Here is a 288358-nt window from a genome sequence, read left to right as displayed (position 1 = left end):
TAGACAAAATCATTATAATGTTAACATTAGTGTTTTTATTGTTTCTATTAAACTTTATTTAATGATAGTTAATTATTCTCCTGTGGAGCACTGGGAGTCTCCTAGAGTCTCTTTTCTTTCTTGGCACTTATAATGAAGGCAGAGAGTTAACTCCCAGTTTTCTTTCTTATTGACAAAAGAGATCAGCACATTAAACACTTGGAAAGCCCTTCCCAGTGACTAGCACAGCCCTTGGCAAATAGTAAGTACTTAATAAATATTTACCAAATGATTTAATGAACCACCCTTATATGAGTTGGAGTTTTTTGGTTGTGACAAAATCCAACTCTGGCTAACTTAGGAAAAGAGGGAATTTATTTGAAGGCTACAGGGCAGCAAACAGGTTTAAGAAGAGACTGGAAAAACCAACTCTTCGGAAACCAAAGAAGAAACCAGGGAGATCCAGAAGATGTAGAGCAAGAACTGCTTAACACTTTATGTGGACTTTTTATTACTCCATTCATAAATCAAATTCAAGAGGAAGCTTCTAATTGACCTAGCTTGGGTCCACATCACTACTCCTACATGAGGAGAGGATAGGGTATCTTGATTAATATTCCTACCAGAATTTATCCAGTGTCAAAAAAGAATCTTCCCAAAGGAAATTGGCATGCTTCTGCCAAAAGAAGGTAGAATGGATACAGAAAAGGAAGGAAGGAAGGGAGGGAAGGAGGGAGGGAATGAGGGAGGGAGGGAGAGAGAGAGGGAGGGAGGGAGGGAGGGAGGGAGGGAGGGAGGAAGGAAAGAAGGAATTTTTTTTTCTTTTTTTTCTTTTTCTTTCTTTCTTTCTTTTTTTTTTTTTTTTTTTTTTTTTTTTGAGATGGAGCCTTTCTCTGTTGCCCAGGCTGGAGTGCAGTGGCTCGATCTCGGCTCATTCCAACCTCCACCTCCCGGGTTTAAGAGATTTTCCTGCCTCAGCCTCCCGAGTAACTGGGATTACAGGTGCCCACCACCAGGCCTGGCTAATTTTTCTATTTTTAGTGGAGACAGGGTTTTACCACGTTGGCCACACTGGTCTCAAACTCCTGACCGTAGGTGATCCCCCCGCCTCAGCCTCCCAAAGTGCTGGGATTATAGGCGTGAGCCACCACACCCAGCCAGGAATTTTTCTAAGTATTAAGTAAGAAGGTACTTAAAAGAAAATACTTAGAAAGTAAGTACTTAGTAAGAAAAATTACTAAGTAATATATTAAAATTTTGTCTTAGAGTTGATCCAATCTGATAGGATTAGTGTCCTCATAAGAAGAGACACCAGAGAGTGCTCATTCTCCCCACTCTTCTCCCTCCTTTCCACTCCCCCTCTTCTTTCCTCTTTCCACACAAGCACACCAAGGAGGCCATGTGAGCACACAGAGGGAAGGCAGCTGTCTGCAACCCAAGGGGAGAGCACTCATCAGACACCCACCCTGCTGGAACTTGATGGATTTCCAGTCTCCATAACTGTGAGAAAATAAATTTCTGCTGGGAAAGCCTCCCACTCTATGGTAGTTTGTTATGGCAGCCTGAGCAGATGAATATATCCACCATCAAAATTGATGAGACAACCAAATAATTTCACAAAAATGCCTTCCAGGGAAAAATAGTTAAAATAACTGCTTAGAGATAAGTTGCATTATTTTAGTACATTTATAATTAAAATAGAATAGGCTATCATAACCATCAATCATTACACATGAATCTCTGAAAGACCTAACTGCCAAAGACTGCTGCGTTTTCAATGTTATTATCAAAATATGATACTAGCAATAGCTCAAATTGGTAGGGAAAGCATGAATTATTCAATAAATTGTATAGCACTACTTGGGAAAAAACAGTTAAACTCTCACTTCATGCCCAAAGCATAAAAAATTATAGATGCTTTTAAAACCTTCATTTAAAAATAAAAGCTCAGGCCAGGCACAGTGGCTCACGCCTGTAATCCCAGCACTTTGGGAGGCCAGCACGGTCAGATCACTTGAGCTCAGGAGTTCGAGACCAGCCTGGGCAACATAGTGAAACCCCGTCTCTACAAAAAATTAGCCAGGCATGGTAGTGCACAATTATGGTCCCAGCTACTTGGGAAGCTGAGGTAGGAGGATCACTTGGGCCTGGGAAGCAGAGGTTTCAGCAAGCCAAGGTCATGCCACTCTACTCCCAGAATGGGAGACACAGTGACACCCCGCCTCAAAAACAAAATTTTTTTAAATTAAAAAATAAGAGCTCAGCAGCATTAGAGGAAAACATTGAAAGCATTTGTATAATGTTGGAGTGGGAGATATCTTCTTAAGATTCAAATTCAAAAGCCATAAGAAAAAACATTAACACATCACAGTATGTAAAAATGTTCAACTTCTGTACAGAAAAAGATAACACAAAGAAATTTAGTAGACAGGCAAAAGACTGAAAGAAAATATTTGCAGCATATAAAAAAAGAATTTGATATCCACCATATATAAAGAGTTTCTACAAATTAATAAAACACCAACCATATAATAGAAATATATACTTTCACAATATTATGCAACCATCACCACTCTCTAATTTCAGAACATTTAATCACCCCCAAAAGTAACTAATACACATTAAGCAGTCACTCCCTTTCCTCCCCACCTCCAGCTCCTGGCAACCATTAATCTACATTCCAAATAAATCTACAATCTCCATAAATCTATGGATTTACCTATTCTGAACATTTCCTGTAAATGGAATCATACAATATGTGACCTTTCATTTCTGGCTACTTTCACTTACTGTAATGTTTTTAGGGTTCATCCACATTGTATCATGTATCTGTATTTCATTCATTTTTAGAGTTGAATAATTGAAATTTCAGTTGCCTCCCCTTTTTGGATGCTATGAATAATGCTGCTATTTGTGTACAAGTTTTTGTGTGAATACATGTTACCAGTTCTCTCAAGTATATATCTAGGAGTGGAATTGCTATATGGTCATTCTATGTTTAATTTATTGAGGAACTAATAAACTTTTCAACAACAACTGCACCATTTTACATTCCCACCAACAATGTGTGAGGGTTCTCATTTCTCCAAATTCTTGCCAAAATTTATTTTCACTTTTTAAAAAATTACAACCATGCTAGAGAAGTAGTATTTCATTATGGTTTTTATTCATATTCTCCTATTGACTAGTGATGTTGAGCATCTGGTCATATGCTTATTGTCCATTTTTATATACTTTACGAAAAAAATGTCTATTTCTTTGTTCATTTTGATTTGGCTGTTTTGTGTTGTTGCGTTGTAATTTTATATGTATTTGGGATTCTAGACTGTTATCAGATTTCCAAATATTTTCTGTGCTTCTATGGGTTGTCTTTTCACTTTCTTGATGTGTCCATTAAAGCAAAAAGTTTTAAATTTTGATGAAGTCCAATTTATCTTTTTTTTCCCCTTTTGTTCCTTGTGCTTTTGGTTTCATACTTAAGAAACCATTGCCGACTAGGTGTGGTGGCTTCATGCCTGTAATCTCAGTACTTTGGGAGGCCGAAGCTGGAGGATCACTGGAGACCAGGAGTTCAAGACCAGCCTGGGCAACATAGTAAGACCCTGTCTCTACAAAAAAAGAAAAACAAAAACAAAAAACAGCCCAGTGTGGTGGTACCCACCTGTAGCCCTAGCTACTCAAGAGACTGAGGCAGGAGGATTGCTTGAGCCCAGGAGTTCAAAGCTGGAGTGAGCTATGATCATGCCACTGCACTCCAGTTTGGGTGACAGAGAAAGACCCTGTCTCCTAAACAAACAAACAAACAAAAAAGACAACAAGCGTTGGTGTGGATTAGGAGTAATTAAAAGAACCTTTGTGTACTGTTGGTGGGAATGCAAAATGATGCACATGCTATGGAAAACAGTATGAAAGTGCCTCATAAAACTAAAAATAGAACTACCATATAATCCAGCAATCCCACTTATGGGTATTTATCTAAAAGAATTGAAATCAGAATCTCAAAGAGATATTAGCACTCCTGTGTTCATTGCAGCACTATTCATAATAGCCAAGATGTGGAAACAACCTAAATGACCATCAACAGATAAACAGATAAAGAAAATGTGGCATATACATACACTGGAATACTATTCAGCCTTTAAAAAAGAAATTCTACAATATGTGGCAACATGATTAGACCTTGAGGACATTATACTACAGAAAATAAGCCAGTCACAAAAGGACAAATAACAAATAATGCATGATTCAATTTATATGATGCATGTAAAATAGTCAAATTCACAGAATCGACGAGTGAAATGGCTCATTGAACATGGTGGTAGCCTTGGAGATTCGTGCATATTCTTTGCAAGCCAAGCCAAACCTACATGCAAGTAACTGTGTCTAAGGGTATTGATCTTGGCACCACCCACTCTTGTGTGGATGTCGTTTAGCGCAGAATATTGGAGATAATTGCCAATGATCAGGGAAATTAGCCAGGCTTGGTGGTGTGCGCCTGTAATCCCAGCTACACGGGAGGTTGAGGCACCAGAATCACTTGAACCGGGAGGCGAAGGTTGCAGTGAGCTGAGATTGTACCACTGCACGCCAGCCTGGGCAGCAGAGCAAAACTCCATCTAAAAAAAAAAAAAGAATTATCAGTGAGTCAACTGTTGCTGCTATTGCTTATGGCTTAGGCTGCTATTGCTTATGGCTTAGACAAAAAGGTTGAAGCAGAGAGAAATGTGCTCATCTTTGTCCTAAGAGGTGGCACTTTTGATCTGTCAGTCCTCACGATTGAGGATGGAATCTTTGAGATCAAATATACAGCTGGAGACACCCACTTAGGTGGAGTTAGATGGAGAAGACTTCGACAAGCAAATGGTCAACCATTTTATTACTGAGTTCAAGCACAAGCATAAGAAGGACAATGATGAGGATAAATAGAAGACTCTTGACAAGTGTAATGAAATTAGCAACTGGCTCAATAAGAATGGTACTATAGAGAAGGAAGAATTTGAACATCAGCAAAAAGAGCTGGAGGAAGTCTGCAACCCCATCGTTACCAAGCTGCACCAGAGTGCAGGAGGCGTTTGAGGGAATGCCTGGGGCCTTCCTTGGTGGCAGAACTCCTCCCTCTAGTGTTGCTTCCTCAGTGCCCTCTATTGAAGAGGTTGATTAACCTAACCCAAGTATAGATATAACATTGCTCCACGTAGTTAAAACTTTAAAGGACCCAAATTTGCAGCAAATTATATGGCAGTATTAAAGTTTGGCTGCTATAGTAAATTACTGGATATTCTCAATACTTGAATATGGAACATGTGCACAGAGGAAGGAAATAGCATTGAACTTTATAAGCAGTGTATTGTAAGTGGAAAATGCAATGTCTTGAATACAGCTGTATTTAAAATTGACACCAAAAACAGAGTGAAATGGTGGTTGCCAGGGGCTGGGGGAAGGCAGAAGTAGGGAGTTACTAATCAACAGGCATAAAGTTTCAGCTAAGCAAGATGAATAATAAGCTCTAGAGATCTGCTGTACAACATTGTACCCATAGTCAACAATAATGTATTGTACATTTAAAAAATGTGTCAAACAGGTAGATCATGTTGTGTTCTTACCACAGTAAAATAAAAAATTTAACTTAAAAAAAACCCTTGCTCTCATATAGCTCCATCCCACCCTGAAGCTGTTCTCATGAATTACATCTTTATATGATATGTACTCACCAACATAGATTATAATTTATACTTTAAGCATTTGTCTTTTAAATCATATAGGAAAAAAGAGGAGTTATAAACAAAAGACACATTAATACTGACTTTTATTTTTGCCCATGTAGTTATATTTAACAGTTTTTTTTTTCATGCAGTTACTGAGTTACTATATATGGTAATTACATTTCAGCCTGAAGGATGCCCTTTAGCATTTCTTGTAGGGAAGGTCTAACAGCAGTGAACTCCTTCAGTTTTTGTTTAACTGGGAATGTCTCAGTTTCTCCCTTTTTGAAAGGTTGTTTTGCTGAATATAGAATTGATTGGCATGGTTTTACTTTCTTTCTACACTTTAAATATAACATCCCACAGTCTTCTGACCTCCATTGTTTCAGATGAGAGATTAGCTGTTAATCTTTATTGAGGATCTTTTGTGCATAATGAGTTGTTTCTCTTTGCTGCTTTCAATATTCTGTCTTTGACTTTGTACAATTTGATTATGATATGTGTTGGTGTGGATGTCTTTGAGTTTATCCTTCTTGGAGTTCACTGAGCTCTATAGAGGCAAAAAGTAATGTCTTTCATCAAATTTTCAAAGTTTTGGCCATTACATCTTTAAACATTCTTTCTTTGCTTTTCTCTTATTCTCTCCGGGAGTTCACATTATGCTTATGTTGGTATTCTTGATGGTATCCCACAAGCCCCTTAGTTCTATTCATTTTTCTTCATTTTTTTTTTCTTTCTGGTCCATGGACTGGATTATCCCAATTGACAAATCTTGAAGTTTGCTATTACGTTGTTCTGCCTGCTCAAGTCTGCGGCTGAACCCCTCTTAGGAATTTTTTTGTTTCAGTTATTGTACTTTTCAACTGCAGAGTTTCTATTTGATTTCTTTTTATAATTTTCATTGGATATTCTCCATTTGGTGAGACATCATTCTCCTGATCTCTTCTAGTTCTTCACTCATGGTATCCTTAGATCTCTAAGCATATTTAAAATAGTTAATTAAAAGGCTTTATTGAGTAAGCCTAATGTATGGGCCTCCATGTGAACAGTTTCTATTAATTTCTTTTTTCCTGCATACAGGCACACTTTCTTGTTTTGTTGCATGCCTCTTTTTTTTAAAAAGTGGACATTTTGAATATTATAATGTGGCAACTCTAAAAATCAAATCCCCCTCCTCATGGTTTGTTGTTGTTTGTTTAATGACTTTTATAAGCTAATTTTGTAAATTCTGTATTCTTTGTCATGTGTGGCCACTGGATTCCTTCTTCCATGCACTTAGTGGTCAGCCAGTGATTCAACAAAGAATTCCTAACATGCCTGGAACCAAAAAAAAAAACACACACACACACATTATTTCAGTTTTTACTGAGAAGTTCTGTTTATATTGGGGTACATCTTCAACACTCAGTCAGGCAGTTTAAAACTCTGCCTGAGCCTATATTACCTTCTTGCACAGAGCCTGGAGGTGAATCAGAGGTGAGAGCTTATGGCTTTCTCGGTTCTTTTCTGAGCATGTGCACAGCCCTGGACATATGTATGGCCATTCAGATTCCCAAGAATATGTAGGAGTTTTCAAAGCCCTTACTCCCTAAAGCATCTCACTTTCCAGCTTCTCCTCCCAAGTTTTTCAGTTTTCTATTGTTTGCCTCAAGTGTTATCCCTCCCCATGTGGGAGCACCTAAAACATTTGCCTTTAAATATTTTTGGCTACACTCCCAGAGTAGCCATCTCAACCCTGGGAGATTTTCAAGTTAGATAAAATAAAAGCAAGTCCTTTGAGTCTATCCTCAAGGGAGTCACCAGTCAGGTCAAAACAATCCACCAGAATTCTTTGAGAATAAGCTCTGTTCTACTCCCTCCAATGCTGGGTACTTGTTCCAGGAGTGAGCGCTATTGTCTTCAAAGCCACTGCCAAGCCTGGGTTTGGGAGATAGTTTAAGTTTAAGTGCCACAAAGTTCTCTTACTGAGATCCAAATATATTTTCTTGATTAAGGATTCCCCTGGTTACTGTAAGATTTTTATTAGTTTCCAGAGTTCTGAAGAAGTTGATTCTGACAGTTTTTGCTAGTTTATTTACTGCTTTTATGAAGCAATTAATTTTTGAAGTTCCTTATTCTGACTTTTTTTATTTTTTGAGACAGAGTCTCACTCTGTCACCCAAGCTGGAGTTCAGTGGAACAATCTCAGCTCACTACAACCTCCACCTCCTGGGTTCAAATAATTCTCATGCCTCAGCCTCCCCAGCAGCTGGGATTGCAGGAGTGCACCACCACACTTTTTTTTTTTTTTTTTTTTTTCATAGAGACAGGGATTAGCCATGTTGGTCAGGCTAGTCTTGAACTCCTGACCTCAAATGATCCGCCTGCCTCGGCCTCCCAAAGTGCCAGGATTACAGACATGAGCCACCACGCCCAACCTCCTTATTCTGACATTTCACTGATGTACTAATATAATCTTTTGGCTTCCCTGGGCCACACATAAAATACACTAACACTAACGATAGCTGATGAGCTAAAACACACACACACACACACACACACAAAATCACAATGTTTTAAGACAGTTTACGAATTTGTGTCAGGCCACATTCAAAGACGTTCTGAGCTGCATGTGGCCTGCAGGCCATGGGTTGGACAAGATTGTACTAGGCAATTCTTAAGATGAAAAAAGATGACCAATTGTCGTAAATAGCTGTTCAACCTACTAGTTATTGGTGGAGATGCTGATTAAGATGAGATTATTATTGGTCCATCAGATAAGCAAAAATTGAAAAGATTGAGAATATCTAATATCAACAATGTGGGAGGAAATAGGCATTCATATGCTACTGGTGGTAGATAAAATAAGATCTTTGAGTGTGCAATTGGCAGAGTCTCAAACTTTTCAGTGTTTATTCCTTTTGACTGTTTCACTTCAAGGAATTTAACTTATGAACACACACATGCATAATATGTATTTACAAGGATGTTCTTTGCAAGATTGTAATAATGAAAAATCTGAAGACAAACAGGTGCTCAATAGGGAGGTGTTAAGTAAATTATGGCACCACAAAACCTTGCAATATACATCCTGTAGTAACATTCCAACCTTACGTAATTCACAATTGGCTTCTTCCTCCACTCAAATCTCAGATGTGGAAAGCTAATGTTCTTATCTTATAGTGTTGGGGACTGAGGGAGTTTGGGGCTTGGAGGGAAGGGCAAAATCAGACAAAAACACTGCAGGTAGCCACATACAGGGAAGTGGGGGAATTGGGGATGAACCCCCTTCTTCAGTATTATTCTGGCTCAGTCTCCTCAGATTTAGCCCATGAAAGCAAGTCAGAAGTCGAGATAGGTAGTATGATCCCATTTACCCATGAGTGTGTACTATATTCACGTATATGTATTTATGTATATATGTAAATGTATTTTAAAAGACCTGAAAGAAATACACAAACTAATAACCATAGCAACCTCTAAAAAGGGAAATGGGAATGGGGCAGGAATGACAGACTCTCACATTTTACTCTGTTATTAAACCTTTGAAACAGGAATGTTTCTCAAAAAAATCATCTAATTAAAAAACTTATTTAAGAAAAGGTGTTTTGTTTGTTCATTTGTTTTCTAGATAGGGCCTCCCTCTGTTGCCCAGACTGGAGTGCAGTGGGCAATCATAGCTCACTGTAACTTTGACCTCCTGGGCTCAAGCAATCCTCCCACCTCAGTCTCCCAATCTGCTGGGACTGCAGGTATACCACCACACCTGGCTGATTTTTTAATTTTTTTTAGAGACGGTGCCTCCCTATATTGCCCAGGCTGGTCTCAAACTCTTGGCCTCAAGTGATCCTCCTGCCTTGGCTTCCCAAAGTGCTGGGATTGCAGGTGTGAGCCACAACACTGGACCAAGAAAGGGTTTTAAACAACATTAAAGACAACTGGGATAAGGGAATCAATGGCAGTCCCATCACCCTAGCAACAAGAACAACAATAGGCATAGAGAATGCCAGAGCCCAGAGTGAATTTGTGAATCACAACTTTAAAAGATAAGACTTGCCCAAGTTGATGTAGTGAGTTAGTGACAGAGTGTACAACCCAGGTTCCCTTAATGCCAAAAGAAAACAGGATTCTAAAACCAGAGGGAAAACTTGAAATGACAATGGGAATCAATGAACCACTAAATCTGAAAAATCTGCAAGAGATCAGTTGCAGCTTATCCAGTCCTCTATCTCAGTGAAAAGTGAAGAAGAGAAGGTGAAAGTCTTGTTATGAAACCATGGAATGTATGGAGTCAGAGGCATTCATGAAGAAGCTGTGGTAGCTTTTGTCTTCTCTGAGACCTCCAGTGCTGGTACGTGTCACTTAGAATTCCCCAAAAAGCTATTTGACAATTAGAAAAGGAAATTAGGCACTTTATCAGTATCTGTAGAGTTGTTGACTTAAAAAGAGCCCCATGCCACCTTTAGCACTTAGAAGCAGTAACAGCAGCAACAAACTGTTCTCTCTCTCTGCAGTATACTCGTTACTAATTGTTTTACTTGGAAAAGCTAGGAGAAGGGTAGCAGAATCCAACTCTGGCTCATATGAGGAAAAAGGGAACTTATTGGAATGGTATGATTAGTGGTACACTGGTAGATGTTTAGCAACCAGCTCTTCAGAACAACAAAAAATCTGATTTCTAATGTTTGTTGATTTCCATCATATAAATACTCCCACCACGGTCAACTGCAAGCTCCCAGTGTAACATCATCTAGCTCACAAAATTCCTGAAAAGTTAGTGGTAGGTCCTCAGGATCTGATACGGAGAAGTCCACAGGATGGAAGGGAGGCAGAAGAAGATCAACTAGGCAGTACCAGAAGGCCTAAAAAGCAAGAACTACTCAACAGTATTGTCAGGTCACTGCCACATTAGCTTCTCTGCACAAACCTCTATACTGCCCCTACCACCTCCCATAGATTTTTGTGCCCTTCTAGGGGAAAGTCATCCATTCATCTCATTATCCACAAATGATGTAACCCAAAAGTAGTGGTTCATGCCATATAGTTGCATTTCAAAATATCCTTAGTAAAAGGCCCCAGTTTATATTTGCAAGCCCAACTTGCAGGGTCCTAAACTGAAGAAAACAAGTTTATAACGAGAGATTGGGGCAAAACCTGCACGTAAGTCTTCTTTATTTCTTTGTTTCTTGTGGGTTTTTTTAAGAAACATTTATTGTAGAAAATTCACACAAACACACACACACACACACACACACAGAGAGAGAATAGTATAATGAATCCTCATTCTCAACAATTATCAACTTGGGGCCAATCTTATTCTATCTACATTTCCACTCTTTTTCTTAAGGAAGAAAAATATCACAAGAAAGACCAGAAGAAAGATCAATAACAGTCTCAACAGTTAGGACTCTTATTTGGAATTGGAATAACCTGGTGATACGGTTTGGCTGTGTTCCCACCCAAATCTCATCTTGAATTGTAGCTCCCATAATTCCCACACATTGTGGGAGGGACCTGGTGGGAGATAGTTGAATCATGGGGTGGTTTCCCCCATACTGTTCTCATGGTAGTGAATAATTCTCATGAGATCTGATGATTTTATAAGAGGAAACCCCTTTCACTTGGTTCTCATTCTCTCTTGCCATCACCATGTAAGAAGTGCCTTTCACCTTCTGCCATGATTGTGAGGCACGTGAAACTGTGAGTTCATTAAACCTCTTTTTCTTTATAAATTACACAGTCTCAGATATGTCTTTATCAGCAGCATGAGAACAGACTAATACACCTTGTAAAATAATAATGGCTACAATTTTAAGAGAAACTATGGGTTATGAGCTTTACGTAAAGTATCTTGTCAGATCTTCACAACAGCCCTGCTAGGTTGGCATTATTATCTCAGTTTTCAGATGGGAAAATTGAGGCTGGAAAAATTAAACACTTGCCCAAGTCAAAAAGCATTGGCAGAGTCAGATTCAAACTTAGAACATAAACTATGTTGTACCCAAAATGTTAACAGTCATTGCCTCAGGACTGTGGAATTACGATTTTTTTATTTGCTTTTAATAATATTCCTTCTTATATGTATCAAAACTCATACTGAGCAGTGAGTTCTGAGTGGCAAAAGATTATTTATTTTTTGCACCCATCAATAAGTCTTTGTCCACAAGTTATATGCGTTTTTATTATCTTTTTTTTTTTTTTTGCTCTTTTTTTTTTTATTTCTCTATAATTGGCATTGCTGGGCAGCACATCCATCCAGATACGCTGGTGTGGGCTATGATGTTCTTCACAGGCCCAGGCCCAAGTGGTTTGCTGCTAGTGCACCCACCCTGAAACAGCTTCAAGAAAACCCTGTTAAACAAACATCTAGACTTTTTTGTGGGGTTAGTGAGGCTCTGGGTAGAAGTGAGCCCAGCAGTCATCATGAAGCTATTGCTGCCATGTTCCTAAATGTGGCCTGAATTCACTAGACTGCATTCAGATAAGCATACCATCCAAGCCAAAGAAGTGATCGGGCCTCTCTACTGCACCAGTCTTTATTCACTATTGTACCCAATGCTAATCTGACTACATCCAGTAGACTCATGAGGATGGTGATTAGTGCAGAAACCATGATAATGGGTCAATTACTAAACACCTACTCTGGATAGCAAAATGGCTGCTGTTTCACTTCTGCCTTTCAAATCTCACACAAGAATCCCTCTTGTGGCCCACATTAAGAGGAAACATATAAGGAAGACAGTTCCAGGAAATGTAGTTCAGCCTACCCAAGCTAACTCCACGGGGAAGACAGAAGTAGAGGCTGGAACCCAAGAAGAGCCTCATGGGTAGAACTAGGCCTAATAGAAAGAAATTACTGGGATGCCTTTCAAATAACTTGAGTTGTCTAATAATCATATTGATGGCATCATAGGCAGGAAGCTCTTCATCTCTGGAAGTATTAAAGCAAAAGTTTATGGACAAACTATGGAAGGTCTTATACCAGCTAGGAACCATACTTTGTTTTTAGAAAGCTACTTTAGTAACCCCAGGTAAAGGTGATGGGAGCTTGAACTAGGGCAGTAATGGTAGAGACAGTGAGGGGAGAATTGATCTGGAAGACATTGTGGAAGTTGATTTAAAGGACTTGGCAACTGATTTGAGGGAGGACTATGTATTAACTTCCTATGACTGCTATAATAAATTATCATAAACTTAGTGGGTTTAAACAATAGAAATATTTTTAAATTTCTATCTCTAAAAATAGAAATTCATTATCTTACTGCTCTAGAGGCCAGAAGTCCAAAATGAGTCTTATGGGGCTAAAATCAAGATGTCAGCAGGGCTAGTTCTGAAGGTTCCAGGGGGGAATCTATTCCTTGCCTCTTTGAGCTTTAGTAGCTACCAGCACTCCTTGGCCACATCACTCCAGTCTCTGCCCCCATAGTCACATTGTCTTCTCCTCTTCCGTGTCAAATGTCCTTACCTCTCCCTTATAAAGATGCTTGTCCTTATAAGGGACACTTGTCCACAGGCCTATCCAGAATAATCTTTCCATCTCAAGAGTCTTAATCACATCTGCAAAGTTCCTTTTGCCATATAAGGTAACATTCACAGGTTCCAGAGATTAGGTTGTGAATATCTTTTGGAAAGCCATTTCAGCCTTGTACGGACAGTAAAACTAAGGAAAGCAGTTATAACTCTAGGATCTCAAATATCAGTGGCTCAGACCATGACAGAATCATTAAACAAAGTAAGACTATCGACAAGAAGAAAAAATAGTTTGGTGAGAAGAGTTTAATTTGGGATATGCTACAAATGATATGAGGGATTGATGGGACAACCATATGGAGATGACCAAAAGAAACTCGTAATACTACAGTTTGAAGGTTTGGAAAAGTATCCAAGCTGAAGATAAAGATTTGAGAGCATCTGCAGAGATACTATAGAAGAAGAGTATAAACTCTTGAATAGTAGGGATTAGATTTGCCTATAGTTCTATTCTGGATACCTAGCGTAGCATCTGGCACATGGTAGGTGCTCAAAAAATAATTGTTGAATGAATGGATAAAGGTAAGATCCCAAAGGAAAACAGAGAGGAAGGGCAGGAATTTTTCTTCTTTGAAACAAGAGGTAATAGAAGACAGAAGAGGTGGCTATGCAAAATAATTTAGAAATGGACAGAATATATTGCAAGATCTCACTTTGGGCAATTTTGATATCATCGAAGTGGAAGATGAAGTCATCAGTGAGGAATGTTTTGAATCAACTGAGAATGGGATTCTCATTTGAGGAAAGTAAACCATAAAATGTCAGTACTGTAAAAGACCTTGAAGAATATCTACAGAGCCCTCATATTACAGATAGGGAAACTGAGGCTTAGAGAAAAGAAAACAATTGCTCAAGTCCCCAAGCCAAATAGAGTTTTGTTTATGTATACGACAAATATTTACTGACTGCTGGCTCTATGCCAGGCAGACCCTGGGCTACATGTTAGGGACATAGTGAAAAACAAGGTAGTCAGGGACCCTGTGCTCATGGAACTTTTAGTGTAGTGTGAAAGATATTAGAAATAAGCAGGGTGCTAAGTGCTATGGCGGGAAAAGCTTCAAGTGCTTAGGGGAGCATAGAGGAGGAAAAGTAAGAGTTAACAAGAAATGAATAGCAAGATTGGTCAGCTGAAATGCCAGCACAGCTGCGGGTAGACAGGGACTTGGCTGTTAACCCAGGCAGCAGTTTCATGACCTAAATGATATTTTTAATTCCAGGGAGAAGAAAAGAAGGCAACTCCCAGGGCCTGACCCTGGTTCTGACATTCCTTTGTACTTGGCTCTTGTCTTCATGTTCCTCAGCAAACCAGAGGCATAGGAGGAGGAGCGCTTCAGTAAGCTGAGTGATTTACTACAAATTTGAACAGACGAACAAATATGAGAAAAACTCAGAAGTTTTGTTCACTTTTCCAAGGGCACCCAGGATTAAAGAAGCTGCCAGAGCAGGAATTAGCAGAGCACTTCCTCAGGAAAGTGAGGCTTGGAATGAGATTTGAAGTCTACAACAGGCAAGATTATCAGAGAGAACAGCCCACTTTGTTTCACCAGTTTAATATGTCATTACATTTATGTTAAGGCCACTTGTGCTAGAAGCCAATAATAATCGAAGGCAATTGCATTTTAGGAAAGAACAAATGTGAAGTGTAAAAATATATATGCCACTTACCTAGCTTGAAGTAAAACAAATTTCCATTATTTTTCTAATTAAAATTATCCCTAGCCCTTCGCTTAGCTATCATTAGAATATGCTTCTTCCGTCTCTAGAGTACCCCCTCTCACAAGAGTTCTGTGAATCGCAGGGGTGCATACTCATTACAGAGGGTCACTACTGGCTTCTGTTGCCTTAAGGAGAAAAATCTGGAAGCCTACTCAGTCCACCTAGGAACTGTTTCCTTCAGCTGTTGTCACTGTTGCTACAACACAGTGTTGCTAGGAGTCCAGCAGTCCAGCCCCATTTCTGATGTTTTAGTGAGTGAGGCTTGTGTTGGCACAGTGGAAGGTTCTAGAGGTGGTAGGGGTAACCACAGGATGAATGGCAGACCACGACACCCACAGGCCTCAGCCCCAAAGCCCCCAAGCCTAGGTAGCAGCAAGCCTCCCTCTACCTCTAGACAAAGAAACCAGAACACACTAGAGTTCTTTCTCTTGAGGAGAAGACTAGACTATAGCTTCCCGAGGAAGAGAGTGGGGATGCCAGAGGGACTTTAAAGAGAGAGGTTGAGGGAGAGTGACTGCATGTGAGATGCCCCTCTTGCGAAGGCCTAAAATGGCAAGCCTTTCTCCCATCCCATTGTGTAGTTCTAGTGAAAGATTTAATAAAGCAGAGCTTCCCAACTGAGGGACCTTGAGACACTGGGGTGCTGCCAATGGATTATAAGTAGGGCAAGAATTATTGATTCCCTCAGGGTTTGGGGCAGTTAGGCAGAGCTTGAGGGAGCCAGAGCCTTCATGCCAGTCGCCACCAGCTGCTAGCAACTTAGCTGGGCGTTTTTGCAGAGGGCAGGTTCTGTAGAACAGAATCTAGAATTTTGCCCTCCCATCTCTACAACCAGCCAGCACTAAAGGAACTTCTGTTCCTCACTGTTTCACTGTTTCATGCTGAGTATACCCAAGGAAGTGATCAACCACCACATCATCTATTTGAGACTAGGGGAGGGAATGAGGAGAGAAAATGCCAGTAGGCCCAGCTCCGGGTACCAGCCCCAAATTCATATCTTCACATATGTCTGTCTGCTGTTGATATGCTGTCTTAGAGGCATCCTAGCTAGCCACATGGTGACTGCCCGTGTGTTCTGAAAATTACAGCATCATCATTATTTTGAAATACTGTGCTTGACAGTAAAAAATTTGGATTGGGTCTGGGCGCAGTGGCTCATGCCTATAACCCCAGCACTTTGGGAGGCTGAGACAGGTGGATCACTTAAGCTCATGAATTCAAGACCAGCCTGGGCAACATGGCAAAATCCCATCTGTACAAAACATATAAAAAATTAGCCGGGCATGGTGGTGTGCACCTGTATTCCCAGCTACTTGGAAAGCTGAAATGAGAGGATGGCTTGAGCCTGGGAGGTGGAGGTTGCAGTGAACTGAGATTGCACCACTGCACTATAGCCTGGGCAACAGAGGCAGACACTGTCTCCAAAAAAAAAAAAAAAAATTGGATTGAATTTGGAATCCATTTGTGTCATCACGAGATATTTCATCATAGTGCTTATCAGTAAAAGAAAAGGAAGAGCTGTTGGACTTTTAAAATATACTTCAACTATTGCCAGGACTGGTGGCACGTGACTGTAGTCTCAGCTACTTGTGGAGGCTGAGGCAAGAGGACCACTGAAGCCCAGGAGTTCAAATGCAGCATGAGCAAAAGGACAACAGAGCAAGACCCTGTCTCTAAAAAAATAAAATTTACAAAAAATTAAACTGTTTTTTATTTTTTTACTCTAGCCACCAGTTGTCTAAAAACTTCAACTGTTGTAAGTTTTGGAAAATTTGTTTTAAGTTGTTTTTATCACCTACTTATGGGAACAAAGTTTCTTGTCAATGGTGACAATAAAAGATTCAAAAAATCATCAGTGGGCTAGGTATGGTGGCTCATGCCTGTTATCCCAGCACTTTGGGAGGCTGAGGCAGAAGATTCACTTGAGGCCAGGAGTTTAAGACCATTCTGGGCAATAGAGGGAGACCCTGTCTCTACAAAAAATTTAAATTAAATTAAATTTTAAGAAATAAAAGCAAATAGTCATAATTAAAACCTTGATAGGGAACTATGTGAAATCATTTTGAGCACAATACTTGATAGAAAACGTTATATTGACAGAACTAAGCTCAGGTTTTTCATTAAACATTTTTGAAAATATTTTATTTAAAAATTTAACACAAATATTGAATATCTTTTAAAATATCTTGGGCCGGGTGCTGTGGCTTACACCTGTAATCCCAGCACTTTGGGAGGCCGAGACAGGTGGATCACTTGAAGTCAGGAGTTCGAGACCAGTCTGGCATACATAGTGAAACCCCGTCTCTACTAAAAACACAAAAATTAGCTGGGCATGGTGGTGGGCGCCTGCAATCCTAGCTGCTTGGGAGGCCAAGGCAGGAGAATTGCTTGAACCCGGAAGACGGAGGTTGCAGTGAGCCAAGATCACGTCATTGCACTCCAGCCTAGGTAACAAAAGCGAAACTCCGTCTCAAATAAATATCTTTTATTTATTTTAATTGTCATAATTACAGATACTTACTGTGGGGTAACTTACAGATACTTAAATCCCCATAAACCCACCATCAGTTAAACACAAGTCAAAAATGCATTTAATACACCTAAACAACCAAACATCATAACTTAGACCAGCTTACCTTTAACATGCCCAGAACACTTATATGAGCCTATCATTGGGCAAAATCATCTAACACAAAGGATATTTTATAATAAAGTGTTGAATATCTCATATAATTTATTAAATACTGTACTGAAAGTGAAAAACAGAATGGTCATATGGGCACCCAATTGGAGACTGTCTGTATATGATGCAAAAAAGGAATGGATGTTGTCAGTGAGTCCCATATAGACATCCACAAATCCCCTCCAGTTTACCCCCAAGTGCTGTAAAAATATCATTTTCCATTTGTGTCATGATATAAAAGAGCTGAGAAACACTGAGATAAGAATAACAATTTTAAAAAGAGTTGCTTAAACCACTTTATTACTCAGGACTCACTTCACTGTAAGTGGCAGAAGTCCAACCAGAACTAGCTTAAGCCAAATAAGCAGTGGGAGTGGGGGAGTACATTGATGGACTCAAGAACCAAAAATGTGTAAATGGCAAGGATGGTACTGGCCTCAGTGATGACTGGATGAAAGGACAGGAATACAACTACCTCACTCTCACTCACTATCTCTACATCTCCATTTCTCATTGCTGCTCTCAGAATATTTACTTTCCCACCTCCTCTGCCATCACATCTTCTTTCTTTCTTTTTCTGCCTTTGTGTGTGTGTGTGTGTGTGCACGTGCGCGTGCGTGTATGTGTGGTTTTTTGTTTGTTTGTTTTGAGACAGGGTCTCACTCTGTCAGTCAGGCTGGAGTGCAATGGTACAATCTTGGCTCACTGCAGTGCAGCCTCTACCTCCTGGGCTCAAGCAATCCTCCCACGTCAACCTCCTGAGTAGCTGGGACTACAGGCATGCACCACCACGCCAGGCTAATTTTTGTTTTCCAAAATCGGCATGTAGTTTAGTGTGCCTTTGATCTGAAAGAGAAAGGATTGGAAGGTTTCTGGAAGGGAATGCTATCAGCTTTCTGATTACCTTCCAGGACTCCAGATGTTATAGAACTGAGGGGGCACCAGTCCTTCCCAAGTAAATTATTAACTAGAGCCATCAAATAGCCTTGGAAATCCATAGATTGACAGATGTATTCTCTAGCATAACAGGCTTTAACATCCCTGACTTCTCTTCCGTATGTGTGTTAGTCCGTTTTTCATTGCCACAAAGAAATGCCTGAGTCTGGCTAATTTATAAAGAAAAGAGGTTTATTTGGCTCACAGTTTTGTAGGCTGTACAAGAAGCATGGCACCAACATCTGCTCTGCTTCTGGTGAGGCCTCAGGAAACTTACTGTGATGGCAGAAGGTGAAGGCAGAGCATGTGTGTCACATGGAGAGAGAAAGAAAGGAGAGAAGTACCAGGCTCCCTTAAACAACCAACTCTCTCATGAACTAACGGAGGAAGAATGCACTCATTACCAAAGGGAGGGCACCAAGCTATTCATGAGGGATCCACTCCCATGACTCAAAAACTTCCCACTAGGCCCCACCACTAACATTGGAGGTCATATTTCACCACGAGATTTGGAGGGACAAAACATCCAAACCACATCAGTATGGAAACAAGGAACACAAGTTGTGAGACAGAAAAGGATGGCTCATGTTGTACCAATGTGTATCAATCAGGATAAGCTAGGATCTGCCAGGGTAACAACCTTCAAATCTCAATGGCTTAAGACAATAAAAGTTTCTCATTTATGCTTCATGTCCATCATGAGTTGGCACAGGTCTCTACTCATCATGATCACTCATAGACCCAGCCTAATGGGAAGAAAAAGTTCCAGAAGGTCTCACATTGGTAATGAAATGCTCTGGCCTAGAAGTGACATATTATTACCACTCACAACTTACATGGCCCAACCCAATCCCAAAGAGACCAGAAAGTGAAATCCTACCATGAGCCCAAGGAGAACAAGAAAAACTTGGTGAATAGCACTAATGTCTACAACATTGATTTACAACTGTATATGTTGGAGAGTGGGTGAATGAAACTTACCAAAAAAAAATCATATGGATAGGTGATTTCTCAGTATTATTGTCCTTGATCTTAGAAAAATCCAGTATGAAAATGCAAATTATTAAATCAGATCAAGTATGGGTTACTTACTCACAGTGCATGAATTATTTAATTTATAAAATGATTCAGCTTAGGATCTTTTAAAAATTTTGAATTTCTTAAACATCTAAATATTTATTTACAGATCATTTACCAAAGAATTCTACAACCTTTGTGTTGAACCTTAGGTTAACTCTTAATACATATGACTTTGAGTTTTTACTGTATCTTGCCTATCTGTGTGTCTAGGCAAAACATATACATTAATCCATAGTTTCCCTAGGTCAAGGTGTAAAGGTCCCATGGTTACTCAAACCCAAGAAAAAGAAGACTAAAATGCACAGTATAATCAGTACTGTGACATCAATTCTGCAGAATAAGAAATTCAGCCTCAAGAACAGGACAAGAGTAGTCTCTTCTGTGACATGTAAAGCCCCAGTTTTTCTTTCAGAAGTGGCTGGTGGGGTTTTCCAACAAAACTCAATTGGCATGTTCACATGCTAAAATGAACAACAAAGGCCTGGGAAGCAACTTTTTTCTCACAGCAATAATCCAATAATAGTATATGGCAATGCCTTCACCCAAGGGTAAACCCCTTAAACCAAGGGCCAGAGCACACTTCTAGTCCTGTTATCTTTCCCAGTACGCCTCAAAATCATGGGCAACCAATGCATAGCCAAATTTTGCCACCTCTGATGAGGTGAGCTAAACAATGCATTCAGTCTCCCTGCCCACAAACTGTCCATTGGTCGCTGGGGCTGCTGCTTACCAAGTGTTAAGCACTGGGCCAATGAGCTTGGAGATCTTCAAAAGTGGTAGAAAACATGGCATCAGAACTCATGGAATTTATGGCCCACTTGAGAGGGAAAAATTTGATATTTTTTAAATTATAATTGCAAATATGAAAAAAAATAGGCCAGGCATGGTGGCTCATGCCTGTAATCCCAGCACTTTGGAAGGCCGAGGCAGGCAGATTCTCTGAGGTCAGGAGTTTGAGACCAGCCTGGCCAACATGGTGAAATCCTGTCTCTACTAAAAATACAAAAATTATCCAGGCCTGGTGGTGGGCATCTATAATCCCAGCTACTTAGGAGGCTAAGGCAGGAGAATCGCTTGAACCCAGGAGGCAGAGGTTGCAGTGAGGTGAGATTGTGCCACTGCACTCCAGCCTGGCCGACAAGAGAAAAAAAAAAAGAAAAATAAAGAAAAAGGAAGGAAGGAAGGAAGGAAGGAAGGAAGGAAGGAAGGAAGGAAGGAAGGAAGGAAAGAAGGGAGAGAGAGAGAGAAAGAAACAAAGAAAAGAAAGAAAGAAAAGAAAGAAAAAGAAAGAAAGAAAGAAAAGAAAGAAAGAAAGAGAAAGAAAGAAAGAAAAAGAAAGAGAGAGAGGAAGAAAGAAAGAGAAGAAAGAGAAAGGAAAGAAAGAAAGGAAGCCTTCAAGTATGCAGACAATACCACTAGCCCACTAGAAACAACTGCCCCTTCCTCCAACCCCTTAATTTGCTGCCTTGCCCTAAGTGTTGATGGAAAATAGTGCTGCATGCTTAGGACATATCAAAGAAGACGATAGGTGCAAGTTCATTCTCAGGAAAGACAGGTAAATTTACTGGAGGCCAAGGCACCAGGAGAATCCTGACACCAGAAGATACAGAATTTCTGACATTCAGTCATTCTTTTACTTAGTTTTTTGTTCTCAAATATTTTGCTAAGCCATGTCACAAATATTTTGCTAAGCCATGTGCTGGCCATTGGACAAGACATAGTCCCTTCTCATATGGAACTCACATTGCAGTGAGGGAGATAATAAATTATTAATTATGATATCACCAGGTCGTGCAGAAATACTGATGGCCATGGAAGCACAGAGGAGGGACCCCCAGCATGGTTGAGGAGGCAAACAGAGAGATTCTAGTGACATGTAAGCCCGCAGGACGAATAGGAGTTTGCCAGACAAACGAGGTGGAGAAAGACTCACAGGCAGAATGAACAGTATGTGCAAAAGCATGGAGGTAAACCACTCAATTCAAGAACCAGAAAAAGAATGCATAGCAGAATCGTAGAGTGCAAGAGGGCAATAGGGGACTAATGGGGAGTGAAGCTAGAGAAATAATCCAAAAACAGGTGTTGGGGAATCTTACAAACCGTGGAATCAGAATTTGGACTTTACCCTAATGGTGGTGGGAGTTGTAAGCAAGGGAGTGGCATGAACCAGTGTGCATTTTAGAGAGATGAGTCTAGTTGCATTGAGAAGAAAGGTGCCCAGTTAGAGGGTAGCATGTAGCCGAGCCTCAAACTCTTTCTTCCCATGTTACATCAAGCAAGTTTAAAACAACCATGTTTTTAAAATGGTACAGTTACCGGGTGGTAAAGCCTCCATCAGGCTGACTAGCTTAGTTGATGCATAGAGATACAGTCATGCTAGAAAGTCCCTCAGACCTACATTGGATATGAGAGACAAATAAATACTTCTTGTGTTAAGCCACTAAGATTTGGAGTTATTACTACACCATAACCTAGTGTATCCTCAACTAATTGTCCCTACAAACTTGTGGGGACAGGAAGAGGCAGATGGCCAGGTTTAAATAAATTATTCCTTCTTTTCCTCTGCCTGAGGAAGAGCTGTCTCTCACTCTCCATCCATTCCTCTTCCTGGTGCACTTTATGTTATACACAGACACTTTCACTCCATTTCCCATTCACATTCAATATACATATTTCCTGGTGGAAAGCAAATTGTTCTAAAAGGTGATGTTTTAAGACACTTTCTTGAGATATCTTACATTTCTGTAAGATCATAAAAAAAAATTTGCTGGACTATAAGTACCAATTTTCACATTTAAAAACCTATAGACAGTTTCTTCAAGCACTACTCTCTGCCTTCTTCATAAGAGATTCAGTGTCTCACTGATGTGTTAAAATATCTCAGCTTAAGGTTCTTAGCCAGTCAAAACCCAGATCAAAGTATGCTGAAGCTGAACAGTTGAGTTCATTGTACTAAAGGCCATCAACTAAAATGGTCACATTTCTGGCATGTCCTGATAGAATGGAAAAAGCATCATAGGAATAAAATATTGCCACAGAGGTGCCTGTTTTTATAAGCAAATATGTTGGCAAGATCTATTTATTAGCAAGTAGCTTTTATGAAAGGCAGCATTGTAGGCTATTAACTCTTGTTCCATCTAAACTATCCAAGGTGGGGAAGGGGAAAGATGGAGGAAAGAGGCAGTTGGAATCGGCTGTTTTGACGGAAAGTTAACAAGATGTCTAGGATGAATTGTGAGGTCTGAAAATTGGGGGGGAAATATTGATGGATAAAAGTCGAGAAAGCTGTAATTTAAAAAGTACAAGCACCAACATTGGGAAGTAGAAATGTGAATTCATCTTTAGTTCCAGCTGCTGCTTTTATGGGATAGGGTTGGAGAGAACCCCTAAATGAGCCCTTCAGTTCCATACATGCAAAGAAAGTACCTGGCCTTTGTTTTTGTTTTGTTTTAGTTTTTGAATGTTCTTCAATCCTATCCTTCGTTCTTAATGGAAACCATGAAGCAACCTGAATGAAGATGTTTTTAGATTGATGAACCGAGTTTTGATTTGTAACATGAAGTGCTGCAAAAATAGCTGTGTGTAGTTGAACTAGAGTTACTTTATGTTTCTGCAGAACTTATTGCCCTGAGGAAGTGTCCTGTGCCTTATACCTACTGCTTATTCTTATGGAGATATGTCTTCTCCCATTTGAGTGATCACACACAGAAGATGAGGAATTAAGCCAAGAAGAGGGCATGGTGGCTCATGCTTGCAATCCCAGCACTTTAGGGGAGCCAAAGAGGGAGGATTGCTTGAAGCTAGGAGTTCAAGACTATCCTGAGCAACAAAGTGAGCCCCCATCTCTGTAAAAAAATTTAAAAATTAACTAAGAGCGGTGGCACACACCTGTAGTCTTAGCTACTTGGGAGGCTGAGGCGGGAGGATTGCTTGAGCTCTGGAATTTGAGGCTGCAATGAGCCATGGTCATGCAACTGCACTCCAGCCTAGATGACAGAGTGAGATCCTGTCTCTAGAAAATAAAAGTAAATAAATAAGCCAGAAGAAAAAGTAGGGATGGTCTCCACCTTAAACAGAAGAGACAGAAGAGCCTGAATTAAATGCTAGCTTTCAGTCGGACTCAGTGGCTCACGCCTGTAATCACAGCACTTTGGGAGGCCGAGTTGGTTGGATCACTTGAGGTCAGGAGTTCGAGACCAACCTGGCCAAAAGGTGAAACCTCATCTCTACTAAAAATACAAAAATTAGCCAGGCGTGGTGGCAGGAACCTGTAATCTCGGCTACTTGGGAGGCTGAGGCAGGAGAATGGCTTGAACCCTGGAGGCAGAAGTTGCAGTGAGCCAAGATTATGCCACTGCACTCCAGCCTGGGCAACAGAACAAGACTCCATCTAAAAAAAAAAAAAAAAAGCATAAAAATTCTGACAAAATGGTAAGGAATTACTAGGCCAGAATTGAAGGTTTAATATTTACCAGTGAAGTGAATAAGAGCAAAAGAAACTTTTTCTCTGAGGGTTCTTGACAATCATAAATTTTTGAACTTTCACTTTGAATAATTCACAGAGCAAGTGGCATCAAGACAGAAGTCAAAACCTGGAGCCTCCACAAATAGTAGATCCTTCCCTCAATAAACTAGAACCCTACACCCTCAGGAAAAGGATGAACCAGAGTTGGGACAGTCCTCACATGGGATTAAAACCCAAGTCTATTTCTGTGGGTTGATCACAGAACCTCCAGCCTTGAACGAGGTTTAAGGGAATGCCATATTGCTGGTACCCCCAAGTACCTGAGAGAAACGAACACATATGTTTGGAGAAAGATACCTTTATCCTTGATCTCAAATTATTCTTACAAATAATTTTTAAATTCAGTGAGGAACACATGGTCAAAGACAACGAAGCATGGGCATGGCGGCACACATCTGTAGTCCTGGCTACTTAAGAGTCTGAGGTGGGAGGATCACTTGAGCCCAGGAAGTTGAGGCTGCAGTGAGCCATGATCATGTCACTGCACTCCAACCTGGGCAAGACAGCAACATCGTGTCTCAATACGAGATGACAAAGCACACAAGAAAACTAAACCCCAAGAGCAAGAACCAGTGGCTACAACCAGCACAAAAACAGACCGTCAAAAACTTCAGATAGTGACGACTATTCAGATAATACTAAGTTCAGATAATACAGACTATTAAATAACTGTAAGGTATGCTTACTATTTTTTTTTTTTTTTTTTTTTTTTTTGAGACGGAGTCTCGCTCTGTTGCCCAGGCTGGAGTGCAGTGGCGCTATCTCGGCTCACTGCAAGCTCCGCCTCCCGGGTTCACGCCATTCTCCTGCCTCAGCCTCCCGAGTAGCTGGGACTACAGGCGCCCACAACCGCGCCCGGCTAATTTTTTGTATTTTTAGTAGAGACGGGGTTTCACCGTGGTCTCGATCTCCTGACCTTGTGATCCGCCCGCCTCAGCCTCCCAAAGTGCTGGGAGCTTACCATTTTTAATGAAATGAAACATAAGCTAGATCAAATCTACAGAGAATAGGGAACCCTAAAAAGTGACACTGAAGACTTAAAAAGAAACCAAATAAAACTTATAGCAAAACAAATAACTGAAGTTTAAAACTCAACACTTACCAGTAGTCATATGGTACAACTGAAGGGCAAAAAATGAACTGGAAATTAAGTCAAAATAAATTATCTATTATGCTACACAGAGAGATAAAACAATAGAAAATTTAAAAAGAGAGACTGGTCAAGGTGGCTCACGCCTGTAATCCTAGCACTTTGGGAGGCTGAGGCGGGTGGATCACAGGAGGTTGGAAGTCCGAGACCAGCCTGGCCAACATGGAGAAACCCCATCTCTACTAAAAACACAAAATTAGCCAGGCATGGTGTCACAGGTGTGTCATTCCAGCTACTCAGCAGCTGAGGCAGGAGAATCACTTGAACCCAGGAGGCGGAGGTTGCAGTGAGCTGAGTTTGAGCCATTCAACAAGAGTGAAACTCCAGCCTGGGCAACAAGAGCAAAACTCCGTCTCAGAAAGAGAGAGAAAGAGAGAGAGAGAGAGAGAGAGAGAGAGAGAAGGAAGGAAGGAAGGAAGGAAGGAAGGAAGGAAGGAAGGAAGGAAGGAAGGAAGGAAGGAAGGAAGGAAGGAGAAAGAAAGAAAGAAAGAGAGAAAGAGAGAGAGAAAGGAAGGAAGGAAGGAAGGAAGGAAGGAAGGAAGGAAAGAGAAAGAAAGAAAGAAAAAGAAAATAAGAAAAGAGAAAGTGAGAAATAAGATAGAAGATGTTCTAACAGTCACTTCTCTTTGTTGACAAGAGTTTTATTCTATAAAGTCATTGTGAATAGTGGATTAGTGAATACTGAACCATTGTTCCTAGGAGAAATAAAAGGTTAAGTTCCTGTGAGCATCTGTTCACAATTATTTCATTAATTAATCAATATATAACTTTGTTTTATGTGTTTTTGTTTAAAGGCAGCTTACTTAACATACCCATGGCCAACAGCACTTTAACTCATGTTTGAATGAAGCTTATTTAACACACGGATTTTCACAGCCTTCTTGTACCAAGAAAGATGCTTGGGGGACATTTTAAACAGAGAAATCACCAACAAAAAGCAAAACATCCAAAAACCAAAATCAAAACACTAAACAGATAGCAAAAAGGACATGTGTGTACAATATGAGAGCTGAAGCAAGAAGGCAGAGCATCACCTTGTTTGACCTCAGCTGGGAACATCTACATCAGGTGACTCCAATTTTTTGCCACTCTGAGCATGTCCATGAAAATAAGATTAATTTGGGGATACAAATAGATTTTAGCAAGTAGGTGAATCTGCACATATGCAGTCCACAAATAATGAGGATTGATTACACTCAGAGTTCCAGAGAGACAAAGAAGAAAGAAAAATGAGAAAAAGGCAACATTCAGAAACATAATGACAGAATTTCTTAGAACCTGTGAAAGACACCAACTGACAGATTGAAGAAACCCAAAGCAGAATAAATGAAAAGAAACCCACTTCTTGATACATAATAGTGAAAGTACAGAAAGACAAAGAGAAAATCTTAAAAGCAACCAGAGAAGAAGACAGAAAATCATCAAGTAACAATGATAAGACTGACATGCAACTTCTTATCAGCAACAATGGAAGCCAGGAGAAAGTGAAATGTTGTGGGAAAAGAAAATAACTCCCAAGAGTGTTCAAAACCCAGTGAAGGCCAGGAAAGGGGGAGGGGAAAGGCGGAAAAAAGAAAAAGAAAAAAAAAAAAGAACTTTGGGAGACTGAGGTTGGTGGATCACTTGAGGCCAGGAGTTCAATATCAGCCTAGCCAACATGGTGAAAACCCATCTCTGCCGGGTGCAGTGTCTCACGCCTGTAATCTCAGCACTTTGAAAGGCTGAGACAAGTGGATCACAAGCTCAGGAGATCGAGACCACCCTGGCTAACACGATGAAACCCCGTCTCTACTAAAAATACAAAAAATTAGCTGGACGTGGTGGCGGGCACCTGTAGTCCCAGCTACTCAGGAGGCTGAGGCGGGAGGATGGTGTGAACCCGGGAGGTGGAGCTTGCAGTGAGCCAAGATCACGCCACTGCACTCCAGCCTGGGTGACAGAGCAAGACTCCGTCTCAAAAAAAAAAAAAAAAGAAAGAAAGCCCGTCTCTACTAAAAAACACTAAAATGAGGTCAGGTGCGTTGACTCACGCCTGTCATCCTAGCACTTTGGAAAGCCAAGGTGGGCAGATTGCCTGCGCTCAGGAGTTCAAGACCAGCCTGGGCAACATGACCAAACCCTGTCTCTACTAAAAATACAAAAAATAAGCCGGGCTTGGTGGCACACCTGTAATCCCAGCTACTTGGCAGGGTGAGGCATGAGAATCACTTGAGCCTGTAAGGCAGAGGTTGCAGTGAGCTGAGATTGAGCAACTGCACTCCAGCCTGGGCAACAGAGCGAGACTCCATCTCAAAATCAATCAATCAATCAATCTAACAGTGATTGTAAAAATGTCATTATACGAAATAGGAATTTCAGAAATGGTAAATATTATTGAAGCTACTAGTAAAATATGCTCTTTAAAGATATTGATCAACATATATCCTTTCTTAATGCCTCATTGTCAACATTATGAACAGGTAAGTTCTGTGATGTCTTGTTAAGATAGCCATAGATCTATGTGGTGTCAAATCTGAGCTCAAATATTTGTCAATACCGCTGGCAGCATTAAAATTGTGCTTTTCTGAAAACAAACCATAAAAAGAATGGAAGTGAGGCTGGGCACATTGGATCATGCTGTGATCCCAGTAGTTTGGGAGGCTGAGGCAGGAGGATCCCTTGAGGCCAGAAGTTCAAGACCAGCCTGGGCAATATAATGAGATCCCATCTCTACAAAAAATTTTTAAAATCAGCTGGGCATGTTTGTGCATGCCTGTAGTCCCAACTACTGAGGAGGCTGAGATGGGAAGATCACTTGAGTCCAGGAGTTCAAGGATGCAGTAAGCCATGATCATGCCACTGCACTGCAGCCTGGGAAACAGAGCAAAACCTTGTCTCAAAAAAATAAATAAAATAAAATAAAGAAAGAAAGAAACAAAAAAGAACGGAGATAAATAATGGGACAAACTTGCATCTCCTGATAAGATGCACAAAGGACATAACATTACCTATGTAGTAGTCTGCCAAGTATTTTTAATTTGGATTTAATCAAAATAAGACAATCAGACAAATATAAAATAACTAGCTTGGACTTTTGAAAAAGGCAATGTCATGAAAGACTGAAGAAAAAAAAAGTACAGTGGAACTGCTCTAGATTAAGGGAAATTAAATAAACACTGACAACTAAATGTATTTTATGATCCTGAGTTGGATCCTGGATTTTTTTGTTGTTGTTGTTGTTCTGAGATGGAGTCTCACTCTGTTGCCCAGACTGGAGCGCAGTGGTGCAATCTCAGCTGACTGCAACCTCCGCCTCCTGGGTTCAAGCGATTCTCCTACCTCAGCCTCCCAAGTAGCTGGGATTATAGGTCTGTGCCACCATGCCCAGCTAATTTTTGTATATTTAGTAGAGATAGGGTTTCACCATGTTGGTCATGCTGGTCTCAAACTCCTCTAAGTATAAAATCTTGTGGGATTTACCCACTAACAAAATTAAACAGATGTTACTATTCTGCCTTATTTGCTATACATGTTTATTCATATTTTAATGCTGTATTTGTAAGAAATGAAATGTTACATCTATATTCCTTCATCATCCCTTCCTTCTCTAAACTAACTACTATCCTAAAACTGGTGTGTATCTTTCCCATGCATGATTTGCACTTTTACTATAAATAAATGCACTCATCAACAATAAATAATTTTGTAATATCAGTTTTTTTTTTTTTTTTTTTTTTTTTTTTTTTTTTTTTTTTGAGACGGAGTCTCTCTCTGTCGCCCAGGCTGGAGTGCAGTGGCTGGATCTCAGCTCACTGTAAGCTCCGCCTCCCAGGTTTAGGCCATTCTCCTGCCTCAGCCTCCGGAACAGCTGGGACTACAGGCGCCTGCCACCTCGCCCAGCTAGTTTTTTTTGTTTGTTTGTTTGTTTGTTTGCATTTTTTAGTAGAGACGGAGTTTCACCGTGTTAGCCAGGATGGTCTCGATCTCCTGACCTCGTGATCCGCCCGTCTCAGCCTCCCAAAGTGCTGGGATTACAGGCTTGAGCCACCGCGCCCAGCCTATATCAGTATTTTAACTTATGGGAAATACCAGTGCTTACAGCAAGTTTTTAGCCTTAAATATTAGGATAAACCGTATAAAGTTGCCAATATTTGATCATTATTTACCTATACAAAAGAGGCCGGGCACAGTGGCTTACACTTGTAATCCCACCACTTTGGGAGGCTGAGGCGGGTGGACCACCTGAGGTCAGGAGTTTGAGACCAGCCTGACCAACACGGTGAAACCCCGTCTCTACCAAAAATAGAAAAATTAGCTGGGTGTGGTGGCGGGCAACTGTAATCCCAGCTACTTGGGAGGCTGAGGCAGGAGAATCGCTTGAACCCAGGAGGCGGAGGTTGCAGTGAGCCGAGATCGCGCTATTGCACTCCAGGCTGGGCAACAGAGCGAGACTCTGTCTCAAAAAGAAAAAAAAAAAGGACAGGGTATTGCTCCAGTGGCAGTCATTTTAGCAGCTCTTGAGTCCATCCAGGCCATCCGAGCTTTGGGAGCGCGTTGTTTGGCAAGAGGGCAGGAAGGGGCGAGGGGAGGGGTTCTCCTGCTGAACAGTGGCGGGTATGGGGGTCGGCGGCGGCGGGGGTGACAGCTTTACTCGGGTCCCCGCGCTAGTCTTGGTCCTGGTCCCAGTCCCGCACCGCCCACAGGCTCCGATGGCAGCGGCAGCGGCAGAGCTGAGGGCCCTGACTCAGGTTGCCATGACTACAGAAGCACATATAAATCTCACAAAGGGCTGTTTGAACTTTGAGGACATCGCCATTTACTTCTCACAGGAAGAGTGGGGACTTCCTGATGAGGCTCAGAGACTCCTATACCTTGAAGTGATGCTGGAGAACTTTGCACTTGTATTTTACCCAGGATTTTGTACAGAAATACTGGGTGTGGTGGAGCCTGCAGCAAGCTAGTTGGAATGTGCCTCTTGTAAAAGTAGCCTCACTGGGTTGTGGGCATGGTAAAGAGGATGAAGAGACACCTTCTGAGCAGAATGTTTCTGTGTCACAGTCTAAGGCAGGTTCATCCACACTGACGACTGAACCCTGTGAGATATGTGTTCCATTCCTGAAAGATATTTTGCCTCTGGCTAATCTCTCTGGGAAGGAACCATACTTGGTTGGAGCACGTGCAAACCAGTACCAGCACAGAAACATCACAGTGCAAAGAAATCCTTGAAGAGGAACATGGACAGAGCCTCGTATGTGAAGCGCTGCCTTCTCCGTCTGTCAGGGAAGTCCTTCCACAAATGCGAGGTTGGGAAGGACCTCCCAGTCATCTTGGGGCTTCTAGGTCCCTGGTCTTTCCTAAAACTGAGAAGCCCAATACGATCACCAAATGTGGAGAGGACACTCACAGTCAACAAAGTTATTACAAGTCAGGTCAGTGTGGGAAGCTTCCAGGCACAAACACTCCTGTTCACTGTCTAAGAGTCGACACTGGAAAAAGCCTTTATGAGTGTATCAAATGTGGGAAAGCCGGCCAGGCACAGTGGCTTACACCTGTAATCCCAACGCTTTGTGAGGCCAAGGTGGGCAGATCACCTGAGGTCAGGAGTTCGAGACCATCCTGGCCAACATGGTGAAACCCTGTCTCTACTAAAAATACAAAAAAAAAAAATTTGCCAGGTGTGGTGGTGTGCACCTATAGTCCCAGCTACTTGGGAGACTGAGGTAAGAGAATTGCTTGAACCCAGGAGGCAAAGGTTGTAGTGAGCTGAGATCACGCCACTGCACTCTAGCCTGGACAACAGAGTGAAAGTCTGTCTCAAAAACAAAACAAAACAAAAAACGGCAAATGTGGGGAAGCCTTCTGTGGCAAGTACTCATTTGTCTAGCACCAGAGAGTGCATACTGGGAAAAGACCCTCGGAATGCAATGAATGTGGAAAATTCTTTAGCCAAACCTCCCACCTGAATGACCATCGGAGATTCCGCACTAAAAAAAAGGCCTTATGAGTGCAGCAAATGTGGAAAATTATTTAGACAAAACTCCAGCCTTGTTGACCACCAGAAAATACACACTGGAGCAAGGCCTTATGAGGGTAGCCAATGTGGGAAATCCTTTAGCAAAAAAGCCACTTTTGTTAAACACTGAAGAGTTCACACTGGAGAAAGGCCTTATAAGTGTGATGAATGTGGAAATTCCTGTAGTCAAAGTGCCATTCTTAATCAACACCAAAGAATTCACACCAGAGCAAGCCTTAAGAGTGTGGCCAGCACGGGAAATCCTTTAGTCAGCAGAGAGTTCACACTGGAGAAAGGCCTCCATCCTTATTCAATACGAGAGAATTCACAATGGAGCAAGGCCTTATGAGTGTGGCCAGCGTGGAAAGTCCTTTAGCCAAAAGTCTGGCCTTATTCAACATCAGGTGGTTCACACTGGACAAAGGCCTTATGAGTGCAACCAATATTGGAATTCCTTTAGCCAGTGCTCCAGCCTCATTCATCACCAAAAATGTCATAACACGTGGAGGCCTCATGAATGCAGCAAACGTGGAAGAGCGTTTACCTTCAAGATCTATCATCATTTAGCTCCTGAAAGTCCACACTTCAGAAGAGCCTTAGACCTAGAGAGAATGTGCTGTCTCTGTAGTATTGTGGCAATGGAGAGCATTTATGAGGGAGCCACCTGCCTGAAGTTGAACCTTATGCTTCCAAGTTTCTCTGGTAGAAACCGTCTCCCCTCTACTACCTTGCACAGTAGGAATTGGTCACCCTGATGTTCTGAGGCAAGGCAGACATCTATGTGTTCTCTTCTTTGGAGGAAATCTCGAGCAGTCTGAGCCTTTAGAGGAAATTCATTCCCTTTTCTGACTGATCACAGCATACATCAGACCCAGTTTTGGTCAGGAGGGCCCAGCCTGGGTTCTGCTGGAGGTTTATGTGGAAGGCTTCCCTTCATGGAAATTCTTGGTCTCACACAACTCTTGGTCATTCTTCCAGCCTCCTAGTCACCACCTGGCAACTGACTGCCTCACATTGCTCCAGTTTATGCACTAACAAAGGCTATATATATACATTTTTTTGAGACAGGGTCTCCCTCTGTCGCCCAGGCTGGAGTGCAGTGGTGCGATCTCAGCTCACTGCAACCTCCACCTCCAGGGTTCAAACGATTCTCATGCCTCAGCCTCCTGAATAGCTGCGACTACAAGTATGCACTGCCACTAAAGGCCTTATATTTGAATCTACCTGTGATCTTGGGGTTTTGTTTACTATGTGCAGTGGGTGGCAAACAGACTTGAACTCTATATGAAGGAGTGGACAGCTTTTGTGGGCCTCTACAGAAAAAGTAAAATGACAGAGTAATTCTCATTCTGGTTTTGGTCATATTTGTTTTGCTACCTAAGGTCTCCTAGGAAACAATGCAAGGTTTCGGTTATTCTAATTTGTGGCCTGGATGCCTATACTTTCTGTGAGACTAGAAGTTATCCTGAGGAAAGGCCAGCTGTTATGACAAGCACCTGTGCTTCGGGGAATAGGACAAATTTGTTCCATTGTTCCCAGAGGATGTCATATGATGCCCAGGACTGTTGAGAAGTTTTTCACGAGATTCTATAAGGAGACATGCCCTGATATCAAACATTCCATAGGCTGATGTCACTCAGAAGATGATGGGAGTCAGGTGTGAACTATAATTGGTACAGAAATACTGGATATGGTGGAGACTGCAGCAAGCTGCTTGGAATGTACCCCTTATAAAAGTGCATTTACAAATCTTCCTATGACTGTGGCTTTGAGCAAGTGACAGGACCTAGAAATCTGTGTATCGCCAATAGCTGAGGTCATTGTCAGCAAAAATAATTAACTTTTTTTTTTATTCTTGTTGACTTTCTAGGTTGTTTACATCAAGTCTGTTGCTGTAGAAGCAGGAAAAGGATAAAGATAATAGAAGTCTGGCTGGGCCCAGTGGCTCACACCTGTAACCCCAGCACCTTGGGAGGCCAACGCAGGAAGATCACTTGAGGCCAGGAGTTTGAGACCAGCCTGGCCAACATGGTAAAACCCCATCTCTACTACAAAAATTAGCCAGGCGTGGCGTGGTGGTGAACATCAGTAATCCCAGTTACTCAGGAGGCTGAGGCACAAGAATCGCTTGAAACTGGGAGGCACAGGCTGCAATGAGTTGAGATCACACCACTGCACTCCAGATAATAGAAGTCCTACAGGATGGGGATGTAGGACTTGTGATTTCCACCAGTGTTGCTATTGTCTCAGACTACAACAGCCTACAGTGCTTGCCGATATTTCCTGCACTTATGGATGCAGGGTTGCCCTTCCTCCAGCCTGAAGGAAAAGAGAGTTCAGTCAACATGAGGTTGCCAAGCCTTCTGGTTTCTGAAAAGTGGGAGATCAGGCCAGGCGCAGTGGCTCACGCCTGTCATCTCAGCACTTTGGGAGGCCAACGGGGGCAGATCACCTGAGGTCGGGAGTTCGAGACCAGCCTGCCTAACATGGTGAAACCCCATCTCTACTAAAGATAAAAAAAAAAAAAAAATAGCCAGGCATAATGGTGGGTGCCTGTAATCCCAGCTACTTGGGAGGCTGAGGCAGGAGAATCACTTGAACCCAGGAGGCAGGGGCTGCAGTGAGCCAAGATAGCACCATTGCACTCCAGCCTGGGCAACAGAGTGACACTCCATCTCAAAAAAGAAAGAAAGAAAGAAAGAGAGAAAGAAAGAGAGGAAGGAAGGAAGGAAGGAAGGAAGGAAGGAAGGAAGGAAGGAAGGAAGGAAGGAAGGAAGGAAGGAAAGAAGAAAAGTGGGAGATCAGGTATTTTATTTTGAAACATGTTTTACAAACTTCCTTGATGAATAAGTGACATGCCATGGTATATATGTATTTATGGTGTATAATTTGAAGAGTTTGTCATATGAGCCCATGAAACCACCTGATGTGGTTTGTCTGTGTCCCCACCCAAATCTCATCTTGAATTCCCATGTGTTGTGGGAGGGACCCGGTGAGAGGTAATTGAATCATGGGGGCAAGTCTTCCCTGTGCTGTTCTCATGATAGTGAATAAGTTTCATGAGATCAGATGGTTCTATAAAGAGGAGTTTCCCTACAGAAGCTCTCTTCATTTGCCTGCCTCCATCCACATGTGACTTGCTCCTCCTTGACTTCTGCCAGAATTGTAAGACTTCCCCAGCTATGTGGAACTGTAAGTCGAATTAAATGTCTTTCTCTGGTAAATTGCCCAGTCTCAGGTGTGTCTTTATCTGCAGTGTGAAAATGTACTTATACACCACCCTAATCATGATCATGAACATATTCATGATTCACCTCATGTTGTTTTACAATCTGCCTGCACTTTCCAAGGCCTTCAAGAGTCCAGTGATTTACTTTCACTACAAGAGAATAGTTCGAGTTTTCCAGAATTTTATGTGAATGGAATCATAAAATATTTACTCCTCTTTTCCTAATGTTTTTCATACTGCATAATTATTTTAAGATTTAGCAATGTTGTTTACATGAATCATTCATTTGTATTGCTGAGAAATAATTATTCTGTGGATATGCCACAATTTGGATAAATAATTGGATGATTTCCAGTTTGGGGCTGTTATAAATAATGCTACTATGAACACAGGCATATAATTCTTAAGATGCATAAATGTTTTATTTCTCCTGTTCCAATAGTACAGTGTATGTGAATAGTACAGTGTATGCTTTATTTTTAAAGAAACTACCAAACTATAACCTAACTGTACCATTTGCATTCCCATCAACAGTATGTGAGCCTTCCTGTTTCTCTACATTCTTGCCAATACTTGGTATGGTTAGTCTTTTTAACTTTAGTTGTTTTATTAGCTGTATAATAGCATCCTTCTGTGATTTTATTGCATTTTTCTGGTATTTTATGGTATTGACCATTTTTTGTGTGTCTATTTGCTACCTGTATATCTTCTTTGGAAAAATGTTTGTTAATGTATTTTGCCTATTTTTAAATGAATGTTGGTGATAGTTCCTTTTTCATTAATAAATAGACATGTATAACAAAAAAGACAAATTTATATTGCCTGGCCTAATATATATAGAGAGAGAGAAAGAAGAAAGGCTGAAAATTAGTGGATTAAGCATCCACCTCAAGAAGTTACAAACAGAAAAACAAAAACCAAAGGGTGAAGAGAAAAAAAAGCAAAAATAAATAGAAACAAATGCCATAGTAACCATACATAAAACAGAGAAAATCAACAAGGCCAAACTTTGTTTTGTTTTGTTTTGTTTTGTTTTGTTTTTGTTTTTGAGACGGAGTTTCGCTCTTGTTGCCCAGGCTGGAGGGCAATGGTGCAATCTCGGCTCACTGCAACCTCCCAGGTTCAAGATATTCTTCTGCCTCAGCCTCCCAAGTAGCTGGGATTATAGGTGCCCACCACCATGCCCGGCTAATTTTTGTATTTTTAGTAGAGACAGGGTTTCACTGTGTTGATAGGGCTGGTCTTGAATCCCTGACCTCAGGTGATCCACCCACCTTGGCCTCCCAAAGTGCTGGGATTACAGGAGTGAGCCACCGTGCCTGGCCAAAATTTTTTTAAGAGTAATTAATAAAATTGGCAAACTTTTGGTGAAATTATTTGAGAAAAGAAGAGAGAAAAAGAGAACATACAAATTACCAAAACAGGATCAGAGATGAAAAGGATACTTCATCCATATGTTGAAAACATATTTTTAAATGAGTAAGGCACAAATTACCAAAACTGAACTAAGAATAAATTTTAAAATATGAACACATTTATAATAAGTAAAGAGAATCAGTAATCAAACACCTTCCAACACCTTCTAACAAAAACAAGTCCAAGAAGGCTACCAAACATTTAAAGAATTTAACATTGATCCTTCTCAAATTCTTCCAAAAACTAGAAGCAAAAGGAATACTTCTTAACTCACCCTATGAAGCCAGCGTTACACTGAAACCACAGCCAAAGACATCACAAGAAAAAACAATTACAGACCAATATCCTTTATGAATACAGATGTAAAAATCCTCAAGGAAATACTAACAAACCAGATTCTCCAGCATATTAAAAGGATTATAAACCATGACCAAGAAGGCTTTACCTACAACAGCAAGAGTGGTTCACATAAGAAAATTAATCAATATGGTAAACCACAACATTAGTTGAATGAAAGAAAAAATCCACATGATCATCTCAATTGACACAGAAAAAGCATTTGACACCCTTTCAGAATAAAAACTCTCAGAAAATTTGGAAGCAAATTTTCTCAACCTGATAAAGGACATTTATGAAAAACCCACAACTGACTTCACCCTCGATAGTGAAAGATTGAAAGCTTCCCACCTAAGTTCAGGAATAAGACAAGGTTCTCTCTCTTTCCACGGTCATTCAACATTGTACTGTAAGTTCTAGTCAGGTTAATGGGACAAGAAGAAAAAACAGCATCCAAAGTAGAAAGGAAGATATAAAATTATCTCTATTCACAGATGACACAATCCTATATACAAAAAATTCCAAAGATTCCAGAAAAAATTTACTTGAGCTAACAAATGAATGCAGCAAATTCACAAAATACAAGATCAATATACAAACATCAACCGTATTTCTATACACTAGCAATGAACAATCCTGAAAGGAAATTAAGAAAATATTTCTATGTACAATAGCATCCAAAAGAATAAAATGCCTAGGAATATTTACCAGGGAAGTCAAAGACTTGTACACTGAAAACTACAAAACATGGCTGAAAGAAATTAAAGAAGACCTAAACAAATTGAAAGACTTTCTGTGTACATGGATTGGAAGACATAATATTGTTTGAGATGGCAATACTACTCAAAGTGATCTACAGATTCAAGGCAATTCCCATCAAAATTTCAATGGCCTTTTTAGCAGATAAAGAAAAGTCACGGCACTTTGGGAGGCCAAGGCAGGAGGATCACTTGAGCCCAGGAATTTGAGCCCAGTCTGAGCAACATAGTAAGGCCTCATCTCTACTAAAAATAAAAAATTAGCTGGGTCTGGTGGTGTGCATCTGTGGTCCCATCTACTTGGGAGGCTGAGGGGGGAGAATGGCTTGAGCCAGGGAGGTTGAAGCTGCAATGAGCCATGATCATGCCACTGCACTCCAGCCTGGGCAACAGAGTGAGACCCTGTTCCCCCACAAAAAAAAGAAACAAAAAAAAAAAGAAAAAGAAAAAGTCAGTTCTTGAGTTCATATGGAATTGCATGGGACCCTGAAAAACCAAAACAATCTTGAAAATTAAAACAAAGTTAGAAGACTCACACTTTCCTATTTTAAGTCATAATACAAAGCTACAATAATCAAAAACAGTGTGGTACTGGCATAAAGATATACATACAGAGCAGTGGAATAGAATTAAGCATATAGAAATAAGCCCATACATCTATAGCCAATTAATTTTCAACGAGGATGCCAAATCATTCAATAGCGAGACAACTGTCTCTTCATCAAATGGTGCTGGGGCAAGTGAATATTCATATGCAAAGGAATAAAGTTGGACCCCTACTTCAGAATACATACAAAAATTAACTCAAAGTACATCAATGACCAAAAGATATTCTTGCTATGTAGCCCAGGCTGGAGTGCAGTGGTATGATCATAGCTCACTGCAGCCTCAAACTCCCAGGCTCAAGCAATCCTCCTGTCTCAGCCTCCAAAGTGCTGGGATTACAGGCATAAGCCATTGTGCCCAGCCTCAAAATCTTAAAACTCTTAGAAGAAAGCATAAGGGTAAATGTTAATGTTCATTGGCAATGGTTTCTTAGATGTGACACCAAAAGCACAAGCAACAAAAGAAAAAATAGATAATTTGGACTTCATCACAGTAAAAAACTTCTGTGCTTCAAGGGACACCATCAAAAAAGTAAAAGGAGAACCTGTTAATATTAAATGGAAAAAGCATATATTTTTGTTTTTGTTTTTGTTGTTTGTTTGTTTGTTTCACTCTTGTCACTCAGGCTGGCGAGCAATGGCACAATCTCGGCTCACTGCAACCTCCACCTCCTGGGTTCAAGCAAGTCTCCTGCCTCAGCCTCCCAAGTAGCTGGGATGACAGGCGCATGCCACTGTGTCCAGCTAATTTTGTATTTTTAGTAGAGATGGGGTTTCTCCATGTTTGTCAGGCTGGTCTCAAACTCCTGACCTCAGGTGATCCGCTTGCCTTGGCCTCCCAAAGTGCTGGGATTACAGGTGTGAGCCACTGCACCCGGCCAAAATGTATTTTTTAATTATATATCTGATAATAGTGTAGTATCCAGAATAAACTAAAAAAAGGCTTAAACCTCAAAAACAAAAAGAAAAACAACTCAATTAAAATTGGACAAATTAGCCAGGTGCAGTGGCTCACTCCTGTAATCCCAGCACTTTGGGAGGCTGAGGTGGAAGGATCACTTGAGACCAGGAATTCCAGACCAGCCTGGGCAATACAACAAGACTCTGTCTCTACAAAAACTTTAAAAAATTAGACATACATGGTGATGTGAGCCTGTAGTCCCAGCTATCATGAGGCTGAGGTTGGAGGATGGCTTGAGCCCAGGAGTTGGAGGCTGCAGCGAATTATGATCACACCACTGCACTCTAGCCTGGATGATAGAGTGAGACCCTGTCTCCAAATAAATAAATGAGCAAACAAATAAATAATTTTTAAAATTTAATTTTAAAAAATAAAAATGAATTTTAGGAAAAAGATAAATTAACCTCAGTTGATAGAATGCTTTAAAAAATGAACAAAGAACTTGAGTAGACATTTATTGTGAGAAGATATACAAATGGCCAACTAGCACATGGACAGATATTAGTCATGTACATGCAAATCAAAACCACAAAAAGCTATCACAGCACACCCACTAGAATTGCCTTTTTAAAAAAAAAAAAAGGAAAATAAGTGTTGGTAATGATGTGGATAAATGGGAATTTTAATACATTTCTGGTTGTAATATAAAATGGCACAACTGCCACAGAAACAGGTTTGGTGGTTCCTGAGTAAGTTAAACAGATACTATATGACCCATCAATTACCCTCCTAGGTATATACCCAGGAGGAGAAATGAAAACATCCATTCACACAAAAACTTGTAGCAAACCTTCATAGCAACATTATTCTTAATAGCCAAAAAGTGGAAACAATCCAAATGTTCATCAACTGATGAAGGGATAAGCACAATATGGTATATCCATACAATGAAATATTTATTCAACCATATAAAGGAATGAAGTGCTGATATACATCACAACATGGATATTCCTTGAAAACATTATGTTAAGTGAAAGAAGCCAGACAAAAAAAGGCCATCTATGGTATGATTCCATTTATATGAAAGGAAAAGGCAAATCGATAGAGATAGAAACTAGATTATTACTTGCCAAGGGCTTTAGGGGAGGGGCAATGAGATATGACTGGTTAATTGGCACGAGGTTTCTTTCTAGGGTAATGAAAATACTCTGAAATTAGATCATAGTGATGGTTGCACCACATGGTGAATCTACTAAAAAACACTGAATTGTACATTTTAAAACTACTAAAGTGATTACTTTTTCTCAATTTTCAAAAATAAAAAATCCCTAAAACTGTTAACTCTGATTCCATTGGACTTAACTCCTGATCCAATATAGTGTCTGATAGCTAGTTTATGCTCAATATACATTTATTAAATGAATGCTCAAATTAGTAAATTAATAAATAGAAACACCCATCAAACATAGCCGACTGTAAGCTCCATCAGGCAAAGATTTTTGTCTGTTTTGTTCATTGCAATATTGAAACCTCGTTTGCAAAATTTATAACAGTTAGAAAACTAAGACAGTGAATGAGATCTGACCTAACAAATTCCATCTAGACTTTAACCTCCAAACTGCCCTTGGTCATTCCTGGACATGGGCAAAGCTAATTTTAGGATAAAAGTATAGTTTAACTGATAATAGCCATTCCCAAAACTAAACTGCCTTTGTAAAACTAATGAAAGGGCCACCAGGCTAGGAGGATGAGAGGGACCTGAACTCTGCTAAGACATAGGTATAGTTAAACGATTACCAGCCATTTTTCTGGAAGTCACAAGACTTGAAACTTCCCCAACTATTCCTGTAAATAACATCACTATAGTATAATCTGAGATTGGCCTTTTGAGATGTCTTTTCAGGCTTTCACATTTCTGATGATCAGATGGCCCCAACCAGACCAGCAAATCCTCTGTGGCTACCACATAGAAGCAGACTCAGTGCACAAGGACCATTTTCCAGACGGCTATGATTTGTATCCCCAACCAATCAGCAGCACTATTCCCTAAACTCTGCCCACCAAACTATCATTGAAAGACTCTAGCCTCCAAATTTTCAGAGAGGCCGATTTGAGTAATAATAAAACTCGAGTCTCCCATTTAGCTGGCCCTACGTGTATTAAAGTCTTTATTGCAAATTTCCTGTCTTGCTCTATCTGGGCAGTGGGCAAGAAGGACCCATTGGGCAGTTACAAATTTGGGAGCTCATCTGGGATAGCCCTTGTGGCTACTTGCCCACAGTTTGGCAGCCCTTCACTCGCAACAGATCCGGAGGCCAGCCCAAGCAGCTACTTAGTGCTCTTGGACCAAGGGCTTCCCCTGGCACTATCTCTACTGCTGGGGTGCTGTCAACCCATAGTGTATGCATCTCATTGCAATGGAGAAATAATTCCCGGAAGACGTCTTGTACCCTGGTTTGGTGAGTATTCCAGGATCTGGCAACACTTGCTTCCTTCTCCTTATCTGTTGGCCTCCCTAGAGGACCTATCTGTAGCCCCATCCCAGGGACTATTGGGCTCTCCCTAGGTTGTAGAAAGAGTCTTGGTTTGGGGAGATTTTTCCCCAGGTAGATGGAGAATATGGGGCCTATTTGGAGGAATACTCTTCTGGTTTCGAATCTAGTCTGGAATTTTGATTTGGAAGTCCTTTTGTCCATCTTTACCTCATCGTGCATATTTATAAGCATAGACAGGATTCCTCAAAGGAATTGCTGATGGAAGTCCAGCAGGCTCTCCTAGTTTTGTCTGGTTGGTCACATTTGGTGAGCCCTGAAGGAAATTCTACAGTCCTAACTCAGGGACCATCTGCTCTTCCATCTTGCTCACAGACCATCTCTTGAAACTTCTGGTTGGAGGTCATCCTACCCTACTTTGAATGAATCAAGGATGTCAGGGACCAATGAAGGCAAATTGGAGCCTTGGAAGGTTGATATTGAGTGCTGAGCAGAGTGACTAGTGTCTGTGTTTTGTCACATGATTTTTCTCTGGCCAGAAGGGAAAATGTTAATTTGGTTCCCCCCATGCAGTCTGTTGGGCTGTTGGGCTGCATCCTGCAAAATTGAGAGATTTTGTCTATGCTTCCATGAAACAGAAAAGAATTATTTTTTTTTTGAAATGTTACTTGGCTCCATATCACCCAGAAACCTGGCATGCCATTAAAAGGGTAAGAATTTCTTACCAGCCAGGTTTCTGGCCTCTCTCTCTGTGCAAACCAGTTGAGTAAATGCTAAAAGTCACTGTTTATCTCCTCTGCAAGATTTTGTTTAATAGGAAAAAGGATTTGTGAGGCTAATTTCAGGCTCCAGTTAATCTCGTGTATTTTGTGCCAAAATTTTTCTTTCTGTATTGTTCCATGTGATGATTAATACTGAGTGTCAACTTGATTGGATTGAAGGATGCAAAGTATTGATCTTGGGTATGTCTGTGAGGATGTTGCCAAAGATTAGCATTTGAGTCAGTGGGCTGGGAAAGGCAGACCCACCCTAATCAGCTGTCAGCACAGCTACAATATAAAGCAGGCAGAAAAACGTGAAAAGACTAGACTGGCCTAGCCTCCCAGCCTACGTCTTTCTCCTGTGCTGAATGCTTCCTGCCCTCGAACATTGGACTCCAAGTTCTTCAGTTTTGGGACTCAGACTGGCTCTCCTTGCTCCTCAGCTTGCAGACGACCTATGTGGGACCTTGTGATTGTTTGAGTTAATACTTAATAAACTCTCCTTTATATCTATCCTATTAGTTCTGTCACTCTAGAGAACCCGGACTAATACAGATTTTGGTACAAGGAGTGGTTCTAGAGGAACAGAATATTAAGGATGGAGTTCTTTCATTGGTTTGGGTGTTTCTGGAGTTGGCTGCTTAATATGCTTAGACCCAATGCTAAGGACTCCACTTCTAGTAGTATGGAGAACACTGATAGTTGTTGGTGTGAACTGTTTAGAGAGTTATGCAAAATAAATGCATTTGACACTCCTAATTCACTGCTTGAGAGAGACAAGGAGTTAGTGACTCTATACATAATACCTTTGACCACATTTGGAGAACCAAGGAACATAATGAAGCTGGTTGGTTGCTCCTAAGTTCAGTGGACAAAGTGATGAAAGAAAATAATGAACTCGGGGATTCTAACTCCCGGCTTCAGAAGCAGATACTGAGCCTCAAATCTGCTAAGATTGCCCTGAGTGAGAGTCTTATCTCCTGTAGAGAAAGAACTGAAAGTGTAGAAAAACAGACACAAATTCTTATCATGTGAGTAGCTGACCTGCAATGAAAACTGCATGCACAGCCTTGCCAGGTGTCTACTGTTAGAGTGAGGGCATTGATTGGAAAAGAATTACACCCTGAAACTTGGAATGGGGACATGTGGGAGGACTCTGATGAAGTTGGAGACACTGAGTTTGTAAACTCTGATGAACCTTTTTTGCCCAAAGGAACAGCTTCCCATTCCCAGTAGTGGCAACATCCCCTCCCCAATTCATGCTGCTATCAGCCTTTCCACCTTTGTCTGAGGAGATAAACCCTGCACTGCCTGAGGCAACAGTGATGGCCTCCCCTGAGGCAATTGCCGGGTAAGATAATGTTGATTCTCCTCAGGAGCCACCCCCAATACCCCTATTTGCTTCTGGACCTGTAACTAGACTAAAGTCCTGGCGGACCCCTAGAGGTGAGGTTGAGAGTATGACCCATGAGAAGGCACATTAGACTTGAAAAGAACTGCTTTTCTAATGTATATAAACAGAAATCTGGAGAACAGACATGGGAATAGATATTAAGGGTATAGGGTAATGGTGGAAGGAACATAGAGTAGTATCAGCCTGAATTTATTGATTTGGGTGTACTAAGTAGGGACTCTGCATTTAATGGTGCAGAGTCAGAGTTTAAAAAAGGTTCTAACAGTTTATTTTCTTGGTTAGCTGAAATATGGATTAAAAGATGGCCCACTGTGAGCAAGGTGGAAATGCCTGATCTCCCTTGTTTTAATATAGAGGAAGGAATCCAAAGGCTCAGGGAGATTGGGATGGTGGCGTAGATTAATCACTGCAGACCTACTCATCCCAGCTGGAAGGGTCCAGAAGATATATCCTTGACCAATGTCTTGTGAAATAGATTTATGAGGGCACCACTTGCATCTTTGAAGAGCCCTGTAATTGCTCTTCTCTGTATATCACATCTAACAGTGGGAACTGCAGTTATTCAACTACAACATTTAAATACAATGGGAATAATTGGATACCAAGGTGGCAGAGGCCAAGTGGTGGCACTCAACCATCAAAGGCAAGGTGGGTGTGGCTACTGTAATGGACAGCAGAGGCAAAGCGGCAATCAGAATAGTCTGACTTGTGTAGAGCTCTGGCATTGACCAATTAATCACAGTGTTCCTATAAGTGACATTGATAGGAAGCCTACTGCATTTCTACTTAATTCACACAAGCAGAAAACTTCTAGGTCTAATGGACAAAAGACTAATTTGAATTATAAAAACAGAGAATCCTGGCCCCTCAATCAATTTCCAGACTTGAGCCAGTTTACAGACCCAGGACCCCTTGAATGAATGGGAGGCCGGGTCCCCTTGAGGAAAGACCCCACTACATTACTGACAATTTATGCAGTTAATTTTTCTTCCAGCCTTCTCCAAGGAGACCTCTCGCCTTTCGCCAGGGTAACTGTGCACTGGGGAAAGGAAAATGATCAGACATTTGAAGGACTAGTGGACACTGGCTCTGAGCTGACGTTGATTCCAGGGGACCCAAAACATCATTGTGGTCCTCCAGTTAAAGTAGGGGCTTACGGGCTGGGCACGGTGGCTTACACCTGTAATCCCAACACTTTGGGAGGCCAAGGCAGGCGGATCACGAGGTCAGGAATTCAAGACCAGCCTGACAAACATGGTGAAACCCCGTCTCTACTAAAAATACAAAAATTAGCTGGGCATGGTTGCTCGCGCCTGTAATCCCAGCTACTCAGGAGGCCGAGGCAGGAGAATTGCTTGAACCCAGGAGTCAGAGGTTGCAGTGAGCCGAGATCATGCCACTGCACTCCAGCCTGGGTGACAGAGCGAGACTCCATCTCAAAAAAAAAATAAAAATAAAAAAAGTAGGGGCTTATGGAGGTCAGGTAATTAATGGAGTTTTAGCTCAAGTCCAACTGACAGTGGGTCCACTGGGTCCCCAGACTCATCCTGTGGTTATTTCCCCAGTGCCAGAATGTATAACTGCCATAGACATACTTAGTAGCTGGCTGAACCCCCACATTGGCTCCCTGACTGGTAGGGTGAGGGCTATTATGGTAGGAAAGGCCAAATGGAAGCCATTAAAGCTTCTTCTACCTAGAAAAATAGTATATCAAAAACAATATTACATCCCTGCAGGGATTGTGGAGATTAGTGCCACCATCAAGGACTTGAAAGATGCAGGGGTGGTGATGCCCACCACACTCCCATTCAATTCTCCCATTCAGCCTGTGCAGAAGACAGATGGATCTTGGAGAATGACAGTGGATTATCATAAGCTCAACCAAGTGGTGAATCCAATTGCAGCTGCTGTACCAGATGTGGTTTCATTGCTTGAGCAAATTAACACATCTCCCGGTACCTAGTATGCAGCAATTGACTTGACAAATGCCTTTTTCTCCATTCCTGTCCATAAGGCCCACCAGAAGCAATTTGCCTTCAGCTAGCAAGGCCAGCAATATATCTTTACTATCCTACCTCAGTGGTATATAAACTCTCTGGCTTTGTGTCATAATCTTATTCAGAGACACCTTGATCACTGTTTGCTTCCATAGGATATCACACTGGTCCATTACATTGATGACATTATACTGATTGGATCCAGTGAGCAAGAAGTAGCAAACACACTGGACTTGGTGAGACATGCCAGAGGATGGGAAATAAATCTGACTAAAATTCAGGGACCATCTACCTCAGTAAAATTTCTAGGAGTCCAATGGTGTGGGGCCTGTCAAGATATTCCTTCTAAGGTGAAAGAGAAGTTGCTGCATTTGGCCCCTCCTACAACCAAAAAAGGGACACAGCACTTAGAGGGCCTATTTGGATTTTGGAGGCAACATATTTCTCATTTGGGTGTGTTATACCAGACCATTGATTAAGTGACCCAAAAGGCTACCAATTTTGAGTGGGGTCCAGAACAGGAGAAGGCTCTGCAACAGGCCCAGGCTGCTGTGCAAACTGCTCTGCCACTTGGGACACATGACCCAGCAGATCCAATGGTGATTGAGGTGTCAGTGACAGATAGGGATGCTGTTTGGAGCCTTTGGCAGACTGCCATAGGTGAATCATAGCGGAGGCCTCCAGGATTTTGGAGCAAGGCCCTGCCATCTTCTGCAGATAACTACACTCCTTTTGAGAGACAGCTCTTGGCCTGTTACTGGGCTTTGGTGGAAACTGAACTTTTGACTATGACTCATCAAGTCACCATGTGACCTGAGCTGCCTATTATGAACTGGGTGCTTTCTGACCCATCTAGCCATGAAATGGGTCATGCACAGCAGCAATTCCACCATCAAATGGAAGTGGTATATACATGATTGGGCTTAAGCAGGTCCTGAAGGCACAAGTAAGTTACCTGAGACTCAAATGCCCATGGTCTCCACTCCTGCCACCCTGCTTTCTCTTCCCCAGCCTGCCCTGATGGCCGCATAGAGAGTACCCTATGATCAGTTGACAGAGGAAGAGAAGACTAGGGCCTGGTTCACAGATGGTTCTGCACTGTATGCGGGCACCACTCGACAGTGGACAGCTGCAGCACTACAGCCCCTTTCCATGACATCCCTGAAGGACACTGGTGAAGGGAAATCTTCCCAGTGAGCAGAACTTCGAGCAGTGCACTTGGTTGTGCAATTTGCCTGGAAGGAGAAATGACCAGATGTGCGATTATATACTAATTCATGGGCTGTAGCCAATGATTTGGCTGGATAGTCAGGGACTTGGAAGAAGCATGATTGGAAAATTGGTGACAAAGAAATTTGGGGAAGAGGTATGTGGATGGACATCTCTGAGTGGTCAAAAACTGTGTATCCCATGTGAGTGCTCACCAACGGGTGACCTCAGCAGAGGAGGATTTTAACAATCGTGTGGATAGGATGACCCGTTCTGTGGACACCACTCAGCTTCTTTCCCCAGCCACCCCTGTCATCGCCCAATGGGCCCATGAACAAAGTGGCCATGGTAGCAGGGATGGAGGTTACACATGGGTTCAGCAACATGGACTTCCACTCACCAAAGCTGACCTGGCTACATCCGCTGCTGAGTGCCCAATTTGCCAGCAGCAGAGACCAACACCGAGCCCTTGATATGACAACATTCCTCTGGGTGATCAACCAACTACCTGGTGGCAGGTTGATTATACTGGACCTTTTCCATCATGGCAAGGACAGAGGGTTGTTCTCATTGGAATAGACACTTACTCCACATATGAGTTTGCCTATCCTGCATGCAATGCTTCTGCCAAGATTACCACCCATGGACTCATGGAATGCTTTATCCACCATCATGGTATTCCACACAGTATTGCCTCTGATCAAGGCACTCACTTTATGGCTAAAGAAGTGAGGCAATGGGATCATGCTCATGGATTTCACTGGTATTACCATGTTCCCCATCATCCTGAAGCAGCTGGATTGATAGAACGGTGGAATGGCCTTTTGAACTCACAATTACAATGCCAACTAGGTGACAATACTTTGCAGGGCTGGGGCAAAGTTCTCCAGAAGGCCATGTATGCTCTGAATTAGCGTCCAATATATGGTACTGTTTTTCCCATAGCCAGGATTCACGGGTCCAGGAATCAAGGAGTGGAAGTGGAAATGGCACCACTCACCATCTCCCCTAGTGATCCACTAGCAAAATTTTTGCTTCCTGTTCCCATGACATTACGTTCTGCTGGCCTAGAGGTCTTAGTGCCAGAGGGAGGAACACTGCCACCAGGAGACACAACAACGATTCCATTAAACTGGAAGTTAAGATTGCCACCTGGACACTTTGGGCTCCTCCTACCTTTAAGTCAACAGACTAAGAAGAGAGTTACAGTGTTGACTGGGGTGATTGACCCGGATTATCAAGATGCAATCAGTCTACTACTCTGCAATAAAGGTAAGGAAGAGTATGCATGGAATACAGGTAATCCACTAGGGCATCTCTTAGTAGCATCTCTTAGTATTACTGTGCCCTGTGATTAAGGTCAATGGGAAACTACAACAGCTTAAATCCAGGCAGGACTACAGATGGCCCAGACACTTCAAGAACGAAGGTTTGGGTCACTCCACCAGGAAAAAAAAAAAATGACCTGTTGAGGTGCTTGCTGAAGGCAAAGGGAATACAGAATGGGTAGTAGAGGAAGGTAGTCATCAAAACAAACTACAACCACGTGACCAGCTGCAGAAACGAGGACTGTAATTGTCATGAGTATTTCTTCCTTCTTTTCTTAAAAACATGTTTGTGCATTTATACACTTGTATTAAGAAAATATCTCCATTTTATTTCCTTTTTCCTTTATCATGTGCCCTAATATTTATTGACTTCATATTGGCATTTAAGTATTGTTAATTTTATGTAATAGTATCTGGGTTGGGAATTGGTGCATTTCTGGTTGTACGAAGGATAGTTGTATTACGTCAGGCATAATTATGACCTTACTATTGTCTTTATTTGAAAATTATGTATGATCTCAAGAGATGTGTATGAGTTCAAGTTGACAAGGGGTGGACTTGTGATGGTTAATACCAAGTGTCAACTTGATTGGATTGAAGAATACAAAGTATTCATCCTGGGTGTGTCTGTGAGGGTGTTACCAAAGGAGATTAACATCTGAGTCAGTGGGCTGGGAAAGGCAGACCTACCCTTAATCTGGGTGGGCATGATCTAATCAGCTGCCAGCATGGCTAGAATATAAGCAGGCAGAAAAATGTGAAAAGGAGAGACTGGCCTAGCCTTCCAGCCTACATCTTTCTCCCATGCTGGATGCTTCCTGCCCTTGAACTGAACTCCAAGTTCTTCAGTTTTGGGACTCGGATTGGCTCTCCTTGCTCCTCAGCTTGTAGATGGCCTATTGTGGGACCTTGTGATTGTGTGAGTTAATACTTAATAAACTCTCATTTAGATAGATAGATAGATAGATAGATAGATAGATAGATAGATAGATAGACATATATATTTATAGAGAACAAGAAAGTGCAATGTTCCACAATATATCTCATTGAAAGGATGTTTCCCTGAGGCTGCTGTGCAACATAATGCCAATCAGCCCACTCTGTAATCATATCTCACTCTGCCATTCCATAGCTCCTAAGTGTCCAAGAGCATGCATTTCTTATTTAAATGAACAAAGATAAGAGTATCGCCCTGTAGTAATAATCACTCACTCTAGGCAACTTCTATTAAACATTTTTAAAAGTATATGTTTTATATAGCTATTATAAATCAAGGTTAAAATTTTCTCATAATGCAATGTAATTTCTGGTCCCCCTAAAAGTCAAAAAGATTAGATACAAGAGGAAGAAGGAACAGACAGGAGGAAAGAGAGAATCAGACAGAATTCTGTTGACTGAGTTTTTACAGAGGCAGAGCAGGGGCTCTAAAACAGTATCTGTATGCACATAACCCAAATACAGGCCTTAATTAAGTTGATTTTTAACAACACAGATCTCAAAAGGAAAATACTTTTAAATCTTTTATTACTAGATTTTAGCTGAGACAAACAGCCTATATTTCTGTCTTTTCAAATTTTTTTTACCAAAGGTAACTTCGTATGTCAAACCAATAAGCCTTAACTAAACTTGCGAATAACCACAGACGCATAAGATGGCAAGTCATTTTTACAAGATCTGGAATTGCCCCAAAAGTAGCTCAGAGAAAGGCAAATTCAAGACAGGATATAAGAAGCTGTCCCTGGAGGGGAAAATAATCACTAAACAGCAAAAGCTGCAAACATATCAATCCAGAAAGGGCTCATTCCCTATCCAGGAATTGAACCCAGGCCACGATTAGTAAAAGCTCACTAGCCTTAGCTAGTGAGTTACAACATGGGGAAGCCACCATCACTTTTCCCGTAAGGAGTCTAGAGTAGTCATTTTTGAGCTTGGAAAGGATTTTAACTGCTCAAGAGAATTCTTAAGGCTAGCCATGACATGAACCCAAAAATTCCCACCCTCCAGATGGTGGAGACTAGGAGAAAGCACTCCCACATGGCCATAAAAAGAACTTTATGTACTGTCTCATCCCATAGTGTTTCCCTCTTTTGGGGATTCAGGATTTTGTGTAAAAATGGGATCTTTAATTTTGGGGAATCTGTTCTGCCACCCAGCTATGCCCGCCTATCAGGCCCTAGCAACTACATGCCTTCCTGGCCCTGTTCCTTAAAAGGCTCCACCCTAAAGCCAGTAACCCAATTAACTTACATCTTTAAGGAAATCTCCACCTGTAAAGGTGTCTGCTTTTCCTGGCCATCTTTTTTTTTTTTTTTTTTTTTTTTTTTTTTCTTTTTGAGACCGAATCTCACTCTATCACCAGGCTGGAGTGCAGTGGTACCATCATGGCTCACTGCAAACTCTACCTCCCGGGCTCAGGTGATCCTCCCACTTCAGCCTCACGAGTAGCTGGAACTACAGGCACATGCCACCACGCCCTGCTAATTTTTCTATTTTTTGTGAGGACAGGGTTTCTTGATGCTGCCTTTGAGTAAACTACAGGAACAAAAAGAGGGGAGAGAGAAAAGACAGATTCAATTTGTCTCATGCCATCTTTATTGGCTCTTGTTTGAAAATCTGTCTCCTCTCTATCAAAGTAAAGGTTTTTGCCTTTTCTTAAATTTTTGAGGCGGGGCACAGTGGTTCACGCCTGTAATCCCAGCACTTTGGGAGGCTGAGGCAGGTGGATCACCTGAGGTCAGGAGTTCGAGACCAGCCTGATCAACATGGGGACACCCCGTCTCTACTGAAAATACAAAATTAGCCAGGCGTGGTGGTGCGCGCCTGTAATCCCAGCTACTCAAGAGGCTAAGGCAGGAGAGTGTCTTGAACCTGGGAGGCAGAGGTTGCAGTGAGCCGAGATTGCACTATTGCACTCCAGCCTGGGCAACAAGAGCGAAACTCCATCTCAAGAAAAAAAAAAAAAGAAGAAAGAAAAGAAAACATTTTTGAGCTGTTACTTCAGCTAAATGAATGACTCATGATCCTATTTTGTGATATCAATTATTTTAAACCTTTGATATTCGACAAACTTTCCAAAATAATATTCTAAATTATGTCTTTTTTTTTTTTTTTTTTTTTTTTGCCTCATTAACCTTTTTAAGTGCAAAAGAGACATATTTGGCTGGGCACGGTAGTTCATGCCTGCAATCCCAGTACTTTGGGAGGCCGAGGTGGGCAGGTCACTTAAAGCCAGGAGTTTGAGACCAGCTTGGCCAACACGGCAAAACTCCATCTCTACTAAAACTACAAAAAATTAGCCAGGTGTGGTGGTGTATGTCTGTAATCCCAGCTACTCAGGAGGCTGATGCGTGAGAATCACTTGAATCCAGGAGGCAGAGATTGCAGTGAGCCAAGATCATGCGATTGCATTCCAGAGAGAGACTCTGTCTTAACTTTTTTTTAAAAAAAGAGAGAGACAGAGACATACCCGGCTTATTTGGTATATTAAAATCATACAAGGACCATTGTCAAATAGAAAATGGTATTTAACTTTCCTTGGGTTATATTCATATACATATGTTATTAGTATGTGTTCAAAGTTATATGATTCCTATAATTCTGATATGCCTTGGTATATGCTATCAGTAATAATTATGACTGCTGTATTAAATTATTATGTGCCACAAAGATGACCAGATTTCCTTGTTGACTGCATCTTTAACTGTGGCTGTACTAAGACTGGTCATCCACAGACAATTGTCATCTTATTTTGATCCTTTTCAAAAGGCAGTTTATCTATAGGACTCTGACAAGTGTTTATTTTGTTTTTTGTTTTTTGTTTTTTTGAGATGGAGTCTTTGCTCTTGTTGCCCAGGCTGGAGTTCAATGGCACGATCTCAGCTCCTTGCAACTTCCACCTCCTGGGTTCAAGCAATTCTCCTGCTTCAGCCTCCCAAGTAGCTGAGGCCACAACCATACCTGGATAATTTTTGTATTTTTAGTAGAGATGGGGTTTCAGCATGTTGGTCAGGCTGGTCTCAGACTCCTGACCTCAGATGACCCACTCACCTTGGCCTCCCAAAGTGCTGGAATTACAGGTGTGAGCCACTACACCTGGCCTTGACAAGTGTTCTTGAACATAAGTCTTTGGAAAGTATTCATGAGTATTTTTAACTTTTAGCAATATAGTTATTTGCATAATTGCAATAAAAATCTGTTTTCTTTTGTAACAGGACAAAATTGGAGATACGGGTTATATTACCAAGGCTTTGACTGGAATGATATGCTTTCAGATATAAACAGATTGCTTTAAGGAATCAAAGTTGACTTATAGAGCTGGTAATAGTCCCTTGGGAAAACTGGCCTCATACCTTGTGTATACAGTCCCTGTACACGGTTCCTGACCTGTGGTAAGTAAAGAATGTCACTTTCTGACAGGCCCAGGAGCCCCTAGTTATCTTGAGACTGAGAGGAGAGGAATTCAACTAATTAATACAAATATTTGCAGGCACAGATAAATCCATGGCTGAGCTCGAGGATTTTAAAAGTCCAAGCTGAGATTCCTTATGAAAAAGCAGTTCCAGTAAGCCAATTTTATTAAAAGTGCCTACATGTCAAATAATTATTATTGTTGCCCTTTATGCAAACAACCAGGCAAAGTATAATAAGACTAAAACTTATTTTGCAAATAAATTTTTCCAATTATGATTTGTCTTTAGTAAAAATGGGGACTGGAGAGAGAAAAACTATGTTTCAAAAAATACTATAAGGTCAGGTGGTGGCTCATTCCTGTGATTCCAGCACGTTGAGAGGCTGAGGCAGGTGGATCACTTGAGGTCAGCAGTTTGAGACCAGCCTGGCTAACATGGTGAAACCCTGTCTCTACTAAAAATACAAAAAAAAATTAACCAGGTGTGGTGGCTTGTGCCTGTAATCTCAGCTACTTGGGAGACTGAGGCAGGAGAATCACTTGAACCCCAGGAGGCGAAGGTTGCAGTGAACCAAGATTATGCCGCTGCACTCCAGCCTGGGCGACAGAGTGAGACCCTGTCTCAAAAACACAAAAGAAAAAAAAAACACTATAGTACACCTGTTAGATTCTAGTCTTGTCTGTTTTTAGTTGTTGTTGTTTTTATTATTTTCGCAATTTGAACTAAATCCTGAAGTCTCTCTGAGCTACAAGTCTCCAAACTCATGCTTTCCAATTTTTCTTCCATTTTTCTGACTTGGACTCAATGAAATTGCTACTACCTTTTTCCTGAGGCCCTGCAAGCTGAAGCTTATTCCTTGTAATACAGGCAAGAAAAAATGTGTCAGATTGCCACTGCCTTCTTCCTATATAACTAAAGATGCTTTGAGACCAACATCTGGATAAATTGTGACCCACACTAACCTTTGTTTTTCTTCTGTTTCCATAGAAATGTCTCATATTAAAAATCTGTTTGCCTTCATCACATATAGAGCCCCAGCCCATCTGCAATACTACCTCCTGAAATAGGACAGAGCTGTTTAACTGAACTGATCTATTCTCTGAACTAAAAACTGACTAAAAAAGATATGGCATGGTATATTTAAATTTACTCTTTCCTGTTCATCCCAATTTGTCTACCAACAACCTCTAACACAAATCTTTCTCAACTAGTGACCCTGTGTCTGACTGGTTCTCAGAGCTATTCACCTGGATCCCTTAGGGCTTTAGATAAATTCTACAAGGACTTCTGAAGCTAGGACTTTCACTCGTTATATTAGGACTCATTATCTTATAGTTTGCTGTCAACCTCCAACCAGGCTGTGAATACATCCAGACAGCTACAAAGCAGTTTCACTACGCTTACACTGGAGCCAATCCTATCCCAACAACACCCCCTGTCAGCAGAAAGAAGTTAGAGCAGTTGTTGGCCTTTTCCCATCTCCGTAGCTCACACCTAAGAATAAGGTGTGGTGAAACCCAAAATAGGGGATTGAAACCACCTTTGCTAAAATTATAACAGTTAGAAAATTGTAACAGTAAAAGAGATCTGACCAAACCAACTACATATTGCCTTTAACTGCCAAACTCCCTGGCCATGGGCCAAGCTAACTTTGGGAGATATTTAGTTTATAGTTTAAATGATAATAGCCATTCCCAAAACTAAACTACCTTTGTAAAACTAATGAAAGGGCCACCCAGTTAAGAGGATGAGGGGGGCCTGAATTCTGCTAAGATGTAGGCATAAAAGATTACCAGACATTATTCTAGAGGTCATAAGATTTGCAACTTCCTCAATTACTCTAGTAAATAACATCACTATAGTATAACCTAAGATTGAGATGTGTTTTCAGGCTTTTGCATTTCTGATGATCAGATGACTCCGTCCAGACCCACTACCCCAACCTGTGGCCTTCACCCAGAAGTGGACTCAGCACGGGAGGACCGTTCTCCACACCCCTATATTTCCATCTGCAACCAATCAGCAGCACCCATTCCCTAGCCTCCTGCCTGCCAAACTATCCCTGAAAGACCCTAGTCTCTGAAGTTTGGAGGAGGCTGATTTAAGTAATAATAAAACTCTGGTATCCTGTTTAGCTGACTCTACATGTATTAAACTCTTTCTCTATTGCAATTCCCCTGTCTTGATAAATTGGCTCTATCTGGGAAGCAGGCAAGAATAACTCATTGGGCAGTTACAGTATTCCCCAGTGCCTGTAACAGTGCTGACCACATAGCAGGTGTACAATAAATATTTCCTAAATGAATGGATTAATGAGTTCTGCTGGTTTCTTATATGGGCTATTGCCTGGGTGGGATCACAATGGTCCAGGATCTGCCTCACAAAACAGTTCAGTCAGTGTACCAAGATTTACTTGTCTCTGTGGAGCTACCACACACTTACTCAAACTGGCAGGAAGTTCTTTTGTAGTGGAGTAGCTGCTGAGGGGAGTAATTTGAACAAACTATTATTTACTTAAATTTTTTAAAACTGCCATCTTCTTCATTGTAGAGAAGATACAAAAAATTCTCTTGGAGCATATTTATTCAGTGCAAAGGTTTTGAGAGTTTCTCTTGTTCAACGGAGAGGTGTATAAGTAGTTATTGCCCTGAGTAAATTGGTAACAGGAGGATCTTTCAGGTCTTCACTAAGTCCATCCCTCTAGTATGCAGATCTGGGAAGAAAGCTGTAGAGCATAGGGTCTTCTGTGGTGAAGATAAATGAAAAGAATGAGAAGCGAACCTCTCCCTTCAGATTCCAAGCTAAGGAAACCTGTCAACTTGAACTCAACCACAAAAGTCCTTACCAAGGCAGGGACCTGGAAGAGAAAGCAGATCCCAGAAAAAATTACCAAGAAAATAAAAAGAGATAACCCAATAGGTGAGCCGACACTTGAATCATTGTGGAAAATGGGAACCAGTAGTTCTGGGTTAATGAGCTGATAAACCTCAAAACTGATCCTGCATGGTTCCTCCTGAAGGTAAACCATGCCCTGGTCCTGTAACTTTGTGAGATGCTTGGACCGTTTGTCTTAAAGCACTCATATGTGGTTGGTGCTGGAATCTGCCAACACCCACGACAATGACGGGAACAGGGGGTATAACACTGACTTTAGCATTTTGGGTACCATCCACTGAGGCAACACTGCTGTATGAACTCAGACAATTTTTAGAACTTTATCTAGAGAGCTTAGGCCAATGGCTGAACAAACCTCTAGAGAATTCAATACATTTCAGCCCTAATCAAGTGGTTTCTGGTAGCAATATTATCCAGGATCAAAGGTTCCCATTTCAGCACAAGGAGATGAGTAAGTGAGATGCTTTAACACACAATGCCCACCCCCAACCTCAGGTTAGTAAACACTTTGGAGTCAGAGGCATACAAAGGGGAACATATGGGACTTGAAGAGAAAAGACAGGTTTTACACTAATTTATCCAGGTACTTTATAATTGGGAGTGGGCTAGCTTATTATTCATAACTGAATCAAAGTCCAATCATACTATAATCAAAGTAGCTCTATTACTTTTTCAAAATAAAAATTTCTTATGGTTGTCTCTTGATTGTAAAAATGCTTCATAGATATGGTAGAAACTTTAAACAATATAGAAATGTATTAAGAAACTAAAAATCACTTCTGAATCCCACCACACAGAAGTGACCACTGTTAACGTTTTGGTAAACATATTTCCAAAAATCTTTCCTTGTATACCGTCAAACACCCCCACCCCCAACCCCACAACCCCCTTGTATACAACAACACTCCTTCCCACCCCCACACACTCTTTGCCTTTCAGTGACTGGTACACATCACCATGTTTAACCAATACTTAGTGGTCCACTAAATGGATGTATCATAACTTATTTAACCAATCCTCTATCAATAGACATGCAAGATATCACCAATATTTTGACATTATAGATAGCACTGCAATAAACAACTACTTATATCATTTTTTGCATTTTTAAAATTTTTGTGTATTTATTTACCTTTATTTTATCTGTTCTCACAATCTATTTATTTATTTATTCATTTACTTTTAGAGAGACAGGGTCTCACTCTGTCATCTTGTTATAAATAAAGTTTTGGTGCCACAAAAGAAATAGCACTCAAATACAAAATTTTCTTTTTAATTCTTAGCAAGGCAAGTTACTCCTGTAGAAGGGTGCACCCTTACAGATGGAGCAATGGTGAGTGCACACCTGGACAAGGGAAGGAAAGGGGTTCTTATCCCTGACCCACGTGGGCCCTGCTGCTGTGTCGTTCCCCTATTGGCTAGGGTTAGACTGCACAGGCTAAACTAACTCCAATTGACTAACTTAAAGAGAGTGACGGGGTGAGTGGTTTGGTGGCAAAAATGGTTGTGGCAGAGCAGGAAATCAGAATGAGTCAGGGTGGAGAATGAGTCAGGGTGGAGCAGGTAATTGGAATGAGTCAAGGTGGAGCAGGTAATCGGAATGAGTCAGGGTGGAGCAGGTAATCAAAAAATGTTGCTTTATGAGGAAGTTAAGTTTAAAAGTAGAAGGCAAGAATTAAACATACTGAAATATTGATTCTCTGAAGAGAAATTTAGAACTCATATCTAATAATCTAGGCTGGAGTGCAGTGGTGCAATCATAGCTCAGTCTAACCTTGAACTCCTAGGCTCAAGAAATCCTCCCACCTCAGCCTGCTGAGTAGCTACGACTACAGGTGCATGCTAACCTGCCTAGCTAATTTTTTTTAAATTATGTTTATTTATGTTGCCCAGGATGGGTGGTTTGCTGCACCCATCAACCCATCATCTACATTAGGTATTTCTCCTAATACTATTCCTCCCCTAGCCCCCAACCCCCCAACAGGCCCCAGTGTGTGATGTTCCCCTCCCTGTGGCCATGTGTTATCATTGTTCAACTCCCACTAATGAGTGAGAACATGCAGCGTTTGGTTTTCTGTTCCTGTGTTAGTTTGCTGAGAATGATGGTTTCCAGCTTCACTCATGTTTCTGCAAAGGACATGAACTCATCCTTTTTCATGGCTGCATAGTATTTCATGGTGTATATGTGCCACATTTTCTTTATTCAGTCTGTCATTGGTGGGCATTTGGGTTGGTTCCAAGTTATTATTCCACACAATAAACATATGTGTGCATGTATCTTTATAGTAGATTGATTTATAATCCTTTGGGTATATACCTAGTAATGGGATTGCTGGGTCAAATGGTATTTCTGGTTCTAGATCCTTGAGGAACTGCCACACTGTCTTCCACAATGGTTAAACTAATTTACACTCCCACCAACAGTGTAAAAGCGTTCCTATTTCTCCACATCCTTGCCTACATCTGTTGTTTCCTGACTTTTTAATGATCACCATTCTAATTGGCGTGAGATGGTATCTCATTGTGGGTTTGATTTGCATTTCTCTAATGAGCAGTGTTGATGAAATTTTTTTCATATGTCTGTTGGCCACATAAATGTCTTATTTTGAGAAGTGTCTGTTCATATCCTTTGCCCACTTTTTGATGGAGTTGTTTTTTTCTTGTAAATTTGCTTAAGTTCCTTGTAGATTCCGGATATTAGCCCTTTGTCAGATGGATAGATTGCAAAAATTTTCTCCCATTCTGTAGGTTGCCTGTTCACTCTGATGATAGTTTCTTTTGCTGTGCCAAAGTTCTTTAGTTTAATTGGATCCCATTTGTCAATTATGAAAGCCTCTGCTTTTTGATGCTCACTTGTGGTTTTGTGTATTGGCTTCACGGTACCAAACAGGGATAGACCCCATTATGGGGGACCAGTTTTTCTGGTAACAACCCTTCTTATTCCCTCTTCCAGGAGGTTTGTTGGCAGGCCTGAAATCTCCAACCCTCTAATTACTTGGTCTTTGTGGTGTACATCCACATCCTGTGGCTACCTAGGGGCTCCATTTTAAGTCACCTCGTTAGCATAAACTCAGGTGTGATTAAAAGGGCTTGTTATGAATAACAAAAGACATTCCTATAATTCAGGAAATTTTTAAAAGAGCTCTGTGTCAGGAACCTGGGACAAACACCAAATATATTATTATACCACAATGATAATGAGCTCTGAATTGAATTTGTAATAAATAGCCTACCAAATGAAAGATGGATTCACAGCCAAATTCTACCAGATGTTCAGAAAACAGCTGGTACCATTTCTACTGAAACTATTCCAAAACATTGAAGAGGAGGGGCTTTCCATAACTCATTCTATGAGGCCAGCAGCATCCTGATACCTAAACCTGGCAGAGACACAGCAATAAAAGAAAACTTCAGGCCAATATCCTTGATGAACATCGATGCAAAAATCCTCAACAAAATACAGGCAAACTGAATCCAGCAGCACATCAAAAAGCTTATTCACCACAATCAAGTAGGCTTTATCCCAGTGAGGCAGGAAAATAGAGTCTGGAGGCAGGGAACATAAGACCGATTCACACTTCAACTATGACAGGAAATACCCTCTCCATAGGGTGTAGGCCAAATAACTTTGAAACTTTACTTCATCCTCTTCATTTACATAGGCAATACCCCAAGTAGAGGGTATTTAAACTCACAAAAACTCTGTAACAGGGCCTTTGAGCCTCTATGCTCAGGCCCGCTCCGACACTGTGGAGTATACTTTCATTTTCAATAAATCCCTTCATCCCTTCCTTGCTTTGTGTGTGCATGTTATCCAATTCTTTCTTTAAGACACCAAGAACCTGGACCCCCTCCACTGTTAATATATTTTGGTAAGCCAGCCAGGAGGAAGAGGTAAGCCCGAATTGTTGAATATAAAATGCTCCAGGAATAAATACTCAGTGCCATAAAGTAAAACTACCACTCAGGCAAAAATTTAATTCTCTCAGCAAGGCAATTTACTTCTGCAGAAAGGTACCGTTTGCGTCAATCAAGATCACAAGAGCACATAGAACAAAGGAGACCAGGGGGGTTTTATCCTTAATGCAGTCCCTCTCTCTGTGTCACTCCTCCGTGGGCCGCGGTCGGACCACACAATCTGAGCTGACCCAACTGGCTACTTGTACATATTTTCCTAAATATAGATGGGGAGGGGGACATAAGGTACAGAGGCGGAGCATGTGAGATGTGCAGTTTCGGGGGAACAATGGGTGCAGGTAACCAAGGGAACAGATGTGAATTATTGATTAGAACTGATGGGAAGAGGCTGTTTACAGTAACTAGGGGGCAAGGAAGAACAAGAAAGTTGAGTTTGAGAACAAAGGATAAGGAAGTTAACAGGCTAAACCCTTTGAAGAGAAACTCAGAAAGATTTATTGTATCTTACAATTCCTCCCTTTTAATTTTCTTATGATTCCTTCTCTTCAAACTTTTTTAACATGTCTTGGCTTTGCCATTTGATTTGATCTTCTAAAAGGAAGAGCTGACTTGAATAAGGTGGAGGAGAACTAAGGGAGGCTTTAGTAAGTGCTGTTTGTACAATCCTTTGTATTAACCCACGGATGCATGGTATAACACAACACCCAACGAGAATGCGTACGCCTATTATGACTGCAAGGGAAATAAGAATTGAGACCATAATTCCTTTCCATTTACCAAATCACTTTCCTAGCCATCTTGAAATGGGGTCATCGACTCCAGAATTTGTAGTTAATTCATTGCATAAAGTGGTAAGTCCTTGCAAGGCCTTTGTTATGCTCCCATCGGGGACAGTGTTGCTTGGGATGAAGGTACAACATTGGGTTTTAATCATAACACAAACTCCACCTTTTTTGGCTAATATGTCTAGAGCTATTCTGTTTTCCCAAGCCATTTGACTAGTAGGCCCTAATTGGTCAGCTATTCCTTTGATAGCATCCCTGGTGTAATTAATAAACCGCTGCTGATTATAATAGATGTAATTTATCCAAGCTACATTTTTATTAATAGTTACCCATGGAAATATGGATTCAAATCCTGCAACTATTTGGTCTTGGGCCTTGAACCGGTCAGGCACTCCCCCTGGGACCCCAGTGGCATCTCTGTAAACTTGAGAGTAAAAAGACCCATAAGGGGCTCCTCTTATTTTTCAGTGTTATGGTTTTTCTTTTTCTGGTTGATGAAATACCAGGGTGAAAGGGATAGCCAATCGGACAAGAGCACAAGTGCTGCTCCAGTTACTTGGTAGAGTGTCCAGTACAGGTCCACCACAATACCACTATACATCTGCTCGACGATGACTAACGGCAGACTGATGGGTAAGCTCTTGGAAGGACTTAAGCTCACTGCATCCCGTTAAGCCTCCAAGGAATGCCAAATTCTCCCCGTGAGAAATACGAGGTGAAATTGATGTTGGAAGACGGAAGCTGGATGGCCCTTGGGGGCTGACCCTTAGGGTGTTGGACTTTGGGATATAGCAGAAAGACAGCTTGGCATGATTTGTTGCCCCAGGCTGTGGAATCCTGGAAAACAGCTACCATACAGCCCATGCCTGGTCGATTGAAGAACCATCCTAGTGGAAAGGGGACAATCTGGGCCTCTGGTCTGCCACGCGCACAAGCATAACAATTGCTTTTGTTTAACATGCAGATGGAATATTGAATCCATTCCAACCAGGCATTTACATCTTGATATCCTGTTTCAATTGTTAGGGTTTGTCTTAAATCTTTTACTTCTACAATATTTACTTTGGCATTGTTGTTAGGTAGGGTAGTAGGTTCAGATGGAGAAGAAGAAGGGGAATCAATAAAGCATATTTTAAAGAAGCCTATATGGTCATATCCATTGGCCTCTGCTCCTAAGAAATACAAGCATTCTAAAGGAGGCGCATGGTTGGTGGAGGTAGGGACATTAATAGAGATAGTTACTGGGTTACAATAGTCAAGTTGACAATTAGAGGGTGTGGTTCCTTTGGTAAGGCGAAGGTAAGATTTTAGGTCAGCACAGCCTTCTGGGAAGGTCCTGCCATGTTCTCTGGTAGTTAGGATGACATCTGCCCATTGAGAACATATCTCCCAACTTGGGGTGCATTGGTACCCCTGCCACGAGCAAGGCGCGGGCTCAGTGACTTCTTTGAAGGGGCAGAGGTATTTTTCTAAAGTAGAGACATATCTTTGCCAGTATTCGTCCTTTTGGCAAGGCATGACAAGGCATGCATCAAAGGTAATGATTTGGGGTGTGTCTGACCTAGTTACATTGCTAACAAGGTCAGCAATAGAATGAGGAAAGAAGAAAGGGTAATAGAATACATAAAAGAGTGTTAAACTTTTCTTAACCTTAGTTTGAGGGGGGGTTTCCACGACTTCGGGATGGCAGTGCTTTCTTGACTTGGGTATGATGGGTCCATCTTTTCTTGCTGTTTGAACTGCAGTTTCAGGGGTTAGAAGCACTATGCCAGCTCCTCAGGCTCGTGTTGAGGTACTGAAAACTCTAGGGGTGGTGCCTGTACTGGAAAATTGTGAGTTCTAGGGGAAGAGAAAGTGGAAGATAAACCAAGTATGTACGAATGTTGGCAGTGGATTGCTTTGAGAGGTAGTTTGGATTCTTACTAGAGTAATAGGAAGACAGAAGACATTTGATTTATGGCAACCAAGTCTCTAGACTTGTTTGGCTAAGGGTATAAATTCCTATGTACGTATAAACTTTGTGCTACACATGGCTTGGGGTCTTTAATGGGTCCTCTAATGTATGTGGGATAGGACTTCCTTCATAAGAGGTTTGAATAACATTTCTCTGAGTTCCCTTTAGTGCCTACAGGAGAAACGGCAGCTGGTCCAGCTTACCTGATTTGCTAGGTTATTTTCTTGACTCTTGAAAGACAGGCTTTTTGGTGCCTGGGGACATGGACAATAGCTAATTTTTTTCTTTTCTGGTAACTGAAGGTTATTTAACACTTGGGTGATTAACTCCTCATAAACAAGACTTTGACTTTTACTATTAAGTCAGTCTGAAATTTTCTAAATGTATGAGCCACCATAAAGGCGTATTTAGAATTAGCATAGATGGTTCTTTCCAGGTCCTGCAGTACCTTAAAGCTTGACTAAGTGCAAACAGCTTACAAATTTGGCGAGACTAATTATTAGACAAAATTGTGTGTGTGTGTGTGACTTTATTTCTCTACGAACTTCTCTTTGAATTACTGAACAACCGTTGAGTCCTTTTTCCCTTAATCACTTTTGAAAGGGATTTCTCTTAAGTTTGGCCAGACATTTGTATGGTAATCAGTTAAATCTAAACATGTGTGCTTTCTTTTTAGATTTGGATCTCTCATTAATAAACTTGTTAGGTGAAGTGAATTATCAATAGTTAATATTAAACCATCCTTTTTAATAGAATAGCCTCATACTTATACACTTTTAATACTTTTCTGGTGGTACATTTTAATATAAGTGACCTTAAAGAATCTAAGTTCTTTTCTGGTGGATATTTTCACCTTTAACACTGGCCTGACCATAATAAATGCTAGTGGATATATCAGCTGAAAGATTATCTACTACTTGCTCAGGAAACTTAGCTGCGGGGATGCCTAGCTGCTTAGAGCCATTGCTGAAGCCCTGTATTACTCGGCCTCGGCAAAAGTAAGGCAAATGTCCTATAAGGCAGTCTGCCTGGAGCACAGGCTGCGGCCCAGTCTGTGTGTCCTGCAGAGCCGCCGTCGATACGGTGCCAGGACCCTGGACCAGCTGAGGGGCAGGAGCACCGGCTTTGCCTGCTGCAGGGGCGCACTATGGGCGGGACAACACCGACTACATGTTGCGGCGGATCCTTGATGTTGCTAGCCCAGCAAAAGACACCTGGCGAATTAGGAGTTTGGAGTTCTTTCAGGGAGGGGGACTTAGGCTGGGGAAGAACAGACTTATGGGGCGATGCCTGAGGGTAAGGGTTGGGTGTATTACGTGGGGGATGGTCTAGGCGATCCTGCTTGCTGTTCTTTTTGCTAGGATCCGCTGAGCCCGTTCCTTCACTGTCTTTTTCATTCAAGATGGTTCTATCTTAATGGGGTGCGTGTGCAACTAATTTTCCTCCAAAGATTAGTTTTTGACTTGCTCCTTTCAATCCTTGGAGGAGGAGAAGGCACAAGTCCTTGCCACCAACATAGGGCATAATCTATTTCCTTTCGGGAGGCAGGTCTTCTACTAGCAACATTTTCTATTAGAAGCTCACAAATCCATTCCTCATTCGACCCAAATTCTGGCCAGAAAACTAAAGGTTCAAGGATTGGTTCTTGAGTCCAGATGGACTCATTTGTTGCTTTTTCCTATGTTTAGTCTTTTCACTATCTTTCCAATGTTTTAACATGAGACCTAGGGGACTATCGGGGTGATATCTTTGTTGCTAACTTTATCTTTTTTGCTTGTAATATTTCCCATACTGAGTCCTGGCTAGGCTCAATCCCTCGTTTTATGAATCTCTTGCCTAGCGGGAGCTTGCTGTAGCTCAACCCCTCATATTAGGTGTCTCTTGCCTATTTGGGGGGTTCCTTGTGGCTCAACCCCTCATATTGGGGGTCTTTTGCGTACTCTTCGCTGGAAGCTTTGCTAAGGTTCAATTCGCCTATCCTTTAGCTCCACCTGCTGGAAGTTCCCCGCACCCTTCTTTCGCTTAGTCGGCTCTGGCTGCTTCCCTCGCGGGAATGTTTCAGGTTCCTCTTAGCAGTGATGGCGGGTCAGTATAAACCCCTGACGGGGCCCCCGAAGGGCCATCCTAAGCCATATGAGATGACCACGGAACCTCACATTGGACTCACTCACTCCGCAGAGCAGTAGTGCTTGTTACCATTCACACACTTTCAACCTCCAGAATGCCCCGACCCCCCGCCCACTGAGACCACCAAAGAAGTACTTTGTCAACCCTATGATGTTTCCTACATTGGTCTGTGCTCAGTTTACCTGGTCGCCACGGTATTTCAAGCCTTTCTTCCCCGCGTTGCTGAGAATCTGGGTTTATTCGTCACAATGGGTGGATCTTGATCTCCCGTCCCTGAGGCCACTGCAACAGGGCAGTGGGACGCGTCTCCCTTGGGTAGGGTGACCGAAGACCCCTTCCCGAAGGAGAATGGGGATCCCGGATGAGCCCCCAGAATTGTTGGATATAAAATGCTCCAGGAATAAATGCTCAGTGCGACGAAGTAAAACCATCACTCGGGCAAAAGTTTAATTCTCTCAGCAAGGCAATTTACTTCTGCAGGAGGGTGCCACTTGCGTCGATCAAGATCACAAGAGCACATAGAACAAAGGAGACCAGGGGGTTTTTATCCCTAAGGCAGTCCCTATCTCTGTGTCACTCCTCCATGGACTGGGGTCAGACCGCACAATCTGAGCTGACCCAATTGACTACTTGTACATATTTTCCTAAATATAGAAGGGGAGGGGGACATAAGGTACAGAAGTGGAGCATGTGAGATGTGCAGTTCCTGGGGAACAATGGGTACAGTTAACCAAGGGAACAGATATGAGTTATTGATTAGAGCTGACGGGAAGAGGGTAGGCTCTTTATGGTAACTAGGGGCAAGGAAGAACAAGAAAGTTGAGTTTCAGAACAAAGGATAAGGAAGTTAACAGGCTAAACCCTTTGAAGAGAAACTCAGAAAGTTTTGTTGTATCTTACAAAAGTTTAGGATTTTTTCTTCTCCTTTCTCCTTTTCCTTTCTGCTCCATACAGGGGAATCTCTTTCTCTCTCTCTTTTCCTTTCCAACCCAGAACCCTTGATGGGTAGCACCTAAACATGGTAGCAACTGCAGGTTTCTGGTCATAGTCGGTGAAACTAAGGGATTTCCATGTGAAGAAGCCTAACTGCCACCAGTTGGTTAGCTTAAGGAATCTGGGTCTTTTTCATTTTTCCTTTTCCTCTCTTTCTTTTTCAGTTTTTCAGCAGCTGTTTCCTAATAGCTCCTTGAAAATTGAGGGCAAATTGACTGGGGTCACTGCCCAGTATTGCCTGAAGACCAAGGAATGAATGGGAATAATTGCCCTGCCCCAAAGGGCGAATGATTTTTTAAAAAATCTTTTCCACCCGTGGTCCCTGATCCCTATGTGCAGGGCAGCTCAGAGCAAATTCACACATGTTTCAGATGACTTATACCTTTTTTTATGCTAAATTCTTCCCTTCCTAAAGACAAAGGAAACCCACGCAGACTCCAGTTCCTATCATTAAAGTTCATGGAACAGGAAGCATGGGAAAGCGTGGCCTTATTGAATTATAAAGATGCTAAAAGTTGGGGATTACACCCAGGTTCCAAAGGAAAGCACATAGCAGGCTCTGGAGGGAATGCATGCGAAGTGGCACCAGTGCCCACCTAAGGCCAGAGACGTCTGGAACTCTAACATTGAACCCCACAGCAGGATGCTCTGGGGGATACTCCAGACCTCAAACTCCAAAGAGGATGCTCTCCACAGAGGTTCTGAGGTGTAGTAATAAGCCCTCCATATAATTTTTTCTCGCAGTTGCAGTGCTGCTTGGCCCCAAAATTGTTTAGAATCTGAAGTTTACTGTCTAATGGGAAAGTGGGATGGCATTGCATGTATCCAGGCCTTTGTGCTGCTGTTCTAAGCAGGGGGCATGTGTGATGCCCTCATTTGGTACTGTTTGGCTCAGTGTTCCTTGGAGTCTGGGGAGGTTTAGTTTTTGAAAATCAAACTGCCATGGAGACTGCTTTACCCAAAATTTTGGTTCACAGCCTTCCTTGGAATATCTATTGGGGCAAAGTAAAACTGGCAAGCTTGCTACCTCATGGCTAAGGTTCCAAGCTATTGGATCTTTGTTTGTGTGTGTGTATACATGACTAGATGTGTTCGTGTGTACACTTATTGTTATATGTTTTGTCTACCAAATTAGCTTATAAGTAAAAGAGCATTCATAAATTAAGCAAATAAGTCTATTTTCAAGTCAATTTTCAAGTTCACGTGACCTAAGTATAACTTTACTAAAAAAGCTAGCTTTAAAGTTATTGGTGGAATAAAAATAGCAAGGCCTTCAGAACTGTCAGCATACATTTTATCTGAATGTTATGTTAGTCTTTGTTAGATATTTTTAAATGTCAGTGTTAATTCAAGCTGGGAGCTGTTTGTGGGGAGCCTGCCTCCCCTTCTATTCAAAGTCTCACTGAGATAAATGCATATCTGATTGTTTCCTTTGGAAAGGCTAATCAGAAACTCAAAAGAATGCAACCCTTTGTCTCCCACCTGTGATCTGAAAGCCCCCAAGCCCCCTCCTTGCCTCGAGTTGTCTCACCTTTCTGTACCAAACCAATGTTCATTTTATATATGTTGCTTGATGTCGCATGTCTCCCTTGTTAAAAGTAAAAGTTAACTACAGTGAATGAGATACATGTTTTAGGTAAGCTTTTTGTGTAAATTAAAATCTTAAAGTTATTTTTGATGTTCATTTAATATCTGGGTCATTTCCAATTAAGAAAGGTTTGTGATATGGGGAAATGTGTTTCTAAAATTGTGGAATTGTTCTTATCTATAAATGCCCATTTCTGACAGTTCAGAATTTCTTGCTTTTTAGGGTTTCACTAAAGTTTTAGGTTACTAAGGATAACATTCTAGTTAACACGTAATTCGGTATACAAAATGTGCCAGAAAGGGTTTTGTTATTAGTGAAAAAAGGAATAAATTTTGTCTAATTCAGAAGTTATCTAAAAGTTAGTTCAAATTACAGATTTGAAAAGGTTATTTATGAAACAATGTAGTAAGGAACCATTAAGTAGGGGAGAAAGATGTGGAAAAAGTTTAAATAAAATATTCTTTAAAACCTCATAAAGAATTGGAAACATTTGGCTAATTAACATTTTCATAGTTAAAGCTCTTAGTCTTGATTAAAGTAAAAAAGCATTGGCAGTTTGGCAATTTGTTTTAATATAGTTAACCATGAAGTTGGATTTAGTGTGAGGCCAAATTTCACATACATGCTTACATTGCTTCACACTATGTTTACTGTTTTTCTTAGAGGGTGCTGGAGTACTGACTGGTCATGTGCCTAAAGTGGATTTCCTGATTGCTCGGAATGTATAATGATATTGATGAACTTAAGGATATTTAATTGTGTTTCAGGAATAAAATATTCATTATATGGGGTCTGGGGGGGCCCTAGGTAAAACTGTAGCCTCCTTGGTAAATTGAGTAGGAAAATTTAGGGTTGATTTTTGTTTATTTGTTTTTGCTTCTAGTTTTCATTTGTTTGCTATTTATTTTCCTCTGGCTTTGCTTGCGTATCCATATACACAAAACCATGCTAGTGGAAGCCTTTTATTTGGTTCTGTGAATAGTTATTTTGTTTCCATTGCATTTCTAGCAAGGTATCATCCGTTCTATTTATCCGGAATTCCTAAGCCACCTTTGTCGGGCTGCAGGAATTATTGGAGCACACCAGCTTTTTATCCTTCAACTAACTTTTTGGATTTTAGGCTTCCTGACATTTTACGCTTATTGAGTATATGCTTTCAAATAGAATTTGAGTCATATTTCTCTTTCTGCCTAGTTTCTCCTAAATTTGTAAACTATCTATGAATATTCTTAATTCATAGCAACGTCTTTGTTTGCATGCAGTCAAGCAGGTTCACTAGGGTCCCTCAGGGAGAGAAAACCCAGAAACCTGGCCTGCCAGCAAAAGGGTAAGAATTTCTTACCTGTCAGTCTCTGGCCTCTTTCTCTCTGTGCAAACTGGTTAATCTCCTCTGTGAAGTTTTAAATTAATTGGTTTAATAATAATAAGAGCTTAAATCAAATATTTTGTCAGAAAAGTAGAAAGTGTAATGTCTTTTAGTTCATGTGACTTTAGCAATCTTTGAAAAATAAAGATGGTTTTCAAGATTCTTGGTAAAATATAAATGTCTTCAAAATGTAAACATGTGGTCTGAATTATGTTCGAATATTGGGTTTGCTAAATGCTTTAAGATAATAAACTGCTTCTTTGGCTTTTGAAAATTGTTTAACTTGTCTGCTTTCCAGCTAGGTAAGACCTGGGGACATATGAAGTTAGCCATGCACCTAGCTATGCTGGAAATAGTCAAACCTTATCAGAACATAACTTACCGGGTCTTACATTATAATTCGCTATTATAACATGCAATTAAGACTACTAGAAACAGTTTTACATGAGAGGTGTGTAAGAACAGTAGAATGTGTGGGTTTTTTTTTTTTTTTAAGTTATAAAAGGTTTTTGCTTCTTTAAAATTTCTGAGTCATCATTTTGGCAAAATAAATAATTTATGGTAATCTGGAATTCCAAAATCAAACTTCAGTTTCAAAATTGTCTTTCCTAATGCCTGGCTTTCTGGATGAATCATAGGGCCCCTGAAAACATCCAGAAAAGAGGTAAACAGGATTATTTGACATGTTTAGATACACGGGATTGCCAAAATGATGTTCAGTCTTCTTTAGGCTATATTTTTGTGAATAATACTAATATATATTCCTAAATTGTATGGGATTTCTAAAATTCTAATGTCTAAGTACATGCTATAAATTATAATTATGGTTATTATGTTAAGTTATTGTAAACCACAAAAATAACCAAATTTTCTTGTCAGTGCTATGCGCCTAATTTGGAAAAACAACTGGTATCCAAGAGGATATAAGTCTAATGTTAATTAAGCGTGGAGACTCATGGAGAACGAGGATGGCCACCTTGTCCACCCTGAGTTCTTAAAGCTTTTATTAGAAAAGTTCTGCATTCCATGACTCATCATGGAAAAGATATAATGATCCAAACTGAACACATTGGTGTAGTGACTTACAAATTACTAAAATAGTTTATAACCAATACTTGATCCCATATTCCTGGGAAAACAATTAAAGCTTCAGATATATCTGGTCACCTGGAGGGTCATTTAAACATTGTATAAAGGGATTTCTTTCCATTGTTATTTTCAATGCATGTTTTCCCATGCAAGAAAACATGGGAAAGAAAAGCTTTCCCATGCAAGAGGCTGATGTTATAACAGTAGATTATTATGCTACAGTGTATTTTCACTAGGTAAAGAGAGCTTTTCATGGTTTGGATCTTCTGAGAACATCGGAGAAAGCCTCGCTTTGCCATTTACACTACAACAAAACTTCAGGACCTTAGGTTTTGGGTTCATGGTCTCGCAACTGAGAAGGGTCCCTCCACATTTTTGGAACTGTGCACCCACTGGAACCCTTGAGGTAAAGCTAACCAGGGAAATTTCTCCCAAGAAGAAGATGGCATCTTTGATGTGAACAGCTTTTCCCAAGTTCACAGATTAAGACTTCTACTGTCATGAAACTCTTATCTTTCAATGTTTTTTCTTGCTTATGCCGCTATGAACAATAGAAGTGGAAAGGGGATCTGTTGTGTGCACTTATGGGGTATACTTTTATTTGTGAAGGAGTTTGCAGCCACCCTTATACATGGATAACCTTATACTTTGATAGATAAAGTCCCATTGTAGGTAAGAAACTTTAATGGTACATGCGTTGCCTCATAATCGGTCAAAAACAAAACATCGGTTCACTCCTCTTAACCCACATCATGGGTTAAAAAGAACATTGCCAGAAAGCCTTCACTCTTCTAAAAGTGCATCATTTGTTAGGTCCTTTCTCCATGGTTTAAAATAAAAGAAGCAATGATTAGAAATGTATCCCTCATGATAGGTTCTATAGCAAATTCTACTGTAAAGGCTACAGTTACACAACAGACTTTAGATTCTCTTGTGAAAGTTATGCTAAATAATGGAATTAGCTAAACAGAAAAGTACCTGTGCAGCTGCTGGCACTTGTGGCCTATGGAGAAATACATCAAATGAAGATTATAGAAATTCATTGGTAGAGGATTGATGAAAAAATTGCTTAGCCAAGTGAGTAAACTCTTTATCTAGCTCATTCTTTGATCTATTTAATTTTAGGAGGTTTGGTTTATGGGAACCTTGAGTAAGGAGAATACTCCAAACTCTTGGTATTTTCCTCACAATAGTCATAATAATAGTCTCTCTCATGCGTTGTATTCTCTCAAAGATTTTAAATGCTTGCATGCAGCCATTTCTAGAATGTCGTATGGTCTCTCTGCAACTGGAATGACAAGAGCTAAAAGAAATGTGCAACCATGAGGACACTGTAACCTACAAATGACGTGCTGAGACTGGAAATCCAAAATGATGTCAACTGAGAGTGGCGCTAAGGCCCTAAGTTTTCGTCACATGCTCACCTAAGTGAGAACCTGACCAAAAAGGGAAAATGTTTTTAAACAAAATTCTGAAAGCCCATTGTTTTGAATTAAGTTCATGCACTAGGCCCCCCAACAAATCAAACCAAACCAAAATGGAGTCACTCGTGCTAAGGTTTGTGCTAAGGAAACACATAGATTCTAGAACAGACCAGGTTTTGTTTTTTCTCCTGCAAATCTCTATAACAAATATTTCTGACGGCATAGGTATCCACCCCCTGAAGTTCCCATTAAATATTTTAACCTAATTCATTTCCTCTCACCTAGAGACCATCAAGCTTCAGATGAGGTGAAGACACCACCCCTGGTCATCAAGAAGCTGCCCTGCCTCAACTAGATACAGCAGGGCGAGTTCTATGATCCCCAATAGGTAGGGACTACGCTCCAAGCCAGCATGAAGCAGTTACAGAAAAAAGACCATTAGTCCCTCTTCCTCCCATAAAGATTTATGGGGATCATATCTCTCCGGGGGAGATGAGGCAGGAAAATAGATAGGGTCTGGAGGCAGGGAACATAAGGCAGGTTCACACTCCAGTTATAACAGGAAATATCCTCTCCATAGGGTATATGCTGTAAATGACTTTATAACTTCACTTCATGCTCTTCATTTACATAGGGCATTCCCCAAGTAGAGGGCATTTAAACTCATAAAAACTCTGTAACAGGGTCTTTAAGCCCCTATGCTCAGGTCTGCTCCCACATTGTGGAGTGTAATTTCATTTTCAATAAATCTCTTCATCCCTTCTTTGCCTTATTTGTGCATTTTGTCCAATTCTTTGTTCAAGATGCCAAGAACCTGGACACCCGCCACCATTAACACCAGGGATGCAAGGTTGGTTCAACATATACAAATCAATAAATGTGATTCATCACATAAACAGAACTAAAGACAAAAACCACACGATTACCTCAATAGATGCAGAAAAGGCTTTTGATAAAATTCAACATTCCTTCATGTTAAAAACTCTCAATAAGTTGGGTATTGAAGGAACACACCTCAAAATATTATAATAATAGCCATCTATGACAAACCCATAGCCAACATCATACTTGAATGGACAAAGGCTGGAAGCATTCCCCTTGAAAATTGGCACAAGACAAGAATGTGCTCTCTCACCACTCTTATTCAATACAGTATTGAAAGTCCTGGACAGAGCAATCAGGCAAGAAAAAGAAATAAGGGGCATTCAAATAGGAAGAGAAGAAGTAAAACTATCCCTGTTGGCAGAAAACAGGATTCTATATCAAGAAATCCCCATGGTCTTCAGCTGATAAACAACTTCAGCAAAGTTTCAAGATACAAAATCAACATACAAAAATCACTAGCATTCCTATACAGCAAAAAAAAAAAAAAAAAAAACCGAGCTGAGAGCCAAATCAGGAAGGCAATCCCATTCACAATTGCCACAAAAAGAATAACATATCTAGGAATACAGCTAACCAGGGAGGTGAAAAATCTCTACAAGGAGAATTACAAAACACTGCTGAAAGAAATCAGAGATAACACAAACAAATGGCTAAACATTCCATGGTCATGGACAGGAGGAATCAATGTCATTAAAATGGCCATATCGCCCAAAGCAATTTACAGATTCAATGCTATTCCTATCAAATTACCAACAATATTCTTCACAGAACTAGAAAAAACTATTTAAAAATTCATATGGAACAACAACAACAACAAAAGCCTGAGTAACCAAGGCAATCCTAAGAAAAAAAAAAAGCTGGAGGCATCACATTACCCGATTTCAAACTATACTACAGGGCTACAGTAACCAAAACAACATGGTACTGGTACAAAAACAGGCACATAGACCAATGGAACAGAATAGAGAGTCAGAAATAAGGCTGCACACCTATAACCATCTGATCTTTGACAAAGCTGACAGAAACAAGAAATGGGGAAAGATTCTCTATTCAATAAATGGTGCTACCCATATGCAGGAAATTGAAGCTGGACCCCTTCCTTACACCATATACAAAAATCAAGTCCAGATGGATTAAAGACTTAAATATAAAACCTAAAACTATAAAATCCTGGAAGACAACCTAGGCAATACCATCCTGGGCACAGGAATGGACACAGATTTCATGACAAAAATGTCAAAAGCAATTGCAACAAAAGCAAAAATTGACAAATGGGATCTAATTAAACTTAAGAGCTTCTGCACAGCAAAAGAAACTATCAACAGAGTAAACAGACAACTTACAGAATGGGGGAGAATATTTTAGAAACCATGCCTCTGACAAAGGCCTAATATCCAGCATCTATAAGGAACGTAAACAAATTTACAAGAGAAAAACAAACAACCCCATTAAAACATAGGCAAAGGACGTGAACAGACACTTTTCAAAAGAAGACATATATGCGGCCAACAAGCATATGCAAAAAAGCTCAACATCACTATCATTAGAGAAATGCAAATCAAAATTACAATGAGATGCTATCTCACACCCCAGTCAGAATGGCTATTATTAAGAAGTCAAAAAAATAACAGATGCTGACGAGGTTGTAGAGAAAAGGGAACACTGACACACTGTTGGTGCAAGTGTAAATTAGTTCAACCATTGTGGAAAGCAGTATAGCAATTCCTCAAAGAGATATAAACAGAACTACCATTCAGGCCAGCAATCCCAATACTGGGTATACACCCAGAGGAATATAAATCATTCTACCTTAAAGACACATGCATGTGAATGTTTATTGCAGCACTATTCACAATAGCAAAGACATGGAATCAACCTAAATGCCCATCAATGTCAGACTGGATAAAGAAAATATGGTACTTACACACCATAGAATACTATGCAGCCATAGAAAAGAATGCAGTTGTGTCTTTTGCGGGAACATGGATGGAGCTGGAGGGTATTATCCTTAGCAAACTAATGCATTAACAGAAAACTAAATATTGCATATTGTCACTTTTATGTGAGAGCTAAATGATAAGAACTCATGAACACAAAGAAGGAACAACAGACACTGGGGTCTACTTCAGGGTGGAGGTTAGGAGGAGGGAGAAGAGCAGAAAAAATAACTATTGGGTACTAGGTTTTATTTACACTTGGGTGATGAAATAATCTGTACAACAAACCCCTGTGAAATGAGTTTACCTATATAATAAACCTGCACATGTACTTCTGAACCTAAAATAAAAGTTTAAAATAAAGATTTTTACAGAAGCTTCCCAGGGACTGAAATTGCTAGGGGAGCTTTCAGAACTCTTGGCCTGAAGTAAGTGAGGCAATTTCCAGTGTTCTCTCCCCATTTTGTTCTACACCTCATCCTTCACTTTCACAGTCCATCCTTGGTACTCAAGGTCTTTTCTGATTTCTCATCAAAGTTAACCAGTCTTCCCAGGCATGGTGGCATGTGCCTACAGTCCCAGCTACTTGGTAAACTGAGGTGGGAAGATACCTTGAGCCCAGGAGTTCAAGGCCAGCCTGGACAACATAGTGAGATCCTATCTAGGATACTGCATTGTGCTTAGCTGGCCTTCCTTTTAATCAGCAATAGACAACCAGAAGTTTGAGGGCAACCCATCTCTTGTTCAGGATATCCCTTGTTAGAGAAAGGCTGTTCTTACTTTTTACAAAACCATAAAGAGCATTAAAACTGGAAAGTCTGCCTAGTATGTTTGCTGGTTTCTGAGGACATCATTGCTCCACCGGTTCTTCTTCCACCCAACTCTTGAGATCCTGCCTCAGCAACTTTCTCCAACATTTAATGTGGCTTCTTCCATCCAAGAGTAGTTTCCTGCAATTTTTACATGTATACTTAGGGGAAATTAGAAACAATGCACAACCTCCAACAATCATTTAATGATTCCAGTGATGTTTCACCTCTGCAGCCTCTTCTTCTCTAAAGAAAACCATGGTCCTCTCTGGCTCTTCTTATGTTTGGTCTCCTGATCAAGTTCTTTCTTTCTTTTTTCTTTTTTTCCACATCAGATGGGTAATGTGCCAAGATGCCATGACAAGGTTTGAGGGAGACACATCTCACATAAGAGCATGAAAATCCAATCATCACACTTATTAACTACAAAAGAATCTGGTCAAGTTCTTTCATCTTTTTTCAGTTATCTCCCTTTTTTCACTGCAGGTGCACTCTCCACTTAACTTGCCCACCCTAGTAATTTTAAAAGGACCCAGTTTAGATAATGGCAATGTATCAGTGTTAGTTTCTTGGTTTTGAAAATGTACCAGGATAGGCCGGGTGTAGTGGCTCATGCTTGAAATCCCAGCACTTTGGGAGGCCCAGGCTGGCAGATCACCTGAGGTCAGGAATTCAAGACCAGCCTGACCAAAATGGTTCACAAAAGGAAGAGATTTGTGTCTTCTGGGGCAGGGGTGGGGGTGGTATTAGTGAAGGCATGGGATGCTATGTGGAAGTGAAGCCAAATGAAGCAGGATGTTACAACGTTCCTCTGTGTGCCCTTATGGATTAAAATCATGCCAGATACTTTCTAAGTCACATCATCTAGGACAGTTCTGGAGCAGGGGAGAAAGTAAGAGTCAGCTGTAGGGATGCATTGGAAGTTAGCTTTGGAGACGGGCGTGGTGGCCCACGCCCGTAATTCCAAAACTTTGGGAGGCCAAGGCGGCTGGGTCGCTTGAGGCCAGGAAATCGAGACCAGCCTGGCCAACATGGTGAAACCCCATCTTTACTAAAAACATAAAAATTAGCTGGGCATGGTGGCAAGCGCCTATAATCCCAGCTACTTAGGAGGCTAAGGTAGGAGAATCACTTGAACCTGGGAGGTGGAGGTTGCAGTGAGCTGAGATCATGCCGCTGCAATCCAGCCTGGGCGACAGAGCGAGACTCTGTCTAAAAAAAAAAAAGAAAAGAAGAGAAAAGAAAGTTAGCTTTGGCCTTAATATTTGGCCAAAATCTGCTCTCACCTTTGGCCTTACCCTTTGGAAGGCCAAATGTCTACCTCAACACTACTTCTGCCATCCCAGAACTGGTGCAAGACGTGATCTTATATGTTATCATCATATATAATCAGTACCAAACTGTCGGTAATATGAACAAAGAATATAATTTAGGTTTATTGTTAATATCTAAGCATTTTCAAATGTAGGTAAGCATTCTAGATGTCAACTGGGGTGAAAACCTCCCCACATGCCTTATATGTTGAAATGTTTCAGTCCTTTGAAGTATAAATATATATTGATTATGGCAGGAGTTAAATGCTACAATACTTAATGGGGATTATGAAAGTATCTAATTTTGTGTACAAACATAGGAACTTACAAAAAGTTATTAATAAATAGGGAAATAGGTGAACAGTCAATACAAATATTAAGGGCCAGACACTGTGGCTTATGCCTGTAATCCCAGCACTTTGGGGGGTCAAAATGGGAAGATTGCTTGAGGCTAGGAGTTTAAGACTACAAAAATTTTTTTTAAACTTAGTCAGGTGTGGTGGCACACATCTGTAGTCCCAGCTATTCAGGAGGCTAAGGTGGGAAGACCACTTGAGCCCAGGAGTTTGAGGTTACAGTGAGCTATGATTGCACCACTGCACTCCATCCTGAGGCATAGAGTGAGATCCTGTCTCAAAAACCAAGAATAAAATAAAATAAAATATTAGGATAATATGCAGTAGCCAAATACATTTAAGACAATCATATTCTTTTTGAGCAAATACTTTTTTAAATTATAAAACAAAAATAAAAATTAGATATAATTCTAATCTTTGTAGAATTGTTTTTTTGTGTCAGCATTTGGAACAATAAACAAAATAACCTTTAAGAATTGTATTGGCTGGGGGCAGTGGCTCACGCCTGTAATCCCAACACTTTGGGAGGCTGAGGTTGGTGGATTACCTGAGGTCAGGAGTTCGAGACCAGCCTGGCCAACGTGGCGAAACCCTGTCTCTACTAAAAATACAAAAACTAGCCTGGTGTGGTGGCGCATGCCTGTGATCCCAGCTACTCGGGAGGCTGAGGCAGGAGAATTGCTTGAACCTGGGAGGCGGAGGTTGCAGTGAGCTGAGATCACACCATTGCACTCTGAGTGAGACTCTGTCTCAAATAAATAAATAAATAAATAAATAAATAAATAAATAAATAAATAACTTTATTTAATGTTCAGTTGTTTAATTATAAGGCCATGAGTGTTTTAAGAAAAAGTCTTATTTGAAAATCCTTCATAGCTTATGAAGACAAAATAAAAGCTAAATGTCAACTTTTCTGCCTCCAAATTTCATGAGGAAAAAAATCCAGAATCACATGCAACAGCCATGAAAAATCATGTTTCATCCAAATATAGTAACAAAGAATGTAATGACTATAAAGACAAGAAAGTGTTAGAGACAAGTAAGGTAACCAAAGCTCATTTGATTCTCATTAAGCAAGCTTCAAAAAAAACAGACTTTACAGGAATCCTTTAAGGCAATTCCTTATCGTGTTGAGTCTATGGAGTTTAAGAAACTAAACAAAACTTGTTGAAATGATGCTTATAGACTGCCAATCATTTTCAGTAGTTGAAATTGAAGGATTTTTGAAATGTGCCCAAGCTATGAATCTCAGGTACAAAATTCCTCCTAAAAATTAAGTTACTGAAAAATGTTTTGTCTGAATTATATTCTACTGTGCACAAAAATGATTAGCAATACTATTAGCTATGCTACTTTTAAAATTTTGTGCATTGTACCCTTGGAAGTGCAAAATCAACCAGAAATCCTTTTTAAAATCAGAGCACAATGGATTAATGCTTTTGTTGTACTTTGCTTACAGTAGCAGTTAGTTATTGCTATGTCATTTTAAAAACCACCCAAAAACTTAGTGGTTTTAATAAAACACCATTTATTTGGCTAACAATTCTGCAGGTTGTCAGTTTAATTCGGCTCAGCTGGGCAGTTCTTCCGGTCTTAGCTGGGCTCCTTCCTGCGTCTACGGTCAACTGTAGATGAGCTAGGCAAATCTGCTTCCGGAGTTTGACTAGATGCACACATGCAATGAATGCTAAGACACAGGTGGCAATTCGTAGATAATTTTTTTTTTTTTTTTTTTTGAGATGGAGTCTCACTCTGCCACTCAGGCTGGAGTGCAGTGGTGTCATCTTGACTCACTGCAACCTCTGCCTCCCGGGTTCAAGAGATTCTCCTGCCTCAGCCTCCTGAGTAGCTGGGATTATAGGCATGCACCACCACACCCAGTTAATTTTTGTATTTTCAGTAGAGGCGGGGTTTCACCATGTTGGCCAGGCTGGTCACAAACTCCCGACCTCCAGTGATCTGCCCACCTCAGCCTCCCAAAGTGCTGGGGTTACAGACGTGAGCCACCATGCCCAGCCAGTATCTTAAGAGTCTATTACATTGCTCTATTAACACATCTAGGTCCACTGTTCAAAAACAAATTTCTCTCAAAAGATTGTATAAAACATCAAGAGCTGGTTTTCTAGTTAAGTTGTAGAAGCACATTCCACTCTGCCTCTCCCACTGAATGCAGCTATAAAACCTGGATAGAATGCATGGAGCATCTATTTGAGAACTTCATAAAGTATGTGGTAGCAGACATATTGGAAAAGAAGACAATAATTCAAAGTAAACTTGCAGTCCTATCACAGCGTGGACAGCAGCAGTGGCTGCAATAGTCAAAGCACCTCACAGGGGCCTAAAACTCTGAGGAGTTGTGGTAACAAGACGGGGGAGCAAACACCCATTGGTTCATTTCCTTCTCTCTTTCCTTCCAGACAGGAGCACAGTCACAAGAAGTATTAATATATGGCAGAATGAACTAACTAAAAATCTCAGTTTTCTGGTCAGAGGACTGAATATGGAAGCCTTAGAAACCTGAAAGCATCAGAAAGATGGCAGAGAGGGAAAGAGGGAAAGTTCCGAACAACAACACCATAAAATTGTTTATGAACTCTTTAGAGACCTGTACACCAAAAAAAAAAAAGTCATTTAAAAGTATGTTATATTGACTGGGCACAGTGGTTCATGCCTGTAATGCCAGCAATTTGGGGGGCCAAAGAGGGCAGATCACTTGAGGTCAGGAGTTCCAGACCAGCCTGGGCAACATGGTGAAACCCCATCTCCACGAAAAATACAAAAGTTAGCCATGGGTAGTGACGGACAACTGTAATCCTGACTACTTGAGAGGCTCAGGCATGATGAGAATCGCTTAAACCTGAGAGGTGGAGGCTGCAGTGAGCCAACGTCTTGCCACTGTACTCCAGCCTGGGTGACAGAACAAGACTCTGTCTCAAAAAATATACCTATTAATAAAAATGTTCAATGTAAAAGCTTCTTTTTTTTTTTTTTTTTTTTCTTTTTGAGACAAGGCCTCACTCTGTTGCCCAGGCTGGAGCCCAGTGACACAGTCACAGCTCCCTGCAGCCTAGAAATGCCAGGCTCAAGTGATCCTCCTGCCTCAGCCTCCAAACTAGCTGGTGAAATGAGAGAGTTCTCTTATTCCCCTTGCAGGGCATGCAACAGAGGTGCGGTTCCCTTATTCAGTGCCCTGCTGCTCAGACCCCTAGAAGGAGCATGCAGACAAGCAGGTGCAGAGGCTGCAAAGAGTGCTTTTGGGCTCTGGCCCCACAGCAGGACTCCCGAAGCCCAAGTGGGCGTGTGTTCCACGGCTTGTGTTAGTCAGCTCAGTAGACCCTCTGCCTTATCTCAAGAACATGGGGTGAGTGTGACAGCCTGAGTTCTTGCCCAGTGTACCGGAAGAATCAGATCACACATGGGCTGGAAGGTTAAGTGCAGGGTTTTATTGAGTGGTGGAGGTAGCTAGATGGATAGGGAGCCGGAATCAGGGAATAGAGTGGGAAGGTGGTCTTACCCTGGAGTCGGGCCACCCAGCGGTGGGACTCTTCTCCAACCGCCCTGGGCAGAAATCCCCTTGGCATCTGCGCCATTCCACTGTTGCTGGTCTGCCAGTATCTGCTGGTGTGTTCCTCTGCTCCTCTCAATGTCCGGCTGCTTGTGTCTGTGCCCGCTAGGTGTTGGGTTTTTATGGGCACAGGATGCCAGCAGGGGTGGGGGGCGGTGGCCAGCCAAAAGGCAACTTTTTGGGCGTGAAAACAGAAATACCTGTCCTCATTCAGGTCTATGGGCACAGGCCCGAGGGTGGAGCCCTTGGCCAGGGACCCCACCCTTCTCTACCCAGCACTTACCTGCCCGGCTCCCATATCACTGGGACTACAGGCTGTGCTACCACACCTGGATAATTTTTAAAATAATTTTGTAGAGATCGTGTCTTGCTTTGTTGCCCAGGCAGCCAGTTTTGAACTCCTGGCCTCAAGCGATCCTCCTGCCTCAGCCTCCCAAAGTGTTGGGATTATAGGCGTGAGCCACCTTGTGTAGCTGAAAACCTCATTTTTAAACAAAAGACATTTAATAATGCTTCAATACAATTTTGGATTTACTGTTGCATTCCAGAAATTTTCTGATAGCATTATTTAGTTTAGGCCTTGGCTTCAGGTAAATATTGATTTTAACACTTGACCATTTAGCATTTTGCCTAAATGTATTTTCAGTCACTCCTGGTTGCCAATCAAATAAGAAGGGCAGGATCAGTAGGACTCTGCTCCATTTAACCTGATGGGCATTTTCCGATTCAGTCAACAAGTCATGTGTACTGGCTTTTCCTCAATTTCTGAGGAAATTCTGAGATAAAGCATCTATCTACCACTTCAAAGTGATATTAAGTTATGAAAGTCCTGCTGAAATTGAGCAGTACTTTCATAACTTAATATCACTTTGAAGTAAGAAGATAGATGCTTTATCTATCCCCATTAGCAGAAAGTTTTATTGTCACAAGCTAGGCATGACAGCTACAAAAGAGAAGCTTCAGGCTGGGCGCGGAGGCTCATGCCTGTAATCCCAACACTTTGGGAGGCCGAGGCGGATGAATCACTTGAGGTCAGGAGTTTCAGACCAGTCTGGGTAACATGGCGAAACCCAGCTCTACTAAAACTACAAACATTAGCCGGGTGTGGTGGTGCATGCCTGTAGTCCCAGCTACTCGGGAGGCTGAGGTGGGAGGATGAGCCCGGGTGGTTGAGGCTGCAGTGAGCTATAACACTGAACTGCAGCCTTGGCAACAAAGCAAGACCCCATCTTAAAACAAAAAAAAATCAAAATCACCATTCTGAGTAGACATTCCCCAACATTTATCAAGTTCGGCAATAACAATCCTGTACAGTACGTTGATTCATTCAGTTACCTAGACATATCTTTTAAACAAGTTTCTCTTTGGTGGCTGGCTCATTAGGAAGTTTCATTGTTCAAAGCTAGGTCTTTCCTGAGCTTTTTCATGACTGACATTTCGTTGCTGTTTTAAATTTTTGCTGCCTAAAATCACTATTGTGATGCTCTCTAATTTACAGTTTAGGGGTCTGGCTCATCTCTGGCTAAACCAGACCACAACTTGCTTCCCAAGAGTTATATTGGCCCTGACAGTGAATATTCCCTTGGCCTACCTCCACACAGAAGGGCAGTGGCTTTCAATTCAAGGACTGGTTCCTGTTTGGCTCATCCTTCATTTGGGTTGACTTTTAAGACACATAGCTCTGTGCTTTGGCAAACACAGAATAGTTGTGTTCTAAGGATTTGTCAGAGAACATACCCTCAAACCCACAGTTGCTCAATACTTATGGAAAGCTCAGCTGAGAGTATAATATTTATAGAGGATTGCCTGAAGTCTAAGAAGCCTCTATTTCTCTAGTCAAACATGTATCCCTGGATAAAAGTGAGATCAGCAAGAAAACTGCATTTGTGGATTGAACTGACTTGTCTACCCCTCCTCACACACACAAACACACACACACACACACAGAATTACTTTAGGTGTAAAGACTTTATTTTTTTAGAGAAATTTTAGAATCATGGCAAAATCAACAGGAGGGTAAAGAGGCTGGGGGCAGTGACTCACACCTGTAATCCCAGCACTTTGGGAGGCTGAGGCGGTTAGATCACCTGAGGTCAGGAGTTTGAGACCAGCCTGGCCAACATGGTGAAACCCCATCTCTACTAAAAATACAAAAATTAGCCGGGCATGGTGGTGCATGCCTGTAATCTTAGCTACCTGGGAGGCTGAGGCCGGAGAATCACTTGAACTCTGGAGGCAGAGGTTGCAGTAAGCCGAGATCGTGCCATTGCACTCCAGCCTGGATAACAATAGTGAAACTCCATCTCAAAAAAAAAAAAAAAAAAAGAAGAGGGTATAGAGATTTCCAATACACTCCCTGCCCCTATACACCTATACATACACAGCCCTTCCCATTATCAACATCCCCAACTAGAGTGGTACATTTGTTACAATTGATGAACATACACTAGTACACTAACACATCACTATTGCCCGAAGTCCATAGTTTACATTAGGGTAACACTTGGTGGTGTACTTTCTATGGGTTTGGACAACTGTATCCACATGTATCCACCATTAGAGTATCATACAGAATAGTTTCACTGCCCTAACAATCCTCTGTGTTTCTCCTATTCATCCTTCCCTCTCCACCAACCCTTGGCAACCACTAATCTTTTTTACTGTCTCCATAGGTTTGCTTTTTCCAGAATGTCATATAGTTGGAATGATACAGTATTTAGCCTTTTCAGACGGCTTCTTTCACTTAGAAATATGCGTTTAAGATTCCTTCACATATTTTTATGGCCTGATATCTCATTTCTTTTTAGCATTGAATTTAACATTCCATTGTCTGGATGTACCATATTTCGTCCATTCACCTACTGAAGAACATCTTGATTGCTTTCAAGTTTTGTAATTGGGAACAAATGTGCTATAAATAAACATACATGTGCAGGTTTATGTGTGGATGCAAGTTCTCAATTCCTTTGAGTAAATATCAAGGACCGTGATTGGTATTGGTACCATATGCATCATATGGTAAGAGTATATTTAGTTTTGTAAGAAATGGCCACTGTCTTTCAAAATGGCTGTACCATTTTGCATTCCCACCAGCAATGAATGAGAGCTCCTATTGCTCCACATCCTCACCAACATTTGGTGTTGTCAGTGTTCTGGATTTTGGCCATTCTAATGGGTTATGGTCATTCTAACTTAGATTTATATTTCCCTGATGACATATAATATGAAGCAGCTTTTCATGTGCTTATTTACCATCTGTATATCTTCTTTTGGCAATATGTATATTAAGGACTTTGGCCGATTTTTTTTAATTGGGCTATTTACTTGTTGTTGAATTTTAAGAGTTCTTTGTGGCTGGGCGTGGTGGTTCATGCCTATAATCTCAGCACTTCGAGACGCCGAGGTGGGCAGATCACCTGAGGTTAAGAGTTCAAGACCAGCATAGCCAACATGGTGAAACCCCTTCTCTACCACAAATACAAAAATTAGCAAAGCGTGGTGGTGTGCACTTGCAATCCCAGCAGAAAATTGCTTGAAACCAGGAGGCGACGGTTGCAGTGAGCCGAGATTGCACCACTGTACTCCAGCCCGGGTAACAGAAAGAGACTCTGTCACAAGAAAAAAAAAAAAAAGTTATTTGTTTAGTGTATTAGGCCACTCTTGCATTGCTATAAAGAAATAACTGAGACTGAATAATTTGTAAGAAAAGAGATTTAATTGGCCCATAAGTTCTGCAGGCTATACAGGAAGCATAGGAGAATATGCTTTTGGGGAGGCCTCCGAAAACTTCCAGTCATTATGGAAGGCAAAAAGGGGGCAGGCAAATCACATGGTGAGAATGGGAGCGAGAGAGAGTTGGGCGTGGGCGAGGTACCACACATCTTTTAAACCACCAGATCTCGTGAGAACTCACTCACTATCATGAAGATAACACCAAGCCATGAGGGATCCGCCCACATGACTCAAGCAGGCCCCACCTCCAACACTGAGGATTACGATTCAACATGAGATTTGGGCAGGGACAAATATCCAAATCATATAACATATTTTTTATAAGAGTCCTTTATCATAAATGCCTTTTGCAAATATTTTCTCCTAGTCTGTGGATAATTACTTTTTTTTAATTTTTTTTTTTTTTTTTTTTTTTTTTTTTTTTTTTTTTTTGAGACAGAGTCTCACTCTGTTGCCCAGGCTGGAGTGCAGTGGTGCAATCCCAGCTCACTGCAACCTCTGCCTCCCAGATTCAAGTGATTTTCCTGCCTCAGCCTCCTGACTAGCTGGAACTACAGGTGCAAGCCACCACACCTGGCTAATTTTTGTATTTTTAGTAGAGACAGGGTTTCACCATGTTGGCCAGGCTTGTCTTGAATTCCTGACCTCAGGTGATCCACCCGCCTCAGCCTCCCAAAGTGCTGGGATTACAGGCGTGAGCCACCACACCTGGCCGAGAATTGCTTGTTTTAATTGGGATATAACCAACATATCTTAGATTTCAGCTATTTTAAATGTACAGTGGTTTTTAATACATCCTCAGGGTCATGCAATCATCACCACAGTTATTCTTTGAAACATTTTCATCACCCCCCTCCAAAAAACATACCCATTAGCAATTGTAGCCCCTTTTTCTTCAACACCACCCTCATCCCCTAGAACACTAATCTCTTTTGGGTCTCTGTAGTGACTGGATTCTTTCACTAAGCATAATAGTTTTCAAGTTTCACCCATCTTGTAGCATGAATGAGTACTTCGTTTTTTGTGTGTGGTTGAATAATGTTCCATTGCACAGATATAATACATTTTATTCATTCATTCATCAATTGATAGATATTTTGGTTGTTTCCACTTTTTGGCTATCCTTTCATGAATTCCACTTTGGCATTACACTAATGGCCTATACTAAGGGATATCATAAGAAATACTAGAAACATAAAGTTTTACTTACTGTCAGGTTCTTTCTTCCATTGCCAGGATACTATTTTATGACAACCCATAAATGGTAGGCTTAATCTGAAAAACTGTTTTTGTTTTTTATGCTCAGAGACAACATGAATGCTGTAACTAATTATTTTTCATTCTTGGTGTTCATCTTGCTTCTTTTTATATTGTTGTATTATTTTTTAACAAAATGGGGATAAATATTAGTGGCGATTCAGCTCACTCTAAAGTTATGGCAAATGGGCTTTCTGGTTGATCCATCTTGTCTGATCTTTACTGTACACATGGCTGACAAAGAGAAGGGAATATGGACCCGTCATCTTGAACATGTCTAGTACCTAGTTCCTGCTGGCATTCACCCTTGCAAGCTCCTAGCTGGTTTGCCTATGCCTGTGGCTTGACCTTACAGGTTGTTCTTTGTTAGAAAATGATTTGGGGCTGCTTTTCATGAAAAACAAAAGCCTTACCAAGGGCTCCCATGCCCTTGCTATCTGCCTAAGTAATTCCTTCTTAACTCCTATATCATCACCTCACATAGTTACATGTTTTGTGGTGAGAACACTTAAGACTTATAGTAAATTTCAAGTATACGTTATTATTAACTATACTCACCATGCTGCACTTTTGATCTCCGGAACTTATTCATCTTATTACTAAAAGTTTGTACCCTTTGATCAAAATCCCATTTTTCTGCTCCCTCTCAGACCATAGCAACCATCTTTCCACTTTCTGTTTCTATGAGTTTGACTGTTTTAGATTCCATATATGAGTGAAGTCATGCAGTATTTGCCTTTCTGTGTCTGGTTTATTTCACTTAGCATAATATCCTCTAGGTTCATCCTTGTCACAATGGCAGGATTTGCTTCTTTTTTAAGGCTTTTGTTCTTTTTTTTTTTTTTTTGAGATGGAATCTTGCTCTGTCACCCAAGCTGGAGTGTAGTGGCCCGATTTCGGCTCACTGCAAGCTCCACCTCCCAGGTTCACGCTATTCTCCTGCCTCAGCCTCCCGAGTAGCTGGGACTACAGGTGCCTGCCACCACGCCCGGCTGATTTTTTGTATTTTTTCAGTAGAAAAATACAATTTTTTCAGTAGAAAAATTCAGGGTTTCACCGGGTTAGCCAGGATGGTCTTGATCTCCTGATCTCGTGATCCGCCCACCTCGGCCTTCCAAAGTGCTGGGATTACAGGCTTGAGCCACCGCGCCCGGCCAAGGCTTTTGTTCTTGTTGCCGTTGTTGTTTAAGCTCTCTAATTACAACTATACATATTTTTTCTTTCTTTTTTTCAGCACAGCTGTGAAGAATACATATTTTTCCCCCCTGGCTCGAGGACCTAGAAATGTCTTTTAGACAATAGTAAACTAAGTAGTCTTCCTAAACCACCATATACTGTCTGTGTATGATCACCTCAGAGTCTATTTATTTGGTAGCAGGAAGAGATTGTTAGCCTGAAAGGTCTGTTTCCACAGATCAAATCCTCTTAGCTTGTAAGTAATTCTTTCCTTTCTTCTTTTTGTCCCTTTCTCCCCTCGTCCTCCCATCCACTTTTTTGCTTTCAATATTTTGATACAGAAATTTTCAAACACAAAAGTTGAAGGCATTTTACGATGAACATTCATATACCCAGCACCTGGAGTTCTGGAGCTTACAACTAACATTTTATCTATACATATCTATTCATCTCATCCATAAACTAATCTTATTTTTGATGCATTTTGAGATAAGTTGAAGACATCAGTGTATTTCACACCAAATATTTTAGTATACGTATCAACTAAAGTTAAACTTTTACTTGTTTTTGTTATTAGGTAAAATATAATGTGAAATGCACAAATCTTTTGTGTAAGGGTTTGAGTCATGTAGGCCAAAACTTATCATGTTATAGGATAGTACCATCACCACAGCGAGTTCCCTCATGCTCTCATGTCAATCCTGGCCTCTACACTCCTAAAACAATGTCTGTCACGAGTTTTTCCACCACAGAACAGTTTCATCTGTGTTAGAATTTCATATAAGTGAAATTACACAGTATGTATACTCTTTTATATCTGGATTCTTTTAGTATAATGTTTTTGATATTTGTCCTCCTTGTTGTGTGGATTGGTAGTTCATTCCTTTTCATTGCTGAGTTGTATTCCACTGTATAAATAGACTTATTTATCCATTTTTCTGTTGATAAAACTTGGGCTATTTCCCGTTTGGAACTACTATCAATAAAGCTGCTATGAACATTCTTGCACAAGTCTTTTTGTGGACTTTCATTTTTCTTGGGTAAACACCTAAGAGAGGAATTGCTGGATCACAGGGTATGTGTGTGTTAAGCTTAATAAGAAATGGCCAGCCCTTTTCCAAAACAAAATGTGAGTTTCACTTGTTCCACATCCTCGCCAATATCCTGTGTTGTCAGTCTTTTTAAATTTTAGTCATTCTAGTAGATGTGTAGTAGTATGTCTTTGTGATTTTTAATTTTCATTTCCTTTATGACAAATGCTGTTGAACATGTTTTTCAAGTGTTTATTGTCTACTCATCTATCTTCTTTTTTTTTTTTCCTTGAGACAGGGTCTCGCTCTGTCACCCAGGCTGGAGTATAGTGGCAGCTCATTGCAGCCTCCACCTCCCGGGTTCAAGTGGTTCTCCTGCCTCAGCCTCCTAAGTAGCTGGGATTACAGGTGCGTGCCACCATGCCCAGCTAATTTTTGCATTTTTAGTAGAGATGGGGTTTCACCATGTTGGTCAGGCTGATCTCGAACTCCTGGCCTCAGGTGATCCACCCACCTCGGCCTCCCAAAGAGCTGGGATTACAGGCATGAGCCACCACACCCTGCCTACTCATCTATCTTCTATTGTAAAGTGTATATTCAGATCTTTTGCCCATTTTATTGGGTATTTATTTCACTGAGTTGTCAGGAGTTCTTTATATATCCTTGATAACAGTCCTTTTTCAGATAAATGTTTTGTGAATATTTTCTTCCAGTCTATGGCTTGCCTATATATTTTCTTAATGGTGTCATTTCTTTGGCAGAAGTTTTAAATTTTGATGTTTTGCTTTCGTTTTTGTTTTTGAGACAGAATCTTGCTCTGTCGCCCAGGCTGGAGTGCAGTGGCATAATCTCAGCTCATTGCAACTTCCGTTTCCCAGGCTCAAGCGATCCTCCTGCCTCAGCCTCCTGAGTAGCCAGGACTACAGGCCTGTGCCACCATGCCCGGCTGATATTTTTGTATTTTTGGTAGAGAAGGGGTTTCACCATGTTGGCCAGGCTGGTCTTGAACTCCTGACCTCAAGTGATCCGCCCGCCTCAGCCTCCCAAAGTGCTGGGATTACAGGCCTGAGCCACCATGCCCGGCCATTGATGAAGTCTATTTTATCGGGTTTTTCTTTGATAGTTATTTACATCCTAAGAAATTTTTTGCCTACTGTCAAATCACAAACATATTCTCCTATGTTTTCTTCTAAAAGTATTATAATTTTGTCTTTTACATTTAGGTCTGGGACAACATAGTGAAGAGACTCAGTCTGGCAGGGAAGAGACATGGTAACCAAAACCCCAGGGGCCTCACATGCCAGGGCATAAGCCTTCCCCTACTTTCTTGCCTCCCTTAAAGGGTTGACCCAAGTCACATAGCAGATAGCTGCTGTCTCCTCTGAGTTCCCAACCATAAAAAAAAAAAAGAACCTAACCATTTATTTCCTTGAGTTACTTCTCTCAAGGCTATTAAAGTGAGACTCTAGCATTCCTGATAAGAACCTGACTAGATGCACCCAGCTAAAGACAAGATGGACTCCAGTGCTGACCTTTCATCAAGGTTTTCCTCCTTATAATGTCGTTATAATGCTAAAAATCACACCCAGGGGTGGAGATTTAACATGCTAATGAGACGTACAATACATGAAGCAGCATATTATCAAACTGTGCAGGTGGTACATGCCTATATATCACCCTTTTTCACCTCAGCTTCCTTAAAATGGCAAGAACAAAAGCCCTTCAGGGAGCTAGCACCAGGACCCCTTTCCTGTATGCTGCTCGCTTGCTTTGCTTGAGCCACAAGCCTATTAAACCTGTGAAAAATTATCTGTGAAAAATTTGTTTGGCCTGGTGTTAATTTCTGGGTTTTGTTTTTGTTTTTGAGACAGTCTTCCTCTGTTGCCCAGGCTGGAGAGGAGTGGTGTGATCTCAGCTCACTGTAACTTCCGCCTCCCGGCCTCAAGGGATCCTCCCTCCTCAGCCTCCCGAGTAGCTGGGACTTCAGGCACGTGCCACCACGCCCGGCTAATTTTTGTATTTTTAGTAGAGATGGGGTTTCACCATGTTGGCCAGGCTGGTCTCAAACTCCTGACCTCATGTGATCCACCCACCTTGGCCTCCCAAAGTGCTGAGATTACAATCGAGCCACCACGCTCAGCCCCATCCTGGCGTTAATTTCTACTTACACGAAAGCCAAGAACTCGGAGCACAAACTGTGGTGACAGATCTATAATCTGCCTCAAACTGACTTTGTGTATAGTGTGAGATAGCAGTTGAGCTGAATTTTTTTTTCATATGGTTATCCAGTTTTTCCAACACTATTTTACTCAGTAAGCTAGCAATATATAAAATTAAGATACAGAAATCAATAGCCTTCATGTACACTAACAATAACCAGTTAGAGAAGATAATGGTAGAGGAAAATCACCTTCAAACAGCAATAATGAAGATAAAATAAACTTAAGAAATATGCAAAACTCATTTGAGGAAAAGTTTAAAACACTTCTGGAAGACACAAAGTAGACTTGAACAAATGGAAAGATATCCCTGTTCTTAACTAGAACAACTCACCTTTGCGAGGACCTAATGAGGAGGAGATATCAGTCCTCCTGTAGCTAATTTTTTGTTCATATCTGTGTGTCTGTCTACCTATCTACTAGAGACGGGGTCTCCTTATGTTACCCAGTCTGGTCTCGAATTCCTGGGCAGTGATCTTCCCACCTCAGCCTCCCAAAGTGCTGGGATTATAGGCATGAGCCACCATTTCTGGCCAAGTTAATTTTTAAATTTAACACAATCCTAATAAAATACTAACAAGGCTTTTAATGGAGCTAGACAAGTTGACACTTTCCATATAATAAGCATGGAACAATAACTTGCAAAACACTGAAAAAGGAAATAATACATGGAATGTTAAAGCCAACTAAAAAGCCTTATAAATAAAACAGTGTGGTACTCCCTACATGAACAGACAGGCTGACAAGTGAAATAGAAAAGAAAGTCCAGAGATGTATGCTAAGTACATAGGGCAATTTATTGTCTGATAAAGGTGACAGCTCAAACCACTGGGGCAAAGATGACCATTTTAATAAACAGGGCTGGATAGCCATTTGGAAAAAGATAAAAATATAGATTCATACCTCACACCTTACACAAGAATCAATTTCAAATGGATTAGAAATCTGAATAAAGAAATTAAACCATATAACCATATAAGTCCTAAAAGAAAATTTGGGTGAATTCCTGTATAACCTGGGTTTCTAACTATGACTCAAAGTCCAGATGAAATAAAAAGTTAATACATTTGACCACATAAAGATTTTTAAAATATTTTGCATGGCAGAAAAATAGCATAAGCAAAGTCAAAGACAAATGACAAACTCAAGGAAAATATTTGCAACATGTATCACAAAGGGCAAATATTTCCAATATCTAAAGAACTCTTAAAAATTGAGGAGAAGCTGGGCAAGAGTGGCTCACGCCTGTAATCCCAGGACCTTGGGAGGCCAAGGTAGGAGGATCACTTAAGCTCCGGAGGTTGAGGATGCAGTAAGCTGTGATTCTGCCATTGCACTCCAGGCTGGGTGACAGAGTGAGATGCTGTCTCAAAAACAAAACAAAACAAAAAGCCGGGCATGGTGGCTCACGCCTGTAATCTTAACACTTTGGGAGGCTGAGGTGGGCAGATCACGAGGTCAAGAGTTTGAGACCAGACTGGCCAACATGGTGAAACCCCGTCTCTACTAAAAATACAAATATTAGCCAGGCATGGTAGTTGCACGCCTGTAATCCCAGCTACTCAGGAGGCTGAGGCAGGAGAATCACTTGAACCTGGGAGGCAAAGGTTGTGGTGAGCCGAGATCATGCCACTGCACTCCAGCCTGGGCAGCAGAGCGAGACTGTCTCAAAAACAAAAAAATTAACAAACAAACAAACAAACAAAAAAAAGGAGAAAACACCAAAAACTTGATAGAAAAATAAGCGAAATACATGAACAGACAACAGAAAAGACACAAAATGGCTCTTAAACAATATAAAAACACTCAGCCTCACTTACACAGTAACAGAGATGCAAGTTGAAACTACACTGAGATGTGTAGTTCAATTCAACTCAGTTATTGAATTGGCAAGAATTAAAAAACAAGACCACACATTCAGTCAGAGCGGCTGTGGAGAAGTAGGCACTCAAACATTCAGCACCATATGCTGGTGGGAATGCAAATTGGTTCAATCCTTTTAGGGGGGAGAATTTGGCAGTATCTAACAGAAATCCACACACATTACCATTTGAAGAACATTGGAATTTGCCCCGAAGATGTATCTTCAACAATACAAAAATATCTATACACACAGTTATTCAGTGTAGTATTTTCTTTGTAGATGCAAAACAACGAAAACAACCTAAATGCCCATACATAGAAGAGTGGTTAAACTATAGTGTACCCACACAGTGAAGTAATATGAACTGCAAAAAAGAATAAGAATCTATGAATAATATGAAATGGTTTCTAGGACATGTTAAGTTTTAAGAAAAGTAGAATGCAGGCTAGGCGTGGTGGCTCCTGCCTGTAATCTCGGTACTTTGGGTGGCTGAGGCAGAAAGGTCCCTTGAGGCCAAGAGTTTCAGACCAGCCTGGGTAACATAGCAAGATCCCATCTCTCCAATAAAATAAAATGAGTGCAAAAGAGTAATAAAGGGAAAACAAGAAAATGTATACATATCTGCTCATTGTGCAGGAAGAAACACAGAAAATGTTAAGCAGGAACTAAAGAGATTGGTTACCTACAGGGGTGAGTGGAAATAGGATGGAAAGAATGGAGGCTAGGAGGCTGGGCACCATGGCTCATGCCTATAATCCCAGAACTTTGGGAGGCCAAGGCGGGTGGATCACCTGAGGTCAGGAGTTCAAGACCAACCTGACCAACCTGGTGAAACCCTGTCTCTACTAAAAATACAAAAAAAAAAAAAAAAAAAATTAGCCAGGTGTGGTGGCTCATGCCTGTAATCCCAGCGACTTGGGAGGCTGAGGCAAGAGAATCACTTGAACCCGGGAGGCAGAAGTTGCAGTGAGCCGAGATCATGTCATTGCACTCTAGCCTGAGCAACAAGAGCAAAATTCCATCTCACACACAAAAAAAAAAAAAAGAATGGAGGCTAGGAATGGGATAGAAGGAATCAAGGGTGGGAGTGAGACTTCTTTGAGTATATATTTCTATACAGTTTTGGCTTTTAGAATCTTGTTAATAATTCCTCACATATTCATAAATAAAATCAACAAAAATGGGGGAGGACCCTAAAATGCAATATAAACAAAAACAAACCTAACTATATGTCAAATGAATAACATAACTACATTGTGGTGGTAGTGGCAGTGAAGGAGGCAGCACAGAACATACAGACAAATATATATAGAAGTATGCATATGTATACATACATATATTTCTCAGCTTAGTCCTCTAAGAAAGCCTGTAGAAGCAATTAAAACCAGTACCAATGAGCATATGTAGTTGCCAAATTCTGGCCTCTAAATATCATTCTCCAATAAAAAGAATAAGAGAGGGGAGGGGAGAGAGGAGAAAAATACAGGATAGGATCCAATATCTTAGAAACAAGGATAGCTTGTCCACTATAACAGAATGAAACACAAACTATACGAATACAGACACAAGTAGGTGCATACATTTAGTAGCAGGAAGATGAAGAGAGAAAGTTACATTCATAGACTGCAGAATCAGAAACTGTGAGTTAAAATCTAGACCTCATCACTTACATGTTATGCATCCTTCGGCAAGTTGATTTAACCTGTGCATCAGTTTCCTTCTCTGTAAAATGTAGATAATATCAACTATAATTTGCTGGAGAATAGTGCTTGTTATACAGTAAACACAACACATATTAGCTATTATTTTTTCAATGTTACAATTTTGCTATAAACACTATAAAACTGTTTAAAAGCTAACTTGTCACAGGTTCACTAGAGTAAAATCCTCAGGCATATCCTAAGCAAAAGATAGTAGAGGATAAATAAGTTAATGTAAAAAAACAATCAAGGTACAAGTTCGGATGTAAGCAAGAGCAGAATAGAACTTTCCAGTGCTTGTCTCCCCACAGGAACATAAATTTGAACAACTATCCACACATAAAAATACGTTCACAAGAGCTAAAGAAACCAGACAAGAGCTTACAGCACCTGAGTGTAATGCAGAAATAAGAAAAACTGCATTGAAGAGGGTAGGAAGGAGAGTTTTATATTATCCTCATAACCCCTTCCCCAATCCCAGTCAGCACAGTGTGGAGAGAGACCCTCTGCTTGGGGAAAGAGGGAAGCGAGCACCAGACTTTGTCCATCCCAGTAAAACCAACACTGGGCCCATCCCAGTAAATCCAGTGCCCCCATGGCGTCAAACTCTAGGTCAGTATCCCCAAACTGCGCCTCCAGACTTGCCCCAGTGCTAGGCCGGCCCCTGCCGGCCCCATTAATTTGGTCTCTGGGCCTACCCTAGCATCAAGCCAGCCCCTATACACAGGTCCATATGAGCAGCCTCAGATTCTGGACCACCTCTACAGCCACAGGCTTCAGGCCCACCCCAGCACTAGGCTGCCCCCACCCTTAGCCCTACTTATCAGGCTGGAATCCATGGTCCAATTGCCAGGTCAACAATCCTGGCTTCAGGCACCAGGACAGCACCGTGGACACAAGTTCCAGGCTTGCACAAGGCCAGGCCAGCCACTGTAGCCCCACCCTCCAGCAGACCCAGGGTCCAGGTTCATCCCAGTAGAGCCTAGCACTGAGCCAGCCCCCATGGACTCAGGCTATAGCACTGCTCCTATGGACTTAGCCTCCAGACCCATTCTAATGCCTGGCAAGCCCCTGAAAATTGAGGCTCAAGGCCCCACCCTGTGGACCGAGGTGCTGGGCCCACCCACCTCCTTACCCAGGTACCTGGCCAGCCTGCCTAAGGACACCAGCAGCAAGCTCACTCATTAACCACATCAGACTACCTGCTAAGAATCTCTGGACAGGCTGAATGTGGAAGGGCTTTCCAAGACAAAGCTAGTCTACAAAGGCTGAAATAAGTTCCAACTTCTTCAAATGTACAGAAACCAATGCACAGCCATAAGGATAAAGAACAATCAGAGAAACATGACAGCATCAAAGGAACAAAGGAAAGCACCAGGAAGTGAACCTAAAGAAATGGAGATTTATGAACTGCCGGCCAAAAACTTTAAAATAATTGTTTTAAGGAAGTTAAGTGAACTTCGAGAAATACAAAGAAACAATTCAACAAAATTAGGAAAAGAATAAACAAGAAATTTAACAAGAATTGAAATTTAAGAAAAAAAATTCTGAAACTGAAAAATATAGTGAATAAAATGAAAGAGAGAGTGGCAGAATTAATGAAGCAGACAAATATGTGAGCTTGAAGACAGGCTATTTGAAAATATAGTCAGAAAAAAGAATAAAAAGAAGTGAAGAAAGATTACAGGATTTATGGTACAGAATCAAAAGAGCATTATATATATATATATAAAATTATATAAATTATAGGTGTTCAAGTAGAAGACAGAGACAACAGAACAGAAAGCTTATTTATGAAAATAATTGCAAAAAGCTTTCTAAACCTGAGAAAACATATAAATACCATGTAAAGGAAGGTCTAAGGTCTGAAATCAAATTCAGTCCAAATAAGACTACACCAAGACATATTATAATCAAACCATCAAAAATAAGACAAAGTGCAGATAATGAAAGCAGCAAGAGAAAAAAATGTGTATCACATATAAGGGAGATCCGGTAAGGTCAGCAGTGAATTTCTTAGCAGAAACCTTACAGGCCTGGAGAAAGTGAGATGATTATATTCAAAGTGCTAAATGAAAAACCTGCTAACCACGAACATGTACCTGGCAAAGCTGTCCCTGAGAAATTAAGGAGAGATAAGACTTTTCCAGACAAACGAAAGCTGAGTGAGTTCATTACCACCAGACCTGTCTAACAAGGAATGCTAACGGGAGTTCTTCAAGATAAAAGATAATGCTAATTAGTAACATAAAAACATATAAAAGTATAAAACTCACTGGTAAAAGTAAATATACAAATTCAGAATACTCTAATACTGTAATGATAGTGTGTAAATCAATTATATCTTTACTATGACGGTTAAAAGATAATTAAAAATAATAGGGTCGGGCACAGTGGCTCACGCCTGTAATCCCAGCACTTTGGGAGGCCGAGGTGGGTGGATCACCTGAGGTTGGGAGTTCGAGACCAGCCTGGCCAACATGCAGAAACCCCGCCTCTACTAAAAATACAAAATTTGCTGGGCGTGGTGGCATGTGTCTGTATTCCCAGCTACTGGGGAGGCTGAGGCAGAAGAATCGCTTGAATCCGGGAGGCGGAGGTTGCGGTGAGCTGAGATGGTGCCATTGCACTCCAGCCTGGGCAACAAGAGTGAAACTCTGCCTCAAAAAAAAAAAAAAAGAAAAGAAATAATAATAATAATAGTAACAATAGCTACAATTATTTGTTAAAGAATGTACAATATAAAAAGATATAAATTCTGCCTTCAAAAACATAAAATGGGGGGGAGTAAAAGTGTAGTTTTTCATGCAATCAAAGTTATCACCTTAACATAGCCTGTTAAAATTGTAAAATGTTTTATGTAAACCTCATAGTAAACACAAAGCAAAAAGCTATAGAAGATACACAAAAGACATAAAGGAATAAAAATATCACCGAAGAAAATCACCTAATGACTAAGGAAGGTAGCAAGAGAGGAAGAAAGAACAAAGGATCTAAGAAACAACCAGAAAACAATGAACAAAATAGCAGTAATAAGTCCTTACCTATCAATAATTACTATGAGTATAAATGGAAAAAATTCTCCAATCAAAAAACTGGTTGAATGGATTTTTAAAAAGTAAAACCTAACTACTGCCTAAAAAAGACTCACTTCACCTTTAAGGACACACAGAGACTGATAGTGGAGAGATAGAAAAATCTATTTTATACAAGTGAAAATCTGAAGAGAGCAGGGGTAGCTATACTTTAGATAAAGTAGAATTTGAGTAAAATCTGTAAAAAGACACAAAGAAGGTCATTATATAATGATAAAGGGGACGATTCATCATGAGGATATAACAATTGTAAATATAGATGTATCCAACATTGGAACACCTAAGTATATATATGGCAAATATTAATAAATTTGAAGGGAGAATACACAATACAGTAATAGCAAAAGACTCCTCTCCACAAAAAATGTGTGAGGTAATGCATGTTAGCTCGATTTAGTCTTTCCACAATGTATATGTATTTTAAAACATATACATATGAATAGTTCTTGTCAATATGTACATACACACACATATATATAGTCAATTAAAACAAGTAAAAATAAAAAATGAAAAACAAACTCATAGTAGCTGGCCTTTCATTTTCCTCAATGGTAGAATAAGGCCTGATGTGATGAAAACACCCATATTATTAAACAAATCAATTTTTCACAAGTCATTTAAAGGCACCCTGCTACCATTTTGGATCTTCGCCAATTCTGAGCACATCACACATAAAACGAAAACTTAAGTTACCAAAGGTATCACTTGTGAATGTCTTTTTTCATTTTTAAAGCTGATGTGAGGTACTGGATAGTCAACTATCCTTTCTAGTCTTGCCCCATCCACCCTTAAGCAATTACTAAATAGTTCTCACATCTAAGATGGTCATTTATGTTGTCTCCTTTGCCTGAAATTTTCAGCCCTCGTCATGCAGTCCTCCTTTCACCTATCCCACCTCTCGGCTTTTAAAATGCAACTCAGGTAGCAGCTTTATTCATAACAGCCAAAAAAGCAGAAACAACCCATAACAAATTGTAGTATATTTTTACAATGAAACACATTTAAAAGAATGAACTGTTGATATATGAAACATGGATCTCAGAAACATGCTGAAACCTTGCACAAAAATACTGTTATGATTCCACTTATATGAAGTTCTAGAACAGCCAGATTTAATCTATGATGGGAACATAATAGCTATTGTTTCTAGAGGATAGATGAACAGATTGGTTAAGGAAAATAAAGAAACTTTCCAGGTTGATGGTAATGTTCAAATAAGGATTTGGGTTAAGCAGTCTAAGCATTTGTCAAAACAGCAAATATATATAGTTTATTTACTATATATAAATTGTACACCAAAATAGAAAACAGTAAACTTTTAATGATATGCACACTGAAGTAGTTAGGAGGTAGTGTGCCGGTGTTTGCAATTTACTTTGAAATACATAAATGAGAGACAGATGGATATGTGGTAAAGGCAAGTACAACAGTGTATTCAAAGTAAAATTCTTTCAACTTTGTTGTGGGAAAATTTGCATGAAATGTTGCAGGGGAGAATTCAAGTATCAGCCTTACAGGAAGCCTCCCTGAGCACATCCACTGTTTGTGCCCCTCCTCTGTGCTCCCCTAACACCCAATACAATGAACTTACTTCATTTTATTCTTTTGGCATCTGCATCCTAACCCCCAGTAGAACTGTAAACACAAAATCTGTCTTGTTGGTCTCTGCCTTCTCACCAGCTAGCGCTAGGCCAGGCACACATCAATCAGTAAGATTTGTTGACCTGAAGTGACATTTATCTAGTGTACTTCAACACCGAGTTTCCTCATAACCAAAGGCATGGTGCTTTATTGGATCATTTTCTTTTGCTGAATCATTACTGCTACCAGAGTAATATGTCTGATCTGTATTCATCCATGTGACCCCTTAAAGTTCCCTTTGTGGCAGAATATTGAAGACATCTCAGTTATCCTACTCTTCTTCCCCAGTCTCTCAGCTTTATTAACTAAACCACTGATAAGTTCAGGACTCAGATTCAGCTTACATCTTCTTTATGAAAGCCGGTTAGGTAGCATATTAAGGACAATATTTATTTACACCTACCAAATCTATAACCAGTTGAACTCTTAAGTAGATGCACTATGACAACGAACAATGTACCATTTTATGTGTATGCAATTACGAATGTTTCCCTTATCTATCAAATAGTTTCAATGCTTTCTAGGACTTAATGCAGCCAGACTGCCTGAGCTGGAATACCAACTCCATTATTTACTAGCCATATAACCTTGTCTTAGGCAGCCGTATCCAACCTTCCTGGCACCAGCGGCCAGTTTCATGGAATGTAACTTTTTCCATAGACTGTGGGGGTGGGGTGGGAGGTGGGGTTCAGGATGAAACTGTTGCATCTCAGATCATCAAGCATTTTCATAAGGAATGCTCAACCTAAATCCTTTGCACGTGCAGTTCACTTTAGGATTTGCACTCCTATGAGAATCTAATGCCAAAGCTGATCTGACAGTAGGCAGAGCTCAGGTGATTAATGCTTGCTCACTAGGCTACCACTCACCTCCTGCTGTGCAGCCCAGTGCCTAACAGGCCAAGTTCTGGTACCCCTGGTCTAAGGTATTTAAATTTCTTTGTACCTCATTCTCACCTCCTTCTGATTTGTTAAAAAAAAAAAAAAAAAATTGGTGGGGAAATAACAGCATCATCAACTCGTCATGAAGCTTAATGAGTTATTACACATAAACTACTTAAAACAGCACCCAGTTGTTTAAGCTATCATTTTATACGTTCAGTTCTGAATCACTAATGATAGAAGACAATTCTAATATGATATACAAACTAGCCCAAATGAACAATGTGCTAGTGTTACACTGACATGAACCTCTTAAAGAGTACAATGCAAATCTTGTTAACACTTTCTTTGATGAGTTTTCAATATGGATTCAATTAGTAAATTCTTTTTCAAATGTTGGTTTTACCTCCATGCCATGAGCCCCTTATTTAAGACAGGTTTCTCTCTTACTCTCTCTCTCTCATTCTCTACCTCAGCATATCCTGCCTGTTTCCTTCCTGGCACTTATTACAAGTTTATTATTTTGTTTTCCCCAATGGATCTATGAAGGAGAGATCTCTTAACACATGCCTAGCACACAGAAGGCACTCAAATGTACCCTGTATAAACAATGGAAACATTTGTAAATGTGTTTAACCTATACCAGATGAAAATTAAAGCAATAATGGTTACAGATTCCTATTTTAAAGTAATAACCCAATTAGGGATTTGGTTTCATTATAAATACATATGATTTATTAAAAATATAAACTGATGGCATTCTCTATAAATTATTCCCCAAACACATGAAAAGATGTGATAATAGATATAATCTGCAAACCATTTATAGTCACCCTCCCCCTCTGAGTACAAGAGAAAACATACAACATACTGTAGGTTTATTTTTATTCAAAAAGTTACTGTCTCAAGACATAAATACAAATCAGAAAACAGTACAATTAGGACAATAGAATGTGGAGGACAACAGGTTAGAGTAATATATAAAACATTTTTAGCTGGTTGAAAACAAAGCTGTAAGAACTGCTTTCACAAAGAAGTACTCCTTTCAAGAGTGAGAAAAAAAATCAACTTAGGTTTAAAATCATATATACAGTCCTCTCAGCAGTTCTAGTTAATGCAGTGGTGTGTAAAACAACATAGGCAATACTTTTGCACATAACAATATTTGTTGATGGAAAATCTGTTAGACAAGTCTGGATTCATTTGTTATTAACCATGACTTAATAAAATAATTGTATCATGATCTTTTTAGCTAACCTATGGTTTTTGGCTACCACAGCCCAATGCTTGATTTCTGACTAAAAACTGAAAGCCTTTTGGTATTCACCCATCTGAAGATATTCTTGTATTGCAAGCATATTAAGGCATGGAATGATTAAAATAATATACCTCAAGAACTGAGAGACGACTGACAAAAGATAGATACACATGTAATATAAGTTAATATTTTGTTTTAAACGATGTCTAGCTGCCTAAGCCTCGCAAAATGAGTTGATGTCAAAATGGCAAGTAGCCACTTTCTGTTTTAAACTAATTTATTTGTGAAAGGACATAAAATGAAGTTTAAAGCTTAGCTTTCAAAGAATATTATGGGTTATGAATTCTATTATCCCATCTAATTTACATACAGCGGAAATGTACTGTAACCTGTTAGAAGTATCTTTAACCTGAAGACTGCTTGCAAAGACAGATAGATAAAACAATATAAAATACAAATTTAAAAATCATTTTAAAGCATGAACACTCATGCTTTTCTATTTTTAAACATTGTTAAACTTTCAATATATTTCTGAAACCTCATAATTTTAAGTTGGAATTTAAAAGTAAGAAAAAACTAAACAAACTGCGCAATTATAAAATCAGCACCAATTTATATATATATATAATTTTATTTAAAATTTAGATCCCTATTCCCACACTCTAATAAGCTGTATAATTTTTGTTTAGAATTTTTCTGCAAACATACTACAATAAGCTTCTTTTATTTGGAGACAAAATACAGTGGCACTACTGGAAGGAATATCACAACATTACATTTTTATCTTAAAGGACAAGCAAACTTTCAGGGTTGATAATGGGATAAGCATGTTTGAGACTGGTTACCTTCTGGCAGTTCACTGCATCTGGATATTTCTGAAAAGTATAGAGAAGCTCTTGGATTTTAAAAATATCTTAAAATACTTTTAGATGAAAAAATTGTAAAAGTTCTGCTTATAAGTTTACTTTTCTCCACAATTACAATATTTAAAACAAAGTTTTGTTGATTGATGTTTTAAGCATTTAAATTTAGAATGCTAAAAACAATTCTATCCTACACTTTCTTCAGGGTAGGGGAATAAATACATCCTTAACATTGTTTTCTGGATGTAAACAAAAATCCAGCAGAGGTCATCATTATTTAGTACAACCAGTAAATAAATGTAAGAGAATTCGTATCTGTACCAAATGCCTCTTCAGATTGTTATTTTGTTTTTTTTCTTTTTTTAAAAAAAAGCATGAAATAATTGATTCAAAAGCCAACTAACAGCGCATAAATAAAATATTTACTTTCTAAGAAAAACTGTAGCTTATCATCAAATTGTTTACTTGTCCTTTACTTTTATTCAGGCAAACAAAACTGCCCCTCAATGCACTTGATCTTGGTAAGCATAAGCATGTCATATTCTCCTTAGAGAAAAATCTGTACAGAATTTCACTGTATCTACCACACTTTAAAATTTCCTCTTCCACTTAGAAAATGACTTCACCACAGATTTAATTGTGTACTGGTATTAAAACATTGACACTCCAAGAACCTAATGAGAGAGAGAGGGGGGAGAAAATCTCGTTAAAAGTCATTCATTTATTTAAATATATCTGTAAACATTACATTAATGCTTTATTATGTTAAATAACATGCTAATAAAACCACTTTGAAAACTTCCTCTCTCTTCAGATGTATAATTCTAAAATTAAATCGACCATGATATACAATGAAATAACATCAGGACTAATCAAGATGCTACTTACCTCACAAATATAATTAAAGTAGGAACCTTGGATTAATTATGTTTATATATACCCCTGATGTCTAGATAATGCCCTAAACATAGGCACTCAACATAGGTATTTGTTGAATGAATAAATGAATGTGCTTCTTCACATATATTTCTGGCACAGGTTCCTTGGAAAGAGGTTAAGAAAGTCTTGCAAACTTGGCTATTTGTGCTGGAAGTGGATACAGTTTTTCAAAAAGGCATTTGAAAATGCAGACCAAAAACAATCTAAGAACAATTCAAGTATGTAGAAAGCAGGAAGCTTTCTTTAGAAAATATGGCCAAAGTGAATAGAACAGAACTACAAATTTTAAGAAATCAAAAAGGTAAGGTAAAATCAGGGCAAAATGACTTATATTGATGCTTTCTATATACTCCAGCTGAGAAAGGAATGTTAGGTAAAATCTAATAATTACTTGTCTAAAAGTAAAAGCAGATGATGAATGGAGCAACTCTCCCTTGTTCATTAAACAAGAATAGCATGTGACTGTTAGTATATATACTAAAAGTTAGGTTGTTCAATTAAAATTCTAGCACTTATGCCCATTAAGTAATATTTTAGAATACTATAATGAGCTAGTAAGAACTGGTATCAAAGCCAGATGTAATGAGCTGAAATATTACAAAGAGCTCTTACTTACAAGTTAAATCTCTCATAAGTTCTATGAACAAAAGTCATAGAACTCATATATAACCATAAGCTGAAGAAACTGTGTATTTTCAGACCCAGAAACAAGTATCTGATTGCAGCCTCTTTATAATGAATTATCAAGTAGTGTTTGGAATCCCAAGTAATGAAAACAAAGAGGACTCGTGCACCCAGTTTCTTACCTGTCCATTCACAATAACTACCACACTACTAATCCCTTGTCCTCTCCCCTTCCCGCATGCTTCAGGGTTCTCCTTTTTTGGTTAAAGACAAGAGTTTGGGTGGTTAGAACGTTTCCACCAAAGAGACCTAGATAATGTTTAAAGGCCAATTCTTGCCATAACAGTCTATGAATCTCGGTAGGGAAAGGTCTGATGATGAATGAAAGTATAAAATCTTAATTAGCAATTTAGTATAGAGTATGGGATAAAGATGAACTCAAGTTCTTTACAAACAGAGTGCCTGACTAGAAAGCACCCAAACCCCTGAGATTCTTTTTGTTTTGTACAGACTAGGTTATAACTAGATTCTCTTACTAGAACATTAAATTAGTTCCATTACATGGAGCCCTTCTTTACCAATTTTATACTATAAATAATTCTAATAAGAGAATCTCAACACAGGGGAATGAGAGTAGTGACACTCTTTTCTGTGCCAACACAAACTCTGCCTATTTCTGATGTTAACATTAATAAATACTTTAACATATTTTTAGAAGTACAAATATCAAACTTCAGTATATTTTGGCAATTCTGGCAGAAAACGACTGTTATCAAAATGTTATAAACCAATTTTGTGTCCAAATATAAAACCAGCTATACCATAAATCTAGAATTTTATGTATATGCAACACAAAATGATAGGTTCAGAGTGTTTATATTACCACTTCTTAGAACTGGACATTAAAGAATTTAAATCCCAATTTTGCTACTGTTTTGATGACCCCGTTATTACGGGCTTCAGTAAGAACAGATGTGGGGTATTGTATAAAGGCAAACAGAACTTTACATTTAAAATTTTCCATTATTCCATTTCTTAAGTTATGGTTGAGACAGTATGGAGTATAGTTTAGTGTATATTTTAAAAATAAACTATTAACTTTAAAAAAAAATTACATTGTCAAAGCCTTCTAAAGAAACCTAAGCCTTTAAAGATTATTGAGCATTCAGTTATGTGACTGCTGCCATCATGTGGTAATGCTATAAAACTACAGTTATAAGTACAAGTGCTCATTTTCCTAATTTTAGTAGCAGAAGCAGCTAAACTATTATCAAATTAAGAATAAATAAAAGCCTCTCAGCTGTAACATTCAATGTACACGAGAACGCTATAAAATCACCATAAATAAAAAATGACTATTAGGACCCTACTTTTCTCTAAATGTTAAATGTCAAAAATAGATACACAGTTAATACTGCTGTTTCATTATTTTAGTAATCTGAAGAACACCTGTTTGCAAATCTAGTATGTAACTAAGAAAACAAATGTTAAAAGTTCTCCTGACATTAGACAAATACATTAAAAAATGGTGATCCTAACTGCCCATATTAATTTTGATCATAGTTAACCATTTCAATTTCTTAATTACTTCTGTTGGTGTTTCATCCAAATGGGGATTACGACAGTAGAGACAGCAGGAGATTATTAAATCAAAAGGAACTGGCATCAAATTACTACTTGGACACTTCCTAACTGTATAACTGAGCAAAGTCACTAAACCACTTCTTCAGTCTCAGCTTACTACAGCATGAAAGTGGAAATTCCCATTACCTTTCTCACAAGGTTGCTGAGAAGATCAAAATAAATCATACCTAGCATAGTGTCTGTCACCCAAGCTCTCAGCTACTACCTTCCATACTTTTCATTTCAAAGTGATAGTCAAGGTGCACTAGAATATGAATTCCTTAAGGACAGGGAGAGTGTCTTATTCACTTCAGCACCAACTTCTGATGTAATAAATTGTTGAATAAATGCATTTCATCACACCTGCTTGAAAATATTCCTTTACCCCTCATCATAATCACTACTTTCATGTTTAACAAACTAAGATGATACATACTGTTAGATTCATTATCAAGAAAACCATAAACTTCAGACTTATGAGTGGGATAGGTCACTTAGGTACTATAAAGTCTTGCTACTCAAAGTATGGTTTGCAGACCTGAAGCACCGACAGCATGTTAGCAATGCAGAATCTTAAGGCCACACATAAGACCAATCGAAGCAGATTCTACTTTTTTTTTTTTGAGACAGGGTCTCGGCTCTGTCACCCAGGCTGGAGTGCAGTATCGTAAACACAACTCACTGCAGCCTCAACCTCCTGGGCTCAAGCGATCCTCCCACCTCGCACTCCTGAGTAGCTGGGACCGCAGGTACGCATCACCATGCCCAGCTGATTTTTTTTTAGTTTTTGTAAAGATGGGGCCTCACTGTGTTGCCCAAGCTGGTCTCAAGCTCTTGGGCTCAAACAATCCTTCCACCTTGGCCTCCCAAAGTGTTGGGATTACAGGCATGAGCCACTAAGCCCAGCCCCTTGGCCTTATTAATAAACATGTTAGTGTGAATTAGTTTGTCAAAATAGTTCTAAAAGCTATCTGAAAGCAGATTATGAGGTAGGAGAGGGCAAGGAGGGAATGGTAGAAATTGGACATAGAAGGGAGGCCTTAGAGGAGGGTATAACCATCACTTGAGGCAGTAGCTGTGAGGAACGAGGAACATAAAATGGGTAGATACTAAAAAGGGAGATGTCAAATTTATTCATTTGACAAAACTAAATATCTACTGTGCTGGGCAGAACTAAAAATGAATAACATCATCACTGCCTCAGGGATTTCAATCTAGTGAAGGACCAGGGCATGTAATATCCTATCTCACTATGCAAGTCTGGTAATTATTACAATAAAGTGTGTACAAGGAGTTAAGGAAGAAGAGAAAAAAAATCTAGAAGTCAGCAAAAATTCCACAGGTAATGTCAGAATTAGTATCAAATAAAGACTTTACTAGGAGGAAAAATAAAGGGGAATTTCTGGCAGAAAAAAAGCTTATACAAAGTTATGGAGTCAGGAAAGAGCATAGTGTATCTGAGAGGAACTACAAGATTTGATATGGCTAGAGCATAGAATACATGTAAGGAAAAGGCCAAGGTTAAGGTGGCAAGGGAACCAGATCATAAAAGGCTTTGTTTGCTAGGCTGAGGAGCTAGAATTTTCTTCCTAATGGCAATGGAGGAAAAAAAATCAATAAAAGAATGGTAAGTGAGAATATCACATCTGCATTTTTAGAAATATGACCCCACAAGAGGTATAAAGGAGCAGGGGAACTGCAATATCAGCTTAAAGGCTTTGCAACAGCCCATGTGAAAACTGAGGAGGACCCGAATCAAGGCACTGTCAAGAAGAATATGGCACAGGGGACTGATATAAGAGGTATTTAAGAAAAAGAACTGACAAAGCCCAATAATAACCAATTAAGGATGGTGGGAGTGGTAACTGACTCTCATCCTAGACAGCTCAATAACCTTCTCTTCATTATCAAAGCCTTTGTTCAAGTTCTCATTATTTTTCACCATGCCTTTATATTACGCCCCTCATTCACCCTGTCCCATCCATAAATGTCAAGGAAATCTTTCTGAAACACAATTCTCATCATGACATTACCTTATTTAAAAATCCTTCAATGGGCAACCCATTGAAGAACAGTACAAACCTGGAAGAACAGTCCAAATTCCTTAATATTCAAGTCCCAGTCAGCCAGGATTCAAAAGTACTTTTCTAATCTGTCACCACTATTGCATCACTCTCTTCCCCTCCCACTGAAATCCTGCCTGCCTGCCTGTTTTTCTCACGTCCAACTGTTTTCATCTATTCTCAGTATGCTACCCCAGGTTTTCAACCTCAAACTGAGAGACTGCCTATACTTTTGATTTTGCAATCCTGGGGTACATTTAAATTAAACCTACTGATTCATCCATAATTGAAGCTGGATCAAAGAAATCAGGCTTCAGTTCTGTTCTCTCTCGTCTGTTCTTTGATGGTGGCTAAAGGAAAAAAGGAAATAAGTTGACATTAGCTATATCTACAAACCAGATAGTAACTGAAAATATCCAAGTTAAGTGTTCACATGGCCTATGTGATTGCAAGTGTACCTGACACAGTATTTTAAAAACTCATGGAAAATGATTGGCCGGGCCCGGTGGCTCATGCCTGTAATCCCAGCACTTTGGGAGGCCAAGGCGGGCGGATCATGAGGTCAGGAGATCGAGACCATCCTGGCTAACACGGTGAAACCCCGTCTCTACTAAAAATACAAAAAATTGGGCGCCTGTAGTCCCAGCTACTCAGGAGGCTGAGGCAGGAGAACAGCATGAACCCAGGAGGTGGAGCTTGCAGTGAGCTGAGATCGCGCCACTGCACTCCAGTCTGGGTGACAGAGTGAGACTACGTCTCAAAATAAAAAAATAAAATAAAAAATAAAAAACTCATGGAAAATTATCCTGAGAGACAAAAACCGGAAAACTCATTTTTCATTTTACTTTAAAAATCATTCTCTCAAATCCGTTTTCCTTTTGAGGCACCTTTATACCATTCTAAAAATTTAATTATTTCTTTAAGAAGAATACACAATATACTAAAAAAAATCATAAGACTTGACTTAGAAGTATCAACTTTACTGTTTGCTAGTTTTGCCTCTTTGGAGAGAGTAAGTTTCAATATTCTCAATCATCTCAACTTACTTCACAAAGTTGAATGAGATATGTAGCAAAATGAAATATGTAAAACCATTTTGTGTATGATCAACCCTAATCACATATTTAATTATTAATAAAGAATACACTCCTTCCTGTATTTAACTTCCTTCAAGTTTAAATAATTTTACTTCATTATCTGATATTGAATTTGTCTCAACAAGTAGTATTAATACATTGTTTTGATAATGGTATACTTTTATACTCATGTTTAATGCATAATTAAATAACAATTGACTTTCATAGTCAAATTAGTATTAATCAAAATATACCCTTTAAACCTATATATTCCTAAATTAATCTCAGAAGCAAACAGACAATTTTTATCATCTTAATCTAGGATCTATCACCTTCACCAACCTTCTAAATCCCTTCCCATATATCTAAAACCCCTGGCAACTATTTTATTTAATATTTTTGCAAAACTTATTTCTCTTGGTAAGTATTTCTCTACTCTAATAAATATCCAACATAATTTTCAAAAGATCTAAATTGAAAATCTTACAGAAATCATGAAGTTTCTTACCAAATCTATATCCATGGTGTCAAAATCCATTCCCTCATTAAGATCCTCAATCCTCCCTTCTGAGGACATCATAACATCTTCAACAATTGGCTCTTCATCATCTTCCATTAGGCTTGTGCCACGCCGACTAGAGAAATATAAAACAAAGTCAAGATCTGAACTCACGTCATGACTATTAATATATAGGCAGCAGTATGTGGCTCTCTATATTCAAGTATAATGGAAAATGATGGAATTAAAGGTCAGGGAGAATGATTAGGCATTATGTCATCAATGATGTCAAAACCCAATGTTCACTTGTCTAAAAATGCTAAGGAGTTATGTTTATTCTACATTACTTCAGTACATTTAGCTTTATAGTTCTGATATGCCATATACAAGATTCAATGAGAATTTCCCACATGGGAACATACTAGATACCTCAAATCCTTTTTGAAAGTAGGCAGGGTACAAATTAATAAACAAACATAAAACAGAGACCAAAGAAATGACATTTTCAGAATACACATATTTTCATCAATATATAATGCTACTTTTACCCATCACTCCCTCATTCATTCAGTACCTAATGTGTACCAGGCATGTGCACACTCACTCACACAATGCCCACTATGTGACAGGCTTCTACTGTGTCCTATGGATGTTTAAAAAAAAAAAAAAAAAAAAAAAAAAGATGAATAAGACTAAGACATGATTCCTGCCCTCAAGGAGCTTACAGTCTACTATGGCAAACAGAGATAAACAATTAATTATGACAAAATATGATAAAAATTACAAGAAAACTATGCATCAAATGTTCTAAGGACATACTAAAATAAGGGATTAATTCTGCCTCAGGAAGAAATGAGGAACACTCATGCTGAAACTTAGATTCGTGTGCCCTATGAAACTCAAACTAAGACATATATAGAAATTTAAAATGAAAAACTAAGACCAAGAGTTATATATGTTATTACATAATTATGGGGAATACATTAAGTTCACAAAGTAGCCCAGATCAGCATAAAGTAGCCAACATAATTGTGAGACTGAGTAGGACTTGTTTTTCCCCAGTTTGGCCAACATTACCTTCTTTTCTCATCCAAAGACACCCCCATAGTCAAGAAAGTTGCCAAAACCCCAGCAATTATTTACCGAATGCTTACAATTTACACAATACTATGCTGGTTCTTAAAAGATATAAAGATAACAAGGTATGATGTCTGATCCATGTTACCTGGACAAATATGTTTATAATGGTCCTTATTTCCTAACAATTCTAGGTAGAAAGACAATTTTACTGTATTTTGTGGAGGCAACCGTGAAGGGAATATACGTGCTGTATGAACCATGTGACAGAAAATCAGAAAGCTGTTCTGCATTTTGTTTGAAATACAAGGAAGATACATGTGATACGAGCTATGAAAAATAAGATAATTTGGAAGTATTTTTATTTATAGGGCAGATACCATTATAGAAAAATCATTGTAAGATGAAAATGCTTTAGAGTCCCACGCAATAGATGACTTATGGTACAATCACCAAAGAATCTTCTGGTAATAGTTATTTAACTGAGATAATTTCTTGTAGTTGCCAGTGGGGAGGGAGGGGGAGGCGGGGGGCGGTTAACTATAATTGGGAATTAAAATGGTACTCAGTAGTAACATGCTATTATATAGGATCTTAGGAACTGGTATAATGTTTTATGGGGAGAGATACAGACCAAATGATTGCATGGCAGAATTCTGGAATATATGGACTGGTGACAAGTTGGAAGCCAAGAAATTAGTTGTAGGATCCAGCATAAAATAAGAACTTATAATAACTAAAGTGAATTTATGCAGGCCACCACTCATAGTAAATGATCATTTTGTAAGAAAAACAGGTAAAATTCTTAACATCTAAAAACCAACAAAACAGAACAAAATATGAATTAAAAAAAGAAGAGGGTAACAACTACTATCAGTAAAACATATAGCACATTATAAATACAATGCTTTCAAACTCAAAAACTTAATCATAATCATCACACTTTTCCCTGTATACTAATCAAGACATTTAAAAAAATTATCTAAAGACTGCTTGTCTGCCATTTATTTTAGAGCCAAAGCTAATGAAGATTTTATAAAGATTTATAAAGTTATCATACATAATCCAGTAAAAGCAAAGTATTTAAAAGATAAACTTCAATTTTTTTTAGCATTGAACATTTATTCAATTCAATGAACATTTACTTAGCACCTTTTATGTGTCAAGCACTGACAGGCAATGAATGTGGTCCCTGCCCTTGAGGAGCTCACAGTCTAGACAAACGGGACAAACTCATAAACAAATATTTACAGTACAACGTGGCAAGTGCTATAAGAAATATGGATATACATAGTGTTATGGAAGCATAGATGACCAAAGCTTCAGTTAAAGTGACACCTGAGCTTGTTCTTTTATGATGATTTTACCAGCTGCCAGGGAATACGAAATCATACTAAAATGTGGCAGGGGCCATGGGCCATATTTTGAAACATCTTGCATGCCATGAGCTAAGGAAGTTTGGAGTTTATCCAGCAGGCAATGGGGAGTCACAGAAAGGTTTTAAGTAAGAGTTACATGGTAAGATTTTTATTCTAGAATAGTAATTCTTGATGGTAGTGTGAATGATGGAGTGGGGGGTGAAGGGAGAGGTTTGGTGAGAAGATAAATGGGAGATTTGAGGGAAGAAAACCAGTTAGAAAGCTAATATAATAGTTCAGGTGAGAGATGAGGGCCTGAACTAGGTTGGGAAAATCAATTAGGATGTAACAGAACTGTATTTTTAATGCTGTGTACCAAAATAAACAAGGATTGATATTTAAACTTTTCCAACAGATCAACCTAAGATTGGTCCTTTGGCTAACTGGGTAGTATTTTAATTAAAATATTTTGTTTTTCTGTTGGAAAGACCAATTTTTAGTTCCTTGATTATTTCAGCTCAAGTTACTCTAGAGAGTTTGCTGAAATTTTTAGATAAGGCACACATTAAAATGTTAAAATGAATTAGTGAACTTCCTAGACTCAGACAATAAGGCACTCTCACTTACATGGCATGCTGAAGATTAGTTCGCAGTTTAACATAGCTCATTGCTGCTCTCTCCTGCTGTTGCCTTGCTTCCTCTTGTTGTCTTTGAGCTAACATCCATGTTACCTGCGTGCTTCAAGGAGAATTTTATTCTTCTTTTAACTTAACTTTTTCTATGTAATTAATAAAGTTATAGTACAGAAAATGATCAAATGTACTTACTTATAATCAAGAGGTGTTTGATGATGTTCAGTCTGCATTGGATAAACACTCATGAAGCTATCCTCAGGCCGTAATCTTTTGGGCTCTCTCATAATAGTGGAGGTGAGTTGTGGTGTCTGCATCATAACAGGGGTGTGCAGTGTTTGTTCTCTGCTTAACCACATACTATCACTACTACTACTTTCTTCAGCTGGAAAAGAAAATTAACGATGAGGTTTAGTCACTAATTTTGACTATTCAGGTGTCTAATACAACCTGTTCAGGTCAATAAACATCTGTTGCTTTCCACATGCAAGTCATAGGAATAGGGGGACACAAACCTATGTAAGGGGCAGTCCCTGACCTGGCCTTAGAGTCTAGTTGTAGACACAGAACAACTAGGCAATTAAAATACAATGTGGCAAATGCAAGGAGAGAGGGAAGCATAAGGGGAATGGGGGCAGTGAAAGGGGTCAGAGCCAACTATCCAGAAGCAACTTCTAACTAGAGTAGGTATCAGCTGGGCTAGGAAGGCTTTTTATTCTAGGCAGGGAGAAGAACATAAAGCAAGAACTAAGGCAATTCTCGGCTCACCGCAACCTCCACCTCCTGGGTTCAAGCAATTCCCCTGCCTCAGCCTCCCAAGTAGCTGAGATTACAGGAATGTGTTACCATGTCTGGCTAATTTTTGTATTTTTAGTACAGACAGGGTTTCACCATGTTGGCCAGGCTGGTCTTGAATTCCTGGCCTCAAGTGATCTGCCTGCCTTGGCCTCCTAAAGTGCTGGGATTACAAGTGTGAGACATTGCACCCAGTCGACTGAACCCTATTAATCTGCTGATATTTGACCTACAAAAAGGGCAATTTCGTATGGTTCAAAACTAACAGTTTGCTACTCCTGGGGCACAAAGATTGAAAGAGTAGTAAAAGACAAGGCTAGATAAAGAAGCAGGAATCAAATTGTGGAAAATCTTGTGAGCTCTGCTAATGTAACAAGGAACTGCTGTTAAGGTTTTAAGGCAGGGAAGTAATTTGGTGAGTTACATGTTTTAGTCAATGTGGTGGCAGTGTGGGGAGTAAACTTAAAAACAGAATACTGGTGAACAAACAGACCAGTTAGGAGGCTAATTGTGTGGCCTAGGTGAGTGAGACATGGTAACAGGGATGGAAGTAATAGAAGACTGGTTCCCAATCTATTGGATGCAGACCGCTGAGCAGGTAGTAAGAACAACTGCAAGGGGGCCACAAATCTATATGAATATTAAGCACTGGACTAAAAAGAAAAAAGGTTTCACACCTGCAAAAGCTACTTTTTTCAAATGTCTGTAAATGTTGCCATAATTAGTCAAATTTGTGTACAATTGTTACTGAATTAATAGTAATTTTTAAAATCACTGACTTGGGAGAAAAAAATTAATAGCACTTTGTGGTTGTGAATTTAGAAGAAAACTATTTCATTAGAAGATTATACATATGAGGCCAGGTGTAGCGGCTCACGCCTGTAATCCCAGTACTTTGGGACGCTGAGACAGGTGGATCATAAGGTCAGGAGTTTGAGCCTGGCAAAGATGGTGAAACCCCATCTCTACTAAAAATACAAAAATTAGGCGCAGTGGCAGGCGCCTGTAATCCCAGCTACTTGGGAGGCTAAGGCAGGAGAATCACTTGATCAAGCGAGGGGGAGGTTGCGGTGAGCCAACATCACACCATTGCACTCCAGCCTGGGCAACAAGAGTAAAACTCCATCAAAAACATAAAAAAGATTATGCATATTTGCAAATGTGTGTAAGGTTTTAAGGGATAAGAGTGGAAACAAAATGCATGAATAGCTAATACTCTAATAATAGATTAAACATAAACTCCACATTTTGCAATATAATTATATCAGCCTTTAAGTTCTACTGCATTCAGGCTCCAATATTGTCTTCAAAACTGCATTGACTTGGCAAACTTATCAGTATTCAAACTTCCTTAACTTATTAACGCCTCAATTTCTATGGTTCTCCCCAAAAACCTGAATGAGAGCATTGACTCTTCCTGTAAAAACTGAAGTATCTGGTTTAATAATCTATTTGTAAAATGTAATATAAATACCAATTCATATCTGTTTCCATGAGGTCTTAAAAAAAAAGAGAGAGATTTCTGTAATATGAATACCCATTCATGTGTTTCCATGATGTCTAAAAAAGAGAGAGATTTGATGGCCCAGCACACATCTATAACTATTAACAACTAGCTCAAATGATAAAAACTTTCAAAAATTTAGTGATATGAGAAAACACCATCTTTTAATTTGATAACATTGTTTTTAAAAAACAGAAAAGTTTCTTTTAACTTATAAACCATGGGCCCTAACTACTTTAACTGGTCCAGGTTAATAAAAGAGATTTCCCTATTAACTATGATGTTGGGACTATATAACTAACCAGTGTAAAATTGTACAAGTTAGAAATATAAGGTTATGCCTTTATACTACTGGACAAAAGATACTAAAATTCATAGGACAATCAAGTTTTAAACATTAAGCACTTGATGATAAATGAAAGCTGATGAGTTATGTGGCAATTTAAAAATATGGCCCCAAAATTCTTTGACATTTCTCACATTAAGAGGTGGAGAATTATGTCCTCTCCCCTAGAATCTCTGTGATTGCTTGGCAAATAGAGTATGGCAGAAATTACACTATGCCAGTTTTTGGGCCCAGGCCTTAAGAAATTGGCAGCTTCCACTTCTGGTCTTTTGGGACACTTGCTCTTGGAGCCTAGTGATATGCTGACATGGAGAAGTCACAGGTAGGTGTCCTGGCAGATAGTACAGCTGAGGTCCCAAGTGACAGCCAGCATCAGATATGTAAGTGAAGATGCCTCTGTATGATTTCAGCCACCAGCCTTTGAGCCTTCCTAGCTGAGGTACCAGACACCATGGTCCTGGCTATGTCTTAAGTTTTGAGGTAGTTTGCTATTCAACAATAACAACTGGGACAAATGTTGACAGCTAAGCTAATTTGTTTAATAATTCCTAAGAAAAAAAGTCCCCAGGCCCATTTTGAACCAACTCTGGAGTGCTAGGAGTCTAAGAGTTTCAAGCACCATAATGCATTCCTACCTCTAATATGATAGCACTCTATTTCTATGAAGTTCTTCATGATTAATGGCCTCTTCATAGAAATTCAGAAGTTGCAACCTCTCTAAATCTGTTGTTCCACTTTAACTAGATGATCTGATCTCTTGGGTAATAACTAGCTCCATAATACTGAGTCCATTTCCCTATGCATACAGTGTGGCACAGATTTTAAAAAGCAGGCACTCTAGAGTGAAACTGCATGGCTCTCCTACTTACTGTGTGACATGAGTATGTTACTTAACCTTTCTGTGCCAAGTACTGTCATCTGAAAAATGAAGATATACCCAAAACGTTGTGAGAACTGAGTTTATGTATCTAAAATGCATACAACAGCACATTTACACATAACGAACACATTTTGTAAGCTATTACTGAACACATCTCAAATAAAAAATAAGGTGAACCTTAATGACAATTCAGTTGGTAAATATGAGGGATAAATATAAAGAAAATAAATCATATCCTTACTGAGTGAAAGCTGCATGCCTTCAACCACTTTCCGTTTTCCTGTAGATGGTTTTGATTTTTTACTCCGCACAGTTGACCCCCGGCTGCTGATTCCACTAATGACTGACATGGTGTCATCATCACCACCAGCTAGCAAAGAATTTCGGTAAGACATCAGTGGAAGCCACACATCCTCTCTTCGGAGTGACATCTGAAAGGTCATGAACTTTTCCAAGTAAACATACCTTGAAAAGAAATCGAAACTGTTAGCTTCGATACAGAAATCTGCAGGTTACATTAACTCCTAGTTGTGTGAGCATGGGCATATTACTTCACTACTCAAACTCAGCCTAATGAACAATGTTGTCTCTGCCAAGATTTTCACATCAAATGAAATAATTCAGAGCATTCAGTTTAACATTTGCTGAATACCTATTACATCCCAGGCACTATGAATAGATACAAAGATGGATATGATATGATTCCTACCTGCAAAAAAGTTTCAGCCTGGTGGAAATCATAAATCTACCCCTGGATCCAAGTATCTCAAGGCTTATATGTAATTTTGCAATCAAAATTCAACTAACGTTCATGTGACGACTATGTGCTAGGTATTTTTTTTCCTCAGGTTCCTTAACTATTCTTACAATTCTATGAGGAGAATGTTTTCCCAATTTTACAGGTGATGAAAGAAAGGATAATAAAAATTAAGAAGTAATCCCACAGTAATAAAAATGAGTAGAGGCAGCATAACCATGATTCAAGTCCAAGGCTCTGACACCAAGAGTTCAATAAGGCTAAATTATGCTTCAAATAAAGACAATTATTTGTCAATTAACTGTAAAGTGCAACTAAAATATTTGCTGTCATTGTAATGACTGATTTCTATCAATTCAGATTTACTAGTGTGAACAGCATTAAAGAGAAGAGGAGACATCAGTTACGAAGCATACTGCTTTGTTAGCTGTTCAGTATGCATTTTTCTTTTTTCTTTTTTTTTTTTTTTTTTTAGACATAGTCTCACTCTGTTATCGAGGCTGGAGTGCAGTGGTGCCGTTTCGGCTCACTGCAACTCCATCTCCCAGGTTCAAGCGATTCTCCTGCCTCAGCCTCCTGAGTAGCTTGGATTACAGGTGCACACCACCACGCCTAATTTTTGCACTTTTTGTAGAGACAGGGTTTCACCACGTTGGCCAGATCGCTCTCGAACTCTCTGCCCGCCATGACCTCCCAAAATGCTGGGATGACAGGTGTGAGCCACCGCACCCAACTCCCAGTATGTCTTTCTGTATTACAATACACTTCAGTCATATATAGTAGTACAGTACCCCTCCAAGTGTGGCCTGTGAACTGACTACCACTCCAAAAACTGTTAAGTCTGCAACAAGATGCAAAGCTTGAGCCAAAATATACTCACTGGCAGAGAGATTTACAATTATGTACCCACCACATACCTAAATAGGACATTACAGTTAGTAGCCTGCACTAAAGCTATCCCCATTTTGCTTCCTCCTCGTGCCCAGAGGTTACCACTATTTATCACCCCCAAGCACATTTTGTATGTTCAATACATAGTTGTCTGTAAACATCATAGAACAGTTTTGTATTTTGCTCTTTGTACTCAATGAAATCTAGCCATTTTTACTATTGTATGGTATTCCATTATATATAAATCTATTGATCCATTTTCAGTTGATGGATGTTTAGGTTGTTTTGAGTTTTCCACTATTTCAAACAATCCAACAGCCATCATTCTTTTATTAGCCTCATTGTGCATGTATTCAGGAGTCTCTGTGGGGTATCTACTTATGAATGAAATTACTAGATCATGAGGTAGAGAGAATCTTAAACTTTACTAGGCATTGCCAAAAAGCTCCACAAAATGGTCTTGTACTGCCATCAACAATGTATAAAAGGCTCTGCTGCCTCACATCCTTGGCAATATTTATTTGACACTATCAGACTTCTTAATTTTTCCTAATGTGCTAGGTGAGAAATGGTATTTCATTGTTTTAATTTTTATTTGATTAATACTGCTTATGCAATTTTAACTGAGATAAATTTATATATAATAGAACACATAAAACTAAGACCACTGTTGTATCAGTTTTACAACTGAATATAGACCTGTGTGACCCACATGCCTAACAAGATACAGAACTTGGCAGGGCATGGTGGTTCACGTCTGTAATCCCAGCACTTTGCGAGGTCAAGGCGGGCAGATCACCTGAGGTCAGGAGTTCGAGACTAGCCTGGCCAACATGGTGAAACCCTGTCTCTACTAAAAATACAAAATTAGCCAGGCATGGTGGTGCATGCCTGTAATCCCAGTTACACAGGAGGCTAAGGCAGGAGAATCTCTTGAACCCGGGAGGCAGAGTTTGCAGTGGGCCGAGATGGTGCCTGAGGGACAGAGCTAAACTTCGTTTCAAAAAAAAAAAGGTACAGAACTCTAGTACCCTAGTGTTCCCATTCAAACTCTCCAATACTAGAAGTAACCATTACTGTAATTTTTATCACCATACATTAGTTTTGTCTGCTTTAGAATTTCATATAAAGTCTATAGTCTTTAAAAGCAAAATACTAGCGGGTTTTCAGACAAGATTATTTACAATATGAGGTATCCATATGCTTCTGCCCTTTTACACCTCAAAGCCATGAGGAAAGGTAGAAGATTTTTGAGAATTTAAATCCATTTTGGGAGCTCTTTTATAAGTCACCATTATAGGAGACTAAACCAGAAAAGTGCCCTGTTTGAGAATTAAAGGATGTTCCTGATGGATTGCCTTTATTATTGTTTTTCAAACGCTCCCTCCTTAGTTGGGTTAAGGCACAAATGCAAATAAGAACACAAAAAGCAGCCAGGCACAGTGGTTCATGCCTATAATAGCCCCAGCTACTCAGATTAAGGCAGGAAAATCACTTAAGCCCAGGAGTTCAAAGCCAGTCTGGGCAACATAGTGAGTCCAGTCCCTTAAATAATACATAAAGTATTCAAATTATACCTCAAAAGCTACAACTATACTGGAGGAAAACTCACAATATTAAAATAGAGTATTTATTATGCATAAAACATAGTTATAATCCTTAAATTATAAAGTTGCTGAAGTATAAACTTTTTCGTGTATTAATGCAATCCTACAATTCTGTGTGTGAGTAGAAAGGAGAGAAACCAAGTATAACAATTGCCCTTAAGAATCCCAAAATGAAATTAAATAGGACATTTCCAGCAAATACATACACTGTTCTTTTGTCTTGTCGGAGTAGTTTAGAAGAAAATTCACTCAGAATATCAAGAAATGCCAAATTTAAAGGTGGATGGCTCTCCCCTTGCGGATTAGGCTCTTTAAAAGCAAATTCTATGCCATCTCTGCAAAGAAAAAAGAAATAATTGAAATAAACATTTGAGGGACTATAATAAAAAAGTCAGTAACTTAGAAAATTTCACTCGCTACTTCCTTTGCCAAGCTTTTAATTTGAGGAACAGAAAACAAGGAGGTTGTAAAGAGTGCAGATATATTAACATTTTATGTGACTGTTACTTTCTTTAAAACAATACACACACACACACACACACACACACACACACACACACACACCACCCACCACTTAGCTTTCAGTCTGAACATGGTCTGGTATATCTACATTCTTTAATCGGTACCTTTTTCCATAGAAAATAACATAAATTCTCTCACATAATGATCAATACATTATCTGTATTTTTCAAGACATAAAGGAGACCTACTCTAACATATAGAACGTTAAAAAATAATTCACAAATATCTGTAATGAACAATTCAAGAGTAAAGTTTAAAATTAAACTCCATGTAAGGCCCATTTTAACTACATTTATGTGACGATAAATACCTCTATTCATCAAAATAACAACCCAACATTATAACTCTATCAAATATATAACTGAGTAAAAAACAATCCAGATAGAATCAAGGAGGAAACGAAGGAAGGATATTACATGAAAAAAAGACATTATTTCTGAAAATAATATATAGGCAGTCCTTAAATATTATGTACAATTACCATCTAATGGATTAACAGGCATAAAAATAAACTTCAGTTTTAGAACAAAGTGGAAGTTGTTGAGGGAGGAAGCCAGGTGTGGTGGTTCATGCCTATAATCCTAATGCTTTCGGTGGCTTAAGTGGGAGGATCTCTTGAGGCCAGGGGTTCAAGACCAGCCTGGTGAACATGGTGAGACCCTGTCTCTACAAAAAACAAAATAATAATAATTAAGTTGAGGGAGTATAAGCAAAACTTAAACAAGAGCAGCAAATTTTCCTCAAAGAGACAGTTAACACTTTTATAACTAAATGAGCAAGAGGATGAAGGAGAGTCCAAGACTCCAAAAGCAAGGTTCTTTAACCCACAGGTAACAGATAAAGGGTTTTAATACACAAATGTTGGTTATGTTAAAGGTCTAAAATGTATCCATACTTTAAAAGTGCAATTGATCACTAAATTACATGCCCAGTATAAAATAAAATGACTTCCAATTTTGATAAGGGGAACAAAATATGCAGATGGAAAGGCGGCTGTGGATCAAAAAATGGGAAAAGGTCACTACAAAATAAGAGTGCAGAACCAAAGAAAAAACTTCAGACAAAGGAATCAAACCTCAAAGATTTCTCTATCTGACAATGAGATCATGACAAAAGTTGATAAAAGATGTGTAATGCTTGATGAATTTATGCTGCTTTGATTAACATAATTTATAGACTTTGTATGGTTTAAATTTAAACAAAGGTTTATAAACAGAGTTTTAATCCTAACTCATTTTGCTGTTGTTTTTGAGACAGACTCGCGCTCTGTCACCCAGGCTGGAGTGTAGTGGCGCAATTTCGGCTCACTGCAACCTCTGCCTCCAAGATTTGAGCCATTCTCACACCCGAGTAGCTGGGACTAGAGGTGCACACCACCACTCCCAGCTAATTTTTCTATTTTTAGTAGAGACAGGTTTCACCATGTTGGCCAGGCTATTCTCAAACTACTGGCCTCAAGTGATCCGCCTGCCTCAGCCTCCCAAAGTGCTGGGATTACAGGCATGAACACCAAGCCTGGCCCAACTCATTTGTTAATTGAGATAGCACTGTAACTGGTTCTTTAAAATTAAGAAAGGAGATAGGGTAGAGATTTAGAATAAAGCATAAATTTAATTTAGTTATTCCAAATGAAAGTGCTAGATTTAAAAAAAAAAAGTTTCATGACTAAAAAATATGAGAGCTGAATAAAATATCTGGAAATTACTTGTGTAGCATGGCAATGGCTTCTCTTGTTTTCAACTGATCAAGTCCAAAAGTTAAAGCAAAACGTCGAGCAAGTTCTTTTATGCCACTAAATGTAGAGGATGATCTATCAAAATTATAGCCATTTTCTTGTATCATTTCATTAAAAAGCTGTTTGGAAAGAAAGAAAGCACGTTAAAGTTCTTAATACCTGGAGATTAACATCTTTTAAAATATTACATTTTCATTTAAAATACAGGTGTTCAATAAATGAGGCACTGTATTTTATTGTAAAACACTAAAACATGATACAAATGACCAAAAGTGTAGTACTTCGTATTTTTAAACTGGAGGTTGTTATTAACATCAGAAACTCTTTAGGTTAGTCTTGGCAGAATGCTATTCTGCTGGTATTAATTGGATATTAACACAGCATATAAAAATATAAAGAAAAAAACCCCCAGCAAATTATTAGGCAACCATGCTCTGTTATTTACGTTTCAGTGGTGAATCTTCACATCAAGAACTCTTAACATGAAATAGCGAAAGCTTAAGCATTTTAATCTTCTTTGACAAAGCAATTCTAATTATAGGACTTGAACCAAAAGAAATAATATTTATGCACAATACTATGTACAAAAATGTTTTAGTGCTATTTATAACAGCAAAACTTGTTTAAAAAAAAAAAAACCCTCAGCATAAACAAGGACACTTTGGTTAAATTGTGGTCCATCTACAAAATGGAATATTATATAGTCGTCAAAATGGATATGCTAATCATCCTGCTTTGGTTAACTATACACTGTGTCAAAACATCACTATGTATACCCCATAAATATGTACAATTATGTGTCAACTTGTTTTTGTTTTTGAGACAGAGTCTTGCTCTATCACCCAGGCTAGAGTGCAGTGGCATGATCTTGGCTCACTACAACCTCCACCTCCCGGGTTCAAGCGATTCTCCTGCCTCAGCCTCCTGAGTAGCTGCGATTACAGGCGTGTGCCACCAAGCCCAGCTAATTTTTGTAGTAGAGACGGGGTTTCACCATATTGGCCAGGTTGCTTTCGAACTCCTGACCTCGTGATCTGCCCGCCTTGGCCTCCCAAAGTGCTTGGATTACACACGTTAGCCACCACACCTGGCCATGTGTCAACTTTTTAAACTGAGGAAGACTTCTGGGTATACACCCAGAGAAAATGAAATCCAAATGTTGAGGAAATATCTGCATTCATAAAAGCAGAGAATAGAAAGGTGGTTGTCAGGGACTGGGGGTTGAGGGAGGCTGAGACTTTGGTCAAAGGGAACAACGTTTCAGTAGGACAGGATAAGTAAGTTCTGAAGATCTATTGTATAGCATGGTGACCACAGTTAAGAGTAACGTACTGTTTTGTTTGTCTAAAAACTGCTAGGACAGTTGGTCTTCAATGTTCCTAACACAAGTAAGTAAGTATGTGATGTAATGTTTATGTTAATTAGCTAAATTTAATCATTTCACAATGCATACATATCAAAACATGCTGTACACCATTAAGTACACAGAATTCTTACTTTTCAATTATACCTTCACAAAAATCTAGAAAAAAAATAAATGAACCTCTCCTGCTCCAAAAAAAAAAAAAAGGTGCTGAGGAAATTATTTAATGGCATAAATGTGTTCATTGTTTATTAGTATTAAAATGCAGTCTTACAAAATGGAATGCACAATTTAATTTTTGTTAAAATTTCAGATTTCATGTAGGCATAAAAAAGAGTAACAAGGCCATTAAAAAATAAAAAGGTTATTGTAAAGTGAAAACATTAAGGATAATCTGCATTTGTTCCTTTTTTATATTTTCTAAACTTTCTACAGCTAGCAGCTATTACTTTATAGCAAAAGTTATTTTTTAAATGCCATCTTTCAACCTTTTAAATTTTATTTATTTTTCTTTCTTCATTTTCTGTAGAGATGGGCTCTTGCTATGTTGCCCAGGTTGGCCTTCAACTCCTGGGCTCAAGCAATTCCCTACCTTGGCCTCCCAAAGTGCTGGGATTACAGGCATCAGCCACTATACCCAGCCTACATTTTGTTAATTTTAATAGAGAAAATTCAAATTCTCAAATAAAATTAAGAACATTCCTATCTGTATTTCTTAAAAGAAAGTTCATTAAGTTGGAATGTTATCTTTTGCATGCAAATTTTGTCTCCAAAGACAAAAGCATACTAAGTGGATAATTTTACCTAATTAAACTGCCTCAACACTGCCAAAATGAAAACTATTGGTTTTTTTGTTTGTTTGTTTGTTTGTTTTGAGACAGAGTCTCACTGTGTCACCCAGGCTGGAGTGCAGTGGCACGATCTTGGCTCACTGAAACCTCCACCTACCAGGTTCAAGCAATTCTCGTGTCTCAGCCTCCCAAGTAGCTGGGATTATAGGTGCACACCACCGTGCCCAGCTAATTTTTGTTTTTTTAGTAGATACGGGGTTTCCCCATGTTGGCCAGGCTGGTCTCGAATTCCTGACCTCAGGTGATCCGCCCACCTCGGCCTCCCAAAGCACTGGGATTACAGGCATGAGCCAACACACCTGGCCAAAACTATTGTGTTTTAGTTATAAAATTAATATACGCTCACAAAAATAAGTTTGGAAATATACAGAGAAAAAAGTAGAATTCAACATGAAATCTACCAAAGCAAGTTAACCACTGTTAATATATTTTGTGATTATGAAGCTCTTTATACATTAACGAATATAGATCTACACTAATTTTAAGTGCTGTACAATAGTCATTGCAGAAATGTACTATACAGTAAATTTATCTAATATCCTGATAGACTTTTAGATTATGTCTTACTTGCTGTAAACAATGTTGCAATATATAACTTTGTATATCAACTTTTGCAAACTTGTCTTTTTATCACCTTGGATAAAAGAGTAGATTTAAAAAGTAGAACTGCTGCCTCAAATGGCATACACATTATAAATTTTTACATAAATTGCCCAATTGCCTACCACATCTATATTTCCTCCATACCTTAGACACCTATAGGTTTTGCCAATCTTGACAGTTTGAAAGCAAAAATATAATCTCACTTGCACTCTCTTGTATTTCTACTTTTATAAATTGTCTATTGCACCCTTTGCCCAATTTCAACTGCTACCTTAGTTTGCTATTAGGTGTTAATTGTGTTAGCTAAAGTTGGTACTCTTAATGCTTACCTGTTGCAGACTGAGAATAAGGGTCTTAGCACACTGAATTTTGTCTATCTGCCTTGTTTTACTCATTGTTTCTTTGATGATATCTCCATAGTCATTATAATACTGAAAAGAAATTTGTACAAATTAGAGCTTTATCTCTTAAAACCACTGGACAATAAGACTAATTTTAGGTTAGTCATGTAAACACATCACAAAGTATGTATTTGGCCAAAATTATGCCTTCGAAGGCAGGAAAGAATGTTACTGAAACCTAAAGATCATTTCTAAGCATACAATCCCTAACTTCAGTAAAATCATATATACAAAACCGTTAAGATCTAATCAAATTCAGCTCCAGACTTGGTTTAAAATAAAGAAGGTATAGTGACTAAAAGAACACTTAGGTTATGCAGATTTTCAGAAGTAACACAAAATATACAAACAAAATTCTCTTTGTAAAACAATGAATATAATCTCAGTTATACTTATAACTAATTCATTGATACTGGGTACAGGCCATGAGCAGTTTAAAACTTTATTAATTTGGCTTGTAGAATCTAACAGTCTATAAACAACTTTTAAAAGGAAAGCATATAAACAACTTTTAAAAGAAAAGTTGTTTATATGACATTTACAATACACATGGCACATGAAATTTTTTCCTAATTTAAGATTGTGTTTCAAACACGTACAATAACAATTATCAAAGATAACAGAATAACCATGTCCCTATGACAAATAAATGACTTTAGAATACCTAAAACTTTAAAAGTTGTTAAATAACTTCATAAACAACCTTAGTTTAAAAACAAAACAAAACAAAAACTGGTAATTATCATCCCAAATGATTTAAGTTCCAAAATAATTTTCAATGATATTAGAGTTCAAGTAGCAAAATATTCCAGAGAGGATTAACTAAGTTTTAATATATTACATATTTTATTTATTGAAAGCAAAGGCTTTAAAAAGTTTACATTTATAATTAGATTTTAGTTGAGGAAGGATTTTTAAAGCTATCTTACCATATTTAGTCACATTCTCTTAGTATAATCAACAATATCCTGTTTATTATTACTTTTAACTTACAAAACCTCACATACAGTTATGAAAATTATGAATAACCTATGGTGAATCAAGTCAGACTTTGAGAACCAAAGGTGGGAACCGTAACAATCATAGTGGAACAGATAAAGGTAGTCAGGATGCAAAATGTTTGGAGTTATTCAAGGTTGCAAAATGCATAGTAACCAAGCCAAAACTACCACCCAAGTTTTCTGACTCCTGAAATTCTTTTTAATGCTACATCAAGCAGAGGAGGATGCCATCCTATTATCTTAAACTGAATCATAAATGCTATTTCTGATAGTGACAAATTAAGAGGCCATCTCTAATATTCCAAATGCAAATGAACATAATAAACCCAAAATGTCCATTAATTGGAGTAGAGGTATAAGGAAATGTTACTGAAAACATTAAATATTTTAAATACAACTCTTTTACACTAGAAATGTAATTTACCACTTAAATAATTCAATGGCAGCCATGTATAAAAACCAGTGTTGCATTTTAAAACTATCTTGCTATCCATTTTCAACTTTACCTTCATATACTGTTTGAAGATATCTGCAGCTGTATTCATCTCCACCACAGTATATACAATTAGCTTACAAAATGCTGCAAGTAAATTTCTTCTCTTGTGCAGAGCTTCAATTTTACTGGCTTCATCCTCTTGCTGACCATCTACAGAAAAAGTCCCAAACATTAAGCCATCTTGTATTTTATTTCAACCATGTATTTTTTTAATTCTCACTATAAAACATACTTTTGTAAGATAATTTGAAAAGGGAAAAACATTAAAATTAAAATTATAAACATTCATAATTTATTCCAATAGACTACATTTTTGTGACATCAAATAATGATCAGAACAAATGGAATTGAATCACTCTATTTGTTCATATTCTACATTCACCTAGTGAAGTCAGGCTAAACTTGCCTAACATTCATCTACTTCCCTAGCAGGATAGTTTGTTAACAAAATCTGCACATTCAATGTCTGTTAGTTAAGGCTCCTAGATTCCTGAACACTGCCAACCTCAGAATTTCTCCTATCCCTTACGAGGATGATCCCACTTACTTCAAACCCCAAAAATCTGGCTATAAGAGTCCTCCTTTGTACATATATTCTGCTAGACAGGCCCCAGAAACCATTTTGTCTTTTTAAAATAATCTTGCATATTTCTACTCTGATCCATTATGTGAAATCTTGACATTCAATTCTCAAGAAGACAAACTTATTTCCAAATTCATAGTCAGGGAAGCCCCACTGCAGCCTCCAAGTAATGCCAAATAATTGTTTTTACTTATTGGATACTGTAAATAAAACTGGATGAAGCTTTTTATATTTAAAAAAAAGCTACATAAAAAATTTTTCCCTCTGGAGAGATTTTACAAATGAAATTACTTGTAAAAAAAACCACTATCCCGGGCCGGGCGCAGTGGCTCACTCCTATAATCCCAGCACTTTGGGAGGCCAAGGCAGGTGGATCATCTGAGGTCAGGAGTTCGAGACCATCTTGGCCAAAATGGTGAAACCCCATCTCTACTAAAAATACAAAAATCAGCTGGGTGTGGTAGCACGCGCCTGTACTCCCAACTAGTTGGGAGGCTGAGGCAGGAGAATCGCTTGCACCCAGGAGGTGGAGGTTGCAGCGAGCCAAGATCACGCCACTGCACTCCAGACTGAGCAACAAGAGTGAAACTCCATCTAAAACAACAACAACAACAACACTATCTCATGTTAAATGAAGTTAAAATTGTTTATGTTTATTAGCCATTTATAATTCCTCTGGTGAACAGTCTGCACATATCCTATCAGCTCCAACATAAGGTTCTCAATATCAAAAACTATTTTATGTATAGTAAGAATGTTCTTTCATTTAATTAATTTTTCATCTTGTGTCTGGTAATCTTTGATAACTTCTAGTAAACTAAAACCAAATTTTAAGAGTAAGAATTTGTTTAAGACAGACCATCAGAGAAAGTTATATCTCAAATATATGTCCCAAGATGCAACACTATTTGCTTAGACACCTAAGACATATCATTACACTGAATACATAAAGTAACCTTTTCTTAATAGCTCTGTCACTATAATGGACAATTTCTACATGACATTGTTTCCAATGACATACAGACATTTTCCCTCTAAAGACTAAACTATCCTATGATATTAAAAGTGTTTAAGTCCTGATTTTTATTTTCCTCCACTAACTGCTTGTCAATAATTAGCCAACTTTTTCTCTTGTGGATATTAAGGAATGCAAAGAAGTACCTAACACACTGGGCCTTTCATTAAGTGTCAGCTGCCATTATTATTATGTATTGTCAAATGAAATGCCTCTAGGAGCATTCCCTATTTTACTCTCCGTTTCTAATCTGATGTGGGCTAACAAATACAATATGCAAGGGTCTACAATACTAGATGTTAGGTGAGGATGAGTAACAATGGAAACTATCATATGCTGCTGAAAGGAGGGTAAAATACTACAACCACTTTGGCAAGATGCACACACACTATATAATCTAGCAATTCCATTCAGGTATACACTAGAAAAGAACTACACATGTGCTCAAGGAGCTAAGCATTGAAATATTTGTTGTAACACTATTTTAATTGAGGAAAAAGTAGAAATAACCTAAATGTCTAAAAATAAGAAAATGGATAAACTGTTGTTAACTTGTATCATATAATACTGGTCGGAATGAATGAATTCTAGCCACATGTCAACACTGTTTTATCTCAGGAATGTAAATTCAAAAAAGAAAATTGCACTGGGTGCAGTGGTGTGTGCCTATAATCTCAGATACTGAGGAGGCTGAGGCAACAGTACTGTTTGAGGCCAGGAGGTTGAGGCCAGCCTGGGCAATATAGCAAGATCTCATTTCATATTTTAAAAATAAGACAAAAGGCAAATTGCAAAAGGTTCAACATAATATCATTTACATGGAAGTTAGCAAGAATAAATGAACTATGTATTTTTAACAGATACAAATTCTTAGTAAAATAAAACCGAAATGCAAAGGTGTAATAAACAACAAATTTGGGGTAGCAGTTATCTCTAGGGAAAAGGGGAGGATAACGGGATAAGGGAGGAATACAAATGAGGGCTTCTTTTGTAACTGTACTTTTATTTCTTTAAAAAAACCTAAAACAAATACAGCTAAATTTGACAAAGACTGATAGAATGGTTATGTAAAAATCTGTTATATTTTCTACTCTTCCATTGGACTAGAATGCACTTCATTTTAAAAGTGAAAATAGTGCCAGGTACAGTAGCTCACATCTGTAATCCCAGCACGTTGAGAAGCCAAGATGAGAGGACTGCTTGAGCCCAGGGTTGGAAACCACCCTGGGCTACACAGCAAGACCTCGTCTCTACTAAAAATTAAATAAATTAGCCAGGCAGAGTGGCACACGCTTGAGTCCCAGCTACTCCAGAGACTGAGGTGGGAGAATCATTTGTACCTGGGAGATTTAGGCTGCGATGAGCTATATGGAGTCCACACCACAACCTGGGTGACAGAGTGAGACCGCCCCCCGCCACACACACACAAAGTCCAAGGAGATAAGATGCTGTGGGTAATTCTAGGAAGCTCCTAGGTGGTCAAGAGTTTTGGCAAGTGTACTCTAATTCAATTCCCCATGGACTAAATGAAGCTAAGGCAGCCCCAAATTAACAAAAGGGTTATGTACCAAAACTTATTTTGTATCAGGTTTTAGAATCCAATTGTGCTTTCTCATAGACGTTTTAGAAGTTTAAAAAAAAAAAAAAAAAGACGTTTTATAAAGTCCTATTCACTTTTTGGATTAATTTCAGATGTTAGCTTCTCAAAAGATGCTTCAATACCTGCAGATCAGTGAGAACTTACTCTACATGCCCAAAACACTTTGTACATGTCTCCATTACTTATCAAAAATTGCACTATAGGCCAGGCACAGTGGCTCACACCTGTAATCCCAGTACTTTGGGAGGCCGAGGCGGGCAGATCACCTGAGGTCAGGAGTTCAAGACCAGCCTGGCCAACATGGTGAAACTCTGTCTCTACTAAAATAACATAACATAACATAAAACAATAAATTTAAAAAAAAAAGAAGAAGAAAAAAAAAAAAAAAAAAAATTAGCTGGGTGTGGTGGTTGACACGAGTAGCCTCCCAGCTACTTGGGAGGCTAAGGTAGGAAAGCCATCTGAACCTGGGAGGCGGAGGTTGCAGTGAGCCAAGATTGTGCCACTGCACTCCAGCCTGGGTGGCAGAGCGAGACTCCACCTCAAAAAAAAAAAAAAAAAAAAAAAAAAAAAAAAAAAAAAAAAAAATTGCACTATAATTACTTGGTTCTTTTCAACCTGAATTTAATTCTTGAAGGATGATACCTTGTTTCATCTTTTCATATCCATACCATCTAGTAAACTGCCTGCTGACCAATAAATGTCAATATTATGAATAAAAGCATAACTAAGCCAATAGCTTAGAGTAACAGATGAAAAACTCAAAGTATATAACCTTCACTACATGGATTCTGACAACTGTTTGGGCAACTCTGGGTTTCTCATTTGTGTTCAGAGTAAGTTTTTAGTATGTGAGCACAAAGCTCTCTATTGCTAAAAATAAGCTACATGCCGTATACAGAATTACCTGTTTATTTACACCCTGATATGCAGTGATACATCAGTATGGATATACACATGTTGGTGTTGTATTTTCCTTTAAGTATAACTTCACACTTTGGGAGGCCAAGGCAAGAGGATCACTGGAGGCCAGGAGTTCAAGACCAGCCTGGGCAACATATCAAGACTCCATGTCTACAAAAAATTAGCCAAGCACGGTGGCACACCACCTGTAGTCCTAGCTACTCAGGAGGTTAAGATGGGAGGATTGCTTTGGTCAGAGTTTGAGGGTGCAGTGAGCTATCATAATGCTACTGTACTCCAGGCTAGACAACAGAGTGAGACTCTGTTTCTAAAAAATAAACAAAAAATATACCTTCAAACTAAAAACAAACCCAGAAAGACGCCACCAAATATCACTTCTTTTCCATGACTTCATGCTCAAGTAGGTAATTAGGGTGTGTAAACAATTAGGGTGTGAAGAGTAACTTAACACTAGGTGAGGCTGGTTTGATTCTTTTCCTGTGAACATTCTATACTGCCCCAGACTTTTACATAGCAGTTTCAAACATTTTTCTAACATTCAGAAATCACATTAATACTCCCAAAATTTAAAAAAAAACCTATGGTATACAAGTACACAACAAAAAGTAACATAAATACTTGATTCTTCCCAAATTATCTGCATATTGGTATTACCAATAAATAAGGGCAAGAGGGAGTAAATTTTATTGAGTACCTGCTATATGTCCAGGCACTGTACTAGTCATTTGGCTCGATTTTTAACAGTTTTATGAGGTAGTTAGAAATTAGAAAACAGGCTCAGTGCTAGTGAGAAGCAGAGATCTGACTTGAGAGCCTATACTCTGCAACATCACATTTTCTTCACAATAGTACAAAAAATGAACATAAATGTGCTGGAATATATACCTGTGTTTCACGTTTTTAAGGATAAAATATATTCTAGTGCACTGGAATATATACCTGTGTTTCACGTTTTTAAGGATAAAATACATTCTAGTGCACCAATGTACATCATTGTTACTTAAGTTTGATTTTATGGTGGACACACAGATTTAATAAAAAGATGGCAATAAAATTACCTGCACTATTATTATCATCATCCTGTTCAATGAAGACATGATCCAAAATAAAGCTGAGCAACTCAGACTGCAATGAAGAATCAGGGGTGTAAACTAACGGCTCTAACATGTCACGCCCTCCTGACATAATCTGATGGCTGAAGATCATCAAAATATCACACAGAATAGTGAAGGCCTATTTAAAAAAAAAAAAAGAGGAAAGCATGCTATAATCCAAGATTTCTCACTAACTGCCACAAATAATTTACATATTTAACACAGAAACAGAATCCAACTTTCTATATTTAAAAATCTTAAGAGAAATCAATGTTTAGTATTTTCCTAAGATTCTAAAGCTGAGAAGTATATATATTTGCATAATGCTTTACTAACTGCAAATTTCACAATTTTTTTTTTTTAATTTTCAGCAACATTAAGTGACTTGTACAATATGTTACACACTACCAAAACATGCAGGGTCAGGACTCAAACTCAGGTTTTCTAACTCCAAATCCCCTACTTTGCTCTATATTGCAATGCCCCAAGGTATTCATTCTCAAACATGAAATAATGTATAAACTTGGTACCATTCTTCATTCTACAGAAGAAAAAACATTGAAGAGGTAAGTATTAGAATAGAGATCACAAAATCTGTGGTACTTACTAAGTACTCTCATTGTTCACACGTGTACTGATTAAGTAGAGAAAACATAACCAGATACAGGGCTGCTTACTATTTATCAGGTAAACCTGAACATATTATAATAAACATAAGGCTGAAGTTGTATCTCAAGGAGCTTAATAAAAACTCTGCCACGGGTTTTAAATGGAGTCACAGACTAGTTAATTATTTGTTGGGAAGGGGTAATGAAAATAGAAATCTAGGGTCACAAAGTAAACCAGAAAATACATTTAAAGGAAGCCCATTCCTGGAAAGACAATATAATACAGAGCACAAAGTAGATCTTACTAACAGTTTTGCCATTTTGGAACCAACCATATTTACTTTTTCTCTTTATGTTTTTACCCCTTCCTTCAGTCTCTTCTCCTAACTACTATAGTAGTAATTTATACCTATTAGCATATTTCAGTTTACAAAAACTTGCAACATAAAGAGTAAGGATATAAAGTATTAAGTATGATGATATTTACTAATTAGCTGAACTGGCAAATCAAGTGAGCTGACCAGGACACATTCTGGGAAGCTGTTGGGAAGACTGGGCACACAAGCTGTTTAATAACTAAATAATTAACCTCTATGGCCTGAGCAAGGGATTATATAGGCAGTTACACAGGATAACCCACAAGGATTATGTGTTAATGCTGTAAAAATAGGGATTATTATGCTGAATAACTTGGTGTCCCATGCAAATATAAAGTAATATTTCATGCATTAGGTTTGGATCCGTGCATGTCATTAAAATCCTATTCCAAGAGTTTAAATCTAAATTCAATTTACTACCATCAGAAATCTTGTTCCTTTCATCTGAATTATAGAGATGAAAATTAAAGTACCACACCCTTTATTGCTATAGTTCAAAACAACACATATAAAATTGGAAAGAATTCAGCAATGTAACAGTTATAGCTATTATATACTTCATATTTTTGGAAAAAAGAAAAAAAAGCAAAATTCAGTAACTGCATCTTGGCCATTGAATACCTTCTAATTCATGTGTGACCAAGCATATATGTATGGTAGGGACAAGAGAGAGATGGAAATACAAAAAAAAGAGACTAACAGCTGGGCACTGAATGGACATTTTAAACTATAGAAATCCAAATATGTTTTATTAAAATTAGCTTCGGTATTTTTTAATTAAATAAAAACAAGTGCCAAACAAAAGGGCTGGTATATTTGAACATATCACAGTGTCCAAAAATCATAGTCAGGTTGACTATTGGGATTCTACCTGAAAAAACAAAGGTTAAGCTGTATGAGATGGTTGCAAACCTTGAAATCACCATAATCATTTTGACTATACCATATTAATAGTTATTATGAAATGCTTGTGAAAACATCTTCCCATAAAAGCATTTGAAAAGCATGTTTCCAACGAAGCTTAATCCTCTCAATTAGAGAATTAGAACTGAACATGACGTTAGTTCTAGGATCAAACCAGGTTAACAGTCTATTTCCAGAACTGAAAAGGTTGGAAGTAATGGAAGCATGAAGGCATATGGGCTGGGAAGGTTAACACTTGGAAGAGTGACTATAAATGTTTATTTCAGACAAGGTCCACAGAAAGATCAGGATGAGCGAGAATGCCAACATTTGATATTCTCAGAGAACAAAACCTCGTGGACTTTTCTATCCTGGAGCAAACTTGTTATATTAGTTGCTTTCAGGAATGACTTTTTGTTAATTTCATACATCTATAATTTGTATGAAGAAGTCTGTTTACCATGTGTCATAAAGGAACAACAACATAAATTAACTAGAAGGGTAATCTATAATGCAATTATAAACCCCACATGAAATTAATCAATTTTATTATGCACAAGTCCAATATATTGACCTATTTTTTTAGTATAGTACACATAGGCAGATACAAGATATTTCTGCTTCGCTCAATCTTAGTATTAAACTTTCTACATTAGTTCAGATTTTATAAAAGTTGCTTACAAAAAGATTACCATCTATAGTAATTACTAACCTGTTCCTTAACAGTAGTATTCACATTGGTCAGGTAATGTTGACATATCTGACAAAATACTCTCATTTGCTTCTTTAAACGCAGCAAGTCCTCCTTGAAAAAATTTAACATTAACTTTTAAAAAATATTGTATAAACAATTCAGCATTTCTTTAAAATGTTTTCAATTACGTAAAACATTATCATATATATATAGCTTTATTAACTCTACTTGTGCATTTGATTTAAATTTCTTCTTTATAATTTACTAGAAATGAAAACAAAGAGACGGTTTGTCTTACAAATCTCACCAAAGTGCAGTCTTAAAAATATGAGGTACACTAATAGATAATATCCTAAGGCTTTAGCCACTAGCACAGAATGCTAATAAAGATTTACACTCCGTGCTCACATCATTTCAAGGGTGGTCAACCCATAAATGGAAGAAAATAATAAAAAAGAAATGGCATCTTCCATTTCTTGTTAGAAGGATACTGCTGTACTTTATAAAAACTCAGAATGGAAAACATTTTGTGGTGTTACTATAAACTTTAAAACGTCTCAAACTTTTAATTTAAGTTAATTAATTTGTTTATTTATTTTGAGATAGAGCTCACTCTGTAGCCCAGGCTGAAGTGCAGTGACATGATCTCGGCTCACTGCAACCTCTGCCTCCCAGGTTCAGGCAATAATTCTCCTGCCTCAGCATCCTGAGTAGCTGAGATTACAGGTGCACACCACCACGCCCGACTAATTTTTGTATTTTTAGTAGAGACAAGGTTTCACCATGTTCGCCAGGCGGGTCTTGAACTCCTGACCTCAAGTGAGTGGCCTTCCTCAGCCTCTGAAAGTGCTGGGAGTACAGGCGTGAGCCACAGTGCCTGGCTTACCATAAATAATTTTATATTCACTCCTTTCCTATACTAAAAATACTGCCTTTTTTCCAGTTTATTTTTTAACTTTCAACATAGGTGAGCAATTATATATGGTAATATAGTCACCGTTCCTACTACAAGCTTAACATTTAGTTAAATTAACTTTTTCCTAACTGATAAAAAGCACACAATGAGCGGGGAACAGTGGCTCACGCTTGTAATCCCAGCACTTTGGAAGGCCAAAGTGGGCAGATCAGTTGAGGCCAGGAGTTCGTAAGCCTGGTCAACATGGTGAAATCCCATGTCTACTAAAAATGCAGAAATTAGTGGGCGTGGAGGTGCGTGACTGCAGTCCCAGCAGCTTAGGAGGCTGAGGCACAAGGATTGCTTGAACCCGGAAGTCAGAGGTTGCAGTGAGCCGAAACTGCACTACACTCCAGCCTCGATGACAGAGCAAGACTCTGCCTCAAAAGAAAAGGGAGAAAAAAAAAAAAAGCACATAATGTTAACAATACTATATTGATTTTTCAAGAGGAAAAATCCATTTGTAGATATAAACAGCATCTTAAAAGCCCAGAGAAATTCTAAGTATTTAACATTATTCTCTGGGTTTAGGCAACACAAACTTATTATCAAGAGGATTACTTTTTGAAGAAAATGCCTACAAACACCTAACTCCCAAACTCTCAGAAATTGCGTGATATTTCTAAAAATGAGCCCAAACAATATTTAAGGCAATATCCAGTACTACAAGTACAATGTTTAAGCTTCCAATTTACAAATGGAAAAGGCAGTCCTGTTTAGTTCAATTACTAAACACATTAAGGATTATCATTATGGGTAAAGCTTTAAAAGCTCTATATGTACTAATAGCTGGCACTAGCACATTATATATTCAATCAGAAAATGATTGATCATGAATTTGGAACATCACTAGAGAGATCTTGAATATGAATAAGGTTATCTCAAAACAATACCAGAGCATAAGAAGATCTAGGGGCAGTTGGTTTATTATCTTCAATTTATGTAATCTAATACTTATATCTGTTTCAAAGGCTCTTGGTCATCAACTTTGAGAATACAGAAAACCACAGATTATGCAACCTTCAAATGTGAACAACAATGTTTAATTAAAAATCATACCTTGAAACAAACCATACTGATGTCCTCCACTGAATATACATCAAACTATAAATAACAGTACATTAGAAACAAGCAACATTTCACTGAAATAACTGATCTCATTAAATGTGTAAGTTTGCTGAAAACCGTTAATGATACTTAGTCTAACAAAAACACTATCGAACCACCACAAACCTTTGTAGAGCTGCTTTCAGTTATCTTAGCAAGTTGCCAAAGGATTACATAGTGAGTACACTGCAGTGCATGAATAACAATCTGTAAAAAGAATCAAAGGATACAGTTAAAATTTAAAAGTCACAAGACTTCACTTTTCAAAGTTAAATGTGTAACTAGTAAATAAATAAAAACCTGCTCAGGCATGTCTCCATTTTCGATTCCAGTTTTCAAGAGTTTGTAATTACAAGCAAATAGATCCCACTTTGAAAGGTCATGGGCACTGTAAAAATAAATAAATAAATAAATAAATAAGCTTTATTAAAAAGCTAAACCTAATGACAGTTGTTTTGGACTTGACTATTAACAGAATGCAGTAAATGCAGTAAACTTTAAAATGCCCCCACAACAACAACAACAACAACAACAAATTAGCTTAGAAATTAACATTATAACCCACAAAACATGCAAGTTTATTTCTACAGATTTAAGAAAACAGGAACTTCAAAATTCAACTTACTTATGAAAAGCAGTAATCCTCTTCAATGTTGACAATACCTGATATGCATCATCTTCATCAGGTTCTTCACCCTATGAATATTAATTATACTTAAGAACCATCAGAGTGAAAAATCCTAGGCTATCAAAATGTTACTATCACCCTGAAAAATAAAGAATAACGTAACAAAACCCACAAACGAACTTTGTCATTCAATACCTAGATCTGGCCAAATTTAAGGCAATATGGCTGGGGTAATAAGTCAACACAAGTTTGTTATCATAGAAACATCATAACTAAGAGAAAAAATGAAAATGACATTCTTCTTTTTCTTCTAAGTAAACTTGACACAAAATTATAAAGGCATCTATTTTTTCACAGTAATAAATGCACTAGGACAATAAAATACTTAAATGACAAGAATATCAGAAAGACAATACCTAAAGGACAAAACCTAAGTACCTTAAATGTATATCATCATGAAGACATATGACACTAATCACAAATAAATAGGGAAAAACCCCCTGAATAATGACTAGATATGCTGGTCCTATTTGGATATCAATATTTATTAATTTCATTCATTTTCAACTTAGGGTAACTTAAGTTTTGAAAAATTTTACCAGTCTTACTACAGGAAACATAAAATTGTTTACACACTACTAAATCTACTGTGTTGAACTCTAGTTCTCTCAAAAAAGCACTTGTTTTTAAACTATAACTCTTCTACAAAGTAATTAAATTTAATTAACAAACCATTGCTTGATTTTAAATGAATTTGTTCTAATCAAAATCATATTCAGCCAAGAGTAGAGCTATTACAATTTTTAACTAAGAATGTAATAATTGTACATCAAAATATTTGCACAAACCTCCAATTAGTAAAACTTAATAAGCCCAGAATAACGATATACACCAAATAAAAGTTAAATGAGTAATTAATAAAACAAGAAAACTAGAAATTACAAAGTCCATATGATTTTACAACATTAATGATAAAAGTGATGTGGAAAAGGCTAACAGCATTAATTTGACAATTATGAATTTTTATTTTATTCAAGAAAATTTAATGTAAATATTTCCAGAAAAAATAACAATCACAACAAAAATACAAGTGTATTTAAGTGCTATGCACTAAGCCTCTTTGGAAATACAAGAGAATAACACAGGAAACTGAAAAAGTTTTATAATATCAAAACCCAGATCGGGTGTGGTGGTTCATGCCTGTAATCCCAGCACTTAGCGAGGCCAAGGCGAGTGGATCACCTGAGGTCAGAAATTCGAGACCAGGCTGGCCAACGTGGTGAAACTCCATCTCTACTAAAAATACAAAAATTAGCCTGGTACGGTGGCACATGCCTATAGTCCCAGCTACTCGGAAGACTGAGGCAGGAAAATCGCTTGAATCTGGGAAGCAGAGGCTACAGTGAGCTGAGATCGCACCACTGTGCTGCGGCCTGGGCAACAGAGCAAGACTCCGTCTCAAAAAAAAAAAAAAAACAAAAAACAAACAAACAAAAAAAAAAAACATAATGTCCTTCCCTAACCTACACTGCCAAAACACTTAGAAATACTCCACTTTTTTAGGCTATCTAGTCTAAATCCAGCTCTCCTTTTCTGTTCCATTAACACCCTATTCCTTAACAGCCCTGGTTTAACCAGGTAACTGTCCAGACCATTTCTCAAAACAAAAAAGATGTTAGTTTTGCTTTCACCTTCTCTGAGTCACAGATTCTTAACACTTTCTTATTTTGGTGGAGTAGCAGCCTGGTGAGTCATAGAATGAAAAGGCTGAACATCTTTTCAAAATACTGCTAGGGACTATCACCAAGACTAACACTTGGGTGACTAATTGGCTTACTGGAGTAGAGGTGCTCAACTGACAAAATACTTGTAATAGTTATAATATATACCTCTTGCAGAAAATCTTCAAGAAGCCGGTTAAATTTATCTGCCAATTCATCTATCAGTTGACTTCTTGAAATATCTACCCTGTTGAAGATTGTGAACTCTTCATTACAGAGTGCATGGTAAGTTTTAGAACATGCTTCCAAAACATCTGTATCTGTGTGCTTCTCTACAATATTCCGGATCTGTCGCAATAAGGCATCCAAATGCTGCAAAATAATATTTTTCATCAAAACTAAGGCATATGTGATAGGTATAAGGTGACTACATCACCACACCACCATAGAAAAAACTGTCAAATACAGTAACTCTATGACACAGAGCATACATTTTAAGGTGCTTTTCTAATCATGATAAATAAATACACTGATCCATCCATACTTATTCCTCAACTTTAAGGGAGATATTACCTACCTCATAGGGCTGTGGTGAGAATACTAACATATATTCATAGAACACAGCAAAAGTGTTCAATAAATATTAGTTGATTTTGTCTTATAATTGTTACTATTGTCTATGGCCATACCACCCTGAATGAGCCCAATCTCATCTAATTGTTATTATCTAGTTATCCACCCCTAGTCTCCATAAATGATCAGTGACACAGTCACATAATAGCTAAGAATGAAGGTACAGCTGTGGGCATGAAGCAAAGGGAAGCATCATTACCACCATTCTGTGAGTCAAACTAATCTAAAGTACAGAAGACCTAAGCTATAGGCTTCCTTTCTTAAAATACGTCCCAAAAACACATTTTAAGAAATATAAACAAACGCTATGATGAAATGAACTAAAAAATTTTTCTTAAAGGTTTTTTTTACACAAAATAATCTTACCTTTTCTAATCGTCCAGTGGTATATATTTCCAAATCAAAGTACTGAGGCAGCTGCAACAAGTTAGTCACCTTTTCTGCATCTACAGAGTACTGTGAAATACAAAGATCATGTTAAAAATATCACTATAAGGCCGGGCGCGGCGGCTCATGCCTGTAATTCTAGCACGTTGGGAGGCCGAGGCGGGCGGCTCATGAGGTCAGGAGATCGAGACCATGCTGACTAACACAGTGAAACCCCGCCTCTACTAAAAATACCAAAAAGAAAAATTAGCCGGGCGTGGTGGCGGATGCCTGTAGTCCTAGCTACTGGGGAGGCTGAGGCAGGAGAATGGCGTCAGCCCAGGAGGCGGAGCTTGCAGTGAGCCCACATCGCGCCACTGCACTCCAGCCTGGGCAACAGGGCAAGACTCCGTCTCAAAAAAAAAAAATAAATAAATATATATATATATATCTCGCAATAAGCATTATAATATTCTGTGAGGCATTTAGAAAAAAAAAAACTGTGATTTCTTAATAACACTATGATATCAACACAAACTTACTTTTGCTAATAACTGAGGAAGGGCCACGGCAAAAAGCTCAGTGATTTTTGTCCTGTCATCCAACTGTGTCTTCTTCTCCTTTGCTGTAAGCACCTAAAGTAACAGAAAGACTTCTATATTTATTAAGCCCATTAGCACTGTTAAGTGTTCAAGTTTTAGTTAAAACATACAAAATGATTACTAAAAGTAAACTTCAAGAGATGGACACAAAAATTTCACCATAAAACATTAACTCTAAAAGTGACACGAAAGAGAAAACTACACATTATAAAAACATAAAGCTACCTGAAATAACAAAAAAAATTTTACATAGTCCTAGAGGGAAAATCAATATCCAATAAGACTCATCAACTCTACCTTCAGATGGTTGGAGAATCGGTTAAAAATAGGAAATATAGTTTAGGAGCTTATATATAAAATATTGGGATTGACCAGCATTTCTGCTTACTCTAGGCTGTGGAACACGACACATAAGTAACAAATTCAAAACACTAAATTGCTATCAGCAATTAGCAAAAAGAAACAGAAATTTTTAAACACAGAAATAGAAAATATAGAAAACATCACCTTGTCTTTGATAAAATTTTGTTTCAGTTATGCACAAACACAAATATATTCATGTGTAATACGTCACAATATAAAAAAGAATTTTTATGCTTTACAGTCAAAAGTTTGAAAGCCTGTGGAATTGTTGGTATAAAATGCAAATTCACATAAACTTTACAAAAAAGCACTAAAATATGATCCCAGGAAATAGAAATTTCCTTATTTTAATAAAAAATTATCTCGATTTTTATTTCTGATTTTATTTTAGAAGAAAAAGAAAGCAACTCCATAAATAGAACATACAACTGCACCATTCCAAATGGTGTACACTACATTCAGTCATGAAGGCAGGGACTGTCAATCATATCTCCTGCAGTTAACTAAAAAAGTATCTTATAGAGAACTCAAATTTCTCAAATTGCTAATGCTTTAAAATTTACCTCTAAGACATTTATAAGCAAAGGTTGTCTGAAAAATAAAACAAAATTTTAAAAAATTTTGTTTCATGGCTAAAATGGAATTTTTAAAAGATTCTGAAAAAGGAGAAATGGAGTTTAGAATATTGAAAAGACATTGATTGTCATACCCTTTTTCCTGTCCCTCTTCCCACGGGAGGATGACATTCAGCCGCTTGTCTAATGGTACAAAGCATTATTTCAATCAGAGCACTCTCTTGCCTATCTGTTAGTGCTAAAAAACAAAAAAAAAGTCAAAAAGTCAAAAAGAGCCTATTTCTTCTCCCTATATGCCACTTGTAATTATTACATAACAGTTTCTTCTGCCTGTAAACAGAACCTGCCCTAAGGTACTAAAGAAAATCCCATTACTGTATCACAGAAAAGACAACCTTCCTAAAACCCTCAGCATTCCAAAACTATCCACCACAGATTCATACATTTGGGTAAAGAAAATAACCCAGATAAAAAAAAAATAAAGAATGCTGACAGCAATTACATCTTTTTACATAGCATAATATTTACATGAAAACAAAACTATGCACAAAGTAAGACTTTCTATCAAATTGTCTTGACTAAAAGGATAAACAAATGGAATGAGTAAAAATCTACTTACAAAACTGTCTAAACAAAAATACCATAATTAAACATCCTTACCTTCCTCTCCACTAAGTGGCTCTTCCAGCAACAAGCTATTCATACATTCCCAGTCTTTCAGCAGCTCAGTAGCACAGTCCCACATGCTATCCACAAGGTATGCTGCATGCTCATGTAACTAAAATTTAAAAAGAGCAATGTGGTCTTAGACAATAAGCACACTAGCCTTAACTCAAAAGAATGGAAACTTTATTGATACCATCTACAAACTCTCAAACAGCTGTCTATTTTTTGAGGTCAAATAGATGAAAGGACAGAGAAGAAACTGCCTTAGTCTGCTTGCTGTAAGAAAGACGTGTTAGGTAGCATCATTACACATTAACAATTATCATTAAAACATTAATATGAAAAATATACATTTTTTAATATTTTTATATATTTATAATAAATTATATGTATTTGGTGGGGCAGAAACAGAGTCTCACTCTCGCCCAGGCTGTTGGGAAGTGGTTCGATCTTGGCTCACTGCAACCTCCACCTCCCAGGTTCAAGTGATTCTCCTGCCTCAGCCTCCCAAGTAGCTGGGACTACAGGCATGCACCACCACGCCCGGCTAATTTATGTATTTTTTAGTAGAGATGAGGTTTCACCATGTTGGCCAGGCTGGTCTCAAACTCCTGACCTCAGGTGATCCGCCCACCTCAGCCTCCCAAAGTGCTGGGATTACAGGTGTGAGCCACCGCACCTGCCCTGAAAACTATTTTATAAAGAAATTATATACATATTGCTTATTTGGACCTAATATTATATCAGTTAGCTACTCTCAATTCTTAGGTATGCTATGAATTTACTTTACCTGAATGGGAATGATAATGGTTAATTAAAACACAAAATGTATGTTTGTCAATTCAATATATAAGCAAATAATTCTCTTCATTATGTGAAGCTTAAAAGACCCTTAAAAGGCCCAGCTTAAAAGCTGGGCATGGTGGCTCACACCTGTAATCCCAGCACTCTGGGAGGCCAAGGCAGGTGGAAAACCTGAGGTCAGGAGTTCAAGACCAGCCTGGCCAACACGGCAAAACCCTGTCTTTACTAAAAATACAAAAATTAACCAGGTGTGGTGACACGTGCCTGTAATTCCAACTATATGGAGGCTGAGGGGGGAGAATCGCTTGAATGTGGGAGGTAGAGATTAGCAGTGAGCCGAGATCACACCACTGCACTCCAGCCTGGGCAGCAGAGTGAGACTTTGTATCAAAAAAAAAAAAAAAAAAAAAAAAAAAAAAAAAAAACAAAAAACCTACTGTTTCCCAACTCCTTTGGCGGGGGGAGGAGGGGGCGTGCAAATCATAATAATTATACAAAAAAAAAAAAAATCTGTCAAAGCAATTACAAATAATAAAAAAATCTAAATCTAAATGCTTTATGAACATGGAATATCCTCAAAAACTAGCAAACCGGGCCACGTGCTGTGGCTTATGCCTGTAATCCCAGCACTTTGGGAGGCCAAGGAGGGAGGACTGCTTGGGCCCAAGAGTTGAAGACTAGCCTGGGACACGAGACACCCCCATTGTCTACAAGATTCTAAAATAAACTAGCTGGGTGTGGTGGCACACAGTTGTAGTCGGAGCTACTAGGGAGGCTGAGGCAAGAGGATCAATTAAGCCCAGAAGTTCAAGGCTGCAATGAGCTATGATTACGCCACTGCACTTCAGGCTGAGGGACAGAGCAAGACAGTCTCTTAAAAAAATAAATAAAATAAAATATTTGCAAACGGAATCCAACAATATATAAAAAGAATAACATCATGAACAAGTAGGTTGATCCAACATTTAAAAAGTCATTCAACATAACTCAACACATTAACATAGTAAAGGATAAAAATAAAACAATCACCTCAAGGAATGCAGAAGCATCTTACAGAATTCAATTTCCATTCATGTTAGAAACTTTCAGCAAAGAAAGGATAAAAGGAAATATTCTCAATCTGATTATAAATAGCTACAAAACACCTATAGCTAACAAGGTAATTAATGCTGCAATATTGGACACTGTTCCCATAAGATCAGGAACAATCCAAAGATGTCTACTTGAGACAGAGTCTTGCTGTCACCCAAGCTGGAGTGCAGTAGCACGATCTTGACTCACTGCAACCTCTGCCTCCCTGGTTCAAGCGATTCCTGTGCCTCAGCCTTCCAAGTAGCTGGGATTACAGGCATGTACCACCACGCCTGGCTAATTTTTGTATTTTTAGTAGAGAAGAGGTTTTGCCATGTTGGCCAGGCTGGTCTCAAACTCCTGGCCTCAAGCGATCCACCTGCTTCAGCCTCCTAAAGTGGTGAGAATACAGGCGTGAGCCACCGCACCTGGCCCTATTCAACATTCTACTGAAGGTCTTAGCCAATTCAGTAAGGCAAGAAAAAAAAATGAAAAAAAAAAATGCTGGAAAGGAAAAGGAAAATTATCTTTCTTTATAAATGACCTGATGGTATAACGTAGAAAATCCTAAAGAATAAAAAACCAATTATATATCCATATATAGAAATAACTAGAAAATTAAAAGGCCCGATCACTAATCAAATAATATGTAATATGAACACCAAAATAAATTTTGAGCCCTCTCAAAATCTGTCTAACATTGTAGGTTTCCAACTTTAGGGAGACTAGTTTAAGTCCACATCTACAATTGCAATGGCAGTTACCAACATCTGAAATCTTACAATGTTCTAGATCTGTGTTAAGTTTTATACAACTTATTTCAGTGTTAACTAAGAATTTATTACTCATCTTTTTACTAAGAAACTGAGGCTTAGAAAGAGTAAGTAGCTAAACCAAGATCACACAAATAGTAAGCAGAGTAATCCAACTGACAAATAGGATTTTGAACTCTAAAATTAATATTCTCAGCACTATACATAAATCCAACTGTTTGAACATCTTACTAAAAGTAGAAAGTGGCTGGGCACAGTGGCTCACGCCTGTAATCCCAACACTGGGAGGCCAAGGCAGGCGGATCACTTTAGGTCAGGAGTTCAAGATCAGCCTAGTCAACAAAAAATTAGCTGGGCATGGTGGCACACACCTGGAAGGCCAGCTACTCGGAAGGCTGAGGCAGAAATGCTTGAACCTGGGAGGCAGAGGCTGCAGTGAGCCGAGATGGTGCCATTGTATTCCAGCCTGGGTGACAGAGCGAGACTCCATCTCAAAAAAAAAAAACAACAACAAAAACAAAAAAAGTAGAAAGCATATTTTTAAAGAAATTTGGGGAGTGGGTAGATCTCCATTCTATTCACAATTTACTGTGCTACAAGGAATATATATTTTCTTAATGTGCCTAATTCTAACCCCTTTTCCAAAATTTTTTGAACCTAAGTATAAAATAAATACTATCAACTAACCTCACTTTCTAGAAAGAAAAAAACCAACGTCTTAACAAGGTTGGCATTTGGACCTTGTCTTCCTCTTCTTTTCATCATTCCATCCTCCTCTGGATCTCTACGACTGAAGAGCCTGTGAAAAAAGTAAAATATTTATTTTATGACAACAACAACAAAAAATTCCTAATCAAAAAAAAATTAAGTGGATTTCGTATCTAAGGATCTAACAAAGGAGTAAAGGAGAACTGGATAAGTACGATATCATCCAACATTATGGCACACCACGCAAATAATTGCTATAAACCTTTTTCATTTCACGTTTGATGGTAATTCTAAGTCCTTTTAAACTAATTTCTCAAGTTAATTGCACCGTTACAAATTATTTGTTTTTAAAAACTTTACTGTATTTTATATAACTGTTGCCTTTCATAAAAGTAATACATTGACAAAGCTACACCATTTATGCTAAAAAATCTATGATACACATTCATCTTGAAAACAAAACACATACTTTCCTTCCATCCTTCTTGCAAAATTACCCCAACTTACTGTCCTTTTACTATGGATAGCATGGGCATTTTTCCTCATAATCAACAAGAGAATTAACACTAAACAGCAATGAACAGAAAACTGTAGTGTAAATGTTTTATGCCACCTACTCTTTCTAATAATTGCTGCACCCCCAACAGGCATTTTAATAAAATCATAGCGACAAGAAAAGTTTAATCTATATGGCTCAAAATGGTATCTTTGAAAGCCATTATATAACAATCTTTGAGTGTTTTCTGTGATCAGATATTCACACTTCTACTCATACTACCTAATCTGAGTTAAATAGGATCATAAAAGTAAACAGACTGTAGAATTCTTGGGATTCTTATGTCGAACTTTATTAAGTACTTGAAGAACCTTTTAATATTTTCTAAAGCAAAGGAAAAATAAGTTTGAAGACTAAATATAGCCTGTAGTCCCAGCTACTCGGGAGGCTGAGGCACGAAAAGCGCTTGAACCTGGGAGGCAGAGGTTGGTTACAGTGAGCTGAGATCGCACCACTGCACACTCCAGCCTGGACAACAGAGAGAGGCTCTGTCTCCAAAAAAAAAAAAAAAAGACTAAATATAGCATAAGCAATATTTAGAAGCTGAAGCAGGTATTAGAAGGGTAAACAATTAGGAAGGTCAGCCTTAATATTATAATATAGTTAGGTATCTTTCTAACCATGTTCACTGAAAGATGTGGGTACATTTCCCTTTAAAGATCTAACTTAAATAAATAAAAGAACTTAGGAGAAATCTAAACTTGTAAAGGAAAAAGTAAAATGTGAAAGCTTCGATATGATCTGTAGTAATTTTTAAAATAAGTTATATATATATATAAAATCTTAATGTCAAGTGTAACATAACAAATTACTGTTATGAAAGTATGCCTCAGAAAATGAGTAACAGAAATATAGATTTACTTTTTGAAGAGAAATTCTCCAGCTGCTACTGCTACTGGCCGGTGAGCTGAATAAACCAGGTGATAGACATTTTCACAATCTTCTGCAGTAAGAACTTCTTCACTACTCCTAAGAAATAAGCAATAACAGGTGCTTTTAGTAACATCATAATTCTAAGCATATTAACAGTACCAAAATTTATGTTTATACTTTTAAAAAGTTGTAAAGTTTCACAAATTCGTGTTAAAGGAAAAAAAAACAAATCAAGCTTATTTAATCACCATCTACCAAAATCTATCAAAGATAAATGGCAGGTAAAATTAAAAGTGAATGCAGAAGGTAAACAAACGTTTAAGAGAATTATGTCACATGGATGCTAACAGAAGAAGAAGACAAAATAATGAAAACTGATATAGAAAGTAAAGAGACAGCAAGCTAAAAGCTTAGAGTTAAAAATCGCAGATAATATAATACTTTGCTTATATTTCATAGTAATATTAAGTCACAACATTACATCAAAATATACTAATGTCTCATTTATATCACATCAATCAAGAATGCTTCATCCACCATGTACTGAACACCATATAAGGCAATGCAAGTGGTTTTCCCAAATAACTAAAATCTAAGTGCCAAAGATCTTTAATTGCAATCACTGGGGGAAAAAAAATCTTACTAAAATGTAATGTTCATTTTCTTTTTCTTATCCTTAAAGAACAAAATAAGCCTAACAAAATATTTTCGATAATCATAATCATTATTAAGGTCCATTAACCACAGTACCCCAGAGTAAACACTGTGAATTCTTCCCTTGCAACTGCATTTAGATTCCTGGCCCCTGGGAGGTCTTTCTATCCCAATATGCTTCTAGTCTACTGTAATATATAATCTAGGTTTTTACTATTATATATAAATTCAAATTATAGGACCACTGCCAGAGGAAAAAAGCCTAAGAAGACTGGATAGTTGAAGCACACAGATCCTCTTTTTGGTTTTCTGTTGTGCTGAAAGCTTCCAGAAGTCTGATGTCTAAGAAGTATTACTTCTTTTTGAGAGAAAAAGATACTAAATTGTTAAAATTCAAGTTTCAAAAGCACATTGATTTCAATTGCTCTTTATATAATATCAGATTGTTCTTGGAAAAATAACTTTTGTGTTTTTAACAAAATAACCCTGAATCAGGCTGGGTGTAGTGGCTCACACCTGTAATCCCAGCACTTTGGGAGGCTGAAGTGGGTGGATCACTTGAGCCCAGCCAGGTGTTTGAGACAGCCTGGACAACATGAGACCTCATCTCTACAAACAAACGGAAAGAAAAAAAAATTAGCCAGACATGGTGGGACTACAGTAGCTATAGTCCCAGCTACTTAGGAGGCTGAGGTGGGAAGATGGATTGAGCCTGGGAGGGCGAGGCTGGAGTGTGAGCCGTGATCACACCACTGCACTCCAGCCTGGGTGACAGAGCAAGACCCTGTCTCTAAAAAACAAAACAAAAAAACACTGAATCAAACAAGTTAAAGTATTGTAATTCTACAGAAGTTCACTCATTTTAACTTTTTGAAAAGGAACGTTTCTAAGACATTTAAATTATTAGGTATATAGATGGCTGAAAATCAACATGAATGGCTATGTCTATTATCTTTGATAAAAATATCAGAAATAAGATGCTTCTAGTGTACTATGGAGGATGGTGGGAAAGAAGCTATAGAAATATATGTAGCATACTACTACTTTATTTCAGAATTCTTTCAAAAATTTTATATACAACATGTGTATATAACATTTATGATTTTAAAATATAATTAAAAATTAAAGAAAGAATGCAACAGTTAACAGACTGCTCAAGAAATTCCAAGGTAAGTGAATTCCCTGAATTGTCAATATCTGTAGAACTACCTTCTTTTTAACTACTGCAATGTTGTCCGATTCACAGAAATGGGAATAACCACTACCATCTCACTGAGCTATGGTATTAAATGAAATTATCCATATAAAGTGCTTATATTTGCTATTATCTTACATACTAATTTAATTCTTCCTCTATCTTTTTTTTTTTTTGAGACGGAGTCTCGCTCTGTCGCCCAGGTTGGAGTGCAGTGCCTCAGTCTTGGCTCACTGCACGCTCTGCCTCCCGGGTTCACGCCATTCTCCTGCCTCAGCCTCCCGAGTAGCTGGGACTACAGGCACCCGCCACCATGCCCAGCTAATTTGTTTTGTATTTTTTAGTAGAGACAGGGTTTCACGGTGTTAGCCAGGATGGTCTTGATCTCCTGACCTCGTGATCCGCCCGCCTCGGCCTCCCAAAGTGCTGGGATTACAGGCGTGAGCCACCGCGCCCAGCCAATTCTTCCTCTATTGATATGCACCCTTGGTTGTTTTCAAAATTCTGCTATTACAAACAATGCTTTGTTAGAGAACATGAGCATTTGAAATTCTGACAGATACTGTCAAGTTTTTCTCCAAGGAGCTTAGACCAATTTATACTCCCATCAACAATGTAAAAGGGCCTGTTATGGCATAGCCTCAACAATATAGTGTAATTACCAAACACTTTCTATCTTTGCTAAGCAAACAGATTTAAAAGTCTCACTTTAATATATATGTTTATAAGGGTGGCCCAACATCTTCTCATGTTTAAATTCGTACTTTTCTATCAATGATCTGATCCATAATATTTGACTGTTTTCCTATTATTACAGACTTCTTTAATTGATTTGCAGAAATTAACTCCTTTGATGCAAAAATATCTTGCCCAATCTGAGTTTTCTGAGTTGGTATTTTATGCCATACAGACATTTTTAGGTTTTTATATAGTTAATTCATTGATCTTTTTATATCTAGCTTTTGTGTCATGCTCATAAAAGCCTTACATGGTCATTTTATTGATGCATATGTGTTTATCTCTATTTTTATTCTGCTTCATTGATCTTTTTTGTCTATTCATGCACCAGGACCAAAATTTTTAAATTACTATGATTTTATAATACATGACTTAAAATTATATTGGGCTAGTCCTCACTCATTAGTTTGTATCATACTCTTCTGGCAACTCTTACATGATAAATTTTCCATATGAAATGTCACAATTTGCTTGCTATGGCCAAAAAAAAAAAAATCCTTTGCCTTTACTATTTACATTGTGGTAAATATACAGAATAGGAAGACTACAAAGCCTTTAAATACTGAGTTTTTCTAGGTGAGCTTTCCAAATTCAAGGTTTCTTTTATGTCCCTTAGTTGCATTTTATTAATGTTTCTTTGCATATACCTGGTAGATTTCTTATTTCTAGATATTTTTATAAAAAATTGTATTATTTTGAAATGAGAAGACTCTGATTTTTAACTCTCTCAACATACTACCCAAGTGCTTGGTATAGAGACATCACCTGATAAATATTTATCCTGAAATGCAGAAAACAAGTGTTGGTGAGGACGTACAGAAATTGGAAATCTTGGCCGGGTGCATCACGCCTGTAATCCCAGCACTTTGGGAGGCCGAGGCGGGTGGATCACCTGAGGTCAGGAGTTCGAGACCAGCCTGGCCAACATGGTGAAACTTCGTCTCTACTAAAAAAACAAAAATTAGCCAGGCGTGGTGGCAGGCACCTGTAATCCCAGCTACTTGGGAAGCTGAGGCAGGGGAATCGCTTGAACCCAGGAGGTGGAGGTTGTGGTGAGCCGAGATCATGCCACTGCACTCCAACCTGGGCAACAGAGCGAGACTCCATCCATCTTAGAAAAAAAAGAAAGAAAAGAAACTAGAAATCTTGTACATTGCTGGTGGGAATGTAAAATAGTCCAAGCTTTGTGGAAAGCATTATGGCGGTTCCTCAAAAAAAAAATTTAACAGAATTACCATATGATCCAGCATTCCACTTCTGGGTATACATGAAACAACTGAAAGCAGAGACTCAAACAGATACTTGCACATCTATGTTCATAGCAGCATTACTGACAATAACCAAAAGAACAGTCCAAATCTCCATCAATGCAAAAATGGATAAATAAAATGTGGAATATATATACAGTGAAATATTCAGCTATAAACAGGAGTACATGCTATAATAATGTATGAAACTTGAAGAAATTATGCCAAGTGAAATAAGCCAGCTGCAAAGAACAAATATTGTATGATTCCACTTACACGAAATATCTAGAATAGGCAAGTTCATAGAGACAGAAAATAAAACAATGGTTACCAGGATCTGGGGGAAGGGGACAATGGAGAATCAGTGTTTAGTGGATACAGAGCTCCAGAATAAAGTGATGAAAAAGTTCTGAAGATGGATAGTGGTGGCAGTTGTACAACAATGTAAATATAGGTAATGCCAGTAAACCATACTTTAAAATGGTTAAAATGGTGAATTTTACATAATCTATATTTTACTACCATTTTTTAAAAAGGAAAAATATGAATAACATAACATCACTATCAGATATTAACATAGAATAGGTCTTAAATTCAGATTGTTTAAAAGTGCTATGAGAAGTATAACAGAGATATTCTTATAAATGCTCATACCCTAAAAGTGTAACAAAATATAATAAGCATGTTTTTTAATACACTGATGTGCTTAACTTATTTCAAGAGCATCAGAAACAGAAAAATAGGAAATACATCGGCCAAGAGAATGGGAACACATGAATTCCTAGCTCGGTCAGAATTTCCATATTCTACGGTTCCTTCTTCCTGTGTTTTCTCAGCTATACATGAAGAAATTCAACTTCTAGCTGTAAAACTCCATTACTAAAATTTAGACCTAGATGAGTTTGAACCAAATACTCTAATGTATTATTTAGATATCTGAACATTAGTGCAAATATGCAACAAATACATACTTACTGTAAAACAAGAGTGAGTAATTTTATTGCTTGTACTGCAACATCATATTCTTTGTCAAGGGTCATAGACACAATTCTATCCTAAGGACAAAAAAAAAAATTAAAATATTTTTAAAAAGAAAGCAAGAGGAAAGTGTTTGCAAATGACAAGTTATTTGTAAATTCTTAAGTAATACTAACCTTGAACCGACTGGTAAAAAGTTCCAGTTTGGAATTAAGCTCTTTGTTATAATAAAGCCCTTGTAGAGCAGTAAGACATTTGAGTCTTACTTCACCTTGCTTAAAAAAAAAAAAAAAAAAAAAGGAGACAATGAATTAAAACTCTATGTATTCTCAACTTCAATATTCAAGATGTATACAATATTTTCTACTTTAAAATTTTAAATATTTCATACCATAGCATTCCTTCAGAAACTATCATCTTTGATAATGCAAAAATAGTAATCAGTACATACATTTACAACTAAATACCTATGGGGTTACTGTTTCTGAAGTTCAAAGGATAATTTTTGAAAATTTGTTCAGAACAAAACTATTGTGAAAAACAATAGAATCATGTGTCACAGTATATTTTCCACTATGGAAAGTAATGTTTGGAAAGAATTATATACAATTAACTTCTTCAAGGCAAGTGAAGAGGCAGCCTAAGAGAATGGTAGTTTAATGAAAACATATTAAAAAGGTCAGAAACCAAGATGTAAGGTATAATCTGGCTAAGATACAGGTTTGTCAAAAGAGAAGATCAAAAATGAAGAATTTTTTTTTAAGTATATAGCTCTCAGATAACAAAAGAGTAATGGTTCTTCTTTGTGCCCTAAGAAATGTCTCACTCCTACCACCTTCATGATTCTAATATTTCAGCAAAAAACTGATTCACCATTAATGGTTAAACCAGTGGCCAGGATTCAAAAATATCTAGCAGACTTTATGTGACAGAAAGTAAGTTTTTACAGAGAAGATAGAAAACAATAAAGGGGAGGCTTACAGAAATTTGTCACCAGGTATACATACAGGCAGATAACTCATGAATGAGAGCTGCAGGCAGCCACGCCGATGTGTAGAAAGAAGCAGTCTGAAGGGCACATCTTACCTTATCATGCATAGTCCAACCAACATATTTTAAATAACTGTCATTAAGAAAGGCATCACTATACATCTTCATCCAAATGCCAATCTCTTCAATGCATATAGCTCGAATTTCAGCTATCGCATCACTGAATGGAGGAAGGAAAAGCGATGCATAATTAGTGCCAATATACCACAAAACTTATGGTTTATTCAAGAGATGCCAAGTACTTCAGATCTACTATGAATATGATACTATCTTAAGTATTACTAGAGATTAAAAATATATAAATGAAGCATGGGCCTGAATGCCAAAAGCTTACAGTCTAGATGGCAAAGCATAATTATCAACACATAAATACTTAAAATTATATAAAACTACAAACAAAATCCCATCCCCACACCTTTTATACCAAACGTATCCCAGTCTTTGCTCACACCTGCTGGGCATGGTGTGTTCAGAAGACAGCAGGCACACTTGTCCGCTAGAGCATAATTTCCAGGTAAGAATTATTTACACATTACACTGAGGCCAAGTTCAACTGGGATTTGAATGTTAGAATAAATGATTTTAAATTTATCTTGTAAGTACTGGTGAGTCATGGAAGGCAGAGGAATAACACAATAAAAGGATATTTTGGCAAAACTGCAATAATCTCTAGGCATAGAATGAAGAAACAGACTAAGGTAACGGTGACAATAGAAGTGAAAAGGTAAGAATGGACATGGAGACATTACAAAGCAAACATTAACCTGATTCAGTAACTGCCAAGTTGAGGATATGTGAAAGAAGCTGAATAAAAATACTACCAAAATTTAAGAATAGGTTACAGCAGAAATTTAATAAGATTACTATTTCTTTCCTCTGTTCATTCAAAACAGCAGAAGAAAACATCTCACTTTAACCTATCCAATTTTTCCCACTGATACTCAATGGAAGGGAAAAGAGTCAAGAGTCAGCATGTGCAGGTTCTACTAACATAGCGCATCCAAAGGCAATTGAGTATTATGTAGCCTGACTCCAAATAGCAGTAACTTCTACGGGCTACAAGTCAAGCACAGCATTATCCACTTTTCAGATGGGAAACACCAAACTCACAGGAGTTAAATAACTTGCCCAGAGTGACTCAGTGGCACAGTGTAGAGTCTAACATTGATTTTACTGTAACATTCTTCCCACTAATTTAGATGCCCTACACCAGTAAAAATGCAAACTTGCTGAGTAGAAATTATATAGTGCTACTTGAGAAAAAACTGTCACAACTTACCGGTATCTATGTACAAACACTCCTTTAAATATTGCATTCATCATATTTTCTATTTCATCTTGATTTTCCTGAAGCTGTAAAAAACACATCATTTCTTTTCAATTGTAAAGGAAGACAACCAAATGAACACCTGTAAGTTGTTATAAGCACGAGAAAAGCAGAATTCCCCAGTATTCTGGTGAATTTTGAATTTTACTAGACAACAGTAACCATATAGAAAAATTAACAGTTATATTATCAGGTAAAGTCCCTTAATACCTGAAACACTTGAATGGGATTTTAATATTTAGCTAGTAGATTAATTTTTTTCCTAATGCTCATAAATTTCCACTAAAGAACTGTAAAGAAGGCCAGATGCAGTGGCTCATGCCTGTAATCTCAGCACTTGGGGAGGCCAAGACAGACGGATCACTTGAGGTCAGGAGTTCGAGACCAGCCTGGCCAATGTGGCGAAACCCTGACTCTACTAAAAATACAAAAATTAGCCAGGCATGGTGGCACAAGCCTATAATCCTAGCTACTGAGGAGGCTGAGGCAGGAGCTTGAACCTGGGAGGTGGAGGTTGCAGTGAGCCGAAATAGTGCCACTGCACTCCAGCCTGGGCAACAAAGTGAGATTCTGCCTCCAAAAAAAAAAAAAAAAAAAAGGCACTGTAAAGAAATCTGTAGTTTATTGTTACTACATATCACTTATTATACAGCATATACATAAATTAAGGGGAAAAGTATCAATATTTCAAATTATATGAAAAAGATGAGGAATTTAGACATGGGGGAAATATGAGCAGGATTTTTCTTAGTTTTCTTGAGTCTGGATATGTTTTAAAGTTATTAACTATTTCGGAAATAACCAATTTAAAATTAGCTACTAATTTCCCCCCCAAAAAAATTCAGAATCAGGTCAATAATTCATAGATTACCACGATAACTATTGAACTCAACTGCATTACTAATATTTTTGAAAAATCAGACTTTGCCTATTTGAAATGAAAACAAACATCTCCATTATGAGATAGCTAAATAGTTTATCACCAATGAAGAAAGAATTTAAATTACAGCTGCAGCATCAAAAGATTTCATTTACTGTTATTTCACATAAGGCTGAAAAAATTATTTTCCTCATTCAAAGTTGAATTTGGTGGTCAGTCATTAATGTTAAACAAATGCCTTCTACTGTATAAAAAACACTGATTTAGACAGTAATAAACAGCTTATGTTATTTTTCAAAGTGATTTTATTTTTCAAAGTGATTTTAATTGTGAAACCTCTTTTCATCCTGACAAAAGGTTTTTCACCATAGAGATGAATAATACTAAAGCTTAAAACAACTTGTCAGACTAACCCCAGTCCCCTTACTTAAAGCCAATTACTCTTAATAGTAGTCCACGCAGACTGAAAATAAGAAAACAGTATTGCTGGCATGGATATTCATCAGAATTTTGTTGGGCAAATAGTTTGAAATGTTATTTACATTTAAATATTTCAAAAACAATTATCTGAGCCACTAGCAAAGTTATATCCTAATTAATGGTGACCAAGTTGGTCACACAATAGCCTAAATATTCAATATAAAAGTTTACCTCTTTCCGCTTTTGTAGAAGGAGTTCTAGCCTCTCATTGGCTCGTTTTCCAATCATTTTATTCCGTTCTGCTTCATATTGTCTTTGTGTATTATCCATATTAATGCTAAGATTTAGTGCCACATTCACCAAAGCTGTCATCAACTTCATAGCTATTTTTTAAAGAGTAAAAGTATGGTGAAATTAATCTAACAGATACAAAAATTTACAATTTAATATCAAATAGAAAAATTAAGCAGAAATGAGCTAATCTGCTTCTAACAAAAGAAAGATGCAGCTGCTACAAATGACAACAATAAAATAACAAAAAATAAAACAACTTTTCAGGAATTATCTCCTAATCCTCACAATGGCCCTCTCAAAAGTATTATACCCATTTCATTCATGGCAAAATTGAAGCTCAGGGAAATTTTAAAATTTGCCTCAGTTCATATAAGCAGTCAAATCAGGATTCAAACCAAGGCAATCTGACTCCAGACTATCCTTAAATTCCATTATTCTATAATATGTTCCCTAAAATAATCATTTTCATAGATCATAATTCACCTTCTAAAGTAAATTTTAGTTCACACAGAAGTTATTTAGCTATCTCAGTAATTAAAAGTAACTTGATGGCTTTACATCAAATTATATTTTATGAAAATGTTGAGGAATTTTATCAGTATTTGCTTTCCTTTCATTTTACTCTATAACATGACTGATGAAATTGTGAACAGATCTCCATGGAAAGTCAAAAGTATAAAGGGCAAAATGTCACTTAATTAAAGTGCTTTTTCATAAAGCTTCCTCCAGATCTCTACCTTCTGTTACTAAACTCTTACTCCTGATACAAGATTCTTATTGCCTGGGATTTAAAATTTATTAACTGAAAGATCTGATCACTTTTTGCTTTATTTAGCTTACTCCAGACTACTTCTCAGACTTAGTGCATTGCACGATACAACAACAATAAAATTACATCTTAAATTTGTGGCTATTGGCTCTCTTAAAGAAAGATTTCCCAATTTTCTGCTCTAAGTTAATTTCATGCTCCCAGCAATCCAGTTTGTCACTCTGATCTACAAGTACCCATCTTGCACCATAATCTTTGTTTTAATTTACTTTAGCCATCAAGTTCTTGACATTGCTACCTTAAGTGCATAAAGCAAGATCATATTCATGTTTTCTGACTTCAAACGTAAAAACAAAAACAACATATGGGAAACTGCATTTTCTCTTTAATAATGAAGGACTTAGAAGCATATCTTTAATCATAGATTTAATCATTTGAGAAAATCTTCTAAATGAAAAACAAACCACAGAGAATATAAAATATTTTAGTTAAAAATCAAAATATCATTAAGATTCAGAAGATTCAGAATACTATCATAACAGTGCCTATTTTATTTATTGAAACTCAAAAACAACATATTCAAAAACAGTGTATCACCAATTTCACCTTAAGCACAAAAGAGAAACTAATAGATTTTATGAGTTATAAAAATATACCTCATTTAATTAAACTTTAAAGAACAAAGAATTTGCCCCAGCCTAAAGTTACCCAGAAACGTAAGAGAAATCAACTTTTTGCAGTGTGACTGAAAGAACAGGCATCACCCAGTAGGGTCCATCCTACCTGGAGAGGCAATGCACACCAAAGACAAACTATATGGTCATCAGGATCACATATCCAAAATGACTGTGATGATATCTCCAAATCTGCTGTCAATATCTTCCCTGGTAACATATCTTTCAAAAACCCACTACATACCTATCATCCAATTTTCCCTTCCTGTGGCATAGTATTTTTCAATAATCCAATGCATACCTACCATCCAATTCTCCCCTGTTGTGGCACAGTATGTATAATATACAAGAAAATCACCATATACTAGTCATAGTATACCTTCACAAAATCGAAACTGAAATTACCATCCCATTTCCCGTAATTCGCAGGAGGGATGAGGGGACTGTCCTCTTAGTGGTCACTTTATAAATAAAATTAATTAATTTGTATCTCTGTTATTTCCTTTCTCTTTCAATGAGAATCTTTTTCATCTCAAATCTAAGACGAAATTTCTAAATACTGACCTGCCAGGGTGCTTGTATGTCGAAATGCTCTGACTTGTGAGTCAGACAATCCTGTAAGAAGTGAAATGACTGTATCCATCATATACTCATCATATATGATACTATATTGACATTGCCGTACTAACACACCAATGAATTCACAAAAACTGGATTTGAACTTCTTCCACTGAGGACCGGCCATAGTAAGTGGATAATCTCCACTATCCTAAAACAAAAATTTAAAACAGCAATTTCATTTAGAATGCATGACAACATATCACTTGCTTTTGAAATACCCTAGACAAAAGCATGAAAAGGTATCTCTCACCTTTCTTCTCCAATAAATCCTCAAAGTAGGCAAGAGAACAATATATAAAGGTAGGGGTACCTCTGAATACTCTGGCTCTTTAAGATCAAAATAGATATTCTGAATTCACTTTAATCAATGAAAATATATACTAATTACTCAGGTTAAAATTTTTAAAAGCCTCCCTCATCAAAGCAAAACATCCTTGTGATAAGCACAGATATAAAGCAAAAGCAAACCCAAACCAAACCAAAATTATATTTTTAAATAGATTCAAAATGATGGAAATCATATTCTCAATCTAATAAAATGATGTGATGTATAAATCAACAAAACATTAGCTTCAAATACATCACGCGGTCAACAGATATAAACAATCATAATTTTTTTTTTTTTTTTTTTTTTTTTTGGAGACGGAGTCTTGCTGTGCCCCAGGCTGGAGTGCAGTGGCGCGCGATCTCGGCTCACTGCAAGCTCCGCCCCGCCGGTTTCACGCCATTCTCCTGCCTCAGCCTCCCAAGTAGCTGGGACTACAGGCGCCCGCCACCTCACCCGGCTAATTTTCTTGTATTTTTAGTAGAGACGGGGTTTCACCGGGTTAGCCAGGATGGTCTCGATCTCCTGACCTCGTGATCCGCCCATCTCGGCCTCCCAAAGTGCTGGGATTACAGGCTTGAGCCACCGCGCCCGGCCAACAATCATAATTTTTTAAAGAAATGGAAATGTAGCTAGTATTGCCTTGGAAGACTGCTACTCTGGTTTTCCTTTGCACAAGAGGGCATTCTCTAGTCTCCGGGTAAATTGAGATTCTCTACAAATCATTAAAAACAATAAAATACTTAGAAATAAAAGCAGAGACTAATACCATATAGAACATCTAAAAGTAATGGTCTCTGACAAGAGCATCCTAGAGATGTAAGGTAATTTTATCAGTACAGTTTAGTAAATTTTAAAAATTAATTTTTGTTAACAGAACATTTTAAAAAATCTTAAGTCATGTCACATGTAAGTGCAGTTGAGTCTCATCTGAGAACAAGGTCCTGATATTCCACAAAAAAGTTTTCTGGGTATTTTCTGATTAGCTAATTTAGAGACTATATTGAAATACAGCATCTTAATTGTTAGTAACTTGGTTTGCTGACATTTTCAAATCATATTTCAGGACAATTATCTCAAATAGCTGTTTCCTTTTAGTGAGAAAGTTCTCACTAAAACATTTAATACTAAAAGGGTAAAAAATACCACTATTCAAAATTACTTCTCAACTACTTGGGGAGTGATTAATAGCACATAGGGATCATAAAAGTATTTTAACTCAACTATCTTTTAGAATAATAGTTCAAAGCTCCTTCATCAGAGTAAGCAAGAAAAAAAAGACCAAATAAAACTCAAATCAGACAAGGTTTTCTACTTGAAAATCCACAGTGAAAAATTTTGGAAGAGTAAAGCTACTGGCGCTGAAATACAGCAGTGACCCAAACAAGCCCAAATTCCTTCCTTGAAGAAGCTTAATTTATAGTAAATCTATATATGTATTTATTGGTTAACGATACTTCAAAGAGCTCACTGTAATAAAGAATCAACTCAATCTAGCCCTAGGGAGGTAAGTGGGGGACAACTCAGTCTAAACTAATATGTAATCTTTGTTGTTCTTAAGAGCTTTTAAACAATAAAAATATCTATATACTCCTTTGCCCTAGCTATCAAGTTCCCTAAATATTGCTGAAATCTTCTTTTTACAACATTCCAGGATATGTTCTTATATTCTTCCTTGAAATTTTCATTTTTGGCAATAATAACTACCATTTATTAAGTTCTTGCTATGTTCTGGGAACTGTAAAATGTTAAGCAATTTTCAAACATTACTCAATTCAATCTTCGTAACAGCCTTATGAGTAAAGTACTATTAGGCCCATTTTACAGATAATGAAACTGACACTGGCCAGATGCAGTGGCGCCTACCTGCTGCAATCCCAGCACTTTGGGAGGCCAAGGTGGGCAGATCACTTGAGGTCAGGAGTTTGCGACCAGAGTGGCCAACATGGTAAACCCACACCACTCAACCCCCATCTCTACTAAAAATACAGAAATTATTCAGGAGTGGTGGCAGGTGCCTGTAATCCCAGCTACTTGGAAGGCTGTGGCAGGAAAATTGCTTGAACCCAGGAGGCGGAGGTTACAGTGAGTCGAGATCATGCCACTGCACTCCAGCCTGGGCAACAGAGCGAGACTCTGTATCAGGAAAAAAGAAAAAAAAAAGAAAAAAAAAGAAAAAAAAAAACAAAAAACTGATACTAAGACAACAACCTGCCAAAGGTCGCACAGGCATCATTTAATTAAATCTAATGCCAAAGCTCTTATTTACAACATTAATGCTCACAATTTTTTTTTTCTTTTTTTTGACGGAGTCTCGCTCTGTTGCCCAGGCTGGAGTACAGTGGCGTGATCTCGGCTCACTGCAACCTCCGCCTCCCAGGTTCAAGCAATTCTCCTGTCTCAACCTCCCAAGTAGCTGGGACTACAGGCGCACGCCACAACACCCGGCTAATTTTTTGTATTTTTAGTACAGATAGGATTTCACCATATTGGTCAGGCTGGTCTCGAACTCCTGACCTCAGGGGATCTGCCTGCCTCGGCCTCTGAAAGTGTGGGATTACAGGCATGAGCCACCATGCCCAGCCTAATGCTTACAATTTAATAATACTTTCAAAAATAAGTCAAGATAAACATTCATAAGTTATCAAAACACTTAAGGTAGTAAGTTACCTCATCGAATTCTTCAGTCATTTTTCGAATTATCTCAGAGTTCTGCATATGTCTAAACATTTCTGCTGTGACAACTCCTGAAATTTGCAAATGTCAGAAGTTAATATATGGTGTGATAAAAAAAAATAAAGAAAACTTCCAAGTAAGTCTCTAAGAAGTCTATGGTCACACAATAAAAGGCATACTTCTTCCACCATCATCTAATGATCTTCACCATGATACTCTAATCTATAAATAAATGCTATCTATTCTCAATATGCACAAGAAAACAGCCCCACACTTCTGACAGATCTTTTTTCCTAACACAATTAACTTTGGCCATTTCTACCTGACTTACTTTACTCATGCTGTAATATTTATATTGGCTTTGTCTCTTTAACATAAACCATATGTTATCAAGAGTGAGATAGCATCTAGTATAACACTTAAAACCTTGGGGATGAAGCTGAAGACAAGGAAAAGAGTAAAAGCTAGAGTTCACTTTAGTCAAGCTTCTTTATTAAGCACTATTTCGTGTAAGGTAACTATATCCTAACATCCTCTAAAAGAGTTAAGTAGTAAATTGTAGTTCCCGCCCACCTAGATGCCTGTAATCTAGTTAAAAGTTAAAACTAAAGAATACCAAAAAGAAAAAGAAGTAAACTGTCAAAGGTAGTACATAATCGATGCCCTGATGTGTGGAAATGCCAAAGAAATGCTATAGCTCTGACTCCACCCCCACCAGAAAAATCACACATGTTATATGCTAGAAAATCAAGAACTATGTCAAAGAGAAACAATTTGATAAGGACCTTTAGAATCTTACACAGGAGGATGGGAGAGGAAAAAAGAAAGGGTGCACATTAGAAGTAGTAAAACATTAGTCAGGTGGAGACCAAACATCAGAAAGGAAATTTCTAGCGTGCAGTAGGAAGATATACACGAACTTCCACTGATGGGGCATCAAACTGAGAAATAGAGAGATGGGGGCAGGGGTAATCAACGCAAATACTAGATTTTCAAAATCCTGTTTTTATTGTTGAATTATTTGCTTACCAGTCTTCTCAGTAGAAATACCATAAATATAGTAATATCTAAGAGAAGAATGTCTTGGTACGGGAAGATGAGATTTATAAATAAGAACTAGATATAATTAACATAGATTTTTTTCAACTGACCAGAGCAATACTTTGTATATGCATGCGTGTGTGTGTGTGTGCGCGCCTGCGTATATACATAGCTGTAAAACCATAATCCCAGCTTCAAAGATGAGGAAACTAAGGCTTAGGCTAAAGCTAAAAGAAATTAAATAATTTGTCTGAGACTATTTACCTAAATCATGCTGCCTCCCACTTATCTGGGTAAGATTAATTTCTAGTGGTACCCTAGAAGAATCCTTACTTACCACAACTTAAAAAAAAAAAAAACTTAAAAAAAAAAAAACACCAGGCCGGGCACGGTGGCTCAAGCCTGTAATCCCAGCACTTTGGGAGGCCGAGACGGGCGGATTGCAAGGTCAGGAGATCGAGACCATCCTGGCTAACATGGTGAAACCCCGTCTCTACTAAAAAATACAAAAAAATAGCCGGGCGAGGTGGCGGGCGCCTGTAGTCCCAGCTACTCGGGAGGCTGAGGCAGGAGAATGGCGTAAACCCGGGAGGCGGAGCTTGCAGTGAGCTGAGATCCGGCCACTGCACTCCAGCCTGGGCGACAGAGCGAGACTCCGTCTCAAAAAAAAAAAAAAAAAAAAAAAAAAAAAAAAACCAAATGATTGTTTTAAAAAGTTGATGAACTCAGGAGAAAGCACCATTTATCTGGCTAAAGAAACACTCTCTGCTGGGTACGATGGCTCATGACTGTAATTCTAGCACTTTGGGAGGCTGAGGTGGGTGGGTCACTTGAGGTCTGGAGTTCAAGACCAACCTGGCCAACATGGTGAAACCCCGTCTCTACTAAAAACACAAAAATTAGCCGGGTGTGGTGGTGCGTGCCTGTAATCCCAGCTACTTGGGGGGCTGAGGCAGGAGAATCACTTGAGTCTGGGAGGCAGAGCTTGCAGTGAGCTAAGATCACATCTCTGCACTCCAACCTGGGCAACACAGTGAGATTCTGTCTCAAAAAAAAAGAGGAGAGGAAAGAAGAGGAGAGGAGAGGAGGGGAGGGGAGGGGAGGGGAAGGGAAACACATACTCTCAAAAACCTTTTGAAAGGCTTGTTTTTAATCTAGAATCATGTGTATCTCTTCAAAACCTTCCCATACTTCATACCCAGGTGCTGTATACCTCGGAATGCTAGAGAAAGAAAAGTAACTAAAGGCCTGAACATTTCTGTGAAATTAACATTTACATATAAATATATCTCGAAGCAAACATACTGCATACTTTTCAACAATCCCTCATTTCTAAAGCTCCTCCCCCTTCTCATAAACCACAAGACATCCAGAAACCCAAAAACAAGCAGAAAAAGACCTCAAAGCAGAAAAGAAAGTAGCTATCACAAATTCCATTCATTTAACTTTTGAGGCAGGTATGAAGCCACCATTAGGACATAAGGCCAGAGCCTGCTGCCTTAAAAATGTGGGGGACATTTTTTTTACCAAGACTGCTAAAATCCGGTAAATCTAAAAGTGATATAGCAAGACTCTGTCACTGTTTTAAAAGAAAAAAAAAGAAAAAAAGAAAAGTGACAGCTGACTAGGAAAAAAAGAAGAAAACACTGGCCACAGAATCACCACCGAGCAGTCAGGAGCAGCATAGGGCTAAACATCCCTCCATGCTTCAACAGTTGCAGAAGCCACCACTGTATTATAGAAAAATAACTGATGCTTGTAACAACCTTGGGTCTGCAGGAAATGTTAAATTACAATAAGTATACTTAAAGAAGTTTCTAAGTCATTTATAAAAGAATTATATCAAAATAATTTTGTGTGTGTAAGTAATTAATGGCTTTATCTTTGATTATATAGTAAATTCCCCTTCATGGAGATTGCCTGATTCCAAGATAAACATTGCAGCAGTGCTCAAATTTACCTCACAATTTAAGTTTTCAATACCTTAAGTTTTTAGAAATCTTGACAAACTCACTTGTGACAAGGTCCAAATGTTGAGTTAGCAAGCTCCTGATTTGTAAACAAACTGATGCCAAAATAGGAATGAATTTGACAAAGGAAACATGCTCTGTGGCCTTGTTTTAAAAACAACTACAACTCAGAAGCCTAATTAAGAAACTCAGGCGGGAGTGGTGGCTCACACCTGTAATCCTGGCACTTTGGGAGGCCAAGGTAGGACAACTTCTTCAGGCTAGGAGATCGAAACCAGCCTGGGCAACAGAGAAAGACCTGTCTCTACAAAAAAAAAAAAAAATTAAATTTAAAAAAAAATAGCTCATGCCAGTAAGGTGGCTCATGCCTGTAATCCCAGCACTTTGGAGGCTGAAGTGGGACGACTGCCTGAGGTTAGGAGATTGAAGATCAGCCTGGGCAACATAGCCAGATCTGTCTCTACAAAAAATAAAAATTAACTGGGCATGGTGGTGCACACCTGTAGCCCCAGCTATTTCGGAGGATGAGGCAAGAGGATAATTTGAAGCCTGGGCAACATGGCAAAACCCCATGTCCACAAAAAATAAAAACATAAACAAAAAATTAGCTGGGCGTGTTGTCGTGAGCCTGTTATCCCAGCTACCCAGGAGGTTGAGGTGGGAGGATCACCTGAGCCCAGGAGGTAGAGGATGCAGTGAGCCATGATCACAACACTACACTCCAGCCTGGGTGAAAGAACAAGACTCTCTCTAAAAATAATAATAATAATAAAATAAAATAAAAGGGGAGACTTAAGATTTAAAATTTCAACTCGTTACATTATTTCCGGCCCCTGTTCAGTTGTATGCACTCAACCTTCCATTTGCAAAGAGTTTAATGAGAAAGGGCATAGCCCTTGATTTTATGACACAACAAGCAGGTACTTGTATCCATCCTACCCCAGAAAAAAATGACTGGATATAGGCAAAAATAATTTTAGTATGTTCATCTTTAAATAGTCAACCTGGTTCAGAACCTTAAGGATACCATAGTAACATCACAACAACATCTCCTCTGAGCAGAAGTCAACTGAATTTTCTAATATTGAAATAAAGCTACATTTTTAAGGCAAATGAAGTAAACTAGGCAGCTCTCTATACGCTATGATTAAGACAATTTTTTAAATTTCTCAACAACTTAGTGACATTATAAAGATCACAGGCTCAAGAATTTAATATAGGCCGGGCACGGTGGCTCAAGCCTGTAATCCCAGCACTTTGGGAGGCCGAGACGGGCGGATCACGAGGTCAGGAGATCGAGACCATCCTGGCTAACACGGTGAAACCCCGTCTCTACTAAAAACTACAAAAAACTAGCCGGGCGAGGTGGCGGGCGCCTGTAGTCCCAGCTACTTGGGAGGCTGAGGCAGGAGAATGGCGTGAACCTGGGAGGCGGAGCTTGCAGTGAGCTGAGATCCAGCCACTGCACTCCAGCCTGGGTGACAGAGCGAGACTCCGTCTCAAAAAAAAAAAAAAAAAGAATTTAATATATTTGTCTCTTTCAGGCCTCACAGACAGGTAACATTTAATACACATACTACACTGAATGTTGTGATCAAACTCAAAATGCCAATGTTACTTGTTTTTCAAAGATATTATGGTATCTTTAAAGGAATACTGCAGAATTGAATTGCTTCTTACAATTCGTTTTCTGCATTTGTTTAAATAAATCATTCTTTACCACCTTAATGTTTTATATCTATTTTTAAGTAAACTTCTCTCCCAATTTCTAATGCTCTAATGTTTTTGATGCCACTTTCATTTAAAAAAAAAAAAAAGGTACACCCAGAAATCTCCATAAAATGTATTTGCCTGCGCATCATCTGAAATTTCAAGGATGAGCTAAGTATTAGAAGACACCAGATACATCAGAACCTGCCCGTAATCTTGACTGACTCATTTATTAATCCATGAGGATATATGACTCCCCAACTTACATAATTTTGTCCCCCTGCCAAATGTTTGTCCTAAATACTTCTGTCTTAGGGAAGAAATTATGTATTTTGTACTTTCATAATTCCCAGTTCAAAATGTTTTTAAAGTAACACCACTACACACAACAAAATTTCTTTACCTTTTAGAAGAAATGTCAATTTCATCAATACCTTATTTAACTTACTTAATGTAACTTGCTTGCTTGCTTACTTACTGTTATTCATGGCACTTTTTAACTCCCTATACTGTATAATTCCCTGTCATCTGAACCTGTACCTCTTCATTATCTTCCTCCTCCCTTCTTAATCCATTTCTTTGTTCCTAAAACCAGATGCTGACAGTGGGAAATATATCTAATAAAAGTAACATAACAATTATAAACTGCTAAGCTTTCAGATAACTTTCACATATGAATAAAACTTTGTCAGTAGACTTTCTCTCTTACTTTGTCCTCTGCTCTTTTTTCCTCACAAATTTTGTATGGATATGATGCAAATAATGCCTTAGCGTTATTTACCATGTAAAGTGCTAACAACATCTCTTTAGGTGGAACAATGAAGTGACTATTTGAGAGCTGCTGATTTCAAAATAAATATATCTTACCTTTACAGCCTGAACACTGAATAAAAAAGTTGATAAGGTCAAGAAGTGCTATATCTCGGTCATGCTTGTATGATTCTATCCAATCATCCACCACCGACTACAGCAGAGGGAAAAAAATAAAATCATTAGCTTCTCCTAATTTTCTCAAAATCAATTAAGTCTGATAAAGTCATAAAATTTAAGATTATATAGTATCACATTACTTTAATATAAATACTTACACATTGAAATTTAAAGTTCAATTTTAACAATAATAAAATAGAATCGAATTCAGTAAAACAACTATCTGGTAACACAAAATGACATATCAATATTCTATTTATTTTGCATTGAAAAGAATGTGGAAACTATGGAACTCAATTCCATCAAGTATAATTACTCGTGATTTCTTGGTGACATTAAAGGAAGGAGAGAATTTCAAATAATTAAGACAATACAGGCCAGGTGTGCTAGCTCATGTCTATAATCCCAGAACTTTGGGAGGCCGAGATGAGTGGAAAACTTGAAGTTAAGAGTTCGAGACCAGCCTGGCTGACATGGTACGGTAAAATCTTGTATCTATTACAAATATAAAAATTAGCCAGGCATGGTGGTGCATGCCTGTAATCCCAACTACTCGGGAGCCTGAGGCAGGAGTATTGCTTGAATCCAGGAGGTGGAAGTTGCAGTGAGCCAAGATCACACCACTGTACCCCAACCTGGGCAACACAGTGAGACTTCATCTCAAAAAATAATAATAAAAATAAATAAAATATTCTAAAATTATATTCTAATGGAGGCTGTACAACTCTGAATTTGCACTCTAAAGGGTAAATTTTATAGTATGGTAAATATAACTCAATATGGTTATTTCTTAAAAAAGAAAATAGGCTAGAACCAAAAAATAAAAGGAATACTTTATTCCTTTGGGGGCAAGAGAGGGAACGACAAAACTGATTTTAAATTTTTAGGCCGGGTGCGGTAGCTCACACCTGTAATCCCAGCACTTTGGGAGGCTGAAGCCGGCGGATCACTTGAGGTCAGGAGTTCGAGAGGTCAACACAGTGAAACCCCGTCTCTACTAAAAATACAAAAATTAGCTGGGTGTGGTGGCGCATGCCTATAATCCCAGCTACTCGGGAGGCTGAGGCAGAAGAATCACTTGAACCCGGGAGACGAACGTTGCAGTGAGCCAAGGTCGCACCACTGCACTCCAGCCTGGGCAACAGAGCGAGACTCTGTCTCCAAAAAACAAACAAACAACAACAACAAAAAACAATTTTTAAATACAGCAAATTAAATAAAATCAAGATGATAAACAAGAGCTAGCGTAAAAAACAAAAGGTTGGGAAAGGGAAATGTTTCTAAGTTATACACCAATAAATAGGAAATCCAGTACAAACAATGACTAAAATATGTAGAATTTAATGTACAAAAAAGATACTATGATTACACAATAAAGATAAATCGAGGAAAAATATCTAAGAAATACCTGGTTCAGATAGACTGACTGGAATTATTCTAAAACTTTACTTAATTTCTACTTTTTTGTATTCTACTTGTTTATATTAATCAACATAATTAACAAAAGAAATGTGCTCAGTATTTTTCCCAAATATAATATAGGCAATAAACAGCAAAAGAATATATCATAGAGATTATGACAGTTTTAAAACATGGCCCCAAATTACTGGACGTTGCTCCCCAGTAAGAGGGTCTACGTCATCTTCTCTAGAACAGAATGCAGTGATGCTTCCAAAATTAGGCCACAGAACGCCAGGCAGCAACTGCACTGGTCTCTTGGAGCACTAGCAAACTGTACACTACTCTCAGGACATTCTCTCCAAACCCAGACGCCATACTGTAAGAAGCCCTAGCCACATAGAAAGGCCATTTGTAAGTATGCTAACAGTTCTGGCTAAGCCCAGCCTTCATATCACTACAGACCAGGCACTAAACATGAGTAAAGAAGCTTCCAAACGATTATAGTCCCTAACTGTGGTAGTGCCAGGCACTCAAATGGCCCCAGCTAAGGCCCTTGACATCATAAAGCAGAGACAAGTCATCTCCACTTAGTTCTGTCTGAATTCCAGACCCAAAGAATCATTAGGCATAATAAAATGATTGTTGTTTCACATCACTAAGTTTGGGGTGGTTTGTTATGCATCATCAATAGATAACTGGAATAATGGCTACTCTCATCAATAAAGACGCAAAATATTCAATGAACTCTTACAAAGAGACCACTACATCACATTAAAAAGTAATTCATGAAGATCAAGTAGAGTTTTCACTAGGAAAATGCCTGCGGTAATAAAAATGATGTGAGCTATTGAAATATGCTTAAAATTTTTAATCAAATAGTACGCTGAGAACCTATGTAACAAAATTCAACATCTGTTATATAATAAAATTAGGGGGCACATGCATACTTTCTCCATTCTTAAAACATAACAATTAGTTTTAAACCAACAGCCATTCTTGTATTTATTGACTATGACTTATAATTACTGAGAAAGCCAGCCTGGCCAACATGATGAAGCTCCATCTCTACCAAAAAATACAAAAAAAAATTAGATGGGCGTGATGGCATGCAGCTGTAATCCCAGCTACTTGGGAGGCTGAGGCACGAGAATCACTTGAACCTGGGAGGCAGAGGTTGCAGTGAGCCAAGATCGCGCCACTGCACTCCAGTCTGGGTGACAAAGTGAGACCTTGTCTCAAATGATAATAACAACAACAACAACAATAATAATAACAACAACTACTACTGAGATAAGTATATCCTGGCAATGCAAAAATAATGAATAATATATGATCCTTGATCAAAAAATTAGCAATCTAAAATCAAAGTCAGGCACAGTATAAGTGCTATATAATGAAAAGATAAGGGTAAAAAACAGGCCGGGCGCGGTGGCTCAAGCCTGTAATCCCAGCACTTTGGGAGGCCGAGACGGGCGGATCACGAGGTCAGGAGATCGAGACCATCCTGGCTAACACGGTGAAACCCCGTCTCTACTAAAAAAAAAAAATACAGCCGGGCGCGGTGGCTCAAGCCTGTAATCCCAGCACTTTGGGAGGCCGAGACGGGCGGATCACGAGGTCAGGAGATCGAGACCATCCTGGCTGACACAGTGAAACCCCGTCTCTACTAAAAAATACAAAAAAACTAGCCGGGCGAGGTGGCGGGCGCCTGTAGTCCCAGCTACTCGGGAGGCTGAGGCAGGAGAATGGCGTGAACCCGGGAGGCGGAGCTTGCAGAGAGCCAAGATCACGCCACTGCACTCCAGCCTGGGCGGCAGAGCGAGACTCTGTCTCAAAAAAAAAAAAAAAAAAATACAAAAAAAAAAAAAAAGGGTAAAAAACACATTGGAAAGGAAAAGTAGTAGTGTCTGAGAATGCTTTTCAGAAGACTGACACTTGATTCACTCAGTCCTATTTGATATGCAAGGGGGGAGTAAAAGAAAACTATTGCAAACAACAAAAAAAAACAAAAAAGAAAAGCCTAGGGGCTGAGTATATACTGTGACTGGAGAACAGAAAATATAGCATAAGGAAATCTGGGCTAGAAATTTTAGATAAGAACCCTTGGAAGTTTCTAAACAGAGGACTTCCTCCATCAAATTTGGTCTTAAAAAGGGTAACACAACTGGGAACACACATAACAAAATAAAATTGTCTAAAGGATTCCAGGAAATCAATGGAGAGATAGTACAGACATTCTCTCTTAAGAGGGAAACACATTTCGAAACAGAAAACCAAGCTGGTCACAATGGCATGTGCCTGTAGTCCCACTTACTGGGGAGGCTGAGGCAGGAGGATTGCTTGAGCCCAGGAGTTCAAGTCCAGCCTGGGCAACATAGTGAAACCCCATCTTAAAATAAAAAAAAGAAAAAAAAAAGGCACAGATAGAGGTACAAACTTAATACGATAAGCCATAAGCAACATAAAAATAAAGAAAATATTCATTTTTAGATAAAAATGGAATAGCCTAATAATAGTGATTATGAGTCAGGATTTCTCATAGCTGTGGTCTGAAGGATTTTGTGTTCAAACTATACGTTGAACTGTAGTCACCAATGTTATGGTATTAAGAAGTGGAGCCTATAGACGGCAATAGATCATGAGGCCCCTGAGAGCTGCTTTGCCCCTTCTACTATGTGAGGGCACAGTGGGAGGATATCATCTATGAACCAGAAAACAGGCCCTCACCAGATAATGAATCTATAGGCACCTAATATTGAACTTCCCAGCCTTCAAAACTGTAAGAAATAAAATTGTTTTTTATAAGCCTCCTAGTTGATGTTGGTTTTTTGTTTTTGTTTGTTTGTTTGTTTAGACAGGGATTCACTCTTGTTGCCCAAGCTGGAGTGCAATGGCGCGATCTCAGCTCACTGCAACCTCCGCCTCCCAGGTTCAAGTGATTCTCCTGCGTAAGCCTCCTGAGTAGCTGGGATTACAGGTGCTAGCCACCAAGCCCGGCTAATGTTTGTATTTTTAGTACAGACGGGGTTTCACCATGTTGGGCAGGCTGGTCTCAAACTCCTGACCTCAGGCGATCCACCCACCTCAGCCTCCCAAAGTGCTGGGATTATGTGAGCTGCCACACCTGGCCTATGTTGGTTTTTTACAATAGCAGCCCAAATGGACTAAGACACTGATGTTAAAAAGATAGCAGCAGAAAGAAGATTAGTGCATTTAACTACTTAGAACAAACTATTATAGAGAAAATGTATAATATAAAAATAACAAGGAAAGTAATGAAATGCAATATAATGTAACTGAAATAATTTATCCTCTTGATAAAAATAACCCAAAAGGAGAACTAGAGAGAGAAAGGTAATTTTTAAAATTGGGAAATGACTAAATAAACCATAGCACAGTAATATAATAAGACATTATTTTTTAAAAGTCAAACATATTCAAAACAGTAATTTAAAACATTAAACAAGAAAAAGAATCCACACTCTAATCATGGTATACAAGCAAACATTAATAAACGGATTTAAAAAGGTGCATTAGAATGGTATGAATAAATCTGGCACCTTTTAAGTTCTTTGCTCCGTAAAATTGGTGAAAGCTCAAACAATTAACAAGTATTTTCACATTTTACATGTAAAACTGTTCTTTATTAGTCTCATTTGATACATTTTATTTACAAAACCACACATATTAAGCTAATTCTGTATTTCTAAACAAGGTTTTTGTGTCAATTTTTATTAACAAAAAGCCTGAATGGATAGTTCTCAGAAAACCATTCATGTGCACCCATCACTGATTAAAGTTATTTCTATGAAGAAATACTATTCCTCACAGTCATAAAAAAGAATGCAATTGTGTCTTTCACAGCAACATGGGCAGAGCTGGAGGCAATAATCCTAAGTGAACTAACGCAGGAACAGAAAACCAAATACCACATGTTCTCACTTGTAAGCGGAAGCTAAATATTAAGCACACGTGGACACAAATGTGGGAAACATAGACACTGCGGACTACTGGGGGTGGGGGGTGGGGACTGAAAAACTACCCACTGGATACTACACTCATTTCCTAGGTGCAATATACTCACGTAATAAACCTGTATATGTAACCCCTGTATCTAAAAGTTGAAATTAAACAACAAAAAAAACTATTTCCTGTAGCTTTTATAAATTAAATTAAAACTTTATTAAGCATATATATTCCCTGAGTATAGCATTTATTCCACTTTTTAAAACCATATGGGCTTAGCCAACATTATAAAGCCTAAATGCTTCTATTGTCATAAAAGTATGCAGAGAAAACATAATTCGAATGATTTGACATTAATATGCCTCCAACTTTTTATTAAGAAACAAGCACAAATAATAAAATTTATAATAGACAACAGTAACCAGATTAATTAAATTCACTAAAGTGGATAGTAATTATATTAGGTCACTCAATCAGGAATTCCATATAGGTAGAAGACTTCGTATTTTAATGGCATCTATATAAATTCAGGGAAAACTGAGACCTCATAGCCATGGTTTACATCAGCGTATTTTTGACCAAATTGTATTTTACCTTATGCCATTAAAAAAAAATAATGGGTTGGGGCTGGGCACGGTGGCTCACGTCTGTAATCCCAGCACTTTGGAAGGCCGAGCAAGGTGGATTACTTGAGGTCGGGAGTTTGAAACCAGCATGACCAACATGGTGAAACCACGTCTCTACTAAAAAACAAAAATTAGCCAGCCGTGGTGGCAGGCACCTGTAATCCCAGCTACTCGGGAGGCTGAGGCAGGAGAATCGCCTGAACCCAGGAGGTAGAGGTTGCAGTGAGCAGAGATCGTGCCACTGCACTCCAGCCTGGGCAACAGAGTGAGACTCCACCTCAAAAAAATAATAATAAAATAATAATGGGCTGGGCATGGTGGCTTACACCTGTAATCCCAGCACTTTGGGAGTCCAAGGAGGACAGATTACTTGAGGCCAGCAGTTCGAGACAAGCCTGGCCAACATGGTGAAATCCCGTCTCTACTGAAAATACCCACAAAAAAAAAAAAAGAAAAGAAAAGAAAAAAAAACACACACTAGTCAGGCATGGTGGTTTGTACCTGTAACCCCGCTACTCGGGAGGCTGAGGCAGGAGAATCGCTTGAACCCAGGAGGTGGAGGTTGTGGTGAGCCGAGATTTTGCCACTGTACTCCAGCCTGGGCAACAGAGCAAGACTCTGTCTCAAAAAAATAAAGTAAAATAAATAAGAAAAGAAAAGAAAAAAGAAAAAAAAATGCAGTGGAAAATGAATCAAGACACAGCATAAAAGTCTTATATATGAAGAAATACATCCCAAGAGTTTTCTGATTTTGTTGCTTTTTTCTAATAAGTAGTGTATGTTTAAAATGCAGTTAGAAAAAATCAGAGCTACACTCTATATAAACTCATTAAAGTTTAAAATGTACAAATGAACTGGGAAGAACAACATAAATCTTACCTGCATAGCACTCTTGCCCATTTTAACAACTTCAAACAACATCATGTTTTCCACTCCATTCTGTTGGTGATGACCATTCATTCGGTTTGGACCAGAAGGAGGTTTTCCTCCTCCATTTCCACCTTTGCCCTTTTCTGCTGGGCCCTTTTTGCCTTTTTTACAAGTCTGCAAAAAAAAATACGAGGTGGTTAAGTTACATCACTATCCTTGAGAGTTCAAAACACAGCTACAGTAGAAGTAGCTGATAGGGTACATAATTATAACATGCTTAAACTTGCCCTAAAGAATTCCATCCACTTGTAACAAAATAATATAACTGTGACAGCCTCTTTGTGGTGCCCATTTTTTCAAGTATACTACCATGTCTCACACGACATAGTAGTTAGAAGCATAGCCTCTGCAGACAGACAGACTCTGTGGGTGCAAATTTCTGCTACAATTAGCTGAGTGACATTAGGCAAATTACTTAACCACACTGTGTTTCAGTGATGTTTTTCTAATTTGTAAAGTGAGGATAAAACTGTGCCTACCTCATAGGGTTGCTGTGATAATGAAGACACAAAGTACTTAGCAACATACCAGCATTTAATAAAGTCAAAAAGTGTCAGCTATTATTACCACTGTAAAATGAAAAAATTATGTCAAAAGGAGTTCAGTAAATGTTACATGAATCTTAATCTGGTAGGAAGACCAACAGAAACAATGACAAAAAATACAGATTTGAATCTATTGAAAAGTAATATAAAATCACAGACTTAAAAGCCCTCAAAATATCAACAAAGTTTGAAAAACACTGCAAAAATCTCTCTCAAGTATAATCAGAGAAATCTCAAGGGCATAGTAAATCAAGGTAGTCGTCTCCAAGTTTTATTACTCCCGTATGCAGCTTTTGGATGCAGACTGAAGTGGGCAGCAAGAATAACCAAACTCGTTATCAAGTATGTACCTTAACAACATTTCATTTGCATTGTTAGTCTTAGAAATCATTGCAGTGCTCTGAACAAGGAATTCTGAACATTGGGAGTAGGTTTATCAATCTCATTCTTGTTTTAGGCCTCCCTCCAACATTCAGTCATCATGAAAATTCAATTAATGAAAACTATGGAAATGAAGCCCATTATAACAAAAGTTGTCAGTATTTGGGGCGGGGGGGGGGGGCATCAAAAAAATCAGGGAAAGGGTTCCCTATATGCCTAAGCTATAAAAATACCTCCCACAGCTCTTATACTTTAGGAAAACAAGCCAATTCCTAACTTGGAGTCCTCATTTCTCAAATGTCAGGGTTGAATTAAAATACTTTACAGAAAGGTATTCTGACCCCTGGATTTGGTGATTTCTTAAAGGTCTCTTTTAGACCAACACATCTCTACGATCTAGAGAGCAAGCGTTGGCCAACTTTCTGTAAAGTACTGGATAGTAAATATGTTAGGCTTTGTGGGCCACATACAGTCTCTGTAGCATATTCTTTATTTTTAAAACTATTTAAAAATATAAAAACAGCCCAGCATGGTGGCTCACACCTGTAATCCTAGCACTTTTGGAGGCCGAGGTGAGCGGATTGCCTGAGCTCAGAAGTTCGAGACCAGCCTGGGCAACACGGTGAAACCCTGTCTCTACTAAAATACAAAAAATTAGCCAGGCATGGTGGCGTACGCCTGTAGTCCCAGCTACAACGGAGGCTGAGGCAGGAAAATTGCTGGAACCCAGGAGGCGGAGGCTGCAGTGAGCCGAGATCATGCCACTGCACTCCAGCCTGGGCGACAGAGCGAGACTCCATCTCGAAAATAAATAAATAAATAAATAAATATTAAAACAGGACCAGGAGTGGTGGCTCCCACCTGTAATCCCCATACTTTGGGAGGCTGAGATGGGAAGATTGCTTAAGGCCAGGAGTTCAAGACAAGTCTGGTCAACAGAGCGAGACCCCATCTCTATAAAAAATAAAATATATATAAACTATTCTTAGCTCCTGGACAGTACAAAAACAAGCCATAGATTGTGGACCTCTGATCTATAGCCATGCCTACAAATTTCTTTCCACTGAAAGCCTGTGGTATTTACGTACTTTATTCCCTAGAGGGTCCCTTCTTCCTCCAAGAGTGCAAAACTACTCAACTCTTAACAGTTACTTTAAACCCCTTCCCAACACCTGAAACATATTACTTGTTAATTTGCAATACAGTAGTCCTCCCCTGGGTTTTACTTTATTCAATTTCAGTTACCCTTGGTCTGCTGCAGTCCAAAAATACTCAGTAGGAAATTCCAGAAATAAACAGTTCAAAAGTTTTAAATTGCACGCCATTCTGAGTAGCATGATAGAATCACTCATCATCCTGCCGTATCCCACCCAGGACGTGAATCATCTCTTTGTCCAGCATATCCCCGCAGCTCATTAGTCACTTATTAGCCATTTTGGTTACTATATTGAAAAAATGTAGTATATGCAAGGTTTAGTACTATCCGCAGTTTCAGGCATCCACTGGGGGTTTTAGGGTTTTAGAATGTATCCCTGAGAATAAGGGGGATTGCTATATTCTGTAAATGAGATTCAGTCTCTGTGAACCTAATTCATTAATTCCTAATTGTACAATGAAAGGCTTTTGTCCCCAGTAAAGGGATTTTCAGAGATAAGGTTGAAAGAAAAGATCAACTACAACAGAGTAGACTAGTAAAAAATAAAACATTAATTAACATGGAGCTATATATTTGCAGTTTATCTATCAAATGCCTCAATAGTCCCTGTCAGTATGAAAAACTAATTGGGACAATTAAAATGGCAGAATGGGTATGCTGTGCTAGAAAAAAAAAAATGTGCAAGGAGTGATAACACAAAGGAAGCAATATACAAAAAGCAAATATCCTAACCTGTGTACAATCTTGGAGAGAAAAAAATTTCTACATAAAGACTTTAGGAGGTAGTATAGTATACAGGCTTAAGGGCACAGACCTGAGCTCAAATCCTTTAACTATTAGGCTTTTCTGGACTTCAGTTTCCTACCTATAAAATAATGGTGTTTTCTCATCTACGCAGTTGTTCAAATATTAGATTAACATGTGAAACTGTTAGCACAACACATGGAACATACATAGTATAGTGTCAAAATGCAGTTGCTATTATTATAATAAATCCTTGATCTGTCCCAACACTTCACCCACAGTAGTAGCTATACAACCTTAACCAAACTGTGGCACAAAAACTTCAGAGTCCTCTACTCAGGCGCCACCAAGAATCTTATCCAAACTTGTAAATTAAATCAAAAGCAAAAGTAGGTTAATGGGGGGAAAAAATGATTTTCTAATAAATTAATGTATGCTATCCAACAGAATTAAGGTTATCTTTGAATAGCCGTTAACATTTCTATTCATATCCCTCTCTCAAATCTTTTTAAGGAAATAAGAGAGCACACAAAATTATGAAACACATGAATTATGAGCACTCAAAAAATATTCCAAGCATTAAAAATTATGTTCCATACATTAAATGTGATGCTGTGCCACAATTAGAAATCAAAAGAGAATGGCTGGGCACGGTGGCTCACACCTGTAAATCCCAGCACTTTGGGAGGCTGCGGCAGGAGGACTGCTTGAGCCCAGTAGTACAGGACCTGCCTGGGGAACATAGTGAAATCTCATCTCTACAAAAATAAAAAATAATAGAAATTACAGAGAAGCCAGGCATTGTGGCACAGGCCTGTGGTGCCTGTAGTCCAGTCAAGAGGCTGAGGCAGGATAACTCCTTTAGCCCAAGAGTTTGAGGCTGTAGTGTGCCATGACTGTGCCAGTGAATAGTCACTGCACTCTGGTCTAGGCAACATAGAGAGACCCCATCTCCAAAAAAACAAATAAAGTTAAAAATTAAAAAAAAATAAGTTACAGAGTTTTACATTCACTTATGGGAAAGTTGTTGACAACATAACATTGAGTTTTAAAAGCATGTTAAACTGCATATTATGACTCCACTTAAAATGTTATAATCATGTTTATACACAGGTGTATGAATAAAAGTATGTGCATCAAAATGTTTAAAGAATAAATTACCTCCGGGTGATAGGGTTATGGAAAAATTTCACTTTGGTCATCGTAAACTTCTGTATTGTTAAGACTTTTTCAAAGTATGTCATGAGACAATATAAATCCAAAATTCATTTTGAAAAACAAATGCTGAACAACAAAAACAAGTTATCTTTTGCATAATGTATTTACACACATGCAGAGTCAAACGTACTTTCCAAAACAACAAAATAATTTAACCATTCACCAAGTTATCTGCAGCTCAGGCTAACCACTAACCCACTCACACTCTAAACTTACATTATATTGACTCAGAACTTAACTTTGTAATTTTTTATCTTTCATATTACTTATAAAGAGTAAAACTATTATCAATTGTAACCCACTAGCCTTAAACTGGTTGTATGTTACATTTTTAGAGTGCTTTAGAATAAGAGATTTTATATATTACTTTGCTTTTCATTTTATTACTTGTGGGAAAACAAAAATAAAGCCAACAGAACATTGCATTCTGCTTAACATACTATGCTTTACAAAATAAACTACTGGAAACAATGATGCATCATTATTATTATTATTATTATTATTATTATTATTATTTGCAACTTTACAGCAGTGTAAATAGATCCCAAAGGCTATCTGGTCTAGAAGACAAAAGGACCACATTTATCCAGAAGGCTTACCATACAACCCCCACCCCCTTAAAAAGTCATTTTTAAAAGATAAAACTATCTGAGACATAACCTAAATTTATGTGTGTGAGAGATCTTAGGATACAAAATAAAGTCACATATTTGATACATACTTTGCCTTTGCCTTGCTTTTGGTTTTTTCCTTCGATATCTTCAAAATCTGTGTCAGAAGAAAAATGTGTTTCTGACTCCCTGTGACAGAAAGATAAGCAAGAATTAAAAACCTTCCTTAGAAATTTATATAGAGTTTCTAATTTTTCCCATATTTTCTAAAAGAAAGGCTTGGTCAACTTATTAACAAAACTTCATATTAGCCTTATAAGTAATTAAGATGTTTCCCAAAAACACCATACTATATAACTATAGTTATATATAGTAAAATAATAACTAAAGTACAAATATCTAAACATCTTTGTTAATTTTTAACCGAAGTATGAAAACTAATCCAGTGGGTCTTAAAATTTAACCCTAGGAACTGTGGTATTCCATGTAATGGCTAGTTCCATTTCCTACTTCAAAGATCATAGTGCTGCGGAAAAACTGTATTTTAATACTAGGCATTGAAGGAACTTTATTAGTGAGTTTTATGATTATGGATCCTCTGACCTCTCCTACCTCACTCGAAAAGTATTTATAAATCTAGGTGAGTCAATATACAAAACATGTATTTCTGAAAGGGTACTTATAAAACCTTTTTATAAACTAAATCATTTGAAATACACTAGGGAATTATGCTAAGTGATCAATATCCTTTATGAAGTAAAGAGGTGATAAGCTATAGTCAGGAGAACAGTTTTGGTACTAAGTAACTGTGGATCTTATACAAGTGACAATCTCAATCTTCTCATCTATAAATAATATATATGCAGGAAAGAATTAAATCTCTAAAGTCTCTACAATCTCCAACATATGAATCTATAGTCCTAAACAACTGTCCCTTGTTCTGGGTGGGGGTAAGGCTAGTTTGTATAATCTGGATTTTCTCACAAACATATGGAAGCACACAGATTTAAATAAATACATGTGATGCTTTCCAAATGAGTAAACATGAGTCTATCTAAATAGTAGTAACATACCCTCATTTAAATGCTTAAAGCAAGGCATACTTATATTAGTATTTGGGTCACACTGGATTTTAGAATTGAGCCACATCCATAAAAGATAAAGGTTTTTCCATCCTAAATGTGTAAACCTAGCACCAGCTTTGCTTAAAATAAATGGAATTGAAGTGAAAGGCTATCTTTATAAAACTAGTATTCTCAATCTAGATTTCTTCTATTTCCATTTTATTGCTACAATAACCAGTTGCCCAGAGGCTATGAGGTAGGAATACTTCATAAATCTAAAATAATGATTAAGACGTTAGCAGGAAAAAAATTACTATTTACATAGCACTTACATACAAAGTAATTTAAACAATGTATGGAAGGTGATGGCAATCCTAACTATATCCCACAATGTTGAGAGGAAAGGGCCTGTAATAAATACCATTCCCTAGAGTTAATGCACCAAAAACTGAATGACTACTATAATATTAACCCTGAAGCTCATGCCTGTTACATCTTAAGAAGATTATTGTCATCAATAATCTTCTCACATGTCTATATGGCCTTGCAAAAAAATGAAAATTTATTTTTTTTTTATTTTTTTATTTTTTTAAAATTATACTTTAAGTTGTAGGGTACATGTGCACAACATGCAGGTTTGTTACATATGTATACTTGTGCCGTGTTGGTGTGCTGCACCCATCAACTCGTCAGCAAATTTAAAATATCTTGATGTATAAGTAATATTTATTTCTTCCCAAGCCTTTTGTGGGACACCAGCTCTCTTAAAGAGCTAAGTAACTGCTTTAAGTCTGAAGAAAATCACTACTCTTCACAATGTTCCAATGGCCACAGTAATCAAGGGCTCAGTTATCCTCTTAATACTCATCTCCAAGCTATCCCAGCTAAGAGTGAACCACTAGAGGTTTGGTAACTTACTGAAAAACTTTCCGAAGAAAGCTTGAGTAATCAGAACGGAAGTCTAAAATACTCCCAACCAAAGAAGAAATACTCTCCTAAGCCGTTCTTCAATGCTTTCCTGTGTTTTTAAGATCAAAAGAACAACAAAACTAACCTAGGTGAAATAACATTTATGTTTATTAAACATACTGTATTAACCATTCAGTGACCTGAAACATCCTGAGTCATCTATCACACGACTGAATCTTCCATTCCTCTTTACTGTGCCCCCCACCCCACATACCCAATCAAATACCGGGTCTGTTCTACCCCCACAACATCAATTCCCTTTTATTCATTATGCTATTTCAGGTCCTAATTATTTGAGATATTCTAATAGTCAATAGTCTAGTCCATAATATAAACCTTTTTTATAGTCTCTAATCAAGTATATAAGAAACTTCATAATCTTCTCTTTATGTCTTTAAAATATGAACTCATAAAGGCAGCAGGAAGTACTAACTTAATTCCTCACAGGATCTAATATAACATCCTGTATACAGCAGACATTTAATATTAACAAAGGTAATAATTAACTTTTACAAAGATGAGACTTAGAATACATAAAATCCTCACTAAAAATGCTGTTTTGTGGGAACCTGAATGTATTTGGTCCCAGAAGATTCATAATCTCCACTGAAGATAACAAAATTATTAAAAATATGAAAATCTACATACGATCAAAAGTAGACGCTGCTGCCATTATGTACAAAGGTATTGGTCTGTTGTTTTCAAAATTTTTAGCAACTAAACTATCTTTTCAAGTCAGGTCTCATAAAGATCCTAATAAAAAATACAGTGGTGGGGGGCGGGTAAATAAAGGAATTCACGGGCAATTTAAAAGTTCACTTTTCACTGAGGCAACTCATGAAACTGTACCTTAGTATGAAAATCACTGTTACATAGAGTAGTTCAAAATCTTTCAAAACCAAGCAGTAATTAGAATAAAAGCTAAGGAGTACAGTTAGCTTTTTAGATGGGGGTAAAGAGGATACCTATGTTGAAACCACTTTCTGGACCAATATACTTATTTCTGCAATCATCATTTCATTTTGTAACAGAAATCTGACATTACATCCTAAATATTACCACATAGTATACCTCACTAATGAGAAAACTTAATTTTTAAGAAATGTATGATGCTCTCTCAAAACAGTTGCTACTGCAAAACCAAGTATGGACTCAGAACTACACAACAAAAAATAATAAACTGTGCAGCATGTAAACCAAAAGATAAATTTAAAACACAACAAAAAAGTACAAAGTAATTATTATTACAGAGCCTTGATGAGTGCTGATATAAACTCTTGCAAAGCATACAACTATTTTATATATTAGATCTTCTCAAGCAGAAGAAAATTTAACTGAAGTTAATGTATTCCCCATTCTGTGGAATAAACAAGTATTTAAAAATTATCAGAATATAATTCACTTACTGTAGTAGATTAAAATCAGTTGGTATTTCTGGAGCTGCTATCATTTCTTTATCATCTTCTGGAACACCTCAATGTCAGAAATATATTCATATATTTACGTGGGTAAAATGATGGCTTGCTTCTTTCTTCTAAGACAATTCCTTTAAAAAGGAGAAAATGACATCTACTATAAACGAACCAAAAATATTGGGAAAGGATATCCATACTCAAAAGCTAAATTCCCCAGTGCCTACTAATGTGTTTTAGTAAATAAGGATTTCGTTCCCTTGCATTTGACTGCTTATTGTTTTTGTTGGGTTTTTTTGTTTGCTTGTTTTTTGAGACGTAGTCTCGCTCTGTCACCCAGGCTGGGGTGCAGTGGCGCAATCTTGGCTCACTGCAACCTCTGCCTCCCAGGTTCAATCAATCCTACTTCAGCCTCCCGAGAAGCTGGCACAGGCCACCATGCCCAGCTAATTTTTGTATTTTTAGTAGAGATGGGGTTTTGCCATGTTGGCCAGTCTGGTCTCAAACTCCTGACCTCAGGTGATCCACCCACCTTGGCCTCTAAAAAGTGCTGGGATTACAGGCATGAGCCACCATGCCTGACCTTGACTGCTTAGTAGATATAGATTTGTTGTAACACTCGCAGCCCCATAGTAATAACACATAGGGGAAAAAGCAGCTCATAAAACAACTGTTTTTAAATTTCTTTGTGATTCTCCACCTGGCATTATGTATACATACATTAATACATCCTAAATAGAAACAGGATATGACTCTTACTGGTCCTGAAATCCCTATGAGAACTTTAAACCATAATATGAGATGCCTGAAAATACAACCTTTCGCTGATATCATACACACACAGTTAAAAGGAGCTAATAAAAAAAACCTAAGACATAATTTTAAAACAGGTTTTCCTGCCCTGGAAACATACAGTCCAAAGCCTGGCTTATTAAATAAATAACCACTTCATGATAACAAACTGTGTTGAGAAGAGAAAGGGGAAACAATGTTAGGTCTGATCTATTCCTCCCCCTCAAGGAACTTATGATCAATTTAAACGCCAGTAATGTCATATGAACAACAGATGAATGCCATTTCTGACCAAAGTACATGCAAAAATGGCAGACAGAAAGGGTATTATGTCTATGTTTTGAAAGTCAAGGATGCATTTCCTAAATGAGAAAATGACCTAAAAGCAAACAAGAAAGTTGAAAACAGGCTGAAGCTAAAGTCTAAAGCTCTTAGTCTTATGTATACCTTTCTCTTATACTTTTATGATTTTCTTTTATTCCCAAGTGAATTTAGTACTCGGTGGCCACCTAAAGAAAAAGCAGGTAAGATTAAACATATCCAATTAATATTAAACGTTCAAATATAACATACTGACAAACTCCTAATGATTTATCCCAGTAGGTTAGACATCACACAAGAAACAGCTCAATTTTTCTTAGTAATATTGTATCTCTAGAAAACATCATCAATGGCTACTAATACTTAATATACAAAGTTCAAAAGACTGTATTTCCTACTTACTTAAGCTAAAACAGCAAAATATTAATTTTATATTTTGTGAACAGCAAAATAACAAAAGAGGCAATACGAGAAACAAGAATGAATAATCCACAAATTAAATCCTGAATAATCAAATAATATATACCACCACTTTATTTTTTTCTGAAAGATACTCAGATTTTAAAATCCCGTTTTTGGCCAGGCGCAGTAGCTCATGCCTGCAATCCCAGCACTTTGGGAGGCCAAGGCGGGCAGGTCACTTGAGGTCAGGAGTTCGAGACCAGCCTGGCCAACATGGCGAAACCCCATCTCTACTAAAAATACAAAAATCAGTCTCGTGTGGTGGCGCACACCTGTAGTCCCAGCTACTGAGGAGGCTGAGGCTGGAAAGCGAAGGCTGCAGTAAGCTGAGATCATGCCACTGCACTCCAGCCTGGGTGACAGAGCAAGACTCTTGTCTCAAACATACATACATACATACATACATACATACATGCATGCATACATACATGCATGCATACATAAATTTTAAAATCTTATTTTTGTTGAGACAGGGCCTTACTCTGTCACCCAGGCTGGAGTGCAGTGGCACAAATCATAGCTCACTGTAGCCTCAAATTTCAGGGCTCAAGAGATCCTTCTACCTCAGTTTTCTGAGTAGCTAGGACTACAGGTACTCACCACATCCGGCTAACTTTTTCTTTTTTGAAGTTTGTCATCATATGTAGGACACACATTCACCTCCTAAAATGCTAACTTATTTATAAAAGAAAATTATTTTGTTTCTTTAAAAGGAACTGGAGAGGCACAGAACTAATAAACTCTAACAAACAGGTCAGGTCATCTAGACGGCAAGATGAAAATAAAAGTGGTCATGTGATCCTTGCTGCATCTGTCTGTCTCTCTGAGCATTTCATAAAAACCAAAGTTGCTGCTTTCCTTCAATACAGTTTCCTTCAATATAGTTTCTAAGCACACTTTGAAGATAGTTCATAAATACAGTCACCTAAGGAATCACAGGTGATGAATATAAAGCTCTGAAAAGCAGAGAATACTAAATAAAATGAATATTGTGATATACTGGATTCTTCTAAATAGCACAAAATTAATTTCTACTGTAAAAGAAGTATTCCCAGGCCAAATTATTTTGCAAAGCATAGGCTATACTGACATGTATTTCATAATTAGAAACCAAAGCAAACACAAAAGCAAAACCAAAGATATAAGATGTATCTCTCAAGACAAGATAGATGCGTGTGCGTGTGTGTATTATATCTATATAAAAAATAGAGACAGACAGACAGACAGACAAAGTCTTACTCTGTCACCCGGGCTGGAACGCAGTGAGGTAATCACAACTCACTACAGCCTTGACTTCCCCAGGCTCAAGTGATCCTCCCACCTCAGCCTCCCAAGTAGCTGGGACTATAGGCACACATTACCATGGCCCGGCTAATTTTTTCTTATTTTGTAGAGACAGGGTTTCACCATGTTGCTCAAGTTAGTCTTGAACTCCTGGGCTCAAGCAATTCACCCACTTCAGCCTCCCAAAGTGCTGAGATTACAGGCGTGAGCCACCGCACCCAGCCAGGTACATATATTTTTAAAAGAAAAAAAAAAAATGTTGTGTCAGGGTCTGATAGAAAAACTATTGAAATGGCCAATTCCCTATCCTAGTGAAATGTGATATTTTTAAAGTCTCTAAACTGCGAAAATTCATCCAACCAAGTAAAAGTATCCACCATGTGCCAAATGTAGTGCTGGGCAATGAGAATACAATAGTGAACAGGAGAACAATGATCCTTGTCCTTAATACCTGTTAAGAAATGTGATTATTATTTCTACTAGAAGGTACCTACTTGCTACTTAATATTATTAAATATAAGAATGCTGGCCGGGCACAGTGGCTCACGGCTGTAATCCCAGCACTTTGGGAGGCCGAGGCAGGCAGATCACAAGGTCAGGAGATCGAGACTATCCTGGCTAATGCGGTGAAACCCCGTCGCTACTAAAAATACAAAAAAATTAGCCGGGTGTGGTGGCGGGCGCCTGTAGTCCCAGCTACTTGGGAGGCTGAGGCAGGAGAATGGTGTGAACCCAGGAGGCAGAGCTTGCAGTGAGCCGAGATCGTACCACTGCACTCCAGCCTGGGCGACACAGCGAGACTCTGTCTATTAAACCCCCCCCCCGCTAAATTCCACGTATCTGAGCTGAGTGTTTGCTAGTCATTCTCTAAATGACTTATTTGCCATAAAAACAGTTCATTATAGCTCAAGAAAAATTACAAATATTAAAGTTGCTTTGTAATTGAGTTGGGATTAGTAGTTTCTAAATGTAAACTTTAATCTACAGGAAGAGCTGAGAATGCTTACATCTTTATTTTAAATGTCTACAGCTGCAAGTAAATATAATTTGCAGGCCATGCATGATGGCTCACAGTTACGATCCCAGCGCTTTGGGAGGATGAGGCAGGAGAATGTCTTAAACTGACGAGTTCGAGACCAGCCTGGGCAACATAGTGAGATCCTATCTCAACAAAAAATTTAAAAATCAGTCGGGCATGGTGGCACACACCTATAGACCTAGCTACTTGGGAGACTGAGGCAGGAAGATTGCTTGAGCCCAGGAGGTAGAAGCTGCAGTGAACCATGATCACACCACTGCACTCCAGCCTGAGCAATGGGGTAAGACTCTGTCAGTCCGTCCGTCCGTCCGTCCATCCATCCATCCATCCATCCATCCAATTTGTTTCCCCCATAGACTTACATTAACAAATTCATAGTATCTTCAAATGTGCTTAATACCATTTGACTTCAGCTGGGTAACCCAAAACTATAAAAACATGTAACGCTCAAAGAAAAGTATCAGTTTAAAAATCAAACTCACCACACAATTTCTGCACTATTGCAGGTTATTAACTTTTTAAAAAATATGCTCAAAGATCACAAGGTGGAGCTCTCTCCTAGTGTCTAGAAAAAACTTTTGAGGTTTTTATCATATGTACCAATTCTCTATACCTACTATAAAAGAGTTAACATTCTAACAGCTTTGGAGGATGAAGCATAGAAATAAAATTTGCATTAAGTCTCAATCACTATTTTCCTTCTGGGAAAAAAAAAAGTATCCAGCAACAACTAGCTTCTGCTTCTCCTTACCGAAAACCAAGCAACTCCGTTTGTAGATAAGCTAAACAATACATATTAAAGTAAAACTACTTTCTTAGGTTCACATGCATAGTGTGCTGCCATTAAAGGCTGCTAATTATTAGATTAAAAAGTAGCAGATGATCGTGTATTTCTAATTATAAATATTAAATTCAAGTAACACTGCTTTTAATATAAACAGACGTAAAAGCTGAAACTTAATCACCATAACTTTTCAGGTTATCTATAATTAGTATATGTTTATGGCCTGTTACTCAAAGTTTAGATTACAAGTTAAATTCAATAAGAAACACCTGTCAGATACCCATTACTATAGCATATTAATACAAGCAAGTAAAAATTATGATCATGCTTGCATCTTTCCAACTCCAAAAAAGAATGACTTCCTATATTCATCAAAAGTACCCCCCCACAAAATAAAAACACACACAAAACATCCTAATATCTTGCTTTGGTATCATTTTTCCCCCCTAAAAGAATTACTGTTGTTTTTTTTTTTTTTTTTTTTGAGACGGAGTCTCGCGCTGTGTCACCCAGGCTGGAGTGCAGTGGCGCGATCTCGGCTCACTGCAAGCTCCGCCTCCCAGGTTCACGCCATTCTCCTGCCTCAGCCTCCGAGTAGCTGGGACTACAGGCGCCCGCCACCACACCCGGCTAGTTTTTTGTATTTTTAGTAGAGACGGGGTTTCACCACGTTAGCCAGGATGGTCTCGATCTCCTGACCTCGTGATCCACCCGCCTCGGCCTCCCAAAGTGCTGGGATTACAGGCTTGAGCCACCGCGCCCGGCCAGAATTACTGTTTTAAAGGTCTTTAATTTAGGGGCCAGGCATGGTGGCTCACGCCTGTAATCCCAACACTTTGGGAGGCTGAGGCGGGCGGATCACGAGGTCAGGAGTTCAAGACCAGTCTGGCCAAAATGATGAAACCTCGTCTCTAAAACAAAAATACAAAAATTAGCTGAGCGCAGTGGTGCACACCTGTAGTCCCAGCTACTCGGGAGGCTGAGGCGGGAGAATCGCTTGAACTCGGGAAGCGGAGATTGCAGTGTGCCGAGATCATGCCACTGCAATCCAGCCTGGTTAACAGAGTGAGACTCCGTCTCTATTAAAAAAAGGTATTTAATTCAATCCCAAGTGGTCTCAAGACAAAAAAATAAAAAGCTACCAACAAAGCCATCACTAAGAAGGTTCCTCAGAATCCATATATTAATAATATATTACTGGAGAGCACAGGGGAGGGGAACACTTAAGTAGCTGGTATTTTAATTCTCTCACTAAAATAAAAATGCAGAAATATTCAACTGCTAAAAGCTGGCAAATTCACACACCACATGCCATACCCTTTACACTCCTCCCAAAAGGGTCCTGTACTTCTACATATAAGGATCACAACCAGGAAATGTATACACCCTTCTAAAATGCCCCCATCACTATAATACAAACACTTAAAATTAGAAATTACTGAAATATCCAACTACCCAGACTATAGGCGAGCACCATCACGCCCAGCTAATTTTTGTGTATTTTGTAGAAACAGGGTTTCACTATGTTGCTCAGGCTAGTCTTGAACTCCTAGGGTCAAGCGATCTGCCCACCTCAACCTCCCAGAATGTTGAGATTACAAGTGTGAGCCACTGCACCCAGACAGGTACATATAATTTTAAAAGAAAAAAATGTTGTGTCAAGGTCTGATAGAAACAGAAAAAATTACTGACCTGGCCAACTCCCTATCCTAGTGAAATATGATTTTTAAAGTTTCTAAATACTAAAAATTCATCCAACCAAGTATCACTGATAGTATCATCAATGTAATTAATGTAATATTCATACACTGAAACTATTTATGACTGTGTACCAATGTGGGTAAATGGACATAATGACAACAAAAAAGAAGCAAAGGAAAACAATAACATATCAGGGTGGGTAATTTTTTAATTTTTTATTTACAATCTTATTGTTAGTACAAAAAAGGAAATTATGAAGGGGAAACTTAGTTTTTAATGTACTCTATTAAAACCTGAACTACCAGCTGGGCAGGGTGGTGCAAGCCTATAGTCCCAACTACTTGAGAGGCTGAGGTGGGAGGATCGCTTGAGCCTGGGAGGTCAAGGCTATAGTGAGCTGAGAACATACCACTGCACTCCAGCCTGGGCAATAGAGTGAGACCCTCCCTCAGGAGGGAAAAAAGAAAAAACTGTTTAAAAACCTAAACTACTTGAGGAATTACAAAACTATGCTGCTAAAATCTATTCATATTTCATGTTCATAATCATATAAAATTAAACGTACAAAAACTGAGTTCTATCATAAAATTACCTTTATTATATTTGCCTACTCAAGATTAGCAGGGAACATAAACTTTCTTACAGGCTCCTGACAACAAGACCCAAAGGTATGTTCCTTTTATTGGCCTATGTACTTTCTTAGGATACAGCATACAGAAGTCTGTTGTTTAGTTTGAGGTTGTGAATGCTAAAAGGTAGACTACTTCCTGCAGTAGTACATTTGATCCAAACAGGAAAGTTACTATCATTTCTATGTCAAATGATGTACATGGGGCAAAAAATGAAAAGCTAACCCAAAATGTGGATATAAATACCTACCTTCAAAAAGAAAAAAACTAATGCCCCTTTGATGAGTAACAATCTTTAAAAAGAATTCGGCTGGGTGTGGTGGCTCCCACCTGTAATTCCAGCACTTTGGGAGGCTGAGGCAGGCGGATCATGAGGTCAGGAATTCAAGACCAACATGGTGAAACCCCATCTCTACTAAAATAGAAAAATTAGCCAGGCATGGTGGCACACACCTGTAATCCCAGCTACTCGGAAGGCTGAGGCAGGAGAATCGCTTGAACCTGGGAGGCGGAGGTTGCAGTGAGCCGAGATCATGCCACTGCACTCTAGACTGGGCGACGGAGCAAGACGCCATCTCAAAAAAAAAAAAAAAAAAAAATTCTTCTTACCTAAAAAATATTTGTCCTCCCTCTGCTAATCTCCCTAATTTATTCTATACTATTCTAAGTAAATGACATGGTGAAAAGTATGTCAAACTAAGCAATGATCATGTGTACTCAGTCCAGTAGTAAAATCTTAACCTAAAAGTTTCTTGATAACACACTCACATTACAGCTACCACATATATCATTCGTAAATATCTTTTCTTTTACACAAACCTGAATGGAGTCCTACAGAATTCCTAATGGTAGTCCCTGCTCTGGTACAGGAATAGGTAAACCAGAGAAGGCATGCCTGGAAGAAATCTGCATATGTAGGAAGATTAATGACCCTGTCTATATTTCCTAACTAATAGTAGGAAATCTATACTTACAAACTTTAAAAATAATATAAAGGACAGGCCGGGTGTAGTAGCTCAGGCCTGTAATCCCAGCACTTTGGGAGGCCAAGACAGGCAGATCACTTGAGGCCAGGAGTTCCAGACCAGCCTGGCCAACGTGGAGAAATACCATCTCTACTAAAAATACAAAAATTAGCTGGGCATGGTGGCACAGGCCTGTGATCCCAGCTACTCCAGAGGCTGAGACATGAGAATTGCTTAAACCCAGGAGGTAGAGGCTACAGTGAGCCAGTATCGTGCCACTGCACTCCAGCCTGGGCAACAGAACAAGTCTCTGTCTCAAAAAAAAAAAAAAAAATTTATACATACATACATACATATAAAGGACGGAAGGAGGCCAAAGTAAAAGGGCTTTCTAAAATAACTAAGTAGACAAATTGAACAGGCCTAAGGCCACAACACTGCAAAAATAACTTATTTTCAGGAAGAGGGGAAGGAGCAAGCTGGGGCAGTCTACAGATATGGCATCACTACACACTGCCAAAAACTAGAATTTACAAAACGGGAAACATCCACCTGTTCCCTTCCTATTTTTAAGTTTATTATAGTAGGTGCTCAGCAATCTTCCTAGTTTTCTTATCTACTCACTTTCCCCAATACTTTCAAAACATGACTCGAGCCATCACCACAACTGTGATCACCTTGACAAACCTACATACTGGCTGTCCCAGTTCTCAATGACCAGTTTTGATGTCTGTAGAAAACCTAGCACGCTTTGTGAACTTAGCAACCCCCTTAGTTAGGGGTTAGAGGGAGACAAGAAAAGGCTTATGTCCTATTCCCGCAGAGCCAACTTGTACTCAGTACTCAGTTGTAACCTGTACCTGAATCACCCAAAGATCCTATCCTGTCTGACATGTTCCTGCTGTAATATATCTACCTTCATTCTGGTACTGGAATCCTGCCCATAAACCCACCCTAAAAGTCTCCATTTGTCTCGACTTGCCTTAACCTGAATGCTACAATATTGTCCTCTCATATGTCTGACCATACTGGCATTGGCTGCTGCTCTACACTGGATACCATATTATAGTTGACATATTGGATATGTATCTGCTATCTAATTTGAAGACTACTATTTCCCCAGTCAGCCTCAATAAGCTGCAGCTGACCAGACATTATCTGGCTCTATCCTAAGACAAATATCAAAACAGATATTTGTTTTATCATATACTATCACCTTAAAATCATTTCTCAGTCTGCCAAGGTCAATAGCTAACAATTGTTTTAATACCGTCATTATCCACTCTTCATCTCACTTATATGTGAATACCACACTCTACAGTTAGCTTTCTGGACTGGTGTGCATGTGTATGTGTGCATGTGTGCGTGCATGTGTATACATCTTCATCTTATTAACATAACTTTGTGATGTAACCTGTGATGTAAATTTGCAATGTTAAGACATAACAAATAAACATGGGTAATTACAACTGGGTGTAGTGGTTATCAACATTTCCAATGAGACTGTATTAGCTGGTATAAATGAATATCCAGATCCAAAAATCAAATTTACAAGACGGGTTAAATAGTATACAGCATGATATAAGCACAATATATTATTGCCATCTAAACCATTTCACACTGGGCATCACTGGCTCACTGGCAAATTTCAAAAAAAGGCAGATTTCATAGAAGAGTAGATGAACACAGGACAATCCTGCTTGATGTTGGGGGAAATCTAAATTTTCATTTCACATACTCTCAATAGATTACATCAAAAGTTTCCACATTTACTCAAGGTAGTAAAAACTATCTCAATGAATTATTGAATTTTATTAATTTGCATGATAATGAAGATAGAACCATAACCAAAAAACAATTCAGTAGATTGAAAACAGTAAAACCAAAGTGAAAAAGAAACCACTTTATAGAGAATAATGAAAAATTTTAACCTGATATTTAAAATTGTGGTGACTATTAATATGCAATGCCTCTTTTTTCATTTTAGCATGACTATACAACAACACATATATGTCACATGTCCAATTTTTTTGTTCCTTTCACTTCTGATTAGCTGACCTTATTAAAATATTTAGCATTACCAGCCACTTGATATTACCCACTAACCTTTTAGCTAACAACCACAGTACACAATTCATAGGTTTGAATTATATGCATATTCAAGTTCAGAAATCAAATATGCTTTCACAATTCAGTTTGTCAACACACTACAGGTACTTTCCAATTCGTATTTCAGATCTAAGAGTTTGATTCTTCACTTGGTAATTCCACGCAGTGGTAACAACGGGAGACACATATGTGGTACTCTAAAATTATTTTAATTATCTCTAATCTTAAACATTCCTAGACAAACAGTAAAGCATGCAAATTACATTTTAAAAATTAAATTCAAGCCAGAAAAAGACACTATAAGAAAACTATAGACCAATATCCCTGAATATTAATGCAAAAATTCCTAACAAAATACTAGCAAACCAGAATTCATCATTTAAAACATTTAAAATATTATACACCATGACCAAGTGAGATTCATTGCTGAAATGCAAGACTGTTTCAACATATAAAAAATCAATCAATGTAACACAACACATTAACAGAATGAAGGACAAAAACCACATGATCATCTCAGTTGACGCAGGAAAAGCATTTGACAAGAAGATTCAATACCCTTTCACTATAAAAAATACTCAACAAGTTAAAACTAGAAAAAAAATCACCTGCTATGGTTTGAGTATTTGTCCCCTCAAAAACTCATGTGGAAATTTAATCCTCAATGTGGCAGTATTGAGAGGTGGGGCCTTTAATAGGTGATTGGGTAAAGACGGCTCTGCCATCATGAATAGGTTAATCCATTCATGGACTACTGGGTTAATGATTTAATAGTCATGAGAGTGGGACTGGTGGCTTTAGAAGAGAAAGAGACCTGAGCAAGCATACTCAGTCCCATTGCCAAGTGATGCCTTGCAACACCTAGGAACTGTGCAGAGTTCCCACTAGCAAGAAGACTCTCATCAGATGTGGACCCTCAAACTTGGACTTCTCAGCCTCCTTAACTGTAAGAAATAAATTCTTTTTCTTTATAAAGCACCTAATTTCAGATATTCTGTTGTAAGGAACAGAAAATGGACTAAGATGCTATCTCTATATAATAAAAGTCAAAAGCCCATAGCTAGTATTATAGTCAAGGGTAAAAGACTGAAAGTTTTTACTCTAACATACAGAACAAGGCAAGGATGCCCACTCCCACCACGTGTCTATTCAACATAGTACTTGGAAGGCCTAGCCAAAGCAATTAGACAGGAAAAATAATAAATAAAAGGCATCCAAGTCAGAAAGAAAGAAGTAAAATTATCTCTGTTCCCAGATGACACAATCTTCTATGTAGAAAATTCCAAAGTTTACACACGCATAAAAACTTAGAACTAATAACCACAAATTCAATAAAGTCACAGGATATTAAATCAACACACAAAATTCTCGTATATACTAACAATCCAAAAAGGAAATTAAGGAAACAATTCCATTTACAGCAGCATCAAAAAGCTTAAAATACTTAGGATTAAACCTAACCAAGGAGGTAGAAGACTTGTACACTGAAAACTACAAAATGTTGCTGAAATGGAAGGTGACACAAATAGAAAGGCATCCTGTGTTCATGAATTCGAAGACTTAATATTATTATGAAGTCCATACTACCCAAAGAAATCTACAGATTCAACACGATCCCTATCAAAATCCCAATAGCACTTTTTGCAAAAATGAAAAAATTAAGCTGAAAATTCATATAGAATCTCAAGGGACCCAAAGAGCCCAAACAATTTTGGGAAGAAAAGAACAAAGTTGGAGGACTCATACTTCCTAATTTCAAAGCATTTTAGAGAAAGTCCTCAATATCACCAACAGGTTCTTGGAAACTCCAATGTTAAGCAAAATGACGTATAATGAAACCAATTTTTTTTCTCATAAACATTGTAACGAAACAATATTGAACAAATTGATATTATTCAAGGACCTGCTGTACATCGTTTTGCTTAAAGCCCAAGTTTCCAAGAACCTAAGAATGGCACTAAGTAAGAACTTACTGAGCAAAGCTACAGTAATCAAAACTGTGAGGTACTGGCATAAAGACAAATAGACCAACGGAATAGAACAGATATGGATAAACAAAATAGATACATAAAATGAAATACGCACCTTTTAAAAGGAAGGAACATCTGTACTACACTACAACACGGATGGACCCTAAAGGCATTATGCTAACTGAAATAAGCCAGTCACAAAAAAGAAAAATACTATATGATTCAACTTATGAGGTATCTGAAGTAGTCAAATTCATAGAAACAGAAAGTAGAATAATGGTTACCAGGGACTAGGTGAAGAGAAAAATGGGAGTTGTTTAATATGTATAGAGTTTCAGGCTTTCAAGATGAAAAGTTTCTGTAGATCTGTTTTCACAGCAGTTGGATATACTTAGCATTACTCAATTACACACTTAAAAAAATGGTTAAATGGTAAATGTTGTTATTTACCACAACAAAAAATTAAATTTGAAACCTCTTTTATCAAGCAAGCTTCTCTCATATGGTATAAACTCACAGGATTTTACTTAAATCATTGATCATTTAAGAACACCTTTCCACTAAACAAGCATACCACATACCATGTAACTATTGATCTATTGAGATGTCATTTTGTAAATTAAGACACTAATCATTGATATCTATACTCAGAATATTTTGACAGACTTTTTGTCTCCAGTTTAATAAGGTAAAATGCACCAAAGCTTATGTTAAATTTACAGCAAAATATCAAAAGAAATAATCTAGCTTTTCCAAAAAACATGGAAACACTTGAACAACCAGAGCTAACTCTACATTTTTTAAGTTGCTCACCACAGAATATGAAAACTGTCACTGAAACCTATTTAACAAACGTTCAACATTTCTTTCGCTTGTTCAAAATATGACGGTACAAGTCAAGTCCCATAGTTACCCACAAGAACACACAACTTAAAGCCAGGGTAAAAAGCAGCAACAATCTTCCAGCAGCAACACAAACAAACTGCATCCAACAGTTAGTATACTAAATGGCCTCAAGTGATGACACTAAGATTTAGAAATTAGCCTAAAACGCAACACTTGATTCCATTAAACTCGAGAGGGAGCACACAGCATGAATAAGATCCAGTAAGAAGAGACATTTATCTATCTATCTATCTACCTACCTACCTACCTACCTACCTACCTACCTACCCACCCACCCACCTACCTATCTATCTGGTTAGATTACTGGTACCAGATATCATTAGGGGACTCCCACATTTTGTCCTGTAACTGAGCATATTTCATACACTTTAGCACGCCATCCAAACAGACCAACTCAATCTGAACTCTAAGATGACTGAAGTTTTTAAACCTTCCCTAGAACTATGACAAAAGACTACGACAAAAGACTGCCTTATTTCTAAACAACAAATACATTAAAGCATCTTGCAAAATCAATATCCCCAAAAGAACTATCAAGATGCTAAGAAAGGAGGTGAAATAATGACTCAATATATATTTAATATTAAGAGCAATATATTATTAAAAACAAATATATACTAGAGCTAACGCTTTTGTTTTGGATAGACTTGAAAGTACACTCTACTACAGAGAACTTGAAACTATCTTAGATTCATAGTTATTGCAACTTTGCTGTTATGATATAATTTGTTGTAACAATGGTTTATTAAGTAATTAGGAAAGAAACTTCTCAATTAGAAAACTCTTTCTAAAAAAAAAAAAATGTGTTATAATGATCCTCCAGGCAAAGAGTTATCTGCCAAATAATGTAGCAACACTGAGAACACCATGACTGAAAAGATTATTCATATGCAAGGATCTCCATCTTATTCTATGATTATTCTTTTGGCAAAAATACTCAAAATGATCTTTTCATCATGAAATACAATCTCCCTCTCCCTCTGTCTCCCCCCACCCACCATAAATGACTGTGCTTAGCTATCCTAATTAATAAATTAATTGCAACTAGCGACTTGGCACGGTGGCTTATGCCTCTAATCTAGCACTTTGGGAGACTGAGGCAGGAGGATTACTTGAGCCCAGGCGTTTGAAACTAGCCTGGGCAACACAGCGAGACCCTGTTTCTAAAAAATTAATAATAGGGGTGGGCGCAGTGGCTTATGCCTGTAATCCCAGCACTTTGGGAGGCTGAGGCAGGCAGATCACCTGAGGTCGGGAGTTCCAGACCAGCCTGACCAACAGAGTGAAACCCCGTCTCTACTAAAAATACAAAAACTACCCAGGTGTGGTAGCGCATGCCTGTAATCCCAGCAACTCAGGAGGATGAGGCAGGAGAATCACTTGAACCCAGGAGGCAGAGGTTGCAGTGAGCCGAGATCGCGTCATTGTACTCTAGCCTGGGCAACAAGAATGAAACTCCATCTCAAAAAATAATAATAATAATAATAATAATAACTTGCAACTAGGAAAGGGAAAAACTTTTCTCCTCCAACTTCTACATATAAACTATTCTGAAGATGTTTGCCAAATATGCCATTATCATGTCATTTTACTTGAATGTTTTACTTCACTATGTCCCCTTTCACAGGTTAGTCCTGTGTCACCTACTTTGGCTAACCATAATTTACAAAATATTCAACTACATTTCACCTGTTTTTCTGCCCAAAGTCATAAAGCAAGAAGCAGTTTTTCCAGTGTTATATACTTGAATTTAGTTACTACTGAACCTACTATCTCATGTTGATCATAACTTATAGATCACAAAATAATGTGGAATTCAGTGTAGCAGATTCAACTCTCACAACATAAATAACAGCATTAACACAACTCTCAAAGTCTTCTGTTAGGTCTGCTACTTAATATCTAAGTTTACATCAAGTTATGTAATGTAAAGTGTGATGCCTTTCACAAAATAAGAACATGTATATGAATGGATGTATTTGTTTGCACAAAAAAATACTGAGGATTAACAAGAAACACTTTTTCCAAGTTGTCCGTAAGAAGCAGGGGATGATAAAAGAAATATAGGCGGCAGGAATCTGTGGAAGACTTCTATATATACCTTTGCATATAATTTTAACTTTTGAATAAGGAAAATGTCATACTCATTCAAGTGAAACTGAATTTTGTTAGGTTATGTCACTGTCATAAAAACAGAATTTTTTAAATTTCTGAAATTGAAGACAAAATTGGAAAAATAAACCTTATCATGTACATCAAATTAATAACACAGGCATACAGAGAAAGTACTTATATAATGTGAGGTGAGAACACACTTTGCTTATCCTTAGTGGGAAGAATTTCAAGGACAAAAAGAAGAAAATTTAAAGCATAATGTGATGGCTCACACTTGTAATCCCAGCCCTTTGGGAGGCCAAGGTTGGGGGGATCGCTTGAGGCCAGGGGTTTGAGACCAGCCTGGTCAACAGAGTGAGACCTGTCTCTACAAAAAAGGAGAGGGAGGGAGAGGGAAGAAAGCGGGGAAGGTAGAGGGGGAAAGGGCGGAGGGGGAGGGAAGGGGGGTAGGGGGAGGGGGGGTGGGGAGAGAGAGAGATCCCAAGGAAATTATGCTAAATGCAAAACGAAACAAACAAACAAAAAAACATATCAACGGTTATATACAGTATGATTTCCATTTATGACTCCATGAAAATGTCAAAATCATGAACAACAGATTAGTGGTTGACACAGATTAGAAACAAAATAGAGGAAGGAGAGAAGGGGTGGGAGAGTGAGCGTAACTAAATGAGTAGTGTGAGGGATATTTGTGATGATGGAACAGTTCTGTGTCTTGATGGTGATGGTGGTAGTAGTGGTTACACCTATCTACACATGATAAAACTGCACAGAATTATACACATAAAACATGCAAACATAGTTATCTAAATGAGTCCATGTATAACTAGCAAGATCTGAATAAATACAGTTAGCCCTCCATATCCATGGGTTCCACATGCTCAGATTCAACCAACCACAGAAAGAAAATATTCAGGGAAAAAATACAATGAAAAAAAACAACAATAAAAAAATACAAATAAAATCAATACAATAACTATTTACATAGCGTTTATATTATATTAGGTGTTATAAGTAATCAAGACATGATTTAAAGTATACAGGAAGATGTGTGTAGGTTACGTGAAAACACTATTAAGCATCCATGGATTTTGATGTCATCAAGGGTTCTGGAACCAATTCCCCACAGATATCAAGGGACACCTGTATGTGGACTGTACCAATGTCAATTTCCCGGTCTTGATGTCGTACTGTAATTATGAAAAATGTTACCATTGGGAGAACCTGAGTGAAGGACACACGGGACCTTGCTAATTCTGCAACATTCCATAAATTATTATACCAAGATAAAACTTTAAGAATAAAGTCAAAAGGAGGATAAAAGAGAAAAAAATGTAAAAAGCAAAGAACCTTAACATTTTTAATAGAATGCACGAAAGCAAAACAAGGACTCAAAACAGACATTTGTACACCCATGTTCATAATAGCATTACTCACAATTGCCAAAAGGTAGAAGCAACTCAAGTATCCATCAATGAATGAATGGATGAACAAAATACGGTACATATACACAATGGAAAATTATTCAGCCTTAAAAAGGAAGGAAATTATAACAGAAGCTACAACATGGATGAACCTGGAAGACAGTGCTAAGTGAAATAAGCCAGTCACAAAAGGATAAATAGTCTACAATTCCACTAAATAGGAATATATATGTGAGGTACCTAGGAGTCAAATTCAAAGAGAAAGTAGAATGGTGGTTGGGTTATCTTGGGCTAGGGAAAACGGGAAATTAGTGCTAAATGGGTATAGAGTTTGAGAGCAGTACATCACGTCCCTGAACTTTTTATCTTCTTTGGATTATGGGTAGGGTTAGGAGGGATTAGGATTGGTAGATTAACAGAATTGAAGAGAGAGCAGGATGCTGATAGTCCTGCCCAGGGCTGCACCTTGCCCATGAGGAAGACTCTAGGTCAAATGCCAATAAATATGAACCTCTAGAAAGTTTTTTAAAAAGATAAAGTTCCAGAGATGGATGGTGGTGATGGCTACACAACAAATGTGAAAGCACTTAATGCTACCAAACTGTACACTTAAAAATGGTTCAAATGTATATGTTATCTGTATTTTACCACAAAAAAAGTTAAAACAAAAAATGTTTAATCAGGAATATCAATATAAACTCATCTCTAAAATACATCAAAAACAAATACACATGACTATAGTGTATTAAAATATGTTAAACCAATAAAAATCTATAATAAACCCCCAAAAAAGATAATAGAACAAATCTATGTTATCATTATAGTTACTAAATTAACACCTTAATTTGAAAATTGGTAACTAAAGGAAAAAATTAAGTATTTACCCTACCTTTTCATTAAGAATTATTTTTCAGGCTGGACACAGTGGCTCATGCCTATAATCCCAGCACTTTGGGAGGCCAAGGAGGGTGGATCACCTGAGGTCAGGAGTTCGAGACCAGCCTGGCCAACAAGGAGAAATCCTGTCTCTACTAAAAATACAAAGAAATAAAAAAAAGAAAAGAAAAATTGCCGGGCATGGTGGCAGGCACCTGTAATCCCAGTTACTCAGGAGGCTGAGGCAGGAGAATTGCTTGAACCTGGGAGGCGGAGGTTGTGGTAAGCCGAGATCGCGCCATTGCACTCCAGTCTGGGCAAAAAGAGCGAAACTTCGTCTCAAAAAAAAAAAAAAAAAAATCAGGTGTATGGTTGACGCAGAACTGGCCATCTTTTAGTTCCCAAGTAAAACCACACAGGCAATTTTCTCCTCACAAGGTGAAAACCTAGCAGTACAATAAGAAAATTGGACAGTCATCACCCTAAGCCAGGAATTAACTTTATCATCACTAGCGTATCTACAGGTAAGATACAACATCAAATATACAAAATCACCTAGGATATATTCTAACCAGTAACTCCCCAGTGCAAGCAACGCTCCCGCCTTGGCCTCCCAAAGAGTTGGGATTATATGAAGACTGTGGTGTACCTACTACTGTATGATTTTACTTATATGAAATTCTAAATTATAAAAAATGCAAACTAATCTACCTTGACAGAAAGGAGGCAAGAAGAAACTTGAGGGTAATGGAGACGGGGTTTTATTGTTGTTGTTGTCTTGAGACAGGGTCTCTCTATGTCACCCAGACTACAGTGCAGTAGTATAATCACAGTTCATCACTGCAACCTCAAATTCCTGGGCTCAAGCCACCCTCCCTCCTCAGTAACTGCATCCCACCATGCTCAGCTAATATTTTTGTGTTTTTGTAGAGACAGGGTCTTGCTTTGTTGCCTAGGCCTGACTCAAACTCCTAGCCTCAAGCGATACTCCTGCCTCAGCTTCCCAAAGTGCTGAGATTACAGGTGTGAGCCACCCAGCCACGATGTTCTTTATCTTGACTGTGGTGGGTGGTTGCAAGGGAGTATATATCATAGGTGACGTTTATTGTATGTAAATTATACCTCAATATACAGTCATGTGTTGCTTAACAATGGAGATAAGTTCTGAGAAATGCATCACTGGGCAATTCATCGTTGTGCAAATATCATAGAGTGTACTTACACAAGCCTAGATGGTATAGCCTAGGCTTACTACACACCTAGGCTACATGGCATAGCTTACTGCTCCTGGGCTACAACCGTATACAGCATGTTACTGTACTAAATACTGTAGGCAACTAACACAATGGTAAGTATTTGTGTATATAAACATATATAAACCTAAAAAAGGTCCAGTAAAAATACTGTATAAAAGATTAAAAAATGGTATACCTGTATAAGGTACTTACCATGAATGGAGGCTGCAGGACTGAAAGTTGCTCTGAGTGAGTCAGTGAGTGAGTGGTGAGTGAATGTGAACGTCCAGGACATTACTACATGCTACTGTACGCTTTATAAACACTGTACATTTAGGAAACACTGAATGTATTTTTTAAAATATTTTGGCCGGGCGCAGTGGCTCACGCCTGTAATCTCAGCACTTTGGGAGGCCAAGGCGAGTGGATCACAAGGTCAGGAGATCGAGACCATCCTGGCAAACACAGTGAAACCCCGTTTCTACTAAAAATACAAATAATTAGCCACGCATGGTGGCACGCGCCTGTAGTCCCAACTACTCTGGAGGCTGAGGCTTGAACCCAGGAGGCAGAGGTTGCAGTGAGCCAAGATTGCGCCACTGCACTCCAGCCTGGATGACAAAACAAGACTCCATCTCAAAAAAAAAAAAAAAAAAATTTTTTTCTTCTTCAATAACAAATTAACCTTCAGTTACTGTAACTTTTTGGCTTTATAAACTTTTACACTGACTCCTAACACTTAGCTTAAAACACATATTGCACAGCTGTACAAAAATACTTTCTTTATATTCTTGTTCTGTAAGTTTTCTATTTTTAAAATTTTTGTTTTGCTTTTTAAACTTTTTTGTTAAATGCTAAGATACAAATATACACTAACCTAGGCCTACATAGGGTCAGGATCATCAATATAACTGTCTTACACTTCTACATCTTGTCCTACTGGAAGGTCTGCAGGGACAGTAGCATGTGGAGCTGTCATCTGTCATAACAGTGCCTTTTTCTGGAATACCAACGGAAGGACCTAAGACTGTTTTACAGTTACCTTTTTTTTTTCCCCTTCCCTTGAAACAGGGTCTCGCTCTCTCACCCAGGGTGGAATGCAGTGGTATGATCATTGCTCACTGCAACCTTGAACTCCCTGGCTCAAGCGATCCTCTTGCCTCAGTCTCTCAAGTAGCTGGGACTACAGGCACGCACCACCATATCCGGCTAAATTTTTTGTGTATTATTCTTGTAAAGACGGCATCTCACTATGTTGCCCAAGATGATCTCAAGCTCCCGGGCTCAACTGATCCTCCCGTCTCAGCCTCCCAAAGTGTTGGGATTACAGGCATCACCCACCATGCCTGGCCACAATTTATTATAAGTAATAGTACATTCTAAAATAATGATAAATAGTATAATAAATATGTAAACCAGGAACATAGTTATTACCAAGTATTATGTACTGTACATAACTGTATGTGCTACACTTTTATATAACTGGCAGGGCAGGTTAATTTACACCAGCATCCCCACAAACACATGAGAAATGCACTGCACTAATACGTTATAAAGGCTATGACATGACTAGGTGAAAGGAATTTTTAGCTCCATTATAATATTATAGGACGATCATGCTGTACATTGTCCATCGTTGACTGAAACGTTATTCAGCACATGACTGTAGTTTATATAAAAGGAGGGTGAGGTGTGCTAGGTTATTAGAGTTGAAGCTTAAGAGACCAGATTCACGTGGAAGGATCACTTGAGACCACGAGTTCAAGACCAGCCTGGGCAACATAGTGAGACCCTGTCACTACAAAAAATTTTATTTATATTTTTATATACACACACACACACACACACACACACACACACACACACACACACACATATATGGCCGGGCAGGGTGGTTCACGGCTGTAATCCCAACACTTTGGAAGGCCAAAGTGGGTGGATCACTTGAGCCCAAGAATTCAAGACCAGTCTGAGCAACATGCAGAAACTCCGGCTATACAAAATATATAAAAATTAACTGGGCATGGTGACAAACATCTCTAGTCCCAGCTACTCAGGAGGCTGAGGCAGGAGGATCACTTCAGCCCAGGAGGCAGAGGTTGTTGCAGTGAGCCGAGACAGCACCACTGCACTCCACCCTGAGCAACAAGAGGCAAGACTGTCTCAAACAACAACAAAAAAAATTAGGCATACATGGTGGCACATACCCGTAGTCCCAGCTACTTGGGCGGCTGAAGCCAGAGAATCACTTGAACCCACAAGTTGGGAGACTGCAATGAGCTATGATTATGCCACTGCACTCCAGCCTGGGTGACAGAGGGAGACCCTGTCTGAGAGAGAGAGACGGGGAGAGAAGGGGGAGGGAGGAGGGGAGGAGGAGGGAGAGAGAAACCACATTCAATGCATGTATGGTTTGGATAAACCAGATATGATAGGTGTTTATGAATACTTGGAGAAATGTGAATGTGGACTGGGCATTAAAATAAAATGTTATTGACATGAAATGGTGGAGCTAAATAAAAAAGGAAGAAAAGGAGGGAAGAAAAAGACAAGACAAACACAAAGGCACATGTATAGAATAATGTCTCTCTGCCTCTACTCTGAAGGGATGTTTCTTTTTTTAATGGCACATAAATGTGTATAGAAAAATGTCTGAAAGATAAAAACAGGATGGTTTTATTTTCTATTTTTTTAAAGACAGAGTCTCACTGTCACCCAGGCTGGAGTGCACTGTCACCTCAAACTCCTGGGTTCAAGTGATCCTCCTGCCTCAGCCTCCTGAATAGCTGGGACTACGAGTATACATACTACACCTTGTATGCCTAATTTTTTTTTCATTTTCTGTAGAGATGGGGTCTTGCTATGTTGCCCAGGCTGGTCTTGTGATACTCCCGCCTTGACCTCCCAAAGCACTTGGATTACAAGCATGAGCCAGTATGTCCGGCCTGGTTTTGCTTTCTTATTTTTAGTTATATGTAGTTTCTACAATGTACATATACAACTTTTATAAGAATATTTAAGACTATATTTAAAAATCTATCCAAAGCACTTGAAAGAGACTCAGGTCACTAATTATTAGGAAAGTACATTTCAAACCACATTAAGATTTGACTTCACATCCATCAGGAAGGCCGGTAGGTAGGTAGGTAGGTAGGTAGGTAGGTAGGTAGATAGACAGACAGACAGACAGACAGACAGACAGATTAAAGAAAATGTTGGTGAGGAAGTGGAGAAACTGAAACTGTGGGGATGTAACTGTGGAAAACGGTATAACTGTTCCTTAAACACACACACACACACACACACACACACACACACACGGCAAGGCAGGGCATAGTGGCTCACACCTGTAATCCCAGCACTTTGAGAAGCTAAGGCGGGCAGATTACTTGAGGTCAGGAGTTTGAGACCAGCCTGGCCAACATAGCAAAATCCCATCTCTACTTACAAAAAAAAAGAAAAAATTAGCTGGACATGGTGGCGAGCCACCTGTAATCCCAGCTACTGAGGAGGCTGAGGCAGGAGAATCTCTTGAACTCGGAAAGCGGAGGCTGCAGTGAACAGAGATCGTGCAACCGCACTCCAGCCTGGGTGACAGAGTGAGACTCCATCTCAAAAAACAAAAAGAAAAATTAAACACAGTATTACCATATGATCCAGTAATTGCACTTCTGGGCATAAACTCCAAAGAATTCAAAGCAAGCACTCAAAAAAATATTTATGTACCCATGTTCATAGCAACATTATTCACAAGAGTCAAGGTGGAAGCAACCCAAGGATCCATCAACAGATGAATGGACAAACAAAATGTGGTATATACATACAATAGATTATGAACTCTGACATATTAAACAAGGGGCCAGGCGCAGTGGCTCACGCCTGTGATCCCAGCACTTTGGGAGGCCGAGGTGGGTGGATCACCTGAGATTAGGAGTTAGAGACCAGCCTGGCCAACGTGGTGAAACCCTGTCTCTACTAAAAATACAAAATTTAGCCAGGCATGGTGTTGGGGGCCTGTAATTCCAGCTACTTGGGAGGCCGAGGCAAGAGAATCGCTTGAACCCAGGAGGCGGAGGCTGCAGTGAGCCGAGATCATGCACCTGTACTCCAGCCTGGGTGACAGAACGAGACTCTGTCTCAAAAAAAAAAGAAAAACACCAAGGATGAACCTTGAAGATACTGGGCTAAGTGAAATAAAAGCCAGTCACAGAAGGATAAATATTCTATTATTCTACAAATACAGAATGAAGTAACTAAAGGTGTCAGATTCAAAGAGACAAAGTAGAATGGTGGTTGCCAGGTGCTGGGTGTAGTGGAGGAATTGGGGAGTCATTGTTTATGGGTCCAGAGTTTCCATTTGGGAAAATTTTTTAAGTTGCTAGAAATAGATGGTGGTGATAGTTGCAAAACAATGTGAATATACTTAATGCCACTAAACTGTGCACTTCAAAAGTTAAAACAGAAAATTTTGTTACATATATGCTACCACAATTTTTAGACATCTGTCTAATCAAAATTCTACCAAGATTTTTTTCAAAATCAGCAAGCTGATTCTTAGGTGAAAAGGCAAAGGAGTTAGAATAACCAAAACCATTTTGAAAAACAACAAAGATGGAGGACTCACACTACTTGATATCAAGGCTTTCTATAAAGCTATGGTAAGATAGTGTAAATGGTGATCAAGACAGATCAACGAAATAGAATAGAAAGTCCTGAAACAGACCTACACACATATGATTTTTGACAAAGGTGCCAAGGTAATTCAATAAAGAAAGATAGTCTTTTCAACAAATGGTGCTAGAATGACTGGATATCCATATGTCAAAAAAAGTTAATTCTTTCCATACCTTGTACGATATGCAAAAATTAACTCAAAATGGATGCTAGACTCAAATGTAAAAACCTAAAACTATAAAAACTTCTAGGCAGCTTTATTTGTAGTCACCAAAAGCGGAAACAACCCAAATGTCCTTCAATTGGTGGTAAATGGATAAGCAAATTATGTTATACTCATACAATAGAATACTACTCAGTAATAAAAAGGAACAAATTTCTGCTAAACACAACACCCTGGATGAATCTCAAATGCATTATGCTAAGTGAAAGAAGCCTGACTCAATTGGCTACTTACTGTATGATTCCATGTATATGACAGTCTGGAAAGAGCAAAAAAAAAAAAACACATATAAATGACAAAGAAATCAGTGGTTGCCAGGGGCTATGTTTGGGGAGGAAAGAAGGACTACCAAGGAATATTGGAGGGATGTGGATATAGGGGTACTGGAACTGATCTGTATCTTAATTGTAGTGACGGTTAGACAACTGTATACATTGGCCAAAACTCCCAGAACTATCCGCTAAAAAGTGTAAATTAGACTGTATGTAAATATCATAATTTTTTTTATTTATGTCCATCAGTGTTCCCCTGCCCATACTCAAATGCTTTCTTCTGATGTATTTCATCGACATCTACATTGGAACCTCAAAGATATCTGTTTCAGTTACCTGAATAACATTTAATATTTAATTCCATGTTGCTGTGATTGTTTTAACCATTTAACATATAAGTAGTCCCTCATACTGACTGAAACATGATTGTTGAAGGCATTGGCCAAAGGCGATATGCATTTGTAATTTTCACAGATGTCAAAATCGCCCTCCATATTTGGGGGTTATATCGAATTATACTTCCACCAGCAATGTATGTACGGATCTGTCAGTTTCTATACAGTCACCAACAGTGCTGTCAAGACTTGAGAGATTTCTGGCAATCTGCTAAGTGAATAGTGGTATTTAGGATATAGATTAACCTCCCTACAAATTCTACTTCACAATCTCAGGAACCAAGCATACACTTTCAATAAATCCCTTGTTATTCAAAACATCAACCAAACAGATTTCGATAATGCAGTATTAATCACTATCTGAACTCCTGCTAAGGAAATCAGGAACAAAACAGGTCTAAGAAGGGATATCTGTCATTTTAATAAGCACTTCTCTATTTTTCTTATTTAAGTACCATTCATATCTTTTTCATAAATGCTGTTTGCCGTTTTTGAACATTTTTTTTTTTTTTGAGACGGAGTCTCACTCTGTCACCCAGGCTGGAGTGCAGTGGCACGATCTCGACTCACTGTAAGCTCCGCCTCCCGGGTTCATGCCATTCTCCTGCCTCAGCCTCCCGAGTAGCTGGGACTACAGGCGCCCGCCACCACACCCAGCCAATTTTTTGTATTTTTAGTAGAGACAGGGTTTCACCGTGTTAGCCAGGATGGTCTCAGTCTCCTGACCTCGTGATCCACCTGCCTGGGCTTCCCAAAGTGCTGGGATTACAGGCGTGACCCACTGCTAATGATCTTTTCCTTACTGACTCCAAAGACCTCTTTATATGTTAGGATAAATAGCCTTTCAGGCTTAAGTCAAAAGTTCTCTCCACTGCTTCCACAGAGATGATTTCCTGCTAAAACGGATTCTTTGTGCAAAAGCCCTACCATATCTCCCTAGTCGTAACTAAACCTTTTCCATAAAGGCTTTATCTTGTAGCCCGCTCATCTCTTTACCTGGTCCCATTGTCACATACAAAGGATATTACTGTATTTTGCACTCAAGCTTTCTGAGATCTACCATCTCTGGGCTAGCTCACTATTTTCCACACTTCTCTGATGCACAACCTACCGGCCCATCTACACATTTTTTGTAATCTGTGCATTTTATGTCTCCAAGTGTGCTAAAAATAGGAGTTTGCAGTTTTTTTTGTTTACGTTGTTGTTTCTATATTATACGAGAGGGAAAAAATGCTTTCATACTACCATGGTAATACCAGAAGTGTTACCAAAATACTTATGCAAGTAATAGCATAAAATGGTTTCTACAGCAAATCAACTTCCCCTAAATACTACTCAACACTGAATTTTTTTTTAAGTTAACATTTTTTCCCAAGGCCACACAGCTAAGAGGCAAAAATCTGGGCTTGAATTCATCTTCTACATGTTTGTCTCACAAATATATAGTTGTCTTACTAAGATAATCCACATAATAGCTCTTCAGAACAAAAATAAGACTACACTCTTAAAGTATTGTGAATCACTCAATTTCAAAACATAAGAGGTCTTAATTTCCTTCCTTTGTACTTAAGGAACTGTCTAAAACTATCACACAGAAACCCCTGAAATATCTTGCTCTTCATTCAATACATGCAATAAAAATAATAGTTTCCTTACAATTGTGTACACCAAACGATCTTTAGCAAAATCTTGAGCAGCAGAAAATCCCTAACAGCTGCACTTTACCATCAATCTTATTATAAAGCAATAGGCATTTGCTATGGGTTAGACATGGTTTGTTTGTCCCCACCAAAACTCATGTTGAAATTTCATCTCCAATGTGGCGGTGTTGGGAGGTAAGGCCTACTCAGAGGTGTTTGGGTCATGGTGGCAGATCCCTCATGAAAGACTTGTTGCCATTCTTTTGGTAATGAGTGAGGTCCTGAGTTCTCACTCTGGTGAGACTGGATTAGTTCTCCTGGGAATGGATTCATTCCCAAGAGAGTGGGGCTGTTGCTTTAAAGCCAAGCTATTCCTCGGGTTCTCTGAATGTGTCCACTTCCCCTTTGACCTTATCTACCATGTTTTGACCTAGCAAGTAATCATCACCAGAAGCCAAGCAGATGTGGTACAATGCTTATTTTCCAGACTGTAGAACACTGAGCTAAAACCTCTTTTGTTTATAAATTACCCAGCCTCAGGTGTTCTGTTATAGCAAAACACAAATGGACTAAGACAGCACTTACTGCCTGTAATTATACTTCCTAAAGAGGAGTAGTAGCTCCCCCATAATGCCTATAGGTAGTCGCTTAATAAATAAATTATGGAAAATTCCACCTATATGAGAGCAGTTCTCTTAAATTCCAATATGCATAAAAATCATATAAAATGCTTGTTTAATTGCATGGTCACAGGTCCGACACCCAAGGACTCATTTAGTAGATCTGTACACAGGTCTCAGGTATTTGTATTATTCACAAATCCCCTAATATAAGTGAATCCATACTCCACTTTAAGAAAAGCTATTCTAAGTCATGGAATCAGCAACCTGTTATACATAGGATTACCCAGTTTTAGAGAAACAGAAGGTATGAGTAGCTAGGGAAGAGAAGCAAACACGCTCCCCGCTTCCTGCCTTGGGCCACTTAATCATCTGAACATTATTCACTCAAATGCCAGGAATCCACAGCTCAATGATGCATTTCCCCAGAATGTCCTTAAGAAGCTTCCCAGAGACTAAGCCACCAGTGGCCACCACACTGCTCTTCTTTCTACAAGAAAAAAAAAAAAAAATGTACCTTTCCTGAAAGGTATTGCCCAAATTTAAGCTAAGCAAGATTGAAAATCTCCAGGAAGTTCATTCCATATAGATTTCAACTCACCCCTGGGATCTTCCCCGATTCATTTTCTTTAAATGCATTTTTTTTTAATTGTTTTTTGTACAGTCAAGGTCTCACCATGTTGCCCAGGCTAGTCTTGAACTCCTGGACTCAGTCTCCCAAAGGGCTGGGATTACAGATGTGAGCCACTGTGACCGGCTCCTCTGTTCATTTTCTATCTTCTACAGAAACACTAAGCCAACCAGTTTTTAGTCTAAATAACTCAAAACAAAAGTTTACCCAACTAGAAAAATGTATCATTTAAGAAAAATACAAGGTATCATCTTCGGGCACTTATATTTAAATATCATCAACCCCAACAAGACCATGCAAAAACCAAAGGCCTGCTTTTTCTATTAATAAAATTGAACCTACAACTTCAACCGCAATGTTTGTCTCATCATTCCATGGAAAGTACTCATTCCCATCTCTGCTTCTCCAGCCTGTAACCATAACCACCCCCTTGTACTCGATGCAGAATCATTCTTTAAGGACCGGTTAAAACCATAGGATGGGCGCAGTAGCTCACGCCTGTAACCCCAGCACTTTCAGAGGCCAAGGCGGGCAGATCTCTTGAGCTCAGGAATTTGAGACCAGTTTGGGCAACATGGTGAGACTCCGGTCTCTACAAAAAAATACAAAAATTAGCTGGACATGATGGTGTGCGCCTGTGGTCCCAGCTACTCAGGAGGGTGATGTTGGAGAATCGCTTAAGTCCGGGAGGCAGACGTTTCAGTGAGCCGAGATTGAGCCACTGCACTCCAGCCTGGGAGACAGAGGGAGACCCTGTCTCCAAGAAAAACCTAGTATTTGTTCCATGAAAAACTCCCCCTACTACAGCCCTCAATGAATTGATCCTTTCAAGTGCAGTAAACTTAGACTCAAGCGCACAAAGTAAAAAGGCTACAGAAAATAAAAAATAAAGTAAAATTTAAAAATTTTAAAAGAGATTTCAATTCAATTAAGCACATCTGTACCAGCACTGTGGTAGGCCTGATGATAAAAATAATACACATTTTCGAATGTAAAAAAGGATTAAAATAAAGAGTTAATAATAAATAAAATCAAGGATTTTAATGCTGAATTCTTCAGAGGTGACATACACGAATGTCTGCACTTACTTTGGAGTGCATTTTTAAAAATGGAGAGCACAAAAGCTAGACGGATGGTACCTGACAAAACAAATACAGTCATCCCTCAGTATCCATGGGGGATTGGTTCCAGCACACCCCGAGGACACCAAAATCCATAGTTGCTCAAGTCCCTTATATAAAATGGCCCAATATTTGCATGTAACCTACGTACATCCTCCTCATCTCTAGATTAGTTGTAATAGCAAATATAATGAAAATGCTATAAAAATAGTTGTTGGGGCCGGGCATCGTGGCTCACGCCTGTAATCGCAGCACTATAATCCTGCTGAGGCGGGTGGATCACCTGAGGTCGGGAGTTCGAGACCAGCCTGACCAACATGGAAAAACCCCGTCTCTACTAAAAATACAAAATTAGCTGGGCGTGGTGGCGTGCCCCTGTAATCCCAGCTACACAGAAGGCTGAGGCAGGAGAATCGCTTGAACCCGGGAGGCGGAGGTTGCGGTGAGCCGAGATCACACCATTGCACTCTAGCCTGGGCAACAAGAGCAAAACTCTGTCACAAAAAAAAAAGAAAAAAAAAGAAAAGAAAAAATAAAATAGTTGTTGGGCCAGGCGCCGTGGTTCACGCCTGTAATCCCAGCACTTAGGGAGGCAGAGGCGGGCAGATCACCTGAGGTCAGGAGTTCAAGACCAGCCTTGTCAACATGGTGAAACACCATCTATACTAAAAATACAAAAATTAGCCAGGCATGGTGGCACATGCTTGTAGTCCCAGCTACTCGGGAGGCTGAGGCAGGAGAATCATTTGAACCCGGGAGGCGGAGGTTGCAGTAAGCCGAGATCATGCCATTGCACTCCAGCCTGGGCGACAGAACCAGATTCCATCTCAAAAAAAAAAGTTGTTATACCATATTACTTAGGGGAAAATGACAAGAAAAAAGTCTGTATATGTTCAGTACAGATTAAAGCAGGTTTTTTCAAATACGGGCTGAATCCACAGATGGGGAACCATGGATATGAAGGGCTGACTGTAGAGCAAACTGCTAAAAGTCAAATCTAGGTGATAGGTATATCAGTATTCACTATACAATTATGTACATTGGAGTTTTTCATAATAAAATGTTCAGGGAAAATGAATAAAACATACTCTTTCCCCCAATGAATTTAAAGTACAGTGAAGGTGTCACACAAGTGATTACTATAGGGTACACTGAAAGCACACTGGCATGAATATGCTTAAGAAGCCTCAGGGCAACGGAAAGTAGCTCTTCTGGGAAAGGAAAGCTCAGGTATGGTTTTCAAGTAACCTCAATCTAAATCTGGAAGGGCATGTACTGTTATGCTGGCAAGTGGGTACAAGAATATTCCAGGCATTAGAAACAGCCCAAGCAAAGAAATATCTAGGCATCAAACAGCCTGGTGTCCCCAAGGAACGAAGAGCAGTTAAAGTTATGAGAGATGGAGGTTAGGTGGTTTGGAATGTCATGATAAACTACTGAACCTCAATCACTACGCCTCCTCTGTAAGACACACTCCTTGAAATCTCTGAGATAATCACTACCTCTTTCTGTTCCTATACTTTATATAAGTTTCCATCATTACAATAATGACTCTATTTTAGTATTTTTGTTTCATTAGCTACCTTCTGTATTAAGACTGTGGACACTGAGAACAAAAACTGCATCTTAAACACAACTCTGAAAAGACACCATCAAAATACGTACATAGTAAAGTTTGTTCTTTTGAGGCAAGAGAATGGGGTCTGGAGGCAGGTGGAATAAGACCTATTCACCCTGACTTCCTAGAACTAAATCAATGGGAAAACCCCAACTCTCCATACCTAAGTAACTCTCCATACCTAAGTACCTCTGTGTGGCAGAGGGAAAACTGAAAGTACCTTTCTTACGAGTGTAACTTTGTATAGTTACAAAGTTTGCATAGGAGTGTAACTTTGTAACTTCACTTCAGCCCCTGATTGCTTGCTTTCCACAACCAATCAGACTGATCACAGGCCACTACTTCATTTGCATGGGGTGTACACCATGTGGCCAACGGAAACCCTCTAGAGGATATTTGGACCCCAGAAGATCCTGTAACCAGGGCTCTTGAGCTGCTGCTCCAGCCGCTCCTACTCTGTGGAGTGTACTTTCATCTTCAATAAATCTCTGCTTTCCTTGCTTCATTCTTTCTTTGCTTTGATGTGCGTTTTGTCCAATTCTTTGTTCAAAATGCCAAGAACCTGGACAACTTGCAGTCAAGACCCTCTACCAGTAACACTTTTAACATAAAGTATGCCTTAAATCACATCCCCAACACAACAAAGTAACAAATGTTACTACCTTAGCCTAAAAAATGTTTAGGCTAACATAGTATAAAGAAATAATTGCCAGGTGTGGTGGCTCACACCTGTAATCCCAGCATTTTGGGAGGCTGAGGCAGGTGGATCACAAGGTCAGGAGTTCAAGACCAGCCTGGCCAAGATGGTGAAACCCTGTCTCCACTAAAAATACAAAAATTACCTAGGTATGGTGGCGGGCACCTGTAATCCCAGCTACTCGGGGGGCTGAGGCAGAGAACTGCTTGAACACAGGAGGCGGAGGTTGCAGTGAGCCAAGATGGAGCCACTGCACTCCAGCCTGGGCAACAGAGCAAGAAAAAAAAAAAAAGAAAGAATTATACAACACCACTTTTTCTGGAAGAAAAAACACTAAGTCACTTATACATACATATGATACTTGAATAAAATTTTTGCATTTCTAAAAGCCATGGGGATGATTCGATTTATAAATGCAAAGTATATGCTACTTTAAAATATGCTGCTATTTGTGTAAAATATAAGGTACTACAATTAAGTGAAAAGAGCAAGTTACAATGCAATACATATAAATATAATTCAATTCATTTATGATTAGGACATTTCTAGGATACAAAAAACTATCAGCAGTGGTTACCTCTAAAAACTTGGAATGGAAGAAATGAAATCTTTCGCTTTACACCCCTTTTGTACTAAATTTTTGCCATGGGCAGGGATCATTATTTTTACACAATTATTAATAAAATTATTCCTTCTTTTGAAGTAGTATACTCTAAACATTCAAAAACTCTTTGAAGATATGAAGACCATGCTACAAAACTCATTAAGCCTGCCGGATACTAACTACTTCTGTAAAATACACAACAACTCAAGAAAGACAAACATTCCAAGGAATTACAATACAGGGAACTCAGTTGTTTCACTGCGGACATACTCCCTGAAGATTAGTTTAAAACAAAATGATGGGGGCTGCGGGAAGAAAGTGGTGGGAGAGACAGGCAAGACACACAGAAACAGAGACACACAGAGAGAATGAACCTCATCAGTTTAACAATATGCTTAACTGAAATGAAACAACTGAAAAAGCATTCTGTAAGTTTTCAAACCACCAAGACTATAGTACCATTTACCCAGGCAAATTCTTTTTAACAAGCTTCTTTTAAAATCAGAATGTAAATGAGGAATGCAAGAATCAATGGTGCACTGTGTCTTGCAGTAGTACTCACAGATGAATGGAAAAAGAGAAGAAATCAAACTAACACCTCAACCAGTCTTTTTTATGGAAGCAATGAAACAGAAAAGAACACACATACCATAAAGTATATCAACCATAAAATATATGAAGTAATTTGGAAGGCAGACAGCAGTAAAGTATTTGCTTTGCTGATTGACAAGACAAGCTACACAAAAAGCGATGGGCATAGAAGATTATAATGGATGATTTCCCTCATAATACTGCAATGGAACATATATCTCGGGCTTAAAAATGCTTCTTTAATGACACCAAGTTGAAGATTCTAAAAAAAAAAAAAAGTCCATTAAGATTTACTTACATAATATACAAGTCTACTTATTGTGGCCATAATTCTCAAGAACAAGAAGAAAATAGTAATAGTGAAGTTCCATGGTAAAATGCAATGGGTTGAATGATAGTATGCTAAAAGTTTACTAATAAAAAATTAAAAGCCAGTAGTCGAGACTATTAAAATTCCCCCAAAGTATAAGATACAATATACTATAAGCCATATCATCTAGGTGGAACCCCTGAATGTTTTAATGCCAATGCTCTTCAGTGCACATTATACGGGAAATATATCATCTTGGTTTTCACCCTCTTTATTACACAAAATTATCTTTAAAAATAATCAGAACAATCACATAGCATTCTAATACCCTGATAAATCACCTATTTTCATTTTCCTTCCCAGCCTTTATCCACATGTATATGCCTGTATGACTCTGCAGATTTTTCAAAACCATAACCACAAAATGGATACAACTGTGCATAACTTTTCATCTCCATATACATTTCTAGGCACTTCTGTAATATTCATAATACAAACTTCTAATAGTTTTATGAGATTCCACCAGATGTGATAATCTACTTCTTATTAGACATTAAGACTAACCCCAACACTTCATTGTAATAATTAACAATGCTTCCTATGTACAGATTTTATGTTGAATTATCCCTTATTTTCTCATTATTAGACCCAAGTAGATTTATTTTAGGGCTCTTGATTAAAGACAGGATGCATCTCTACAATTTTTTCTATTTGTAAAATGCAGAGATTTGCACCTATTCCTTGCAAAGTTATGAAGAATTTAAAATGACAGATCTCTAGCCTGGGAAACAGGGAAATATCATCACCACAAAAAAATTAAAGGCCAGGCGCGGTGGCTCATGCCTGTAATCTCAGCACTTTGGGAGGCCGAGGCAAGCAGATCACCTGAGGTCAGGAGTTTGAGACCAGCCTGGCCAACAAGGCAAAACCCCGTCTCTACTAAAAATACAAAATTAGCCAGGCATGGTGGTGCATGCCTGTAGTCCCAGCTACTCGGGAGGCTGAGGCAGGAGAATTGCCTGAACCTGGAAGGCAGTAGTTGCAGTGAACCAAGATCACTCCATTGCACTCCAGCCTGGCGACACCACGGTAGCTCACGCCTATAATCCCAGCACTTTGGGAGGCCGAGGTGGGTAGATCACGAGATCAGGAGTTTGAGATCAGCCTGACCAACATGGTGAAACCCGTCTCTACTTAAAGTCTCTACTAAAAATACAAAAATTAGCTGGGCATGGTGGTGCACACCTGTTAAAAAAAAAAAAAATTTTTTTTTAATTTTTTTTAAGTAGCTGGGCATGGTGGCACACACCTCCAGTCCCAGCTACTCAGAAGGCTGAGGTGGGAGGACTGCTTGAGTCCAGAAGTTTGAGAGAAACCTGCGCAGGCCCTGTTTCAAAAAAGATATCCTTAAAAAAAAAAAAAAAGTTCACTAACATTTAAAATCATAACAGTTACTCATATCAATCTGTATGAATGCAGATATAAAACCTTTGCTCAAATGCTTTCCAAAATTTGTCTTCATCGTAGTTGTCCCTTTCTATACTGTAATGAAGTACATTTCATCTCTGTAACATATTCTAAAACAATGGTAACACTATCGAGCACATTCTTTGTCAGACACTTAACATAATACACTACGTTTAGTTCAAGGTAGATGATACTCTGCCCATTTTACAGATGAGGAAACAACAGGGTCACATAGTCAATAAAGAAAGGTGTCATAGGTGCTCTTAAATCTACTTGTCTCTAAAGTATAAGTTCTTTCCACCATCCCAAGCTACCTCAAAATAAATTCAAAGTTTTTGGAAGCTATTCACCATTACAAGAACAAACTTGTGACAGAAAACTATTAAGAAACTCAAATACCTTTGTTATCAGACATTTCATCAGGTAGCATACACATCTCCAGAATCAAACACATGGAAGGTTATAAAGATCACAGGACTGATCTAAGGAAGAGACCTGGGTTGGAATCCTGACTCTGCCACATCAGCTTTATAATGTTAATTTATTATAGATATTATTAACATCATATATATTTGTAAATAAATATTTACCATATATATATATGAAGTTAGAGTACTACTCTTCAAGGTTTCTTCCTGCTCTAAAATTCTATGGTTCTAAAAAACACAGAACCAAAACCAGAGAACACAGGATATATGTCCTAGTGTTCATATTACTAATTCTAATTGTGTAACCCTGTCCTAGTGTTCATATTACTAATTCTAATTGTATAACCCTGGGCCAAGTTTCTTAGTTCCTCTGAAACGCTAATTCCTTGTTTGTAAAGTAGCATGAATACCACAAGAGGCTGGCTGTAGAGCAGGGAGGATGGCTTAAGCCCAGGAGTTTGAGACCAGCCTAGGAAACATAGCAAGACCTCGTATCTACTGAAAATAATAATACTAAAAAAAGTAGCCTGGTGTGGTGGAGCGTGCCTGTAATCCTAGCTACTAAGGAGGCTGAAGACGGTGGATTACTGGAGTCCAGGAGTTTGAGGTTGCAGTAAGCTATAGTCTTGCTACTATATTCCAGTCTGGGCAACAGCAAAACCCTGTCTAAAAATAAAAAATACCACAGGACCTCCCTCCCTAAAGGATCATTATTATGAAGAAGACAGAGTGAAAGTGCTTTGTAAACTAAAACTATCGTGGAATCATTGCTACTATTACATTTGATTAAAGCACATAATGACCAGCCAGGGGAACAAAGTAAGACACCATCTCTACAGAAAATAAAAAAATATTAGCCAGGGGTGGTGGCAGACATCTGTAGTCCCAGCTACTCAGGAGGCTAAGGCAGGAGGATCCCTTGGGCACAGGAGGCCAAGACTACAATGAGCTGTGATCACACCACTACACTCCAGCCTGGATGAAAAAGCGAGACCTTGTTTCAAAAAAAAAAAAAAAAAAAAAAAAAGGAATAAAAAAGGAATAAAAGGTTGTCTTAACTTGTGAAGATAACTCATCAGAAGAAAACATGCTAATAATGAGTTCAGACATAGTTAAATACAGCGCAAAAAAAAAAAGGTATTTAATGAGCTTCAGACTATTTTTTAATCTTAGCTCCAATTTCTTATATTCTATAGTAATACTGACAAGTCTCTCAGGTCTCAAAACTTTCTCCTGCTTCATAGACTGATTTTTAAAAATCTGACTGATAGGTTCAGAAATGTAGTTATATTCACAACTAGGACTATATTTATTTATAAATATTTTAATCAGAAGTTGGGCACGGTGGCTCGTGCCTGTAATCACAACACTTTGGGAGGCCAAGGAGGGCAGATAGATTGCTTGAGCTCAGGAGTTCGAGACCAGCCTGAGCAACATGGTGAATCCTTCTCTTTACCAAAAATACAAAAAATTAACCAGGTGGGGTGGCACGTGCCTGTGTGCCCAGCTACTCCGGAAGCTGAGGTGGGAGGATCACTTGAGCCCGGGGAGGCAGAAGCTGCAGTGAGTTGAGATCACTCCAGCCTGGGTGACAGAGTGAGACCTCGTCTCAAAAAAAAAATTAAAATTAAATAAAATATTTTAATCAGTATCCAGATAAAGCACTAAATTAAATCATTCAACAAATATTTCTTGAGACCCTGCTAAATATCAGGCACTATTAGAGACACCACCTTTACAACATTGAAGAAAGAAGTTTTTGCCCCCATAGAGCTTAAAGTCTATTGAGGGGGAAGAAAAATAAGAAAATACCAAGCACTGGTAAATGTTAACATGAAAATAACACAAGATGATTATGCTGAAAGGGGAACAGGGCTCTCCATTCACTACATTTAAATGTAATGTAACGTGTATGATCATTTTCAGCAAAACTATAAATAATACATTCTATCTTCCTAAATAAGTCAATCTATAAAGGACGTTTGAAAATTATTTTTTTGGCCAGGCACAGTGGCTCATGCCTGTAATCCTAGCACTTTGGGAGGCTGAGGCAGGCGGATCACCTGCGGTCGGGAGTTCGGGACCAGCCTGATCAACATAGAGAAACCCCGTCCCTACTAAAAACACAAAATTAGCCGGTCATGGTGGCTCATGCCTGTAATCCCAGCTACTCGGGAAGGCTAAGGCAGGCAAATTGCTTGACCCTGGGAAGCAGAGGTTGCAGTGAGCCAAGATCGCGCCATTGTACTCCAGCCTGGGCAACAAGAGCGAAACTCCGTCTCAAAAAAAAGAGAAGAAAATTATTCTTTTTCTGACACAGGTTAGAGGGAAAAAAATTAACTGCTGTATAGAATGTTTTCATTTGCCCCTAACTCCTCTTTCTACACCTGGAAAACTTTTCACCACTAAGTTGTTAGTGTCTCTTTAACCACTCTAAAGTTAGCCAGTCCAGAACATTCTCAGATATCATAAAGGATATCTTTTTCCATAGGTTCTGCAATGCCTTGGTACTGACAAATCCCCAAAAGGAGAATACTATGGACTTCCTACCCGGAAGTAGTTTATGTAGACTACTACCACCTGGCATAACAATAAATACAATTATGTAATTATTTTTCAAAAGAATGATGTCAAACAGCCAATTTTACTTTATCCATCCGGCTCATGACTATAAATAACCATTACTATCAAGAAGCAGGCTAAGCTACTAATAAAAATCTCATTTCACTATAGGCTTCACCGCTAAAAAGATTACACTACAGTAAGAAAAAAAAAACATCTGGGCTCTTCCCACTGATTCTCTCATACTCTATTTACAAAACACTTGAACTCAGCTCATCCACGAATTGGCTATCCACTGAATGCAACTTAGCACTACTAGGCTAAACAAGAGGATGGATAGATTACTTCAGGTTTCCTAAGCAGTAAATTGAAATGAACTAGGAGAACCACAAATAAGGTGAACAGAGATTACAAAATACACAAACTCAATTTAAAAGAATTAGATACATCTACTTAATACTAAAAAAAAAAAAAAAAAGTGCTAGTAATTTACTAAAAACTACTGTATACTCATAAGACCCTTTCAGGTTAAACTTAAGTTTGTCGGTCACATTCACAATACCTTGCTGAAAAACAAGGGGAAATATTAATTTCAGCTAGTAATCAAAGAAATGCAAATTAAAGAAATCTGAGGAACTGCATGGAGTGTTTAAAATAACATCTTGCAAGCAAGGATAATGTGGTTACCATGTATCACAGCACTGGTGGCACTGTAAAATCAGTACAACCCTATTAGAAAACAATATAACTTCAGTTACCAAGAGCTTTAAAAATGTTCATGCTGACTGACAGCGTGATTCCAACTGCTGGACACAATTAGGGAAAAAGATAAAGCCACTTGTAGAAGTATTGCTACCTAAAAATGAGGATAAAGAAACAGACAAATGTACAAGGAAAGTAGTTGGTTTTGGTTTATGATACAGCAAAAAAAAAAAAAAAAAAAAAGACAAAAGTCTGTATAGCCCTGCCTCACATCATATTCAAAAGTAAATTCGGGCCGGGCACGGTGGCAAGAACCAGGGCAAGAACCAGGCCCCTCTTTTTCACTACTACATCCCCAGTGCTTAGCACAGTGCCTGCCATATACTAGGTACTCATAATTTGTGGAGCAATTCCACTTCTGGGTATGTACACAAAAGAATCGACTGCAGTGACTTGAACAGATGTATTTGTACACCAATGTTCCTGTCACCATTATTCATGCTTGAATAATGGCTATAATAGCCAAAAGGTATAAGTAACCCAAGTATCTGTCAACTGATGAGCAAATAAGCAAAATATGGTATATACATACAATGGAATATTATTCACTTTTAAAAAGGAATGAATTCTGATAAACGTTACAACATGTATCACCTAGAACACATGCTAAATGAAACAGCCACAAAGGACAAATATTGTATCATTCCACTTATACCAAATACCTAGAATAGTCAAATACAAAGAAAGTAGAACAGTGATTACCAGGGGTTGGGAGGTGGGAGGCAGCGAGGGAAGGAGGGAGGAACAAGGCCCTATTGTTTAATGGGTACAGTTTTATTATGAGATGGTAAAAAAAGTTCTGGATATGAATGATGACAATGGTTGCACAACAATGTAAATGTTCTCAATGCCACTGAACTGTATACTTAAAATGGTTACAATGGCAATTTTTATATATATTTTACCAAAATTAGATTAAAAAACCTTCTGGAATGAGGAAAGTAGAATTATGAGTGGTTTTTCATATTGATAATAATTCTCTGTAAAATATTATCTCAAGAGGCAGAAAAATGAAGTGATTTTTATAAGACACTCATCTCCAGCATTATTCCTACCCAAGTTAGCTTTTACACAAAACTTAAAGAAACTAAAGTAGTTGCCTACACACTTATTTCACATGAAGTACAGAAGGAAAAAAGAAAAAAGTTTTTCCTTTCAAAATAGACTCCAGAAATTCCAATCATATTTTTCAGAGCTATTCTGAAGAGGACATCAAATTGCAGTATTGCTTTATCCTAATACTATCTGCATATTTAAGTACAATCAATTCTTTGATCAGCCACACTAACACCAATGTCGCATGTAAAATAATTCCAATACAATTTTATTTGACTTTATAGAATTCAATAAAGCCAAATATGCCTTCCCTTCCTGTCCCTGACCACTTCCCAGCTTAAACCTATTATTTGTAACCTGGGACCCAGTGTGGGAGAAGAACGCAATTCCCAAGAGATGCGACAAAGAAAACAATCTACATAAGGATAATTGTTGATTATATCAGCTTTAAAGATAATTTTAACTTGACATAATTGGAAGAACAGTTTTTATACTGTATACAATTTAAAAGCATCTCCCAGATGGGAGAACATGCCATCTGGATTCTTTTCAAATTTGAGATGCTTATGGATTGTATGCTATATTATCCTAAATTTTCTCCTACCTCTTTGACCACTCTTATCAGTGATCCTACTTCTTCCTCCTGCCAAGTTAAGCATGATGTTTTCACCTCTGACCCTTCGGCTCTTTATTTCTAATCACCCCCACCAAAAGCCAATGTACACTATGCATAATGATCCCAAAAAAATCTCCTGCTCTTATCTCTGCTGAACCACAGTTACATAATATCAACTTAAGGTTGATATATCTAAAATCCAATGTCTCTTCCTCTCCAAAATCAGCTTGCATTTGGATGCAAGAGTATAGTAAAATATTATTACTACTATGTTCCAACTACATACATTATTGCAAGAAATGTTTTGAGAAGCAGAAACAAAGAAAAGGGTGTGCATTCCAAGACGTCAGAAAAACTATGTGCTATCAAAATATTAAGTATTAACCAAAACATAATTATTGAAAGTTTCAGTACAACACATTTTAAAAATATACACACATATTTATGTACCTAGAAACGTACGTATGTATGTTATCTCCTACTAAATTATAAATGGCAAAGCTAGGATCCCCCTGCTCAAAGCTAACCCTCTGCTTCACATCAAGCTCCATGCTGTGATCATCACAAATACACTATAAATGGTCACTCAAAGAATCTTTAGGCAAAATGAGGGGTTGCAAGTTAAGTAAGAAGCAGCAGCTTTAAGAGACCTGTACTAACAGATAAAAGGCTCTACAGAACATAGAAGCTGAGCTGAAGGCATATACTCCTCCTGGAACTCAAGGCAATTCATGAGAATAGGCCTCTAAAAACTACAGGAGACTCGATTGCCTCCCAATTCCCAACCAAAATAGGCCCAAACACCTGCCACAGCATTTCCCTTCTAAGGAATGCCCATTTTGGTTGTTAAATATGAAATTAGTTTACTTCAGGATCAGCTTGCTAATAAGTCCAACGTATCTATCTCTGGATGCCACATAAGCATTAGCTCAACAAATATTACATACTTACTACACTCCAAGCACTGTTCTAGGTGCTGGGGTTAAAGCAATGTAAAGGCAGCTGACAAATATCCTTCCTCTCACTTAACATTCTAGATTGGGGAAAAAGACAACTCATGTAAATGTATGTTTGATGGTAATATTAAGCAAAATAAACTGAAAAAGGAGGGCTGGAAAAGCAAGGGATATTATTTTATATGTAATGGCCAAGGAATGTTCCACTGAAAGGGTAATACTTGAGCAAAATATCCTGGAGAAATGAGTAACCCAGTCAGGCAGAGGGATCAGCAAGTACAAAGGCCACAAAGTAAAAACCTACTTGAGCAAATTACTGAATTTCTTTAGGTTGTTTTCTCATCCATAAAACGGGTATAATATCCCCTATCATGTAATAACTAAAGGTAGTATATTACCTCAGGTATTTGACACATGCAATGTACTCAACAAATGGAATTACTGAGCTATCTGGGGGGCCTATCATGCCAGCAAAACCCTCAGCCTATTATCTGGCACACAGAAAAATCCCAGAAAAAGTAAAGGTTGAGTATCCCTTATCCAAAATGCTTGGGACCAAAAGTGCTTCAAATATAAATATTCCAAAATCCAAGTATTAATATTGTTTGGATTTGGGATTATTTGTATTACACTTAGCAGTTGAGCATCAAATATCCAAAATGTTATTTGTATTATACTTACCAGTTGAGCATCCCATATCCAAAATGTTCCAATGAATACTTCTTTGGAGCATCATGTGGATGCTTAAAAGGTTTCAGATTTTGGAGGATTTTGGATTTGGGATGCTCAACCTGTATTATTATAGTCTCTATAAATAACCTATAAGGCAAATGGGATTACTTACAGCTGGGAAAACTTGAGGATTAGAGATTTGCCCAATCCTCTGCTATCCCCTAAAATTCCTATAAGGATGCACAAACATACTCCACAATTAAATAGAGGACTTAAAAGTACACTGCCAAGATGAAGAAACCACTCCCATTATTGTCCACTGATCAGCAGTATGGCAGTGTAGCATTAAGAACTCAGGAACAGAAAACCAAACACCACATGTTCTCACTTGTAAGTGGGAGCTGAATGATGAGAACACATGGACATATGGGGGGAAACAACACACACTGGGGCTGTGGGGGAGGTGCAGAGCATCAGGAAGAATAGCTAATGGAAGCTGGGCTTAATACCTAGGTGATGGGATGATCTGTGCAGCAAACCACAGGTTTACCTACTACGTTAACAAACCTAGCCATGTACCTCTGAACTTAAAGTAAAAAAAAATAAAAAATAAAAAATAACTCATTAGTGGCCAGGCACAGTGGCTCACGCCTGTAATCCCAACACTTGGGAAGCCAAAGCAGCCGGGTCGCTTGAGCCTACGAGTTCAAAACCAGCCTAAGCAATATGGTGAGACCCCATCTCTGCAAAAAACATGAAAATAAGCTGGGCTTAGTGGAATGCACTTGTAGTCCCAGTTACTCAGGAGGCTGAGGTAATAGTATCACTTGGGCCCAGAAAGTCAAGGCTGTAGTGAGCCGTGATCGTGCCACTTACACTCCAGTCTGGGCAACAGAATGAGACCCTATCTCAAAAAAAAAAAAAAAAAAAAAAAAAACTTGGGAACCAGATTGCCTGGGTTCACATTAAGGCTCCAACACTTCCTAAGTATGTGTGTGCTTAGAAAAAGTTTAGGCTCACTATGCCTCCATTTCCTCACACACAAACAGAAAATAATAATAGCACCAACACCTCACAGGCTTGTAGGGAAATTTAAATGCATTAATTTTTCTATTTTTTTCATTATTTTTAAAGGAAATGTTTCTGAGTCATAAAATGGATTAATTTTTGAAATCACTTCTATTTCAGTGCCTCACAAATAAGGTTGTCTACTCTTAGCAGTAATAGCATAAAAGTAAAATAAGGAAATCACCATCAAAACATTTCTACTTTTTATGAAGAACTATAGAAACTGTAAAGATACTGGAGGAAAAAAACAAAAAGCAGCAGAAAAGGGAGGCTGGAATATGAAAACCAAAACACAAACTGGAATCATAATGCTGCCTAACCTAGACCAGTTTACATGAACAGATTATTCTTATTAGAATTATTGTTCTTTACTATGGAGACAATGCTTTAGATTAACATTTTGTTTCAAAGTTTATTTTCTAAAAAAGTTAACTCCTTAAAATTAATTCAGATACCACTTTACTCAAGATTACAACAGTACAGTATAAGAAACTTTATCATCAGTACAGTGTAAGAAACTTTATCATCTCCCTGCGACTAAGCGCTTTCTAGCTGCTACTTGATGTTTATTATAAAACATGAAACATATCACATGCAACTTTAAACATCCATCAGCTCTCGGTTGAAAATAAGCTTTTCTCCTACTTAATCCCCCAAAAGGTTCCTGATCACTATGAGAAGTTTAACTTCCTCCTCTGTCTTTTCCATTTAGAGTTCTTGTATCCTTTTTATTCTCTTTCCCCAAGGAAAGTATCACTATGAAATCTATAAATCATCCCACTGGGAGGCAGTGTATCACCATGTAAAGAAGTGTTCTAGAATTAGGCAGAACTGGATTCAAAAAGTAAGCTTGGTCACTTATTAGCTGAGTGATCTTGGGCAAGTCTCTTAACAATTCGGAACCTCAGTAAATGACCTCAACAGGGTTGTTGTAAGAAACAAAAAATTAAATGTTAGGGAACCTAGTACAACTTGTCATATAGTAAGAAAATGCTATAAGTGGTATCCTGTCGATACAAACATTATCATTAATGCAAAACCAACTATAGGAAACTATTTTTCTTCCAACATCAGCTTTTAAATATGAATACCAATAATGCAATTATAATGCAGGGTTACATTTCTTTAAAAAAAATCGAAGGTTTCGATTCAATTACCATTTGAGAACCTGTATAATATACACTGTACAATGAAACAAGGATTCAAAATCAGATGAAAACAGTTCCTAGACTGAAAAGCTTAATCTTGTTATAAGTGATAAATCTGGATATTTGCCAATATTGTACATTCAAACACTATATATACATACATGCACACATAATTGCCTCAAGTTAGAAATCTTTCTTTTTTTAAATTTAATTTCATCTTTTTTTTTTAAGAGAAAGAGTCACTGTCACCCAGGCTGTAGTGCAGTGGCACGACCTTGGCTCACTGCAGCCTCAACCTCCTGGGCTCAAGTAATCCTCCCATCTCAGCCTCCCAAGTTGCTGAGACTACAGGTGTACACTGCCACGCCTGGCTAATTTTTGAATTTTTGGTAGAGACAGGGTCTTGCTATGTTGCCCAGGCTGGTCTGGAACTCCTGGGCTCCTGCCTCTGCCTCCCAAAGTGCTGGGATTATAGGTGTGAGTCACTGCTCCCGGCAGAAACCTATTTTTCTGTAGTAACTTAGAAAACTGCTTCAGTCTAACTTGAAAGGATTAGCAACGGAATATCCTATTATAGGAACTTTTCTAATAAAATCCCATATTGTCCAAATGATCCCTCTGAAATTTTTCAAGTATATTTAGAATACCCAAATATGAATATAACTACTGAATATTCCTCAATGAATAGTAGCACTTTATGCACTGATATTTAACCAAAACTCAGAAAGTACATATATGGCAGGGCGCAGTGGCTCATGCCTGTAATCTCAGCACTTTGGGAGGCCAAGGTGGGCGGATCACCTGAGGTTGGGAGTTCGAGACCAGCCTGACCAATATGGAGAAACCCCGTCTCTACTAAAAGTACAAAATTAGCCGGACATGGTAGCACATGCCTGTAATCCCAGCTACTCGGGAGGCTGAGGCAGGAGAATTGCTTGAACCCAGGAGGCAGAGGCTGCAGTCCAGCCTGGGCAACAAGAGCGAAACTCCGGCTCAAAAAAAAGTACATATACTCACAACTGGAAAAATCCATTTGTAATTGACAAGTTTGCTTTTCAAAAACATACCTTCATGCTTCTGTTTCCCTGCCAGCCATGACTACCACCACTTCCTCAATTCTCCTGCCAGGAGTAAAGTCTGAGGAATGTCTTTTGGCCTGAATGAGTGGTGGAAACAGGGAGGGACATATCCCAAAGGAAAAAATATTATGGTTTTGCTAATAATATTTCCTACACTTTATCTTCTTCTTTATAACAGTGTAGAAGGGAAATTCTCAAAGGTTCATGTTCCTATCTTTAATACTATTTCTTTAGACCACAAAAAAATGCCTCTAGCTTTGTAAGAAGATATTAAACACATTCTTGGTAATAATATTTAGCCACCGTAAAGTTTGCAAGTTAGGTACAAGGCAGTAGACACACTGGTGAGTGCAAAAATTCTCCTTGCTTTTAAAAGGAGAAAAAGGTTGGAAATCTAAGGAAAAAGATTATCGTATTTCCCAATCCTGAAATGGAAGTACTTCAAGTATACCAAACCTCAATCATTTTATATGATGGGTGTGTGGGCGAGTGAATGAAATGAAAATCAAATACTAGGCCAGGTGCGGTGGCTCATGCCTGTAATCCCAGCACTTTGGGAGGCCAAGGCAGGTGGATCACGAGGTCAGGAGTTCGAGACCAGCCTGACCAACATGGTGAAACCCCGTCTGTACAAAAAATACAAAAATTAGCCAGGCGTGGTGGCACGCACCTGTAATCCCAGCTACTCAGGAGGCTGAGGCAAGACAATCGCCTGAACCCAGGAGGCAGAGGTTGCAGTGAGCCGAGATCACGCCACTGCACTCCAGTCTGGGCAACAGAGCAAGACTCCATCTCAAAAAAAAAAAAAAAGAGCTGCCATCTCGCGTCCCCGTGTGCGTGTGCCTGATCTCAGCTGGTCCACCCAAGATCCCCTGAGCACCAACCCTAGTCCCCCGCGCGGCCCCTTATTCGCTCCGACAAGATGAAAGAAACAATCATGAACCAGGAAAAAACTCGCCAAACTGCAGGCACAAGCGCGCATTGGTGGGAAAGGAACTGCTCGCAGAAAGAAGGTGGTGGTTCACAGAACAGCCACAGCAGATGATAAAAAACTTCGGTTCGGCCAGGCGCGGTGGCTCACACCTGTAATCCCAGCACTTTGGGAGGCCGAGGCGGGCGGATCACAAGGTCAGGAGATAGAGACCACGGTGAAACCCCGTCTCTACTAAAAATACAAAAAATTAGCCGGGCGCGGTTGTGGGCGCCTGTAGTCCCAGCTACTCGGGAGGCTGAGGCAGGAGAATGGCGTGAACCCGGGAGGCGGAGCTTGCAGTGAGCCGAGATCGGGCCACTGCACTCCAACCTGGGCAACAGAGCGAGACTCCGTCTCGAAAAAAAACAAAAAAAAAAAAAAAAAAAAAACTTCGGTTCTCCTTAAAGAAGTTAGGGATAAACAATATCTCTGGTATTGAAGAGGTGAATATGTTTACAAACCAAGGAACAGTGATCTACTTTAACAACCCTAAAGTTCAGGCATCTCTGGCAGCGAACACTTTCACCATTACAGGCCATGCTGAGGCGAAGCAGCTGACAGAAATGCTACCCAGCATCTTAAACCAGCTTGGTGCAGATAGTCTGACTAGTTTAAGGAGACTGACCGAAGCTCTGCCCAAACAATCTGTGGATGGAAAAGCACCACTTTGCTACTGGAGAAGATGATGATGATGAAGTTCCAGATCTTGCGGAGAATTTTGATGAGGCTTCCAAGAATGAGGCAAACTGAATTGAGTCAACTTCTGAAGATAAAACTTGAAGAAGTTACTGGGAGCTGCTATTTTATATTATGACTGCTTTTTAAGAAATTTTTGTTTATGGATCTGATAAAATCTAGATCTCTAATATTTTTAAGCCCAAGCCCCTTGGATACTGCAGCTCTTTTCAGTTTTTGCTTATACACAATTCATTCTTTGCAGCTAATTAAGCCAAAGAAGCCTGGGAATCAAGTTTGAAACAAAGGTTAATAAAGTTCTTTGCCTAGTTAAAAAAAAAAAAAGAAGAGGGTATCAACCTTTGGGTAACAGTAATTGCATATATAAGATGATCATGGAGCCGGGCACAGTAGCTCACACCCGTAATCCCAGCACTTTGGGAGGCCAAGACAGGGGTTATCACTTGAGCTCAGGAGGTCAACACAAGCCTGGCCAACACAGTGAAACCCTTTCTCTACTAAAAATACAAAAATTAGCCAGGTGTGGTGACGAGTGCCTGTAATCCCAGCTACTTGGGAGGCTGAGGCAGGAGAATCACTTGAACTCGGGAGGTAGAGGTTTCAGTGAGCCAAGATTGCACCACTACATTCCAGCTTGGCCAACAGAGTAAGGCTCTGTCTCAAAAAAAAAAAAAAAAAAAGATGATGATCATGGGCTCTTTTAACTTAGTTTATTAACAACCAACTGCCAAAGACTGAAGCATTCCAAGGCTACGTTAAAGCCCTCAGTTGTTTTGTATGTTTTCTCAGTTGTTATTTTTCCCCTAAAGTTTTTCAGTGAAGCCCTAATTTTTCAGTATTTGTCACTAATCTCAAATTAGGAACACAATGTCAAAACTGCATTGATGGCTGGTTTTAGCCCAATATTCTTTAATGTAGAGTAAACCCAATACACAGTATTTCAATAGATATTTTTTAACACTTCTGTAGCGACAAAGTCCAACTGACTATATTCCCTAAGGGCAGAGACTACATAATCTAGTTTACCATTGTATATCCCATCTTTCATAGGTACATTTTTTTTTTTTTTGAGACGGAGTTTCACTCTTGTCACCCAGGCTAGAGTGCAATGGCGCAATGTCAACTCACTGCAACCTCCACCTTCCAGGTTCAAGCAATTCTCCTGCCTCAGCCTCCCAAATAGCTGGGACTACAGGCATGCGCCACCATGCCAAGCTAATTTTGTATTTTTAGTAGAGACGGGGTTTCTCCATGTTGCTCAGGCTAGTCTTGAATTCCCGATCTCAGGTGATCTGCCCACCTCAGCCTCCCAAAGTGCTGGGATTACAGGCGTAAGCCACCACTCCCGGCCTATTTTTTTCTTTTTTTTTTTTTTTGAAACGGAGTCTTGCTCTGTTGCCAGGCTGGAGTGCTGTGGCGCAATCTCGGCTCACTGCAATCTCAGCCTCCCGGGTTCAAGCAATTCCCCTGCCTCAGCCACCCAAGTAGCTGGGACAACACGCGCGCGCCACCATGCTAGGCTCGTTTTTTGTATTTTAGTAGAGACGGGGTTTCACCATGTTGGCCAGGATGGTCTCGATCTCCTAACCTCATGCTCTGCCTGCCTCAGCCTCCCAAAGTGCTGGGATTATAGGCACAATGAGCCACCGCACCCAGTCCCCCATAAGTACTTTAAATACCAGCTGATTTTAACAGCCCTAGAGAAACTTATGAAATGCATGTATATAGTTTGAACATAATTTGACAGGGTTCACAAATCTCTATCCCACCCATGGACCCCAGCTTAAAAACCACCAATATAGTATATTTAAAATCCAACTGCATTTCTTTAATTTTATTTTACTACTGTTTTTTGTTTTTTGAGTGGGGGTCTCACTCTATCACCCAGGCTGGAGTACAATGTCACGATCTCAGCTCACTGCAACCTCCGCCTCCCAGGCTCAAGTGATCCTCCCACCTCTGCCACCTGAGTAGCTGAGACCACAGGTGAGCACCACCGCACCAGGCTGATTGGGTTCTTTTTTTTTTTTTTTTTTGTATTTTTGGTAGAGGGGGCGTTTTACCATGTTGCCCAAGCTGGTCCCGAACTCCTGAGCTCAAGCGATCCACCAGCCTCAGCCTCCCAAAATGCTAGGAATACAGAAATGAACCACCTAGCCCAGCCCATTAATCTTATATAATAAATCAAATCTCCCCAAAATAACCTTTTGTCTCCCATAGTCACTACACAGACCACAAATTCCTTTATATGGTCAGAAATGCAGTCCCCCTTCAAGCTATATCTTGTCTCATAATGGTTTCAATTAACTAAATAAAAGACCTTAAAAATTAAACGGACCTATTTAATGATAGTGACACCAACAAAACCTCCAAACGTCAACCAGCTAGGGGGAAAAAAAAAACACAAATTACTCAATGAACTATTAAAATAGCCAAGTATGAAAACAAAACTGGAAGTGCCCTTAAGATCAGATACTACCATTCACTCCCACTCAAAGGAAAAAAAAAAAAAAAAAGATCTTAGTTTACAATATAGTTGTTTCCACAATTGTGCCAAAATCACTTCTCTACATTTGAATTCACCTTCAGTAATATTTTTTGAGGTGACAGCACAAGCATAAACAGGCCAGAAACATAAAATAGCTTTAAAAATCGCAATAAAAGAGGAATATTTATTTTATGAAATGACATATCAACCTCTTTAAGACTTAACTCTCAAACTATGCTACAGAATCAGTTTACCTTCAAAAGTCTCTAAACTGAATATTTTTCTTTCTTTTATAGTAACACTTCTCCCTAGTCACAAAAGGATTCATCTTCTTTCTACTGTCTTCTCAGAAAAAAATTTCCACAATCCACATTTCTTCCTAAGAAAATGGTAAAGGGAACCTGAATAATACGTACTGGTTATCTTAGAGTTTTGTTTTAACTTAGGTGGCCCTCAGGAAAGTTGCTTTTCAACATTAAGACAATATAATCACCTCAGTCTAACAGCCACTTGAAAAAAATTCAACTGGAAATTCTCCTGGATTTTAAAAAAAAACACTATCTTGTCTTTTTACTATTGACCATGTACCAATAAAAACTCCCCCAAAAGGGTAAAAGTAAACAAACTCCCAGAATATGGCAATTTAAAATAATTTAAATCACCTTCATTCCCACGGAAATCCCTACAGGTCTTATTTTATTTTATTTTAGAGACAGAGTCTCGCTCTGTCGCCCAGGCTGGAGTGCAGTGACACGATCTCAGCTCACTGTAACCTCCACCCCCAGGTTCAGGGGGTTCTCCTGCCTTAGCCTCCCAAGAAGCTGGGATTACAAGCACACGCCACCACACCTGGTTAATTTTTATGTTTTTGGTAGAGATGGGGTTTCACCATGTTGGCTAGGCTGGTCTTGAACTCCTGACTCAGGTGCTCCACCTGCCTCGGCCTCCCAAAGTGCTGGGATTACAGGCATGAGCCACCGTGCCCAGCCTCTACAGAGGTTTTAAATCCCTTCTTAATGCTTACTAAGTGGGCAAGTTATTTGGTCTCTCTATGCTTCAGTTTCTTCTGAAAAAGAAGGTATTAATTAGGGTCATCATATATCCTTTCTCTCAAACAGTCCTAGTTTCTGCTATTATCTCAGCATGCCATTTGGTGAGTGCCCCCTTTCACTCACTCTTCACTTGATCTTAGCCAAAAGGCCAAGAAGCAATCCCTTTCAGGCTTAAAAGTATCCTGGCTTGAACAATAAATCATATGGTCACCCTACCTCATAGAGTTATGAAGATATAGTAAGCTAATACACACAAAGCATTTTTTAAGAGTATCTGGCATATGGTAAGAGTTCAGTTAGTATTAGTTCTTGTTAATGTTAGTCACTGTCAGTGACTTCTTATAGAAGATTTTGAACTGTATAATGAACAGTGCTCCCACAATATTCCTTCTTATAAATAAAATGATGCATTTAATGTCCCACATTAAATTCTTCCAAAAAACTAAGCAGCACTAACTGCTTGAAATCAACACTAACCAATTTATCCCACAGCAATAGCAGTATCAACAGCATTCACATTGTATCACGAATTGTAATAGAGGCCATATTAGAGTTACTAACGGGAAAGTGACAGTGAAAAGTAAAACTTTAGTGCCAAACCAAGTCCCTTAATATTCTAGCAGCCTGTCTCAACCAGTGTTCCTCATGTTAACTACAGAACTCAGAAAATGACTTGACTACAGAACTCAGAAAATGACTTGAGTGACTATTTCCTGAAGTCTCCCAAGAATAATACCTAACTAATATCTTTCTAGATGTGCAGGGGAGAAACTAATTTATAATATATGATGGATGCCTTGGGGAGTAATTCTGTCATGGAACACCAGTTCTTGATTTTCTTGGAATACAAAGGGGGAAATATGGACGAAAAGACTCCTCAATGAACAAAGAGTCTAAGACTGCTTGCTGTTCAACACCTGAGAAAAAAGTATTTCCTACATGTTAAAGCTTAAAGGAATGATCAATATAAATATATAAATTTGACTCATGGCAATGAAAAGCACAAATAGATACATTTGGTTTTCCTTGTCTCCACAAATTTATCTTAGGTCAGAAGTCCAACATCCAGAATTCCTTCAGATAAAAAAAAACTTCAGTTACAATTTTAAAAAAAACAAATAACAAATAAACAGGAAGACCGGGTGGGCGTGGTGGCTCACGGCTGTAATCCCAGCACTTTAGGAGGTGGAGATGGGTGGATCACCTGAGATCAGGAGTTCCAGACCAGTCTGGCCAACATGGGGAAATCCCATCTCTACCAAAAACACAAAAAATTAGCCGGGCGTGGTGGCACACGCCTGTAGTCCCAGCTACTTGGGAGGCTGAGGTGAGGGAATCGCTTGAACCTGGGAGGTGGAGGTTGCTGTGAGCCCATCGTGCAACTGCACCACAGCCTGAGCAACAAGAGTAAAACTCTGTCTAGGGGGGGAAAAAACAGAAAGGAAAAAGAAAACTGAGACTAAGATACCGATCACTAATGAACCTAGTAACTTGGGGCCCTGATATTAACTATTTATCACCTGATAACAGTAACAACAAGAAAACTTAGTAGTGAAAGATGAACTAAAATAGGAAGTATAAGCAAACAACAGGAGACATTAATAGAATAAAAAAGTATTTTCAAGGTACAATTAGATAACAAAAAATCCCCCTAAAGAACCAGAGTGCTGAATTGTTAAAGATTAGCCTGAACGTTTTACTTCAAATCTAACCACTCAATAAAACAAGCTGAAGGACTGGGGAACGTTTCTCAGAGACAATCTCCATTTTAAATAGAGCATAAATGACATAAAAGAAAAAATATCTATGAAATCATTTCATGTCTCATATGATTTCACCCAAAAAAATTCAAGAATATAATTCATTATCCCAAAAACTTTAATAAGCATAAGCAAACAAAACCAACGCTTAGATTTATTTCAACTACTTCTATTACTATTAGAAGACAATATAGACCTCAGGCAGCAACTCATGTGACTCTGGGTAAAAATCTGTATTTACCTTGCACTATACATGAAAAAGAGTCTTGATTTTGTAAAATTAAAATAAGAATGCATGCTCTCTGATGACAGATAGCCCAAGACCTAAACCAGGTAAGGGAAACAACTGAGTTTTAACAAAAAAGCACAAAGGTTTTGAGGCCAGGCTAATCAGAGTGTGAATCCAAAGCCGTCAATTATCATCATGTGACTTGGGACAAGGCATTTACTCTCTAAGAGCGTCAACTTCCCCATGTGTAAAATGATGAGGACCGCCTATCTTGCAAAGTGGTTGAGAAGATTAAACAGAAGATTAAAACAAGGTTACTGATATACAGTAGGAACTTAAATAGCAGTTAAACTAAGTTTCTTAGAATGCTTCAGGTTTCAAAAGTTATTCTTGCAAAAATGTAAATAGGACTTGTTTTCCCCCTCCTTGAATAATGTACAACAGAATTTAAACTTTTTGAGATAAGGCCTTACTCTGTTGCCCAGGATGAAGTGCAAAGGCATGATCATGGCTCACTGCAGCCTCAACCTCCTGGGGTTCAAGTGATCCTCCCACCTCAGCCTCCCCAGTAATTGGGGCCACAGGCTGCACAACCACACCCAGCTAATTTTTAAATTTTTTTGTAGAGATGGGGTCTCCCTACGTTGCCCAGGCTAGTCTCAAACTCCTGGGCTCAACAGATCTTCCCACCTTGGCCTCCCAAAATGCTGGGATTCAGAGGGTGAGTCACCACGCCCAGACAACTTATTTCTTATAAAAGACTTTTATCTTTGAGTTGTCCCTTAAATTAGGCAGAGCTTACTGAAATCTCCCTAGTTTGTCTCATCAAGCCTAGTAATGTATTTCCCAATTAAAATACAGTCATGTGCCATATAATGACATTTTAGCCCACAACAGACTGCATATAAGACAGTGGTCCCACCCGGGCACGGTGGCTCATGCCTGTAATCCCAGCACTTGGGGAGGCCAAGGCAGGCAGATCATGAGGTCAGGAGTTTGAGACCAGCCTGACCAACATGGTGAAAACCCGTCTCTATTAAAAATACAAAAATTAGCTGGGTGTGGTGGCACGCACCTGTAATCCCAGCACTTGGGGAGACTGAGGCAGGAGAATCGCTTGAACTCAGTAGGCAGAGGTTGCAGTGAGCCAAGATCTCGCTACTCCACCCTAGCCTGAGCGACAGAGGGAGACTCCGTCTCAAAAAAAAAAAAAAAAAAAAGACAGTAGTCCCATAAGATTATAAGGGAGCTGCCCTATAGAGGTGTATTAATTTTTCTTTTCTATCATATTTTTATTGTATCTTTTTTGTTTTCAAACGCAAACACTTACCACTGTGTTATAACCACCTACGATATTCAGTACAGCAACATGCTGTACAGGATTGTAGCCTAGGAGCAACAGGCCCTACTATATGGCATAGGTATGTAGTAGGCTATTCCATCTAGGTGTGTGTAAGTACACTGTATGATGTTCACAAACCAAAATCACCTAAAGATGCATTTCTCAGAAGGTATGCCCGCCATTAAGCAATGCATGACTGTAATAAAAAATAGACCAGCTGGGCACAGTGGCTCACGTCTGTAATCCCAGCACCCTGGGAGGCTGAAGCGGGCAGATCACCTGAGGTCGGGAGTTCGAGACCAGCCTGACCAACACGGAGAAACCCCATCTCTACTAAAAATACAAAATTAGACGGGCGTGGTGGCGCATGCCTGTAATCCCAGCTACTCGGGAGGCTGAGGCAGGAGAATCGCTTGAACCCAGGAGGCAGAGGTTGCAGTGAGCTGAGATCGCGCCCTTGCACTCCAGCCTGGGCGACAAGAGCGAAACTCCATCTCAAAGAAAAGAATACACCATTGACATTATTCATCCTCTCTTTCTTCAGCAGAAGGAATGTAAAACAATTTCAATAATCTCTTCTTGGCCAGGCACAGCGGCTCTGCCTGTAATTCCAGCACTTTGGGAGGCTGTGGTGGGTGGATCACCTGAGGTCAGGAGTTTGAGACCACCCTGGCCAACATGGTGAAACCATGTCTCTACTAAAAACACAAAAAATTAGCTGGGCGTGATAGCGGGCACCTGTAATCCCAGCTACTGGGAGGCTGAGGCAGGAGAATCGCTTGAACACGAGAGGCAAAGGTTGCAGGGAGCCCAACATCACGCCACTGCACTCCAGCCTGGGCAACAAGAACAAAACTCGTCTCAAAAAATAAATAAATCTCTTCTTGACTTACTACAATAACCATACGTAAAGACTCCTTGGTGTCTACTGGTGAGTATCAAAGATCTATAGCAAGCATACATTAAAAACACAATTCAGATAGCAGATTACCACAGCTGCTGAAGATGTGTAGATTTTTAAAAGGCATATACACAAAAATTAGACTCCACCAAGCAACACCACTTACAATGAAGAAATATAAAATTTGGGTAAATTAAACGTAAAGCAGGCAACTCAAGAGACTGAAAAATCAAACTGATAATTTTCCTTTCTCACATATCTTTGCCGATCAGAACACACGATAACCATCATTTATGATACACAGAAACATAAAGAATTATTACACAGGGACAGTATTGAACCACGAACTAAAGTCCTGAACATATAGCCAATGCAGAAGAATATAAATAACTTTTTTTTTTGTAGACTGAGTCTCGCTCTGTCACCCAGGCTAGAGTGCAGTGGCGCTATCTCAGTTCACTGCAACCTCTGCCTCAGCCTTCCAAGTAGCTAGGACTACAGACACGCACCACCACGCCCAGCTAATTTTTGTATTTTTAGTAGAGATGGGGGTTTCACCATGTTGGCCAGGCTGGTCTTGAACTCCTGATCTCATGATCCGCCCGCCTCAGCCTCCCAAAGTGCTAGGATTACAGGCGTGAGCCAAGGCACCCAGCCAAACACTTTTAAAATAGCCTGTCTTTAAAGTTCCTTCCTTACTCTCCAACAATCAGTATATACTGAATGCATATACTCCAACATCAGTATATACTGATGCCCACACCTGAGACTATCCCTCTCCCTTGCTATTCTCCCCAACTCCCAAAATGGTACTCCATTATATAGTAAACTGTAAGTTTTAGTTTTTTAATTTTTTTTGAGACAGGGTCTTGCTCTGTTGCCCAGGCTGGGTGCAGTGGCGCAATCATGGCTTACCGCAGCCTCTATCTACCGGGCTCAGGCAATCCTCCTGCCTCAGCTTCCCAAATAGCTGGGACCACAGGTGTGCACCACATCTAATTTTTAAATTGTCTGTAAAGATGGGGTCTCCCTATGTTGCCCAGGCTGGTCTTGAACTCCTTGGGCTCAAGCGATCCTCCCACTTCGGCCTCTCAGCCTCCCAAAGTGTTGGTATTACAGGTGTGAGCCACTGTGCCCAGTCGATTTTGGTTTAAGTTCAAAAGTCAACTTGCAGCATCAAAAACTGAAGTCTGCCATCTATTATAAAGAACCCAAAGCAGAAAGATTATGCTATTCTCTGTTTACTACCTTCCCACATATGACTGTGGGTGGTATCAGTTAAACATGTACAATATTAAGCATTACTAAACTGCATATTTTCACATCTAACCCTAAATTCCCAAAGGAATAGATATGAGCCTTAGCCTGTCTCCCAAGCCCATCCCATTCATTTTAATTTATAAGTCCTCAGGTGACCGCAGAAGTCAATAAAGTTGAAAAAGAAATGTAGAATTCGATTTCAAGAAAATCTTATTTGAGCGTTTGGGCTTTAAAAAATCCTAACTAAATATACTTGAAAGTTACCAAAGTCATCATGTGTTGGTGTATTAGTTTAGCTATTGCCTCACCACAATAAAATAAATCTGATGCCACAATCCTTACCATCTACTAAGAATATTTGTATATGAATAAAAATTTGAAATATGTCACCTATTTTCCTTTAACATCCTTCTAAAGCTAAAATTCTGAATATGAAATACACAAACAGATTAATGATAACAGTCATAAAATGTCTGTTCCCAGATTGGGGTGAAATTTTGCTATAAATTATATATCCATTATTTTGGATTCCTTTCAGAACTGTGATATATATTTTTAAAATGTATCTCCTAGGGGGGAAAAAATAAACCTGACACTGAACGTACAAAACTGCCGGAAAAAAAAAAAAAAAAAGGCACTTACCTTAATAGAATTTAGGAGCAGTTCACGAATACACTAATTAAGGGAGACCAAGGATTTTCATTGCAACACATTTTTACTGTTTATGGGTAATGGTCAGAATGTTAACAGAGAATACTGAAATATTTTACATATCAACTTCTAACTAGTTATAGCACCAGATCCTTGGGGCGTGGGGTGATTTAAACCATTTTAAATGTAAACACTCATTTTCATATCAGTTAAAAAAAAAAAAAAAAGAACCCACTCCACCCTCTCTGCCAGTCTCTGATACACCTTAGAATACTATAGTTACTTCACAGTGGGAAGGAATAGCTAATAAGTACATTTCTTTTCCAACCCGCTTCTCTACCTAGTCATTAAACACCAAATCCTGAAACTGAATTCAGCTACCTAGATCTTTCTACCAGGAATGTTCCCTATGGTACCTCAATCCCTTCCACTGTCACTTACTGCAACTGCCAAAGCCCCTCCTATTAATAGTAAATCCCTTTCATACTGACTCACTGTAACTCCAACTTGATGAAATAGACACCAAGCAGAATTTACAAAATTTGCAAATGGAATTTTCCTGTTTTCAAAGAATTAAAAAGGAAACTAAAAGTAGAGCACATTCAGGCTAAACTATAAACATTTAAAGTTCAACCAATTTGTTGAACTTTATTTATGTTGCCTGTTTTATACTAGTTCCTGTTTAAACGTTTTTTTTTTTTTTTGAAAGTTTTGCCAAGTATTGTGTAATCACTTACACAAGGCTAAACTTCCCATGCAAGTAATTTTGACATGTAAATATAAACTTAAGTCATTACCCCCAAGACTGTAAGACAATCTGGAAATTCTTCTGCAAAACAAAATTTCTCTTAAACTATGGAAATTTTTAACAGCATACACAAAAGTAGAGAGAATGATAGTAACAATGAGCGCTTCTGTATTCATCCAGCTACAACAATCAACTCAAGGCCACTTCTGTTTCACACCTACCTCCTACCCACTCCCTCCTCTCATTATTATCTTCAAAAATAATTAAGAGGAAGATACTATGTTCTCTAAGTACACTTCTACCCAGAGATAGCAAAAGTATCAAAAACTAGCAAGTTAAGAAGTCAAAATCCTACAATGTAACTATACAGCCGCCTTACACAATTCCTTGGTAGGTGATAAATTTAAGAACTCAGTTAAACACAAAGATATAACCATCTTTAAGAATTTTAACGAAGTCCATAAAACCCAAAGGGCATATTTAAAATTATACCTAAAAAAACAAATAGGGAAATGTGATGAAAACGGACTTAAACATTTGCAATTAACTTACTTAACGTGGCACCTTAGTTCAAAACGAAAAAAATCGACTATTTAACATAATGTGCCATAAAACTGCAATTCAACCACTTGAAAAACTGCTGAACACTTACATACCTTAAACTGGTCCTTCTGATCCCTAATTATAGATTGATATCAATGTAGAAAGAAAACCAGGCATTTTAACGTAAGTGGTTGAAAATGTTGAAAATTAACCCCACTGTTCATCGTAAAGTATATGAGAGCAAGCCTAAACTACCTGAATTATATGTCATTAAACAAATGCATCCACTTCCCAGGGCCTTTTTTTTAACAAAATAAGTTCACATATACCCTTAAACGTAACGCGCTAGGCTACAGACAGAATTAGGAGACCGCCTCCTGCTTTTGCTCCTAACCAATACGCAGAGAGAGAAGGTTGGCAGAAAAGTGCTGCGAGGACAGTAACAAACACCAGCAGCTCCCGAGCAGGCCCTGCTAGAGCCAGGAATGACGCACTTCGGTAACCCGACTCTTTCTCCCCTCCACCCCCGCCCCCAGCAGCGGTGCTGACACCGCCAACAGCCCGGAGTAGGAAAAAAGACAACAGAAAAAAGGCAGAGGTTGGACCGCACTAGGTTTCATCAAGAAACCTCGATTATTCCTCTTTCGACACTAACCACTAGGACTAAACAGGAAAAGAAGCTTCGTGCTTAAGCAAGTCCCATCATGGTGGTTTAAGAGTCACTAAATTAAGCTGATAATGAGTCCAATCCACAGAGACAAATACAGGGTGTGGCTGCTGTGAAATACGGCGGTCCGTGGGAGAAAAGGGGTATGGAATTTACACTCCAGTGTGAAGGGAAGATGGGGCTTTACGGTGGGAGAAGGGGGTGGCCCGCGCATTTTAAGGAACCATTGCAAACCAACACAAGCGTCTCGTTTACTTAAATCCAACCTTACAGATCAAAAGTTTCCAATAGATATATCATGTAAACTGTAAATTAACATTTAATCCAACACCATGGCCCTCAATTTAAAAACTACATCCAAGAGAAAGAAGGAGGGAGAGAGAAGAGGGGTGGTAAGCAACAACATAAAAAACATTCTAGGCCACGGAAGAGAAAGTCTCACAAACCGGATGAAACTACTAATGCAATATTAAAAATTAAAGCCGAGCACTGAAGCACGAAAATCACACGATAACCCATTACAGTTAAGGATTAAAAATAAAATGACATATGCACCAAGGGGGAGCGGAAACTAAATGTCGAAAGTACAGCGGTTTATAAAAAACTAAAGGCAAAACAAGACATTCTCGCGACGGGGGGAAAAAAGGCCGAAATCAACAATACGTTCACAATTCTAGGCCAAAAGAAAATGGGAACGGGGCTCAAAGTTTTGCGGAACTACTTGATGCTGTTTCCCACACCTTCTCTCTCCCACGGCCCATCCGACCCTTTTCGTCCCCAAATCGCCGTCCGCAGATCTCCGGATCCAGGGGAGAAGAAAAAAGAAAGTCGACCCCGAGCAAGAATAAAAGTGTGGAGTGAAAACGCACAGGCTGCCTACCTGGGGCAAGGATCAGCTCAGTTCGTGCCTTGAGAAAGACAGTGCGGGTGGGGGTGGGAATGAAAAGCAGCACTAAAACTAAAACAAAAGTGGCGCCAAAACCCCCCAACAAACAGCCTTCCACTCCCGCCCTTCCCCCCTCCGCCCATGCCAGGCAGGCAGGGCCCCCTTCGGGGCAAGGTCTGCGCGCGGGGGCCAACACCGCCAGACCCCAGCCGATTTAGAAAATTGTTGCCCGAAGAAAACTGACCGAAGTCGGGCCTCGGAAGGGATGGAGAGATCGATGCCAATCGCCTTCCCCAGCAGTTCCCCCACCACGCGCTGGAGATGATGGGGCGGGGGAGAAGCAGAGGGGCCCGTCACATGAATGTTGTTCCCTCTCTAGGAAGGGAAGAAGAGAGGGAGGGAGGGGGGAGGGAGGGAAGGAAGGAGGGGAAGGGAGAAGGGAGGGGGCACGAGGGAGGGGTGTGATCAGAGTAGATTTTCCCTCGCCTCCCTCGGTCCGAGGCCCAAATATACACAACTGAGCCTCCTTTCTCCCCTCCCCCCTAGGTTCCCAGCACCACCATTTTGCTCTCTGCCTTCCCCTCACCGCGACACCGCGCTCTCCCCAACCCCAACCACAGCCTCCCGGCTTTCCTCCCCCGACTACGGCTCGCACCCCACCCCACCTCCAGTTCGGGCTCTCCTAGGCTTATGAGCCTGCCGGAGAAAAGGAACCTAAATCTACTGCTACACAGAGAAGCGGAGCCTCCATCTTGCGCTGCTCCGCGTTCTCCATTTTGGGCCACCCATGGGGGGGGGGTCTCCGTAGAGGCCCCGAGGGAGAGTTGGGCGAGGGAAGGAAGAGAAAATCTTCAGCGAGGGTAGTCGAAAAGAAGAGCCCTGCGGTAGAAAGCCACTCTAGGAGTAGGAGGTAGGGAGGAAGGGGGGCTGGAAGTTCCTTGTAAGTGTTGGGGTAGCGACTTGGGGGGAGAAGAGAGAAAGGAGGGCCGGGGGCGCCGCGGGGGCGAGGAAGATCCTCCCGCGTGGACTCTGTCCCCCACTCCATGGCTGCCCCCCATGGGGGCGAAGGAAGCACAGGGGAAATTCAATGGCAACAGAGTGCCCAACCTTTTTCCCTCCCAACTCCTCTCTCTCGCCCTGTTTCAACCATACACACCTCACGGTGGGCCCCGCGCCCTCCGGGTGCCCCTCCAAACTTCTAGAAGCTTCGCCTCCGCCATTTTATAACTTACCTCCCCCCTCAGCGTACACAGAGGCAGCAACGAGACTGTTCGCCTCCCCCACTCCTCCTTCTTTCTCAGGCCGGGGGCTTCTTCACCCCTGGGCTGGTACAAGATATTTTTCCCCTTCCTCTTCTTTACACCCTCGAATTCTACTCAGGGACGGAAGCTCCCGCGGTTCTAGAGCGGTGGGGGGTTTTGAAAGTGGCGGTCGGATCCGGCGGGGTTTTTTTTTTTTTTTTTTTTTTTTTTTTTTTTTTTTTTTTTTTTTTTTTTTTTTTTTTTGGTGGCGCTTCGGGATTGTTTGGGGTGTTCGCTCTTCGGCGACTTGGAGGCGAATGGAACGCGCAGGCGCCATCTGTCGGCCACGAACCCGCGCCCGGCTCCCGTTGGGAGGGAGCGGCATCTAGCGGCAGAGAGTTGCCACTGCAACGCCTGGCTCCCAGCCCTCCCACCCAGCGTCCTCCTCCCAGTCACCGACCAATCGTGGCCGACTGACTCCCGGGTTCAGCGTCTCCGACGCCGCCCGCAAACCAGCCGCCCGCAGGGGCGCGCCGCCGAGTGGGGTAAACAAGGTGCCGTGCCCGCGCCTGACTTACTCATTCTTTTGGCCGCCCTTCCGCCGCGGACCCGATCGAACCGCGGTTTTTCTGTCATTAGTAGGGTGTCGAGGGGAGGGCGGTAAGAATGTCCGGCGGACCCCCGGGCCGTGAGAATCCAGAGGCTGGCTGGACTCGCTCGGGGACTCGTTCCCCGGGCCCCTGCGCTCCTCGCGCGGCGCTAAGGTGGCAGCCTAGTCGGGCATCACCCTTCGAAGTCCCCTCTTCTGACACACCCCAGCGAGGGGCCTGTGGCCCCAGTTCCCGGACCTTCAATGCTCCCTTGTCCCTACCCCTTCCCACCAGAAGAACCCAACTCGCTTAACTCTGGCACCTGATCCTAAGTGGTTTAATGGGGCTGCTTGGGCTAGATCGGGGGCGGAATAGTGGTTGGTTTTGTTTTGTTTTTTGCTTCGGGTGTGGAGAGAGAGCGAGCTGATTCTCCACCAGGAAGACCTGGCCCTGGAAAAGAAAGAAAAATTGTTTTGCTTTACAGCCCACTGGTCCCGTCTCCGAGAAAACGTGGTCTGTGTCTCCAGGGTCTAGGAGTCCTAAGGAACTGGACTACTAGGCTAGGCCGGGCGCTCGACCAATTTGTTCGCCACTCTCGGGGCAGGGGAAGAGATACGACCGAGCGAAGTGGAGGGAAATCGAAATGTGGGCAAAGGAGTGTGGGGGGACCCCGCCTCCCCCGCGCATCCACTGCCTTCCTGGGCGGGGGCAGGAGCGCGAAATTGTTGAGAATTTAGGTTACTTCGCATCCTGCCTTCCCAACCCTCCCCCAAGATGTTTGAAGTGCGAAAAGACCCTTTCTGCTCCTCCGACCCCTGTTAACTAAAATCTTTGTCACCCTTATTTTTTTATTTGTTTCGAATCCAGTGTACTGGACCTTTGACCGCCAAGAGCTCTTTACTCGGGGGAGAAAAACTCGGGGAGGGCCTATCCCATCCAAAGCGCCGCTTTTTCCTTGGACAGGAAGAAGTGACCTATTACAGTGTCTCCATTGCTGTTATAGAAGTTCGTAGATTCATAAAATATTGTTTGCTTAAGAAGTCTTCGTTTCTGTTCCTTTTGTGAAATTTTGGTTAAAATATTTCTTAAATATTAAACTACATTTCAATTAGAAGAAAAGGAATAAAACGTATTAATAACAAAACAAATTTTCCAACTGAGAAATAGGGTGAGCCCTGTGTAAATCATGAAGCCTTCACCCCGATATCACTTCTAAAACATTCCTAATGCAATAAAACGATTATTTGCAGTCCTTAAATTATATTCCTTCCATATCTCTTGTTAGTTTCTCTCCCATCCTCTGTGCTTATTGTTTTTACTGCAACTTTACAAAAAGAGTTATAGTATATTTAATCAACTGGACAATAAAAGTTAAACAGAAACATCTAAATATCAATAACAAGAAGTAAAATCTGAGACATTTGTACTTACCTCTAAAGCTTTGGAGAGTGGAATACTATTCAAAATAAATTTCCATTTCTTTTATAGACCATCTTTGGTAGAATGCTATACAGTTTTTAATAGATTCAAGTTACAGAATGATGCAGCTAGAACATTAAATAGAGAGTAGTGGAAAATTTACAGTTATATAAGTTAATGCAAAATTCCACTTGAAGTAATAGAAAAATTGGGCCGTGTACCAAGTCATTTTTACATTAATTTAGTTCAATTGTGCCAATTTAATCTCAATTGATATTAAATGATTTCCTGTCTTAGTATTAGCTGAAAACTACTGATTTTCTGCTCCAAACATCACATTTATAGTACATTGTACAAATAGTTTTTTATCTGTTTTATAAATTTGAGTTCTCAGTTAATTATCTATGTAGCAACTGAGATTTTAAACAATTTTATGCTTAGAACAAAACTGAAAAGTTCTTCTGTTTAGCAAATTAGCTCTTATTTTGTGAAAAATACCACTGAAGATTAATAACAAACTGGTATAACATCAGAAATAAATGTCGTAGCACATTTTTACTAATATTTAAGAATATTTTACAGTAACCTTTTTTTTGTTAGAGCTCTTTCAAAAACATACTTGTCAAGACTTCAATATGTACAGAATGCTAGGTGCTCCAGTCCTGTCATAAGAAGTGGAGTTTATTTCATGGGGTACTGTAACACCTAAGCAATTCACCCTTTGAATGTGAGGACAAAGGGAGAAAATGCCGTCAAACGAAATATGAAATAATGAAAAATGAAATAACTGATGGAAAATAATGTTAATCTTGTTTGTAGCATGTCCTTTATGAGATAATATTGTAAAGGCAGAAGCTTTGGGTGCCTAATAAGAAAAAAGGAGAGTTGAATAGTTAAAACTTACAAACATCTGATACTGCAAGACACTATTTGATGCAGAAATGTTCTGGTCACAAGAAATTCATATGCCACAGTATAACAAAGATAATCCTCCAGGTTTACCATAGTTGGACTAAAACATCCCACAGTTCTCTTTGCTTTAACTCCATGCAAATGGAACAAACTTCTGATTATAAATTAGGTTTTCCAGACAGTCTCCTCCTCTGTACAGCATATGTATGTTTTTTATATTTTCTTTCTTTTTTTTTTTTTTTTTTCTTTTTCTGAGACAAAGTCTTGCTCTGTCACCCAGGCTGGAGTGCAGTGGCTCCATCTCAGCTCACTGCAACCTCCGCCTCCGGGGTTCAAGCGATTCTCCTGCTTCAGCCTCCTGAGTAGCTGGGATCACAGGCACGTGCCACCACGCCTGGCTAATTTTTGTATATTTAGTAGAGATGGAGTTTCTCCATGTTGGTCAGGCTGGTCTTCAACTCCCGACCTCAGGTGATCCGCCTGCCTCGGCCTCCCAAAGGGCTGGGATTACAGGCGTGAGCCACTGCGCCCAGCCCATTTTTTATATTTTCAAACACTATTCTAACCATAAAACCCAGAAACCAAAAAGTAGATAAATAAAGTCCACAGAAATTAAAAAATTATGTATACCAAGACACCAGAAACAAAGTCAAAAGATAAGCTAGAAACTGTGAGAAAATATTTGCTGTATGGATGAAAAAAGCTAATTTCTTCAAGATATGGAAAACTGTCAAAATCAATAAGGTAAAATTTAAAACTCCAGGAGAAAAATGGACAAAGGATATAGTCTACTTGTGGGAGAAGAAATACAGATGGCTAGGCCAGGCGTGGTGGCTTACACCTGTAATCCCAGTACTTTGGGAGGCCAAGGCAAGCAGATCACAAGGTCAGAAGATCGAGACCATCCTGGCTAACACGAGGAAACCCCGTCTCTACTAAAAATACAAAAAATGAGATGGGCACGGTGGCACGCACCTGTAGTCCCACCTACTCAGGAGGCTGAGGCAGGAGAATCGCTTGAACCCAGGAGGCAAAGGTTGCAGTGAGCCAAGATGGTGCCACTGCACTCCAGCCTGGGTGACAGCGAGAATCCATCTCAACAAAAAGAAAAGAAATAAGAAATACAGATGGCTAATACATATATAAAATAGTGCTCAACTTCATTTGCCACTAAGAAATGCAAATTAAGGCCGGGCGCAGTGAGTCACACCTGTAATCCCAGCACTTTGGGAGGCCTATGCGGGCAGATCACAAAGTCAAGAGATCAAGACCATCCTGGCCAACATGGTGAAACCCTGTCTCTACTAAAAATACAAAAATTAGCTGGGCGTGGTAGCTCACCTGTAGTCCCAGCTACTCGGGAGGCTGAGACACAAGAATCTCTTGAACCCAGGAGGCGGAGGTTGCAGTGAGCCAAAATCGTGTCACTGCACTCCAACCTGGCAACAGAGCGAGACTCCGTCTCAAAAAAAAAATAAAATAAATGCAAATTAAACACAAACTCTCCTACCAGATTGCCAGAGATTTAAAATGTTGATAATACTTAGCGTTGGTAAAGAACTGAGAACTCTCATATATCATTTAGGGGAGAGTAAATTTTAAAAAAAAAAAAAAGAAAACTGAAAAATAAAAATTTTAAAAAGGTCGGGTGCAGTGGTTCACATCTGCAATTCTAACACTGGGAGGCCGAGGCAGGAGAATCACTCGAGCCCAGCAGTTCGAGACCAGCCTGGGCAACATAGCAAAACCTCATCTCTACAAACATTTTAAAAACTGGAGAAAAAGTTGAAAGTATTTCGGAGCAGTTAAATGTAAAATTGATCTAGCAATTCCATTTCTAGGAGTCTGCCATACAGATATGCTCATACAAATTATACAGAAATATATATAGAAAGATTTTCATTATAGCTTTGTAATAGAAACTGACAACAATAGAAATGGTCATCATCGGGGGGACTGAGTAAAGAAATGATGATACATCCATACAATAGATGCATTGGATAATGGTGGGCATACAATAGTCCTATGCCCACCATTAAAACAAGTATATACTTATCTATTAATATTGCAAATATGGGCCGGGCGCTGTGGCTCACGCCTGTAATCCCAGCACTTTGGGAGGCCAAGGCAGGTGGATCATGAGATCAGGAGATCAAGACCATCCTGTCTAACACAGTGAAACCCTGTCTCTACTGAAAATACAAAAAAATTAGCCAGGCATGGTAGCGGGCGCCTGTAGTCCCAGCTACTCGGGAGGCTGAGGCAGGAGAATGGTGTGCGTGAACCCGGGAGGCGGAGCTTGCAGTGAGCCAAGGTCGCGCCACTGCACTCCAGCCTGGGCAACAGAGTGAAATTCCATCTCAAAAAAAAAGAATTGCAAATATGTCTAAGATATGAGAAAAAATCAAGTTGCAATTACCTGTATACTATGATCTCATTTTGGAATATATATATTTATATACACATGTATTTGCTTGCATATGCATAAAACTTTTTTTGATAGAGACGGCATCTCACTATGTTGCCCTGGCTGGTTATGAACTCCTGATGTCAAGCAATCCTCCTGCCTTAGTCTCCCAAAGTTCTGGGATTACAGTCATGAGCCACCAGGCCCAGCCAAAACATTCTTGAATATACAGGAAACCTAACAGTTACTACTCAGAAAAGAGACAGTACAGTTCCATGACTTGTCATTTTACTTTTCATTTTATACATTTCTACCTTATTTTATTTTATTTTATTTTTTTTACAGTGAGCATATATTACTTATGGAAGTTTTAAGAATTTATACTGGTTGCTCCAGAAAACAGTTTGGCACTTTCCTACAAAGTTAAATACATACTTACCATCTGACCCAGCAATCTCAGTCCTGAGCATTTATCCCAAAGAAATGAAAATTTATGTTTACACAAAAACCTGCACACAAGTACTTATAGCAGCTTTTATTTGTGATAGCCAAAAACAGAAAACAACCAAAATATCTATCACCTGGTAAATGGTTAAGCAAACTGGTTCCATCATGGAATGGAATACTATTCAGCAATAAAAAGAAACTATTGGCCAGGCACAGTGGCTCACGCCTGTAATCCTAGCACTTTGGGAGGCCAAGGCGGTTGGATCTCCCTAGGTCAGGAGTTTAAGACCACCTTGGCCAACACAGTGAAACCCCATCTCTGCTAAAAATACAAAAATTAGCCAGGCATGGTGGCAGGCACCTGTAGTCCCAGTTACTCGGGAGGCTGAGATGAGAGAATTGCTTAAACCCAGGAAGCGGAGGTTGCAGTGAGCCGAGATCATGCCACTTCACTCCAGCCTGGACGACAAGAGCGAAACTCTATCTCACAAAACAAAGAAAAAGAAACTATTGATACATACAAAAAACTTACATGGGGCCCGGCACGGTGGCTCACGCCTGTAATCCCAGCACTTTGGGAGGCCGAGGTGGGTGGATCACAAAGTCAGGAGTTCAAAACCAGCCTGACCAACATGGTGAAATCCCGTCTCCACTAAAGATACAAAAATTAGCCGGGTGTGGTGGTATGCGCCTGTAATCCCAGCTACTGGGGAGGCTGAGGCAGGAGAATCATTTGAGACCTGGAGGCGGAGGTTGCGGTGAGCCGAGATCGCATTCCGGCCTGGGTGACAGGGCGAGACTCTGTCTCAAAGAAAAAAACTTACATGGATCTGAAGGGCATTATGCTTAGTGGGAAAAAAAATCTCAGAGTTACAGTGATTCCATTATAAGATATTATCAAAATGAAAAATTATAGTTATGGAGGATAGATCAGTGGTTGACAAGGATTAGGGTTGGGAAAAGACTATGAGTATTAAGGGGTAACATGAGAGAGTTTTTTGTGGTGATGGAACAATTGTGCATCCTGATTTTGGTGATGGTTACTCAAATCTACAGGTGATACAATTTTAGAGAACTACAAATACACACACATAAGTACATGAGAAAACCAGGTGAAATCCAAGTAAGGTCTGCACTTGAGTTGATAGTGTTGTATCGATTGTCAATTTCCTGTATTTGACAAGGTGCTATTGGGGCAAAGCTTTGTGAAGGGTACCTGGGAATTCTCTCTACTATTTTTGCTACTTCTTGTAGCAAACTAAACTATTTCAAAATAAAATAGTCCTAAACTGTTTCAAAATAAAAAGTTGTAATAAAAATAATTAACTCGGCCGGGCGCGGTGGCTCAAGCCTGTAATCCCAGCACTTTGGGAGGCCGAGACGGGCGGATCACGAGGTCAGGAGATCGAGACCATCCTGGCTAACACGGTGAAACCCCATCTCTACTAAAAAAATACAAAAAAACTAGCCGGGCGAGGTGGAGGGCGCCTGTAATCCCAGCTACTTGGGAGGCTGAGGCAGGAGAATGGCGTAAACCCGGGAGGCGGAGCTTGCAGTGAGCTGAGATCCGGCCACTGCACTCCAGCCTGGGTGACAGAGCGAGACTCCATCTCAAAAAAATAATAATAATAATTAACTCTGGGGCTGGGCACGGTGGCTCATGCCTGTAATTCCAATGCTTTGGGAGGCTGAAGTGAGAGGATCATTTGAGTCCAGGAGTTTGAGACTAGCCAGGCATGGTAGCATGCTCCTATAGTCCCAGCTGTTCTGGAGGCTGAGGCAGGAGGATAGTTTGAGCCCTGGAGGTGAAGGATCGCTTGAGGTCAAGGCTGCAGTGAGCCAAGATCGCAGTACTGCACTCCGGCCTGGAAGAGAGAGTGAGACCCTAACTCAAAAAAAAAAAAAAAAGACACTGGTAATAAATGAAAAAATTCTCTGGTTAGTGGAAAGATAATTACTCCATTGCAAATTAATAAATTGAATTTCTGGTTTACGAACCAGCTTTTTGTAAACTTGGATATAATAGACTTAATTTCCAATATCCTTATCATTGCCCCTGTGTGAACTTAATATGATTAAAGGCCTGATGCTGCAATACTTAGAAATAGACCTTGGACCTGTGGCATTAACAGGAAATAGACATACCAATAGGCCTTGTCTAAAACAAATAACTGGCACCTTTTAAGACATCTTAAATACCCTGTTACTAGATTTGCTGATTTTTTTTTTTCTTTGAATGATATGCAATGTTCTCAGTATGAGTTAATGGAACCAAAGGTCTTTTTTTTTTTTTTTTTTGAGACGGAGTCTTGCTTCGTCACCCAGGCTGGAGTGCAGTGGCCTGATCTCGGCTCACTACAACCTGTGCTTCTCGGGTTCACGCCATTCTCCTGGGACTACAGGTGCCCGCCACCACACCTGGCTAATTTTCTTCTTCTTCTTTTTTTTTTTTTTTGTATTTTTAGTAGAGATGGGGTTTCACCATGTTAGCCAGCCAAAGCTCTATCTTTTTACAAAAGATTCTCTCTCTCACATCCAGCCCCTTCCACTTCTCATCTAACTACAATAATAGTCCCATGTCCAGTTTCTTTCATATCCAAACCAATCCTGATTAGATTACTTCCTTATTTTTATGCATGCTTACTAGCTCTCTTACTTTCTTGCTTACTCTAGCTCATTCATTTACATACTTTTTTTTTTAAACTTATTGACCAATGTACATACTCTCTTACTGTCTTAGCTGGCCTACAACAATGCTCCTCTAACACTAATGTGCATAAGAATCACCTAAGGATCTGCTGAAATGCAAATTCTGATTCTGTAAGTCTGTGGCTAGGGCAAAACCTAATACTTTGCATTTTTTTTCTTTCTTTTTTTTTTTTTTTTTTTTAGAGACAGGGTCTCACTATGTTGCCCAGGCTGGAGTACAATGGCACAATCTTGGCTCACTGCAACGTCTGCCTCCTGGGCTCAAGCCATTCTCCCATCTCAGCCTCCCAAGTAGTTGGGACTACAGGTGCCTGCCACCATACTCAGCTAAAATTTTTTTGCATTTTTTTAACAGACAGGATTTCTGCCATGTTGCCCAGGCTAGTCTCGAACTCCTGGGCTCAAGCAATCCACCTGTCTTGCCCTCCCAAAGTGCTGGGATTACAGGCGCAAGCCACCATGCTTGCCTGGCTGAGATTTTGCATTTCTAACAAACTTCTGGTACACTCCCACATTGCTGGTCTAAAGTCCACAGTTTGCGTAGTGAGGATCTGAAGAACCAAGTACAAACTCTTTAGGGTAGTTTTCAGTGCATTCCACAGTCTATCCAAATCTCATAACTGTGAACTCTACTGAGGTAACGTTCATTGTTGCATCCTCAGCCCTTAGTATAGAGCCTGAAATAGGATAGGTGCTCAAAAAATATTTGTTGAATGATTGAAGGAGTGAATGAACAAACAGCTACTCCCTGCTCGTTATGCCATGCATTCAAAGCAAACTAAATTACTTGCAGGCTGGACACTGTGACTCACACCTGTAATCCCAGCAGGAGGATTACTTGTGCCCAGGAGTTCAAGACTAGCCTGGCCAACATGGTGAAACCCCATCTCTACCAAAAATTCAAAAATTAGGTCAGGCACGGTTGCTCACCCCTGTAATCCCAGCACTTTGGGAGGCTGAGGCAGGTGGATCACGAAGTCAGGAGTTCAAGACCAGCCTGGCCTCATGGTGAAACCCCATCTCTATTAAAAATACAAAAATTAGCTGGGCGTGGTGGCGGGTGCCTGTAGTCCCAGCTATTTGGGAGGCTGAGACAGGGGAATTGCTTGAACCCAGGAGGCAAAGGTTGCATTGGGCTGAGATCATGCCACTGCACTCCAGCCTGGGCAACAGAGCGAGACTCCATCTCAAAAAAATAATAAAATAAAAATAAAAATTAGGCTAGGTACAGTGGCTCACATCCATAATCCCAGCACTTTGGGAGGCCCAGGCAGACAGATCACTTGAGGACAGAAGTTCGAGACCAGCCTGGCCAACATGGTGAAACTGCGTCACAAAAATTAGCTGGGCACCTGACCAATGTGGTGAAACCCCATCCCTACTAAAAATGCAAAAATTAGGCTGAGCGCAGTGGCTCAGGCCTGTAATCCCAGGACTTTTGGGAGGCCAAGGTGGGTGAATCACAAGGTCAGGAATTCAAGATCAGCCTGGCCTCATGGTGAAACTCCATCTCTACTAAAAATACAAAAATTAGCCGGGTGTCATGGCAGATGCCTGTAATCCCAGCTACTCGGGAGGCTGAGGCAGAGAATTGCTTGAACCCAGGAGGCAGAGGTTGCACTGAGGAGAGATTGCACCACTGCACTCCAGCCCGGGCGACAGAACAAGACTCCATCTCAAAAAAGCAAAACAAAAAAATTAGCCGGGCGTGGTGGCATGAGACTATAGTCCCAGCTACTCAGGAGGCTGAGACAGGAGAATTGCTTGAACCTGGGAGGCAGAGATTGCAGTGAGCGGAGACCACGCCACTGCACTCCAGCCTGGGTAACAGCGAGATTCTGTCTCAAAAAAAAAAAAAAAAATTATCTGGGCATGGTGATGCACACCTGTGGTCCCAGCTACTGGGGAGACTGAGGTGGGAAGATCGTTTGAGCCCAGGAAGTCAAGGCTGCAATAAGCTGTGATTGTGCCACTGCACTCCAGCCTAGGTGACAGAGCGAGACCCTATCTCAAAAAATAAAATAAAATTCTTGCTGTTTTCCATGAACTTTCCCACTTCTGCGTATTTCCTCCATTCAAATCCTCTTCATCCTTGAGTGCCCGGTTTATATGAAAATGTCTCCATAAACCCTCCCCTGCTGTCCCCTTGGGAAATTATCTCTTTCAGTTTGGAAGTCTTCTCCCTACCAGATTTTGACTGCCTTGCAAATAATAATTATAGTAGTAATAATGTTTTGTTCACATTTGCTAATAACCACTGTGCCTAGCACAAATGTTGACATATAGAAAATCAGTAACTCTTTTTTATGAAACAGGGTCTTGCTTTGTCTCCCAGGCTGGAGTGTAGTGGTGCGATTGTGGCTCACTGCAACCTGGAACTCCTGGGCTCAAGTGATCCTCCCAGTTCAGCCTCCCAAGTAGCTGGAATTACAGGCACACACCACCGTGCCCAGCTAATTTTGTTTTTAAATTTTTTGTAGAGATGGGGATCTTTCTTTGTTGCCCAGGCTGGTAATACATGTCTATTATATTGAAATAGGAGAAGAAATAATTATTTAAATCAGCACTTTTAGAACTTTTTGTAAGGATACAATTTCTATAACCTGTGTTGTCTAGCATGGTAGTCCCATGTAGCTACTGAGCACTTGAAATGTGGCTAGTGCAACTGAGGAACTGAATTTTTTATTTCTTTTAATTTTAACTCATTAAAATTTAAATGTAAATGGCCACATGTGGCTAGTGGCTACTATATTGAACAGTGGCTATCCAGATAATTCTGATTAAAATTGTTCTTCATTCAACAGTATTTACTGAGTGCCTTCTGCCAGCCAGCCACACAGTATTCTATGGGCTGTTCATAGAAAAATGAATATAGTCGTCCCTCCATATCCAAGGGAGGTTGGTTCCAGGATCCCTCCAGAATATCAAATTGTTCAAGTTCCTAATGTAAAATGGCACAGTATTTGCATATAACCTACACACATTCTCCCACATACTTTAAATCATCTCTAGATTACTTATACCTAATACAATGTAAATACTACATATATATATACACACACACAATACAGTTCTACTGTATTGGTTTTATTATTTGTATTATTTTCTTTTTTATTTTGTTTTCGTTTTTAAGACAGAGTCTCGCTCTGTCACCCAGGCTGGAGTGCAGTGGCGTGATCTCGGCTCACTGCAACCTCCACCTCCTGGGTTCAAGCGATTCTTCTGCCTCAGCCCCCCGAGTAGCTGGGACTACAGGCACGCGCCACCATGCCCAGCTAATTTTTGTATTTTTAGTAGAGACGGGGTTTCACCATGTTGGCCAGGATGGTCTTGAATCCAAGAATGGGGAACCCATGGATACAGAGGGATGACTGTAATTCACAACTCTTGACCTTAAAGAGCTTGCAACCTATTAAGAAAAGATAGTCGGGATCAAAGAAATTCAATCAAGTGTTGTAGGTGCTATTATAGAAGGTTGACAAAAGCAGAATGTGCACACAAAGGAGAATGTGGGCAAGAGTCAGAAAAGGATTCTGGAGTCAGGAGTCAGAAAAAGATGGTAAGAGTTAAAATGATGAACTAGGCACAGTGGTTCATGCCTGTAATCCCAGCACTTTGAGGGGCAGAGGCAGGAGGATCGTCTGAGCCCAGGAGTTTAAGAGCAGCCTGGGCAACATGGTGAGACCTCCCATCTCTACTAAAATTATTTTTAAAATAAAATTTTAGGCCGGGCGCGGTGGCTCAAGCCTGTTATCCCAGCACTTTGGGAGGCCGAGACGGGCGGATCACGAGGTCAGGAGATCGAGACCATCCTGGCTAACAGGGTGAAACCCCGTCTCTACTAAAAAATACAAAAAGCTAGCCGGGCGTGTTGGCGGGCGCCTGTAGTCCCAGCTACTCGGGAGGCTGAGGCAGGAGAATGGCGTGAACCCGGGAGGCGGAGCTTGCAGTGAGCTGAGGTCCGGCCACTGCACTCCAGCCTGGGCGACAGAGCGAGACTCCGTCTCAAAAAAAATAAAATAAAATAAAATAAAATAAAATTTTAAAAAGCATTAAAGTGACATAGTATTCATTAGGCAAACAAAAGATAAAGAGCTTTGCCCAGGGAAGAGTATGAACAAAGGAATGGAAAATCAAAACAGAGAGCCTGTCTCCTCCTGGAACTGCAAGTAGTTAATTTAGCTAACACCTAGGAAATGGAAGGCAGGGATGTCTACTAAAAGAACTGAAGCCTGGGTAACATGGCGAAACCCCATCTCTACTAAAAATACAAAAAGTTAGCCAGGTGGGGTGGCACACACCAGTAGTCCCAGCTAACTCAAGAGGCTGAGGTGGGAGAATGACCTGAGCCCAGGAAATCGAGGCTACAATAAGCCGTGATCGGTCGGGCGCGGTGGCTCAAGCCTGTAATCCCAGCACTTTGGGAGGCCGAGACGGGCGGATCACGAGGTCGGGAGATCGAGACCATCCTGGCTAACACGGTGAAACCCCATCTCTACTAAAAAAAATACAAAAAACTAGCCGGGCGAGGTGGCGGGCGCCTGTAGTCCCAGCTACTCAGGAGGCTGAGGCAGGAGAATGGCGTGAACCCGGGAGGCGGAGCTTGCAGTGAGCTGAGATCCGGCCACTGCACTCCAGCCTGGGCTACAGAGGGAGACTCCGTCTCAAAAAATAAAAATAAAAAAAAAATAAGCCGTGATCATGATACTGCACTCCAGCCTGGCCAATGGAAGTGACACCCTGTCTGGAATTAAAAAAAAAAAAAAAAAAAAAAAAAAATTATAATAACTGAGGCTGAGGCAGGAAGATCACTTGAGCCCAGGTGTTCAAGGTTGCAGTGAGGTGTGATCACACCACTGTACTCCAGCCTGGACAACAGAGCAAGATGCTGCCTCTTAAAAAATAAATAAATAATTTGAAATACTAAAACAAAGAACTGGAGAAGTTTGTGCTAGAAACATAGACAAGAGCCCAATCATAGGGTGCCCTTGTGTGCAGTGCTGAGGAAGGATTTTGGCATCCAGTAGGCAATAGAGAGTCATGGAAGCTACATATTCAGATTGACATTTTAGAAAGATGTCGATCTGCGTGATGCACTGGAAAGAGATACACAGTCTAAGAAGTGATGGTGCCAAACTAAGCAGTGGCAGTGAAAATGTAGCCAGGGTTTAGATGAGTTATATATGCTTTTTAGCCTGAAACAAGATGGTAACTACAGTGAACAACTTCATTTTGTCTTTATTTAATAATCCATTCAGTTTTCCTTTTTTGTGTATTTTTACATATAGAGGCACAGCCTTCACTGAATGGTGGCGTCTCCATGGAAGCAAAGTTGAAACTTATGAATATCTGGAAATTTCAAGGAAAAACTACCTTCTGCCTAAATCATCTGAGAAATACTAGCCGAAATAATTGGTTCCTATCAGGAACTAATTATATGGCGACTTAACACTGCCATCGGTGCTAGTTATCTGTATTAAGTAAACAACGTCATAGGGTTTGTTTGTGTAGACAAATGACATTTGCATTACTTTTTCAGTGCACACTTTTTTTTTGTTTTTCTTTTTCTTTTTTTTTTTTTTTGAGACAGAATCTTGCTCTGTCACCCAGGCTGGATTGCAGTGGCACGATCTCGCCTCACTGCAAACCCGACCTCCTGGGTTCAAATGATTCTCCTGCCTCAGCCTCCTGAGTAGCTGGGATTACAGGCATGCACCACCATGCCCAGCTAATTTTTGTATTTTTACTAAAGATTGGGTTTTACCATGTTGGTCAGGCTGGTCTCAAACTCCTGACCTCGTGATCCACCTGCCCCGGCCTCCCAAAGTGCTGGGATTACAGGCGTGAGCCACCACACCTGGCCTCAGTGCAAACTTTTAATAAACAACAACAAAACATTTATCAAGGCACAAGCAGACCTATCAACTCAGACTTATAGAAACAGAAGCATTGCTGTTAAGAGAAAAAATAAACCCTACCCCCAACAACAAATATTTTTTGGCTCTTTCCCTATATTGCTGAAAGTGATTTGGTTAAATATTGCCCAGAACCTCCAACAAGACTCTCTTTTATTGGTACAAATACAAGCTTATAAAGCCAAGGTCATATTAGTAATTAAGGAGGACACTCATATTAATAACAATAAAGACTATTTGAGTTTAAGTGAAGTATTTGTTATTGTAACTACCAACATTAAGTAAAATTCAAACACTATTGGCCTTAGCCATGGTGGTCATTAAAGAAGGAAAATGAGCAAAAGCAAAAAGGAAAAAAAATGGAAAAAAGAAACAGAATTCAAACACTATCACCACTGTCAGCATTTGATGTCTATCATTGGTAGCAAGTTTACTGTTATATGCTGATAGCACTTCTAATGTTAGACACTAGAAATTAATGCTAGAACTGCTTGTGGAAAGATTAAGAGGTGTGAAGAGAGGATGAGTGGAGGTTTTCAAAGTAGAAGAGTGCTAAGGATAGAAACTTCTGAGAAAATATATTTATCTCAAATATATAGACAGTACTGGATTAGATTCTGGACCAAACTTTTTTTTTCTGGAGATGGAGTCTTGCTGTGTCACCCAGGCTGGAGTGTAGTGACACTATCTCGGCTCACTGCAACCGCCATCTCCTGGGTTTAAGCCATTCTTGTGCCTCAGCCTCCCAAGTGGCTGGAATTACAGGTGCATGCCACCACACCTGACTAATTTTTGTATTTTTAGTAGAGACGGGGTTTCACTTTGTTGGCCAAGCTGGTCTCAAGCTCTTGACCTCAAGTAATCCATCTCCCTTGACCTCACAAAGTGCTGGGATTACAGGCATGAGCCACCATGCCTGGCCTAATAATACTGAATTAGTGTTAATTTCCTGATTTTGACAATTGTGGTTATGTAGGAGGATGTCTTTATTCTTAAGAAGTACATGCTGGGCTGGGTGCGGTGGCTCACACCTGTAATCCCAGCACTTTGGGAGGCTGAGGCAGGCGGATCACAAGGTCAGGAGATCGAGACCATCCTGGCTAACACGGTGAAACCCCGTCTCTACTAAAAATACAAAAATTAGCCAGGCATGGTGGCAGGCACCTGTAGTCCCAGCTACTCAGGAGGCTGAGGCAGGAGAATGGCATGAACCCAGGAGGCGGAGCTTGCAGTGAGCCAAGATCATGCTACTGCACTCCAGCATGGGCAACAGAACGAGACTCCGTCTCAAAAAAAAAAAAAAAAAGTACATGCTCATGCTGAATTATTTAGGGGTAAAAGGGGCATTATGCCTGCAACGTATCCTCAAATGGTTCAGAAAGAAAGGTAATATAAATATATTCCTTATGCATACCTTATATACAGTGGTGGTGTGCTACAGTCTGCTAGCACCATCTCACTAGAATTGATTGTACACATGTCTTCCCTAGAATTGATTGTACACATGTCTTCCCAACTCTGGTTCAGTGATTTCAGGTTGAGAGCTTGAAATCAGCCATGATGGGAGTATTTACACCATGGAAATCAGCAAACACTAGAGACCAGTCTATTTTTCCCCCAGGAGAGCCAGTAGTTAAAATATATTTGTCAGGAATCTAATTCAAAGATCATGTCCAGATTTACGGATTTTTGTGTGTGTGTTATTATAATGATGAGTTATTCTATTTTACTTTTAACCTGAGTTGATACATTTTCAAAAAAACAAACCAACCTAGTGATAAGGGCAGGTGCAGTGGCTCAGGCCTGTAATCCCAGCACTTCGGGAGGCCGAGGCAAGTGGATCGCTTGAGCTCAGGAGTTCGAGACAAGCCTGGGCAACATGGCAAAACCCCCTCTCTACCAAAAATACAAAAATTAACCGGATATGGTGGCGTGTGCCTGTAGTCCCAGCTACTGACTTGGGAGGATGACATGGGAGGATGGCTTGAGCCCAGGAGGTGGAGGTTGCAGTGAGCCAAGATTGTGCCACTGCACTCCAGCCTGGATGACAGAGCCAGATCCTATCTCAAAAACAAAAACAAAAACCTAGTGATTAATACCTAATAATGATAATAATATATTTTAATATGCCATCTTTTCTCATCCTCTAATCACCTGAAGCATCTTTCAAACTTGTCTTCCCAAGGAAGTAGGTAAATATGTACATTATCCTAGCTTTGTAGTTATTTATTGTATGCCATAAACTAAAAGTAATCACATACCTAGCAGCAGGAACCAATTTCACTATGCCCAGACACACTGCTTGCCTCCCAAGCTTCTGAATCCTTCATTGGACTTTGTCAAGCCTCATATTCCCCACAAAGTCTCTCTCTCTCTCTCTTTTTTTTTTTTTTTTTTTTTTTTGAGACAGAGTCTCACTCTGTCGCCCAGGCTGGAGTGCAGTGGTGGGATCTCGGCTCACTGCAACCTCCACCTCCCGAGTTCAAGCAATTCTCCTGCCTCAGCCTCCCAAGTAGCTGGGATTACAGGCGCCTGCCACCACGCCCGGCTAATTTTTGTATTTTTAGTAGAGACGGGGTTTTACCATGTTGGCCAGGCTAGTCTCGAACTCCTGACCTCAAGTGATCCACCCACCTCGGCCTCCCAAAGTGCCGGAATTACAGGCGTGAGCTAACACGCCTGGCATAAAGTCTCTCTTGAATATTGCATTCCACATTTGTCCCTTCCCTTCATTCGGAAGAATGTGTGGAAGATACATAGAGGGGCATCCACACCAACTACCTCACTTTTCAGAGAAGAAACTGAAGAGTCAAGAGATTAACTTCCCCAGTATAACACATTGTCCAGTAACAGTTAGGAGCAGCACCCTAATCTCTCATCCCCAAGTCCTAGGCTGTTTCTCTGCACCGCTAGAGAACACATTTTACAGAGAGTGGATACAAGATCACAGTTTTCTGCTTCCTAGTGAAACTTAGTGTACTTATTCAAGAGTAGAAACATCTGTCTAGCATAGTAGATGCTCAATAAATAAAACTTGGTGATCAATAAATATTTGATATATCCATTAGTTTGGAATGCCTTTCATATAGTCCTTTTTTTCCAAAGATGCTTTTTGATTTATTTACAAAGCTATAAAACTTGACATGCATTTTCTCAGGCTACCAACAATGAAAGTCGATGACTTGTTTCACAGAGGGTGGGACATCCAGATGTCTAGGTGCCAAATTAGAAAATGACATCAGCCTTGGAGTCTTTACTGAGGTTTTAGCCTTTCAGATTTAAATATGGCTTATAGAACACTTTGAGAATCAATTTAAAGTCACTTTCCAGGGCAAAACATTATAGCCAATTAGATATTCTTAAAGAAGTATATCAACTAGTAGCATAAGAAAAAGCAAAAAAAAAAAAAAAAAAAAAAAAATAGGGGCTATCCCAAGTTGTTTGTCCCTATTAAATAAATAAATAAATAAATAACACTTTTCTACAACCTTTAGATACAGAAAGTGATAAAAATTTAAATATTACAAGTTTTCAAAAGGACTACCAGAAGAAACTTAGTGAGGTTAGTAGTCTATTTAAGATCCCAATCATCAGAAACTTTTAAACTGGGGTCTTTATTCCTTTATGAGTTGTTGAAACATTCTTGAGGTTTACAGCCTACCATTCAGCAAGTTAAGACCAATAAAACACCCACTCGATGAATTCAGTCTTATTTCCCAAGAAGAAATAACAAAACAGAGTTTTTGAAAAGACATTCATTCATAACAACTGTTGTGAAATAGAGTTCAAAGACCTTTGAAGTACAATGATCAATCAGATTTTTTATATATAGTATAAAAAATGGTATGCTGTTTGATGGAAAATCAGGTTCTATCCTTCAGTCTACAAATAGCAGTATATGAAAATTAAAAGGCAATCAAAAATATGTAAGATAAGTTGCTGTCATGACATCATTACTTCAACCAAATTGCGGTTTTGATGCTCAAGAGGATAGTTACAAATGTTTAGAAAGTTACAAACACTTGATTTTGAAGACAGGGAAATGGATGAGACATAGTGCCCTTGCCTGCGAAAAATAAAACCATAAGTTTTTAAAAATTTATCTTTCTAGGGCCGGGTGCAGTGGCTGACACCTGTAATCCTAGCACTTTGGGAGTCCAAGGTGGGTGGATCATGAGATCAGGAGTTCGAGACCAGCCTGACCAACATGGTGAAACCCTGTCTCTACTAAAAATACAAAAATTAGCCGGGCATGGTGGCAGGCGCCTATAATCCCAGCTACTCAGGAGGCTGAGGCAGGAGAATGGCTTGAACCCAGGAGGCAGAGGTTGCAGTGAGCCCAAGATCACACCATTGCACTCCAGCCTGGGTGACAGAGCGAGACTCTGCCTCAAAAAAGAAAAAAAAAAAAAAAAGAAATGAAAACGTGCAATATGAAGCCAGAATATTTGTCTTGGATCTCAAATGTAATGAAAAATTCTGATTGTAATTTTAAGCATTTATACAAATAATGCAAATAAAGATTATATGAAGTTCAGAAAACCTTTTTCATTTTAGTTGAAATGCACTAGGGTATTTAATAAAAGCTCAATGATAGAGTCTGAGAAAAATTAGATTTTTCAGATAAAAGTAATGAAAACCTCACAATAAAATATTATTAGCATACTTTCATGTAAACACCATATAAAGACTATGGCCAAACTCAAACCAGAGGTCCACATAATCATTTTAGAATTCCTGTTGTTTAGAATACTGTTGTTTATAAATTTAAAGTACATTGCTTAGGCCGGGCACAGTGGCTCATGCCTGTAATCCCAGCACTTTGAGAGGCCAAGGCAGGTGGATCACCCAAGGTCAGGAGTTCGAGACCATCCTGCCCGACATGGTGAAACCCCATCTCTACCAAAAATACAAAATTTAGCCTGGCATAGGGGCATGCGCCTGTAATCCCTGCTACTCAGAAGGCTGAGGCAGGAGAATCGCTTGAACCCGCGAGGCAAAGGCTGCGGTGAGCTGAGATCACACCACTGCACTCCAGCATGGGCAACCTAGGGAAACACCATCTCAATAAATAAATAAAGTACATTGCTTAAAGAAAGCCGTACTTAATCGGGGAAAAGGAAATATTCTGAAAACAGCTTTCAGAAGTATCCTGATAAACTACCAAATTTGATAAGATGGATAATTCTACTTGTATAATAGGGCATTCTGTGTGACAACTAATACAACATTATTAATTTAAAGGTCAAACAGGCTAGGCACAGTGGCTCACGCCTATAATCCCAGCACTTTGCGAGGCCAAGGCAGGCGAATGATGAGGTCAGGGGTTCGAGAGCGGCCTGGCCAACATGGTGAAACCTCGTCTCTACTAAAAATACAAAAAATTAGCTGGGCATAGTGGCGGGCGACAGAGTGAGACTCCATCTCAAAAATAAATAAATAAATAAATAAATGTCAGACAATTGACTTGGAGTGAGGGGGAAGGCTACGGAGACTGTTCCACTTCCCTGTTTACAGATTCAAGTAGTTACACAAGACCTTCTAAGATCTAAGATGCAGTAGCTTTTTCTTAATTTGGTGGAAAGAGGGTTTTAGAACACTGTTGATAACAGAACCACCTTTATTCCTTTTTCTCTGTTTAAGTAAAATGGAAAGTCTCAGGCCGGGCGCGGTGGCTCAAGCCTGTAATCCCAGCACTTTGGGAGGCCGAGACGGGCGGATCACGAGGTCAGGAGATCGAGACCATCCTGGCTAACACGGTGAAACCCCATCTCTACTAAAAAGTACAAAAAACTAGCTGGGCGAGGTGGCGGGCGCCTGTAGTCCCAGCTACTCGGGAGGCTGAGGCAGGAGAATGGCGTAAACCCAGGAGGCAGAGCTTGCAGTGAGCTGAGATCGCGTCACTGCACTCCAGCCTGGGCGACAGAGCAAGACTCCGTCTCAAAAAAAAAAAAAAAAATGGAAAGTCTCCCAAATAGATTTCATGTCAATATGCTTTTCCTCAAAAATATAGTCAGGAGACTTCAGGATTTTATAAATATTCACATATTCACATAAAGTTTTCCCCCCTTTTAAATTTGTTCTGCCTTCCTCTTACATATTTCAAAGTACATTTTTCCTCTCCAGAATAATTATCCCCATCCTTTAACCTGGGAGTTAGAGGAATTTTCCACTGCAAATGTTGCTGTCTAGCTACTGTGCCCATAAATTATGTTTCTAAAGCATTGATTCTCAATGATTTCCAAAGTCGTATTCACTCCATACTCTGAGGGTCAGACAACTTTTGGCACATCCTCAAACCTTGAAAGTAACATGGAGTTAATTCCCATGTTTATGAGACATTTGTTGCCTCCACTCTCTTCCTCAATGTGTGTGAGCTCACCCCTTTGGTGTGGAAGATCTAAGAAAAGAAGGTGAGAAGGAAAAATCAGGAAATGACAATACCTTACATTTCTATGTCTTAACAAGGAGTTCCAAATACTTTTATATTATAATGCCGCATTTGTCTTTGCAACTTCCCTGTGAATGTGTAGAGCTAAGGGGAAAGACTGGGACAATCATTTAACCTTTCAGTTTCATTATATCTTACCTGGGAATAACAATACAGGCTTGACATACTTTGGTTCTCTGAAGATAGAGTTAATGATAAATATAATACATGAATCCACTCTCCTTTTAAAAAGTCAGAATTGGCCAGGCATGGTGGCTCACACCTGTAATCCCAGCACTTTGGGAGGCCAAGGTGGGTGGATCACCTGAGGTCAGGAGTCCTAGACCAGCCCAGCCAACATGGTGAAACCCCATCTCTACTAAAAATACAAAAATTAGCCAGGTATGGTGGCAGGCATCTGTAATCCCAGCTACTCAGGGGGCTGCGGCAGGAGAATCTCTTGAACCCGGGAGGCGAAGGTTGCAGTGAGCCTAGATAGCGCCAGTGCACTCCAGCCTGGGGAACAAGAGCAAGACTTCGTCTCAAAAAAAAAAAAAAAGTCAGAATAGGCCAGGCACAGTGGCTCACACCTGTAATCTCAGCACTTTGGGAGGCTGAGGTGGGCGAATTGCTTTAGTTCAGGAGTTCAAGACCAGCATGGGCAACATAGTGAGACCTCGTCTCTACCAAAATTCAAAAAAATTAGCCAGGTGTGGTGGCGCATGTACTCAGGGGGACTAAGGTAAGAGGATCGCTTGAGTCTAGGAGGTTGAGGCTGCAGTGGGCCCTGATCATGCCACTGCACTCCAGCCTGGGCAACAGAGCAAGACCCTGTCCCAAAAAAATGTTTTAAAAAAATCAGAACATTGGCTGGGTGCGGTGGCTCACACCTGTAATCCCAGCACTTTGGGAGGCCGAGGCGAGCAGATCACAAGGTCAGGAGATCGAGACCAGCCTGGCAAACATGGTGAAACCCTGTCTCTACTAAAAATACAAAAAAATTAGCCGGGCGTGGTGGCAGGTGCCTGTAGTCCCAGCTACTCAGGAGGCTGAGGCAGGAGAATGGCGTGAACCCAGGAGGTGGAGTTCACAGTGAGCCGAGATCGCACCACTTCACTCTAGCCGGGGTGACAGAAACAGACTCTGTCTCAAAAAAAAAAAAAAAAAAAAAATTCAGAACATTAAAAAGATGAAGCTAAAGTCTTTGTATTAGTCATGATTCCCCAGAGAAACAGAACCATTGTGTGTGTGTGTGTGTGTGTGTGTGTGTGTGTGTGTGTGTGTGTGTGTGTTAAGGAATTGGCTCACATGATCATGGAGGCTGAAAAGTCCAAAGATCTGCAGTTGGCAAGCTGGAGACCAAGGTGAGTCAATGGTGTGGTTCCACTCTGAGAGCCAGCACAAGACCCAACAAGAGCTAATATTTCCGTTTGAGTCCAAAGGCAGAAAAAGACCAATGTCTCAGCTCAAGCGGTCAAACAGTAGGAGTTACCCCATTACTCTTGGGAGGGTCAGCCTTTTTGTTCTATTCAGGCCTTCAACTGATTATATGAGGCCCACCAACATTGGGAAGGGCCATCTGCTTTACTCAGTCCACCAATTCAAATGTTAATCTCCTCGAAAAACGCCCTCACAGACACACTGAGAATAATGTTTGACCAAATATCTAGGCACCGTTTGACCCAATCAAGTTCACACGTAAAGTTAACCATCACTGGCCAAGTGTGGTGGCTCACTCCTGTAATCCTAGCACTTTGGGAGGTCAACGCGGGCAGATCACCTGGGGTCAGGAGTTCGAGAGCAACCTGGCCAACATGGTGAAACCCCATGTCTACTAAAAATAAAAATAAAAAAATAGCTGGGGGCCAGGCACGGTGGCTCACGCCTGTAATCCCAGCACTTTGGGAGGCTGAGGCGGGCGGATCACGAGGTCAGGAGATCGAGACCATCCTGGCTAACACAGTGAAACCCCGTCTCTACTAAAAATACAAAAAATTAGCCAGGCGTGGTGGTGCGCGCCTGTAGCCGCAGCTACTTGGAGGCTGAGGCAGGAGAATGGCATGAATCTAGGAGGCGGAGCTTGCAGTGAGCCGAGATGGTGCCACTGCACCCCAGCCTGGGCGACAAAGCGAGACTCCGTCTCAAAAAAAAAAAAAAAAATAGCTGGGCATGGTGGCACACATCTGTAGTCCCAGCTACTCGGGAGGCTAAGGCAGGAGAATCGCTTGAACCTGGGAGGTGGAGGTTGCAGTGAGCCGAGGTCACGCCATTGCACTCCAGCCTGGGCAATAGAGTGAGACTCCATCTCAAAAAAAAAAAAAGTTAACCATCACAGTCCCCTTGGCCACCATCCCAACCTGATTCTTTCCCTTCTTTCCATAGATAATCATTTTTTAGTTTGGTACACATCCTTCCCGATAAATATTTTAAATACTTCTACTTAAGTAGGCATAGAATTGGTATTTTAAATACTAATTTGTGTAGCTGAGCATTGTGACAGGTACCTGTAATCCCAGCTACTTGGGAGGCTGAGACAGAAGAATCACTTGAACCCAGGAGGCAGAGGTGGCAGTGAGCCGAGATCGAGGCACTGCACTCTAGCCTGGGCAACAAGAGTGGAACTCCATCTAAATAAATAAATACATAAATGAATAAATACCAATTTGCTTATAAGCCTAAAGTATAGAACATAGTATTGTATCATAGTGTTTGACATAAATTGTGTCATACTACACATACCCTTTTGTGACATGTGCTTTTCATTCAACATTATGTTTTAGAGATTTATCCCTGTTGATACATATAATACTTCATGATTATTAACTACTGTATAGTGTTCCATTATGTGAATGAACTCCATTTTATTTAGTCATTCCCCTATTGATGGACAGAGAAATTGTTTATTTTTCACAGCTAACAACAGTTCTATAGTAAACATCCTTGTGTACCTGTGGGTGTGTTTCTCTACCTAGAAGTGCAATGTTTGTAATTCTTCCAATAGGAGACAACTAGTTTAATAAAAACTGAATGTAACATTTTAAATTAGCTTTTTTTGTTTGTGTGTAAACTTGTGAATTGTTACTTTTTTTTTTTTTTTGAGACAGAATCTTGCTCTAGTCGCCCAGGCTGGAGTGCAATGGCACGATCTCAGCTCACTGCAGCCTCTGCCTCCCGAGTTCAAGCGATTCTCCTGCCTCAGCCTCCCGAGTAGCTGAGATTACAGGCACCCGCCACACTTTTGTATTTTTAGTAGAGACGGGGTTTCGCCCTGTTGGCCAAGCTGGTCTCGAACTCCTGACCTTGTGATCCGAACCCCTCAGCCTCCCAAAGTGCTGGTATTACAGGCGTGAGCCATCATGCCCTGCGGAATTGTTAACCTTTTGATGGAGAGCCCATGGATAGACACACTAAGAGACCTGCTATCCACCCAAACAGGTTGCAGAGAGGCTATACTTTGGAGGGAATTGACATAATTCAGGGTTCACAACTCACTTCTGCAAATCCAGGGTCTAATTTCTGTCAGTGCACCAATTGGGAACCCTGTTTACAGTATCCAGGTACCACTGAAGCCACCTTAGGAATAAGAAAGTAGATTTTGGGCCGGGCATGGTGGCTCATGCTTGTAATCCCAGCACTTTGGGAGGCCGAGGCGGGTGGATCATGAGATCAGGAGATTGAGACCATCCAGGCTAACACGGTGAAACCCCATCTCCACTAAAAAAAAAAAATACAAAAAAAATTAGCTGGGTGTGGTGGCGGGCGCCTGTAGTCCCAGCTACTCGGGAGGCTGAGAAGAGACTGGTGTGAACCCGGGAGGCGGAGCTTGCAGTGAGCCAAGATGGCGCCACTGCACTCCAGCCTGGGCGACAGGGTGAGACTCCGTCTCAAAGAAAAAAAAAAAAAGAAAGAAAAAAAAAAGAAAGTAGATTTTGGAGTTGGGCATACTGGCATGCAGCTATAATCCCAGCTACTTGAAAGGCTGAGGCAGGAGGATGATTGAAGCCACAAGTTCAAGACCATCCTGGGCAACATAGGAATACCCCCATCTCTACAAAAATGTTTTATTAGTTAGCCAGGTGTAGTGATCCACACCTGTAGTCCTAGAAACTTGAGAGGCTGAGGTAGGATGATTGCTTGAACCAAGGAATTCAAACCATTACATATGCTTTATACAAAAATTTCTTCTCAAAGTCATTGGAATCACACAAGATTATTTGAGTTTTTGGTAGCACCTATGACTCCTAAATTTAGTTGTCATTTATAAGCACAAGCTTTGATTTTTGAGAGCTCACAAATTGAAATACTGATTTACATTTTTGTTTTGTTTTTTGACACAGGATCTCACTCTGTCAACAAGGCTGGAGTGCAGTGGCACAATTATGGCTCACTGCAGCCTCGACCTCCCAGGCTCAAGTGATCCTCCCACCTCAGTGTCCCAAGTACTTGGGACTACAGGCATGTGCCACCATTCCCAGCTTTTATTTATTTATTTATTTATTTATTTATTTATTTATAGAGATGAGGTTCCAGGCTGGTCTCCAACTCCTGGGCTCAAGTGATCCTCCCACCTTGGCCTCCCAAAGTGCTTGGATTATAGGCAGGAGCCACTGCCAAAATACTCGTTTACTGTTTTTGTTGTTGTTGTTTGTTTGTTTGTTTTCTTTCTTTTTTTTTTTTTTTTTTTTTTATGGAGATGGAGTCTTGCTCTGTCACCCAGGCTGGAGTGCAGTGGCGTGAACTTGGCTCACTGCAACCTCCACCTCCTGGGTTCAAGTGATTCTGATTCTTCTGCCTCAGCCTCCCAAGTAGCTGGGACTACAGGTAAGTGCCACCACACCCGGCTAATTTTTGTATTTTTAGTAGAGATGGGGTTTCACCATATTGGCCAGGCTGGTCTCGAACTCCAGGCCTCATGATCCGCCCGCCTCCACCTCCCAAAGTGCTAGGACTACAGGCATGAGCCATAGCTCCTGGCCTGATTTACTGGTTTTTAGGCCTATGTATAAGTGCACAAAATCCCTCATTTAGTAACTAGATATTATTATCCTTATTTTACAGATATGGAAACTGAGGCTCAAAAACAGGTTAAGGAAAGTGGGGCACAGTGGCATGTGTCTGTAATCCCAGGTACTCAGGAGGCTGAGGCAGGAGAATTTCTTGAGCCCAGGAATTTGAAACTAGTCTGGGCTGGCCGGGCTAGCCTCAGGAAGCGGAGATTGCAGATAGCGCCACTGCACTTCAGCCTGGGCGACAGAGCGAAACTCCACCTCAAAAAAGAAACTAGTCTGGGAAACATAGCGAGAACCTATATTAATTTTTTTTTTTTTTGAGACAAGGTCTCACTCTGTTGCCCAGGCTGAAGGGCAGTGGTGCGATGTCTGCTCACTGCAACCTCCACCTCCTGGGTTCAAGCTATTCTCCCACCTCAGCCTCCCAAGTAGCTGGGACTACAGATGCCCGTCACCACACCCAGCTAATTTTTGTATTTTTTGGTAGAGAGGGGGTTTCACCATGTCGGCCAGGCTGGTCTCAAACTCCTGACCTCATGTGATCCACCAGCCTCAGACTCCCAAAGTGCTGGGATTACAGGTGTGAGCCACCGTGCCTGGCCAAAAAAATTTTTTCTAAGGTAAAGGGAATTTGCTTTTGGTCATATATCTTGGGAAATAATGGAGCCAATTCCAACCCAGGTCTGTTTGATTTCAAGCCCAGCACTTTCTCCAGAGTACCCTGTAGCCTTGCATGGTATATTTTCTTTCTCTATCCCCAACTGATCCTGTGACAATGTGTATGAAAGTGCTTCCATGCCAGGCACAATGGTACATGCTTGTAGTCCCAGCTACTCAGGAGACTGAAGCAAAAGGATCACTTGAGCCCAGGATTCAAGACTGTAGTGTGCTATGATTGTGCCTGTGAATAGCCACTGAATACCAGCCTGGGTAACATAGTGAGATCCCATCAAGAAAGTGAGAAAGGAGGGAGAGAGAGAGAGAGAGAGGTTGAGAAAGAGAGAGAAATTGAGAGAGAGAGAGGAAAAAAAAGAAAAATAAAGAGAAAGAGAAAGAAAGATGATGCAGATGGTGCATGTCTGTAATCCCAGCACTTTGGGAGGCTGAGGCAGACAGATCACAACATAGTGAGACCCCATCTCTACAAAAAATACAAAAATTAGCCAGGCATGATGGTGTGTGCCTGTAGTCCTAGCTACTTGGGAGGCTGATGTGGAAGGATCTCTTGAGTCTGGGAAGTTGAGGCTGCAGTGAGCCCTGATCATGCCACTGCACTCCAGCCTGAGTGAAAGAGGGAGACCCTGTCCCAAAGAAAAAAAAAAAAAAAAAAAAGGAAGGAAAGAAGGAAGGAATCCCAGGTACTGGGATTGTCATTGGATGAGGGAGGGAGGGGAAAAAACATAGTAAAGGGATGAGGAGTTTTGAGATATAAAGGGCAAAAGTTACCATTTTTGGAACACTTACTCTGTGTCAAGCACTGGGCTAGGTACAGTACCTTATCTTTTTTTTTTGACAGAGTCTTGCTCTGTCATCCAGGCTGGAGTGCAGTGGCACGATCACAGCTCACTGTAGCCTCAACCTTCTGGGTTAAAGTGATTCGCCTGCCTCAGCCTCCTGAGTGGCTGTGGGACTACAGGCATGCGCCACCACACCCAGCTAATTTTTGTATTTTTAGTAGAAACGAGGTTGCACCATGTTGGCCAAGATGGTCTTGAACTCCTGGCCTCAAGTGATCCACCCACCTTGGCCTCCCAAAGTGCCAGGATTACAGGTGTGAGCCACTGTGCCCGGCCCAGTACCTTATCTTTAAACTTCCCAGCATCCCTGTAAGGTAGATATTATTATCTACATGATATAGGTGAAAAAATTGAAGTTTAGATAATTTAAATGACTTGTACAAGGAGGTCAGGGCCAGAATTAAAACTCAGGTCCATTAGGATGCAAAATTTATGTGAGTTCCACTATAACCAAGTATATTAGTCTATTCTCACATTGCTATAAGGAAATACCTGAGACTGGGTAATTTATAAAGAACAAATGTTTTATTGACTCACAGTTCTGTTGGGCTGGGGAGGCCTCAAGAAACTTAGAATCATGGCAGGAAGCACCTCTTCAAAGGGTGGCAGGAGAGAGAATGAGAGCCGAGCAAAGTGGGAAGCCCCTTAGAAAACCATCAGATCTCGTGAGAACTCACTCATTATCACGAGGACAGCATGGGGGAACTGCCCCCATGATTCAATTATCTCTACCTGGTCCTGGCCTTGACACGTGGGGATTATTACAATTCAGTGTAAGATTTGGGCAGGAACACAGAGCCAAACCATATCTTTCCGCCTCTGGCCCCTCCCATCTCTCATGTCCTCACATTTCAAAACACAATCACACCCTTCCAACAGTCCCCCAAATTCTTTTTTTTTTTTTTTTTTTTTTTTGAGATAGGGTCTCACTCTGTCACCCAGGCTAGAGTCCAGTGTCATGATCTCTGTTCACTGCAACCTCTGCCTCCTGGGTTCAAGCAATTTTCCTGTCTCAGCCTCCCAAGTAGCTGGGACTACAGGCATGTGCCACCATGCCAAGCTAATTTTTTGTATTTTTTAGTAAAGACAGCGTTTAACCATGTTGGCCAGGCTAGTCTTGAACTTCTGACCTTAGGTGATCCGCCCGCCTCGGCTTCCCAAAGTGCAGGGATTACAGGTGTGAGCCACTACACCCATCCTGAGTCCCCCAAAGTCTTAACTCATTCCAGCACTAACCCAAAAGTCCAAGTTCAAAGTTTCATCTGAGACAATGCAAGTCCCTTCTGCCTAGGAGCCTGTGAAATAGCAAGTTAGTTGCTTCCCTGATATGGTGGGAGTACAGGCGTTGGAGAAATACACCCATTCCAGGTGGGGCACGGTGGCTCACACCTGTAATCTCAGCACTTTGGGAGGCCAAGGTGAGCGGATCACCTGAGGTCGGGAGTTTGAGACCAGCCTGACCAACATGGAGAAACCCCATCTCTACTAAAAATACAAAATTAGCCAGGCATGGTGGCACATGCTTGTAATCCCAGCTATTCAGGAGGCCGAGGCAGGAGAATCGCTTGAACCCAGGAGGTGGAGGTTGCGGTGAGCCAAGATTGTGCCATTGTATTCCAGCCTGGGTAGAGCAAAACTCTCTCTCAAAAATAAATAAATAAATAAAATAAAAAATAAAAGTACACTCATTCCAAATGAGAGAAATTGACCAAGATGTGGCTACAAGCCACATGCAAGTCCGAAATCTAATAAGGCAGTCATTAAATCTTACAGTTCCATAGTGATCTCCTTTGACTCCATGTCTCACATCCAGGTCACACCAATGCAAGAGGTAGGCTCCCATGGCCTTGGGCAGCTCCACCCCCATGGCTTTGCAGGGTACAGCCCTGCTCCCAGGTGCTTTCATAGGCTGGCATTGAGAGTCTGCAGCTTTTTAGGCATATGGTGCAAGCTGTCGGTGGATCTACCATTCCGGGGGCTGGAGGATGGTGGCCCTCTTCTCACAGCTCCACTAGGCAGTGGCCCAGTGGGAACTCTGTGTGGAGGCTCCCACTCCATATTTCCCTTCCACACTGCCCTAGCAGAGGTTCTGCATGAAGTCCACTCCTGCAGCAAAATGCTGCATAAACATCCAGGCATTTCCATACATTCTCTGAAATGTAGACAGAGGTCCCCCAACCTCAATTTTTTGCTTCTGTGCACCCACAAGCTCAACACCACATGGAAGCTGCCAACGCTTGGGATCTGCACCCTCTGAAGCAATGGCCGGAGCTGTACCCATTTTAGCCATGGCTGGAGTGGCTGGGACACAGGGCACCAAGTCCCAAGGCTGCTTACAGCAGTGGGGGCCTGGACCTGCCCCAGGAAATCATTTTTCTCTCCTAGGCCTCCAGGCCTGTGATGGGAGGGGTTGTCTTGAAGGTCTCTAACGTGCCCTGGTGATTCACATTTGGCTCCCCGTTACTTATGCAAATTTCTGCAGCCAGCTTGAATTTCTCCCCAGAAAATGGGTTTTTCTTTTCTACTGTATCATCAGGCTGCAAATTTTCCTAACTTTTATGCTCTGTCACCTCTTGAATGCTTTGCTGATTAGAAAGTTCTTCCACCAGAAGGCCGGGGACAGTGGCTCACACCTGTAATCCCAGCACTTTGAGAGGCCGAGGCGGGCAGATCACCTGATTTCAGGAGTTTGAGACCAGCCAGACCAACGTGGAGAAACCCTGTCTCTACTAAAAATACAAAATTAGCTGGGCATGGTGGCACATACCTGTAATCCCAGCTACTCGGGAGCCTGAGGCAGGAGAATCATTTGAACCCGGGAGGAGGAGGTTGCAGTGAACGCCATTGCACTCCAGCCTGGGCAACAAGAGCAAAACTCCATCTCAAAAAACAAACAAACAAACAAAAATTAGCTGAATGTGGTGGCAGGCACCTGTAGTCCCAACTACTCAGGAGGCTGAGACAGGAGAATCGCTTGAACCCAGGAGGCAGAGGTTGCAGTGAGCCGAGATCATGCCATTGCACTCCAGCCTGAGCAACAAGAGTGAAACTCCGTCTCAAAAAAAAAAAAGAAAGTTCTTCCACCACATACCCTAAATCATCTCTCTCAAGTTCAAAGTTCTCTAGGGCAGGGTCAAAAGACCACCAGCCTCTTTGTTAAAGCATAGCAAGAGTGACCTTTACTCCAGTTCCCAACAATTTTCTCATCTCCATCTGAGACCACCTCAGCCTGGACTTCATTGTCCATATCACTATCATCATTTTCGTCAAAGCCATTCAACAGGTCTCTAGGAAGTTCCAAACTTTCCCACATCTTCCTGTCTTTTTCTGAGTCCTCCAAGCTGTTCCAACCTCCGCCCATTACACAGTTTCAAAGTCACTTCCACATTCTCAAGTATCTTATAACAATGCCCCCACTCATTCCCCATACCAATTTACTGTATTAGTTCATTTTCACCCTGCTATGAAGAAATACCCAAGATTGGGTAGTTTATAAAGGAAAGAGGTTTAATTGACTCACAGTTCTGCATGCCTGGGGAGGCCTCAGGAAACTTACAATCATGGCAGAGGGGAAGCAAACATGTTCTTTTTCTCATGGCAGCAGGAGAGAGAAGTGCCAGAAGCGGAAATGCCAGATGCTTTTAAAACCATCAAATTGGCCGGGGGTGGTGCCTCACACCTGTAATCCCAGCACTTTGGGAAGCCGAGGCAGGCAGATCACGAGGTCAAGAGATCAAGACCATCCTGGCCAACACGGTGAAATGCCATCTCTACTAAAAATACAAAAATTAGCTGGGCATGGTGGCACATGCCTGTAGTCCCAGCTACTCAGGAGGCTGAGGCAGGAGAATCACTTGAACCCGGGAGGCGGAGGTCGCAGTGAGCTTAGATCACACCACTGCACTCCAGTCTGGCAACAGAGCGAGACTCCATCTCAAAACCAAAACAAAACAAAACAAAAAAACAAACCCATCAGATGTGATGACTCACTATTATCAGACCAGCACGGGGGAACTGCACCCCATGATTCGATTATATCCACCTGTTCCCACCCTTGACACATGGGATTATGACAATTCAAGGTAAGATTTGGGTGAGGACACAGAGCCAAACCATATCACCAAGCTTCCTGTCAGTGTATTATTGTATTGTATTTCACATATTATTAATATATTAATTCTGGTCAAGCTTATATGTTTTTCAAACTTTCTTTGTGTCCCTCTCTAGTTGTAGTACAATATAAGTTTCTTTTCATTTTTTACCTTATTGAGGAGAAGGTGAGGGAAGTCTTGCTGTTATCTAGTGCCTTCTTCATTCCACTACTGTATATTTTCTCTTTTTTTTTTTTTCTTGAGACAGGTCTGGCTCTGTCACCCAGGCTGGAGTGCAGTGGCATGAACACAGCTCACTGCAGTCTTAACCTCCTGGGCTCAAGTGATCCTCCTGCCTCAGCCTGCCCAGTAGCTGGGACCACAGGCGTGTGCCACCACACCTGGCTAATTTTTCTTTTTCTTTTTCTTTTTTTTTTTTTTGAGATGGAGTCTCGCTCTGTCGCCCAGACTGGAGTGCAGTGGCGTGATCTCCACTCACTGCAAACTCCGCCGCCTCCCAGGTTAACGCTATTCTCCTGCCTCAGCCTCCCAAGTAGCTGGGACTACAGGCGCCCGCTACCACGCCCGGCTAATTTTTTTGTATTTTCAGTAGAGACGGGGTTTCACCGTGTTCGCCAGGATGGTCTTGATCTCGTGACCTCGTGATCCGCCTGCCTCGGCCTCCCAAAGTGCTGGGATTACAGGTGTGAGCCACCGCACCTGGCCTAATTTTTCTATAATGTATTTTTTGTAGAGATGGGGGGGGTCTCATTATATTGCCTAGGCTGGTCTTGAACTCCTGGCTCAAGCAATCCTCCTGCCTCAGCCTCCCAAAGTGCTGGCATTGCAGGTATGAGCCAATGTGCCTGGTCTGAGATTGAGACTGAAAGAAAACTGGGAGTTTACCCAGGTAGAAAAGGGATGAGAGAGTATTCAGTATTCGAGAGAGAGTCTAGCATGGGCAAATGCACCAAGACGTAAAGAAGGCATGAACTGAGGAACTACAAGAAGTTTATAGTACTGCTGAAATCTAAAGGAGAAGGGGCAAAGAACAGTGGAGGGAGATTAGGCAGGGGCCAAATTGTGGAGGGCTCTTGCAATGAGTGCTAAAGACTTTGAACTTTATCTTGAGAGTGATGGGAATCCACAAAAGCTTATAATGAGGGAACTAGCAGCAGATGCTTTTGGTAGAAGTATGGAGCATGGACAAGTGAGCAAGACTGATATCAGGAAAACCAATTAAGAGGCTATGGGCTGGGTACAGTGGCTCACACCTGTAATCCCAGCACTTTGGGAGGCTGAGGTGGGCGGATCAGCTGAGGTTGGGAGTTTGAGACCAGCCAGACCAACGTGGAGAAACCCTGTCTCTACTAAAAATACAAAATTAGCTGGGCGTGGTGGCACATGCCTGTAATCCCAGCCACTCGGGAGGCTGAGGCAGGAGAATCATTTGAACCCAGGAGGCAGAGGTTGCGGTGAGCCGAGATTGTGCCATTGCACTCCAGCCTTGCTCTCCAGCCTGGGCAACAAGAGCAAAACTCTGTCTAAAAAAAAAAAAAAGAGGCTGTGGTAATAGGTCAGAGAAGAAATGACAAGGCCCTGAAATAAGGCTGTGGCAGTGTAGATGGGAGAATGAGTCAAGAGATAGTTAGGAACTGTGATAAGAACTTGGAAGTCATTTGGGTGAATGAAGGGGGTGGGGCTGTGAGTCCATGTTTCTGACATTCACCTAAACAGGAAAAAAGAAGAGGAAGAGGAACAGGAGGAGGAGGAAGAGGAAGTAGTAGTTTGGGAAGAGATTATGGGTTTTTTTTTTTTGGATACGGAGTCTCTTTCTGTCGCCCAGGCTGGAGTGCAGTGGCACGATCTTTACACTCACTACAACCTCTGCCTCCTGGGCTCAAGGGATCCTCCCACCTCAGCCTCCCAAGTGGCTGGGGGTACAGGTGCATGCCACCATGCCGGGGTAATATTTTTTATTTTTTATTTTTTTTTGTAGAGATGGGGCGATCCATTCGCCTCGGCCTAGCAAAGTGCTGGGATCACAGGTGTGAGCCACTGCACCTAGCGAGATTATGTTCTTGACTTCAGTTTTAAGTGCTGGCAAAATTAAATCTAAATCCCTTGGCATGGCATTCAAGGTTTTTGATGATATGACCCCAAACTGTATTTCCAGCTTCATCTCCCCAGTACAGCTTTTTGCATATAAGATTGCCCAAAGCTGTTCTTTCAGACTGTGTACCTTAAACAAAATTTTTTTTGTAGAGATGGGGGTCTTGCTATGTTGCCCAAGCTGCTCTTGAACTCCTGGACACAAGCCATCCTCCTGCTTTGGCCTCCCAAAGTGTTAGGATTACAGACACGAACCATCACGTCTGGGCTGCACCTATTTTTTTTAAACTCTTGACTCCTCCTTCAGGTAGTTATGTGTCAGGAGCATGCCAGAATATCATCAGAGGAAACGTAGGAACAAGTAATGAGAAAATGTGATAAGTATGTGTATATACACATATATACATACACACACACACATATATATACATATCACAAATGATGAATTAAGAGGTGACATTTCAGCTGTATGATTGTGCAAATGGCTCCCAATGAATTATTCTTCTCTGTATCTATGCCCCTTTGCAATGTGACTACTGCTCCTTCCATCAAGTGGTAGAGTCTCTTTCCCCTCCCCTTGAATCTCGGCTGATCATGTAACTTGCTTTGACCAATCAAATGCAGCATCTTGGGATCTCTGAGCCCAGGCAGGCCTTATGAGAACTAACAGCTTCTGCTTTTGCCCTTGGAACCCAGTTGCCATATAAAGAAGTGCAGGCTATGCTGCTGGAAAGAAGCCGTGCAAAGAGAGAAGACCAGCTATGACAGTGTCCCAGCTGAGCCAAGCCCCCAGATGACCCACCAGCTGACTGCAGCCACATGAGTGAACCCAGGCAAGACCAGCAGAACTGTCCAGCCAACCCACAAAAATCTTAGGAAATAATAAAGCACGTTGTTTTTTTTTTTTTTTTTGAGACGGAGTCTCACTCTGTCCCCCTGGCTGGAGTGCAGTGGCCGGATCTCAGCTCACTGCAAGCTCCGCCTCCCGGGTTCAGGCCATTCTCCTGCCTCAGCCTCCCGAGTAGCTGGGACTACAGGTGCCCGCCACCTCGCCCGGCTAGTTTTTTTTTTGTATTTTTTAGTAGAGACGGGGTTTCACCGTGTTAGCCAGGATGGTCTCGATCTCCTGACCTCGTGATCTACCCGTCTCGGCCTCCCAAAGTGCTGGGATTACAGGCTTGAGCCACCGCGCCCGGCCAAGCACGTTGTTTTAAGCCACTCAGTTTTGGGGGATTTTGTTATGTAGCAATAAGCAAGTAAGACAAGCTGGCAATGGAAAGATTAGTAGGAATTCTCCAGGAAGGTAATGGAGGAAGAAGCTTTCTGGGCAAAGTGAAGCAAAGACGCAGAGGAGGAAAAGTTTATAGTTTATCTCAGGAATGGCAAGTGGTATTGTGTGGTTAAAGAAAAAAAAATTGAAGGTGCACATCAGAGTAGTGGGATGAAAGAGTAAACTGGGTCTCAGTTTGGAAGAGAAATGTGTTGGAACCAGTAGCAATTTAATGATGAGCTTTGGCTATACCGCATCTTAGAATATCATATAAGAGTTGTGTTTCTCCTGTATTGTTCCTTTCATTTGTGAACAGTTTACTCCCAAACTTCCTCAAAGAAATGATCGTTATCAGGTCATTATCTGGTTTTCTTCAATGTGATTATGTAGATTACTTTTTTTTTTTTTTTGAGACTGAGTTTTGCTCTCGTTGCCCAGGCTGGAGTGCAATGGTGCGATCTTGGCTCACTGCAACCTCTGCCTCCTGGGTTCAAGCGATTCTCCTGCCTCAGCCTCCAGAGTAGCTGGGATTACAGGCATGTGCCACCATGCCCAGCTAATTTTGTATTTTTAGTAGAGACAGGATTTTTCCATGTTGGTCAGGCTGGTCTCGAACTCCTGATCTCATGATCCACCCACCTTGGACTCCCAAAGTGCTAGGATTACAGGCGTGATTACAGGAGTCTCAAACTCCTGACCCCAGGTGATCTGCCCACCTCGGCCTCCAAAAGTATTGGGATTACAGGCGTGAGTCACTGCACCCAGCCTATGTAGAGATTACTAAGAAGCACTTTCAGAATGTAGCTGCCTGCTCAGTCGGTAGGTTAATGTTTGCTTTCATTTTTGGGGTTTGCTTTACCGTTCATTTCTTCTTCTTCTTTTTTTTTTTTTTTTTTTTTTTTGACACAGGGTCTTACTCTGTCACCCAGGCTGGAGTGCAGTGACGAAATCTCGGCTCACTGCAAGCTCCGTCTCCCAGGTTTACGCCATTCTCCTGCCTCAACCTCCTGAGTAGCTGGGACTATAGGCGCCTGCCACCACGCCCGGCTGATTTTTTGCATTTTTAGTAGAGATGGGGTTTCACCGTGTTAGCCAGGATGGTCTCGATCTCCTGACCTGATGATCCGCCCGCCTCGGCCTCCCAAAGTGCTGGGATTACTGGCATGAGCCACTGCACCCGGCCTTTACCATTCATTTATTAAAGAAGCAAACATTTATTGAGTTCCTAGCATATGGCAGGTACTTGGGATTCAGAAAAATAAGCCACAGTTCTTGCCTTCTAGAAGTTTATAGTCCATCTGAAGAGATGGACAGGCAGTAGGAAACTACAATACAGCACACTTAGCCCCAGAGAGGAAAGAGAAAATTTCATCTGATTAAGACAAAACAGGCCGGGCGCAGTGGCTCAGGCCTGTAATCCCAGCACTTTGGGAGGCCAAGGCGGGTGGATCATGAGGTCAGGAGTTCAAGACCAGCCTGGCCAAAATGGTGAAACCCCCGTCTCTACTAAATATGTAAAAATTAGCAAGGCATGGTGGCAGGCGCCTGTAATCCCAGCTACTCTAGAGGCTGAGGCAGGAGAATTGCTTGAACCTGAGAGGCGGAGGTTGCAGGGAGCCAATATTGTGCCACTGCACTACAGCCTGGGTGATGAGACTCCGTCTCAAAAAAAAAAAAAGACAATACAGGCAAGGTATGGTGGCCCACGCCTGTCATCCTAGCACTTTGGGAGTCCAAGGTGGGTAGAGCACTTGAGGCCAGGAGTTCGAGACCAGCCTGACCAACATGGAGAAATCCCATCTCTACCAAAAATACAACAATTAGCTGGGCGAGGTGGCTCATGCCTATAATCTCAGCACTTTGGGAGGCCAAAGCGGGTGCATCACTTGAGATCAGGAGTTCAAGACCAGCCTGACTAACATAGTGAAACCCTGTCTCTACTAAAAATACAACATTAGCCGGGCATGGTGGCGCACACTTGTAATCCCAGCTACTTGGGAAGCTGAAGCAGAAGAATTGCTTGAACTCAGGAGGCAGAGGTTGCACTGAGCCAAGCCATAGCACTCCAGCCTGGACAACAAGAGTGAAATTCTGTCTCAAAAGAAAAAAATACACAAAAATTAGCCGGGTATGGTGGCACACGCCTGTAATCTCAGCTCCTTGGGAGACTGAGGCATAAGAATTGCTTCAACCCAGGAGGTAGATGTTGCAAGTCCAGAAGTTCAAGACCAGTCTGGACAACATAGGGAGACCCCATCTCTACAAAAAAAAATTTTTTAATTAGCTGGGTGTGGTGGCACAGCCTGTGGTCCTAGCTACTCGGGAGGGTGAAGTGGGAGGATGGCTTGAGCCCAGGAGGTTGAGGCTGCTGTGAGCTGAGATCATGCCACTGCACTCCAGCCCGGGTGACAGAGTGAGACTCTGTCTCAAATAATAATAATAATAATAATAATAATTTCTTCAATTCCTTCCACCCAATCTTTCGTCTGACTCATTAGCCTTGAACTCCTTGACTCAATCAATCCTCCCACCTCACCCTCCCAAGTAGCTGGGACTTCAGGTGGGCAACACTCCACCCAGCTTATATAGCATTTTATCACCTGTGTAGATTCATGTACCCACCACCACAGTCAGGATACTGAACAATTCCAGCATCACAGATTCTTCCTGTTGCCCTTTTATAACCACATCCATCTTCCGCCACCCTCCCTTCCCCAATCCATGGCAACCACTTACTCTGCCCTCCACTTCTTAAATTTTGCCATTTCAAAAAATGCTATATAAATAGGCACTTTTCAAAAGTTTTCTGCACTCAGAGTGAGAAACATATGCAGTGCTACAGTATTTCAAGAAGGGTAAAAACCCTCTTGTGTTTTCTTACTCCGTTTAAAGGAAAATATTTCCTTCTAGCAGAGCAAAATTGACTTACTTTCTGGGTATTTTACTCTAGTAAATTTCTACTTTAGTAATGGTGGCTGAATCCCTTTAGCAATGGGCACTTCTTCAAGTAGTAGTTTCTTTTTTTTTTTTTTTTTTTTGAGACGGAGTCTCGCTCTGTCGCCGGGGCTGGAGCGCAGTGGCCGGATCTCAGCTCACTGCAAGCTCCGCCTCCCGGGTTTCCGCCATTCTCCTGCCTCAGCCTCCTGTGTAGCTGGGACTACAGGCGCCCGCCACCTCGCCCGGCTAGTTTTTTGTATTTTTTTAGTAGAGACGGGGTTTCACCGTGTTCGCCAGGATGGTCTCGATCTCCTGACCTCGTGATCCGCCCGTCTCGGCCTCCCAAAGTGCTGGGATTACAGGCTTGAGCCACCGCGCCCGGCCCTTCAAGTAGTAGTTTCTATGAAGGAAAACAGCCTCCCCACACCCTATATAGTTCAGGCAGAACTTTGGGCTGGAGGAAAGAAAAGTTTTTGCCGAAATTCATATATCAAAATTGTCACACATTGATAAAGGACAGAATTCAAATCTAACATATGAAAATGGGGCTGGGCATGGTGGCTCATGCCTGTAATCCCTGTACTTTGAGAGGCTGAGGCAGAAAGATCCAATTAAGTCCAGAAGTTCAAGACCAGTCTGGACAACATAGGGAGACCCCATCTCTACAAAAAAAAATTTTTTTTATTAGCTGGGTGTGGTGGCACAGCCTGTGGTCCTAGCTACTCGGGAGGGTGAAGTGGGAGGATGGCTTGAGCCCAGGAGGTTGAGGCTGCTGTGAGCTGTGATCGTGCCACTGTACTCCAGCCTGGGTGACAGAGGAAGACCTTGTCCCTCCCGCCTCCCCCTCCCCCCACAAAAAAAGATAAAAAGAAAAATGCTTAATTTATACTCATAGTCTCATATTCCATTTCATATTCCATCTTGGAACCAAATATTTAGATTCTTTGGGGCTATCTGAGGAAATGTGCTTTCCTTTGAACATAAAGTTGCCACTAAGTAGGATCCAAGTTCATCCAAGTTCATGAGAAGATATAAGCTTGACACTGTTTTCCTGTAATGGAGAGGGATACTACACTCTCTCCTTTCCTTCTCTCATATGGCAGAATGGCAAAAGGAGTGTGTGGGAAGGTTGCCCAGGTTAGGGGTCAATAGCTCTTTTTTCATGTGTTCTCAACTGGCTTTGTTTTTCTAGGTTTCCCCTTACTACCCAGAATGACTGGGATGTTGTCACTACATCTTGCTGGTTTCTCCCTTCTTGTTTTCTGCTTGGCCAATCCCAGCCCTTCTCCTTCCCAACTTAACTATTCAACATTCCGATTTCAACATCCTTTTCCTTCTCCTGCTGTGAAGACATCTAAAGAATTTCACCTGCTGTGTGTTTCCAACAGGCCAATTAAAATATGGAGCGGGTGGAGGGAAAGAAGAGGAATAAGAACAGCAAACAAGAAATTACCAAGTATTCAGCAAAGCAAAGAGGGGCCTCCTGTTAGGTTTCAGTGAAGCCATTGAGCTGATCTTTTACAATCTTCACGGATTGTTGTCAGAGAGGAGATGAGTGAGCCAACCGAAGTGGAAAAATTGAAAAATGAAGGTAGAGAATGATCTGGAAAACTATACTCCCCAAGAAGAAAGACTTTAAGTATCCTAAAGCCCAAATGATTAATGGTCCTTACTACTACTGTGGGTTGCATTCGATTTTAAAGACAGCTGGTATCATTGGCTAAATAATGTAGTAGTAACTTGAGAACAAGGAAAACCTACCTGAGTTGTGTCATTTCAAATACCTATTAAAGAGTTGAGTAGAGGATGCAAGTATGAGAGACTCGCTGCAGTATGTAATTATGCACTTTGAAAGCATGGTTCATCCATGGCTCTCAAAGCACATTACCAACTTTAATTGTTTTTTGTAACACCTCTGCAAGACCATTTTTCCCTACAGACAGATGAAGAAATGGAGACAGAAAGGTTACCAGGCGCCTTCAGTCACCATGAATCATCTGTGGAGTTGCTCCTATTCCAGATTGATTTGTCATTTGAGTTAATTGATGATTTCCAAATGAAGACAGACTGCTTGAGCAGTGCTTTGAGTAAATTTTGGCTTCTAATTTTTGTTTGTTTGTTTGGAAGCAAGGGAGGCTAGATTCATTTTAAGCTGTAATCTGTTTGAAGAGTTATTATTCAATAAAATGTACATGGAAACATATTAAAATATGCAAGACATATGCCAGCACACCATATAAGTTTATAACATAACAGACCAAGTGGGTCCTTTTGTCCTCCATCATTAACCTTGCACAGAAAACAAAACAAAACAAAATGACAAATGTATCATATATGATCATACAGCTTTAGGATCTGGAACAACCTCAGAATTTTTTTTTTTTTTTTTTTTTTTTTTGGTGAGACAGAGTCTCACTCTGTCACCCAGACCGGAGTGCACTGGTTGCCCACTGCAACCTCCACCTCCTGGGCTCAAGCAATTCTCCTGTCTCAGCCTCCCGAGTAGCTGGGACTACAGGCGCACACCAACATGCCCAGCTAATTTTTGTATTTCTAGTAGAGATGGGGTTTCACCATGTTGGTCAGGCTGGTCTTGAACTCCAGACCTCCGGTGATCCACCTGTCTCGGCCTCCCAAAGTGCTGGGATTATAGACGTGAGCCACTGCACCTGGTCAACCTCAGATCTTTTAGCTTTTGTGACACTCCTTTCATGAAACCTACTCCAATTATTGGGCCACACCTCCTTTGTCCTTCTGTGTTCCTGTTGTAATGATAGTCTATTACACACAATCTAGCGCTGTATTACAATGTACTTACACTCTTTTGTTCTTTTGATTTTTTTTGTGAGTTAAACAACATAACAGTTATCAATGGCCCCTGTATTGTATTTGGAATCAGGAAATACCTTGTGAATGGTGTATGTCTCTTTCTGCCAACAAGACTATAAACCCCAGGAGGGCTGAGTTTGAGTCTTATTTTCTTATATCCTACCTCCTAGAATTTTTGGGTACACATCAAACACTTAACACACAGTGTTAGTTTGATTTAATATGATTGAGAGATGGTGGTGAGGGTAACAGTGAAGTGAAATGGGTTCTATTAAACACATTAATCAAGGTAGCTGAATTTAAATATGTATTTCAGGCTGGGCGTGGTGGCTCATGCTTGTAATTCCAGCACTTTGGGAGGCCAAGGCAGGTGGATCACCAGAGGTCAGGAATTCGAGACCAGCCTGACCAACATGGAGAAACCCTGTCTTTACTAAAAATACAAAAATTAGCTGGGCGTGGTAGCGCACACCTGTAATCCCAGCTACTTGGGAGGCTGAGGCAGGAGAATCGCTTGAACCTGGGAGGCAGAGGTTGCAGCGAGCTGAGATCACCCACTGTGCTCCAGCCTGGGCGACAAGAGCAAAACTCCGTCTCAAATAAATAAATAAATTAAATTAAATGAAAAATAAATATATATTTCAAATAAAAAGGAACCTATGTGAGACCTGTATAATTTACCCAGCCCCTGCAAAGGCTTAGAACAGGGGATGGTTGCCTGGTAAATGCATATTCTTTTCCTTACCTCCCAACATAGCTCACAAAACCTGCCTTAGAAAATAACTTACTTCTGGCCGGGCGCGGTGGCTCAAGCCTGTAATCCCAGCACTTTGGGAGGCCGAGACGGGCGGATCACGAGGTCAGGAGATCGAGACCATCCTGGCTAACACGGTGAAACCCCGTCTCTACTAAAAAATACAAAAAACTAGCCGGGCGAGGTGGCAGGCGCCTGTAGTCCCAGCTACTCGGGAGGCTGAGGCCGGAGAATGGCGTGAACCCGGGAGGCGGAGCTTGCAGTGAGCTGAGATCCGGCCACTGCACTCCAGCCTGGGCTACAGAGCGAGACTCCGTCTCAAAAAAAAAAAAAAAAAAAAAAAAAAAAAAAAAAAAGAAAATAACTTACTTCTATGGTATCCTGCTCAGAAATTCAAAATCCAGCATATGAGCTTGAATTTCTCTTATCTGGTGGGGAGGGGAGAGGCCCAAATTTATCCTACATATGTACCTAAGGAGACCTAGTGTACATAAAGAGCCCTTAAGCATTCTCAATAAATACTTTGGACCTCTCATTCAAAACCTCCAGTTTTAGTTCTTTAGACCCGCCAGACTTTCATGATTCTGAACTCTGCACTTGTTCCTTTCTCTCAGACAGAACTCTCTCCTCCTTGACTACTTAAATGTTCCCCCGCCTCCAGAAAACCTTCCCTAGACCCTCCCCTAAACCATCTGAATTAAATACAGCTCCTATTTCCCTTCAGCACTCTATGATAGAACGTACTCATCCAGCTCAGAGCTTGCTGGCAAAAAGTAGATGTTTAATGTTTGTGCAAAAAAAGAATGAGGCAAGGCACAGTGGCTCACGCCTGTAATCCCAGCACTTTGGGAGGCCGAGGTAGGCGGATCGCTGGAGATTACTTCACCTGGCCAACATGGTGAAACCCCGTCTCTATTAAATGTACAAAAATTAGCCGGGCATGGAGGCGGGTGCCTATAATCCCAGCTACTTAGGAGGCTGAGGCAGGAGAATTACTTGAACCCGGGAGGAGGGAGGCGGCGGTTGCAGTGAGCCGAGATTGCGTCATTGCGTTCCAGCCTGGGCAACAAGAGCGAAACTTCGTCTCAAAAAACAACAAAAAACAAACAAACAAACAAACAGACAGAAAAACTAGCCTGGCGCGGTGTCGGGCACCTGTAATCCCAGCTACTCAGGAGGCTGAGGCAGGAGAATCGCTTGAACCCGGGAGGCGGAGATTGCAGTGAGTCAAGATCGCCCGCTGCACTCCAGTCTGGGCGACAGAGTTAAACTCCATCTCAAAAAAGAAAAAAAAGGGCCAGGCGCGGTGGCTCACACCTGTAATCCCAGCACTTTGGGAGACCGAGGCGGGTGGATCACGAGGTCAAGAGATCGAGACCATCCTGGCCAACATGGGGAAACCCCGTCTCTACTAAAAATACAAAAATTAGCTGGGCGTGGTGGCGCTCGCCTGTAGTCCCAGCTACTCGGGAGGCTGAGGCAGAAGGATCATTTGAACCTGGGAGGTGGAGGTTGCAGTGAGCCGAGAGCGGCCACTGCATTCTAGCCTGGGGACAGAGCGAGACTCTTGTCTCAAAAAAAAAAAAAGAAAGAAAGAAATACAAAAATTAGACAGGCATGGTGGCACACCTGTAGTCCCAGCTACTCGGGAGGCTGAAGTGGGAGTTTCCCTTGAGCCTGGGAGACAGAGGTTGCAGTGAGCTGGAATTGTACCACTGCACTCCAGCCTGGGCAACAGAGCAAGACTCTGTCTCAAAAGAAAAGAAAAGAGGTCAGGCATGGTGGCTCACGCCTGTAATCCTAGCACTTTGGGAGGCTCAGGCAGGTAGATAACCTGAGGTCAGGAGTTCGAGACCAGTCTGACCAACATGGAGAAACGCGGTCTCTACTAAAAATACAAAAATTAGCCAGGAAGGCTGAGGCAGGAGTATCACTTGAACCCAGGAGACAGAGGTTGTGGTGAGCCAAGAACACGCCATTGCACTCCAGCCTGGGCAACAAGAGCAAAACTCCATCTCAAAGAAAAAAAAGAAAAGAAAAATTTGTAAAAGCATCAGTATTGATCCAAATTGTATTGTACTTGTCAATGCACAGTTTTTGGATGGGGAGGTTTTCCCACTCCATTTATTTATTCATTTGTTCATTCATTCCATCATTCATACATTTATGTACTGAGCAAAAATTAACTCAGTACCTCCTAATGGACTAGATAGTGTGCTAGTCACGATAACATAGCGACTAGGGAGACATGCTTCCTGACTTCCAAGGTTTTACTTGGCAGTGTAGTGAAAAGTTATCTTTCCCATTTCCAAATTCCTGAGATCAGAAATGTAGTTAAACTTTCTTCTTTTTTTAAGAATTACTTTAATTTTTCAATTCAGGTTGAGTAGATTTGGTTTTGTGGTTTGCTGTCATATGGCCAGCCAGGTCTTGCCATCCAAAAAGGAGCTTAGATTTACATGTATATACATCAGACAGTGAGGCAGCCAATGTAGCTAAATGATGCCAAAAATTAGCTAGAAACAGCTTTGTTGCCTATAAGAACAGCTTGACTGGTGATTCACCATATGATTTAGGTGAGTCACATAACCTCTATGTCTGGGGTTTCTCAGCTGTAAATTACAGAGATGCTAGGAATATAATGAATAAGGAACACAATGGCATAGTGCAAGAGTACCAGACCAGAAGTCAGAGTTCTTTTTATGGCTTTGCTTCTACCTATCTGTATGACCCTGGGCAAGTCACCTAACCTTTCAGTGGCCATTTCATTAACTGCAGAATTATAATAAACTGCCCACTTTAGAGAGATGTTACAAAACAAAGCAGGTAAAGTGCTTTGAAAATTATAGTTTCAGGCTGGGTGCGGTGGCTCACACCTGTAATCCTAGCACTTTGGGAGGCCGAGGCGGGCAGATCCAGAGGTCAGAAGATTGAGATCATCCTGGCTAACACGGTGAAACCCCGTCTCTACCTAAAAAGTACAAAAAATTAGCCGGGAGTGGTGGCAGGTGCCTGTAGTCCCAGCTACTCGGGAGGCTGAGGCAGAAGAATGGCATGAACCCGGGAGGCGGAGCTTGCAGTGAGACGAGATAGTGCTACTGCACTCCAGCCTGGGCGACAGAGCGAGACTTTGTCTCAAAGAAAAAAAAAAGAAAAAGAAAATGATTTATGTAAATTGACATCACTACTATGTATCAAGAGATCTTTTGAGAATACAAATTAACATCCCTAAATTTATCCGTTTCGTGTATTCTTATTTTCATGTTAGAAAACAGAACTGACTTGACCGTCCAAGTAAATCTGAGGGCCCCTTGAATGGCAGGACTTAAAAACACACTTTCCACAATGGTACACAACAATGATTTCTCCAATTATCTCAGTGCCATTACCTATATATTGATTTAAACATAAGGAGTAACCATATAGAGAGTAGAAGGCAAAGAGATAATGTATATAAGGGGTTTTGAAAGTCATGGAAATGGCTAAGAAGCTGTATAAATGAATTTCATCATGCTACATCCCTGATTAATCATACTGTTTCACGACTGTTTCATTTCGTGTGAAACTAACACATAATTAGTCCAATAAACTCTAATTAGAGGAATGATTCCTCAGGCTTATATAGAGGGTTTGTAATTTTTGAATCTCTTTCATGTACATTTTCTCATATGATCCTTACGACAATCCTCTGAGGTAGGTGAACAGAAATTATTACCCTCATGTATTGATATTTTTATGTTTCACTTCATATAACTAGTCAAATATTGACTTACAATTTACACTTAATATAGGTATCTTCACTTAATTTTTTTTTCTTTTCTTTCTTTCTTTCTTTCTTTCTTTTTTTTTTTTTGAGACAGGCTCTTGCTCTGTCACTCAAGCTGGAGTGCAGTGGCACAATCACGGCTCACTGCAGCCTCGACCTCTCGGGCTCAAGTGATCCTCCCAGCTCAGTCTCCTGAGTAGCTGGGACCACAGGCGCATGCAACCACACCTGGCTAATTTTTCTATTTTTTGTAGAGACAGGGTTTTGCCATGTTGCTCAGACTGGTCTCGAACTCCTGGAATAAAGCGATCCACCCACTTCAGCCTCCCAAAGTGCTGGGATTACAGGCGTGCGCCACCCTGTCTGGTCTTTTTCGCTTAGTTATTATGGATCACATAAAAATATAATGTATCTAAAAATTTATAACAGAAAACCAAGAACGGTACAGCACAGAGTACATTCTTTTTAGTAATCAAATAACAACCAAAAAAAGCTAGTTGAAAGAAAAACAGGTTTTTCCAGATTTGTTAGATCATTCTCTTTACTTAATAATTAACACAGACCTTTGTTAAATTTCTACTAAGAAATCCATGTATAATGTTTGTTTAATGAAAAATAAAATGATTTTTAGCAAGTTTTTCTCAACTTCAGAAGATTAATTTTATGGGAGGAGATCTGGAGTGTTTTGTTTTTAATCCTAGTTTCCCTGAAACACCAGTTAGGTGTTCATGAACATACTCATGTGTTCGCCTTTCTTCCTCAACGTAATTGTCAGTAATCTGGCAGAAGCAGAGCCTAATCTCTGCCAAACAAAATTCCAGTATTTAACAAGAAAATACATTTTTTATGCCTTAGCCAAAAATGCAAAGCCCCTTATATAAGCTCTAATGGAATTAAAAAAGAAATCCTGAGTACCTAGTAACGGGAAAAAGCTAAAGAAACATTTCCAAGTCACTTATCTGAAAAAATTAAAAATAAACAACACACACACAAAGAAAACTGACTCTCAAAAGTTCACATAACAAATAGACATTAATAATTTTGTATGTAAAATACGTTTTTGGAACAGTAAGGTCTATTGTAAGAAAAATTAAATTTTGAAGCAAGATCACTGTTTAAATATCTCAATTTATTATATCCTATTCTTTCTTCGCAAATTTAAATTCTGGGAAATTACAAGAAGAAAATAACAGTTTTGATTTCTCTTGGGTTCTTATTCTTTGTTTCTGTTTTCTTTTTTAGAGATAGGGTCTTAGTATGTTGCCCAGGCTGGAGTACACTGACTATTCATAGGGCCAGTAATAGTGTACTGTAGCCTTGACCTCCCAGGCTCAAGCAATCTTCCTGCTTCAGCTTTCTGAGTAGCTGGGAATACAGGTGCACCAACACTCCAGGGACCCTTATTTACTTTTACCCAGTATTCTTCCAATATTTAGTCATAAGCCTACAATTAACAAGTATAGGCCCAGGCCAGGCGTGTTGGCTCACGCCTGTAATCCCAGCACTTTGGGAGGCCGAGGAGGGCATGAGCCACCATGTCTGGCCAGTTTTCTTTGGTTCTTCTGTGGCACAATTATTTTTAAAATTTCAGAACTAAAAAAGAATTCAGAACTACTAATTATTATGAATTAGAGAGGCTGACTCCTTCCAACTCTGAAATTCTAGCATTCCAAATTCAAGGCTCACGTTACACTGAAGCTTTGGCTCTCTGTAGAAATGCAGGTCTGTTCTGTACAATCTCAACTTGTTGCTGTTGGGCTAGCACTAATGAGTGAGCCTTCAAATACTTAAGTGGAGGATAGTGTAATGGCAATGAGCAATGTGGGGCTATGTTGAACTCAGCAGGGAAAGGGTTGCGGAAAAATTCCCATTACAAAGTTCAAAGTGTATGCAAGAGTGTTTTTTTGAAAAGTAGAATGAGAAGGCACTCACAAGATGTTGTATTTTATGCCTTTATATTTTGTAACATGAGAAAATACAACACTGGGCCAGCAATGAGTTAGTTATAGCGAAAAGTAAGAAAGGTGAGGATGATAATCATTTGCGGAGATCTACATCAATTTGATTTATAGGTTTCAGACCCCATATGATATTCCAGTGTTTTTCAAACTTTAGCTGGCATCTATCCACCTAGAGGGCTTATTAAAAGATTGCTGGGTTGCACCCTCAGTTTCTGATTCTAGGTTTGAGTTGGGGTCCAGGAATTTGAATTTCTAACAAATTCCCAGGTGATGCACTTTTGAGAACCACTAGGTATCCATATACCATGCAGTTAGTCTACTAACTTTTAATAAGTACCATATTTGTTCTACAATGTATAAGCAAACTACCACATGAAATAGTGAAAACGTGGTTTAAAAGTATTTTTGAAATGATAATATCAGTTATAGGGGTTTTATTTCCCTTAATTTTCAAATAGGCAAAAATGGGACATAAAGTTGATTTTAATTATTGTTTAAATGTATATTAAAATTCAGCAATAATAGTGGTGAGTTAAAAATTCACACATTACGGCCGGGCGCAGTGGCTCAAGCCTGTAATCCCAGCACTTTGGGAGGCCGAGGCGGGTGGATCACGAGGTCAGGAGATCGAGACTATCCTGGCTAACATGGTGAAACCCCGTCTCTACTAAAAATACAAAAAACTAGCCGGGCGTGGTGGCGGGCGCCTGTAGTCTCAGCTACTTGGGAGGCTGAGGCGGGAGAATGGCGTGAACCCGGGAGGCGGAGCTTGCAGTGAGCCGAGATCACGCCACTGCACTCCAGCCTGGGAGACACAGCGAGACTCTGTCTCAAAAAAAAAAAAAAAAAAAAAAAAAAAAAAAAAAAAATCACACATTTATGCAAATTTTTTCTTATCCATTAGAAATACATTAACAAGGCGGCTGGGTGCAGTGGCTCAAGCCTTTAATCCCAGCATTTTGGGAGGCTGAGGTGGGTGGATCACCTGAGGTCAGGAGTTCGAGACCAGCCTGACCAACATGGAGAAACCCCATCTCTACTAAAAATACAAAAATTAGCCAGGTGTGGTGGCAGGTGCTTGTAATCTCAGCTACTTGGGAGGCTGAGGCAGGAGAATTGCTTGAACCCGGGAGGTGGAGGTTGCAGTAAGCTGAGATGGTGCCATTGCACTCCAGCCTGGGCAACGAGAGCAAAAAGAAAGAAAGAAGAAAAGGAAGGGAGGAAGGGAAGAAGGGAGAAAGAAAGGAGAAAGAAAAAAGAGAGAGACAGAGAGAAAGAAAGAAAGAGAGAGAGAGAAAGAAAGAGAGAGAAAGAGAGAGAGAGAAAGAAAGAAAGAAAGAAAAAGAAAGAAAGAAAGAAAGAGAAAGAGAGAGAGAGAGGGAGGGAGGGAGGGAGGAAGGAAGGAAGGAAGGAAGGAAGGAAGGAAGGAAGGAAGGAAGGAAGGAAGGAAGGAAGGAAGGAAGGAAGGAAGGAAGCCTCATGTCCGTAATCCCAGCACTTTGGGAGGCTGAGGCGGGCAGATTGCTTGAACCCAGGAGTTCAAGACCAGCCTGGGCAACATGGTGAAACCCAATCTCTATAAAACATTAAAAAAAAGAAATATATAACGAGGTAATTACAGGAGAAATGATATTATGTCTAGGATTTACTTTGGAGTATTGCGGTGAGCAAGTGGAAGGAGTGCTAGATGAAACAGGACTGATAAAATGTCAAATTGTTGAGGATAACTGATGAATATCGTGGAGTCATGCTTTCTACTTTTGTGTAAGTTTACAATTTTCTGTAATAGAAAGCTTTGAAAATTCACATCTTCAATATTAAAGTTTAGTTGACACGTAAGAAAAAATTTGGACTGTGTTTAAGACATGGTTATTAAGGTTTACCTCAAACGACAGTGCAGTGATAACACTGTCAAAGATTAGATAATCAGTCCCTACATAGACTGGGCCTGAAATACAACTTGTAATTCAGGAATCTCCATTGTGGGCAGGAAGAGGCAGGGGAATAGCCACTTGAAATACACACTTCTAAATTTCTTTCTGGCTGGACGTGGTGGTTCACACCTGTAATCCCAGCAGTTTGGGAGGCCAAGGTGGGTGGATCATTTGAGGTTAGGAGTTCGAAACCAGCCTGGTCAACATGGTAAAACTCCATCTCTACTAAAAATACAAAAATTAGGCTGGGCACAGTGGCTCACATCTGTAATCCCAACACTTTGGGAGGCCAAGGCAGGTGGACCACCTGAGGTTGGGAGTTCAAGACCAGCCTGGTCAACATGGTGATACCCCGTCTCTACTAAAAATACAAAAATAGCCGGGCATAGTTGTGTGGGCCTGTAATCTCAGCTACTCGGGATGCTGAAGCAGGAGAATTGCTTGAACCCGGGAGGCGGAGGTTGCAGTGAGCTGAGATCATGCCCTTACACTCAAGCCTGGGCGACAAAGCAAGACTACGTATCAAAAAAATAAATAAATAAAATAAAATAAAAATTAGTTGGCATGGTGGTGGGTGCCTGTAATCAATCCCAGCTACTCGAGAGGCTGAAGCAGAATTGCTTGAGCCTGGAGGTGGAGGTTGCATGAGCAGAGATCGCGCCACTGCACTCCAGCCTGCGAAACAGAGTGAGACTCCATCTCAAAAAAAAAAAAAAAAAAAAAATCTTTTTGCCAAAGGATTCTTTATTCCCTCATTCTTTATCCCACCAGATTGCTCGCAGCTCCTAAAACTCACTGGCAGTTGCTTCTACAAACTCACAAGTATCCTTCCTTGCTGCCTGCCTCAAAGGGGCAGTGGTTTTTTAGGCTCATTGCTGTTTGCCTGTTCAAGTTTTGTTATAGTGACTATACTATCTCCTAAGACAACCAAGCATATCTTTTTGGAGAGAGGGGTGTTACTATTGTTCATATATTATACATTTTAAAAACCGACATTTCATGCACTTGTAGAATTCCATACATTAATGTGAAAACTGATGTCTTGGCCGGGCGCGGTGGCTCAAGCCTGTAATCCCAGCACTTTGGGAGGCCGAGACGGGCGGATCACGAGGCCAGGAGATCGAGAGACGATCCCGGCTAACACGGTGAAACCCCGTCTCTACTAAAAAATACAAAAAAACTAGCCGGGCGAGGTGGCGGGCGCCTGTAGTCCCAGCTACTCGGGAGGCTGAGTCAGGAGAACGGCGTAAACCCGGGAGGCGGAGCTTGCAGTGAGCTGAGATCCGGCCACTGCACTCCAGCCTGGGTGACAGAGCAAGACTCCGTCTCAAAAAAAAAAAAAAAAAAAAAAAAAAAAAAAAAAAAAAAAGAAAACTGATGTCTTTTCTTTAAAAACATGGCATGACCTAACGTGTACCTTACGCCTACATACAATGGCATAAGATATATTTAGGAGGTTACATTGCAGTATTTTTTTTTTTTTTTGAGACGGAGTCTCGCTCTGCCGCCCAGGCTGGAGCGCAGTGGCCGGATCTCAGCTCACTGCAAGCTCCGCCTCCCGGGTTCACGCCATTCTCCTGCCTCAGCCTCCCGAGTAGCTGGGACTACAGGCGCCGCCACCTCGCCCGGCTAGTTTTTTGTATTTTTTAAAGTAGAGATGGGGTTTCACCGTGTCAGCCAGGATGGTCTCGATCTCCTGACCACATTGCAGTATTTTTAAGAGGGTGATTTTATCTTTTCTAAGAAAGTGAAACAAATACAAGGTAGTAAGATATAACTTTAAAGAATAGTATTTTATTGAATAAGTTTTATTCACAGAAAAATAAGCTTTAATCTACAATGAATGCCAGATTATACAGCAGAAAGCAATTTTCTTAG

General features: G+C 39.7%; 1 protein-coding gene, 1 non-coding gene and 3 pseudogenes across 18 annotated transcripts; 2 read left to right on the top strand and 3 right to left on the bottom strand.

Annotated features, from left to right (window-relative positions):
• Positions 1–11724: 11724 nt before the first annotated feature.
• On the bottom strand, positions 11725–11838 carry LOC126947036 (uncharacterized; annotated as a pseudogene).
• An 18037-nt stretch (positions 11839–29875) lies between these two features.
• Positions 29876–32027, top strand: LOC126945891 (zinc finger protein interacting with ribonucleoprotein K-like; annotated as a pseudogene).
• Positions 32028–74226: 42199 nt separating this feature from the next.
• Positions 74227–74332, bottom strand: LOC126947056 (small nucleolar RNA U13). Its single transcript, XR_007722904.1, has one exon. It is a non-coding gene; the product is annotated as a small nucleolar RNA U13 (small nucleolar RNA).
• Positions 74333–98595: 24263 nt separating this feature from the next.
• STAG2 (stromal antigen 2) lies at positions 98596–237827 on the bottom strand. 16 transcript variants are annotated; one of them, XM_050776596.1, is made up of 36 exons: positions 236896–236988; positions 236475–236605; positions 179452–179513; positions 178207–178346; positions 174878–174956; positions 170062–170226; positions 163127–163223; positions 157533–157609; positions 154481–154685; positions 152411–152562; positions 150832–150905; positions 149589–149712; positions 148679–148777; positions 148500–148579; positions 143679–143786; positions 142241–142352; positions 138900–139017; positions 138374–138477; positions 137242–137334; positions 136700–136789; positions 135869–136072; positions 133977–134047; positions 133652–133739; positions 133478–133558; positions 131308–131400; positions 128672–128846; positions 123502–123641; positions 121923–122024; positions 118747–118895; positions 116726–116854; positions 113506–113729; positions 109935–110124; positions 109735–109845; positions 106682–106808; positions 105370–105447; positions 98596–100522 (listed from the first exon to the last, which is right to left on the bottom strand). In XM_050776596.1, the coding sequence occupies exons 4-36, from the start codon at positions 178248–178250 to the stop codon at positions 100499–100501; spliced, it is 3807 nt and encodes a 1268-aa protein (XP_050632553.1). In that variant the 5' UTR covers positions 178251–178346; positions 179452–179513; positions 236475–236605; positions 236896–236988; the 3' UTR covers positions 98596–100498. The 16 variants fall into 16 exon arrangements, with proteins under 16 accessions (XP_050632553.1, XP_050632552.1, XP_050632563.1 ...); XM_050776595.1 differs by lacking the exon at positions 236475–236605 and having other exon boundaries at positions 236896–237008; XM_050776606.1 differs by lacking the exon at positions 109735–109845.
• Positions 222942–224013, top strand: LOC126946394 (transcription factor BTF3-like; annotated as a pseudogene). Its single transcript, XR_007722651.1, has 2 exons — positions 222942–223080; positions 223391–224013. The product of XR_007722651.1 is annotated as a transcription factor BTF3-like (transcript).
• Positions 237828–288358: the final 50531 nt, after the last annotated feature.

Source organism: Macaca thibetana, chromosome X (assembly GCF_024542745.1).
Source record: "Macaca thibetana thibetana isolate TM-01 chromosome X, ASM2454274v1, whole genome shotgun sequence".
NCBI classification, from domain to species: domain Eukaryota; kingdom Metazoa; phylum Chordata; class Mammalia; order Primates; family Cercopithecidae; genus Macaca; species Macaca thibetana.
Note: the sequence above shows the minus strand (reverse complement) of the source record. Positions and strands in the feature narration are given on the sequence as shown.

Coding starts and splice junctions, on each gene's coding strand:
- STAG2 (XM_050776594.1), bottom strand. CDS start 178,250: ATGATAGCAGCTCCAGAAATACCAACTGATTTTAATCTACTACA. Junction 154,686..157,532: donor TGACTGAAGAATTCGATGAG/GTAACTTACTAC, acceptor TTTTTGTTTTAG/GATAGTGGAGATTATCCACT. Junction 118,896..121,922: donor TTATTCTCAGTCTGCAACAG/GTAAGCATTAAG, acceptor CTTTCCAAACAG/CTTTTTAATGAAATGATACA.